Genomic DNA, 247,837 nt, shown 5'->3' with positions numbered 1-247,837 from the left:
AATCCGTTCGCGGCAAAAATAGTAATTAACGTTTACTTTATTTCATAAAAACGTGACCTATTTTCTGATTTGGCACCTTTAGTGAAAGACGTAGCTCTACGTCAAAATAGTCTTCAGAAACTTTATCTCATTTGGAAACTTGACATCTCGAGTGGTTCGGTATCCCTGTTGCTCGGACTTGGTCGAAGAGTAAGAGTGAGAAGCCAGTTGTCATATCTTGTCTTAGGAAAATGTTTACTTTATCCAACTCTGCTCTAGTTTGTTGATGTCTTCCGAAAAGTAGAATTTGTTTAAGTCCGCCATTGATATTCCGTCAAACCGTCATTGATATTCCGGAATCCGATTGGTTTGAAACTCGATCGAATTTCACGATTCGATCGAAATCGACTTTTGTGTTCTTAAATCCGTTCGACTCAAATTCAATTGTTCAAGGCAAATGGGGCAACCTTGCCTTGTCGCAAAATGAACTTCACAATAATTAATCAGTATTCGTTGAGGAATTCACTCTCTATCTAGATTGGCCGACCTGAAAACAAATTTCAATTGTTGAAAATTGAATTATCACTCGATGTCTCGATGTCGTAGTCTTCTAGATATTTGCGATCGAAATGATATTCAGGGTATCGATTATGAATTTAGGGAGATTCAAAACCTGGATTTTACAGACTTCACTGTAAACGAAAACAAGGATGGGTCTGTTTTTTGGGGAAAAATTTTAAAACCGAAAAGGCATGACAATAATTTTCCTTTTCCCAAATTGAGAAAAAAATTCACAACAATTCTAATTCTGCAGCATTCCTCAGTAACCGTTGAACAGGTGTTTTAAACTAAAGAAGTATAAAAAGAACAAAAACTACGCGAGGAGTTCTAGCTTCCAAAAATTCTGTAGACATGCATAAAGAAAAGTAAGGGTTAGTTAAAAATTAGAATTACACAAAATGTAAAACAAAAGTATAATATTAAAATGTATGCTCACAAACAGGAAAAAAATGCTACTTACTGACACGATCACTGTGTATCGTAATTTTTATTGCTAATACAAACAAGGCAAATTGATTTTTTCCAACTCTTTCTAGTTTTTTTTTCGAATTTTCCAGCTATTGTTATTAATAGCACAGCAGTCTGATGTTTCTAGCAGAGTAAAGCAGTTTCAAGCAGAGTCTGTACGGCTGAAGAGAGACCAAACCGGCCCTGAATCCATCTCCATCGCTGATGATTGTTGCGTGGACATAGTTATTCTATAATAACACTATAATGCTCAATCGAGGGTCCTGAGTTCTGAACTCACGATCGGTTGCATAGTAAGTGAACGCGCAACCAATGTGACAATAAAATGGCAATGGCCCAAAACTATCATTATGATTGAATATGAATAATATTGATTTGTTGATATTTTGAATATAAAATAATAACTGTAATGTTTTTCCAACATTGCAGAGCTGGTTTTTGTAATTCAAACATTCGCAATTGGTGGACAAGACCCGAATCAGGACGATAAAGGGTGTGTCACATCAAATTGCATCACGGAAATAACGCTGTAGAAATTCGCCCAGTCCGATCCTTTTGAAAATTTTAGACAGTAAAATAAAAACTATTAAACAACTTTTGGCATTTTCTTTTTATTCATACTTCGAGCCCAAGCCCGTATGCTCGCACCTTCCTCTTTACTGTAGGCACTCCTTAAGGTAAACCTGCCCGTTTACCGTGCCGGTCATCACGAAGGGGGCGCTCCGCTTTCCGCAAGAGCAGATCGCTTGCCACACCATGTACTTTTTGGCAAACTTGGATAGTTTCTGCTTGCGAATCTCCTCCGGAACGCTGAATTTGTCCTCTGCGGAGAAGAACAACAGGCCCGGCAGCTGACAAAAGTCCGCTTTGACGTAGGTTTCGTCGTTCATTACCAGGCAATGCGGCTTCGTCAGCATTTCGGTGTACAGCTTCCGGGCTCGCGTCTTCCCCACCATGTTTTGCCTTTCGTCGCGGTTAGGAGCCTTCTGAACCTTGTATGTACGCAGGCCCTACCGCTGCTTGGTCCGCTGGACGAATGAACTTGACAAATTCAGCTTATTGGCGACATCCCGGACCGAACTTCTCGGATCACGTCTAAACTGCTCAACTACGCGCTTGTGATCTTTTTCACTGACGGAGCATCCATTTTTGCCGTTCTTCACCTTCCGGTCGATGGTTAGGTTCTCGAAGTATAGTTTTAGTACTCTGCTGATCGTGGATTGGACGATTCCCAGCATCTTACCGATGTCCCGATGTGACAACTCTGGATTCTCGAAATGAGTGCACAGGATTAATTCACGACGCTCTTTTTCGTTCGACGACATTTTTCCAAATTTACGAAAAATTGACAGTGAAGCATGGCCAACGTGATCTATACACTCTTATCTGATTATAAGCGAAAGCTGAAGATATAATTCCTAAAAATTATATTTCTACAGCGTTTTTTCCGTGATGCAATTTGATGTGACACACCCTTTAGTCACATCAAATAAGGCCAATGATCTTTGTTTTAGGTAATAGATGTTTTCAACGATATTGTTTTGAAGACATAATTTGAACGAAAGAATATTTCAGTTTCAAATAAGGAAATAATTAATCTATCATTGCAAAGCTTTTAGATTAATAATTTTTAAATTATTCTCTAGTTCTTTTTCCATAATTTTGGTATCCGTCTAAAGAAAATCTGAATCATTTTCTGCATTTGGCAAATTCCTTGAAACTCATCAGGTGTTTCATATGAAAATTATGCTTCTGACCGACGCTACTAACAAGTTTCTGTTTAAATAATTATATCAAACCTCATGTCCCGTATATCAAATTACACGAGAATGGGAAGGATAAGAGGATTAAACTTCAGAATCCCATATGGGAGTAGCTTAGATTATACTGATCATGAGATAGATAAATTCGGGTTTATACTGAGATATGGAAGATATTATTATTCATCAAAGTTGTAGAAACGGTTCTTAAAAAATGATTTTAACGTTGACCTATACTAAGTACTTCTCACTATTCAATCGAATAAGACAGAGCTGAGTACAAGAATATGCGAGATATCGATTATTAAGCTCATGATAGTCATGCTTTATCTCTAGAGTAATTTATAAAAAGAGGAAATAACATAACATTCCCATATGTTCAACAACTACATTATTCAAGAGCAACCAAGTATTCCTCCTCATCTTTGAACCAGCGTTTGATTCAGAAAACTAACGCACCAAGCAAATGATTCATGGAATGAGTCCGAATAGTTGGCATTGAAATACCGAATCATTGAGGTATAATCGCAAACTTTTCATTCTAAAACATACGTTCAATTAAATGGAATATAAACGGGAATGAACTCTTTCACTTCATGGAGTTTATTTTTACACGCAACTGTCCGTGACAATGATGATAGACACAAAAAGATTGAGTGAAGTGTAAGTGACGTGAAAGCGTTCGTGACAGTGATGTTCGTGATCAGGCCCGTAGTCACATATCATAAAACATCAGAAAACAAACATATTTTACTTATATTTCCTTATTTGGTAACTATCACTCCTAGTGATCAACGGTTTTTTAACGAAATGCTCAACGTCTGTCCTTAGGAACCGACACTAGGCTCAAAGTGTTAAAAGAGTTTCAAAACATTGTCATGGGATTCAAAAATCACGAAAAGATTTGCTGGAGGAAATACGTAGCTACTGGGTCAATCGGAAAATAAAGAAGCTCGTAGAGGCTTCTAGAATAGTTATACAGGTCGGACTCGATTATCCGGAGACTCGATTATCCGAAGACTCGATTACCCGGGATTCGATTATCCGGAATTTTAGACTCGATTATCCGGAGTATTTTATTTTTGATTTTCGGAAATTTTGAATAATTTGTATAATAATTCTATATTGAATAGCTAATATGGGTATCAAAAGAAAGGGCTTGACTAATAGAATGCAGTCATTTATGAATAATGCAAATCAAAGATGGCGGCCACTACAAAATGGCGGATTACCTATTTTCTCAGAACCCCATCAATATGGGTATCAAATGAAAAGGCTTGACTAGTAGAACACAGTTATTTATGAAAATTGCCCAAAAATGTATCAAAAGAAAGTTCTCGACTAGTAGAACATGGCAGATAATGAAATATCCAATTTCAAGATGGCCGCAGTCCCCAACCAACTAATTACTTTTTGAATGGTTTCATTCAGTTTGACCTGTTTCTATGTATGTTTGAATGTTTGTTGGGTTGTCCCACATTAATAGAAAATTGACCCCGTTCCTGTTGAATGATTGATCTCTAATTTGGAACATACATTTAATTCTACTGTCATTATAAAACTGCGTATTCCATGATCTTGAAAAATTCAATTTGGCCGCCGCAAAAAATGGCTGAATGGTTTGATTTGGAGAATACACTACACTATGCACAACACAAATTCGAAAAGGTCACCGCCACAAAATGGGCGACTATGTATTTTTTGCAATCCCCTCAATATTGGTATCAAATGAAATGATTTGACTAATAGAATACAGTACAGGTCGGACTCGATTATATACAGACTCGATTATGTGTGATTCGATTATATACAATTTTGGACTCTATTCCCTGCGTCTATTCCCTAACTGGACACGACGGTTCGAAACAGTCGCATTTGAAACGGTCGTAAAAATTGTCGCGTTTGCCGTTGACAGCTAAACATGTCAAAAGTGACAAATCCAATTATTGTCATTGCTAATTATTCGTATTTCGCCAGTATTTTCGATTAATAGTAGTATGGAAAATTCAATTATTACAAACGTTCTGCATCGTCGGGCTAACATCAACACAAAATATCATTGTTTGTATGGCTACTACTTCTTAGGATTATCACGATCACAGTTAAGTACAATCTACAAGAAGTCCAAATCAACCATCAGTTCCTGGATTGTGGAATATGAACGAGAAGGAATAATAACTCGTAGCAAACGTCAGAATACTTTTAGAAAGATTGATGTAGACAAACGAACTTGGTTGATAAACCTGTACCAGAATAATCCTATCTTATATCTCGACGAAGCTCGCCAACAGTTCATCATGCACTTTGGAGTCTCAATCAGCGCATAGTCAATTTGTAAAATATTACACGCATATGGAATGACTTGGAAAGTCTTGGAGAGGAGAGCTATCCAGATACGTCAAGTAGATATCGAAAGATATGTTAATGATTTGAGCTGTTTTCAATGGGATCTTCACCAACTCTTGTTTCTTGACGAAGTTGCCTTTGCAAATACAGAGATCATGCGCAACCGAGGATACGAAATTATAGGACAGAAGTTAATGTTTAGAGGAGAGTTTTGCAGGAAACCACGAATTTCGTGTCTCTGCTTTTTAGGGCAAGCTGGCATAGTAGAATTTCTCACTTGAGCTTTAAGTTCGTGTATGAACGTGCATGAACATCCGAAACATTAATAACGAGAGAGTCAATCCGTTCACACAATATATATCAATAGATGACGAAATACTCTCGTTAATATTATAAGCCACTTGCAGACCATGACGTGTGGCTTGTAGTTGGTTTCCTTCCGAGAGTGGCACAGCTCGAAACAGCTCGAAACATATTCATCCGGTGGAGCTTCCGTCATTAACTTTGATCGCACATCTCCCGGTTGTGCAAGGATGTAATTTGTCCACTTTTCCCACGAAGCATGTAGCGCAGTGTAGTGCGAGTGCATTGCTCTCAACTGTTCAATGCAATCGAAAATTTCCTGAATGGCTGGCTCTCCTGTTTTGTCTTTTTGTTTGAAGTGCAGTAATTTCTTGTTCACCATTTGCCATAATGTATGTGATGTAATCGCAACGGAATGTTTAAATATGTGGACTTCAACTTGACTTCCACGCCATTTCGACAACAACTTTGTGTTCATACTCAAATCATGAAATGTGTATAGCTTTTTTGTCTTCCCGTGTTTTAGAAGAATGTATTTCTCAGTATCTGTCACATCCGGAGTCTTTTTCGGCCTCAACATGTTCAACAACGACTTCGCGAGAAACAAAATCCTTGCATATTTCCCAAATACACCGGCGTAATTCGGACAGTGTACGTCCATAAACATCTCTTTTGTATATCGGATCCGTCAAATGTTGTGTTCGAAGCAAACGAATGTAAAATATTCCAACAAAATGAAATCGATACTTTCTGTATTCCGTTGCTGATAGATTAATAGTGAAGTGTCTTCGTGAACCCATTTCTCTGGATCCTTCATTTGCAGCTGCATCTTCCATTGAATCCTGAAAAAAAAGATAGGGTCTTGGTATCACTGGCTTACTTAGAGTTACAGTTGGATAGCAATGATATGTAATATGTTCTTACTATTTCGGAAGATTGCTCGTTTTTCTCAGTATTTTCATAGCCGTCACTATTATGTACTGACTCCAGGAGCTCCAAATCACAGAATTCAACGTCCTCACCAGGAAACTCGTTTGAAGCGTCATCTATCTTCTGTAAAGTTAACAAAAAATTTTCATACAAAAAAAAAAATTCAGCTAAATTATTGTAATTATACCGTAAAATTCAATTTCAAACCTGTTTTACTGTAAACTATTTCACCAGTTCAATTCATCCGGGGTTTGTTTTGATTTGTGTTTTGACATTAGAAAGAAAGTTGAAGGGGTGATCAGCGAGGTTTTTCCTTGAATTGAATCACCCATCTTAAAAAGCGACGATTCAAATAGGAAGCTGAAATGACCTCAGAATCCAACATTCAAGTAAAATTCACAATATTCAGTTTGGAAAAAAATATTTTTTTTATATTCCAAATATGGCTTATTTCATGAACAAATGTAACCTTTCAACGTTAAGGTGAAGTTTACGTGTTTATTACTTGTACAGTGGGGTATAAATCGTGATTTTTGAAGATTTTGCTACAATTTTCACCAGGAATTGTTTATACCAATATTGCAGCCAAATTAAGAAAGATAGAAGTTGTGCGTCAAAGAACAAATTGTGGAGCGGTTAAAAAACTTCATTCCAATTGATAGAAACAATCTAGTTTAATATAAATTTTGTCAATCTTAAGCGAAGTTTGAAAAAAAAAGACGGGTGGGTAATGTCGGGGACATAACCGGAGTGACGTAGGACTATACAAAGGGGACAGCTTTCATTCAGGAGTTGAACTGAGACGAACTCTACGAACTGTCGAGAAATAAACGAGCTATAAGTGTTCTGAAAAACCAACAGTAAATACAGGGACGGATGACCTTCGGATTAAAGTCCTTTCAAATAAGAACAGATCAGCAGGAAATACATAGCTCATCATGTTGCTCCTTAGTTATGTTTCTATACAATGCAGATGTAACGTCAGTCAATTTTCAACATCAGTTATCAACTAAAGAAAGCAGTTCTTGCTACCGAGAAAATTCGTTAATGCCATCCTGCATACAATGTGTTGTAATTTGAAGCCACTTTCAATTCGGGAACCATGCATAGGTTTGTGAAAACTGAATGATCAATTTAAAAAACCCCAACCACCAATAAGTTCAAGAACAAGCATAAACAAAAAAAAACAGTTTATATTATATGTCATATTATGTCACTTTAGAATGCATTGGTATTGTGAAAAACTTTTAATAACTCTTCTTTGAATGGTTTAATGGCCCTGAAAAGCGCCGTGTTTTACGGTGGCTAGTTTTGCCACCAAATCAGTCTGTATAAACAAACTTTTTCTTTCTTCTGCCTGCTGCCGTTTTGCGATTGCGTTTGCCACTCGCTGAAACTAGTTAATTCCACCGAACCAAATGGGCTCTGTTCTGCAGGCGGGTTTTCTTATTGTCGTGAGCAGCTTTGCAAGCCAATTCGAGCACTCCGGCGGCCAAAATTCTATAACCGCTATTAGGTATACTGATGCTCCGGCACCAATCCATTGATGCGAAGCGATGTTAAAAGATGCCGTACAACCACACTGGTTTACGGTTTGAAAGAAAATGAGATATTTTTTTGGGATCCGCGCGTTTTATACACTAGCGGTACACACTCACAGGATAGAGACAAATCGGCAGACTCAGCCAAAGGGGCGAGTCCAACGAGACGAACGAATGAGCGTTAAAAGGCAGCGATGGCAAAAAAATACATTCATTACGATTTGTTCGCTCGTTGGATTCACATGCAGGCTAAAAAGGGTCCTTTTCAGGATCACAAAATTATCTTCAATATAAAGAGTTTATTGTTTTGTTATCACTCGATATCCCCATCTTGTTCGGCTAAACCTTTCTGTTTAGCGATTGCGTTTGCCACTCGCCACAGCTTTCACAGTTGGAAAATTTCTTCCCATCCAGCTTGTGACATATTGTACAGTAAATTATATTCAATGGCACGTCGCATTACCACTACTCAGTGTCGGATTGGAGGTAATCTTAATCTGTAATTGAACATTTGCGATGACAGTGGAACAGTGTCGACTTTCAATGTGGGGTCATAATTTGGACCCCGAACTCTATGTTTACAAAAATGTCCAACTAAATATGTCGCACCTGTAGGTCCGTCCAATTAGCTAAATGTCGAGATAAGTGTATATTACTGTACTTTCAATCTAGAAGCAGTTTAAGAATTGGTGAAAATCAACAAGCTCAGAACAACTGCCAAATTCACATACTCATCATATCCTGGCAAACAAATTATGAAAAAATCAATTTGTGTTTTATTATTATTTTGGATATTGTTTTAGAAAACATTGAACTGTATTTCCTAAACTCTTTTTGGAAGGTTTAATGGCCCTGAAAAGCGCCTTGTTTTATGGAATGGTTCCAAATTAGAAAACTTAGTACTCGTGGCTTTGAAAAAAAACCATTTCGAACGCCCTCGATGCCGCCTTGTTCTGGATTTGCCACCAAAGCAGTTTGTATAAAGAACAAACTTTTTTCTTCTGCTACCTGATGCCGTTTTGCGATTGCGTTTGCCACTCGCCACTCGCTGCAACTGCCTGTTGTCTTGATGTCCACCGAACCGAATGTGTTCTGTTCCGAATACGGGTTTTCTTATCGTCGCGAGCAGCTTTGCCAGCTAACTCGATCACTTCGGCGGCCGAAACTATATAACGCCGGCTAGGTGGACTGGTGCACTGGTACTAACACGCTCGGCCTAGCTACCCTTGCGGGGAACTCCAGATCAACACGGTTCGAGCGGGATTTTGCCTTTCCCTTCACTTTTCCTCCTTTACCATGTCCAGACATGGCTGCTTGGGTTGGTTTGTTGATGTGTTGTGATGCGAACCGATGTGGTGTACGGTTTGAATGAGAATGATCGTTACGGCAGCGTAGCGAGGAATTTTTAAGCTGAATGGCTGGCTCGAGAATTACGCATGTGTGAGACTGCGACCAATGTTTCATTCATTTTTTTCTTTTTCCTTTCCAATCGTGCTTCATTCTATTTCGCTGCTGCTCTGGTTGCCCGTTTTGGTCGGTACGATTTGAGGAGCACAAAATGGACCAATCAAAAATGGGCACATAGTGCATTTTGACAATGCTTGATATTTCACAATTATTCAATTATTTATCTTAAGAAAAATGAAATGTTATTCGTTATGATAGATGCGTAGATATATTTCCTATCAATTGATGCAAAAACCTTTGCGATCTATTGAGAAATGCTCGAGTTATAAGCGTTCCAAATCTTGCATTTTTTCCTACTTGTTCAGTGCCTAGATTTCCATTTCACCCCCTATATCTTCCGGTTAGACGTAGTCCTACGTCAAAACACATGATATGCAGAAGTATATGTAGGATGAGTGACTTTCGTATATTTTCATGTGTATTTTATTCGTAGACAAAACATTTCTACGAATAAGATTTTGACATCCATATTATTGATTTTTGGGTCCATCTATTATACAAAAATCAATATATGTGGCTGAAAACATGGTTATCTTTTTCAAACGCCATCTGTTAGGACCGGCGTCATTATTGTGTGCAAATGGATGTTATGTCAGAACGGTTTTTTCAATAATTCTCGTTCGTTTTGTAATTGTAATTGAGTTTAATAATTAAATTTTCGAACATATCCAAAATCAACATGCAAGAAATATTCTAACGTAATCCATCGTCATATGCGGTCGTATCACTGTTACACTCGTTCCTGATCTTTTTACTATTATTTTAGACGGAAAACCATGATTTTATAAAAGAATGTCAAAATTGCATGGATCAGTTTTTTACCAGCAAATAATAAGAACAATCATGGGGGAAACTATAGAAAAAATGCTTCTGTTTTCAACAAAAAGCGACATAGAAAATCAATACTTTGATTCATCAACATCAACGTAATCATACGCAGTGATTCAAAACAGATAATTATCCTGGAAAAATATAACCCCCGATGATTAACAACGCAACGACGAATCCGACGCAGGTGAGGCTCGCTCGTAGTCAAAAGTAGGTCGTCTGCCGTACACAACCATGACTAAGCTCACGTCTAATCAATTTCCCCAACCACCCTGAGTGAACCTATTTCCGACGTGTTTTTCCTGCGAACATCCAGCGGGGATTACAGCTCCTTTCATTCATACCTGTCTCGTGAAATCCTTTGGTTCATCGCGGCCATCGTCACGCAATCCTCCCATTATGTTCATTGCTGTCAATCATCCACTGCCGTTCCGTTGCCCGAGTGCATTGGTGTGTGTGTGTGTGTGTTTGTCGATGTGTTTTCCCCCGGTTCATTCGCTCACGCACGGAGCGTTCATTCGATAAGAAGCACGTGTGAACAGGGCGAGCTGTGCCTTTGCGCGCGTGTTTGTGTGCTAGCTCATTTTGATTACGGAAAAGGGCGATCGCTTGGACCCCAAAGCATGCGCGATCGTTGTGTTTGTGTGCACTCCGGGCGACTGATCGTCGTTTGCTCCGCAGACAGAGTGCTGGAGTAGTTGATCGCTACGATTGATGCGACTTGTTCAGCAGTACTTCACTGCCCGTCCGGCGAATTGCGCGTGTGCTTTGTGTTGTTTTGTTGCGAGTGCTTCGCGGTCCGTTAGGATTTTACGTGCTCCGGTCGCCGGTTTTTTAGATTCCGTGGATGGATTTTAGCGACAGCGTGCGTGCTGTTTTGTCATTTTCCAGAGGATTGTTGGGTTTGTTTTTGTTTTGTGCCGTCGCCGCCGCCGAGGGAGAAGCCGCAGAGTCGCGCTTGCGCCGTGCCGCTCGGTTGTTATTGAATGTTCCTTGGTGTCCTTTTGTTATTCCATCAGAAAGTGATGGTTGCAACGAGTGTCGTTTATTCGTAATTAAGAGAGTGAAAATTATTTTTTGTGAGGTGCAGTGTGTCGGGATCAAGCTGGTGCGGTGAAAAATTCCTCAATTGTTCGAAAGTGCGCCAAAATAGTGTACCGGTTTTCGCCACCGTCAATCACGTTGCTGTCAAATTCGAATTCTCGAAAGAGGTGTAAACAAAAGCGACGAGCGGATGATTCATCTCTGGATTTTGCGCAAGGATGTTCGCCGGAGTTTGTGAATGAAAGTGAGTCTGCGGGACTGGTGCTTCCGATTGACGCCAGAATTCTGCCCATTCACACCCCTTCGTTTCCCCATTATCGACAGCGAAAGGGTGTTTTTATGCTGCCATTACTTTCCACCGTCGAGTCGCCCTTGGGAAGACGACTCGGGGCAAGGCGCCAGCCGTTGTAAAGTCAGCTCGAATGCAGAGTGTCACACCTGACGTGTGGAGCCGAAGCAAGAAATCATATGGTAACAAAAATAATAACGGTTGCCATTGAGTGTGCTTTTGTGTATGTGTGTTTGAATACGTCTCCAGAAAAAAAGTGTTGACCGTGTCTCGGAACGAAGAGATTCGCAATTAATTAAAGGTGCTGCCGCTCATTGGCCACGGAATACCTGCGTTGGGTGTAAAAGTTGGCTGAAAAAAAAAGGATTAAAAAATCGTTTGATTACGTGGTGCGAAGGAAGAGAGGTAACAACATCGTAAGAGCTGGTCCGAGTGGAGAGGTGGCGAGCAAGTGATACACAAAAAGTTCCAGTGGTGATATAAGAAAGTAGGAATCTGTGATGGTCGGTAAAAGGGGGCGAGAAATGTGTGCTATTCGATGGAGCATCGGTTCGGTCGCACTGATCCTGGTGTTCTGCAGCTGGATTGTTGTCAACGGGAATCCAGCCGTGCCTTCTCGGTCTGCTGCCAATCTTCCGAATTTGTGGGACTTTGACGATAATGTGGTGAGTACCGGGACCTTATTTGAAAGACGCGGATTACTTATCTCTCGGAGAATGCATGCAAATTATTATAATAGTAATTATAGAATAAATTACAGTTTGTAAGAAACAATTGAAAATTGTTCAGAATACGTTTCTAAGAAAAATAAACACTATCGATTGAGCAACATACAGTGTCGGATAAAACATTAAGGTCACTGCTCTGGGAAAAAGAGAAAGTGAAAAAATAATCCAATCCAGAGCTTCAATCCATTTATAATAATTTATTTGAATTGTTAGAAGAAATTTATAACATCTGTAGTTAAAACAATAATCATTCATTAAAAGTGCGTTTTGATCATACTTAACAAAAAAAAATGACGCGACAAAAATTACGACCGGTTTTAAAGTTCATAGTAAAAATAAAATACAAGAAAATTCATTCCCTGAAAAACTTCTGTGGTTAGTCCTTGATCGTGTAACCTTTGTTACGCATCAATTCACGCACCCGCTTCGGCATGGATTCCACGAGCTTCTGGCACGTGGTGACCGGGAAGGCGCACAGCTTGAATCCTACTCCACAGTTGCTGCTTATTCTTCGACTTCTCCGTGTACACCGACCTTTTCACGATCTCCCATAGGTTCTCTATAGAGTTCAGATCCGGTAACTGCGCTGGCCACTCCATGACGTCGACTCTGTTATCCTGAAACCACGTTTTGACTGCCATTCCTTCTCGGTGTGTGACAGCATAACATCCCTTAGGATTTGGGCGTAGAGGTACTGAATCATCATCTTATCCAGTACAGTATAGGGGGTTTATCCCATACCAGGTGAAGCATCCCCACACCATAATATTCTCCTTCTTCTGTGGGAGCCTCAAACCATTAGTTTGACCTATTGTAGCGCACTCCAGTTTGCTATGTATGCAGTGTCAGTTCGTTCCATCACTCAGGGAATAAGTGATAGTCGCACCAGGACTTTGAATATCTCCCCACGAAGGTATGACTTCCTTTATGAAGTTCCTTACCTTTTTTGGTTCAGCAGACCAAATCTCGTTAGGCATAAGAACGCCCTTTTACAAGAATCCGCAGTCTTCGCTGAATTAGTGTACTGCATTGACACAGTAAACGTTCCGAAGTTTCAACTTCGAAATAGCAGAAACGACAGTTATCATCTGTCTGTTTTCCGACAGTTTTGCTGGGACAGTGTCTGGTTAAAGGACCGGTTAATGTACTCAAATCTGCCTTATTCAAGCTGAGTAGGCTGCCTGTTGTGCTCCCTTGGCCGAGTGGTTAGCGTCATAACTAACATGCCGGGTGTTCGGGTTCGATTCCCGTTCTGGTCGGGGGAATTTTTCGCCAAAGAAATTTCCTCCGACTTGCACTGTGATCACGCGTATTCTAGAGCTTGCCACTCAGAATGCATTCAAGGCGTGTTATTTGGCATAGAAATCTCAACTAAGTACTAATAAAAATGACGCAAGTAATACTACGTTGAGACGGCGAAGTTCCTCTAGGAACGTTAGTGCCATTGAAGAAGAAGAAGAAGGCTGCCTGTTATTCTGTTACAAGGTGTAATTAATAATTTGGATTGTCTTGGTGTTGATAGAGTCCTCCAGTTGGCTTCAATCATCGATATTTCCCAGGTTTTGAGCTCTGATTTCATGCATGATGTAGATAATCCACAAATTGGCTCAGGCCCAACGAATTTAGTTGAAGATAATCTTTCCGAGAGATCGGCTTTTTCATTACCTCTTCTACCGCAGTGACCAGGCACCTAGTATAGATTCACTTCGTTCGTAGCAGCTAGTTGTTTTAAGGATAGAATACATTCCCAAACTAGCTTTGACTGACATGTGTATGCTTTTACCGCACTAAAAGCTGCTTGGCTATCTGAGAAGGTACAGATATTGACATTCCTGTATTTTCTAGGTAAACAATTGTTTTTGTACATGTTAGAATAGCTTATATTTCTGCTTAAAAACTGTACAAATATAATCACTTTGAAGGGAACACTTAAGGTAGTCTTTATTGAAATCCAGTCTTCATTCATGCTTACTATAGTGTTCAGTTGAAAATCTTTCAGGGTTTGTAAATGCCCTGTGAGATCTCCTTCTAGATGATATTTCATACGTTTCAGCCTAAGAGCACCTTTTTCCGTTTCAAGTTGCACATATTGGTGCAAGGGTAGACGGCAGTGTTGCCACACGTACAGATTTATCTGGAAAGGTACAAATTTTTTTGTTATTTTTGGTACAGGTTCTGTACTGTACAGAGTACAGATTTTCGTCAAAAAGTACAGATTGGTACAGATTTTTTTGATTTTGGTATGATTTTTTACACGTGTGATCTACATTCGAACAAAGCAACATTAAGGTACATGACGACTTTTACACCGCAGTATAGCTTGGAGCTTGGAGAAAAATCAGTTCGTTTTTTTATGTTTGTTAAACTGATTTCAATGTTGAGAAAAAATAAATAAATTATCTCTTAGATAACTAGTCTTGCTCAAACCTCTGTAGGGAAAGGAGGCGGGACCATCATCATCATCAGCGATTTTTTTAAAGTTTTAAGTAATTATACGAGGGTCGTTCAAAAAGAAGTTTCAGTGCCTTAGAAATCACGGAAAAACAAAATCAGGACCAAAAACAAGGTGACTTTTTTTAATCTACGTTTTATTTTATATTTTTCTACATAATCGCCGTAACGTTCGAGGCATTTTTCATAGCGTGGCACGAGTTTTTCTATTCCGAGCGCGAAGTGCGTAGCGTCCAACTTTTTGAAGTACGATGTAACTGCGTCACGAATTTCTTTAGTATTATCGAATCGTTGACCGCCGAACGCCTGTTTCATCACCGTACTATTGTGAAGTTTTGTACCGATTAAGAACCGCGACTAAGAACTCCACGATAATGCGCGGCCCCATTATGCTCGCGTAACACAAGAGCAATTGAAAAAATTCAAATGGACTGTTCGAGCATCCTCATTACTCCCCGGACCTAGCCTCTAGCGACTATCACTTATTCCCGGTGATGAAACAGGCGTTCGGCGGTCAACGCTTCGATAATACTAAAGAAACTCGTGACGCAGTTACATCGTACTTCAAAAAGTTGGACGCTACGCACTTCGCGCTCGTAATACGCAAAAAACTAAGTATAAGCATTATGAAACTTACGAAGGACTTACAAATGTAAATATAGTATTTGTAGTAAATATATTAGTATTTTTTCATGCTAAATTTCTACAACGTATATTTCCGATGGTACAGATTTTTGGACGAAAAAGTACAGATGAGAAAGATTTTTAACCCCTCTGGTAGAGATTAAAATGTGACAACACTGGTGGAAGGTATTGAAGAGTATCTAGGGCTTTGGAGGGAGCGCTGGACATTGCTTCAGTTATTGATAAACGTGCCAGATGTTGCAGTTTAAGAAGCTTTTTTCTGAGCTGATATTTGTGTAGTTAGAGGCCACCACACTAGCGAAACATATGATAGTCTGGGTCTCTCAATTCCCAAGTAAATTCATTGGATGATTTTCGGTTTTAGTCTCCCTTTTTTCCTGAAAATACTACTACAAGTCCAGAGCGCAGTATGGGCTTTAGATATTGCATACTCCAGTTGGTTGTTCCAATTTAGCTTTCGATTAATGATGACATTGTAACACTAAAAACCGATGTTTCATGTAGGAGAAATGAACAGTGTTGATAAAAAGAACCAGTGTTTCGATAATTTAGCTATAAATAAATTGATACTTCTTCACTATCCTATTCTTAGAACATTTGAAGCTGTTTGAGATACCCCGTATGCATGAAACTGTCAAATGTAAAAAATAATAAATAGAACAGAAATTTCTCTCACGGTAGCCATTTTGATGTAATTTTGTGCGCATCGTATTTAAGGAATTTCCCGTGAAATTAAAATTATTCGACCTGATAATTTCGGCAAATCATCAGTTTGGACAACTGTTTACATATTCAATTTGTTACTTTGTTTTTTGGGGCAAAACGAGTCACCACTGGATAAAGACTAACAATGTCATGTTTTCCAAAGCTGATCTACCTCATCAAATGTTGCTTTTCAAGGGGTTCCTTTTGTGGTTCTGATCCTGAAAAAATATGCCACCTCGACCAAAACCAAACCTCAAAATGTGAAGCGTTATGTGTTTCTTAGTACTTTTTCGCACGTATGAGTAAATTCTAATTCTGTACCTACTATTTCAATAATGATTAAAACAAATTTAGTTAAGGTACAACTATCCCATTTAGCATCATATGTGTAATTGTCTATTTTACCCCCACCATGTGATCATTTTAACCGCACAATAAAAAAAAGCTCGATTTTACGTCTTATTTTCATTTGATGAAAAATGTACTATTTTTATTTTTTATAATAAAAACCGTTTGATATCTTGAACAATAGTTAGTTAAGCTAACTATTCTTCGAACTTCGAACGAATTCTTCGAAGAACGGAAATTGTAGCAGTATGTGGACGCAGTAAATGGGCATTTTAATTTCATTTTAACCGCTTTTCCCCTATACCTTTTCCTACCACAGCGTGTCAAATGCCCCTTTATGGATAGTTAATGAACAATGTCTCGATTTATATAGTTTTGTTGAGAAAAGTGGCATACCATATTTCCACTGAACATTTCGACATTAATACAAAAGCAAAATAATAGAATTACAATTTTGACACGCAAAATAGCACTGTAGCTTGAAATGGTTACTGTTAGCTCGTTTGGATAGTCAGCAATAAACTTAATTCTAACCATTCACTATTTATTCACAAATAGAACAAAATATATAAAGCAATAGCAAAAATGTGTAATGCAATGGTTTTGTATCACAACCACACATACACATTTTTCTGATATCATATTAATGTTTGCACTGATCAAATGACCCGTTGCGATAGTTAGGGTTGATGCGTGCTTATTTCCAAAATACCTCTTATTTTCCTCTCTCATATTGCTCTTATGTTGCTATGGAATATACTACCTTGATCAAAAAGTTCTCGCAATCACCATCGTTTGGCGCTCTCAGTCACTCGTTTTTATTTTTATTTTAATTTTTTTTGTAGGTTGGCACATGTGTCACTGACATTCTATAAAATTTGTAGTGTGATAGTTTTACATTTCTGAAAGTTACACTGTATTGAGTACATCTACTATTGAGCGTGCCTCGATTTTGTACAATTTGAACATTTGGCTAAAAACGAAACGAAAACCATTCAGCAACTACCAAATTTGCCTGATTTGGCTCCCTTCGACTTTTTCCTATTCGAACGATTCAAGAAACCACGTTTCAGCACCCGAGATGAGATAACGGAAAAATCGAAAATTGCGCTGAAATTCCGGGAACTTTTTGATCAAGGTGGTATATTATACACAAACTTGCCTCTCGATTGAGTGAATGCTGTACCAGTATGAGTAGTTCACACATTTTATGAATCTTTTAAGCTCATTTAATGTAATGTTTGAGGATGTCAAACAATGTGCTAAATATTTATTTTGGGTGTACTTATGCATCGGTCTGTTATAATATTTATATACCCATGCGGATCGAATGCAGTGTTCGTTCTACGACAATGAGAGAGGAAAAAGTTAATAATGAATAAATCCCAGAGATGTTTGAATCGATCGATAAAAATATATTTCTACTTATTACAAATACGAAAATGTATACATTCTTTGAAATTATCTGTTGAGCAACTGAAAAATGTCGAGCATTAAATGAAAATTTCGAACTTTCAATGGTCGGTTGGCACAAGTAATCTGTGCTCTTGATCACAGTTATACTGAGAAAAAACAAGAAATGTAGCAATAATTATGCAACATGTCACGTTGCATCGAACGGAGACATAAATTGCGTGATAAATTGCGCGCTCAGACTGATCACTAGCCGGATGACTATCTGGTTGTATCGAGTCTTCTGCTGTATTTGTTTGATGCGTAGAAAGATTTCCCATCAATTGATGTAAACATCTTCGCGATCTATTAGGAAATGCTCGAGTTATAAGCGAATTTTTTCATTTTCGCCACATGTTCGGACCCCCTAAATCTCCCGGATGGACGTAGTCTCACGTCAAAATGGCATTATAAGAAACTAAGGGTTGTTATGTTCTGTTAATTAAGTAAAGAAAGTGTGATAAAACCGGAGACGGCTGGTTCCCACCCGTCTTCATCGACTATTATTTCAGTTGAACCAAGGAAGTGTGGTGTACTTGATTTAATGTGACCATGGGTGGGATGAGTGTTTTCCATGCTATATATTAGCTTTGATGAACCTGATGTTAATGTAGAAATCTATTTTCTACTTTTACCAACTAGATTGCGGCGGCTGTTTCCGAGAATTCCGAAATGACCACGAACCCAAATAGTAGGGCGACGTTTCGGTGATGATGATGATTTTGTCTTGACTTGAAGTGACCTTAAACTTTTGCGCCTAGCCTATAGCCTTGAGAAAGACCAATCTAGAAAATTAAATCTCAATCGGTCTTGAGAAAGGCCATTTACAGGTCCCAGCTAAGAAAAGAGAAAGAGAAAGAGAAAGAGAAAGAGAAGAGAAAGAGAAAGAGAAAGAGAAAGAGAAAGAGAAAGAGAAAGAGAAAGAGAAAGAGAAAGAGAAAGAGAAAGAGAAAGAGAAAGAGAAAGAGAAAGAGAAAGAGAGAGAAGAGAAAGAGAAAGAGAAAGAGAAAGAGAAAGAGAGAAGAGAAAGAGAAAGAGAAAGAGAAAGAGAAAGAGAAAGAGAAAGAGAAAGAGAAAGAGAAAGAGAAAGAGAAAGAGAAAGAGAAAGAGAAAGAGAAAGAGAAAGAGAAGAGAAAGAGAAAGAGAAAGAGAGAGAAAGAGAGAAAGAGAAAGAGAAAGATTGTGTGTCAAAAAGTCAATTTTCAACCAAAAAAATTTTTTTCGAGTTAACAGTAAATCTCGACCTTTCATGCAATTCATGCAAAGATATTTGGCGTCAAAACAATTTTTGGGAAGACACCGATTTCCTTGGGTGATTTTTCGATTTTCTGAAAACTTCAATATTGACATCTACGACAATAGTAAATGATTTCCTAATGATCTAATATTTTGCATAGGATGGTGTATAGAATAATATTTTGCATAGGATGGTGCATAGACTAATATTTTGCATAGGGAAGTTCCGTATGAAAAATTGATATGATGATTTTCATTGCCACTCTAAACCATACGTTTTGTATCGTATTGCGAAAAAACGATGTCCCATAGTGTCGATATATAACAAAAACATTTTCGAGATGACAGTAGATCTCGACGTTTCATGCAATTTGAAGACATTTGGCATCAACAATTTTTTTTCGAAAACCCCGAGCTTGAGCGTGAGCTTGGGTAAACTGTACAATTCGTAGTTGCTCTGCGTGATTGACGATCCAAACCAAATTGCACAAAGAACACACAGAACGACGCTTGGGACTAGCAAATCATTCTCGTTGTGTAATTTTCGGTGATTCGAGCTTTAAATGGTCAATAACGACGCCGGCTACGTCCTTACAATCACCAGAGAAAGGGAAGGAATGTTAGTATGATATGCGCCGCCCGAAGGCCAGAAGGGCCGCCTCTATAGCGTGGTTCCCTAGCGTTTATCATGGAAGGGATAGTTGTTAGTGGGGAGGATTAAGAATCAGGATTCACTGCGGTAAGTGATGTGATTATGTTAACACGGACCCTGACACCGGTGATTATTAATATTAGGTTACCTAAAAAGGTTATCAAAAGAATTTCTCTTTAATGGCTCGAATCGACGATATATTATGAGATCGTTCGCGCCTAGTGCTCTATTGTAATCCCTGAAGATTCTGAATGAGCTACCTGAGAAGGTAACCGAAGGAACTCCTCTACAATGACTCGAGTAGCGTATCGACGACTTATTATTTGGTTTTCGCGCATAGTACTCTCTTATATTCTGAAATTGCTGAACCGCAGATTATTATTAAGCTACCTTAGAGGGTAACCGAAAAAACTTCTCTACAATGGATCAAATCGACGATATATTCTATGACTTTTCACGCCAAGTACTCTATTTTATACTAGTACTATATCAGAGATTTAGAGCGCGACGCTGGAGGGTTATTAACACGTTGAGCTCCGAATTTCTTGCTTTCTTGCTATACTTTCCGTTCAGTCCGCATCAAGCGCATTTACACAGTATCAGTTTCGGTCCCCGCTTTCAAAAGATATTCATTGTACATCGTGGAAAAAGTCACAAATTCGATAAGAAGGTAATCACTTGTCGTAAAACATCCGAAGACAAACATTGTCGCAGTGATCAACGTTTTTTCGATGAAAAGCTCAACGTCAATCCCTAGGGACCGACACGGGACTCAACGTGTTAATGAGCTACCTAAGATCACTTTTTGAAGCATAGAAGTACATATTCTTATCAATATAAATACAAACTACAGACAAACATAGTACATTATCTAACAAAGCGCTTAAAACCATTCAAATACAATAGAAAAACTGAATCTAAAATCTGATTTCCATGAGCCTTCGGAAGGAATAAACAAATTTATCACACTTATTCTAAAAAATACAACAGATAATTGAAACAAAGGTAGACCACTATCAACACTAGTTACAGAAAGTATATAAAAATAAACCGGTGATAAATTTGACAATTCTTATCAGAAACAACAATCTACAATGAATCACGACTCTTACTTATATTTAGATAGATTCATATACCTAACTTTAGATAGATTCATATATATAACTACGTTAAAATACTTCATTACATTGAAATTTAATATCTACCATTCAGTTCCAAATTTTTAGATCTAAAACATGCATTTGGAAACTGGAAATTTGGAACTGTATTTGTATTCCAAACTAATAAAAATATTTTTGTTTCGAAACCCCCGAGTTCCCTTGGGTGATTTTTCGGTTTTCAAAAAACTCAAACTTTGACGGCTATGCGACACTAGTAAGTGAAGTCCGATTGAGCTGATATTTTGCACAGGGTTGTTTTTCATGGGAATCAACATTTTTAATCAAGTCCCGTTTGAAAAATCGAAGTTAACTTTTTTCCCATACATTCATTGGCACTGTCATGCACATCTAGCGAGTTTAAATTTGTGTACAGTTTGTCAACAGTTTGTCGACGACGCAATTTGCGTTGGCAGGAAATTTTGTCGCGCCGTAGGAAGCGAAGGAGTGGAGTGCTCCAAGCAGGAGGCATCGGTGGATTCCTTCGTGGAGTAATTGTTACGCGTGTTCGAGTATTTTGGTTATTGTTTAAGGTATATTTGAAGATGTATTTTCCATTTTTTGAGTGCACGAATAATGATTATTACGATGTTAACATGTGGATGCGTAGATGCTGTCTGAAAATCGGTATCTTGCTGGTGATATCCGGTTCTGAAGCAACGGGATGTTGCAGGACGAGTTCCACTGAATATTTTGAAACTTTAGGACAATACCTACAGCGTTACATAGGAGTTTTTGAAAATTCGAAAAAATGTCAAAATTGCGGCCGTTTTTGTTAAAAATGAGTTATTTTTCATGAAAAATCGCTGTTTACAAAATCGAAAAAACGATATCAAAAACAGCTAAAAAAGTCTTTAGATAATTCATTTTTATATGCTGAAAAAAAAATCAGTAAAATCGGTCGGGTAGCTCCTTAGATATCGATACCACCATGCCAGTGAAAAAACATGGTTTCGATAAAAACGCGTTGATATTTCGTACATCAATACTACCAACCTTGAGGTGACCCCATAGTTTTTGCTGTAACTTTACAACGAAATGAATTATCGAATTTTTTTTCAACACAACGTTTCCGAGGGCATTAGCGACCCGAGTCCCTCTTTAAATTATAAGCCTCATAAAACTACAGCTTCAATGCGTGACAAAACGCGAATCCCGACGACCTCAAGTTGGTACTTAACACAGGTCAACTAGGGTTCACGTTAATTGCAGCTATCAATAAGCCTTAACAAGACCGCGTTAATTACATATCTGCCTTAATGTAACTAATTGTTATGCCGAATGTATAATAGCTGTAGATAATATCCTTCCGAGATGAAAACGAGACGTGTGAAAGTCGTATGAGAAATAATAACTATTGAACACAGGGTACAAACAGGTACCTGCTAGGGGATCGCCATAACCGTGATCGAGGCGAGAAAAGTGGGTACAGAGGAAGTCGTAGATTTTGAGGTCTAATTGAGTTGTAAGGTAGTCACGCGAACCATACAATCATTAACGCCGTCTTGGAAGCGTGTTGTTCTCATGACAATAATTATTGAGAGACTTTGTGGCGCATATGTGTGTTCACATGGGATTTCGATTTTCGTCAATAAGACATAAAAAGCTTGTAAATTATGCGCGCTTGGCGCAAGAACAATAATTATTCTTCCATGTTCTAACATATTCGCGCATATATCAATTCATTGATTAGCATGACTAGTTAAATCAAAATCGCAAAATCCATGCAATAATATATTGAAAGATTACTGAAAGAAAGTGATAGCGAGTACGTAAATTCAAAAATCAAATCCACTCGAGTCCATTACACGCATCTTTTGGAAGCGTTTCATTTCGCGTTTCTTTTGATTCGGAGCTTATGAAGACGAAGGCATTGCCGAACGCTTCTCTATGCCGCCAACCCTTCAAACTTCTCTGGTAACTCGTCATGAAATATAAAAAAGCGAAGGTTTGCAATCAGATTTTCGAAAAAATGCAATGGAAATGGAACATAGATAAAAATGGACAAATTTCGCTCGCGTTGTTAAGTTTGACATTTTATTTTTTTCCTCATAAATTGTTGTTGTTCGAGGCTGAATGTCTTAATAAGTTTCCGTATAGAGCAATTCCACACCAAATCAGCCAAGAAACAGCGAATTTTGTAGCAATACCGATTGGTCCGTGATTTCAGAAGTTCCCAGTAAGAAACACGATGGAGAAAACTCCACATGGTCATCTTGGAAGTTCGGAAGTGGAAAGAATCCTAATGATTTTTGTTGATTTCACGAGTTTCTTGTTTATGAAACATACCCGTGGTTCTCAGTCTTACTTTTTTTTATATCTGTATTATAGTGACATTCAACTCATTTGGCTGGTTCGTCACATTTTCTTCCATTTTTGGATAAATGTCGGGAGTGAGAATTGAACTCGTGAACTTTAGCGTGAGAGGCATGGATGTTACCACTACGCCAGATCGCCTCCTCTCAGTCTTACTGAAACTGTTTGTTGTGTCATTCCCAATGATTCTTCAAGCTCCTATTGCATTTAATTGTGTTCCCTTTTAAATTCCTTTTTTAAATTCAGTTATTTTAATGATTTTTAGCTGTCTAGATCATTTCAAATACGGAGATTTTGACCCTGGTATAATACTGAAAAACTAACATTTTGGATTTTCAACGACGTGATTTTTGCGTCCTAACATCATTCCGTGTTGACTCACCATTCTTTCGCCTGGGAGTTTGAAGAGCATGTCATACTTAAAAACCAGTGTCTCATCCCCAGTATCACTGCATTTGATGGATGTTGGATCATGTTCGGCCATGAAAATTAAGTGGTCATCGCGGTTCTACTATTACGACTACGTCTTTCATCCCGCACTGGTGTGTAATTTCGAGGTGCGAGGTTTTGCGTTTTAATAACTCTGAAAGAAGTGGTATGATAATCACTTCATTCCAAAGATAAAATGTATATTATAACTATTATTGTTACTTATTGATCTCAAAATATTTTTCAATAGCTCAGAGACTGCTTCGAACTAATATTATTGACTGCGGTTGAGGCATGATGTACGTTGGCCAACCTCTCTCAGTTTTTCCTTCGCTATGGCCTGGTCATGGAAAATTTTTTCGCTTGCGAATGCACCCGAGCGAAAGAATATGATTTCGCATACATTTGAACAGATCACAAAGCGATTCCATAATACAGACTACAGAGGCGAATGCCAAATTAGGCAAAATCTCTATGAAAATAAAAAATACAGACTACGAATCGAAGCAACCTGACGAAATCAAAATCACGCATGAGTATATATTTTGTTACTCTTTTGAACGAACGTTTGTCGCCTCAGAATGCTGAAGAAATCAGAACCATTCACTCCTGCCGATTAGGGATGATACTATTGCGAAAACAACAATAGCTAATCAACGTGTTTTCCCATTCTGTCCAAGGAAAAGAAAAAAATCTTTCATCCATTGATTGAGAATTGATTTAGATGCTACTTCAAGTAAATGATTATTAAGCCAACGATAGTCTTACGTTAACCATACGGTGATATCACAGATATAACCCACCTCTTGTTTAATATTCGTAAAATACTCATCACCAACCTTGTTACAAAACCTCGAAACCCCAAATCATTACTTATGTCTTGGACGTATCCGTAACCATCTGAGTAATTCTGTTCTGTAGAATTAGTTACTTGGATACATTCATACTGTTGTACAAAAGCATGCACATGATCTGAAAATATGCAAAAATTTAAACTATATTTTTCACCACACGGGAGAGGATTAAGAAACGTGAGATCCAGCTTCATTGAATTCAAAGAAATTTAAAACTTTCTTTGTGAGCAATTCCACGTCAAACTACGGATCGGTCAGTTGGAGTGAATCCGATCTGGATAAGGTTTGCACTAGAATTGGGTGATTTTTAGAAAAATGTCAATCTCGACGAGTCGATTTTCTAAACGGCGCACAGTGCGGCGTCCCATAGACAAAAGTCAAACAATTCACTTTTATATTCACCCAAACTAAGTAGGCGGCGTGCTCTATACAAGTTTCAGGCATGCTGAAACGATTTCAGTAGCCTTGTTAGCCCACCCAATTTGTCAGAACAAGCATGTGCAGTCAAGAAGTTTCTTCTAAGCACGTGGCAAATTAATTTTCAGTGATTCATCACAGTTTTACATTGAGTTTTCGTTTACGTTCGATATCTTTTGAAGTGAAACCCCAAATGGCGACGGTAGCAACACGTAAGTATAATCCGTTTCCTTAACTATTATTGGGACATGCCGCAATCACTGTGAAAAAACGCTTCTTTGTTAAGGTAGTTTTGTTCCTTAAGAAAAAAGGATACTAAAATTTGAAATCCTTCAGCAAAAAAAGTTCCGTGGAGTTCCGCTCAAAAACACCCCTCAAGTTTTCAGTCATTATACCCTTGATATTCTGCAAGTGATTCTTGTTGCTCAAGTCTGATCTTCTGACCACAGTTTACGTTTTTTAGATGATATTTCTACAATCAAGAATAAGCAAATTTTCGATCTTCCAGTTGAAACCTCCCAAAGAAAAGATAGTTTGTATACTTTTTATTGAGTTTTTATGATACGGATGATTCCTCTAAAGAATTTAAAGAAGAGCTTTTGAAATTTTGCAAAGTTTATTGCTACAAAATTGACCAGAGATGGTCGAAATGGCGTTTAAGATACTTTTGCGATTATGTACAAAACGTTAGTCTTTTATGCAAACAAAATCGTATGAAGCATTAATCTTTTATGCAAAGAGTAAGAATATATAAATCAAACATTGCCCTAGAGTAAAATGTATTTAATTGTTAAAAATGAAGCATTAGCAACTTAGACGAAAAAATGTATAAAAAAATGAAAAATCACCACGGTGGCGTTTAGGTCAGGTGTCGTCGGATATAAAAGATTGTGTGTTACTATATATCTTTTATATAAACAGGAGAAGCATTCCAGAGAACAATTTAATTTTATGTCACTATTAATATACTATACACAATTAATTTGGCGCTTAAGACACTTTTGCGATTACGTATAATACATAAGTCTTTAATGCAAATAGTAGATTTCATCATAACTAACATTATACCTATCCGAAAAAATGACTATAAGGGTTGTTTTGTTTTTGTCCCGCATCCCCATATATTCAACGCACTGTGCGGCGTAGGGATCGATTCACTCATTAAATCGGTACCAGAGAATCGAATTTAAAAAAACGAATGCAATTTTTCCTGTTTATTTGTTCACTCTATAACAGTATATAAACATTTTACATTTCTTTTCTACCATCGAAGACATTTCCGTCTTGTTCCGTCATGGAATCATTTAATCAAATAAATTAATTTAAAATTATTATTAGAAATTCAACAACTAATATTCGTCCAGAATATTGGCAATAATCCCATAAATTAAACCGTGCCATACGTATGGCATTTTGTCAAAATCTTGATACTAGTCCCAGTTCTAGAAAAGAACATTTCGGCTGGACCCTATGTCACCATCCGATTTCGTCTCAATTTTTACTGTTAGCTTAGAGAATGTGATGATGTAAATATAACTTGTGATCACTTGTTTTGTAATGACCAAACTCACAAATCTGCATCTCCTAAATTTACAACCACTAATTTAACAATCTCGAAAAGGTTCCAATGTTTATAAAATGTTTCGTTCAGCAGTATATACGTCCGTATATACTGCTGAACACCACAATACACCCTCAACTATTTTGCTTTTGGTTTCAGTAAGCTTCTAAACAGTCCACATTTGGCGATTTGATTTCCATTTATAGACGCAGGGCATTCCTTACGTATAGATTAAACAGACATTTCACAGTTTATCTCACTCCCACTGGAAACTGTCCGTTTTACCCCACCAGTGCAATTATTTCAATAATAAAATTTTTCCACTCAAAAATGAATTAACTTTTCCGTACATACCTAATATCGAAATATATACCATCAGCGAATTAAATTTTGATATTAAACCACTCAAAATGCATAATATCGAAGCAGCTAAAATTATATTCACACGCGGAATCATTCATGATTTTCGGTTTTTGTTTCCCTTTTCCACTTTTGAGCAGTACTCATTGCCATAGAATGGCTTAAATATTATAGAATAACATGTAGAAGGTATTCTCATTCACAGAAGTTGGAAATTCAATATGTAACTATACAAATCAACCACCTGCCCGTCACTAGATCATCCTCATAGTGATAACTTGTTTGTATGCATTAGCAATGCCGATATCAGACTTACAAGCATAACAGAACTATATTCTGTGCAATTCCAAATGAAAACGTCCTAAAAATGCAGATTTTCGAAACATAAATTTTTGATTCGATTCAATGTTTGTATTCCGTATGGGTTGGAGGAAATATGAGTTTTCCGCAGCAACTGGGAATTTTTCGACTCAAGTTTAACTTTTGAAAAGGGCGTATCGATTTTAGTAAGAGAAATCTTTGTTAATTTATATCTCAAAAACTATGAGTCGTACCGAAATAGGGTCTTAGAAAGAGTTATATAGAATCGATGTTTAAATGTGAAAAAATATACACTGGGAAAATATTAGTACTCTGCTTTAATTTGTAATATCTAAAATATGTATTTTTAAATAAATTTTAACTATATTCATAGAAAATAGAAGTCATGTGGAAAACATAAAAAAATAAGTCCAAGATGGTAAAACTATTTTTGACGAACTTTGTGGAACATCGTTTTTTTATGTATTTTCGAAACTTCGAATTTTTGTATGTTAACAATCATAATCAACATAGTGTTTTTTTTAGTTATTTAAAATTTAGTGTGAATTTTCATTTTTTTTAGTGTATATTCTTCGCATGCCCTTTTTAAATTCCTACAATTCGATCTATATATCCAAAGATTACCGAGCTTAAAGTTGTTCAATAAAGCCCATGCTGAAAGGATTGAAGGATTGTGTTCGAGAAGACATGCGTAGTTCATGTAGGATCACGTCACGATTTATTAGAAAAATCATAATTTTCTCCATTGTGATAGATTGTTAGGAAGTGTCTAATTCGATTGGTATAAGAATCAGCACTAATTGTTCAGAAATATATTCAGGGATTAACGAAAAAGTTGGACGTTTTTCATAAGGTAAACAAATGAAACACAAATTTCTGCATTTCTGTAATTAATTTCTGCATTTCTGCAATAAATCAAGCAAATGAAACCAAATTAGGCATATGGAGGTTTTGGGGTACAATAAATGTTTCTATGGTGGTTAGACACTCCACTCCCCTCTCTAAGGGGAGCTGCAATACAAATGAAACATCAATTTGTACATCACAAGAGAATTAATCAAGCAAACGGAACCAAATTTGACATGTGGAGGTTTTAGGGTGCAATAAATGTTTCTACGGTGGTTAGATACTCCCCTCCCCCCTAAGAGAGGTGGGCTGCCATACAAATGAAACAAAAATTTTTGCATTACTCGAGAATTACCTTTGGGCATAATCAAGCAAATGAAACCAAATTAGGAATGTGAAGATTTTAGGGGCACGAAACGTTTCTATGGTGAATGAACACTCCTCCCCCCTCGCTAAGGGTACAAGTGGGAAGGGGTCTGTCTTTATTCTATCATATTTTCTGTATCAAACATTTATTCCATGTATCGGAGAAACATGTTATTTGCAAGTGGTTGAAAAATCTTGAACGAGAATTGTGTCTCAAAATAATCCGATATCATAATGAGGTAAATTCAACGGGGTCGATTAGAAGATCAATCATTGAACAGTTCTGCGATTGGACTTATGAACTTGCGCTTAGTAAGAAAACTTGAATGTTTGAAGGTATTGGTAACAAAACACAAATTTTGGGCGGGAATAAGTTTGCCGCTAGTGTTTTATAAATCGGTGTATACTCCAGCCGTAACAAATACGAAATATAACTAACCAATTTCTCGAGAGTGGTAGAATTTTAATTGTACAGACTGAAGTTTGTAGCAGTCATTAGATTCTCATCAATGCCTATGTATTAATATTGGAAATGAAGCAAACGTTTCAGGAAACTCATAATGTATACTTAATTACGGCTGAAGCAACAATTGAACACGAATCAGTATTGAAGAGACTTAAACGGCACTCCAAACACCTCCCACGGTAATTCCAATCACGATCAGACTTAGTCTAATATCGAGAAGGCGTTTGGAAGCATAAATCATGCGCAATAGGCTTGAAGTACCATTATGGGAATAATAAAAACTAAAACTCCGGACGGCGCCATCGCGCATCGTGTCTCCCGATTGCAATTTTTCCATCGGATTATGAAAATCAAGCACTGTGTGTTCGGACTATAAATTAGTGTCGTTATCGCACGTTTGCTGTGGGTCAAGTGGTTGAGTTATGATTTTGTTGTTATAGTTGCATGTAAACACTGTTAGAAAACTCATATGCACGTTTGCTGGTTGGTGGAAATGCTAAGAATCTCGTGTAGTGTTGAATGATCTTCACAAAGCATCGGGAATTCTCTCCCCCAAAACAATCCATTAATTCTGTCCATGTCAAATCTAGTCTCTCTTGTTGATGCTTCGAATCCATTGCTACGCCCGTTAAATCACGTCTGTGGCGATTTACCACAGACAAATTAGCACTTTTCAACAATCCTCGGGTTATGGCTGGGGCGGGGAATGCTGGATGGAAGACTACACATCGCCGCTAATTGTAACCTTTTTGCTCCGGCGTCAATCGGAATGGCCATCAGCAGCGGCGCGCGAATGTGCTCCAATCGATTCCACCGCATCCCATGAGTCATATGAGAATTTCGCCCAACATATGATTCGTGTCTTTGGAGATTTTCTTCCGTTGGTGTGTAGATATACAACACAATCGCCCAACATGATCCAAAAGCGAATGGTTTCGTCTCCCTCGTTCTGCTCGTCGTCGGAGAAGATGCAGTTGGTTTGGACCATATGCGGTGCGTTCATAATTTCGAATGGCTATAAATAATCGCAGCGCAGGCTGATGATCTTTGCAGTCTGCGTCTGTGTCCGATGGAGGAGAACCGTGGAGTCAGCCGTTGTCGCTGTTGTTGCAATATACATATATGTGAGAAGTCGTTCGTCGGCGGCTCTTCAACAGTAGCAATTCGAAGCGCGAGTGCGACAGCGGCTGCGGCGCGGGGCGGGAAGGAAAAGGTCAATTCTAATTGAACCGTAGAATCATACACACACTGTTCATATTTGTTTTCTCGGGGCTCGCTACAAAAAAGCCGGAAAGAGAGGGCAGAAGCACAAGCTGTCATATCAACTGCCTGTTGTTTTTGCTACCATTCTCGCTTCCACTAATGTATATTTTTATTTAAATCAAACGAGCACTTTTTAAGGTCTCAATTCATTCATAACGAAATGAGCGAACATACACAAACACACCGGAAATGCTTCCCCCCCGATTTCGCTTGGGGCAAAAATTGGGGCTTGGCGTTCTCGGTTTCTGTTTTGTTTGTGTTCTTCTTTTTGTTTTCTGCTGTGATGCGTTTTGCTAATGATCCAACGCATCAGTGTCTGCTTCTGTTTTCCAAATGAGTCATTGATAATATTTGTGGGATTTTGTTTCGCTTTCGGGGCAATGTTTGGGAGGACGAGATAAATAGCAGACGCTCGGAAAATAAACCTTGGCCTTATGTGAATTGGGCGTTTGTTTGTCGAATGAGAAAGAGAAAGAGGTGAGCGAACTGGGGGATGTTTCAATGCATCTTCATTTGGGGAAGAATAAATCTGGTATTCTATGGTTGTGATTTTTCTCATTGACAGCTGCAGCTCCGTGCACACAGGAAGTTAGAAGATTTTTAAAAAGTCATTTGAATTCTACACTGTTCCAATGAACCGACATGCATTCAAATCTCATTTTAAAGTTCATTAAACAACAATTTCACGAAAAAATAACTGCCTAAAAATTGCTCCTATTTTGTTCAAACTTTACATATCTTTGACGTAGGACACGTATTTCAGGAAGGGTGCCAAATCAGAAAACAGATCACATTTTTATGATATGAAGTTGCGTCAATAACTATTTTCACTACGAACGACTTATGATGATTTGCATACCAACCAAAACGGAAATTCCCAAAGATTTACATATGATATGTCCTACATTACAATTCCTCAATCCCTGAATGTTTAAAATTAAGGTTTTTGTGATGTTTTCTTGCTCAGATAAACCGATGAGTTTTTCATCTTTCTTCTGTTCAATGCGGATATGGGAATTAGCGGCAGTTGATGATTACACGACGATTGTAAGGGAAACTTCGATACTACGTATATTTTCATTTAAATATTGTATCATTGTTCGGGCGCAGGCGCGACCCGTCAAATTATTTGCACAATTATCACTCGCTGGAAAACTTAAACTCTTCAAGGGTAGTTCTTAAATGAACTGCTCGTGATAATTGTGACTCAAGAATTTAACGTTATTAGGACGAACGAATGGTGTCTCGATTAACAATAAAGGTATTTTATTTTTTGGACTGGAATTTACACCACTGCGTTCGCACGGATAGCTGCACCGTCGGAGAGATGCAACTGTACCTCTTTTGCTGTTCTCCTTCTGCTGCTGCTGTTGCTGCTGCTGCTGCTGTGGTTATTATTGCTGCTGCTTACTGCTCGGTGGTCGACGTCAAACTGCACTCTGCACGATGATTTCGGAATATTGCTTGGTGGTGGAATGAAAACTGAACGTGGAGCGCATCGTGCTCGCCACTTTTATAGCGGATTGCATTGTTGCGCATATTCGGTGGGCGTGGTTTAGGTTGCTGAATATTTGTTCGGCACTCGGAGCGTCGGGCGCGAACATTCTCCCCCGGTTGGAAATTATTTTTCAATTTGCAAATATGGTTGTTGATTTTCTTTGTCTTCAATTGGTAAAGGTGCAAACTTGCTGGTCGTCAGGAAGGTTCCTTGAAGTTGTCATCGGTCACTCAAAATCGTTGTAGGATAGCCGCCGGTCCAGAAGTCCAAGTGTATCGTCGTGAAGTTGTTCTTGCTGCAGAATTCTGAAGTTCTGTGTTGAAAGTCGGATTACACGAACGATGAATTGGTTTCAAAACTGTATGATGTGGATGTTTTCTGGACGGATATTCTTCTTCGTTGATTTCTCGACAATGATTCAAATTTTTGTATTTATCGATGACTGGTTTGTATGGCGTTTTTGGATTTTCCCCTTTCGGCTGTCGTTTTTCCGAGAACAGGAAACGTTTCGGAGCAAGTGCGCTGGAGTTTCTCATCTGAGTTTCATCACGTTGATAAATTTGATGAAAATGGTTTCGAATTTTTCTACCTTCTAATAACACAGGCTCGGTAATATTCACTGCAACATTAGCACATACTGGATTCGGCAAATCTTCGATATTTTTGTACGATCCAGCAATGACCCATCCAAATTTGGTCTCGTGTAGTGTAGGCAAGTTATCTGCTAACTGCAGTTGAGCTCTTTGAAGGATTTGGAAAAATAATTCTACCCCGATAATCATATCTACCTCATGCGGACGGTGGAATTCTGGATCAGCTAGTACAATTCCGGACGGGATATTCCAAGGTTCTACGTTCACTCTGGTGATGGGAATTATGCCAGTGATCTTCTCCGTTATTAAGCAATTAATATCGGCTGTAAAATTGCTGCATCTGGATTTGATGTGTACGCCAACTTGATGACGAACATTTGACCTTGATCCTCCTATTCCGATTACTGGTACATTTGCAGGGTGTCTTTGTAAACCTAGTTTCTTAACCATCGATTCTGTCAAAAAGTTCACTTGGGAACCTGAATCGAGTAATGCACGAACCTGATACGTTTGACCATTTCTACCCGTTACGTTCACCATGGCTGTCATTAGGAACACTTGGTTACTTGTCTGCTGGATTGCACTAGAGCATACGGATCGTTCCATAGCGATTGGGTTATAATTAACGTCACTTGGTTCCTTCCTGGATTGGCTTGGATTTTCTTCGATCTGAGTTTGTTGCACATGGAGCAATGTGTGGTGACGTCTTGCACAGATTCCACATGTTTTGGACGATTGACACGACGATACACGATGTCCCTTACGTAGGCAATTAAAGCACAAGTTGGCTTCCCTCACCTTGAATTGTCGCTGTTCTATGCTCAAACTAAGGAACGATGGACACTTGTAGTTTTGATGTTCTTCAATACAAATTTCACATAATACATTTGAGGTTGTTGCAGCATGTGATTGGATGATTGGGTGCCTTCATTGAAAATTGCAGTTTATTATTGAATTGATTGACTCGTGTTGGATTTGCTGACTCACATCTTTCTAGGACTTGACAATGATCTTTCAGGTATGTGAGTGTTTCTTCCAGACTGGGTAACTCTCCATGCTTTAATGTTTCTCATAATGTTTACGTGTTTCAGTATCGAGACATTTAGTCAATAAATAGTTTATAATAAGGCTGGAGGTTGCGTCTATGGGTTGATTCATAAATTTCAATCCCTCCACGTGTCGTGCACAGGTTTCTAATAAATTTCTCAATTCCTTATAGCCTTCTCTTGACATCACCTTCATAGATAATAATCCATTGATGTGAGTGTCGATGATGACTCTGGGATTCTCAAAACGCTCTACCAGAAGCGACCAGGCTTGTTCATAATTATTGTCGTTTATCATTTTCGCACTTACTATGCCTGCTGCTTCATTCACTAAGGCGTTGTTTAAGTAATGCAGCTTTGTCGCGTCGGAATCTCCACATCTCCCAATGATATCCGTGAAGAGCGCCTTAAACTTGGGCCATCCTTCGTAACTTCCATCAAAAGTCGGTATCGGCGCCTTCAAAGGTTTTTGTTGCACAATGATTTGGGGCATTGCCTGGTTCACACCGGCAACCGCCATTTGGGTTGGAGTGGTTTGAGCTTGGAAAAATTCCATCAATTCGTTGATTTTTACGATAGCATCTGTATGAATAAAATCGAATTCATCGAGCTGCTGGTCTTCTTCTTCTATTTTCCCAAAGGCGATTTGCGAGATAATCTCATTGTGTTTGCACACAAATTCCGAATAGTGCAACTCCAACTTTTTTGAATATGCCTTTATTTGAGCCACGTTAATACGAGATGGATTTGTTAATGATTCGTCGAGCAGCTTCACGATGGCGGTAACGCGCATCTTTATTTGTCCGCGCTGATAAACGAGTTGTTTAATTTGCTCCATGGCTTCACTTCTTGTCATTACTTTTGATTTCGGGGAATGTTCAATTGGCATCACACACGCGAACAAACTTAATCGGTGAAACGTGCACTGTACTGCTACGAAAACTAAACCGGCGGCGACGACTGACGAATCACGGTTAGATTACCACACGCGGATCGATACGAAGTCAATAAAACACGCACTGGCATATACAGCCACGAACAACTGAACGGCGACCGCGACTGAATTTATCGTTAGTTAAATTCAAAACACTCAGATTCATAAAATGGAAAACACTTTTGTCACGTATAGATTACCCTTGTGATTTCCAATTATTTCTTTTCCACTCTACTCGCAAAATTAAAATCTCCTTGGGCGTTGGTCTGCGTCTCGTGGATAGCTGTACTCGCTGGTAATTTCGATGCTTGCTGGATTTTTATTCGCTGGTAAATAATTTCGAAGCTCACTGGTTGGCTGGACTGTTCCTCACAGGATGGAATCCGGTTCGAAGGACCATGTTCGGGCGCAGGCGCGACCCGTCAAATTATTTGCACAATTATCACTCGCTGGAAAACTTAAACTCTTCAAGGGTAGTTCTTAAATGAACTGCTCGTGATAATTGTGACTCAAGAATTTAACGTTATTAGGACGAACGAATGGTGTCTCGATTAACAATAAAGGTATTTTATTTTTTGGACTGGAATTTACACCACTGCGTTCGCACGGATAGCTGCACCGTCGGAGAGATGCAACTGTACCTCTTTTGCTGTTCTCCTTCTGCTGCTGCTGTTGCTGCTGCTGCTGCTGTGGTTATTATTGCTGCTGCTTACTGCTCGGTGGTCGACGTCAAACTGCACTCTGCACGATGATTTCGGAATATTGCTTGGTGGTGGAATGAAAACTGAACGTGGAGCGCATCGTGCTCGCCACTTTTATAGCGGATTGCATTGTTGCGCATATTCGGTGGGCGTGGTTTAGGTTGCTGAATATTTGTTCGGCACTCGGAGCGTCGGGCGCGAACAATCATAATTGTACGTTGTAACGAATTGTACGTTATACCGAAGCATAATAAAAAAAAACTCAGGAACATAGTTTAAATTACATTCCTCCATTGGTTGCTGTTTGGGTGATGTAATTAAATAATGGTGAAAAAGTTCAACTAGAAGATGAAGCCAATCTTTCTCGTGATGTTTCCTTCATACTGTTGATTAAAGCTTCATTCATTTAGAATCCGGAATCATAAAACCAGATGTATGTCGGAAATGGTTGAAAGTAGAGATGAAACGGATATCCGGTCTATTCGGCCAGTATTCGCTATCCGGCCAGATACCGGATATAAGAAATATATGAATAGTTGCTCATTAGATAAATTAGATAAATCATATTTTTCCAAGTTTAGATCAATATTAATATATGACATCAATCCATTAACACTATTATTTTTATTATGGATTTTTTAACTGGCCGTTAATGCTTTGCTTCGTACACCAGGCCGGCTTCAGAGAACAATCTTTCTTTGTGAACACTTTGTGAATTTTGCCAATCGGGGTACTGCTTAGAGTTTAATTACTACCGAACGTAAGCAACGTGATTGTTTCGTGAATGAGTTTCGTTTCTTTCGCTTCGTTTAATTTGATTTGTGTGGAAGTAAGTGTACCCTTCCTCAGATTATCATCTCTCAAGACAGTTCCCAGTTTTTCAATTTAAAATGACAATAATTGATTGTTGTTCTTAGCTTACTTAAATTTGTAGTAGGGTATGGCGGGGCTAGTTGGTCATTTTTGAATAAATTTGGTTATAACTTTGTAGTACGAAGTTTTGCGTTAGAATGTTATGTACCACAATGAAGCTCACCTTTTACCCTTTCAATGAAAAATAACCAGAGAATCAATTATTTGACATTTTTCTTTTAATTAACGTCTTTATATTTCAGAATAAATTGACCAACTAACCCCACACGGGGTAAATTGGTCAATAATAGGCATGTTATTTTTAAGCAAATAATAAGCGTTTTCTCATTAGAAGTTTCCTTCATTATAAATTGATTAATTAAATCAAATCAAAAAACAGTTGACTGATATCATGTAGCATGTAAAAAAACAAATTAATGAAAATTTCAAATTATTATCGTTGAAAATTAGTCAGACAATCTTTTCTAGCGATTTCGCCTCTCTTCCACTTTGTGGCGAACCAGAGATGCCAGGTTCGGAGACATGTCATCATTTTGAAGACATTTGATTTTGTGAAGGCATTTAGAAGACATTATGAAATATGTGAAGACAAGTTCAGTATGATAGCGTGCGTGGATTTTTGAAATTTGAAATTCTAACTATTGGCCGAAAATATCGCCAAAAAAGTAGAACGATGAAGACAAACAATGAACAAAAGAAGTTCATTTGCGCTCGAAAATTGTGATTGAGACATTGAATTTCTATTATTTTGGCCCTACTATACAGTAGATTATCCTAGATCTTTCAAACGACTACACCCAGGTTTTTTTCTTACGCGGGGGATACGTACCTCGTAAAAAAAACCGCGTAAAAAAAACCGCGTTAATTGGAAAATCCGCGTAAAAAAAACCGCGGTTACATATCTTTTCTACAATCAGTTTCATGGATATGGTTTGAGCTACAACCAAAATTTCTAAGCTGAAAAAAACAAATAGAGTTATCACAGTTCCGTTTTTGTGCGAAGATCCTTCCTCCGACATTACGGTGAAGACATTTTCTCGTATCATGTCATGTACCATGTACCATATAGAAACCGCCTCCAGGTATGCTACATTACTCAATGCATTATTGTGAGTTCTGATATTCAATGGTAGCGTTTATTATATTTAATGAAAATTTTACAGCAAAAAATATAAATATGACAATTATATTGCAAGTGGTTTGTGTGGTGGTTGTCTCGTTTCAAATACACTGGGTTTAGCAGTAAAACATATGCTTTCTATATTTGTTTACAGATTGCGTAATGAAACACGGCATACCTGAAACTTTTATACGCGTTGCTCTCAAACGAGCAATTTGTGTGACCAACTAGCCCCTCTATATATGAAAAAGAATATTCATGAAAATTCAATAAAAATAATTCAAAAAGCGATTTCCATTAACACAAGTTAATACGTAAATAAACCTTTGTTTTACGTTTGAGCCTATTTTTTTCATGGTTATCAACCAGTTTTAGAACATATTTTATAATGCGCAAACCGTGAATGATTTTTGGCAAAATCGGAACCATGTCCGTATTTTTTAAGTATTTTTTAATAAAAAGTTTTTCCAATTTGCTTATTTTTTTGTATCAGCAATTCGCTATTTTTCATCCAAAAACCGCTAATTTTTTTGACGCTCAGATTCCAAAATATCGTCACTGACCAACTTACCCCTATGAACAACTAGCCCCGCCCTACCCTACTTACTTTAACTCGATTAGTATGAAAATTACTATAATATATCCACGAAAATTTCATCATTGTAGTAGAAAATCCTTGACAGAAAAAAATGTGTTCAATATTCCTTGCAGAACACTTGATACTCTATTAAGTAATGTTCATTCTATACGGAGAATTTTATAATAGTTAATTATTTGTATGTAAAGATGTGTTTATTTCTCCCTAAAATGTAATCTTTTACTAGTTTCATGCAAACATACAGTTCCTCCCAGTTTCGTCTTCGCAAATAAAGAGCCGAACATCCGGCTATCCGGCCTCGAAGCTTGCCGAATATCCGGTATCCGGTACCCGGCCAAACTACTATCCGTTTCACCACTAGTTGAAAGAACAAAAACTGTTTCATATCAAAATATAGATAATTCATTATTCTTTCAAAATAAAAAAACATTGTATAAACTACTCTTTTACAGTTTTGATGAATTTTCGTACTTTTCTCTGGACACCCTCCATCAAAATTTAGACTCTCCGCTCGTTAACCTCAGCGACCATTCTAATCCACGATCTGTTCATGTCTGCAGTATCCCGAGTTGGCACCAATTCCGCAATGCCACTTCAAAATTGCTCAAGGTTTTTCGATTGGGCGGAATTGGAGGCAATTGGGAGGATTGAGGTCTTTTTCAATGTGTAATGCAAAAATGCAAATTTCATATGGAAGTCCTGGTTATGGGCTATGGTTTCCGACATGAGGTTATAATTAGCTTATTCAGAACGCACAATACACAAGAAGATTGCTTTTATGCGGTTTCCAATGCTCTAATTAGAATCCGGGAATCTTTACCCTGACCACCAACTGAATTTTCTTGAACCTGTGAGATTGACACGAAACTCTCAGTACCTATTCCGAACATATTTTTTACACATTGAATATAATATAAATATAAATATAAATGGATCGTTTGTTTGAGAAACCCCATGAATCCGTTTGACACACAACTAAAAACTCAAAATTTTGACCTGGTCCTCTTGTTTGTTGGTATCAGGTTCGTTAATTACAGCCAAAACCACTTATGTGAAATCACTTTTTCATCAATATAAAAGTTTAAGCTTAAAATATAACGCTTTAAAGTTGGTGGACTTAAGGAGTTTCTCAAACAAACGGGAAATCAGTGGTGTATTTGGAGGTTTTGAGGTGATTCAATTCAATTTTATGTATAAGTACATAATGTTCATATTGAGTAATAATGGGGCTGTATATAAGTTATGCTCTGCATTGAAGGAGGGAGGAGGTTGGATAAGTATTATTTATTTTACTCTTAATGCATAAGGAATACAAAAATACGTTGTGGAGGAAGAAAGAGGATCTGTTGGCGTTACGTATGTGATTCTTTTCCACCGCCATGTCCTTGAAGTTTTTCTAGTGAGGAAACTGGTTGAACTGAGAAAACTGCTGCTATACAGATGAAACAAAAATTTCGGCATAACTCGAGAACTAATCAATAAAACGGAACCAAATTTGGTATGTGGATGTTTTAGGGGGCGTGAAACGTTTCTATGGTAGTTCGAGACTCTCTAAGGGGTATAGCAGTCACAAATGAAACACGAATTCGGCCATTTCATGTCAAACCGATATAGTGGATCTCAGATTTTCGTCAAAAGTGGTAATATTGTCCTTTATCGCAAAGCATTAGACCCGTATTTTTCTTTTTTTTTTTGTTACGGTGACCATTTCCATTTTAGGGTCCAAACAATCAACTTTTCCCTCTTTTTCGTAAAATTACTTTTTTAAAAAATTCATAACTTTTGAACCACTGAACCGATTGCCATTACTTAAAAAAGAAAAAAACACATTTCTGATTTTGAGATATTGTATGTAGAAAATCCTCAGCTTTCTAGAAAAAATATAGCGCCCTAGGTCCTGGAAACCACAAAAAAACAAATACAATCAATAATAACGGAAACAAAGTTTAAATTTTCTGCCACTCAAGTTTTTTTTATAAATAGACGAAGTGATTGGCTTTAATTTGATACATCGATCATTAGAATCGGACCAGTAGCTAAAAAGTTAAGAGTTTTTGGAAAAAGTCATTTTAGGAAAACAGGGAAAAAAATTGATTTTTCGGATCACCCTAAAACGGAATTGGTCGTCCTAAAGAAAAAAAATGCGGGTTTGCAACAAAAAACAAATCTACCACTTGTCTGAAAATCTGAAAACCATCATATCGGTTTGGCATGGACTGGCTGTATAAATAAAAGTGGATCGCCAAATGCGTTGGTGAGCGCAAAACTCGAGAAAGAAATCGTCCGATTTGAGCTGTTTTTATTTTATTATAATTTTATATCAAACATGTAACTCATGAAACGGAGAAACTCATTTTTTGCAAGTGATTGAAGAATCTTGAACGAGAATTGTGAATATTATACGAGAATATTATAATGGAGAGTTTCGATAGAAGTACTGGGAAACTTACAGTAAATGGAAAATGGATTTTTAGACTCGATTATCCGGAGTATTTTATTTTTGATTTTTCTTATTTTTAGATCGGAAATTTTGAATAATTTTTATAATCATTCCACATTGAATAATCAATATGGGCTTGAATAACTTGACTAGTAGAACACAGTTATATATGAAAAATGCAAATCCAAGATGGCGGCCACTACAAATTGGCGAATTACATATTTTCTCAGAACCCCATTGATATGGGTATCAAATGAAAGTGCTTGACTGGTAGAACACAGTAGATCATGAAAAATCCAAATCCAAGAAGACCGCAGTTCCCAAATAAACAATTACTTTTTAATGGTTTCATTCAGCTTGCCCTGTTTGTATGTATGTTTGAGTGTTTGTAGGGTTGTCCCACATTAATTGAAATTTGACCCCGTTCTTCATCACTGATTGATCTGAAATTGGAACATACCTAATAGAATACAATACATCATGAAAATATTCCGAAGAAAGTAAGGTAAGAAATAAAAATTTAAAAAAATTAAATTTTTTTGAATGGTTTTAATTTAGAGAAGTTTACTAATGATACAGAGAATTTAGTAAAAGCTAGAAAATAAAATAGGTAAAATAATTTTTGAAGTTAAACGGTTTAATGGTTTAACGGTTTAATAAAAACAATTAGACAAGTAGGAGTTAATAGTTATCAAATCCGTTCCTTGATTAATCTAGGGCAATGATGAGACTAAAATAAAATCGTGGGGTATATTATGAAACAACTCACTGTGGATATTGGAAATTCAACGTATATTTCTTACCTAATTTTCTTCGGAATATTTTCATGATGTACTGTATTCTATTAGTCGAATCATTTCATTTTATATCGAAATTGTAGGAATTGCAAAAAAATACATAGCCGACCATTTAGTGGCGGTGATCTTTTTGAATTTATGTTGTTTATTATGTTTCGTGTTCTCCAAGTCAAGTTATTCAGTCATTTTTAGCGACGGCCAAATTGAATTTTTGAAGATCATGGAATACGCAGTTTTATAATGACAGTAGAATTAAAGGTGTCTCCCAAATTTCAGATCAATCAGTCAATAGGAACGGGGTAAATTCTCTATTAATGTGGGACAACCCTACAAACATTCAAACATACTTACAAACTGGTCAAGTTGAATGAAACCATTTGAAATGTAATTAGTTATTTGGGGACTGCGGTCATCTTGGATTTGGATTTGTCATCTGCTATGTTCTACTAGACGAGATCTTTCATTTGATACCCACATTGAAGCGGTCCTGAGAAAATATGTAATCCGGCATCTTGTAGCCATCTTTGATTTGCATTTTCTATAAATAATTGTGTTCTACTGGTCAAGCCCTTTCATTCGATATTCATATTGATGGGATTTTGAGGAAATATGTACATAATCGCCAGTTTGTAGCGGCCGCCATCTTGGATTTTCAAGATCATGAAATACGCATAATTTCGCGTTTTAGTGATGCCAATTGGCAGTCCAGATCATGCGATTTGAACCCGCTAGACTTTTTTTTATGGGGTTATGCGAAAGACCGTGTCTATGCCAACTCTCCGCAAACTCTTGAACATTTGAAAGACAACATTCGTGAAGTTATGACCGAGATACCGCTCCATATGTGCCGAAAAGTCATCGAAAATTACCTGTTCTGGATCAAGGTGTGCGAGGAAGTCCTAGGTGGACATTTGAATGATGTTGTATTTCACACATAATGGCATAAACCAAACTTTAATTTGAAATAACAGTTTCATCGATATCCGAATTCTAAGTGTGTTTTATTTCAATTTACTTTCGGAATTTAAAGTTGGAAAACGCTGTATAATTATATTACGTTTACTGGTTTGGCGACTGTTTTCTTTCAAAAGTGATTTGAGACGTTCTTCATCGAATTCAGAAAAAGAAAGTCGCCATTTTTTAACTTTGCTGTAGACCTTCTCCATACACGTCGCAAATGTCCAGGCTGCTTCGGCAGCTTTTTTACCTCGATGAAAAGCAATGAAGAACAGAGAGAAGCCTCATGGGTATTCCATTCCAATGCATCGAAACTAAAAAAATATGGGTAACTCAAAAATACAATTAACATAGTTTTGAAGAGCAGAAAGAGTTCATTCGAATGAATACTTACTTTTTACCAAACAGCAAACAAATCATTGTAAATTGAAAGACATATAAAAACGCTATGAACTTATTCCCCAACCCAAAAGTTGTCATGCCTCCCAATAGGCATCTAAATCTGATCTTAAAGAAGCCAATGGTTTTTTCGATGATCTATCAGCCTATAGTGGGATATGTGTTGTATTAACTTTCTCTAGATTTCTTTTCTGGTGCACGACAAGCACAAAAAAGTTAGGGTTTTAACGGAAAACCTGCGAATCTAAATATATTTAAATTCATATCTGTCCTATTTGAATTTTCAAATACTACCGCGCTTATACGCCTTATGTAGGAATCGGGACTAGAGCGCTGGGAACTAATATCTACAAATTGTATGCGTTGATTATTGTTACACATCTACAATGGGAAGAACAAGTAGAGAACATGATGAATGTAAAAAGTATAAATTAAAAAATAAAAAGTAAGTTGTACATTTTGTTGTGGTTTACGTAGATTTTAGATTAAATTGAATTAAGTTGTCGAATTCCAGTAGCAGATTTATGTGGTAGCCCTAAGGAAATAACTTCCGACTCAGATTCAGATTATTGATTTTAGACACGAAATTCTAGAACTTAGATTTAAAAATTCGGTTTCGAATTCCATTTTTAGATGCAAAATCCATTTCATAATTCAGATTTGGGATTCAAATCCTGATTTGATTTTTGATTCTTCACTTCATGCTCTAGGTATGGATTCCTCGCTCAGTTTCTTCACTCCAGCTTTTGTTTATGATATCAATTTAAGATTTAAGATACAAGGTTCAGAACTCATGTACAGATTGTGATCTCTGATTGAGGCACCCGATTTTGGAATTTGCTTTCAGATTTTAGATTCCACGGATTTATTTTCGAATTTTAGGTCGTGAATTCAAGTTTTAAAATAGAAATTCTTGTTCATATCTTCTGATTGGTTTCAAATTCTGTTTCTAAATTTCTTCCCAACACTTCTAACATTTCTTCTAGCACTTTAGAAAATATTGGTTTAGTGATAATTATATGAAATTTTTTCCACATCTGAGCTGGAAAATTCTCCGGAAAACATAAAGAGTAGATAACCCGCTTCCACTTGGTGTCGGGATCTCTTGTACCATTCGGCCAAGAATATAACTGGGGACTGCTTCGCAGAAAATATGAGTTTTTTTTTGTTTAGATTTAGCAGCCATCTGACAGTTACGATGAGATTCAAAGTGGATGTTAGACAATTCGAAACCCACTGATCACAGAGAGGAAAATATAATGGACATGAAAATATCGTTACAATCAATCGTGCTTTCGGAGATTAGTTTGAAATTTCAAAAAGAGGCATAACTCAATTTTGGTATTGTTAGATTTTTGCTTAGCATGGAGTGATTAGCTTTGGTGGTTATCGAAAAAAAAAATTAAATTTCCTCTGTGAGATTTGGCTTCAACGAATATGTAATTGCTGTAACAAAATCGTATTCTCAGGCCGATGATAATTCAATTCTCGTTCAGTATTACTAGGAGATAGATTCCAAATATCGCCGGGTGTGCGAATAACTATTCCGTAACATACAAAAAAACCATTGAAGAACAGAAATACTTACGTAGTGTCAACACCCATTTCGTTTCGTCCCATCTTTGCGACCACTATAACTCCAAACGAAGCGCAATAATCACCCATTAGCAGTTTGCCACAACCACACCCATCGTGTGCAAATGTTTAGTCAACCCTAAAAAAACCGCAACACACAATAATTCCGCCAGTCTCGTGCCGACTCCCGACGCTTCGTCGGAGTCCCACCCGTTCGAGGCACGGAATCCTTTCCTGTCAACTGAGGAATTAATTATGCATGCTTGTTTTCTTTTTATTACATCGATGTTTGGCTCCAATCGATGGTGGCGGCGGGAGGGCGGCTCATGGAAGCATATGGAAGCGAGCGAGCGTTGTGTTGGAATTCATGGGGTTTCCAGTTCCACAGGAAGGATTCGACCTCGTTTGAATGTATAATCAGTATTATTTCCTGAAGGCACTGTACTACACTTTCGATTTCTGGCCGTCTGCTCGATGGCGGTTCGACGGTGGTTTTTAATTAACTCGCTGCAAATAAGAACCAATATATTCCGGCAGTCGACAGGAAGCGGAGCGACAGATTTATACCATTTAATCTCACATGAAGTTTCCTCTTTTTTTCCGCTACCCCTGTGAGATAGTTCTGAATTGATGAGGTTGTCGTTGTCTTTCTGCAGGTTGTTGACACAACACGTTCAATCTTTACTTTCTCCCGAGAATCCCATCTTTGCTAGACTCGATTGACAGGTCGTAAAACATGCATGCTTCCATGACTGCTGCTTTCCTCGAATAGATCGACATAATTACGAATACAAAACACGCATATTTCACCGCTCAGTGGAACAGAGAAAACGAATAATGTCACTCAGCCGTTTGTTCTGTTGATTACAATGTGAGGATATGAACGTTCAATTTTCCGCCATAAAACACATAAAAATGTGATGATCTAAGAGAGGGGTGTCGTTAAACAGCGAGCGAGCCCTCTGGGCAAAAGCATATTTCGGACGCGGGACTTCCCAAAGTCGTGAAACTTTTACAATCATTTGGAGGTTTGGTTGGTGTCCCAAATGTGGGCGTTTTTGTGTGTGTGTGTGTGTGTATGTTTCCGTATCTATCGCGAAAATAAAGAAGTCTACAAGCAGTCACCCACATCACATTCCCGTGGCCCCGGTACTTCCTGTGTCACCAACAGGCACCAGCAGCCGCTAGCTACCCTGAAGAGTCTGGCTTTTGTTTCCTTTTGACGTAGGACTACGTCTTTCATTTCTATACCGGGGTGTAAAATCAAAGTTTCGAAAACGAAAGCGTTACGCCGGAGACCGAGATTTTGAGCGTTAATAGCTCCTAAACAACTGAACGAAATGGTATGATAAACACTTCATTCGAAGGATAAAATGTCTACGCGTTATATACTTGTTACTTTTTGATCCAAAAACTTGTTTCAATAGTCTTAAAATTGCTTTCAAAACAGGCTATTGAAATCACCAATCGGTATATAAGCGAGCGGCGCTCGGAAATCCACTCAGTTCTAATTGAACAGCGATTGGAGCATGTTGTCGCTGTTGCGGTGAAGCTCTTTATTTATCATGAAAGCGCGGATGAACGGTGTCACCAAGAGCCTGTTTGTGCACCCTATGCCAGAAGGGAATCTATCAGGAGGAGAGTGATGCCACAAACGGTTCCCTGGGAAGACATCGCTACACACACATACACGCGCGGCTATTAACAGGTGGTTATCGAGTTGGCATTAACCACTGGTGGGCTTCCAGTATCGAGGAAAATGTGGAAATATCTAATCGTTACTGAGAATAATCTGCCAGTTCCTCTGGGAATTTTCCAAATATATTCATGTGAAAGAGTTTAATTGAATGTTTTCTATCCATGTTACACTGTGACCAAATATGTTTCAATCAAGTGCTATTAACAGGTGGTTATCGAGTTGGCATTAACCACTGGTGGGCTTCCAGTATCGAGGAAAATGTGGAAATATCTAATCGTTACTGAAAATAATCTGCCAGTTCCTTTGGGAATTTTCAAAATATATTCATGTGAAAGAGTTTAATTGAATGTTTTCTATCCATGTAACACTGTGACCAAATATGTTTCAATCAAGTGCTATTAACAGGTGGTTATCGAGTTGGCATTAACCACTGGTGGGCTTCCAGTATCGAGGAAAATGTGGAAATATCTAATCGTTACTGAAAATAATCTGCCAGTTCCTTTGGGAATTTTCAAAATATATTCATGTTAAAGAGTTTATTTGAATGTTTTCTTTCCATGTAACACTGTGATCAAATACATTTGGGTTTGTGATTTGTCAATCAAGTACAGTTAGCATGTTAGCTTCTGAAGATTATTCTTCAGAACAAGGTTTTTCGTATCCTATATTGGATGCATAAAACCTTGTGCCTCCAACGTAACGCTCTCGTTTTCGAAGTCTCCCAAATATTCATTCATTCATTCATTCAGAATGGATTTAGATTCAACTTCACATAATGATCTCTAAATCAACGATAGTCCTGCGTCACCCTTGCGATTATACCATAGATATAACCCACTTCCTGTTTTTTAACGAGCCGCCACCGCCGTTGCCTTTCCGCGCCTCTCCACGTCGTTGCAGCATGGTACATATAGTGGTTCTGAAGTAGTCAGGGCTGGGCGCCCTCTGAAGTGGAAAGCAATATTATGTTTCAGCTGCCATGTGTTGTGTGTGCGTCCTCCCCCGCGTCCTTTCTTGTGCCTTTCCACCCTTTCCGCCCTACCTACCTGATGATGGTTTCATTAATTGATGTGAACTTGAGAAGCGCCTGACAATGAAAAAGCGATTATCTGCGCGGTTTTTATGAGTGTTGGCTTCGGTGGCGAACGAGAGTGATTACGACGCGATGGTTCGGAGGCACTATGGATATTTAAAATTTATGGTAATCACTTCATTGTAGCTGGTTCGGCCGGACTTTCGATTAATAATTTAGATGTGAGTGAAGGGAATTAGCCCACCACCCATATGATGTGCGTTTTTGTGTGCATCGAAGGAAAACAGGACTTGAGGCGCCACTAGGTGATCGCTGCGTGGGTTGGAAAGGGGACTTTCAGTGTCATTTTGTTATCAAATTTTATCTGTAGATTATCAGAACTGGAGTCATAACCGAACTATTTATCCGAGTATGTCAAATTGATGCATATTATTTAAACTCATTTTAAAATCAGAAATCATCTTCTGATTTTATCAGTTTTAAGATTTATGTCTGGGCGTTCAGATTTGATTTGTCTTTTTAGTTCGATTTTCTGTAGGGTTATCAGCCCTTTTTCTTTGGCTATCAGCAAATTATAAAAAAAAACATGTTTAGGTTTAAAAACAAACATTTCCGAAGATGCAAAAAGATACATTTTACGCTATTCATACTGCTATTTTGTATATAATTATTTTGAATAAGTGTTTTTTGATACATTTTAGTGAAAATAACGATAAAAACAATTGGGAGGCTCAAGATTGATGTGATACAGATATTTCCAAGCACTGAAAGGGGTTCACTACAAAAAAATACAATATACAGTGCTAACGTTAATGGCTTTGAACTGCAATATAAAAAAGCAGGAAAAAACAAGCGCGGGACAGAAAAATCTGCATATGTAGAATGGTGGTCGGTAAATTGAAATAATTATATATTTACACTAACCGACCCGGCAAACTTCGTCCCGCTCAAAATGGATATTTTGTTTTCATACCTCCAAACATTTACGTTTTCTTACTTACGATCATGGATCCAACTGTTCATTGATTGATTTTTTAACTGACCCTTTACAATTTCCTTTTAATTTTAATTTCTTAGTGCAGTAGAATCCGTCTATTCTGTTTCCGCTTATTATGACGTCTTTGTCAATTCCCTTCGATGTCATTATAAATGGATTCCACTGTACTTCTAGCAAAACTTGCCATTATAACATCAAATTAATTGTAAATGTAATAAAATAGTAATGTACTTGTAGAACATATGGTTATTTAATTCTCCGATTTTTTTCATTTTCCTTCAGAGTTTTCCGAAACTTTTCAATTGTCATGTTTGATTGGAATATGGTAGGTTGAAATACAGTGTCCGACAAAACATTAAGACCATTACTCAAGCAAAAAAAGACAAAACTTTGAGAAAAAATAATCCAATCCAGTGCTTCAATCAATCAATAAAAAATTATTTGCATTGTTCGTAGAAATTTATAACAATTGGAGTTAAAACAAATTGTTTGAAGATATTCATCGACAAACCTTAATAAGATGGACTTTCAGTATTTTTTCCATATTTTTGTCTCAAAGATATTGAGAATCGCGTGAAAAAAACGAGAAGGTGCATTTTTCACCATAGATCCTATGGTGTACCATATAAGGACTCAAATATTAGGCTGTCAAAAAAGTCCTTGTATTCATTGTATCGAGTCATACTATAGTTTGTTGGAAAGGTATTTTTGCGCGCTATAATATAGTCCTTGAAAGTGTTTTGTTTGGTTAAGTCGTTCGTGAGTTATAGTGTCGCAAATATGGAGCAAAATAAAGAGAAAATCCGACACATTTTACAGTACTACTATGACAAAGGCAAAAATGCATCTCAAGCTGCCAATTAAATATGTGCAGTTTATGGACCCGATACAGTTTCCAACCACCGCACAACGATGGTTTCAACGTTTTCGTTCTGGTGTAGAGGTCGTCGAAGATGCGCCACGCTCCGGAAGGCCTGTCGTCGAAAATTGCGACAAAATCGCTGAATTAGCCGAGAAAGACCGGCATAGTAGCAGGCGTAGCATCGGCAAAGAGCTAGGGATAAGTCATTAAACCGTTATTAACCATTTGAAGAAGCTTGAATGCACAAAGAAGCTCGATATATGGGTGCCACACACGTTGATGCAAAAAACATCTTTGAACGTATCGACGCATGTGAATCGCTGCTGAATCGCAACAAAATCGACCCGTTTCTGAAGCGGATGGTGACTGGCGATGCAAAGTGGGTCACTTACGACAACGTGAAGCGCAAACGGTCGTGGTCGAAGCCCGCTGAAGCGGCTCAGACGGTGGCCAAGCCCTCATTAACGGCCAGGAAGGTTCTGCTGTGTGTTTGGTGGGATTGTCAAGGAATAATCTATTATGAGCTGCTTCCCTATGGCCAAACGCTCAATTCGGACCTGTACTGCCAACAACTGGACCGCTTGAAGGTAGCACTGATGAAGAAGAGGCCATCTTTGATAAGCAGAGGCCGCATTGTCTTCCATCAGGACAACGCCAGGCCACACACTTCTTTGGTGACGCGCCAGAAGCTCCGGGAGCTCGGATGGGAGGATCTTTTGCATCCGCCGTATAGTCCAGACCTTGCACCAAGTGACTACCACCTGTTTTTGTCCATGGCGAACGAGCTAGGTAGTCAGAACTAATTTTATGAACAAATGAAAATTCAAAAAAAATACCGCAGGACTTTTTTGACAGCCAAATATATAGTACTAATGCCAAAATGTTTTATTTAGTACCCTATACAATATTTTCCATACAGCTGGTGATTTGGTTAGGGGCACTTTTTACACCCTTACTCAGACAGACCTTTTGGAAATATATAAAAAAAAAATAAATATATAATATATAAAAAAATATTTTTTGGTACCGCACACCACTGAAAAAAATCTGAAAAAATCGCACATATGTTGTAGGAACACATTTAAATGTGAATTAGAGTAGTACTGAATCTCTAAATCTAAAAAAAAATTGTTCAAAATTTCAATATTTTTTTGGTACTTCAATTTTTGAAAAAAAAATTTGATAATTTTATTTGATACACCGTAGTAGATACACATTCAGTATTTTTTCAAATTTTTATCTCGAAGCTTTTGAGGATGGCGTGAAATAAACGAAAAAGTACGTTTTCCACTATAGATCCTATGTTAAACCACATAGGGGTTCAAATAAACCGCCAACATTTTTTATTTAATACCCTATACAATATTTGCCATACAGCTGGTGATTTGCTTTGCTTTTACTCCCTTATCCGGCCAGGCCCTTTGTTTCATAGAAAAATGTTTGGTGCCGAAATGTGTTCCCTAACAAAGACATTAAAACTAAATCATTATCAAAAAGTTAAACGATGTAATTCTTCAAATATATCCAAAATCAACAGATAGCCTACCGGAATCCTACGTCAACTATGCGGTCGTGTCTCGGACACAAACCTCCTGTGACATTTTTTCCGAAAAAATGTCTTTTTTCAAAGATTCAAATACCAAAAAAAATCAATAATAAATTAATTTAGCTAGCATTTTTTATTATACCCACAAAAAATACGAATTTGTTTTCGTGATCATTGATTGTGTTTGTTTTTTTTATTGTTTACATGGCTAAAAACGCTAAAAACAAAATTTTTGTTCACTTTGTACAAAATATTGCACGCTATTTTATATGTGTGAGTAATTTTCGTGTACGATACAAAAAATCTATCTCATCTGTAGTATATGTATATGTAATATGTCACGTTGCTCGCAACCAGGGCTGCCAACTATAATTTTCAAAAATCAGGAAGAATTAAAATAAAAATCAGGAAGAAAGCAGGATAGCTCATATTCGGTTTTCCGGAGAGCTCATGTCCATTTTTGGGAAAACGAAAGCATCATTTCTAAGGCAGACTTGCTCAATTTTATTCTACACTGGCTGACGCGGAAAACTTCGTTCCGCGCAAAATGTTTTTTTACTATCAATACCTTCAAACATTCACGTTCTTTTGCTAAGCTAACGTTCATGGGTCTATAAGCAGATCTGTTCATTGATTGATTTTTTAATTGATCCTTTACAATTTCCTTTTACTATAAATTTCCTAGTTCTTCTACCAAAACTCGTCATTGTAATATCAAATTATTTCATTTGTAATTCATTTGTATGACAATCCCTCCCCCCAACTTGAGAGAGGATTTTGATAATGATTTGGTGGCCCGAAAAGGGCCGTTTTGTTTGTTTTTTTTGGGTATTGTTTGTTAACTCCACCAGTGTTTACCGAGTGATGATGACAGAAGGATGGTCTACAGTCGTTGGATGGTGTGTATCAGATAAAAGATACCGAAGTGGAACGAGATATGATGAAAACCGCCCTCTGTGATCCTAGGCGAGATGGTTCCTGTGTTATGTATGGATGAAATAAAAAAAACTCACCAATGTAATATAAGATAATTACCAATACTGAACACAATTATCAATTTTTCTCATCAGTAAAAATATGTTACATTAATACTGCTTCCAACTGCAACCAACAACTTAACAACTGCTTCCATATACAATCTTATACTTACACTTGTGTTAAATTTTTTACAATACACGATGGATCATTGATATGAAATTTCACGAAGCAACCAACGTTCAAGTTCCAAATTAAAATTTTATATGCTAGAATTTATCGTATCACTCGCCTTACCTGTAACATAAAAATGCCCCCGACTTGCATATATTTGCAATGCCGATTTTCCCCAGGCAGCTTTGTATTGATGTCTCTGTTAGGGACCCGCCGCAAGTATTATCAACTTCGACCAATCAGAAGTGGGTATTTCCGTTAGGATAGGGATTGAGATTTTTCAATTGTTCGATAGTTAGTTTCATGACAAATATTATTTTCATGACATGACTGAGCAATGAGCGTTTGAAATTGGACAATTTTCACGGTGTGCTTGATTTTCGATTTTCAATTTGTACCACAATATGTTCCCGAAAGACGTAATCCTACGCAAAAAAAGTATTAATTTTTTTCTCAGTGTATATTTTTTCACATTTTAACATCAGTACTCTAAGACACTATTTCGGTACGACTCATAGTTTTAGAGATATAAATTATCAAAGATTTTCTTACTAAAATCGATACGCCCTTTTCAAAAGTTACACTTGAGTCAGAAAAAATCCCAATTGCTGTGGAAAACTCATATTTCCTCCAACCCAAACGGAATAGAAAACTTTCATTCGAATCAAAAATACATGTTTTTTAAAACTGCATTTCATTTGGATGTCATTTGGAATTGCTAATTTGCGGATAAGTTTCAATTTTAGAAATAAAAAATCATCACTGATGGTGAGACCTGAATGATACAAACGAATGTCACATCTACGGAAGCTACCAGTGAATATAGCGTGTGTATATCATTTTTATCATTAATTTTATACAAAAATACGCCCTTTATATCGTTACGATGAATCGAAACTTGTTTGACACAAACGGCTATCATTCGAATGCCAACAAATAATGTTGTGAAGCAAGTAACAAATGACTCTTAACTCTTAACAGCAAGACACTATATTAAACTTATACTTTACTCAACAATTTATCAGTTCATACTGTTTATAAACGAATTTTAATGTCTTGTGACGAATTGTTCATGAATCAAAACGGTGCTTCTATGAATAATAATTAATGGTACTCAGTATAAACAAAAGTTGTTACCGATGCTTGAGGAAAGGCTCAATGAAAAATTCCATGCATTGCGGCAATGTGTAGATGTGAAGAGCATTGTTCGGTATGTTCAAACAGAACGATCAAATACCAAATACCAAACTAATTATTTTTGTGATATATGCGAAATTCATAGAACAGAGCTTGCAGAGATGCAGAGCTGCATTTTAGGAACTTTTTAGAAAGATATCACACGAAGAACACACATATTCTTTATATGAAAGTAACACATTGAAACACATGTTTAGTAAATACTTATCGGAAGTTTACAAAAACATGATTCATTTTCATCTTTCATAATCTCACAAGTTATGAATATACTGCATTTTCAAGTAAACATTATTACGACCTGTACGATACCCATGTTCAAATTTAATACGACCCCAAAGGGTTAAAGAACTCTGTTATAGACCAGGTACTAAACAAATAGTCAATGTATAATTGAAGTTTGCGTTTAAGGCTTTTTTCATTTTTATTTCAGTTGAACAGTTGGATTCGGTATATCCCTGTTTTTTTTTATCTTCGCTTATTTTTCGTCGGCCTATTTCCGCCACTTTAGTGCCAATCACCGACATCAGGGAGGCGACTCCACCTGTTCCTACCTATCAGACTCAACAACTCATGAGCCGGGCCAACTTCTTTTACTTCCGCTCCGAAGGAAGACGTAACCAGAGATTTTTCGCCTCAGAAAATCCCAACGACGCCAGCTGGGATTGAACCCAGGCCGATCGGATTGTGAGGCTGTTACGCTAACCATACAACCACTGGCGCCGTCGGTATATCCCTGTTAGCGTAACAATGACGTCGCAATCAATCCGATCTGAACATAAAGATAATTAATGGAACGAAGACGAAAGAAGCGCCAGTATAACTACGTAAAAACTATTTTTATGAATAATGGAAGCCGCATTTTCAGTGATGGTAGAGAGAATGCAAACTATATGAACACGGGTGGACGTTTTTTCTTCGATCGGACAGTTCGTTCGGAAATATGAACACGTGAAGTGCGAGACGACCGGTAAAAGCATACGAATCGATTAATTTATTGAACTCGCAGCGATGAGTCCTCGCATCCTACTTCAATGAGAAAGAAAAATGTCTGCGGAGGTAGGGGAATAATTTATTTTATAGTGGGCAGAAGTTGTTCGCCATGCTAGGGGAGGACTTTTACTCCGCAATTATAACACATTCGATTGTCAGTGGTATGATGTATGGTTCTGGTACCTTCTCAGCGCCATCGAATAATATCGGATTATTCGATAGACGTGAAGAGCAAGTTGGGGAATATCGTCAGCATAAAACGAAGGTTCCCGAGTTAATTGGATGGCACTTTTTGTGGTTCGTCGATCCTAGTTGGAAACTACAAAAATCACTCACAGCACTAATTTCTGTATGCTAATTTCCACTCTCATCACCGCAAACAGATTGCCAACGGGTAACAAACAATATTAAAATGTGACCAAAGCAACTCCATCAAAGTCCATTAAGATTCATAAGCAAACAGATCTGCTGCGAAGGATAAACAATTAAGTCGGGGAATTATGTTTACCACGGTACGTCCCAATGCGACCAGGGAACCGAGGAATGTCCTCCCTCCCACAGGAGCGACTCAAACCAAAAGTCCCGGACCAGGCACGAATCAGCTTAAATTAATAAGAATAAACTGATAGCCAACAACAATAATAACAATTAAAAGTAAGCTCTCGAGTGGCTGAGCTCCAGCTTTGGGGCACTGATGTGGGAGAGATAGAGAGAGATCCGTTGCACTTCGCCGAAGCAATACGGCAAAAACGGAAGATTCGTTTTGCATACAAAGAGTGCGATTTTTATTGCCTCCTAAGAGACCAATTCCAAGTTCGCAATGGACTCTCCCAGTTCGTCGGGAAACCGGCAGAACATGATCCCATGAATTGCTGATGCTATTTGGACAATGTTGTGCCGCTCACTCGCTCCAGTGCATAAACGCCTTGACATCCTCGTCCCTCGTTTCCTCAGAAGCGCCAGCTGCCTCCCCAACCGTCAGAGGAGTTTTGGGCGCTACTTCCAGTGGATGGAACGCAGTGGAGCAGAAAAATTAATTAAAACTGAACTAGAATAATTAAAAGTCTCTAGTCGTCGCCTTTGAGTGGCAGTGTTGTCGGATATTAAACTTTTATAGATCGCGTGTGCGTGTTTGCTATAACTGCATTCACATGACTCAAAACATATAAACACTTCACGTCCTTCATCTTTCGATGACAAATAAGTTTTATTGGAAGTACGATCGTTATTGTTCATAGAAATTTGATTCGGAAGTTGAGGAAAAAATATTCATTTTTTCTTCTGTTTCCCCAAGCTGGTTACGAATTGTTATGAAAATGATTCAATGTGATAGATATTATAAATTAATAAGAAATCGAATGAATCAACTCAACAGGAATGAGACAAAATAAGTAAGCACGAGACGAACGAACAAAGCACGGGAAAAAATGATTGAATCGCAGTAAAAATAGAATATTCTGATCTGCAAAAAATATAAGTTTTTAAAAATGTAAATCATGAGCAATATTAAAAGTGTTTGCAACCATAACGGAACACATTTTTTGAAGATCTCAAGTAGTGTATTGAAGGGGTTATTCTAGTCTAGAGTTTTGAAAAAAAAACATTTTTTTCTTTATGTTTCTGAAGTTCAGACATTTAAGAATATACCCTAGGAAGGATTCTTCGAAAATCCCATTAGTTATAGCCATTTTATGATGCGGCACTAACCTATTGAGTTGCCCGAAAAGCCGATTTGCCAATTTTTTTCAATACAACTAAAATACTTTTTTCTACATTAAATGAACGCATAAAGATGTGTCTAGATGTAGTGGACAAAAATATCGAAAAGAAATAAAAAATCGATTTCCTTCTGTTTTTTTTTTCAAAGATTTTGTAGAGTTACACAATTTTTTGTCAACTAATTCAATAGCAAATCCAATTAACTACGATCTTCCGAAACAACAACCTGTATTTGTGCTTCAACTTTTAGTTTTATTGCATTTTTTGGACGTTCTTCAAGAGGATATACACTTATCGTATCATCGAATATAATCGCTCATGAATTTGAAGTGTTACTATGCCTTTCTAAAGTATGAGTAGGAATACCATCATGGTGCGCGAAGAAATTTGGAGTTGGATAACTTCTAGAAAATCGGCGTATGATCAAGTTAGGTTGGTTATATATTTCAATGAAGAGTTTTCACATAGTCAGACATTCTGTCGCATTACCCATTCTCCTTGGACCATGTAAAAGTGATAATTATTATAATTTGATTTAATTCTTTGAAAATTTCATGGAAAATGCATCCGGCAAGAATTTTTTTTTTTTATCCAAAATATATATTTTATTAAGGCTCATATGGCGTCAGCCTAACGGGGCCGGGAGTTCAATATTTTGACAATGTTTGCTTACAACTATGTTAGTAATATGTAACCGATTACTCGCGGTTGGCTCGAGGTTAGTATCACAAGTGTCCTCATAATTGGTATGTCGCAGTCTTCGATGCTCTGCACGTGTGCCCGACACGGGATACTTCCTATTGGGATGCAGCTGACCATTAATCAGCAACGCCCCCCTAGTCTGTACCCCATATCTAGCGTGGTGCGTCTTTCTCGACTCGAGGAATCCAGGATAGAATGGTCACTAGCCGGCGCAATCATCAGCTCGTGTAGAGTTGTCATGAGCGGTACAACCTTTGGCTCTTGTTGAATGATCAGTGGACTGTACAACCTTCGGCCCGTGCATCTGTAAAGAGTGTGTGTATGTATTGCCGCGACTAAGTAAAAGTTTATCGATCGGATAGGAGGGATATGAAACGGGGACACAACGAAGGAAACATCATTAAACGTTGACATCGGCGTTTCTGAGGAACAGGTATAGATGAAGCAGAAGATCAGGATCACGGCTACCTAAGATATCCCGGACGGGGATATCCGATTGTCTGCCTTGTGTTCTCAGTGCTCTAGAGAGCTGAGAGCGAGCAGCATGGAACCGGATACACGACCAGACAACATGCTCGATGTCGTGGTAGCCATCGCCACAATCACAAAGATTGTTTGTTGCGAGCCCAATGCGATAGAGATGCGCGTTTAGGTTGTAGTGATTGGACATAAGCCGAGATATCACGCGAATCCCTTGAACCATGCACTCGTCGAGACCTTAGGGATAATCGTGTGTAACCAACGACCGAACTCATCACCACTCCACATGCGTTGCCAACTTACGAGCGTATACTGACGAGGAATGTGGAAAAATTCATTATAAGCAATTTGCCTTTCAAAAAGTGTGCCTTCTAAAGCGCCCACCTTAGCTAGCGAGTCCGCTTTCTCATTCCCGGAATCGAGCAATGAGAGGGAACCCATGCTAAGGTAATCTTGAATAATTTTTCGACCAAAACACTCAATAGTTGTCTTATTCTTGTTAGGAAATAAGATGAGCGTTTATCAACTTTCATTGAGCGGATTGCCTCTATTGAGCTGAGACTGTCTGAAAAAATAAAATAGTGGTCGATGGGCAATGTTTCAATGATCCCTAATGCGTAATATATCGCACCCAGTTCAGCGACATACACGGAACAAGGATCTTTGAGTTTGAAAGAGGCACTGGAATTTTCATTGAAGATGCCGAAGCCAGTGGACCCGTTTATGAATGAACCGTCAGTAAAGAACATTTTATCAGATCTAACTTTCCCATATTCTGCCGAAAATATCGGCGGAATAGAATCGGAGCGTAGGTGATCTGGGATTCCATGGATTTTTTGTCGCATGGACAGATCAAAAATGACAGAGCAATTGCAGAAGTATGGGAAGCAAACTTGGTTGGAGATGCCTGGTGAAGGGTGCACGTCGTGGGTAAGGTACTCATGGTATAAAGACATAAAACTTGACTGAGGAGTCAGTTGGAGTAGATTTTCGAAGTTATCAATCACCAATGGATTCATGATCTTGCAACGGATGAGAAATCTGTAGGATAATTCTGTGAACCGAAGAGTAAGCGGGGGTACTCCTGCCAAAACTTCGAGACTCTTCGTATGTGTCGAATGCAAACACCCCATGGCTATACGCAAGCAACGATATTGTATTCTCTCCAGCTTGAGAATATGAATCCTGGCAGCTGATCGGAAGCAAAAACTGCCATATTCTAACACTGATAATATCGTTGTTTTGTATAACTGAATGAGGTCTCCTGGATGGGCACCCCACCATGTTCCGGTAATTGTTAGGAGAAAATTGATTCTTTGCTGGCATTTCTGTTTCAAATACGCAATGTGTCTTCCCCAGGTACACTTAGAATCAAAATATACACCCAGGTATTTGAAAAACATAGAGTGTTGGATCGTTTTGCCGGATAGGTGAAGCTGGAATTAGGCGGGTTCGTGCTTCCTAGAAAAAACGACCATTTCAGTTTTCTCCGTAGAGAATTCGATACCCAGCTTGAGGGCCCACGTGAACAGATTGTTCAGGGTATCTTGCAACGACTTTTGCAGAACGACGGGATTAGTACCCGTGATGGAAATAACTCCATCGTCTGCAAGTTGTCTCAGCGTGCATTGTCTAACTAGAAATCATCTATATCATTGACGTAAAAACTGTACAAGAGGGGGCTTAGGCAGGAGCCTTGTGGTAGGCCCATAAAACTGTATCGAGAAGATTTAGAGCTGCCATGAGAGAAAATCATGTGTTTTTCTGACAGTAAATTGTACAGGAAATTGTTAAGAATTGGTGAAAGTCCACGATTATGATGCTTCTCTGAGAGAATTTCCATGGAAACTGAATCAAATGCCCCTTTGATATCGAGAAAAACGGAAGCCATTTGTTCTTTGCGAGCAAATGCGATTTGGATTTCAGAAGATAGCGAGACAATCATTTGTCCCTTTACCTCGGCGGAAGCCAAACTGCGTATTTGACAACAAATTGTTCGTTTCGACCCACTTGTCCAAACGAAGTAGAATCATTTTCTCTAACAATTTACGAATACAGGATAACATTGCAATCGGCCTATACGAGTTGTGATTGCAAGCCGGCTTGTTGGGTTTCCGTATGGCTATCACTCTTACTTGTCTCCAGTCATGCGGGACAATATTCAGCTCCAGAAAATTGTTGAACAAGTTCAGCAAACGCTGTTTTGCCAAGTCGGGAAGATTCTTCAACAAGTTGAATTTAATCTTGTCCGACCCCGGAGCTGAATTGTTACATGAGAGAAGGGCAATTGAGAATTCCACCATCGAAAAATTCTCATAATCGCTTTGAAGTGGAATGTCGCGTACGACGTTTTGTGCAGGAACGGTGTCGGGGCAAACCTTCCTTGCAAAGTTAAAAATCCAACGATCAGTATAATTCCTCACTTTCGTTTGTATGTTTCCAGCCACGCATTCTCCTAGCCGTATTCCAAAGAGTGCTCATAGCGGTCTCCCTTGACAAACCATTGACGAACTTCCGCCAATATCCACGCTTTTTTGCTTTAATCAAACCTTTTAGTTTGGCTTCTAGAGGTACTTTAGAAACCATTCCACTAATCCAGTTTTCCTGAATTTTTTGAAAGCGGATGATTTTTCAAGGTAGACCTTTGAACATTCCTTGTCCCACCAAAGTGATGGAGGACGACGTCGGAAAGTGGTAGCCGGTACACGTTTCTTTTGAGCTTGAAGTGCGCTTTCGTAAATCAAACTCGATATAAAGTTATACTCTTCGAGTGGAGGAAGTTCATGGATTGAAACAATTGCTTCAGATATTATTTCCGCAAATGTTCTCCAGTCAATATTCTTCGTGAGGTCATACGAAATATTGACTGACTCACGAGAGCTTGATTCATTAGCGATCGATAAAATTATTGGTAGGTGATCACTACCGTGGGGATCTTGGATTACCTTCCACATGCAATCCAGGGATAACGAAGAAGAGCATAGGGATATGTCTAGCATGCTTGCCCGTGCAGGAGGGTTGGCTATTCTGGTTGCTTCCCCAGTATTCAAAACTGTCAATTTGAAGTTGTCGCACAGATCATAAATCAAAGTGACACGGTTGTCATCGTAGAGTGATCCCCATGCTGTTCCATGGGATTTAAAATCACCTAAGATTACCCGCGGCTCCGGTATTGCCTCGATAGTATCAAAGAACTGATGGCGGCCTACCGTAGTTCTGGGAGGGATATATATCGAAGCAATGCAGAGGTCTTTGCCATTGATTTGTGTCTGGCAAGCAACAACTTCAATGCCTGTCATCGGTGGGAGAGTGACTCTATAGAAGGAGTGACATTTTTTTAATCCCCAATAGTACGCCACCAAACGAGTCATTTCGATCGAGGCGAATAATGTTGAAATCGTGGAAATTCAGCTCATCGGCTGAAGAGAGCCATGTTTCACAGAGAGAAAATACATCACAGTTAGAGCTGTGAACTAAAAATTGAAACTGATCTAGTTTAGGAATGATGCTTCTGCAATTCCACTGTATTACAGTGGTCAAATCCTTGACCTCTTGCACTGAATCAGGCATCGAGGGAAATGAACGCTGCCAAAAAACGACATTTTTCCTTCAAAAATGTTCTCACAATCGGAAGCAAACATAATACTATGCTTTTAAGAGGGTCGTTTATATTTAAAGCATTTAAAATGTTGTCCACAAAGTCAGAAAGCGCAAGCAAGCCAGGCTGTTGCCTCGACCGCGAAAAAGAAGCAGACGTGTTGGGTGTTGCTCCGGGAAGTGCTGAGGACCCCTGGTGCGTAGAAGAACCGCTTAAACCAGGAGGTACTTGCTTCCATTGGTCCAATTGGACAACGAGGCAAGCATTGGTCCAACTTTTTTTTACATCTAGACCTTTATATCTTGTTGAAAATGGAAATTTTCATCACGCTAACAAGCACTCATAAATGCTAAAGGAAATTTCAATATACAATTAAATTCATTGAGGTTATTAATTTACATGCATTGTTCTTTTGTCTAGAAAGCGACACGCTTGTCAAAGTCCTACCTCAAGTTTCCGTCCTTGCTTCTAGGAATAGATCCTATTGTTTTTATATTGTGCGATCGATCATTTATCTCGGATTTGTGCATTGTTTCCGGGTTAAAAGTGAAGTCAAAGTGCAGAGAGTTCTAACTCGGATGTGAACAAGGTATTTTCCAGACTATTTTCGTCGGTTCGAAACTAGAAGTAAAAATATGTTTAAAAAAAGAAATTTCATAAAGAGTTAATTGTTCGAGTCAACTAATTCTATTTCCGACTAGGACACTTCACGCACAAATCACATTATCATTTGAAAAATTCGATAAAATGAAAATAAAATAATATATTCAAATTAACAGCCTTTGCTGTAGTCCTACGTTTCTTCGGTTATGTCCCCGACATTACACAACCGTCTTATTTTCTGTTATTTAAAACTAAACAGCTATTAAATCTACTATATACAGCCAAACTAGCGTTATCAGAAAGCGTTTCATTTTCGGCAGAAACCATGCGATTTCGTGTCTTGAAGCGTCAAATAAGCAAATAAAATCATCTGTCCCCCACCGCTATAAAATGCTTGTATGTATGGAAGTAGACACTTCTTTCTTTTTTTCTTTTTTCATCTTTTTTGGGATTGTACTCAAAAAAAAAGTCCAAACGACGTCAACGGGGATCGAACCAAGACCGGCTGGAATGCAAGGCTGTTTTACACGACCACACTATCCACACAGCTAATGATGCTGTTGCGTAAATGCGTGAAAATATTACACCTCATTACAAAATGAAGTTGGAAACTGTTTTCTAAGAGTAAAAAGGAGATCATAAAGGAGATCTATATCCATCTCGATCTGGACGGTGTACATTAGGGTGCCAATGAATTTATGGGAAAAAATCGACCCTACAATTTCAAAAAGTTACCTTATACAAAATGGTCACCATCTCGAAAAAGCACCCTATGGCGAATTTCAGCTCAGTCGGACTTAAGGGAGAGTGGCGCAAAGCGGTCAAAGTTTGTGTTTTTTGAAAATCGAAAAATCACCCAAAGGGGGGGAGGGGTGCTAAAGGAAATCGGGGTTTTCGAAAAAAAAAATTGATGTCTTGAAATTGCGTGAAACGTCGAGATTTAGTGTCATCTCGAATTTTTTTTTTGTCAAAAATCGGTGTTCTGGGAGTTTTTGTTCGGAGTAGGGGAGAGGGAGGCAAGTTGGCGACGTTAAGCTTTGGCGAGCCCTGGATCTTGGAATTATTTTTTTTAAATGATGATGCTGATTCATTTGGCCTGAAGTGTTTTCTATCATGTTATCTATTGGATGGGCAAAAAAACTAAAAAAACTTGTCCACCCAAAAGCTTTGCGCAAAAAGCGTCGAATTCGCCATTTTGCCTCCACGTGGAGGCTAGATGGCGAATGCCTGGTGGCAAGTTGGAAAATATGGTTTGGTCACCTAAAAATTAACAAAACGTAATAACAACAATTTATTTATCCTTGGTTGGAACAGTGGAAATGCCATTTTCATCAACACTGTAAATGTCACACACAGGAAAACGATACTGAGCTCGTATATCTCCCAAAGTTCGAAAAAATAAGTCACAATTTTCTTTATCGAGCCGCTGAGGTATTTTCTGGCTTTCTCAAAGATAGCTTAGGAGCCTTCATGAACATTTCAACCCATGTCCGTCCAGCGCATGTTCCTTTGAAAGGGTGCTCTATGCCATTTTTAACCGCAAACGAATAGGCAATTCTTCGAAGCTGGACCTGAATGTGGCTTTCAAGCGGCCTTTATTGGATGACGTATCGTGAAATTGATACAGATTTAATATTTCTTGCATAAAGAACAAGGAAACGCAAATACTGAATTGAAAATCTAACCTCCATGTCTGGATATTTTCGTCGATAGCGTCTGAAAGTTGGTTCTGGCACACCGAACTGTTCTGAAGCACCCAGAACAGACAAACCTTCTTCTATAGCTTTTATAACATTCTCCAAATTGGTGTCCGACCAATATTGGTCTCTTTTTCGCTTACAACCATCTGCAATAAAAAAACCAAAAATTAACATAATGTTGCAGTTCGCCAAGTTGCCCCCAAGCGACTTTTTCAATAGAAAAAATTTAGCTGAAAAAAATCATAATTGAAACTCGCCGGAAACGAACAGATTATGTACAATAGAGTACCTTTATCATGCATGAAATTATTTTGAAATTTTAACTTTTCTCTTAAAATGGATAAGGAAATTTGAACAAAAAAATAACAAAATCACGATTTTTCTCATTTTTATTTTTCACTTTTTTTGTGATAACGTTTTCGGCAGAGTTACCGAGTACAAAGTTTTTCCTTATTATGATGCATCTTCAGTGAAAAGTAGGTGGCGCTACCTTCATTACAACGGGTCAAATTACCGATTCGTCATCTTGCCTCTCTCTCCCCTACGCGGAGAAACATGTTATTTGCAAGTAGCTAAAAAATCTTGAACGAGGATTGTGTCTGAAGATAATCTGATATTATAATGATGAGTTTTGGTAGAAGTACTAGGATTTTTTGAGTAAAACGTAAATTCTACGGGGTCGATTAGAAGATCAATCAATGAACAGTTCAGCGATTGCACTCATGAACTTGCGCTTAGTAAGAAAACGTGAATGTTTGAAGGTATTGATAACAAAAAACAAATTTTGAGCGGGACGAAGTTTGCCGGGTCAGCTAGTATATTATACAAATGCTTACCAACCTTTGAGAGTCATGACATTTTCTGTTATTTTTAGGCTCATTTAACACGTTAAATTCCACATCAGTCACCGGTAACTGACACCGAGTTCTCGCTTAAGCTGCTTCAGTCACCTGTGACTTACAGCATAAAATATGATAACAAAGGTAACTAATATAAGCATATAAGCTCATAAGCATTCCCTTTCGAACAAAAATACTTTCCACTAATACAAGGACCGATAGCCCTAATACGTTTAAAATTTCCATAGAGTCGCTACAAAACCGTGGCACACAACGTGTTAATGTAATAAATCGGGATGACAAAACATGAGCTAAAAATCAATTTTGGGTGTAGAAGATCGATCTTTTCCATTCCGATTTCCGATTTTTTGGATCAATCTATTGTACTCGAGAAAATCGAGATTTTTTTTTTCTTTCAATCATTTCGATCTTATAAAAACTTTTTATAGATTAATTTCTCAGTATACAGGCAAACCTTTTTTTGTGCGGGGGATAAGGGACCGCATAAAAAAAATTGTGCAAAACTTCACCAGTAGCTTCAAAAAACCGTGTTCGGTATACATTTAAAAAAACTTTTTTTGTGCGGTAGGTAGCAACCGCATAAAACAAGTTTTCCCCAAGAAGTAACAAATCCACGCCGTTCACCGTTCAATTCCCTTTTGTTTCCCTGCTTTGCGATGGGACAGCTTACCTTTTCGTTTACGCGTGGCTGTTTTGTGCTTTTAGTTGCATGCCGAGACGTGATGCAGTTAGATATCATGTCATGCAAAAACTTAGACAAACTTAGATCATTTGATGGGAGGAGGGGAATGATTTCAGAAGCGGATGATTGAGACGCAAATATGCTTTTTTCGCACTGAAATGCATATAGAACATCGAAAAAACTAAATGGACGATAAATTCGTCAAATATGCTTCTTTTCATATACCGCACAAGAAAAATCGAACAAAAAAACCGCACAAGAACAGGAAACCCCACAAAAAAAATCGCACAAAAAAAGGTTTTACTGTACATCAATTTTCTATCCCACCGAAGGTCACGCAACTATTTTGTTTAAACATAATATCAACAATTGCAGAAGAAGCGATTCATTCTTCTGCAATTTACTTCTGTACAAATGCTGACAGAGACAGTACTAGCGGTAGCTACCGAGGGGATGTACTGTAACCTGTTTGGAAAATCGATTCGACAAGATCGATCTTTTTATGAAGATCGCCCAATACTAATCGCCTCCACATCTATCCATAGTTTTTAGCAAATTTATCAGCGAAAACGAACCTAAACTAGCCTAGGTTGCCTTATATAAATTTTGACCGAGTAACTGTCCAATACCATATGAAACCGGGAATTTTGAAATGAAACAAAATAGAGTTAAACTTCAGGCGAAAAAAAACACACATTTTTAGTATATATACATTCATTTTGATAATATAATTCAATGATTTGTTAGCGATGTTCGTTTAGCAGTCTTTCCATAGTGAAAAGGCAATGAAAAACTTCACCACTTTAATTTCGACGCGTCTTAACTTCAATTTAATAATCACTCGTTATTTGTCAGAAACAATGTGTTAAGAAACAACAACTAAGATCACCCGTTATAATAAATATCAACACGTTCGTCGCCGCAAGCGGCCTTTCTGAGTTCCTTGCAGACAACTTGGGCAACTTGCGGATAAATTATTTAATGAAGATCAAACTTAGTTTTTAGACAACTTTTACATGATCTAGCAATATTTCATTTAATTTGAAGATGAATTGACTACAATAACACATGTCAAGGTCATATTATATGGGTTTCGCAGAAAGCTGCAGTACAAACTATCCGCACTATAAATTAGTATAGTATAGTACAAACATTATAATGATATGGTTATAATTTTATTGTTTTTCTACATATCCTATAGTTACACTTAGGTGCCTATTCTATCAAATTCCTTTTCAAAATCCTGTTCAATTTTAACGAGGAAAGTGTGTCACCCACGACGAAAGTGTTAAGGAAATTATATCTGTTCAATAGTTACCTTATATGTAACTTGTGTGAAAAAAAACAAACATTTTGAATGAAAATGACGTTCAATGCTTTCGAATATGACATCAAAAAGTTTTTCAATCATTTAATTCCTGAGTTCTTGGGGTTTTTAAACGGTTTTATTTAGCTTGCTCTGTAATCTGTTTGTATGTTTGTATGTTTGTATGTTTGTATGTTTGTATGTTTGTATGTTTGTATGTTTGTATGTTTGTATGTTTGTATGTTTGTATGTTTGTATGTTTGTATGTTTGTATGTTTGTATGTTTGTATGTTTGTATGTTTGTATGTTTGTATGTTTGTATGTTTGTATGTTTGTATGTTTGTATGTTTGTATGTTTGTATGTTTGTATGTTTGTATGTTTGTATGTTTGTATGTTTGTATGTTTGTATGTTTGTATGGTTGTATGTTTGTATGTTTGTATGTTTGTATGTTTGTATGTTTGTATGTTTGTATGTTTGTATGTTTGTATGTTTGTATGTTTGTATGTTTGTATGTTTGTATGTTTGTATGTTTGTATGTTTGTATGTTTGTATGTTTGTATGTTTGTATGTTTGTATGTTTGTATGTTTGTATGTTTGTATGTTTGTATGTTTGTATGTTTTTTTTTTTTTTTTTTTTTTTTTGGCAGACTTATCTCACTTCTTAACTAGGTGAACCTAGCCAGAATTTTCACCTGCCCCCGGGCTTCTGAATGCCAAAGGGGGACTAGGCTCTGCGGAATGCACGTATCTGCATGCTCGTGCTGTTTCAGTCCTGACCGAGAAATTGTCGGACAATCGCGCAGGTGCTAAGGATGACCGACTTTTGGATTCCGGCCAATTCCTTCTCCATGTTCAACACCTTTAGCGCTTCCAGAAGTGTCTTCGGGATAATTCCAGTTCCAGAGAGAGCGACTGGAACAATTCTTGGGACCTCCCTTAGCCCCCACAGTTCCTTGAGCTCCACCATCCCTGCGAAAAGTGCTAGTAGAGCCCACATTAACTAGTCTTATATTCAGCTTTGACAGTCCTTCGAGCAGACTAAACCCCCTCGCATTGGTAAATCTGCTCCCCCACTCTACTGCCCAGGCGTTGAAGTCCCCGCCGATGACTATGGGATGCCGTCCGATGAGCTCTTCCGTTATATTGTGGAGCATCTGGTCGAACTGCTCAATCGTCCATCTCGGGGGTGCATAGCAGCTGCATACAAAGATGTCGTTAATTTTGACAATCACGAACCCTTCATATTCACTGGATACAACTTCCTGGAAGGGGTATTTTCCCAACGTCGTAATTGCGGCTATTTTAGCTTTATCGGTTACCCAATTTCCGTTGTCTGGGGGTACCTGATACGGCTCTGCTATGATCGCCACATCGCATTTGATTTCATATGCGGCTTGCCATAGCAATTGTTGTGCCGTGTCGCAGTGGTTGAGATTTATTTGTGTTACCTCCATTTACTTGTTGCTGCCAGCGCTCTTTTAAAGAATGGGCATCTCGAGCCTCCGGTGACGTGATCGTTATCTACCTCCGTCGTACAGAGCATGCATCTTGGAGGCTTAGTACACATTTTCGCTAAGTGCCCCTTATTACCGCATCTTAAGCAAGAGTCCGATCTATCAGGTCCATTGCAGTTTCTAGATTGGTGGCCAAAGTCCATGCATTTAAAGCATCTCATCATTTGCTGAATAGCCCTTAGAGGGCACACCGTCCATCCAACTTTTAGTTTGCCAACTTAGTCCATCCAACTTAGTCAGTTTTCTTGCTGCGATTCTTGGCAGTTTTATCACTGCTGTTTGTGTACCTCCAATTGCTTTCCTCAGTCGAATTGTTAAGGAGACATCGCTAAGTTCGAACTGTTCGTTCAGGGCTTCTCTCAGCTCGTCGTCTGTTGTGATCTCATCCAGATTTCTACATTCGATCGCTATCTCTTGGGAAAGAGCCCTAACTTTCGCCGTTTCTCCCAGAGATTTTTCGACTAGCTCTCTATATGTCGAACTTTTAATCGTTGGGTTCTTCTTCAATTCAAACAACATTTCTCCATTCTGTGTTCGTCTTATCCTGGCCACGTTTTCCCCAAGATTCTGTAAGGACGGATCTTCTTTCACCTTCCGCAGGATCTCGGCATAGGTCGCAATCCCCGCTGCGCTCACAATAAGAGCTTCTGGTTTCTGCCTCTCCATCTTAGGCTTAGTTTTTCCTTTCTTTTTGTTTTCTTTTTTCTTCCTTTCGACTGTATGCCACCCGTTCGGATCTTCATTGTTTTGCTTATTTTCACCCCTAGCACCTTCACTGCCATCTTTGTGTTTTTTCGTCTCCTTCTTTTCTTCTGGAGTTTGTCTTCTCCTCTTTGCGGTTAGTGGGGTAGAGTCTACCGTCGGTGTCAAGATCACTTCCTTTGCCTTACTCTGCACAGCTTCTTTCAGAGCATTCTCCGCTTTTTCTGCTCTCGCCCGCCAGGTCTGCTGTTCACGTTCAGCTATCGCAAGCGCGGATCTTATTTTTACGGTAAGAGTTCTTATCACCGCATGAACATTACTACGAGGTTTGATGTATTCGTAGAGTTCTTCACTTGCCTTCATGGCTTCGCTCAGCTTAGTTCTCACATGCAGGCTTGGCTGCTCGTCCGCGGTTTTGCTGTTGTTGGATTTTGGTACCTGATATTGGTTCAAAATCGGTGATCTCATCACCTGTCCCCTTCTTGCGAAGATGTTTACGTCTTCTTGTTCGCTCTCGATTTCGATTGTATTTTGTGTGTACTCCATATGTAAGTGGGTCCCACCTTCAGGCCGCTATCTCCACTCGGAATGTGCAGTCGCTTAAGTGATCCCATGGTTGTCTATGCAAGCAGGGAGGCCATGCAAAGGGTTGGCACGATCCTTCATGGGGTACCGTGCTCAGAGCCGGATCAGCGCAAGACAGGAATGCAACATCTGAGCCCACACGATCAACGAGTTTTGAACGTACCTGAAGGCCTGCCAGGTTTTTAACGGGACGGAGGCAGTCACGCCATTAACCCGCTAGCCGTTTCAAGAAGGTGTCACCCTGCTCTACTAAAGTAACGGAATAGCGCGGCTGTCAGCCCTATAGCGTCTCTTCCAAATCATTCCAAATCAGTCATGCGTCGTTATTACCAGTATGCCGTAATTAGAATCTCACTGGCGTCGATCCTAATATGCCCGTTGGCATTCCATCCTTCACTGTGTGTCGCGGTATTTCCCCCGCGCTAGCTCCCTAGGGCTTTACCGCGCCCTTACTCGCGTTGTCACCCGATTAGTCGCCTCTTACGACAGGGACAGGGACCAAAAACCCGGAACGCTATTCTAGGCCGGCAGCTCCACGGCATATGTTTGTATGTTTGTATGTTTGTATGTTTGTATGTTTGTATGTTTGTATGTTTGTATGTTTGTATGTTTGTATGTTTGTATGTTTGTATGTTTGTATGTTTGTATGTTTGTATGTTTGTATGTTTGTATGTTTGTATGTTTGTATGTTTGTATGTTTGTATGTTTGTATGTTTGTATGTTTGTATGTTTGTATGTTTGTATGTTTGTATGTTTGTATGTTTGTATGTTTGTATGTTTGTATGTTTGTATGTTTGTATGTTTGTATGTTTGTATGTTTGTATGTTTGTATGTTTGTCTGTAGCGCTGACAACATTTTGACGCTGACATTGAAATTTGACCCCCTTTCTGTTGACCGATTGATCTGAACTTTAGAACACACCTTTATCTCTGTAGTCATTATAAAACTGTGTATTTCATGATCTTGAATATCTAAAATGGCGGCCGCTACTAAATGGCGGATCACAAATTTTCTCAAAACCTCATCGATATGGGTTTTCCAAAACCCCATCAATATGGGTATCAAACGAAAGGGCTTGACCAGTAGAATACAGTTTTTAATGAAAAATTCAAACCCAAAATGGCCGCTACCACAGGAAAGCGTCATATATATATTTTTTTCAAAACTCCATCAATATGGGTATCAAATGAAAGGGCTTGACTAGTAGAATACGGTTATTTATGAAAAATACAAATCCAAGATGGCTGCCACTACCAAATGGCGAACCACATATTATGTCAAAACCCCGTTAATATGGGTATCAAATGAAAGGACTCCACTAGTAGAACACAGTTATTTATGAAAAATACAAACCCAAGATGGCTGCCACTACAAAATGGCGGAATGTATGTTTTCTCAAAATTGCATTAATATGGGAATCAAATGAAAGGGCTTGACTAGTAGAATACGGTTATTTATGAAAAATGTAAATCCAAGATGGCTGCCTCTACAAAATGGCGGACTTCATATTTTCTCAAAACACGATTAATATGGGTATCAAATGAAAGGGCTTGAATGGAAGGTCACAGCAGATCATGCAAAAACCAAATCCAAGATGGCCGCAATCACAAAATAGCAAATTACTTTATTAAATGGTTTAATTTAGCTTGAACTGTTTATATGCATGTTTGTATGTCTGTAGGGTTGTCCCATATTAATAGAAATTTGACCAATAGGAACTGACCGAATTTATAAAATTCCTTTATCTCTGCTGTCATTTTAACACTGCTTATCATGAAAAATCCATATCATCTCAAAAAAAGGTTGATTGAGATATGTGTATCAAACGAACGAACTTGACTTGGAGAACACATTATGTATTTTCTGCAATCCACTCAATATCGGGGCACGTTGGATTTCCATTATCCACAATTTGCGACTTCATGATATTTCCCACGATTTTATTTTAGTCTTATCAATGCCCTAGACTAATGAAGGAGAGGTGTGATAACTGCTAACTGCTACTTGTCTAATTATTCTCTAGCTTTAAGTACAATATTATGTTTAATCACAATTAAACCGTTTAACTTAAAAAGTTTTTTTTAACTTATTTTTTTTCATACATTGCTGAATAGCATCGAACGCATATTAGGCGGTTGAAAACCATTCGTAAAAGTAAGTGAGTCGGAAGTGTCTTAAATTAAATCTATCGAAAATATAGCGAATCTTGCAACCCGTCTATCTCGTGTCAGCTGACCGCCAATTCCAAGGCATCTACTTCAAGCTATGGGAACCGACCCAGGATCATCGCAACCCATGCAGCACACTCCGAAACACCCTCTTCGGGTCTTCGAAGGGCGATAAGAATCACGAGAGAAATACATAAGTTAGGAATTGAAACAAATAAACTGCCGCGCGGCGGAGCTGTTGAGAAATGAAAAATAAGTCCAACCAGCTTAATACTCATAATAATAATTTGAATAAATATGCAATAGACTCCGCACCCACTTCCCTACCGCCGTTGAGGCCCCCCCGGGGGGAATTCCGTCCGATTACTATTTTGCGAGCAATGCGTCACAACACAACGGTTCGGTTGGGTGGGAAGTGCGGAGTCGGCACAAAATTGGGATTCATAGAGCGCAGTCATGCACTTCTTCGCTTGGCTTTGGGTAGGAACTTCCGTTGCTCGGGAGTTTTCGCGCGCACGGGCCGCTGGAAAGTTCATCGGTGGTGCACATTTGCATGTGATTTGCATGCAGCGGCGGCGAACAGTTTTTCGAAATGTCTTCCCCCTCTCTCCCGCGGGCGCGCTTGCTTCGTAATCTTAGGTACCCAAGAACTAAAACTCAATGGACAGCTCAAACGGACTTGGATCGCTGCTGGTGTGGCGCCAATGGCAGCATTCATCGGCACATGCGGCGATAATTAAAGGATGTCGCGGAGTCGACAACGTCGTATTGCTACGCGACACTGGCAGCAGTGGATGGGGGGTTATTGGATCCATTTTATTGTTCCGAATTTCTTAGAAACTTGACGTCGCGTCGCGACGATTAGGAATGTGAACGATGTTTCTCGTTCAGGTTAATATAATGTAAACATGCGATTTAGATAACCACAAAAAAACGAATTGTAGCGATCCTGCCAGGAGTCGAACCTGGAATCTTCTGATCCGTAGTCAGACGCGTTATCCATTGCGCCACAGGACCAATGTTGAGAAGATGTCATTCATCAACCGCCACGTCATCTAAATTTCATCGTGAGGCGCTGCCGAGTTTTGTTTCACCGGACAGTCAAAACCGAAACTGCTCGCGAGAAACGACGCACAGAGATTAGAGCCATGATAAATGTTAGTAGTCGGAGCGAGAAGTTGAAAATCAAGATCAACACATAAAAACGTGTAAACATACGCTACTAGGTTTCTAATCCGTGATCGTGAAGACGCTGCAGTTGTGCAGCATACGGAATGAGAGAGATTCTGTGTGAGCGAACGAGGCCAATGGACCCTCGAAACATGACGAGCTGCCTGCGAATTATTACTATCGTTTTGACTATAACCGGTCTTCATCTGTGTTATGTCTTGTTTTTTTTCGCTGTTTTTTGGAGAGCTAATGAGACATTTATTGATGTCGAATGGGAATTTCAATTTGTTGTGTATGTCCAAGCTCTAAGCCAAACACAGCGCACTGTGTACGAAGTGTAGAACCTTCCAAAGACCAGTTGTTTGCACGGTAATGAACACACCCGGAGTTATTACACAGCTCGCGGCTTGCTCAGTAGTAGCATTCCTACATTTGTTGTTTATTTTCCACTTTCGGTTTCGTCGTAAATCCGTCGGCTCTTTCGTGGGTTGGTTTGTGTCTCCCCATCTGCTGTTCCCGTTCAGCTTCCCCAAACAGTTTAAGTTCAATCAAATATTGCGCAAGGTTAAAAATAGAATTCTGGACCGGCTTGGAGTAGAATCGTGCCTGGCAAAGTGTTTTCCATGTTTGAGCGAGTCCAGCTTCCGCATGTTTGTGTGTGCTAATACTGTTTGTCTCAGGTAATGACCGCTGAAGCTAAGCCGGTTTCGCGTCGTGTTAGCAGTCAAAACTAAATCTGTGATGACTGCGCTGTTTACCGCTGTCGTGTCAAAGTGAATATGCGAATTCGGCTTGTGTTTTGTCGGTTCATGTGGAATTTTACACATCCGAGAAGGCAGGTCATCGGTCTTTCCCCTGGACGCGCACACGATGATGATGTGTCATTTCTGCTTTTCTACGATTCTCGGAAGCAAGTTGATTCAATTAGTTGTGGTAATTGGATAATTTTAATCGATCTTGTCATTGTTAATCATTGTTCCTCAGAATTTATATCGCTCTTATGCGCAACACAAGAAATCGCTTTGATCGTGTGCTTTGTTAATGTTGCCGTACAAAGGTTCGTGTTCACAAACGTCTCATTATTTAAACTAATGATGATGGTGGTTCGATGTCAATTGATACACGGAAGAGTTTATAGTCGCTTACTTCGCCAATTAACAGTTTTCCGTTCAGCACGTAATGGCAGATCGAGAGAATATTAGGCTGTCAAAAAAGTCCTGCGGTATTTTTTTTGAATTTTCATTTGTTCATAAAATTAGTTACAATCATCTGTTTTAAGTCAAATATGCGCCGTTTTGTTCGATGACTTGTTCCCAACGAGATGCCAACTTCATAATACTCCTGTTATAGAAGCTCGCTTCCTTATTGGCAAAAAACTCGGATAGCAAATTTTCACAGGCCTCTTTTGTGGATAACTTCTGACTACCTAGCTCGTTCGCCATGGACAAAAACAGGTGGTAGTCACTTGGTGGAAGGTCCGGACTATACGGTGGATGCAAAAGAACCTCCCATCCGAGCTCCCGGAGCTTCTGGCGCGTCACCAAAGAAGTGTGTGGCCTGGCGTTGTCCTGATGGAAGACAATGCGGCCTCTGTTTATCAAAGATGACCTCTTCTTCATGAGTGCTACCTTCAAGCGGTCCAGTTGTTGGCAGTACAGGTCCTAATTGAGCGTTTGGCCATAGGGAAGCAGCTCATAATAGATTATTCCTTGACAATCCCACCAAACACACAGCAGATCCTTCATGGCCGTTAATGAGGGCTTGGCGATAGTTTGGGCCGGCTCACCGCGCTTCGAACACGACCGTTTGCGCTTCACGTTGTCGTAAGTGACCCACTTTTCATCGCCAGTCACCATCCGCTTCAGAAACGGGTCGATTTTGTTGCGATTCAGCAGCGATTCACATGCGTCGATACGGTCAAAGATGTTTTTTGCGTCAACGTGTGTGGCACCCATACAACGAGCTTCTTTGTGAATCCAAGCTTCTTCAAATGGTTAATAACGGTTTGATGACTTATACCCAGCTCTTGGCCGATGCTACGGCTGCTACTATGCCGGTCTTTCTCGGCTAATTCAGCGATTTTGTCGCAATTTTTGACGACAGGCCTTCCGGAGCGTGGCGCATCTTCGACGACCTCTACACCAGAACGAAAACGTTGAAACCATCGTTGTGCGGTGGAAATGGAAACTGTATCGGGTCCATAAACTGCACACATTTTATTGGCATCTTGAGATGCATTTTTGCCTTTGTCATAGTAGTATTGTAAAATATGTCGGATTTTCTCTTTATTTTGCTCCATATTTGCGACACTATAACTCACGAACTTCTTCTTCTTTGTTTTTAAGAGGCTTTAAACTTTGCAGTTCATTCGCCTCTAAACACTCACGAACGACTTAACCAAACAAAACACTGTCAAGGACTATATTATAGCGCGTAAAAATACCTTTCCAACAAGCTATAGTATGACTCGATACAATGAATACAACTAGAACTACGCGCTTACAACGACACCTCGCGGAAATACCGCAGGACTTTTTTGACAGCCTAATATCTAGCCAGAAATTTGAGCTTCAGCTTGGATAGGCTGTATACTCCGTAGCTGTGCTCCGTGGTTGGCCTGAATCTGCAAAATTATACAAAGAACACACTGATTTTTGTTATCAAAAATTTACTTTCTTGAACTTTTCGTTTTTCTTCTAAGGCAGAACATATGGTATGTAGAGTAGCGCGGGGCAAAAGTGCGCATTGGCCGTTTTGAAGCAAACGAGCATAACAATTCGACAACAGTGTATTCGTTTGATACATTATTACACCAGCAGCTCACACATATAAACAAGATACATTTCATGAAAGTGGCATAAAGTTATAAGGTAAAAGGAGTTTTGCGATGTTTTGATCTATCTTTTTCAGTTATGGAGATGACGATTTACTTATCTGAAATAACTGGAAAGTTCGAAACTACACTGTCAAGGAAACCTTCATTCTATAGTAGATGATAGTGCGTATTCGTTTTTGTGAAAAAGTTCAAAAATTGTATGTGGGGCAAAGGTGCGCAGTGGCTGTGGGGTAAAAGTTCGCATCAGAGTTTCGCTCTGAAAAAAATTAATTAAATGTTTTCAACCAAATTTTTAACGGGACCCTCAATAAGAAAACTGATTTGAAGAAATGCACTCCATAAATGCTCAAATGGCCCGACAGAGGCTTCGGGGGGAGTCTCGAAGCGTCGGATTGTGGCAGACCTCGGTATTTCTGAATCAGCTCTGAGAAAGAGGCTCATATCAGAAAGTGATTTATGATTTGAGTCTTCTTTTATTGACATTTCTACTTCTGCTGGGATGTGTCAGCGAGCACCTAGGGCGGTGCAGGTTAGTATTTACGAATGAGCAATCTGAGGCTCTGGCGGACCACTGGACAAAGAATTCTATGGTATGACTCCCAAAGATTTACGGCGTCTGGCGTTTGATTTTGCGGAACCAGCACGAATTCAACCAAGTTGCAAAACTGGCAGGAAGAGATTGGGATTCTAGCTCCATGATGAACCATCGTCTGTCTCTTCGAACCCCACAACAGCATAACGAAACAACAGCGCTTCAAGGCAAAGCGTCGGAATCCTCAGAACCGAAATCCAAGATGAGGAATGAAAATAAACAATTGCTTAAAAATAATTCAAAATGAATTTCAAATGAAAAATGTTTTTATTTTCACCATGCATTCAATTCAACAACGGTTATGTTTCGTTTATGTTTATGTTTTCACAATGAACTTCAAATAAATATTGTTTGTTTTAACAATGAGTTTCAAATAAATCAAGTGAATGTAACTATGCATTTATAAACTTGATCTATATAAATAAAAATGATTTGGTGTACGTTCCTCACCATTTTAAGGGGGTAGTACACCATAGAAACTTGAAAAATAAAAAAAAAATCTGGCCTAAAATGTTCTCTGGGATGTCTACTTTACTGTAGTTTTTGTCCCAGGTTTGTCCGATGTTCCGTTCCCAAGTTACAAGCCAATTAGTGGACTCAAGCTTTGCGTAAGGAGCGCGAATCCAAAATTTAAAACGCGTTTTTCTCGAAACTATGTTTTGCAAACTGGTGGGAGTTCTACCTCCGGAAAGGTCCATCCGATTTTGATGAAACAGGTTTCCTCAGATTCTCCACTAAATTTCCTGTCATTGCACAATGGTTCAGGAGATGCATTTAAGTGGAAATTAGCATTCAGAGCTCGACAGTTATTCTCTAGACAAAAACTGTCTGAGACAAAGTTGTTACATATGATAGAGCGCACATTTTTATGTTATCAAGAATAGGGTGACCAACATTGTCGATGAAATAAGAAATCTAACTTTCTTATCTTTATATATAGAGGTAAATATAGTTCGGCAATGTTGTAGTCCCAGTTATTTAAGACATCTTTGTAGAACAAAGTTTTTTTCTATCTCTTGAAATAACCGATATAGCGCCTTTTTTCTAAGTGACGTTAGGGTCACCACGAAAAAAAACTGTTGTTTTCTCTAACTTTTATATTTCAAATTCTACATACAAACTGTCTTCGGAAGACTTTTAGAGCTTACTAATACAAACATTTTGCGATGCAGAACTTGTCAATATTTCAACTTCACTCAAAGTTATTGATATTTCTTCCCAAAAAACACGCTCTTTTCATTTGTTTGTCATTCTTTCTGGGGCAAACATAAAAAATGTTTGTTGACCGAATTTGAAAGAAAAAAAATCATTCTATATAATACGTGATTTTCAAAACTATGTTATTTTTTGTGTTTGAGTAAACTGAAATTGAAATCATGAGTTTTTGGGTAGAAAAACACCTTTAAGATTGAGTAGGTTTAAGATATCGGCAAGTTCTGCATCGCAAAATGTTGGTATTGATAAGCTCTGGAAGTCGTACGAAGACAGTTTTGATGTAGAATTTTCGAAAATAGGGTGACCAAAATTACCCATGAAATAAAAAAATCTAACTTTCCTATCTTTACTATCTATCTTTAGATAGAGATACACATGGTTCGACAATGTTGTAGTCCTAGTTGTTTTGAACAACTTTGTAGAACAAAGTTTTTTTTTATATAATCGATTTAGCGCTTTTTTCTAAGTTGCATTAGGATGACCATGAAAAAACGGGTTTTTTTCGTACGACTTTTAGAGCTTATCAATTCCAACATTTTGCGATGCAGAACTTGTCAATATCTCAGTCCTACTTTATGTTACTGATGTTTTTTACCCAAAAACTCATGATTTCAATTTTAATTTATTGAAACACAAAAAATAACATAGTGTTTAAATCACATATCATGTAGAGTGAAATACACTGGAGCGTGTTTTTTTGGGAAGAAATAGTAATAACTTTGAGTGAAGTTGAGATATTGACAAGTTCTTCCGAATACAGTTTGTATGTAGAATTTGAAATATAAAAGTTAGAGCAAAACAACAGTTTTTTTTCATGGTGACCCTAACGTAACTTAGAAAATAGGCGCTATATCGATTATTTCAAGAGATAGAAACAAAACTGTGTTCTACGAAGATGTCTCAAATAACTGGGACTACAACATTGCCGAACTATATTTACCTCTATCTATAAAGATAAGAAAGTTAGATTTTTTATTTCATCGACAATTTTGGTCACCCTATTTTTGGTAACATAAAAATGTGCGCTCTATCATATGTAATAACTTTGTCGAAGACAGTTTTTGTCTAGAGAATAACTGTCGAGCTCTAAATGCTAATTTCCACTTAAATGCATCTCCTGAACCATTGTGTAATGGTTGAGATGATGATTTTTCAATTTGTTTTATTCTTTTTTAGACGTATTTTACATAAAATCATACTCTTTGGAATCAATGTTCAATATTGAGGAATAGGTCTGCTCGTTGCGGGCCCAAATGATTCGATCTGTTCGATTAGCAGCTCTTCTCAAGTTAGGTAAAGGTTCGAACTCTCGAAAAAGAGCTAGTGTTGATACAAATTTCGACAATTTCAAGACGAAAATTTAGTGTTAATTTATGTTATCACATGCATGGGTATGATGGGATTCAAGTAGCTAAAGAACACAGGGTGGTTATTGAAATATTCGTTTCAAAATTTTGGACATATTAGTTATCGTTGAAAATTCTTGGTTCGCTAAATTATCCAACGTTCGCAAGTTTCATGTGTCACCAATTTTGTTCAATTTATCGCATAGAGAAAAAGTAATAAGAAATCGGAGAAAAATCCACAATATTTTGACCGACTCTTCGTGGAAATGCTCTTTCTTAGATATCCATGGCATAGAAGAACGATGTGTTACTCTCCTGTCAATTTCAGTCATCTCTATCTATCGTGTTGCAACATCTTTATTTCAGCTCATTTTCGTTTGGACATCGAAATGAGTCAAATTTGCCACAATGCAAATCCGGCAGCAATGAACGCGAGGCGTCGTTCGACGCTCGGACAGCGAATTAGCATTGTGTCTAATTAAGACACGAAATGAACTTGAGAATGCAGTGATGCAGCGAAAGCAAAACAAAACACACCAACCAACCATCAACCAGACCGTGGCCAGATGTGGCCGCGCCGCGCTTAGCATATGATTCGTTTTTGATCCCCCGCCACGACTCGCGCGGATGAATTCACACAAAACAGATGAGTATGGGTATCCATGGGTTGAATGTTCTACCCGAGCCTAGATTATCATTTCACGCCAATGGACAACGTGATCATATGGACAACAGACACAGATGAGTAAAAAATGTTCGTATCAGGCGGGATTGCACGCATCGAATTTCGATACGTGTGCACAAGGGCGCCTCTGTGAGCGACTTTCACTTCCGATGTGTTGCAATTAGGTCACTGTGGCGCTAACCTCACTTCCGTGAGGACACGTACTCATCGATGGGAAGCACGAAGGCAATGTCGTAAATAAAATACCGCGAGAAAAAATAGAGTATTACTAAGCCCTCCATGAATGCTGTCAGCTTGTCGGAAAGTCGAGGTTGGCGAGAGGTAAATTACGATGTAAAAACAGAAAAATTCAAATTGTTGAATCTTTTTTCGGCACTCAGTTCAGCTCTCTGAGCCGAATCGAATAGGGTGTTCACTGTACCGAAAATATATCGGCCGGTTCCGAACGCTGTCCCGACCAGCATTAATCCTCTCAGCCGGTAATGCACCCTTCCCATTCAACAAAATAAAACACGTTCTCAAACGCGTGGCACGCAAAAATGCGTTCCGAGCCGGCACTGCCTCGAACTGTGCCTTCCCGAAATCTGGAGGAGGGAGATAATGCATAGACGGTAATCCAGCTATGTATGAATGTATTTATAGTCCCAGAAGTCAGCATCACCGGGTGAGTGATTGTGAGTGAGTCAATGGGTAACAGTGAACTGCACGAAAAGTGCACATCCCGGAATGATTGGATCATCTGCCGTAGATGATGATGATGGTCTTGTCTGAAAATAGACAAGCCATTGCACTGTTCCTTTGGTTTGGACTGGGTTGGGTGGTGATTTATTGAGTGCGTGTTTTCCAGGAAGAAAGCAGCGAAGATATTATCCGGCGAGTAATGTGTGGAGTGTGATATGAGAGCAGTCCCAGTAGCTTATAATTGAAGAGCCAGAGATCAGTGAGATTTGCTATGAAATGATGTGGGAAATGTTGTCTTGCATTGAACCGATTCGAAACAGAACATGTTTATGTTACCAATCTACCCCAGCTGTTGTAAGATGTTTGAAAACAATCTTTCAGCTTGCGGTGATCAACTTATCAAAGAAGTAAATTATTTATGGGAAAATGGAATGAGAAGGAACAATGAATTGCCTTGGTGAAATAACGGTAAAAAACGGCATCGATCCTGCCAGGAGTCGAACCTGGAATCTTCTGATCCGTAGTCAGACGCGTTATCCATTGCGCCACAGGACCGTGTTCATCAGAACGATTTTAAATTATGAGATATAAAAATTGAAAATTGAAAATCGAAAAACCCAAAAATACTAAAAAATAAACAAAAATTTAATAAAAATCGAATATTATACTAAATCGGTGAATAAAAACCATGGAAGATTCAATCGAGATTGAAAAATTGAAAAATTTAAAAATTTAAAAATTTAAAAATTTAAAAATTTAAAAAATTTAAATATTTAAAAATTATAAATTATGATTTATAAATTTGAGAAATTGAAAGATCGAAAAAAAGAAAAACCTTGAATTCGATAAATAAAGAAATACATAAATTGAAAAATTGGAAGATTGAAGCATCGAATAAAAAATTGAAAGTTCGAAAATCCGAAAAATTTTAAAAATCTAAATATTGAAAAATTAGAAATTGAAAAAAAATAAATGATCGAAAAATTTGAAAATTCAAAAAAAAAATTATTTCGAGAAATGCCTACATCAGTAACCTATGAAGGAATCGCTAAATTGGAAAATAGTATCGAAAAACAAAAAAATCTATAAATCAAAAAATAAATAAATCGAAAATTGAAGCATCGCCAGGTACTGATCCTGTCTGGGCCGTAGTCAGATGCGTTATTCAATGCGCCACAGAACGATTTTAAATTATAAAATGGTGAAAATTGAAAATTGACATTGAATCGAAAAATCAAAAAAAAATCGAGAGATCAAGAAATCAAAAAAATCTAAAAATTATAAAAAATTGAGATCGAAAAATTGAAATATAAAATAATTTCCAAATAAAGATAAAAAAATTAAGGAATAAATTGAAAAAAAGAAAATATTGAAAAATTGAAAAATCTAAAGATAAAAAAAAATTAAAAATAAAAGAAATGGAAAATCAAAAAATCAGATAATCGAAAAATTTTAAAATTGAAATATAAAAAAATACAAATAGATTTCGAGAAATGCCTACATCGAAACCTATGAAATGAACAGACCGAAAAACACGAAAAATTTAAGAATCGAAAAGAATTGTAAGTTCAAAAAACGAAAAACTAAAAAATCTGAATATAAAATTAGGAATTCAAGAATCGAAAAATTATAAGTTGAAAAATTTAAAATCTAAAAACTGAAAAATAATAAAACCTAAAAACCTTAAAACTAACAATAAAAAAAATTAAAAATAAGAAACTAATATAGTTAAAAAATTAAAATATTAAAACATTAAGAGATAAATTGAAAAAAAATAATAGAAATTAAAAAATTGAATAACCGACAAATCGAAAGATAAAAAAATAGGAAAAATTGAAAATCGTTAAATCAAATAATCGAAAAATCAAAAAATTAGAAAATTATTGAAAAAAATCAAATATTAAAAAAAATTGAAAACCGAGAAATCGAAAAATCTAAAAACTGAAAAATCGTTAAGTGAGAAAATTCAAAAATATATGATAGATAAAGAAAATCGATATCTAGAAATCAAAAAATCGGAAAACTTCTAAAAATCGGAAAGTTTCTGGAGTCGAAAAAAAGTTTCTGGAGTTGAAACATCATCGAAAAGTGAGAACAAATTAAGACCAAAAAATCATTAAATTGGAAAATCAAAACATAAAAATAAATAAAAAAATCGAAAATTTAATACACAACAAAAATTAAAAAACCGAAGAATCAAATAATCCAAAAATCTAATACAGGGCAGACTCTATTATATACAGTATCCAATTTCTTTTCACTGTATATAATCGAGTCAAAAAAAATTCTGTTAATTGTTTTTTATATATAATTTTTTTCGTTTTTTGAATATTAAAGAAAATTTTAATTTTTGATTCACCTCTTAAAGTAATAAAATACCTTTCTTACATAAAAAATCCGAATTCTTCCAGAAGGTGATAGAAGATCATATTTGATGAAAAAATACAACAATGACAGGGTTTGGAATTTTTTTTTCTGTTTCGGGCTCTGTTTGCCTCAAACTGGCTTTAATTCAAAAGTTACGCTACCTAGAACAATTTTGTGGCTTCTATTTGAAGTATGAGAAAATTGTGAAACCTCCAAATTAGTGATCTTAAGTAACATTTTTGAAAAAATTAATAATTAGTGTTATTCTTAATTTCATCCAAAAAGTGCCTAATAAACCTGAAAATGACAACCAAATTAAAGCTCTCTAATCGATCTACAATTTGTTCTTTGACACCCATCGCCCATCTTTTTTAACTCAGCTGCAATATCATTTTAAACAATTCCTCAACATTCTTTGACTAGAAACTATACTCACAATAGCCGATCAACTTTCATTTTAACGTTGACATATTTCATTTTGGCTTGAAATTAGTCATATTTGAAACATAACGAATTTTTTTAACTGTGTATAATCGAGTCTAAAATTGTATATAATCGAATCATATAAAAATTTATTTTATTTATTTATTTTATTTATTTATTATACTCTTGCAGCGTAAGACAATTATCTTGTAATGCTACACAGTTCTTCTCTTTTTTTATGGAATACAGTGAAATCTTATTCTACATTACACAAGTAAAAAAACCTACGTAATCAACTAATAATATAATTTGCATTGCTTCTTAAACATACCCAGTGTGTTGATATTTTTCAGTGAATTTGGCAGAGAATTCCAATAAACTACACCCCTTACAAAATATGATTTGGCATATTGTGCAGTGTGATGTGAAGGTATAATTTGTATAATATTGTTTCGCTCTGATGCTTCTAAATGGTTTTAATTTTCCAACTAAATATTTTGGGCATTTCTTAGATATCAAGTTGTACATAATTATGTTAGAACGGTACTTAAAAAACTTGTAAAAAGAACATCCAAGCAACGAACTTTGGTGACGAGTAACGTGGTCGTATCGATTGAGACAACAAAACGCACACATGCATTCAAAGCAACTCTTAATTTTTCTTGAGTTCTCACTGATGTGTTAAAGAAGAGAGTGTCACATGAGATGAGATATGGTAATAGGAAACATTTGAAAAGTTAAATTGAAAATCAAAATTTCAAAAAATTGTAAAATCTGAAAATCAAAAACAACAAAATCGGGAATTGAAAAAAACATTAAACATTAAAAAGTGAAAAATCGAAAAAATTAAAGATCGAACAATCGAGAAATCAACGAAATTGAAAAACTGATAAGTCAAAAAATTAAAAAATCGAAAAACCGTTTATCAAAAAACCAATAAAACAAAAAATCAGAACATCTCAAAATTGAAAAATCCGAAAATAAAAAAATTTAATAACAAAGAAAGCGAAAATCGAATATCAAAAATTGAATATTGTAATCGAAATACAGTGAACAGAAAATAAAAAAAAATGAGAAAATTTTCGAAATGACAAATAGTTAAGTAACTCTCCTGCCAGCAGTCGAACCTGAAATCTTCTGAAACGTAGTCAGACGCGTTATCCATTGCGCCACAGGACCCAGACGATCTGCATTTATAGTCAAGGGTGTAGACTTTGCTTTGCTTCCTTGTTCTTAAGAGGCTTTAAACTTTTCAGTTTATTCGCCTCTAATAGGGTGTAAACGATTTTTTTGCAGCTTGCTTGTATCGTCAGTGACGATTCGTCACGCTACTTGATTTTGTAGTCCGTGTTAAGGAATACCCTTGCGGTATGTACGAATGTGTGGGATATTAGAAACTTTCATTGAGGCGCTGTTATATCAAACTAGCTATTGAAAAACTCATGATTTTCCATATCTATGTTCATATTTCTATATATTCAAATCGATTGGTGCAAGAATCTCGTAAATCTCTAAAGAGATTATTGAGCAAAAAGCGCTCATAATTTAACGTTTTTCATTATGCAACCCACATTTAGTTTTTCAATTTATACAATTATAATTATGGTTCTTCAACAAAACTGATCCTTGCTATCTTTACAGCGCAATATTGATACGACATGAAAAGGATTGGACTTCGATGAATGTATTTTAAAATAATTAACATAAAAAAACAGATGCATCGGCCGGGAATCGAACCCGGGCCGCCCGCGTGGCAGGCGAGCATTCTACCACTGAACCACCGATGCGCTCCTGAAAAGTTATTGATGAATATGCAAAAGTTATATTGATCTTCCTGGCTTGGCCACCGTTTGCATCGGCTTATCACATTCTGACCGTCGTCTACGTTTAAAGTTGTCTCAAGTGACCCACTTTCCATTACAATTTACCGGTCATGATTCGCTTAATGAATTTCATGGTTTTAGAAGTTATGAAAGTGTCGCTTTTCGTTCCACAGCTATAGATTGTTCGTAATTTATTGTTTTCTGAAAATTCTGTTATTTTAATCTATTCTTATTATTTAGAAAAACTGTGAATGTTTTTATGGACATTTAATGACAGTTAACTCATTTGTTCGTACAAACGTGGAACAATGTTTTGTGTGCTAAAGACTTACACTAACACATTAATTAGCATGTTTATTACTCATCAAGTAATTATTTACAAACAAAAGCAAGCGGAAAACAAGGACTGCTCAAAGAAGTGATGAGAAGCGAATATTTATGTCAGACTACCCAGTGTCAGACCGGGAGCTACCATGGTGTCTCTCCCCGGGTCCCCGGCAAGCGGGAAATATGATATTGAAAACACAAGGTCAGTGCTATAATTTGCCTCATGACTCTGAATCTACCTACCCGTGGTCAGATGAAGGGCTGATCGTGAACGAGGTGATGTCCCTCAGGGGAGGAGAGCACATTATTTTGTTCGCTACTACATGATTAACAAAGACAATTGCAACGCGCATTGTGTCGTTGAACAACGCGAGCGTACCTTTGCCGATTGAGAAATTGCTTTGTCATGGTCAGCATCCAATGGACCCCTACTCTCGACGGGAGTGCTTTACAATTGCTAACTTGGACACAGAACAAACCGCTGATGATAGATCATCATCTTCACTCATCGCTTCCAAACGTTGGAAGGATTGGTAATTTCATGGATGTTCGCCGCGGATTGGCGTGGTGTGGAAAGATTCAATGCTCTTGCCAATTTTGGAATGCCGATGACGATGATGCGCCTTCTCGGAATTCCGTTTACTTTTCCGCGACCAATCCGGTCAGTTAAATTCCCGCTTCGTACATTGCGGTTAAATGACTAATAGTAGCGGACTGTTCAATGGAATGTTGTTAGTTGGCCACATATAATCAGACGACTGTCAAATTTGGATTTGTTTTCCTGCTTTTCTGCAACGTGTTAATGTGCTGTTATCCAACCGTTGAAGTTGACGCGGCGGAACGCTTTGTTCTTTTGGGTTGGAAACAAATGGTTACATTTGAGATTTGTGCGATGCCCGGAGCCGGTATGTTCGAATTTCGCTTAATCTGCACGCTAATGGTGCTCAGGTGTTCACACCTTTCGTTGGCTGTCGGGCGGGCGTGTTTATGCTACCGTAACTGTCGCCGGTTTTGGTTGGGTTTGATGTAGACTGGAACAGTTGGCAATTCATGCAAAAAACAATATTTTTCATAATCGCAGAGAGACATCCATAAACAACAAAACAAAATTCAAGTTTTTAGAAGCTACTTTCAAATTGCGTTGATCGACATATGTTGCGAAATAAGGCTAGCATTGTCACACCATTTCATGAATCTATCTGTATGATAACTAAAGATAAAGATATTCATCCTCAACGAAATGATTGATGGAAACTGGTTCTTAGGCATAACAGTTGCACGTAGCATGAAGATGGGTAATTATGGTGTTTTATATCACTCTCCCAGCTCTAGTGACCAACGTCTCGTTGAAAAGTTAGAAAACTGGCTCGGAATGTTCATTGCTTCTAGTAAACTAAATATACTGACTGGTGACTTTAATATCAATTGGTGTGATAACCATAATTCGAATCATTTGAAGCGTTTAGCTGAATTTTTCAATTTAAAACAAACTGTGAATGAGTTTACGCGTTTTTCCCAGCACAGTAAAACTTTAATTGATCATGTGTATTCCAATTTTGATAGTGTTTGTTCATTAACAGATACTGATTTAAAAATAACCGAACATGAGACCATAGTTATTAACGTTTTGGATAGTTTCATTAACAACGAAGATTATGTGAAATTGAAGTGCTGGGGAAAATATTCGAAACAGGCTATTTCGAACCTTGTGGAGAGAAGCCTGGATTTTCCATTCGAGGTTGGTAACTTAGATGAATCTACAGCTGTTCTAACTAACGTCCTGAAAACGTGTACAAATCAGCTAGTTGATTAAAAGTTGGTGTCTATGAAAAACTCGAACAGCTGGTACAATTTGGATCTTTTACGTCTTAAACGTAAGAGGGACAGATGGTACAAAAAGTTTTGTAGAACGAATAGGGATATTCATTGGAACAGGTACACGATAGCGCGGAATAAATATTCACAATCAAGAAAAAAAAACTCGTTGTGAATATTTTCAGAGGAAAATTGATCAGCTTCAAAACAACGGCAAAAAGTTATGGAAAATTTTAAAATCTTTATTGAAGCCAAGTAATTGCAAACCGCGGTCCATAACCTTCAATGGAACATTAGAACAATCCGAGCCAGTAATAGCATCTAAGTTTAACGATTATTTTGTCGATAGTGTTTCATTGATCAATCAATCTATTGAATTGGTCGATGAACCCGATGAAATAAAACAGCCGGTTAATAGTAATTGTAGATTTGAAGATTTCCACCCAATTACATTAGGTCAGTTGAAAACTATTTGCTTTTCATTAGAAAAAACGGCTGGAGTAGACAATGTTAATGCTAGAGTTGTTCAAGACTGCTTTTATATCATTTCTCACATCATGCTGGACCTTATAAATACATCATTGCAAACTTGGCATGTGCCTCTTTAGAATCTTTAGTTGTTCCGATCCAAAAGGTTGCTGGAACGATTAAACCCGAGGAGTTTCGTCCCATCAACAGGTTGCATACCTTAAAGAAAATATTGGAACTTGTTGTTAAAGGCCAACTGTTGGAATATTTAGATTGTAACTCTTTGCTAATACCAGAACAATCGGGATATCGGGAAGGTCCCTAGTTGTTGAACACGATTAAGCGCTTCGGAAATACGAGTACTGCATATAAATGTTTTGAAAGCTTGAATTTGTATGACAGAACTCAACGGACTGCTTTTAGCGATTTCATTTCCAGTCCTGTAGAGAATAATTTTGGAATACCTCAGGGTAGTGTTAGGGCCTCTTTTATTTATTATGTATATCAATAACATGCGGAGAGTCTTACAATTTTGCGATATTAATCTTTTCGCAGATGACACTGTGTTATTCATTGCAGCTAAAAATGTATATCAGGGCGATTTACACTTGAATGACGATTTGCGTTTTCTAAGTAGATCGTTGAAGTATAAGCAATTGAAATTGAACATAAGTAAAACAAAATACATGATAATCTCGCGAAATCGAATAAATGAGAACCTCTCTATTGTTATTGATTACGAAGCCATTGACCGCGTTTGGGAGATTAAATATCTTGGCGTGATTATTGATGACAGAATGAAGTTCAACACTCACATTGACAATGTCATCAAGAAAATTTCCAAGAAGTATGGAATCTTATGCCGATTGAAAAACGATTTAACTATTTGCAGCAAAATACAGCTATACAAATCAATCATCTCTAGTCATTTGGACTTTTTTTTCTTCAATTCTATTTCTAGCCAATGGAACACAAATATCGAAATTACAGCGTTTGCAGAATAAAATAATGCGATTAATACTAAAATGTAATAGGTTCACTTCCTCATCTTTGATGCTGGACGCTTTGCAATGGTTATCCGTGAAGCAAAGAATTGTTTATTTAACTATGGTGTTCATTTTTAAAGTAATTAACGGTTTGCTACCTCGATATTTGTGTGATCGAGTTGAAAGAGGAAGTGACTTTCATAGTTATAACACTAGAAACGCGAATGAATTAAGAACACTCCGTTTCTTGACATGTGCTTCACAAAATTCGTTGTATTTCAAAGGAATAAATGTTTACAACTCGATGCCAAGGCATATTAAACGTGTAACAACATTAGCAGAGTTTAATAGAAAGAAAAGAAAAGAAAAGAAAGCTGTGTTTTCATAATAGCTGAATGATTTTTTTTACTGTATGACGAAAATTTCAACTGACGAAGTTTTATACAAACGGATAATTTATGTAAAAATTTTATGCAGTCTTTTTTTTTTTTTTTTTCATAGAATATTGTATCTGACGAAGTTTCTATTGAACGGATTATAATGTGTAGACGATTTAATTTTTTTACATTTTTTTTCTCTATTTTGTATTAATCTCTATTATGTCTTTCATGATCTTTCATCACGTTTATTTTGACGATTACTTTATTTTGCTTATCTTCCGTGGAATTTGATAGCAGGGTCATCGCGAATAATGCAACAAAAGACTTAAATGTGGTACAGACACGAAGAGGGATGTTTCAACATTGAAAGTATTTGGCAAGATAACGTGGAAGCCATGACCGAAACAAAACAGGCCCCGACCTATAGAATAACTCAATAATAAAAATATAATAAATAATAAATCATATGTTTATGTAATACTTAAAACGTAATGTAATTTCATTTAACGAACGATTTTGCATGATCACCATCGTCTTATAAATGATTTAACCGAACTGATACAGAAGCTCGATGTCATTCTAATTATCAAATGAATCACATGCAAATCTAGATCGTTATTGCATCAGTTCTAACGTTCTACAGTTAATTATCCAACAAATAACCTTGTCCCAATAACGAGACTGATTGGAAATCATGTAACCAATCGATATGTAAAAACTACGCCAACACCGCATTATACATGTGTAAATCATTGGCCAAGACGTTCTCGGCCTTTACGCAACTCGGACCACGCTTCGCTGCGACTCATCGGAATAATTTGTAATCCAAACAATTACCATGAAGTGATGTCTCGTGAAGCGATTATCTCCTCGTGGAAGATAGGGTCAGGGAGGAAACTGTGTATGTCGCTTATCTTTTAAAGCTTCTTGCCTTCGACGATTCCATTGATCACACATAGAATGATTGATGACAGCTCAACACACACACACACATACACTTCGAACGCCCATCAATTCATCAAAGATTACCATAGCTCTCAGTACCCGTTCGCTAGCAATGGAAACTTGTCCATCCATATCGGACAAAACATGCTGGAAAACTATCAGCCGGATGAACTCTGCGATTGCACTGAGAACAACCGCTCGCTAGAATCTTCTTAGCGACTGAGAAACGCTGACAGCGGATGGCGAACATCATGGGGTGGTCCCATAAATTATCGACAACTGTCAAAACATTGTTGAGATGGGAATTTCTGAGGAGCAGCGAACGAAAAGGCAGACACACATGCACATGCACCCCGAAAGATAAAATGCGAGAACGGAATGAACGGAAAGATGCATCGCGATAAGTTGTCAGTGGCGATTATGGTGATGACGATGACGCGCTGCCTCCAAGCGAAATGTTCAACAATGAAACCCACTTAATATTTCATTCTCTAATCTCTGCTTATGCTTCATAATCTGCATTTATAAATTATGCGTTTGAATGTGACTTGTGACTAGTTTTATTCATGTGCTTGTTCGCTTCGTTTTTTTTCTCTCCATTTCATGGAGGAGCGAGAAACTTGCGCTATGAATGACAATAGCGCGGAGATGTCAACGAGATACATATTTGTCAGCAATTAGAATAAAGTTAAATGACTTTCTTTTGGGAACCCGACAGAATTCCGAAGTTACATTCCTTAAATTTTGAAGTATTCAAGAGCGTAGGGTAAATACTGACTCCCAACTTATTCGTATTTGTCGGTTGTCATTTGATAACCCTTTGTTTAACCCTCTTCAGAATTTGATTTCCGCTGCACACTTGGGCCAAACTCTTCGCGCGGATAAATTTACGATTTCCAAACTCAACTATAACGGCAAAATGTGACTCATTTAATGGGGCAAACGGGGTTCGAAATTTGACACTCGGCTGCCAGAAGCATCCGTTCGGATAATTCCGTTTTAAAAAGGGTTCGCCGACTTTTACCGCTTCAGCCAGTCAGTAGTAATTTTAAGGTTTGTTTGTTTGTTTGTTGGGCGACAATTGTTTCGGGGCGTATAATATCGTCTAATCATATCCCATAAAACTGGTTTAATGCGCCGTAAATCACAGAGCAGGACGGCGCGCAAAATAGCACCATAAGTCACCGACAAGAGTCGCCCCCAAAAGTTCACACAAACACACACACACAGCACGTGAAGATGATTGTGCTCTTCTGAATTAAATTACCTTTCCTCGGTGTCGCGTATGCGCTTCTTCCCTTCCACTCCGCAGAATACATTCCTCAAGTGGGCAACGCCGGTACTCGTAGCTCGTAGTTTCCAAATTTCTCGAAAGAAGCACGCGTGAATCCATCTTGCTGTGTATGTTTACCTGCTGCAGCTCTTCTCGTTGCCGTTAGAGTCAATGGATGCTGGGGCACTTTGGGCTTCCATTACATACTGACTTGTTGCGTTTATCCGGGTCGTGCCGTCTCGTTTGGTTACAGAATAAGAGACCTCTTGCGAGGAAAAGATTGTTGTTAGCGTAGTTTTTCATAGTGCTGCATCCTTGAGGAAACGGTTGACAGTCACAATATGATGCTCGTTTTCGGGGCTGCAAGGGTGTTAAGAAGAAATACGGAGAAGGAACATAAATAACTGCACAATAGACCTGCAGTGGTGCTGCAGGTCTTACCTGTTGGGTTCTTTTATTTGTATTCCTTGCGGTTTCAGTAACAATGTGAGAAGAATGGAAAGGACATTATTTATCTGGCTGATGATCTAGGATGCGATATGTGGAAATGAGTCGTTGGTATAAGCTTTTGGTTATCTTCTTGGAATGATATTATTGAGTTTTTGTCCTTTCAATTTAGACGCTTTGTTATGAGAAATAATTTATTGACTTATATTTGTTACTGTACTGTTCGTTGGACAATTACGACCTGTTTTCTGATTGAAGTGTACTATCAATTTCTTGCAGGATGGTGTTTCTTTTCAATCACTTTTTCTCGGAGGTGAGATGACGAATCTTTCTTCTAAATCATTCAGACTTCTTCATTTTTGAGAAATCGAAGTGCTACCCCTAGTAGTGTGAAGCAAGCGGCTCATATTTAATTTAAAAATATCTTCTTCCCTATCTGGTTCTGGTATCTGGTTTATAGGTTCGTTCAAAAAAAAAGTTTCAGTGCCTCAGAAATCGCGCAAACATAAAGTTAGGACAAAAAACAAGGTGATTTTCGTAATTTACGTTTTATTTTCTATTTTTCTACATAATCGCCTTAACGTTCGAGGCATTTTTCATAGCGTGGCACGAGTTTTTCTATTCCGAGCGCGAAGTGCGTAGCGTCCAACTTTTTGAAGTACAATGTAACTGCGTCACGAATTTCTTCAATGTTATCGAATCGTTGACCACCGAACGCCTGTTTCATCACCGGGAATAAGTGGTAGTTGCTAGGGGCGAGGTCTGGGGAGTAAGGAGGTTGCTCGAATGCAGTCCCTTTGAATTTTTTCAATTGCTCTTGATTTACGCGAGCAGAATGAGGTCGCGCATTATCGTGGATGAGGAACACTCCTTTCGTCAATAAACCTGGCCTTTTGTTCTTAATCGCGGTTCTTAATCGGTCCAAAACATCACAATAGTACGGCGATGAAACAGGCGTTCGGCGCATCGCGCTCAGAATAGGAAAACTCGTGCAACGCTATGAAACGCTTCGAACGTTATGGTGATTATGTAGAAAAATAGATAATACATAATTTTCGTAGATTACGAAAATTACCTTGTTTTTGTCCTAGCTTTATTTTTGCGCAATTTCTGAGGCACTGAAACTTATTTTTTGAACGACCCTCGTATGTAAAAAATTCTCAAGAATCGTTTGAAGAAAAAATATTAAAAAATTTAAGCGCCCTTGGTCCCGAGACCATGTAAACTATAAAAAAACAAATACAATCAATAATAACAAAAAATAAATACTAGTTTTTTGAAAGTTCAGTATTTTTTTCAAAAACACCAGATAATTGGCTTTAACTTGATATTTAGATCATCTTAATCGGTCCAGTAGTTCAAAAGTTATGATTTTTTTTTAAAGTTATTCTTGGAAAAATTGTAAAAAAATGATTTTCCGAATGGTCACCCTAACGCAAAAAAAAATACTGGTCTAATATTTTGCAATAAGAAACATAAACACCACTTTTCACGAAATTCAGAGAATCATTATGAGTCTCTCCTGACATGGTGTACTTAACGCTAACCTCATGATTACTGGAGCCACCACTTCATCCACTTTCGAAAAAAATGTGAGCGTTCTTTATTACTGGCAATTAGGTTCCTAATGGATTCTTGTATTCTGAATGTAATGCAACTACCTGCGGTTTTTAATTAGTTTTTGCTTTAGATTCCATGTTCAATTATACTACTCGAATGAGCTCTGGGTCACACGTTCAAAGAAACACGATGAACATTCAATGCTGTATGGATATTCTTACAGGAATTATCGAAAATTCAGTTGAATACTGGTTTCGATGTATTTTATCATAGTGTTTATAAATTGTAGCACTGTAATATCTCAGTTCATAATTATGAAAACAAAATCATTTTTTTTTGCAAGTGTAATATTTTTTCAAAGAATTTTTTTTGACTCATTGGATTCAATTTGATATGACCGATCATCTGAATCGGTCCAGTAGTTCGAAAGTTATGAATTTTTGAAGGTTTTTTCGGAAAAAGGGAAAAAATATTTTTCGGACCACCCTAAAATGAAAACGGGTACATTAATGAAAAAAATAAAAAATGGTCTTATATTTTGCGATAAGGAACAAAACTTCCACTTTTCTGAGGAAAAATTTGAGAACCACTATATCGGTTTGGCATGGAATGATCCTCTGAAAGGATGGAATACTCGAAAGTGCAACCATCTAGATAAGATGATGTCATGCTAATCGTCAGCGTACATCAGCAAACACGATATCAGCCGTGAGCAAAGATCTAAATATCGTCGGTCCCAAACGCTACCTTGGCTACTTTGGGGGAGATGATAGGGTCGAAAGTATTGTTTTCATTATAGAAGTAATAAGAAAAAGATGTTTTTTATTAAATACAGATTTCAATACTTATAGACTTTTTAGACTTAAGTTTATCTTTATACAGTTATAAGCTAATAAAACTTAAGTTTAAATTGTAATAATAATAATCGGCTTCTCATCATTTGGCCAAGTCATAATAGATATACGAAAAATTAACAATACAAAAAAGGATCTCTGTAAGAAATACAAATTCTATAATTTATGAATGATACAAAAAAAAAACAAAGGAACATATTTCGAAGATCTGATGATTTAGTTTAGTGATAATTCACGGCGAATGTGATAACAAATGATCAAGCAACATATCAAGCATTGGCTTTAAAAAATCGAAGATTGTTCCTAATTATTTCATTCTCTGTTTGTCATGGATTGAAGGAAAAAGTTTGCCGTAATCGTTTACCCCAGATGGGACTCGAACCCACAATCCCCGGCTTAGGAGGCCGGTGCCTTCTCCATTAGGCCACTGGGGCTGTGTTGGTGATGTGTATATCAACAGTTTCGGATTTGGGACATGCGGTTGACGCACGATTGAAATTTTCTACATTTTCAATGTGTTACTGTAAAAGTGTCATAAAACGTTTGATCGGGAAATATTTAATATTTTTGTGTTTATATTTAGTTTGTTTTCGAATAATATTCATACTTTTGGCTCATTAGACGAAAGAGAGTGGCTTCAAAGCTCTATTCTTACTCTTTACGACTGATCCCTTAGTCTACGATTCAATCCCCAAAAGAGCGTATCAAATGCAAACGCTTCGATCGGTCACGCATCGAGTGTCTTACGCTGCTGGGCACCTTAGTGACCTATGATATGCAAGTGAACCACGAGTGAGAATAGATGTTGTAAGTGAAAGGGTTAATAAGATTTAGCATCTATTCATATTATGGCAATGGCATGTGTGGAAATAAATAATAAATTGTATAATATCAGAATCAACCATCGACCGAAGTTGTATCACATTGTTGATGGTATTTTTCGACTTCAACAGTTTTAATTATTTTTTTTCTATTTCTTGTCTTCTTTTTCAGGTATGTCCTCCTTCCCATATGACACCCCAATGACACGAATGCTCAAGACGGTAATGTAGTACTAACTCCTCCATTTGATATATTGTATTAAATAGTATGAAGGGACACGTAAATATCTACGATATCAGGTATCACTTAAATTCACTCACCTACACTTCCAGATCAATGCGGTACGTGTCGTGCTTAAGAAAAATAATAAGAGTAACGCCCAACATCAAATTTTCGCCTCGTTAGACCCTGATCCAACGGAATAAATCATAAAGCACAGAACAAAATGAATGGAAGCAGCAACATATGTTCTTTACGTCGAGATAAGCAACAAAAAGGAACAAAAAGAAGAGTGGAAATAATTCTGTTCGATTTTTTCTCTTTACAACAGGATGTTATGTTTTTTTTCAATACTCATAATTACAGTAGTAATTAAAAAATTCCGAACAGTTTCTTTTGGTCTGTCAAGTAAAGTTATAGTATTTTTATTGAGTTAATTGTTGGTAAATGAGTTTTCCAAATTTGGAGGCTCAGACATTTTCAGACTGCGGTGTAGTTCTCATCCAAATCAAGCTACAATTTGCAACGATTCAAGCGCGTGGAACGAACATATATTTACTTCAACATCCTCCGTCGGCTTGGCCGGAACAAAGTTGCATTGTCTATGTATATGAATGCAATCAGATGCATGCACAACAAATTGTTGGTCCGCAAGCTGCGAATATAAAAGAAGAGAAATAAAACACCCTCAGTGCGCTGTCAACAACAAACAGCAGCATACAATTTGATGAGTAGGATTATTGTATGATGGCTTTGCTAGCTGATATGCTATGTGTAGGACGTTTCGGGAGTCTCATCATTAGACGATTTAGAATTCGTTGTTTTAGCTGCTGAAGCTCCTTGTAGATATATTAGGCTGTCAAAAAAGTCCTGCGGTATTTCCGCGAGGTGTCGTTGTAAGCGCGTAGTTCTAGTTGTATTCATTGTATCGAGTCATACTATAGCTTGTTGGAAAGGTATTTTTGCGCGCTATAATATAGTACTTGACAGTGCTTTGTTTGGTTAAGTCGTTCGTGAGTTATAGTGTCGCAAATATGGAGCAAAATAAAGAGAAAATCCGACATATTTTACAGTACTACTATGACAAAGGCAAAAATGCATCTCAAGCTGCCAATAGAATTTGTGCAGTTTATGGACCCGATACAGTTTCCATTTCCACCGCACAACGATGGTTTCAACGTTTTCGTTCTGGTGTAGAGGTCGTCGAAGATGCGCCACGCTCCGGAAGGCCTGTCGTCGAAAATTGCGACAAAATCACTGAATTAGCCGAGAAAGACCGGCATAGTAGCAGCCGTAGCATCGGCCAAGAGCTGGGTATAAGTCATCAAACCGTTATTAACCATTTGAAGAAGCTTGGATGCACAAAGAAGCTCGATGTATGGGTGCCACACACGTTGACGCAAAAAAAAACATCTTTGACCGTATCGACGCATGTGAATCGCTGCTGAATCGCAACAAAATCGACCCGTTTCTGAAGCGGATGGTGACTGGCGATGAAAAGTGGGTCACTTACGACAACGTGAAGCGCAAACGGTCGTGGTCGAAGCCCGCTGAAGCGGCTCAGACGTTGGCCAAGCCCTCATTAACGGCCATGAAGGTTCTGCTGTGTGTTTGGTGGGATTGTCAAGGAATAATCTATTATGAGCTGCTTCCCTATGGCCAAACGCTCAATTCGGACCTGTACTGCCAACAACTGGACCGCTTGAAGGTAGCACTCACGAAGAAGAGGTCATCTTTGATAAACAGAGGCCGCATTGTCTTCCATCAGGACAACGCCAGGCCACACTCTTCTTTGGTGACGCGCCAGAAGTTCCGGGAGCTCGGATGGGAGGTTCTTTTGCATCCGCCGTATAGTCCGGACCTTGCACCAAGTGACTACCACCTGTTTTTGTCCATGGCGAACGAGCTAGGTAATCAGAAGTTAGCCACAAAAGAGGCCTGTGAAAATTGGCTATCCGAGCTTTTTGCCAATAAGGCAAAAAGCTCGGGGTATTATGAAGTTGGCATCTCGTTGGGAACAAGTCATAGAACAAAACGGCGCATATTTGACTTAAAACAGATGATTGTAACTAATTTTATGAACAAATGAAAATTCAAAAAAAATACCGCAGGACTTTTTTGACAACCTAATATATCAATTTACATCATGTTATGGCGTTTGGGTTTCAGTTGTGTACAAAAGGTTTTTTCAGGTCCAGGTAAAAAATCTCTTCCAGAGCGACCGTGACAGGACTCGAACCTGCAATCTTCGGATCCGAAGTCCGACGCCTTCTCCATTAGGCCACACGGCCGGTGATGATTCCCGCAATTGTGTGGCATTGAATCATCTGGAAACATGTCGGAATTATGATCAATTCTGGAAATCCATTTTTTTCTTGCAATACTTATTATTAAATGAAAAAATAGTACAGAAAACATTTGTTAAATCGATGCAGACAAATTGATTTTTTTTTCGTCAATAAAGGGTGTGTCACATCAAATTGCATCACGGAAAAAACGCTGTAGAAATTTAATTTTGACGTAGGACTACGTCTTTCATTTCTATACCGGGGTGTAAAAGCAAAGTTTCGAAACCGAAAGCGTTATGCCGGAGACCGATATTTTGAGCGTTAATAGCTCCTAAACAACTGAACGAAATGGTATGATAAACACTTCATTCGAAAGATAAAATGTCTACGCGTTATATACTTGTTACTTTTTGATCCAAAAACTTGTTTCAATAGCCTTAAAATTGTTCTCAAAACAGGCTATTAAAATCACCAATCGGTATATAAGCGAGCGCCGCTCGGAAATCCACTCAGTTCTAATTGAACAGCGATTGGAGCATGTTGTCGCTGTTGTGGTGAAGCTTTTCGTGTTTATCATGAAAGCGCGGATGAACGGTGTCACCAAGAGCCTGTTTGTGCACCTTAGGCCAGAAGGGAATCCATCAGGAGGAGAGTGATGCCACAAACGGTTCCCCGGGAAGACATCGCTACACACACACATACACGCGCGGAATTCTTTCTGTTTGGATGCCATTCAGCATCGAGAAAGTTCCGGAAAGATCTAATCATTTCTGGAATATAATCTGCCAGTTCATCTGGGAATTTAAAAAATAATTCATGTGAAAGAGTTTATTTTAATGTTTTCTAACCAAATAACACAGCGACCAAATACATTTGATTTTGTAATTTTTCAACCAAGTGTAATTAGCAGGAAAGCTTCTGAAAATTATTCTTCCCCATCAGTAGGATATTTCCGTATCCAATATTGTATGCGCACGCAATCGATTATTGCTCAGTCGCTGAAAGTTTCGAGCTCAGAGAGTTTATTCCCCTGTAGTTTGCCTTCCAAATTGCCATCGTAAACCACACCTTCTGTCGATTCAATCACACACAAAAAACATACTTAAACGATATTCTGGTGGTGAGACGCATTCATTTTTCGTGAGGACATCGACAAGACAACATCGTTGCCTAACGTGCTGGAGGAGGTGGACGGCTAAGGATCGACACATACACGCGCAGAACTCTTTCCGTTAGGATGCCATTCAGCATCGAGAAAGTTCCGGAAAGATCTAATCATTTCTGGAAAATAATCTGCCAGTTCCTCTGGGAATTTGAAAATACATTCATGTGAAAGAGTTTATTTTAATGTTTTCTAACCATGTAACACTGTGACCAAATATTTTTCAATCAAGTGCTATTAACAGGTGGTTATCGAGTTAGTATTAACTACTGGTGGGCATCCAGTATCTAGGAAAATGTGGAAATATCTAATCGTTGCTGGAAAATAATCTGCCAGTTCCCCTTGGAATTGAAAATTACATTCAAGCGAAAGAGTTTATTTTAATGTTTTCTATCCATAAAATATCCATATAATACCTTTGGTTTTGTGATTTGTCAATCAAGTGCAGTTAGCAGGAAAGCTTTTGAAGACTATTCTTCAGAACAAGGTTTTTCGTACCCTATATTGGATGCATAAAACCTTGTGCCTCCAACGTAACGCTCTCGTTTTCGAAGTCCCCCAAATATTCATTTATTCATTCATTCAGAATGGATTTAGATTCAACTTCAAACAAATGATCTCTAAATCAACTATAGTCCTACGTCACCCTTGCGGTTATACCAAAGATATAACCCACTTCCTGTTTTTAGGAATTATATCTTCAGCTTTCGCTTATAATCAGATAAGAGTGTATAGATCACGTTGGCCATGCTTCACTGTCAATTTTTCGTAAATTTGGAAAAATGTCGTCGAACGAAAAAGAGCGTCGTGAATTAATCCTGTGCACTCATTTCGAGAATCCGGAGTCGTCACATCGGGACATCGGTAAGATGCTGGGAATCGTCCGATCCACGGTCAGCAGAGTACTAAAACGATACTTGGAGAACCTAACCATCGACCGGAAGGTGAAGAACGGCAAAAATGGATGCTCCGTCAGTGAAAAAGATCACAAGCGCGTAGTTAAGCAGTTTAGACGTGATCCGAGAAGTTCGGCCTGGGATATCGCCAATAAGCTGAATTTGTCAAGTTCATTCGTCCAGCGGACCAAGCAGCGGGAGGGCCTGCGTACATACAAGGTTCAGAACGCTCCTAATCGCGACGAAAGGCAAAACATGGTGAGGAAGACGCGAGCCCGGAAGCTGTACACCGAAATGCTGACGAAGCCGCATTGCCTGGTAATGGACGACGAAACCTACGTCAAAGCGGACTTTCGTCAGCTGCCGGGCCTGTTGTTCTTCTCCGCAGAGGACAAATTCAGCGTTCCGGAGGAGATTCGTAAGCAGATACTATCCAAGTTTGCCAAAAAGTACATGGTGTGGCAAGCGATCTGCTCTTGCGGAAAGCGGAGCGCCCCCTTCGTGATGACCGGCACGGTAAACGGGCAGGTTTACCTTAAGGAGTGCCTACAGAAGCGCTTACTACCACTATTGAAGCAGCACGAGGGCCCGAACATCTTCCGGCCGGATCTCGCTTCGTGCCACTATTCAAAGGACGTGTTGGAGTGGTACGAAGCCAACGGGGTCACCTTCGTGCCAAAGGAAATGAACCCGCCCAACGCGCCGGAGCTCCGCCTAATAGAGAAATATTGGGCGATTATGAAGCAGGCCCTCCGAAAGAACCCAAAAGTTGTCAAATCGGAGGCGGACTTCAAGAGAAAATGGATTTCTGTTAAAAAAAAAACTACAACCTGACGTTGTACAGAACCTTATGGACGGGGTAAAGGGGAAGGTGCGGGCATACGGGCTTGGGCTCGAAGTATGAATAAAAAGAAAATGCCAAAAGTTGTTTAATAGTTTTTATTTTACTGTCTAAACTATTCAAAAGGATCGGTCTACTGGGCGAATTTCTACAGCGTTTTTTCCGTGATGCAATTTGATGTGACACACCCTTTAGAACAAATTATTCTTGAACAGAATTCATTGAAGTTTTCAAAACTGTCTTTTGATTTGCGATGCGATAATTATGAATTGAACAAACAACACTCAATGAACAAAATGATAAATTTTCCTTTCAAACAACAATTTCTACCTACAGAAACCTACTGAAACGTTATAGGAATCAAATTATTTTGTCCTAGTTGGCGAAAATTGTGCTAATTCACAACATTTTGAAAAAAAACAGAAAGAAATCGATTTTTTATTTCTCCCCGATATTTTTTTTCCACTACATTTCTATTTATAGAAAATTTTTTATTTCTTTGTAAAGAAAAAAAATGGCACCCAATAGAATTGCCTGTGAGGGCTAGTAATTTTAATGATGAAATTCGAAAATTCATTAGAATTCAATTCATAGAATGAAGGCTATTAATTTTTAATGATGAAATTCTAAAATTCAGAAATAAGGAACAATAAATAAGGTGGTGTTCAAAAAAAATTGTTCCATGACGCACACGATTCCAGCCCTTCTGGTTCTGTTTTGAAACAAAAAAAAAATCGAATAGATTCTGAATTAGTAAAGATGCCGCTATCGCATGAACCTTGGGCAAGTCAAAAACATGGTTTTTGAAAAAAAATGTCCCCGTTCGAAGAGAGGAATGCTGTTTTAAGCGCGTTTTTTTAAGTTTGGTAATTTTAAAAATAATGAAGTTAAAAAACTATAACTTTTTGTTTTTAGTTCATGTCATAGAGAGATGCATACAGATTGTATTCATATAAATTCGACATAAATCGGTCCAGTCAAACTTGAGATATTGTGTACGCCAGTGGGAAAAAAATAGTTTCTATAAAAACGCTTTCGAAGTTAATTGTTATGGCCGTTGTAGATTAGATACCGCGTAACTAAAATGGCTATAACTCGGTAAATAACGGGATTTCCGAAAAGTTCTTTCTAGGGTATATTCTTGAATGCCTAAACTCCAGAAATGTAAAGAAAAAAAATGCTTTTTTTCAAATTTCTAGATTAGAATACTGCCTTAAGGCAAAGTTCTGTTTGCCTACAGAAGAGGAACTATTCAATGCAAAAAAACTGTAAATTTGATAATATCCTATTCCCAGCAAAATTTGTAAAGATGTAATGATTTGTAATGAAATATATAATTAAATATTTTTAAATTGTAGATATTTTATACTAAAAATTAACCTTCTGATGTAGTTACTTGCTGCAACATTTGCAGCCAGTACTTACAATATTGACAATCAAAAACGAAAGGGCCATGTAGATATCTCTGCAGTAAAAGATCTCACATAAGAGTTCTATGAATCAATTGAAGGTTGAATGATTAAGCTAATTAGATTTCTCTTCGGTTTGGTTACAACAATGTTGAACAGAAGCTTTAAAAATTCTAAAATTGTGGATTTGAAATAATGTATATTTCACCTCCAGGTGTTCATTTATAACGAAGTTACAGTCTATCAAAAATAACTAAAAAAATAAAAGTCGAAGTTGTACGTTGCCCCCTCTATTTTATTTGGTTGAATGTACATTGCAGTCGTGGCCGAGTGGTTAAGGCGTCTGACTCGAAATCAGATTCCCTCTGGGAGCGTAGGTTCGAATCCTACCGGCTGCGAGACTTTTTAAATTGCTGTGAACAGGGCCCGAAATCTTCGAGGACGAAAAATGAAAATCAACTCTCCTCTCAGCAGCTTCGCTTCGACTGGGATAGCTTCGGCATTGGCCGTCAACATAATTTGAATTGACTAAAAATGAATTGACGAGCGTTGAGAGTGAGGATGACTGATGAAACTATTCTGGTGGTCAATGATTATTCTAATTCACGTGACTAATTAATACAAATCTGCCTCTCCATTCAACCTGACTTCAATCCACACAACTACTCCCCCTGACTGATCTGCCTCTCCATTCAACCTGACTCCAATCCACACAACTACTCCCCCTGACTTGAATCTCGTTACCCGCGTACACAATCTTATTTTTACGTCCATAACTTGATTCCCGATGCAAAAAAGTATTTACTACTGATTTACTTTCGCGTGTGAGTGAAAGCTCTGCAGTGAGAGAATTGTTCAATGGTTTGTTCAAAAAAATATTTATCATAATAGGTGCGTAGAAATATTACCAATCGGTTGATGCAAACATCTCTGCGATCTGTCAAAATATGTACCACGCGTAGGGTAACACGGGGTAATTTGGACATACGGGGTGATTTGGACCACCCCATTATCTCAAAAAGTACGGCTCAACATGGATTTTTTATAATGTCATCTTCTTTTATTGATGAACCGTATGTAACTAACGTAAAAAAACTTTGGTAAAATTCGACAGGTGGAAGGAAATGGTAGCATGAACACATCTAGCAATTTGGTTGTCAAAAAATGTGAATTTTCCGATCGTGGTTTTAAGGTTTTTCCCGCTGATTAAACAAACTTTTCGTGTATTGCACAGTAAAGTTCTGTTCGCCTACAGAAGAGGAACAATTTGATGCAGCGAAACTGTAAGTTTGATATCAATAAATGAAATTAATTGCATTTTTATTTTTGCATGTTGTGTGGGGTGACATGGACACGTTTTTGTGGGGTGAATTGGTCCTACAGATTTGAGGTTTTTCGTTGGTTTAATTGATTCCAGATGCCGTTGAATTACAAAAAGAGGATGGGCAGACAACGTTGGAAGAAGGAAGAGCTTCAAAGAGCAACACAGGCCATCAAGAACAGATTTTCTTTGACCAAGCATTGAAAGTGTTCGAAAATGCTCGAACAACAGTGAAAAAATCCATGCAGAATTCGAGATGGTCTCAATCCAATTCTTCTGCTCTGGAATCTGGCTTAGATACCTGGTATCGATCCCAGAACACTGTTACTGGTTGTAACATTATTCCAAAATACTTTACATAAACATAAGTATGTTTTTTTCGATGAAACACACACTGGACCAAATCACCCCGCATCAAATTTTAATGTCCAAAAATCATCTCTTTTATTTTATGATATATTTGGTAGTTTAAGGCTTCATATAATGAATAAACATTATTGATTGAGAGAAAACAAGTGTAGCTTAGTATACAATGGGACATTTTTTAATTAGACCGTATTGGTTTGGAAATATTAGGCGATTTGCTCAGGTGATCCAAATTCCTTTTCCCCTAAATGAAAAAAACGATATGTCCCATTGTACAGCAGGAAAACAAAAGGAGATCGAACGATGATCAAATTCAGAATCATCAGAGTTTTAATAATTTTCTTGGGGGAACTTTTTTGTAGGTGGTCACTATCCACCGCTTAAAAAAGTTTTTTTAAAATAATTTTATAAACTACTGGGGACGTTTTGTAAGATTTTTCATGCGATGTTTTTGTGCTATCCTTATCTCCCCCGTACAAACACAGTTGTACCTGTAGTTATTTTTCCAGTAACGAACAAATGATTTCTATTTCATATTGATATACCTACAAAAGGAAAGACTCGCAGCCGGTAGGATTCGAACCTACGCTCCCAGAGGGAATCTGATTTCGAGTCAGACGCCTTAACCACTCGGCCACGACTGCACGTTGAATCTGATTACAAGTAAGATAAAACAATCGACAAAAAATCCAGTACGAACAGCTTCAAAAACAATTGACGAATTTCATGCCATCTCGACTGTCAATGACCATAATCGTCTCAGATTGCAGTGAAACGTTGGGGGTGTAAAGACATTAGTCATTCAAGCAACTTTGCATGTTGAAAGGGTCAAAGTTTTTTTTCTTCAGTTTTTACAAAAATTTAAAAAAAATAAAAGACAAACTAAATTTTGGTCAAAGAGTGAAATATAGCAAAAAAATTAACAAAAGTTTAGAATTAGTTTTATTTGTTTTCAAAGAAAACATTAAATAGTTGTAATTAGAAAATTATTATAATATACACGGGTAATTATTATAATAGGTAGGTGCCAATCTTCGATGTATGGATGACTTGTTGATTATTATATAGATCATTCATATTTTTTTGAAATTGAAAATTAAATTTTAGAAAAAAAAAATAATTTAATTTTTTTAAATATTTGTGTCCAGTGTAATTTTTTCTCTTCCATATTTTTCAATGAAAATTTGAACAACTTCTTACATTTCCTTCATTGACCAAAATTTCCTGTGTCTTATAGGTTTTGAGTATTTTTTTTTAATTTAAGAAAACAAAAATTATTTTTCTTTTTTTCAAAAAGTAGGGGTAGTGGGGGCAAACTGCTCACCTGCTTGTTTGGTAGTATAACTATTGACTATAGATGCCGTATTGATAGTCACCTTATGTTTGAAGAATTCAATGACTTTCGAGTCACCCTGTACTTCAGTAGAGCTGTCGCATGTCAAAATATAAATAAAAACAGAGATTGCTCTCTCGATAGCCATTAGGCCGTAGTTCTGTGCGCATGGTATCTAAGGAATTTCTCGTGAAATTTAGTTAGTTCAATCTGATGTATTGGACAAATCATCAATTTAGACGACTGTTCACATATTCTAGGAGAGGTGAACAAATATTTTGTTTAATCTCAGCGATTAATTAGCATATTTAGAAATTACTTTGATGTTTGGGAGCAAAGTAGTCATAGGTGAATAACGACTTACAATGTTCTGTTCACTAATGCTGATATACCGCATCACATTCTGCCCTTGAAAAGGATCCTTCTGTGGCTTGGACCCTGGATAAATATGCCACTCCAACTAAACCAAGCCTCATTATGCGGAACTTTATGTGTTTCTTACTACGTTTTTGTATGCATGAGAAAATTTGAATTGGTACTCTAGGTGAATAGGCCAAGCTTATTTCATACATGTACCTACTATATCAAATATAATTTGAACAAATTTGGACGAAAAAAAACCCATGAATCTATCCCATTTAGCTTGATATGTAAGAGTGACCACTTTGCCCCCACTAGGTGACACCTTTACCTCCAAGCAAAAAAAAAGTTCGTTTTTTCACCGTTTCTTCTGATGATGAAAAGTGTACTATTTTGAATTTTTATAGTAAAAGCCGTTTGCTACCTTGAACAACAATGAGTTGAACTATAATATTCTTCGAGAAATGGGGATTGAAGCGGTATGTGGACGCTGGAAATGGGTATATTCCTTAGGGTGACCACTATGCCCCCATTTCCCTTACTCTAATTTTTATTAGGTTTTCAAGTATGCAAATTTGCTTACACCCACAACAACGTTACTGCAATCTGAGATGGTGCTACCAACTCCTAAGACGAGCTGGCATGAAAATTGTTTATTATTTCGATAACCTTTATGAAGATGACAACGAAATAAACTGTTATGGAGAAAAGACACCAAATTGTTATTGAATTTTTACGAGAATTATTTTGTTATCCGGAATAATCTTCATAAATTGATTTGTTCATTTAACGAGGTTTTTTTTCGTATGTCGTTGAATGCGATGTTACTGAGAATATCGTTCGTCGTTGGTTGAAATTATTTATGAAATGCAAAAATTTTCCATCTATATATATATATATATATATATATATATATATATATATATATATATATATATATATATATATATATATATATAAATGGATTTCTGTCTGTCTGTCTGATTCTTATGGATTCGGAAACTACTGAACCGATCAACATGAAAATTGGTATGTAGGGGTTTTTGGGGCCGGGGAAGGTTTTCGTGATATTTTGAGACCCCTCCCCCCTCTCTAAGGGGGGGCTGCCATACAAATTAAACAAAAATTCCTATATTACTCGGGAATTAATCAAGCAAATGAAACAATGATTCTATGGTGGTTAGACTCTCCACCCCCTCTTTAAGGGGGCTGCCATACAAATGAAATACTAACTTCTGCATTACTCGAGAGTTCTCCAAGCAAATGAAACCAATTAATCAAGTAAATGAAACCAAATTAGGCATATGGATGTTTTAGGGTACAATAAATGTTTCTATGGTGGTTAGACTCTCCACACCCCTCTCTAAGGGGGGGCTGCCATACAAATGAAGCTCATGTTTCTGCATTACTCGAGAATTAATCAAGCAAATGGAACCAAATTTTGCATGTGGAGGTTTTAGGGTGCAATAAATGATTCTATGGTGGTTAGATACTCCTCCCCCTCTCTTAGGTGAGGCTGCCATAGAAATTAAACACAAATTTCTGCATAACTCGAGAATTTATCAAGCAAATAAAACACAAATTTAGCATGTGGAGATTTTAGAGTGCAATAAATGTTTTTACGGTGGTAAGACACTCCACCCCCTCTCTAAAGGGGAGCTGCCATACAAATGAATAACAAATTTCTGCATGATTCGAAAACTAATCAAGCAAATGGAGACAAATTTGTCATGTGGAGGTTTTAGGGTGCAATAAATGTTTCTATAATGGTATGACACTTTTTCTGGAATGGTCCCATAAAGGGTCCCATAAAAATATTACACATATTTCAACCGAAAATATTCCAACCAAACATGACAATTGCAAATTTTCGGAAAACTCTGAAGAAAAAAGGGAAAATTCGGAAAATTAAATTATACCATATGGTCTACAATTATATAGTGACAAGGGCTGTTAGTCCATTTGATGTTTGCGATAGCGAAATTGATCTTTGTTCGAAACTGGAAATGGATTTTAATGTGATGAAACGCACTCCTATATCTTCTTCTATCTAAACCAAAAAAAAAAAGGATCGTCGGATGTGTTGATAAGAGCAGAACTCAAGGAAGGAATTTAACGATTTAGGGCTGTCTTTATTCTATCATATTTTCTGTATGAAGCATTTATTCCATGTAACGGAGAAACATGTTATTTGTAAATGGTTGAGAAATCTTGAACGAGAATTGTGCCTGAAAATAATCTGATATTATAATGATGAGTTTTATTAGAAATACTAGGAATTTTATAGTAAAAGGTAAATTCAACGGGGTCGATTAGAAGATCAATCAATGCACAGTTCTGCGATTGGACCCATGAACTTGCTCATAGTAAGAAAACGTGGATGTTTGAAGGTATTCATAACAAAACACAAATTTTGGTTTGCCGGGTCAGCTAGTTTTGTATATAAATTTAGTTGAGAAAATCCAGATCAGACAAAACAATGATCATCAATAATATACATTCAGTTAAAGCGAATCAGACTTTGAACGCAATTATCCAATTACTCCAATTATTGAATTGTTCCAACTGTTGAAAACTGGAAGCATCTACATTTTCTTATATTAGGTGAGGGAAAAAGTAATCCATTATTTTTAGCTGAAATTCAAAACTATTTTTAATATTCGTTGGATTATTCGATTTGGGTCAAATATACACCGTTTTGTTGGAAAATTTGTTGCCATTCCGAAGGTAGCTTGCTAATGTCTCTATCATAGAGGTATTGGTCCTAATTAGCGAAAAACCATAGCAATGGATTTTTACTTCTCTTGCTCCCCATTTCTTATCACTCTGTAAATCGTCCAATGCAAGAAAAAGGTGATAATCGTTTAGTGCCAGATCCGAACTATATGGTGGATGCCATAAAACATCCCAATCAAGCTCTCGGGATTGTGTGGCCTTGCGTTGTCCTGATGGAACGCCTCTTCTGTTGGCGTTTCAATCGCTAGCTTCAAACGGTCCATTTGTTGACAGTAGAGATCATAATTTTTGTATTGTAATTTTAAAAAAATTGAAAAAATTATTTTTTTTTTTTTAAATAAATTAAATTGCACTTATTTTACTGTTGCAGTATTGGCACCATGAACATCAATCACAATTTCAGCGGCCTAGCTTGGCTAAAATGTTCCGAATTTTCTTTTTGTTGACCTCCATTGCTAACATCCTGTAACTCATAACCAAATTGTTATTGAATTTTTACAAGAATCTTGTAAAAATGTTGCCACATTAAAATCTGTACCAGAGGGGTAAAAAAATCTTACTCATCTGTACTTTTTTTCCAAAAATCTGTGTCGTCGAAAATATTCGTTGTAGAGAAAAAAACAATTTATTAGCATTAAAAAAACACTCATTTATTTACTACAAATAGTACATTTACTTTTGCAAGTCATTCGTGTGTTTGATGGTGCTTATACATAGTTTTTTTTTAATCTAGATTGCATACCATCATTTTCTGAAATTGTCGAGCTGCCACCACGATGTTTGACCAAATCCTTTGATTCCAATATAGCGTTCATCGTATCGTTGCTGAGCCGATTTCAAAGCTTATTTTTGTTCTGATCATATTCAGAAAAAAAACGCTCGACAGTTGCCTAGTAGTGAGGCATAGTAAGAACGTTACAAACAAGGCATCGTAGCGTCGAAAAGGCGAGCGAATTCTTTTTTAGCATCCGATTCTTATCAAACAACCCTGCACATGCTCGTTTTCTGAAATTGTGATTTCCTTACGAAGTAATTTCATCTTTAAACTACAGAATGAATTCTTCACATCTTGTACATTCCCATTGTAGAATCCTTGAAACGCTTCTATACAACGTTAATGCTAGTCAAATTGGAAAAGTTTCTGGGATTTTATATTGCCGTAGAGTTGAACGTCGGATAATCAAGATCGAATCTTTTTTTCATTTGTTTGACCAGCTCCACGAAAAAAACTGCGACAAATATCCTTTGAAAAGATCTGCCTTCATATTTAATAGCATTGGACATTGAAACAACGTAAGATTACTCGCAGATATAAGTGAGAATGATCAAATAAAAATATTTCAGCTCTTCATGTAGCATCGTGAATTCAGGATTTTCAGCCTGGAACAAACGATTCAAGCCAAACATACGTCGCACCGTCCGAAGCGAATCCTTTCAAACGATCCTTGTAAGGAATTTCGTCCTTATGAAACTGATCAATCTTTGCATTGTAAATACTTTTATGATCAGCAGCACCAAGTGATACCGCGGCGTAAAAGTCGTCATGTACCTCAACGCAACGTTTGTTCAAATGTAAGAAATTTCACAAATGGAAAAAAATCTGTACCAATCTGTACTTTTTGACGAAAATCTGTATCTGTACCAAAAATAACGTAAAAATCTGTACCATTCCAGATAAATAACACTGAATCATAACTCACAACTGAATGGAACAAACAAAAAGCAACAAAAGTTTTTTTAGTGTGAAATGTCACCTTTACAACAAGTCTAAACTTGAAATTGTATGATCGGTATTACGCGAGATATTGATCACTGAAGCCAGCCAACGAGAAAATAATGGATAACTATATACATTTGTTTTTGCTACATACAAATCGGGCGTTTATATCGTGATACAGATGCCGTACTCATTCGGATGCGAGTATAATAGAGTTAAAATTTGCTATTTTCATTCTTTTAAGGAACTTCGTAGCCGGAGGGTTACGCGCCCGCTTCGAACGTTCGTGGTTTCAGTCCCAGGGACCCTCCTTCGATAGATCTTCTGATTGGCTTTTTCAAGACTAGAAACCAATGAGCTTTGAAGTTTCGTTATAAACAGAATCTATTAATTATTCTTATTCTAGTCTCGCTGCAGCCAGCGAGTATGCAGTCAACATCCTTGAAACTAAGAATTATTTTTTAACGATGATGAAAGTGATTTATTTGTTTATTTGTTCTGAACGTTCCGAACATTCCGGACGATCCAAAAATAGTTATCAATGTTAGTTGATATTACGAAGGAAATTTGTTCGGCGGTTATTTTAAATGTTATCGAGCAAAAGTGTGAATGAAAAATTTGTGATATGATGTTTCTGTGACAAGAAAACAATTTTTGTGTGGAATAATTCACATTTCTCGTAATATTTGTAGGTTTAATTTTCAAATCAAAAACAAACGTCCTTATGAACTCCATCTATATATATAAAAATGGAGTGATGTCTGTCTGTCTGTCTGATTCTTATAGACTCGGAAACTACTGAACCGATCGACATGAAAATTGGTATGTAGGGGTTTTTGGGGCCGGGGAAGTTTTTCGTGATATTTTGACAGTCCTTCCCCCACTCAAAGGGGGGGGGCTGCCATACAAATGAAACAAAAATTTCTGTATTACTCGAGAATTAATCAAGCAAATGAAACCAAATTTGGCATGTGGAGGTTTTAGGATGCAATACATGTTTCTATGGTGATAAGATACTCCTTCCCCCTCTCTTAGAGGGGGCTGCCATACAAATGAAACACAATTTTTTGCATTACTCGGAAATTAATCAATCAAACGAAACCAAAGTTGGCATGTGAAAGTTTTAGGGTGCAATAAATGTTTCTATGATGGTTAGACAGTCCTTCCCCCACTCAAAGGGGGGGCTGCCATACAAATGAAACACAAATTTCTGCATTACTCGAGAATTAATCAAGCAAATGAAACCAAATTTGGCATGTGGAGGTTTTAGGATGCAATAAATGTTTCCATGGTGTTAAGATACTCCTTCCCCCTCTCTTAGAGGGGGCTGCCGTACAAATGAAACACAAATTTTTGCATTACCCGAGAATTAATCAAGGAAATTAAACCAAATTAGGCATATGGAAACTTTAGGGTGCAATGAATGTTTCTATGGTGGTTAGATACCCCTCCCCCCTCTCTTAGGGGTGGCTGCCATACAAATAAAACACAAATTTCTGCATTACTCGAGAATTAATCAAGTAAATGGGCGGGACGAAGTTTGCCGGGTTAGCTAGTTTATTAATAAAAACTACCACCTTTGGATTTCTACTTATTCCGGAAAATGTAATCAGATTCTATGGGAGATCGATTCTGTTCTTACGTAAGCATACAAAATTGGGCTCAGGAATGGATTGCGGTTAACCAAGAAATTCTTGAAATGGATGAACGATGGTTGTAGTGTCAGATGAAGCAGACATCAGATAAATATTTTCGTTCCATGAATAAGTGAGTTTGTTTTAGTTCCATATACTCAATATAACACGAATGAAACATGCATCACATTCTATAATGGTTGTTTCCACAACTGAGACTAGCTTCAAGCGAAAAAAATTAGAACTGCCAAAAAATTTCAGTCAAGAAATGAATATTTGATTTGAATTAAATTATAGCTGAAGCTATTCAGCGATATTAGGTTGATGTGAATGAAAAAACGCTTCTGTACGCACTTTGAATAATGGCGAAACATTCAAGCGACCATACTCAGTCATGTATCAAATATATAGAATTTTAGTGGCATTAATTAACGGAACACTTGTTCGAGTTCCGCCCCGTCAGCACAAACACCTAATTAATATCGCAAAATCGAATTTGCTTTCCTGCTACCCATGTCGGGCCAATTAAATTACCATCGGTAGCAGCATAAGACCTTTCCGGCGCCACAAACCATTCGGTACTCAAAAACTGCACATGACTGTGACGCCTGTTGTCCCAATTGCCGGGGGTCCGTGGCAAGGAGGTGTCACTTTCCAGATTCACCTATAGAACTCGCCACCACCATCAACATCACCACGGATGGAGCCAGAGCACAGTGAAATGAGCCATGGAGTGAGACACCCGATTCAATAACTCCAATTGATCAATTTCCTGTTTTTGATTACTGTTATAACATATTAATAAAAATAATAATAATTCTGTGGCCGGACTGAATGAGCTGCGTTGCCCGGTACCAGAGGACGTCATCGAGTTCCTGGAAAAGAGGGGAGAGATAGTGTTAGTAAACGAGCGCGCACTTATGTCTTATCGCGTTTTTGTTTATTGAGAAAGGCTCTCCAATCAATACCACGGATCATGGCCACTGGCCACCTTTCGGTGTGTGGTCCGCGGCAAGGCAACGAACGGCGGTGACATAATCGGGGCAATGTTCGTCCTCCTGTGAGCTGATAAGTTTGGGAGGAAGGAAGCGGTGAAAAATATTGCATTTTTAATAATCAATCAAATGTTTGTCGTTTCAATATCGACTCATCATTCAATTATGGCACGTGAAATGAAACAGAATAGCAGGGGTGCAATCAGGGTTATAATTTCGATGTGGAATTAGATGGAAAATCACCATTCATGAGAATAAAACTATAAATTCAAACATAAAAATATGGTTGACAAATTGATTCCCCAAAAACTTGGGAAAAGTCAATATAGTTCAACTCTGCGACCCCCACAAACCCAACAACATCAATTCGGAACCGCAGTTTGGCAGCACGAGTGGTGGATCCAATTGATGCGTTTCCTTCCTGTTGCGCCTCCACACCCGTGTAGCACTTCACCGCTAGCCAATTCCGGCGCCAACAAACGCACATCATCCCATCCTCCTCTCTTGGTACCCTTGATTCCCCGCCAAAAGTACCAGTTCGGGTAGTGAGTTTTGATTAATCATTCATTCAAAACTCGTTGCGTCCGTTGCAAATCATAAAAACCGATGTCCTCTCCAGGCCAGGAAGATCCAATATTACGTAGGTCTATCGGACACCCACACAGTTCGTGTGTGTGAAATCAGCGAACAACAACTGACATCAACAGTCAACCGAATAGGTGGAGTGTGGAAAAAAGTGTAAGCGGATAAAGCCGAAGGGTTCATATGACGAACACGGAGCAACACAAAAAAACAAAAGTTTTATGACACAAATAAATACGAAGCTGAAAAATAATATTGGATGATGAATTATTCGTGCAAATATTTGTTTCCATATTCTTTTTTATCAGTGACTACTATGGATTGGGGCAAGGCTTTCGAACTTGGCGGCCCGTAAGCTGCGACAATACCAGATTGACCCATTTCTTGCTAGTGGTTGCGAATTGGAGAGCATATGTTCTCTCCTTGCTAATTCATAGGTAGACTAATTCGTATTTAATAACTATACGACAGTAATACGACAGTGGAAATACACTTCACAAATTATATAATTTAGGTTGTCGGTACGGTCGAAAACAAAATTAAAATATTAGGTTTGGGAAAAAGTAATCCATTATATTTGCTCGAAATTCAAACATTTTTTTAATATGCTTAGGTTTGTCTCATGAGCGATGCTACGACTACTAACATGCCGGTCGACTTCTTTCTGTGATTTTATCGACATTTCCGATGCCGGGCCTGCCTGTGCGAGGTACTTCTTTAACCTCAAAAATTACTGAACGGAATCGACGAAATCTAAATTGCAAGTGATTAGCTATTACAGTATCGACGTCATAAACGCCATTTACAATATCAGCGCCCTGCCTTGCATTTTCACATTCATTAAAGATGTTAAATTTGCCGAATTTCCTCTTTGTTGACTTCCATTGATAACACCCTGTAACTCACAACTGAATGGAACAAATAAAAACCGCAAAAGATTTTTGTAGTGTGAAATGTCATCTTTACAACGAGCATAAATTTGAAATGGTTTGATCGATACTATACGAGATATCGAACACTACAGTCATCTACCGAGAAAATAATGATTTTTTTACCAACCTAATATTTTTGTTGTTTCTTTAAATCTGTGCGAGCTTTCCAGAGAGAGTACTCAATATTTATATTCAGCCATTCCATGCCAAACCGATGTAGTGGTTCTCAGATTTTCATCAAAAATGGTAATTTTGTTCTTTATCGCAATACATTAGACCCGTATTTATTTATTTTTTTTATAAGGACCCCATTTCCATTTTAGGGTGGTCCGAAAAATCAATCTTTCTCATTTTTTCCCAAAAATGACTTTTAAAATTTCATAACCTTTGAACCACTGGTTTAGATAATCGACATATCAAATAGGTGACTCATCCATCAGTGGTTTTTAGAAACTGCAAAGCAATGAGAACACTTCAAGAATTTGACCGCTTTCATAGATGTTCCTCAATGATCCTGTAGAACTTACCAAACCGATTAAAATTTGTCAACAGATCCCAATCCTTTATCTTGGAATGGTTGATGTATGGAGAACCATTTTACTTTGTTTTAGCTTAACAGATATGACAATAAAAGCGCTAAAATTGAATAAAACACATAAAGGGCCTGGCCGGGTAAGGAAGTAAAAAGTGCCCCCAAACCGAATCACTAGCTGTATGGCAAATATTGTATAGGATATTAAATAAGAAATTTTGGCTGTTTTTTTGAACTCCTATGTGACTTAACATAGGATCTATAGTGAAAAACGTACTTTTTCGTTTATTTCACGCCATCCTCAACGCCATCACGCCATCCTTTCATCCTCAGCTTCGAGATAAAAATTAAAGAAAAAAATACGAATGTGCATCTAACTAAGGTGTATCAAGAAAAATTATTTTAAAAAACTTCATCAAAAATTGTAGTACTAAAAAAATTTTTAAATTTTGATTTTTTTTGGATTTAGAGATTCAGTACTACTCTAATTCATATTTTAATGTGTTCCTACGGCTTTTCCAGATATATGTGATTTTTTTCATATTTTTTCCAGTGTTGCGCGGTACAAATTTTTTTTTGCATAATTCCAAAGGGCCTGGCTGGGTACGGGCGTAAAAAGTGCCCCCAAACCAAATTACCCGCTGTATGGAAAATATTGGATAGGGTACTAAATATGAAATTTTGACAGTAGTAACATATATTTGAGTTTTTATCTGGTACAACATAGGATCTATGATGAAAAAAGGACATTTCGTTTTTTTTCACGCTATTCTCAATAGCTTTGAGACAAAAATATGAAAAAAATAGTGAAAGTACATCTTGCTTAGGTGTATCGATCAATATCTTGAAACAATTTTTTCATCAGAAAATCAAATGCTAAAAAAAATTTAAGTTAATTTTTATTTTATGTTTAAATAAAATTTGTTTTCTTTTGATTTTGAGATTCAGTACTACTCTAGTTTGTATTTAAATTTCTTGCTAGGCAATTTTGGAGTGTTTTTCGCGGTACAAAAATAAATATATATACAACAAAACTATTTTTTTTACCGCGCAACACTTTTTTTAGTACTCCAATTTTTGATAAAATTTTTTTTTTTGATAATTTTTCTTGATACACCTTAGTGAGATGCACATTCAGTATTTTTTTCAAATTTTTATCTCGAAGCTTTTGAGGCGTGAAAGAACCGAAAAAGTACGTTTTTCACTATTGATCCTATGTTAAGCCACATAGGGGTTCAAAAAACCGCCAAAATTTCTTATTTAATATGCTATATAATATTTGCCATACAGCTAGTGATTTGGTTTGGGGCACTTTTTACTCCCTTACCCGGCCAGGCCTTTTCAGACAAATGTGATGCAAAATAGCTGCAGTACCGTTTTTTCAACCCTTTTTGATTGTCCCTTTTCAACGTCTTCTTTACAACGTCTATCTATGGCTTTTCATGGACTTCGGCACAAATTTGGATGTCCTTAAATTTGAACCCTCTTCACCCTAATGAAAAGCGATACATCATTTTGAGTTTTTGAAAAATCTGATTCGATTTCTTTATCTATGACTACATAAATCATAATTCTAGGGTTTGAGGACCTAATCCTAATCTGACTCCATTCATCTAAAGTTGTAGTCGTACCTTTCTCATATCTCGATCTAAAGTTTGAGCTGTAGGTCATCCAGAGATCGTACGAGATCGCACGAGAGTTGGGATATGGTTCTGGTTATAAAGTAGTCACTTCCCCCGGATACCTGAGGCGGAACATATCCAGTTTACGTCATTGATTTCATATAGGCTTGAATAAATCACGAATAGGCTATTTTTTGAAAAATCATGAAGATTGATACTCCAAATGACGGGTTGTGTGTTGTTTTAGGTTCTGGAGTATATGGCCTCTAAACTTGTTCCCGTCAAATGAAACTTGTAGCCTTTAATTCGGTTCAGCCTTTTACGAGAAAACTGAGCCGCAACATTGTAGACAACCAAGAAAAAAAGTTCTATTTCATGGTAATTTTTTTGAAAAATTGATTTTTCTCGTTTGTTTAAATAGTGATTGTAACTATCTGATTACTATTTCAACTTGTAAAGAATCAGCTGAGTATGGATTAACCCTTCGCGGTAGTTTATCTGCTCTCGATTTCCCATAGGTTCTCTATAGGGTTCAGATCCGGTGACTGCGGAGGCCACTCCATGACGACGACTTTGTTATCATGGAACCACTTTTTTACGGTCCTGGCGTTCTGCTTCGGATCGTTATCTTACATGGACTGTCATTTCAGGGGCATCTCCCGGCGTATGGCAGCATAACATTCCTTAGGATTTGGGCGTAGAGGTACTGATTCATGATCTTATTATCTCGGTGCAGAGGGTCAACTCCGTACTAGAAGAAGCACCCCCTGTGGCTTATAAGCGCATACTATTGGACGATGGACAGTTTTTTTTCTGTCCGAGCCGATGAGATTTACCTTCGTATCATCTGACCAGAGTATATTTTGCCACTGCTTTTCCTTCTCCAGACCGATCCAATCGAAGTGGCCTTTCGCGAACTTCAGCCGCGTCTTCAGATGCTTCGGCGTCAGCACCTTCCGGGAGCTTTTACCGCCTAGCCCCTTCAACACCAGCCACCGCTGAACTGTCCGGGAACTCACGGACAAGTTCACTTCGTCCCGGATCTTTTTCGAGGCCTTGAAAGAAATTTTTCTTTGAGACTCGCTCCATGACAGAGTCATCCTTCGCGGTCGTTTTCCTTGAGCGTCCAGTCGTTTCGGATTTGTTTGCGGTCGTGAAGTGCATTGAACACGACGGTTTTGGATCGTCTCAAGTACTCTGCGATTTCGCGTTGGCTGCCTTGGATATTTTGCGGAGGATCATCCGCTGTGTTTCGTGGAATTATGTACCCATTTTTCGTTGACTACAACTACAATTCGAGAATTGAAGCCTTACATACTTCTTGTTTACATGATTAATACTAACCATGATCGGAAAAAAAATCCGTCGAAACAACACTCGAAACATCCGAAACGAGAAACTGAAGAACTGAAGAAGAGGTTCCAAAAACTGGTTGTTTATTCCGATCATATTGACATACTGAAATAAATAAGATGCCTATCTAATCGGTCAATTGATTACCTTTTCTTCGCTTTTGTTCCTTTAATTTACAAGGTCGCAGACCCGCCAAAGTCAAATATTACCATCAAAGCATACGTGTTTTGAAATTCTCCCCTACTCTAGCAAACAATTGATAATAAATCCTCGAACGCTATTTATAGCCTCGGTTTTCTAATGACCTAATCGAGTCCACTCGTTTTCGATCTGTCAATCTTCATCATCGTTTGTGTTTTCGGTGGGTGCATTACCGAGCAACGATGACGGCGTATACATTTTTGTTCATCAATGGGACAGGCGAGATTGAAGAACAATTGCATCGTCCCCTCCTAAATTGGGTAGCATGAAAAAATCACTGCCAGATAATTGTTGGTATTAATAATTCATTTTTTACGGTCCGTTGATGATAACTCGGGTAGAGCAGTTCAATTGAATGGAATTGATATGGTCTCGGGTCTGATGTTTTTATCTTGCAATGACCACTTTCAGCTGATCATTCAGACTTGGGGAACGACGGTTCGATCTCAAGCTTTTCATGTTGGATCAGCACAATGGTCTTGTGTGGAGGTTCGAGACTTCGTTTCCCCGATGACCATAACAGAAAAAAACTGCAATTGATTCGTCACATCTGAGCATTCCTCGTTCGAAAGAGTTGTTCGGAATCTCAACATTGCAGACATTCACGCTCTGGTCCATCTTGTACCGGCAGACTCCGCGAAATCGATTGGAACTGTCGGCATTACGGATCCGCACACTTTTTACCAAAATCGAAATTGAATGCTAATGGAAGTGTTTCCCAATGGTTCTCAAAGAGGGGGAGGAGAAGAAAGGCTGGCAGCGCATCGCGGCTGTGGTTCCACATATTGTCCCCCCCACACACACAAACACACTGGCGGAAGCAATTAGCAGTTTTGTGCAACGCGAACCTGATCCGGTTCATTCTCATTAGTTTTATTAATTAGTTTATGTAACTGCATATTGAAATGCGGCGGTGGAACATGTTACTTCCTGGCCGCGTGGCCGCGTGTATTGTTCGGACTACAACAGCCAAGGGACGATTACATTTGCGATCGGCTAATTGCGAGCTGGGATTAGGAATAATTTGAAATTAGCCGGAGCCAACTGTGCGAGACGTGTGGTAGAGCTAGTGGATGGATGCTCTAAAAGTCAGCTAATATGGGCACAGCAGGGGCTGCGTAAACTCAGATCTCTACGAAACATTGAAATGAACCACTTTTCATTCGGAATTTTAAACCATCTTCATTTAGAAACTTCACCAATGTCTAACAAATAATACTTACGTTTTACAAGTTTTACAAGTCCAAGTTTAACATGGCGCTACCGGCCGTTAAATTTTAGTAAATCGTCAGCAGTCTTCCGTGTTTCACATTAAACACTGGGTACGAGACGAACAATGTTCTCCCTACACCCAAAGTTAATTTTTAGCACATGTTTTGGCATCCCGATTATCTAATAAATCGCTGAGCTGAAAAATAACAGAAAATGTTCTACTCCCCAATACATGTATATCATCTGTATAATATGTATGCTAGAGCCAATATGAGATATATTATCGCTCATATTCTTCTTTATTCTCTTAGAAAACACTTTCCAACTTCATTTTATGATCAGGTGTAATATTATCACGCTTCTATATAACAGCACTGGCAGTTATATGGATAGCGTGGTCGTGTGAAATAGCTTTGCATTACAGTCGGCCTTGGTTCGATCCTCATTGATATCGTATGATTTTTATTTGGCACAATCCCAAATGTAATGAGAAAAGAAAACAGAAAGAGATGTCTGCTCGCATACATATTGGGTTGTGGAAAAAGAAATGTCGTATATTGTCAATATATGGCAACATTTAAGCATATCATATGTTGTACTTATCGCATCGGGTCATACTATACGGCTATTTAAAGACGACAATCTGTGCTACAAGTGTCGTTTTGACAGTGTTGTGATTGTCCTTTTCAGTCTCAAGTTATAGCGCGTCGAAGATGGAGTTCACCAAGCAAGAAATTCGCTATATTTTACGTTTTTACTACCTGCGAGGTAAAACTGCAACGAAGGTAACCGAAAAAAATTGTGTAGTTTATGGACCCGATACTGTAACGATTCGCACAGCACAGCGTTGGTTTGATCGATTTCATTCTGGTGTAGTGGCTGTCGAAGATACACCCCGTAATGGTAGGCCAACCGTCGTGGACACCGATAAAATCGTTGAAATCATCCAAGTAGACCGGCATGTGAGCACTCGCTCGATTGGCCAGGAACTGGGTATAGATCATAAAACCATTTGGAACCATTTGCAGAGGATTGGATTCAAAAAAAAAAAGCTGGATGCCACACGAGTTGACGCAGAAAAAATCTTTTAGATCGAAACTTGCACTGCTGAAATGGAACGAACTCGACCCATTTATGAAGAAGATGGTGACTAGTGATGAAAAGTGGATCACGTACGACAACCTAAAGCGAAAAAAGTCGTGGTCGAAGCGCGGTGAGCCGGCCCAAACCATCGTCAAGCTCGGATTGACGGCCAGGAAGGTTTTAGTGTGTGTTTGGTGGTATTGGAAGGGAATCATCCATTAAGAGCTGCTCAACTATGGCCAAACCCTCAACTCGGTTCTCTACTGTGAGCAGCTTGACCGTTTGAAGCAGGCGATTGACCAGAAGCGGCCAGAAATGATCAATAGGAATGGTGTTGTTTTCCACAACACCAGGACAACGCTCGGCCTCACACATCTTTGATGACCCGCCAGAAGCTACGGAAGCTCGGATGGGATGTCCTATTGCACCCACCGTATAGTCCGGACCTGGTTCCAAGTGATTATCATCTTTTCCGGTCCATGCAAAACGCTATTGTTGATACTATAAGTTGGCCTCAAAAGAGGCTTGCGAAAACTGGCCGTCTGATTTTTTTGCAAATAAGGAGAGGGGGTTTTATAATGAAGTTGCCTTCTAAATGGCAACAAGTTTGCTAACAAAACGGCGCATATTTGACTTAAATTGGATAATTTTAATTAAGTGAAATAAAGCGTCAAATTTCGATCAGAAATGCGACATTTCTTTTTCCCCAACCCTATACAAACCATTTTTAAGCTTTTAAAACAGCTCATTATTCGCGCAATTGACCCTCCAGCACACGAAATGGCATCATTTCTGCCAAAGATGAAATGTTTTCAGCCAACGCTGGTTTTGGTGTGCTCTCGCAGTTTTATGTTTCGTACCCGTTGTTTGCAAATGTGACATGTTTGTTTCACATGATGTTTAGTTTCTCTCGCATTTTCATCCCAAGCATTAGCAGAGTGTAGAGTAAAAGAAGCGAACTGGACACCACACCACCACCACTCAACACACGGTGTGTTGGTGTGTTGTTATGAAAAGGGAAGGGGAGCATTTATCATGACAATGGATGCTTCATCTAAAATTTTGGGCAAATCAAATACACTTCTTCATCTGTTCTGAATAAAATAAGCGTTAATTGATATCAGTGTTCTTCACAATTAATATTATTATTTAGTCCACGCATCAATTTATAAATTGAATTTAAGTAACATCGGTCATTATCAGCTTTTTGAACAAGTACTAAAATTGAATAGAGCGTGGCAGAGATGTTCAGTAACCCACATCAAAATACCAAGAATAGGTGTGAACTTTCCTGAAACTGCATCTAAAAGTTATTTTTGGGTATTTATTTATCTGATCAGTATTTGTATGCCGTCGCCCCGCTGTGCACTCGATTCCCCAGACTTCAATTGGCAACATGCACAGAGAAAAAAAAATCATAGAAAGCTTCTTTCTGTTCAGAGAATGTTTTCTTTCCACGGTAAATAGCTATGGATTATTTAATCAGACTTGCAAAATGTGTATGAATTCATAGCCTAGTTCATGTAATTTTTGCAATACGAACTAAATTTCTAGTTAGTTTCTGTGAAAAAATACTCTAAAATGAAATGTTTTAGGAGGAATTATTGTTTCCAGTGCATGAAAAGAAACGAAACGAAAGCAATGAATACTGCGACATAGGGTGGTATGTTTGTACATGATGTTCTTGAATTATAAACATCGTGTTTGTTTACACATGTTTATGTTTATGTATCATTGTTCGTGTTTGGGATAGACATTCAACACTAGCGAAAATCATGTTCGTGTTCAAACAAAAACATGAAATTTTCACATCGCGTGGACATGTGTAAGTTTTTTTCAGAAGAATGATCGTTAGTATTCCAATAAAAATATTAAATTCAGTTTTTGAGTAACAGCAATTCCAAATGAAATCGACAAATGACAAACATGAGTATTTTTAATTCGAATGAAAGTGTGTATACCGTTTGGGTTAGAGGAAATATGAGTTTTCCACAGCAATTGGGATTTTTTTGTCTCAAGCGTAACTTTTGAAAAGGGCGTATCGATTTGAGTAAGAGAAATCTTTGACAATTTATATCTCAAAAAATATGAGTCGTACCGAAACAGTGTGTTAGATAGAGTTATAGATTATTGTTGGCTTAATTTGAAAATAATATACACTGAGAAAAAAATTAGTACTCTTTTTTTATTTACAAAATAAAATTTTTATTTGAGATATCAAAAAATATGTATTTTTTAAGATTTTTTTTCAACTTTTTCATATAAAATAGAAGTCATGCAGAAAATTTAAAAAATGGGCCCAAGATGGTGAAACTATTTTTGACGAAATTTGTGGAACATCAAATTTTTAGGAATTTTCGAAACTTCGAATTTTTATTTTCGAAACTTCGAATTTTTAGGTTATTATCAATCTCCTTCTAAATGCAACCATTCTCGAGATATTTGAAAAAATATTTATAATTTATAATCTTTTTTATAGTAAATAATCTCTTTTAATATGTCGTGTTCATGAAATTTTATGAATTTTCTTATAATTTCCAACAATTTTTTTGATTGATTGAAGTTTGTATTGAGATAAAAATGGTTTTTTAGTTTCGCTACGTTTTGTATTAACCCACATGTCTTCGAATGTTTCGTAACGTAACTCCTAAACATATGTGTTTACCATAACGATGTATTTGGAAAAGTTGTTGGAAATTATAAGTGAATTCATAAAATATCATGAACATGATGGTATAACACGACAAACATATTTAAAGGGCCTATTTACTATTAAAAAGACAATAAATTACAAATATTTTTTTAAATATCTCGAGAATGGCTACATTTAGAAGGAGATTGATAATAACCGTTTTTGTTTCAAATCACACCAGGATTCATAATTTGTGGCTAAAAATGATTGCTAACAAATTCGAAGTTTCGAAAATTCCTAAAAATTCGATGTTCCACAAATTTCGTCAAAAATAATTTTACCATCTTGGGCCCATTTTTAAAATTTTCTATTTTATATGAAAAAATTGAAAAAAATATTAAAAAATACATATTTTTTGATATCGCAAATTAAAATTTTATTTTGTAAATAAAAAAAAGAGTACTAATTTTTCTTCTCAGTGGATATTTTTTTCAAATTAAAAATGGCTGCTAACATACAAAAACTCGAAGTTTCGAAAATTCCTAAAAATTTGATGTTCCACAAAGTTCATCAAAAATTGTTTTACCATCTTGGGCCCATTTTTTGAATTTTCTACATGACTTCTATTTTGTATGAAAAAATTTAAAAAATAATTAAAAAATATGTATTTTGGGTATTGCAAATTGCATTTTTATTTTGTAAATAAAAAAAGAGTACTATTTTTTTCATATTCAACCATCAATACTCTATAACTCTTTCTAAGACACTATTTCGGTACGACTCATAGTTTTTGAGATATAAATTATCAAAGATTTCTCCTACTAAAATCGATACGCCCTTTTCAAAAGTTACGCTTGAGTCAAAAAATTCCCAATTGCTGTGGAAAACTCATATTTCCTCCAACCTAAGAGAAATACACACCGTCATTGGAATCAAAAATACAAGTTTTTAAAATCTGCATTTTTAGAACGATTTCATTTGGAATTGCTGGTAAGTAAAAACGGTCAATGATATGTCCATATAAAAATACAGCCATTCCATGCCAAACCGATATAGTGGTTCTCAGATTTTCGTCAGAAGTGGTAATTTTGTTCTTTATCGGAAAATACTAGACCCGCATTATTTTTTATTTTTTTATTTGACTGGTCCGAAAAATCAATTTTTTCCGCTTTTTCCCAAAAATGATTTTTTTCAAAAATTCATAAATTTTGAACCACTAACCGATTTAGATGATCGACGTATCAAATTGAAGCCAATGAGCTAGCCTTTTATTAAAACATATTGAGCTTGCGAAAAATGGATTTGATTTTTGTATCATTGCACAATGGTCCAGGAGATATATTTAAGTGGCAATTAGCATTTCGGAATACGTTCAAGGCGTGTTATTTGACTTAAGAAATCTCAATTTAGTATTAACAAATGACGCTAGTTAGTGAATACGTTGAGACGGCAAAAGTTCCACAGGAAACGTTAACGCCATTCAAGAAGAAGTCTTCGTTCAATATTCCAATGTGACTAGACTAGAACTATGCGACTAGAATTCAAACTTAACGCAAGTGTGATAGTTTTTCAAAGATGATTAGTTTATTGGCTTCAATTTAATATGTCAATCATCTAAATCGGTTGATTCGTTCAAATCTCATGATTTTTTTAAAATTTGAAAATTTGGATGAAAGGTGGATAATGGTTTTCCGGACCACCTTTGAACTTCGAAAAATCATATCTCAAAATAAAAAATTGCATCTCTGATATCGAGATATGTTATGTGAAAAATCCACAGCTTTCAAGAAAAAATATAGAAAAATATGGCGCCTACCAGTCCAAACGACAAAAAACGACTACAATCAATAATTAAATTAAAAATTAAACCTATTGTCTTTGCAGGTTCAATATTTTTTTATGAAAGTCTAGTTTATTGGCTTCAATTTGAATGTAGTTTATCTAAATCGTTTCAGTGGTTCAAAAGTTATGAATTTATGAAAAAAGTCGGTTTTGGAAAAAAAGAGGAAAAAATTATTTTTCAGACCACCCTAAAATCGAAATGGTTACCCTAACGTAAAAAATACGGGTCTAGTATTTTTCGATAAGGAACAAAACTACCAATTTTGACGAAAATCGAAGAATCACTATACAGGGAAACTTCGATATAACGTACCCTCGTTATAACGTACATTTTACCTCGATATAACGTACACATTTCCAAAGTGTGAAGGAAATTTTGAATCAAGCTTTAATCAACAGTACGAAGGGAAACATCATGAGAAAGGCTGGCTTCGTCTTGTGATTGAAGTTATTCATTAACTTTACTAAAACAGCAACACAATAATGTATTATAGACTAAGTTTGTGAGTACTTTATTATGCTTCGATATAACGTACAATTCGATACAACGCACAATTTTGAAAGTGAAATGTACGTTATATCGAAGTTTACCTGTATCGATTTGGCATGGAATTGCTCTATATAATTATTTTTCCTTAATTCTACGGTTAGTGCTGATAAAAATGAATTGTATGTATTCAAATAGTGGTTTTTATAAAGAACACTCATACAGTGCGAATGTGTGACCTTAAAACCAGATGAATATTCCTTTTCATAGAGGAAAAGAATCATACGATTTTTTACAAATCACTGACAGTCAAAATCATCTTGCGAATATCTACTATCAGGTATTGACTAATTCTCATCTAGTCGAAGTGTTTTCTTCCTCTTATTGACGGATTAATGAATTCCAACATCAAGCCCGCCTTCGAAAAATCTCATCCAACCCAACCCCAAATCCAACCTAACAATGTTCATTAAATGCCCCGCCAAGATATCTCCCTTATCAGTAACGATTGACTTAATGTTTAATTTAAATTCATTTATCGTTTCATTATCGGCCAACTTCAAGAATGAACCCAAAAAACTGTTTCTCGCTGTCAAACCCATTCCGAGGGCCACCAGCAGCCGTCTCTTCGCCACCAAGCCGCGAATCATAATGCTTTCCTTTTATCCGGTTGCTTACTTACCTACTTCTGAGTGAGCGACTCGAAGCGCGCGGCGTCAGAAAATCATAAATCTAAGCTAATTCTTGCTCGTTTCAAATCGTAAATCTTTGAATGGAAAAGGGCGCGCGGCAAAAAGCGCAAAGCGTTTTTCTCACTTGTTCAATTGCCCGTTTTCGTTCGCCTTTCCTCCTCGTTCACCCTTTTTTCTTGGATGGAAATCTACTCTCCAACTCCGTGGAATGGAACCAATTCTGACGGAACCGAACACAAAGGTCATCACTGTTCTGTCACCGAATGGTCGCAATGACAAATTCACCCACTCACCCGCGCTCGCTCTGGCAGCTAAGGATGTGTTGATGGGATAAATCGAAATCATTGAACTTTTCTCGACGGGAAGCCGGGGAAGAACAAAAAAACTCATTAAAATCTGATGTAACTGTTTTATTCATAATCCCGAAAGGGGTGTCAAAGATAGAATTAGATTCGTTTGAGTCCGCCGAGAGTATTATGATGATGATGTTGACTGACGATGATGGCCGGATTGCGTTTCACTCGGTTGCGCGATATGCAAGCTTGAATACTAAATGAACCGATCGACGACAGATGAGAGCGCACGGACCGAACGTTACGTTGTTTGTAACATGTAAATCAGGGCGACTCTGATTATCATCATGCGGGTTGCTTTCGGAGCGTTAGCCTAGGTGGTGGTAATGGAGTGACAGATGCTTTCGGAACTTGTTACGGGAAAGGTGGAACGTGTACAATGACCTTAGCGTGTGTTTTTCACACGTGTCGTTATCGTTCGAGGTGTGATTGGTCGTTTAGTCCAGGTATTATAAAGTAGTATAAAAAATCATTTGAGCTAGTACCGAAATGTAATGTTATTATTGAGCAATTCCAAATAAAATCGACAAATGATAAAACGTGTATTTTTGATTCGAATGAAGGTTTGTATTCCGTTTGGGTTGGAGGAAATATGAGTTTTCCACAGCAATTGGGAATTTTTTGACTCAAGTGCAACTTTTGAATAGGGCGTATCGATTATGGTAAGAGAAATTTTTGATAATAATATCTAAAATATGTATTTTTATTTTCATATAAAACAGAAGTCATATAGAAAATTCGAAAAATGAGTCCAAGATGGTGAAACTATTTTTGACAAAATTTGTAGAACATCAAATTTTTATGAATTTTCGAAACTTAGAATTTTTGTATGTTAACAATCAATTTTAACCACAAATTATGAATTCTGGTGTGATTTAAAACAAAAAAGCTCATTATCGATCTCTTTCTAAATACAGTCATTCCCGAGATATTTAGAGAAATATTTACAATTTATTGTCTTTTTATGTTAGACTAGCTGACCCGGCAAACTTCGTCTCGCCCAAAATTTATTTTTCGTTGTTACATCCACGTTTTCTTATTAAGCGCACGTTAATGGGTTCAATCGCAAAAATATTCATTGATTGATCCTTCAATCTACCCTTTAAAATTACCTTTGACTATAAAATTCTTAGTATTTCTACCAAAACTCGTCATTATAAAATCAAATTATTCTCAGACACAATTCTCGTTCAAGATTTTTCAACCACTTGCAAATAACATGTTTCTCCGTTACATGGAATAAATGTTTGATACAGAAAATATGATAGAATAAAGACAGCCCTAAATCGGAAAATTCCTTTCTAGAGTTTTACTCTTATCAACACATTCGGCGATCCATTTTAATTTATATATATAGATGAAAGACGATATAGGAGTGTGTATCACATCAAAGAAGATCAATTTCGTTAGCGCAAACATCAAATGGACTAATAACGCTTGTCAATATGTAATTGTAGCACATATGCGAATTGAATTTTTCGAACTTTTCCATTTTTTCAGAGTTTTCCGAAAATTTTCAATTGTCATGTTTGGTTGAAATATGTGTATTATTTTTATGGGACCTCCTCTACATTCCAGAGGAAGGAGGGGTGTCATACCATCATAGAAACATTTATCGTACCCAAAAACCTTCACATCCCAAATTTGGCTCAATTTGCTTGATTAATTTCCGAGTAATGCAGAAATTTGTGTTTCATTTGTATGGTAACCCCCTCTTAGAGAGGGGGGGAGGAGTGTCTAACTGCTATAGAAACATTTATTGCACATTAAAACCTTCACATGTCAACTTTGGTTTCGTTTGCTTGACAAATTTCCGAGTAATGCAGAAATTTGTGTTTCATTTGTATGGCAGCCCCCCCTTAGAGAGAGGGGAAGAGTGTCTAACTACTATAGAAACATTTATTGCCCCCTAAAACCTCCACATGCCAAATCTGGTTTCGTTTGTTTGATTAATTCCCGAGTAATGCAGAAAATGGTTTTTCATTTGTATCGCAGCCCCCCCTTAGAGAGAGTCGTACTATGTTCTTATCTCTATACACAGCCATTCCATGACAAAACGATTTAGTGGTTCTCAAATTTTCGTGAAAAGTGGTAGATTCGTTCTTTATCACTAAATATTAGACCCGTAACTTCCCAACCAACCCCCCTCCCCCCTCTTTAGAGAGGGAAAAGGAGTGTCATATCACCATAAAAACATTCATTGCTCCCTAAAACCTCCATATGCCAAATTTGGTTCCATTTGCTTGATTAGTTCTCGAGTTATGCAGAAATTTGTGATTAATATGTATGGCAGTCTCCCCTTAGAGAGGGGTGTGGAGAGTATAACCATCATAGAAACATTTATTGCATCCTAAAACCTCAATATATCTAATTTGGTTCCATTTGCTTGATAAATTCTCGAGTAATGCAGAAATGTGTGTTTTATTTGTATAGCAGCCCTCCTTAGAGAGGGGGTGGAGAGTCTAACCACCATAGAATTATTGATGATGATGGTCCCGCCTCCTTCCCCTACAGAGGTTTGAGCAAGACGAGTCATCTAAAAGATATTATTTTGTTTTCTCAGCATTGAAATCAGCTTAGCAAAAAAAAACGAATTGATTTTATTTACAGATATAAGTTCAAAAAACTGCAATGTCAAAAGACAAGCCAATACTCACTCTTGTCCGCTACAGAGCCGATGTGGTCCCGACAAGGCCCTTGCAGCCAAATGGTCCACCAAGGCACAAGTCCAACCGCCAGCCTTGTTTTGGATGCACCCTAAAACCTCCACATGCCAAATTTCGTTTCATTTGCTTGATTAATTCCCGAGTAAAATATGAATTTGTGTTTCATTTGTATGGCACCCGTGGCTGAGTGGTTAGCGTCTGACATTATCATGCGGGATGTTCGAGTTCTTTTCCCGTTCTGGCCGGGGGATTTTTCGTCAAAGTAATTTCCTTCGACTTGCACTGTGATCACGCGTATTCTAGAGCCTTGCCCCTCGGAATACATTCAAGGCGTGTTATTTGGCTTAAGAAATCTCAACTATGTATTAATAAATGACGCTAGTTAGTAAATACGTTGAAACGGCAATAGTTTCGAAGGGAACGTTAACGCCATTCAATAATAATAATAATTGTATGGCAGCCCCCCCTTAGAGGGGGGGAGGGGTCTCAAACTATCACGAAACCTTCCCCGACACCAAAAACCCTGTTGATCGGTTCAGTAGTTTCCGATTCTATAAGAATCAGACAGACAGACAGACAGACAGACAGAAATCCATTTTTATATATATAGATAGATATACAGAGGTACCTAACACCTGACTTCAGGTACAATCTAGGCATAACGTAAGCAAGGTAATTATTTTTTACCCATAACGTCCGGTTGAATCAACGAGGTGTATTTGTGTTGTTGGGATTTCAAGTGTCTTTGAAAACTGTTTCTTGTATTGATTGTGCAACACGAATAATATGTTAAAACTTTGTATTAAGATCAAGCAAACCATTTGTCATGACAATTGTCATGCGAAAATGCGAAAACAGAATAGAAACTGAGAGAGGTTGGCGTCGACATCAGGCGTCATACCGTATGTTTGTTGGGGTAAGACCATCACCCTTTGAGTGGAGTTAGCCCGGCATGATTTTCAGTTAGTTGAAGGTTATTAGGACATATTTTTCATCTAATTCAGATGGCTCGCAGCTTCCAAGGAAATCAAATTGTGAGAGTGTGTCCCAGGAGAACCTCACCCTTGCAAAAGAGGCTATCGTTGGTGGAGTTTGTGTCAAACGTGCTTACAAGACCTTAGGAATCCAGAATACATTACAGGATCACGTTTTGTGAAGGGTGGAAAGCTCGAAACTAGTAATTGAACTGTGATGTGGTTTGAGGTACCGCAGATTTGCCTAATATCAAATTCCTTTCTTTTCCGTATTCCATGTTCACCGGAGCTTGTTCCGACCATATCTTCGGGATCAGCTGAGCGATTCGAACCATATTCGGTAGCGTCATCTAGAATTACAATACAGCCTATTTGGCGGTTACCACATTCAAACTGTTTCAGCTGGTGTTAAGGATATTTATTGAGCTTTGAAAATTGACTATTACTTGCAAAATTGCTGTTTAAAAGCACTGATATTTTTATATCTCATGGAAAATAATCTAGACAATGATTCTGTGAGGGAAACATAACAATAGGTACCCTCGGATCTCAAAAAAAACCTTCCCTTATGGGGCCGGGCATACCCCCAGTTCCCCTACTAGCGAAGAACAAGTTAAAATAAAACTACTGTAACCAGCTGTTGATAACTCTCCTTACCAGCAATTGGTCGAATCCATTTGCAATTTTTATTGCCGAAATCGAACGCAAAAATGTGCACACCTCGTCTGATCTCGATAGGAGCAATTCTATTACCTGACAGCAAATTTCCACTTAAACTTGCTGAGCTAAATTGTCCTAATCGCGCAATCTGGTCGTGTGTGTATTCTAAGCTGGTGCAATAAATTTACGATTAGCGAATTGGTTTGCTTTTGTGTTTGCTGCAATGCAAGTGCATCACCGTGCCGCAAGGACGAGGAAGTGCAGCGCCGGCAGCAGCACTCCATTTCTCGCTCCAGTTCGGTTCGCTTGTGGCGTTTGGTTTTTTTTCTCGCAACCGATAAGAATTCCAACGGTCCGCGCGTTACATCGAGCGTTCGTCCTTCGGTTTCCATCAGCGCGTTATGTTATGACGGGCAGTGGTTCTTAATCCGACACTTTTATCTCACTTTGTGAAATTGCCATGTAACTTGACTTGATTGAGTTTCGTACTTTTCAGCACAGAGCTTCTTGTCCGCATGTGTCTGCAATCGGTGTATAATTTATAATGCATGTCGAATCGTTATCAACGTGCAAGGGTTGTCAATTTAAATCTCACATTTACTTAGTTCGATTGATACAAAAATTATACCACCATTTGAAATACTCTGTCGCAATGCTACTGGAACTTTGCGACAGAGTCCAGTAATTTGGCGCTGGTCTAATCTATGCAAATCTTACTTTGACACAACCATTTGGATGTTGCGGTAGGTCAGAGTGCTGTTTGCAACGGCAGCTTACAGCTTGCCAAGCTGCCGCGTCGCGACTTGAGATTGGATCCCGCGGCCAACGGCGCAGATTCATTCGTCGAAAACGCGCGCATCTTCTAACATACTAGGCTGTCGGATCAAGTATTTTAAGATCGAAATATACTACCAGCTTATGCGCTTATTCTTATCTGAAGCGCGCGAAACATAACAAACGGTAAAATCTCGGGTGCTAAATATAAAACCAAACCAACACTAAGTGTGATAATTTGGTTGCTGGTTCTGTTTTGCTCTACGGATGCGCTAACAGATGTGCGATGATTATCAGCTGGCGAACTGATGTAAAGGGAAACTTCTATATAACGTACATTTCACTTCCAAAATTAAACGATGTATCGGATTGTACGTTATATCGAAGCATAAAAAAGAGTTCAAAAACATTGCTCAGATATCTTTATTTTGCTTGAGTATGGTTAGTAAATAATGGTGATAAAATGCAAAATTTCTTCATACTGTTGATTGAAGGTAAATAGATGAATAACTGAAAATTAAATTTAAAAAAAAACACATTGAAACCAAAATCAATTGCTTTTTCCAATTCCAAAAAAAAGTAACAAATTTTTCTTTGAAAAGTTTTGACTTCAAGCAAACCAATTTATAGAAATGATAAATGGCAACATAACCTTCCCTGATGATGTTATCAAACCATTTCTCGGGTTTTTCTAAATGCAATGTTATTCAGGTTGATCTTTCGCAAAGCGTACTGCTTTAGAGACCAACTTTCTTTTCATCGTCTTTAGCCACAACATTTTCATTTAGATTTTCATCTTCCGGACCAACTGATGCCGAGATTCGAAGGATTTCCTCATCATCTTGTTTCAAGTGCGAGACTGAATATCAGCAGATGGGTTGAGCACTTTCTTACAATTTCTTTGTCTTAAACTCAGCGCCTTTTTCATCATTTATATCCAGTTGGTTAACTTCATTCGCAATACTTAAACCTATAAATATGGCTCCATCACTCGTTCGTAGTTTCTCTGCACTGTAAAGTTCCTAGAGTTTATCAAGAACAAAAACGGCTTTCAGGATAGCTCAATCAGGCTTCAAAAAATGTATCACCCGAGAGACAAGATGCTTTGTCAGATCGTTAAGTTTATTGAAAATCCGATGATTGTTGAACTTTCTAATTACAGTCATACTTCGATATATGGCAACCTCGATATAACGTAACTTCTACCTTGATATAACGTAACTTTTTAAGGTGGCTTAGAACTAAAAATAAACAATACAGAAATAGTTTTTGGAGTATATCTTATTTCGAATAAATGTTTCTAGTAAGTTTTCAAACATATAAGTACCGTAAAATGGTGTAGTATTGATCTTTTCCTCAATGTTTTGTGAATATATTATATCTAAATCCAAGAATATTATGTTTCATATTTTCAAAACAAGTACTGCTCTAGTTGAAACGGATAAAAATAAAACTCACATTTTTTTAAACATTTAAACTTATTGAAATAAATGTTTCACGCCTAGTTTTCATTTTGAATCTCTATCTGGATAACGGAATCATTCAATAAAGTTGAATTAATTTAGTTCTGGAAACTTCCGACGCATATCGATACAGGAATGAATTTGTACTCAACACGTTGAGCCCCGCGTAGGAAAGCGCTGACTGAATGGGACTGACAGTTACGAACTAAGAAAATAAAAATATTTACGGTTTGTTTTCAGATGTTTTACAAAATGGGGCGGCTTTCCAGTCGAATTTCTGACTATTTTCTAAACATACAATAAGTATATATGGAGGCTGGAACCGACTCTGATATAGCGCAAACGCTTTTCATGCGGGCTGAATAGGGCTCAACGTGTTAACATACATTTCACAAACGTAAACAATGACGCCGATTGCTACATTTAGCTGATAGAAACATTCCAGGAAATATGTTTACCGATTTCGTGTTACTTTTACCTGAATTTATTTCTTTATTTTTTAATCAATTGGGTTGGATTCTTCAATTGGGAATTGTTTCCACACGCAATGTACGATTTGTTTTGTATTACATTTCACGACAATTTCTCTTATGAAATACGCATGTCTTCAACTTGATATTTTTGGGCGGCCTTTCCACTTGCTATCACTATGGCATTTTTTCAATTTTTAGCATAACTTTGGACATGTTTCAAGAACAAAATTCAGTGCAATTTCCATTCGGAGATAAAGTAAGCCAAACATAGAAACTATAAAATATTGAATTGAATTGAGTTATTCTGATCTTCTTCTATGTAATTGAATTCTTGTCAGAAAAAAACCCTGCTGAAGATTCCCTACAGAAACTTGATACTATATTAAAGGATATCCATTCGAAACGGAAAATTTATTCATTTTTACATAATTTTTATGTAAAAATGTGTTCATTTCTTCTAAAATGTTATTCTTTATTTGCTTCATGCACACATGCTGTGTAATACAAATTCGCAAATAAAAAAGACGAATATTTGGAATATCTGAAAGCCGAATATCCGGCTATCTGGTCTTGAAGCTTGCCGGATATCCGGTATCCGGTATAGTTTGGATTTTTGTCTCTCGATTAAATGCTGCTACTATTTCGTAAGTGCTCGATTTTTGAACTGTGAATATTAGGAGCATTCGAATGTTAACGGTTTTTTTTTTTAAATAAAAAAAAACTGTATAAAACCCGTCTACTTATATTTTATTCGAAACATCCATAATTTGCATTGGTTTTATAAATAAATAAGATGTCGATTTCCAGTGAATCACACAATCCACAAACCAAATCGTCAGCAAATTGCACTCAAGTAGAAATTCTGAACATTCGGATATGATTCAGCGCTCATGACATGGGCAGGCCAATTACATCCAAATATCACCGCCGACTGGCAACGTCATCTATCATTGATGACAATTAAAACTCAGCATGGCGTTTCTAATAGGTTTTATTAGATATCATCAACCTCTTCCCGCTGCGTGAGACCGCGTGTGTTTGTGTGCCCCAGAATTTGTTTGCCGCGTTCAAGTCGTGAGCAACCAACCAACGCGACGTGCCGCGCATTGCAACGACTGTGAGAATTACAGCAGCGTCATCATTCCTTCGCACAACTTCACTCCAGCTTCCGGATTCGAAAACATTTTCACGGAAAGCAATCCCAGCCAAGTCATCCCCCGGCCCCCTAAAACCGACAGAACTTTAATGAACAATGGTCGAAGCGAAGAGTGGCTGTATAGCTTCGACCGGAGAATCCAACCCAATGGTGCGTAGTGCCGCGTCGTCCGGATGCAAAACAAAATGCAAATCAGGTTCGTCATGATTCACGGGCAACTACACACTCGTGTGACTCGAGACCGCACAGTGTCATCGCGCCAGGACCCGGACGTGTATTTCCGGATAGTTGGTTGACTCGCTGAAGTGCGATGGGAAGGTTTCCTGCGCTTATTCGATTGAGCAGGACCACTAACGTCAAACTTTTCTCATTTGTGCGTGATCTTTTGTTAGCTGGTTCCGAGGCTGGAGAGAGGGGGTATCTTGAATGGTACCAGCAAATGGGAAGAAACAAGTCATCCGACGGAATCTTATTAATACAAATTACGAATGAATACATTGTTTCGTCGGGGTGCAATTGTTGATCCGGGGGCTGATTCTCTAGTTTTCTAGTTTTAGTTCTAGGAAGAGTGTATGGCATCTGGAACGTTTCGAAGTAAATTGATGCTTTTCTTTCCACGAACGAGGAAACGCACGGTGCTTCAAGCAGCAGCGTGGAACAAAACCCCACCAATGCTGCTCCCCAAGTACCGCTTCAAAAAAACTGATAGAATTATCATTACAGCGGCTTCATATTGCCCACCCATCGGCGGGTAGCTTTTCCCACACCAACATCAACGGTGAATCAGCCAGCGAGGGAAACACCATTCGCCACTTCTACGTCGTTATCAGCGCTGCAGAGCAGCAGAACGCCTTTGAGCAAGCTAGCTCACATCGAGTCAGAATGGCCGAGCGGTCTAAGGCGCCAGATTTAAGCTCTGGTTCCCGTAAGGGAGCGTGGGTTCGAACCCCACTTCTGACACATTCTGATATTTTTTGTCATTGACTGTGTTTCGTTACTTTGCAATGACAAGCGGAAAAATTGTTCATTCAGTAGTAGATCTTTTGTTCGTTATGATAAATAAGCACTGATAAAAAGTGTTGGATTGAAATGAAAATCAATTATGCTAGTTCACTCTTCATGTGCGCGTTTGTAACAATTTTATGAATCACAAGTTGAATAAAGACATAGAAAGCTATTATTACAACAAAAGTGCATAGCATGATATTTTTTACATGGCAATACTCGAATACCATGTAAAAATTATCATGTTAGAAAAAAAAAATCCTATTTCCTATTTCCTATTTCCTATTTCCTATTTCCTATTTCCTATTTCCTATTTCCTATTTCCTATTTCCTATTTCCTATTTCCTATTTCCTATTTCCTATTTCCTATTTCCTATTTCCTATTTCCTATTTCCCATTTCCTATTTCCTATTTCCTATTTCCTATTTCCCATTTCCTATTTCCTATTTCTTATTTCCTATTTCCTATTTCCTATTTCCTATTTCCTATTTCCTATTTCCTATTTCCTATTTCCTATTTCCTATTTCCTATTTCCTATTTCCTATTTCCTATTTCCTATTTCCTATTTCCTATTTCCTATTTCCTATTTCCTATTTCCTATTTCCTATTTCCTATTTCCTATTTCCTATTTCCTATTTCCTATTTCCTATTTCCTATTTCCTATTTCCTATTTCCTATTTCCTATTTCCTATTTCCTATTTCCTATTTCCTATTTCCTATTTCCTATTTCCTATTTCCTATTTCCTATTTCCTATTTCCTATTTCCTATTTCCTATTTCCTATTTTCTATTTCCTATTTCCTATTTCCTATTTCCTATTTCCTATTTCCAAATATGGATTCAAATATGACAATCTGCTATATCTTCGCTTGAAAAAATGGTCGGATGCGAATGAGGACTACAATAGCACGAACACGCTTAGTGTTAAATCTGTGAATTCACGAAACATGAAGGGTCGATCGAAACGCCATTATACTAAACGTTTTGATATTGTAATCGAATTTCGCAAAGCAACCGTGTACGCTCGCATGTGCACTGCATTTCGACCGAGGGATTCACGGACGTCTTATCTGCACTGCAGGATTCGCAATGATAGTGAAAAAACTACAAGTGAGTTATATCTGTTATATAATAGGTGGACCTAGGATTACCGTTACCTCAATCCAAACTTTTCCTCCACCTGCCTTCACAAAGACACATCCAAACGATGTCCAAACGAAAATCCGTTGTATGGATGTCCGAGCAGGCACCGGCTTATATACAGATTTTTATGATTTCAATAGCCGGTTTCAAAAGCAATTTTTAAGCTTGTTTTAATAGTTTAGTTTTCAATAGTGTTCGAATCAATAACTAATAAGCACATAACTCTTAGTCATTTTATCTGTTGAATAAAATGATTACAATACCACTTATTTTAGCTGGTATAGAATTGCTAATGCTCAAAGGAGGAATCGATTTCTCCTCGAAAATATCCAGCCTATATAATCTTCATATAACTCTCATATAACTCTTGAACTTTTTGTCTTTCGAATGAAGTGATCATCATTCCACTCCGTTCAGCCGGCGAAGAGCCATCAACGTTGAAAAGCCTGCACTCCAAGCGTCACGCTCTCGTTTTCGAAACTCTGAATATACACCGCGGTACAGAAATGAAAGACGCAGTCCTACGTCAAAACAACAACAACACTTGAAACCGATTCGATATTGTTCGCTCCCGAAAATATTGTACCTACCTACATCGTCGCTGTAGTTTAGGTAATTGCAGGCCAAGTTGTCAAACTATCTCTCAGAATAAACATGTACTGCGCGCTGTCTAGAGTAACACCAAAGCACTGAAATCGCATAAAGCGTCTTTGATACCAATTGCGAGAGCACAATTCATCGAAGCTTACTTGTTTCAGGCTGGGTGAGTAGCAGTTGGATAGACCAAAACATGGGATTCAGCGCAGCAGAAAATCAACTATATTTCTCTGCAATGTTCCGTATTGGTATTTCTATAGAGTGAAAATGTACTGAAAAAAACAAGAAGAGCACAGATTGATAATGCCAATCGACCTATTAGAATGCGGGATTTTCGTTTAGATAATGCTTGACATTTTTCAATCGTTCGATAGTTTCAAAAATTGTATAATTTTCTCAATTGTAAAGGGTTGTTGGAGAGTTCCTTAATTGAAAGAGACAAAAATCTCGTGAATCCTACATGAAATGACTGTGCAATGGGAAATGCACAAAATTGGACAATTTTCGCGATGCGGAAAATTTTTCGTTTTCCAATTTGTGTCCCCAATATATTTCTGAAGGACGTAATCCTACGTCAAAAGTCGTCAATAAGCCGGAAAACATTCCTAAACTCTCACAATTTCTCAATCGACAAAAAATCAACTATCAGATATAACACAAAATATTGGCTAGAATGCATCTAAAAATTGAAACCACAGAGCACAACAATACTATTTGGGTACTCTTTGCGCTGGGTATTTCCGAGGAGGAATCGATTCCCCCTTTGAGCGTCAATAATTATTTTCCGGCTAAACGAAGTGGTATGATAATCAGTTTATTCGAAAGATGAAATCTCGCGTAACTTTTGAAAAGGTCCAATGTAACATTTTCGCCAACTCGAGAAAAACGTAGTTGAAGACCCGAGCATTATTTCGCGAATTGTCTTAAAAGCTATCAATCTTTATCACTGTTTTCGCCACTAGCTGTCAAGAATAACTTCGTAAAACCAATCGTAACTATTGTTCCGTGATTTGAGATTAAGGTTGAAGCCTCGGAGCGAAAAATGTTACATTGGACGTTTTGACTGCCCGCGTTTGCACATTGGACATATTACGTTGCACTATAAAAATTTGAAACTAACTAATAAACAACAATCCAAATATCAGCATTTCGTTCTAAAGACTGATTATTATTGTTATCACTCGTTGAATTGCACTGAAATCGATAACAACACCTGTAAGAAACAAATTCCAAAACGACCGAAGTACGACTGCGAGTTGTATTGACTGCTTTGTTACTTCGGACGTTTCGGCCGTCGGAGGAAAGTGGCGTCCGAAGTAACAGCCGGTGCTTAAAATTGGAATCTGTACATTGGATATTTTTTGTATCGGCGACAAAAAGATGAAGAAGATAGATACGTGAACGATTGTTTTTGTAATACATTCAATGATTGAAAACTAATAGCGTGCATCCATTAACTCGATTTGTTTACATTTGTTACATAGGACCTTTTCAAAAGTTACGCGAGAAATGTCTAAGATTTATATGCTTGTTACTTATTTATTGCTAAGTCAACGTTAGTCCTACGTTTCTACGATTCTACATAAATTCGATCTGGCGACCAGATATACCTCGCACGACCAAACAACGTGCTCGATGTCGTGATAACATTGGCCACAAACGCAGAGATTGCTGCTGGCAAGATTGAAACGGAAGAGTAGTGCATCTAATGAACAGTGGTTGGACATGAGTAGGGAGAAGGTGCGAATAAAGTCCCGACTCAATTCCAAACTTTTGAACCACGGTTTGAGGGTAACCTTAGGGAAACAATTGATGTTTTCATTTGAATAATTTCGAACACTCAAGTCCCCACAGAAATTATTTTTCTGTACGTAATCTATATTCGTGGTATATAATTCCTGTTAAATCAAATTATCAAATTTACTAAAAAATGACTTTCCTGTTTTTCAACTTCCATAAAAAAATTGCTAAACAAATGACTTTCAAGTCTTCCAACTTTCCTAATGGTTTTCATAACTTTTTTGGCATATAAACCTGACACAGACCAAGACGCATCAATCCTGATACTGACTGTTGAAATCCGTTGCTCCGTTCTTAAGTTAAATCGTGAGGAACGAACACCAAATCATTTTTTTTATATAGACTAGCTGACCCGGCAAACGTTATTCTGCCATTTAAATCATTTCTAGAGAAAAATTTGGGTGTTAAATAAAACATAACTAATGTATTTTAAGAAAGGATATTGATGAAAATCTTTTTTGTTTTAAATCACATTAGAATTCATAATTTGTGGATAAAAATGATTGTTAACATACAAAAATTCGAAGTTTCGAAAATTCATAAAAACTCGATGTTCCACAAAGTTTGACAAAAATAGTTTTACCATCTTGTACAATTTTTTTAAATTTTATACATGACTTCTATTTTATATAAAATAAATTAAAAACAATAAAAAAATACATATATAAATTTCAAAAACAAATTGAGGAGCTCACGGCAAAATGGAGTCAACAGCATTTTTTAATATTTCTCTCAAATCGCGGGTTCTTACAGCTACGTGAGTAAAAAACGACCCGGAACGAATGGCGTAGAGAAAAATCAGTTTGGAGCACTCCTAGCGGAGCTACGAGGTACTTTGCAGTTGCCTCCTTCATCTTTTCGGTGCAAAAAGGAGACGGTTTTTTTGCGATTTACTCGAAGTTTCAAAAAATGCAGCTGACTCCATTTTGCCTCGAGTCCCTCAATTGAAAAAGACGATGAATTAGAAATGTTTTTTTCAAATATCTCGAGAATGGCTGCATTTAAACTAATCGGTGGCTTATGGATATTTTTGACGTGGGACTACGTCTAACCGAAGTATATGGGGGTAAAATGAAAACCTAAACACAGAACATGCAGGAAAAAATGAAAGATTCCGTATGCTTATAACTCGAACATTTCTTACTGTATCGGAAAGATGTTTGCATCAATTGATAGGGAATATTTCTACGCTTCTATCGCAATTAATAAAATCTTATTTTTCATTAGATAAACAAATGAAAAACTGTAAAATGTTAAGCGTAGTCTAAACGCCATAACTGCCTCGTTTTGATTGGCCCGATTTACGGTTTCCCTAACACAGCCATCAAAACCAAGCAGCCTTGGATAAATCGGCATTGCAAATACATGAAAGTCGGGGGTATTTTTGTGTAAATGCAAACTGCGAGTACTTTTGTACTCGCTTGCCTTTGTGCAAACTAGAATATGTTTCCTTAACACGGTCTCCTAAACTTAGGGACCTGGGAAAATCGTACAGACATTAGAGGCGAATAAACTTTCAGGTTCAAATTCTCTATTGTATAAAAAGTAGAAGTTGAAGATGTTGATTCATGCAAACCGAAGGTACTTCTGCACCCGTATGTTTTTTGCACTCCGAAAAGTGTTTTCCTAACACGGATTACAAGAACGGGTACGGACATAACGCTTTGGCTCGGTTGTTCAAGATTGCATTAAAGGATATGCCTTCATATCTTCTGCTCACTGAAATGATTGCTAAGCTTAGGTAGTCCCACGTCAACCTCGCGGTTATATTATAGATATAACCCACCCATTTTATTTACAGTTACAGTTTCGGCGATATTTTTATACAAGGGTTGAACATTACGAAAAGAAAACAAGTCGCAGGAAGTTCCTAGTATTTTTTTTAATATTATTTTTTTTAATGCCGCGAGTACAGGAGGGTGTTACCGTTTAAGAATTAAGTAGTATTAAGAAAATAAATAAATTAGTTTATACAAATAAATAACTATATGTAGGTTTAAATTAGAATGTGAAATATTAGAATTACTCTAGAATATAAGTTAGCTATAATCACACGCACATACATATACACACCAAATACACAAACCTGGAGTTGAGTGATATACCATAAAACCACAATAGCTGAAATACATATGTATAAGTTTCGAGAAGTGCTCCCGTGGCCGAGTGGTTAGCGTCAAAACCTAACATGCCGGGGGTTCGGGTTCGATTCCCGTTCTGGTCGGGGAAATTTTTCTTCAAAGAAATTTCCTCTGACTTGCACTGTGGTCACGCGTATTCTAGAGCTTGCCACTCAGAATACATTCAAGGCGTGTTATTTGGCATAGAAATCTCAACTAAGTACTAATGAAAATGACGCAAGTAATACTACGTTGAGACGGCGGAGTTCCTCTAGGAACGTTAGTGCCATATAAGAAGAAGAAGAAGAAGTTTCGAGAAGGGACATACGACATAAAATCTTGGGGAAAAGGAAAACACTACTGGGTCTATAATAAAAGCTCTTTATCCAAGGCGCAATGGTCATAGAGAATGTCCAAACTTTTCTAATTCAAATTAAATTGAAAGCACTTGAAAACTGCAGTTCATACAGAGCGGACCGAAAATTTAGGTAAAGGGGATTATATATTAGAAGAATTAGACCTAGTGGTAAATAGTGCTTTCCTACCCCAAACAGAACCCAATAATATCGGGAGCAATTCAAATAGATTGGCAACAATTGGTGTCATCACTAATCCAGCGGTCAACGAGAGACTTGAAGTTGAGTCGCCAACTCGTTGGAAACTCTACGCGCAACACAGCTTTGGTACCCAGCTTGCGACGACGGTCGCCAACACCGTCACAAGTGTCCTTCGCTCGGCTCTTGCCGACCGGCCTCGACACACTTCACACGAACACTGTAAGTTAATAAAAATTGAAGAAAAGGAAGGTCTTGTGTGTATTCAATTGCGAACTGATTCCTTGATTTGTGCACGGATGTGTAATACGCCGACCTTGAGCTTCGTGTTTCAAGCTCGAGTTAGCCAGCGAAAAGAGGTCTTGAGAGCCCACCCTCAATGGTCTCCGCGGATTAGACCAGGGATCGAGGGTATTTGAAATTAGCCCTTCTGGCTGATCTATTGAGTGAGAGGTAACAAGGGTTAACGAAAGCCTTAGTCCTACGTCAAAAATTCGTTCGGAATGTGATGCAATCTCATCCCTTACACATCTTTTTCATCTATTGATTTAGTCTAGAACAGGAGTTTTCAAATGGTGCTCCGCGGGAAATTTGTGCTCCGCGAAGTTATAGCAAATGCTCCCGCCTGAAAACTCACCTTGAAAAAAAAACAATTCTTTAATTTCATTTCACTGGGCATATAGAGATTTCTCTTGTTTACTACGGGTTAGATGTCGTGTATCTGCGACTCGAAACCGAAATAAAGTTGTTCACAGTTGGGTAATGTCAATGCAAATAAGATTTGTTTTATTGATTAAAATATGCAGGTGCTCCGTCAAATTATTTTGAGCTTGAGCTTGAGCTTGAGCTTGAGCTTGGGTAGACTGTACAATTCGTAGTTGCTCTCCGTGATTGACATGAACCAACCAAATTGCACAAAGAACACACAGAATGACGCTTGGGACTAGCAAATCGTTCTCGTTGTGTAATTTTCGGCGATTCGAGCTTTAAATGATCATTAACGACGCCGGCCACGTCCTTACAGTCACCAGGGGAAGGGAAGGAATGTTAGTATGATATTCGCCGCCCGAAGGCCAGAAGAGTCGCCTCTAAAGCGTGGTTCCCTAGCGTTTATCATGGAAGGGATAGTTGTTAGTGGGAATGGTTAAGAAAAATCAGGATTCACTGAGGTAAGTGATGTGATTAAGTAAACGCGAATTATCGACCATTCGAAAAAAAAATCTGAAAATCTTGTATGTCTCGAAACGCGGCAGAGAAAATAAATATTTGACTAGCTATATATTGTATTTTTCATCCCGCGAACTCGAATCGCGATGGAGGAGAGTTTACTGTGGAAAACCTGAGAAGGAAACCGCTATAACTCCTCTAAACCTTATCAAACTGGCGATATATTCTCTTATTCATAGCGTAGTGTGTATTTAACCTCTGTTGTGGTGACTGAGAGTTATTCTAGGGAAACCTGAGAAGGTAACCGATAGAACTCTTCTAAACCTCTTCTAAACCAAACGTCGATAAAGTCCGTTAATATTCGTGTATTTTGTATGAAAATTCAATTCTGCCGATTGAGAGTTACTTTTGGGTAACCTGAGAAGGTAACCGACAAATTTCCTCCACACCTAATCAAACTGACGATATATTCAATATTCAACGCGCGTGTTTATTTAAGCTCAATTGCGAAGACTAAGAGTTATTTTAAGGAAACCTGAGAAGGTAACCGATTGAACTCTTCTAAACCAATCCGATCGTCGATAAACTCCGTTAATAATCGAGTATTCTGCATGGAAATCCAAACCAGGCGACTAAGAGTTATTTTTGGGAAACCCGAGAAGGTAACCGATATAACTCATATAAACCTTATCAATCCAACGATTCAACCTCAATCGTGGCAACAGAGAGTTATTTTTGAGAAACCTGAGAAGGTAAACGAGAAAATTTCTCCCAAACCTAATCAATTATATATTATATTCTATATTCTTCTATATATTATATTCCATATTCTTCTATATATTATGTACTATATTCTTCTATACATTATGTTCTATATTCTGTTATATATAAATTCTTTTATTCAACGCGCGTAGTGTTTATTTAAGCTGAATTGTGAAGACTGAGAGTTATTTTGGGAAACCTGAGAAGGTAACCGATACAAATTCCTTTGAACCTTATCAATCCAGCGATATATTATCTTTTTCAACCGTAATCGTGGCAACAGATAGCTATTTTTGGGAAACCTCAGAAGGTAGCCCAGAGAACTCCTCTGAAATTGAAGGGACCGCAACGCAAAGGCACAACGGCGTACAAATAAATATAAATGTTACAAAACCAAAGAAAAACATAAGTATTACATACATATTTATGTGAAGCCAAACTATAAATTGCCATAACTACAGACGAACAGTATCTACAATAACATGTCATAATTACTCGAATCCTTTTCAATTCAAATTAGTGTAACAATTTATTCTGAATCTGAACATATACCTCCGATTTCCACATATATTACAGATTAAAACAGACAAACACAGAACATTACCAAAACACACACACACACAATTCAATAAACATCAATGTTGTGGAAAGAAAAACCGATTCAAGGAAAAATAATATAACTCACATAACATTGCAGTTTAAATGTTGACGAGAAAAGTGTGAGTCTCTGGCAACCCAGATGCTATATATGTTACAAATAAAGGCAAACATTATACGCATACAAAAACACTCCTGCAGCCGGAGCTGTGACGTTCCAGTAGTGGTGATAGCATCACTGCGCCTTTCCAGCTCTGCTCGCTGGTATCCCTTTCCTGCTCACCCTGCTGCTGCTCTTCTCCAATGTAGTGCAGCGTTTCACCCACACACACATACTAGTCGTTAATTTAAAACACGAACGAATAACTAAGCGTCAAATTATTTTGCTATAAAAAGTGCTCTGCCATAAAAAAAATCTGAAAACCCCTGGTCTAGAAAATGTCGTCAAATTCGGAGAGGCAGACGATTTTTAGATTTGGACGGGAACCGGAAGTGTTCATCGAACTAATTTATGAGTGCGTTCTCGATAAGACTGTCCATAATCGAAATTCATTCGAGAGCTTGCATTTCCGGTAACATTCCCATTTGCATCGAAAATTTCTGATTCCCCAAACAAAAGCCACCCAATGAGCGCTAAAAAGGACACTGTTGACAATAAAAGCTCATGGTGTTACCGAACAGCGGTACTTTTTCTTTGGCTCACTCGCGCAGAAGTCCCTCCGAATGGCAATAAACCGTGCAGCAGAGTGGCCAAATGGGCGAATAAAAACCAACTGAAATTCGATGAAGGAAAGTGGCAGAGCAGTTCAATTGCTCTCAATTGAACTTCGGAAGAAGGGGAGGTACCCAATAGATAGAGATGGCGCCGCTGTTAAACAAAAGTAGCGGATGGAGAATAAGTCCTTCCTCACTGTTGCTGCTGCTGCTCATCTCAGCAGTGTCAACTCCGGGCGATGAAAATGCAATCTTCTTATCGCTCTCGGTGCGGAGAATGTTTTCTTATGCAATTTCGCCTCCCCTCAAACGATGGTATGAAGGATGGAAAGGGATTCCAAATCCAGACCACTGGTTCTTTTTGTAATGTTACACTCACAAAATAATCTTGTCTTACACAGAAAGCGAACGAAAAGTATCAAATGAATGGGTAGAACTGCAGATTGCCATCAGCTTCATTGCAATCCCTGTGAACACGAAGCGATCATTGGCTATATGTTCTTATTCCAACCATACGGAAAAAAGGGTAGAAATAATATGAAATGGCAGTGTCTCAACCACCTACTGCAAGCTCTGGTTTGTTTGAGTTAGTTGCATCAAGGAAGAAATACGGATCACGCCGCTTACAAATCGCAACCAAATCTGACGATGGCAAGACTCACAAGTTCTGAGGTTATTTTCAGTCGTTGGGTTGTCTGCATTCAGTGGTGTAAACTCAATCGATGAATTGAAAATTTTAAGAAAACGAGTTCCTCTGGAACTAAACCAAATCCATGGGAGACACCGACACCGTACTTCTGGATCGGATCTTCCTCGCTTACAAAGTATCAAACAATTCCCATTGGCTCCAACTGTCGGACCATTTCTTCTGGAATCGCTGCAACTTTTGATTCGGTTCGCAAAAATCAACCACCTTTTTCTTAACATCGCCCAATGACTGGAAGGGAAGTGTGTTACAGAAAAAAGGACCCATTTCTGTACCATGGCAGAGAGGAAAATTCCGCTGCACTTTTGTTGGATCTATCGAACCACTAAAGTTTTATGCTCCACCAAATCCCTTACCAAGCACTGGCGCAAACTTACGAAGTATGAAAAGCAAAAAAAAGGAAGAAAAGTGTTCCGTTGTTTCTTTGTGATGTGCTGCCATTCAGCGGGAAAAGATGAAACCCTTCTCAGCTGGTCGTGTAAAGGTTTGTTATTCTAATAGTTAACCTATCCACATGCGTTCCTTCCGCCAGTTTTCTCCCCCAGCCTACAAACGATTCATATTTGTGTGTGTGTGTGTGTGGATTGACGATTGAAGAAGCGGAATTTATATGCTCCATATAGCATAGCAAAGGCGATTTGAGGCAAGCGACAGGAAAGGGTTCTTTGGATTTCAATCAGCCCGTGAAAGGAGCAACAGAAGAACAAAAAAGCGAGACATAAAAAACAATGGCTTTCTACCGCATCCTTGCATCGCCTCCCCGTTTGTTCCCTCCACCATTTGATGAAGCTTGTATTTCTTGTTTGTATAACAATAATAATCGTAATGGAATAAATGCAGCTTCTCTAGTGGCACTTTCACTCGTTTGTTTATTGGAGAAACAGTGGTTTTCCGAGCGCACCCCCACTTTGGTTTGGTTTACTTTGGCACAGCGGAAAACCACGGTTATTGCGGAGATAACTTCATCCGCTTAATAACTGTCATATTTGGTTAATTGCTTTAATGAGAATTTGAAAGTTCTTCCATTGTTTGTTATATTTAGTGAAAGGGGAACCAACAAGGACATTATTGCAATGATTTAAGTCCATTTTGTATCACCAACATAATATTCGATGTTATGAAATGACTCAGTGTCAGATAAAAGTGCGTCATATTTTTTGTTCGGTATTTCTAGTATTAAGTAATAGTAACATTTAATGACGGGATTCTTTATCCTCATTGAGTTTCCTTATTCAAGGTTTTTTATACCGAACATGTAATGAACATTCATATAAATTTATCAAAATTATGTTTATAAAATTATAAATTATTAATCTGTTTACCAAGGTAAAATAATTCAGGTTTCAGGATCATTCATATTTTGGCGCCATAAAACGAAAGAAAGAGCACCTAAATGTACGAGCCATTTTTAAAATGTTTAAATCATTTTTTCCCTGTTTTCAAAAATTACTTTCTTCAAAAAATCATTACTTTTGAATTACTGGACCGATTCAGATGATCGACATATTAAAAGCAAATTATCTAGATTATTACATATCTTACATTGTATTTATTTTGTACAGTTGCCCTATTTTAATATGCTTTCAGTCTTCGTTTGATATTCCTATGCAACTAAACTACCCCGCGTCTACATTGATTTATAGCGACTGTAACACGGTTACGAGGGTGGCAATGGATGTATGGAAAAAAATTTCATCATCGACTTTCAAAAACTGACCATGTAAAATTCGATTATTGGTCCAAAAAATGACCTGTGCTAAGTTTCAGTTCAATCGAACATAATTTAGGGATGCATCAAAGCGCTCAAAGTTTTCATTTTTTGATCCTCGAAAATCTTCCAAGGAAGGATTGAAGAAAATTTGGAAAATCGGAAAAAAAAATCCGATGCCAAACGATTTAAAAATACAAAAAAAAAATCGTGATCTTGTGTCATCTCGAATAAAAATTTTTGGAAATTTTTGACCTTCTGGGACTAAGATGAAGGTATGGAAAAAAAATTATCGAATTTAAAGAACCGACTAAGTGTATTTTGTTTATTGGCCCAAAAAAATTACCTGTGCAAAGTTTCAGCTCAATCGGACATGATTTAGGGGTCATGACCATTTTGGTGCCACCCTAATGGTTACATTATCAATACTCAATATAATTTCTAATCCTCGACTATCATGTTATATGTAGAGACTTGAATCAGCTTCGAAGACTGCTTTTGTATCTCATAAATTAGTTAGAATGAATTTAGGTAATAAATCATTCCCGAACTATAAGAACCTCCATTCATATCCATATCCATTTTTTTAGATTCAATATTTTGATAAGGCTATCTTATGGTTTCCAAGTTTGCTCATGGTAGGTTTTCGTTTGTTACGATAATATCATATAATTAAAAAAAAATTTACGCCCTCTATCTCTAAACCATGTAAACTATAAAAAAACAAATACAATTTCGAAAACAATTTTTTTTTGTAATGTAAATTTAAAAATAATATTGAAAATAATTGTATTTTTTCAAGACAATCTAATTGACTTTGATTTTATATATCGATCATCTGAATCGACCTAATAGTTTAAAGGTTATGAACTTTTGAGAAAAGCCAAAAAAATTATAAGACCTACAAATTTTTGGTTAAAGAATGAAATATATGAAATAATTTATGTTTTCATTAAAAAAATATTAAACAATTTAACACGTTGAGCCCCGACCAAAATAGGGGACCGACAGGGAGCTTTTCGTCTGGCCCACGTCGGTCCCAACGAATCGATAGTGAACTTTTCGAAATATCTATTTGTAGCTTGGTTGTTGTCTTTTCCAATGCCGACACTTTTCGAACGAAAATTCTACTGTCGGTCCGATGAGATTGGCACATAAAAGACGTAAATTTCAGGATCAGTCTCTAGGGACCGATGCGGGGCTTAACGTGTTAAAGAGAATTCATAGAAAAAATAATATTTCGAAAATTAAAATTATTTTTTTTTCAAAAATATGTTCTTTTTTAATTCTGAAAAAATATGTAAGAATTGCCCATACAATTATTAACAAGTCATCCATACATCGGAAGGAGCGCACTGCTACGGGGAAAAAGCCTTCATAACAACAGCTTTTTCATGTTTTCTTTGAAAAATTACTTTTCAAAACGTAACATTTTAGTGTCTAGATTATCTCGATTGACATATTCTGCAAAAATTGTTTCATTTAGACGAATTTCATGCTAACTCGACTGTAACGTCTCAGATTGTAGTGTAACATTGTGGCTGTAAGCAATTGGTCATTTAAGCAACTTTGCATACTAGAAATATTCAAAAAGAACTAGACTGCTTTTAGGAAAGGGCCAAATGTTTTTCTTTATCTTTATATATAAAAGAAGGTTTTTCCCACGTACGTGTGAAATATCATCACAGGAGAATGGCTGATCAGATCAGCACGGTCTATATATTTTTTGAGTTTGTCTTCACCCAAATTAGAATATTTACAAAATTTCTGTCAGAGGATGAAATGTAGGAAATTGTTTGAATAAAGCAATATAAAAAAATTCCAATGAAAATACACTGAAAAAAAAATTATTTTAAAAATTGAAATTGGGGGGCTTAGAATGAAAGGGGTGTAAGTGATTTGATCGATTTCTCTACATCGACTCTCTCTCTTTGGCAATACTTCGCTGCAAACTCATTCCCAGCTGTATTTGACAATGTGGAAGATAGGTCATAACCTCATATATCGGATTCTATAGCAAACTCAAATTGGAACGTTTTTGCAGTTAAGTTATTAACTAAAGAAAAAGTTGATGAAGAGAAATCGATCAAATCGTTTACACCCCTTGCATGCTAAGCCCCTCAATTTATATTTCTCGAAAAAGTTTTTTTTTAATTCACAAAGAGAAATGTGAATAGCCCATACAATTTCCAACAGATCATCCATACATCGGAAGACGTGCACTTCCACAGGGAAAAAGTTTTTCCATCAACAACTTTTTCATGTTTTTTTTTGAAAACATTACTACTAATCCTAATGTTGTTAACAATCATGGTTGCGATATAGCGTATTCGACAAAGTTTTAGATCCTATTTTAAATTCGAACTTTTGTCGAAGACATCAACTTTCTATCTTTTCTAGTTTCTGGAATACATGGCATTTTTGTATGGAGATTCCTGAAAAAGGGAAGTTTTACTCGTAACATTTCTGTGTGTAAATTCTAGCGTTCGACATGTTCTTCATATGTTTCTAAATAGAAGCAAGTTGGCAGAATATGTAAATCGCGATAATTTATACATAAAAATGTTACGAGGTAAACATTAATTGTAATTTAAAAAAAAACATGAGAAACATGCTAATGTGAAAAACTCTTTCCCTGTAGAAATGCCCATCTTGTATGGGTGACTTGTTGGAAATTGTAAGGGCTATTTATATTAATTTTTTGATAATTTTTAGAACATGTTCTTAAGAAAAATTGATTTCAAAATGTTTCAAAAAATTGTTTAATACTATTTTTGATGAAAACTAAAATGATTCCCTACATTTCCAACATTTTGTAGGTTCTATAGTTCTTAAGTAATTTTTTTTTGAGTTTTTTCCAATTTTTTTTTGAAAAATCCTAACCCAAAAACAAAATTTTGGTTAGAGAACGAAATATGGAAAATACTTAAGTTTGCATTCAATATAACACATAAATTTTTAAAACAAAATTTCTTTGAAAAAAAATTAAAAATTAAAATTTATTTTTCCTGAATTTTTTTTTATTCTAAAAAAAATGTGAATAGCCCTTACAATTCCCAACAAGTCACCCATACATCGGAGGATGGGCACTTATACAGGGAAAGAGTATTTCCAACAACATCTTTTTAATGCTTTCTTTGCAAAATTACTGTTAATGATTAACTTGTAACATTTTTATGTAATTTACATGTTCTGCAAACATTTTTTTACTTAGAAACATGTCAAGAACATGTCAAACGCGAGAATTTCCACACAAAAAAATTATGACTAGAACATAATTTTTTCAGGAATCTCCATATAAAAATGCCATGTACAGCGCGGACTCCATTATATAAAGTCTAGAATTTCTTTTCTCTGTATATAATCGAATCCTGTATATAATCGAGTCAACAAACAATTTTTTCAATTCGTTTTCCGCTATTTGAATATAAAAGAAGAATTTAATTTTTTATTTATCTCCTTAAAGTCAGAAAACACTTAATCTCTAAGGTGGTGATATACGACCATATTTGATGAAAAAATCCTTCTACGCATATGTTCGCAATTTCAACAATAACATAGCTATAGAACTTTTTTTGTTTGTTTCGGACTCTGTTGCCTCGAACTGGCTCTACAATGTAAAAAACTGGCTATGTAAAAAAAAATTCTGTACAAAATCAGCTTCAAGAAAAAATATGTCGATCATCTAAATCAGTGGTTCAGTGGTTCAAATGTCATGAATTTTGAAAAAAGTCATTTTTGGGAAAAAGTGGAAAAAAAATGATTTTGCGGACCACCCTAAAATGGAAATGGGCACCCTAACACAAAAATAAAAAAAGACGTGTCTCATGTTTTGCGATAAAGAACAAAATTACCACTTTTGACGAAAATCTGAGCACCACTAAATTGTTTTAAAATTAAAAACAAGTACGTTTTTGAGAAAAATGAATTTCAATTTTTGAAATATTTTTTTTTTCAGTGTAATTAATTTTTTTTTTAATGAAAATTCAAACTTTAAATTTTTCCAGAATCGCAAAAGTATTATCTATTACATTGCCTAAGACACCATTTCGATCAAATAACCCGCTTTGGCGTTGCAGTTTATTTCCTGAAATGATACCATTTTTGCATTATCCCATTTCAAAAATTAGTGGTGATCATATTTAAAAACAACTAATACCGAAAAATGACATCGTACCTAGTGTCGAACAAGATGGCAAAGTTTCAGCTGAATCAAAAATATGAAATTAAACTGATTTTGTGTTGATTGGTGGAATGCCTCCTTTGCGGAAACAATCGATGGTGGGAAACGCGACCATTCTTTTGAATATTTTGAACATTCTACGAGGTTTCAGAGGTCATATTCATCACTTTTTGACCTCTTTCTCTCTGCTTCCTATTATTCTACTTCTGGTCGATTTAAATGATTACCATCGCATATCATTAGCTCTACACTTGATTAGGCAAACAACCCAAGAAAACGTCCAATATTTTTTTTCGGTCTCTGGTCTTCACAACCACACCAAGCGAAAACTGCTGAAATGGCCATTCATTTTTATTGCTTCCAATTTTATTGCACTCATCGTCGCCCCGAGTTAGCGAAAGTATCCAGCTAACCAAATTTACTGAAAGACGAATAAAACCGTTCGCTCGTTCGTTTGGGTGTGCTCGAAGAAAATTTCCAGACAACACCTCCCACCACCACCACCCCACACACATCCTTTCCGAGCGGTGGGACGGGGGACGAAATACAACAATATAATAAAATCGTTTGGTTGGCTTGTTTTGTAACAAGATCTCCAATGTGATTATAGCTGTCACTTAAGCTCACTGTTCTCGGTCCCTCGGCGCTCCCAACCAAGGTTTCGTCGCTTTGGAGCACGAGGCGTGAAAGGGAGGGGGGGTGTGCGAGTAGGAGAAATTGAAGGAGGGGGGGGGATGTAATAAAAATAAATATACACACTCCGATCGGTGTTACTTCGGAAGCTCCAATTGCAATGTAATCGCTCCTCTGCATATATCGAGATTTGTTTTGCCATGAATGTCACTCGATTACATTGATGCTTCCCTAGACGGAAGATAAACTTATTCCGATTGCAACTGCCATCGGATCTCGGTAAATGCGCGAATGGAGAGTTGATTGTAAATCAAGTCGTAATTGATTTAATAATAATTGATCATAAAGAAGCTGATATATTGGAGTTGAGCGATTTTCCCAGCTCACCAGCCGAACAAAGGGACACTAAGCCAAAACAAAAAACAAACAGGGTGAGTGTTTTGGTGCGTCTTCCGAATCACTTCTTTATTTTATTTGCCGCCGGTGGCTCATAATAAAAGCTCCACTCATTCCCGAAAGTAATAAAAGAACGCTTTGCTCTCAATCGCCATTCGATTCCACCACCCTTTGCAAAACGGGAACTTTCGATCGCAAGAAAACTACTGCGGGAGGAAAATGGTCGTGTTTTCTTTCCCGCGCTTTCCTGTCGCACTTTTGGCCCCGCGGCACAAAGGCAAATAAATATTTATCGTATACATGGGGCGCAAAGTTTTTCCTCTCGCCACCATAAATAAACAAAATGGGATATCGGGACCCGAACCGGGTCAATAACACGGGGCGAGTGGTAACATCGAGTGCGGTATTTTTGCCCTTCTACTGGAGTGTGTTTGAACCTGTAGTAGTTTTGTTGATTTTTTCTTCATTCTTCGCTCAAATTGATGATCGTGTATCCGGTCCCTGTAAGTTTTGTCCTCTTATCTCTCGGGAGTGTTGTCTTCAAAACGCCTCGGTACTTCAAAAGTGTCACGAGATCGAATCGAGTGATGTATTTTTGGGGAAGGTTGGTCACTAGATGGTACTTACTAAGGACCTCATTGTTTTTTTTTTTTTAAGAAAATGAGAACAATATGGGATACACATTTAACGTAAAACATTGTGCCGGGTTGTATCTGTGACATGAAGGTCAGATGTAGTCACGTCACAAAACACTCACTGGTCACTGGCAACAAGCAACAAGTCAAATACAAAATAATCTCCAACTTATGATTGTTGTAGAAAAATTTCTCAATTTTAGTCTAACATTATTTACTTTTTGGAAATCGTGCGCCTTAGACATGAGTACGTGAAAAAAACATATTTATAGTAAGCCAAACGTTGTCACGTCACGCTGGAATAGGTCATGAGCAGGAAAAAACGTATGGGAAGGAAAGACGGAGTGCTTATAAGTTTAAACAATGTAAACTATTGACAGACCAGGGGATTGTAATGTGAAGCGTATCAAATAAATCTTAGAGAACTCCCGATCCAATTGGTGTCCAAATCATCAAAATCTTTTCGCAGCAAAACTAGTTATTAACGATAATATGAGGAGCATTTAGAAACAACTGTCAGTGTTTTTTTTTATGAGACAACACTGATTACGGTTGAAATGATCCCGGAAGCATGTAGAGCGTGGTTTTTTGTTTCCAGAACAACTGTCAGTATTGTCCCTACACTCGTTTATGGCGGATGAGTATATGTGTTTTGAAATCGTGTTGGTTTTCGTCTCCAATAACGCGACGCTCATACCACTCGAATTGTAACCGAATACCTGGAGAAAAACGACATTCAAGTTATGCCATATTATCCTTACTTCCCAGATTTGGCTCCCTGTGATTTTTCGTTGTTTCCTTACCTGAAAAAACACCTTAGAGGCCGTCGATTCACCAAGAATATATCAGTAAAAGCATCGGAGGCGATTTTCAAGAAGCTCGGAGAAAACTTCTTTCATCAGACCTTCCAAAAGTGGCAAACTCGCTGGGAGTCGTGTATTGTGGTGTACTTTGAAAGTCTGTAATTGATTTTTTTTTAATAAATGCATTTTTCGATTTTTGGCGATTTTACTGACAGTTGATTCTGCATCATGTTCTCTAATTTGGCCCTCTTACTGAAAGACGTTGTCATATGTCGAAACAATTGTAAAAACTTTCTAACTGTTTATTTTGAATAACGTAGAACTACGTTTAACAGGAATGTACGATATCTCGAAATTGAACATTTGACGAAAAATTGTGAGATTTCGAACGCTCATAGCTCGATTATTTCTTGTTAGACCGCAGAGATGTTTGCATCAATCGATTGGAAGTATTTCTACACATACAAAAAAAATGTTTTTTACACAAACTGTTGTAAACTCTTCTAACGTAACTGCCAAAAATAAATACCTAAGATAGCGGTGATGCATAAACACTTCTAGAATGCCACTAACGTTCCCAGTGGAACTTTTGCCTCCTCAACAGAGATATTACTTGCTCAGTTGAGACTGAGTGGCAAGCTCTAGAATACGCGCGAGCACAGTGCAAGTCGGAAGAAATTTCATTGGCGAAAAATCTTCCGGCAAAAACGGGAAGCTGTAGAAAACCAACAATGGATTTCCTTGGAGCAAGTATGGACGGCAATCAAACTTGGCGACCGTATTTTATATCTATGTGCGTTGTACATTCCTCCTGACCGAATACGAGAACGCGAACTTTTTGAGATGCACTCCCAGTCGGTCTTCTCTGTTCTGGAAGTCGCTAAAGCAACCGATGAAGTTATTGTGATGGACGACTTTGATCTTCCTGGGATCTTGTGGAAGAAATCTCACGACGCATTCCTTTATCCGGATTTGGGTCACTCGGTTATCCACCCCAACGCTTCTTTTCTGTTGGACCACTACAGCTTAGCCACTCTCTCGCAAATCAACCACGTTTCCAACCAGAATGATCGTAGTCTGGATCTCTGCTTCGTGAGTGCGCAGGATACAGCCCCAATCCTATGCGAGGCTCCTGCTCCTCTTGTGAAACTAACCCCTTATCATCCACCTCTGATGGTCACCGTTGGCACAAAGCTGTTAGAGAATTTCGATATTTCAGCCGCAGCCGTTTTCAACGACTTCCGCAATGCCGACCATCATGGTATCACCCAGATGCTATCTAGCTTCAATTGCAGCGACATATTAGACACCGATAACGTCGAGTCCGCTGCTCTAACACTTTCCAACGTTCTCACATATATTATCGATATATATGTGCCTAAGAAGAAGTGCCACCATGCATCCCGTAAACCATGGCAAACCGGTGTACTGCGAAGACTAAAATCCATAAAGAAGGCCGCATTGAGAAAGTTCACTAGACATCGCATACAAACACTCCAAAGTCACTATGCGTGAATCAACCAGGAATATAAACGTATTGCAAAGCAATCTTTCAAGCATTACCAGCGTGGAATACAAAGAAAACTCAAATCGCGTCCTAAACAGTTTTGGAATTTTGTGAACGAGCAGCGCCATGAAGCTGGTCTGCTATCGTCTATGACGTTCAACGGAAGCGAACATCTACCCAGCAGGATATCTGCAACCTATTTTCAGAAAAATTCGCCAGTGTTTTCACCGATGAACAATTGAGCGAAGACCATATCGGGCATGCCGCTGGTTGCATACCTCTTTCTAACCAAACCCTGAGTAGAGTTGATATCAATATGGAGATGATTTCTAGGTCATTCTCAAAGCTCAAAACGTCTTTTAATCCGGGATCGGACGGAATCCCATCAGCTTTTCTCAAAACACACATGCATGACTTGTTGATTCCGCTGCTCCACATATTCTAACTTTCCGTGGCCACTGGTGTTTTTCCGACCTGTTGGAAGCTATCGCATATGTTCCCAGTCCATAAAAAAGGAAATAGACGAGATGTTAATAATTATCGCGGCATCACTTCGCTTTGTGCCTTGGCAAAACTGTTTGAGCTTGTTATTATGGAACCGCTAGATGCTCTCAGCAAGTCGTACATTAGTACTGATCAACATGGATTCACGACAGGTCGTTCTACTACCACAAATTTGCTGTGCCTAACTTCTTATATTACCGACAATATATCAAAGCATGCTCAAACGGACGCCATCTATACTGATTTGACAGCAGCCTTCGACAAATTGAACCACCATATAGCTATCGCGAAACTGGACAGACTCGGGATCAACGGCAACCTTCTGCAATGGTTCCAATCATACCTCACTGGCCGTCGACTAGCCGTCGTTATTGGTGATTGCCAATCTTCAACGTTCGACCTCGAGCTCTCTGAAATAATTCGATGTTACGATTGCCTGTACTACGCACGAATTATAGCATGTTCGGTGGATTCAGTGGTTTGCAACGACTCTTTAACAGAGTAGCCAGGCTGTTCGACTTTAATATATCCCGAATGCTTCTTCGTCGAAGATTCAGTTCTGTTTTTAATGATGAAATTGCCATATGATAATTGGTTTATGTTATGACTATGTGACGACTTTTATGTAATACAATATTCGTATTTAGAAGTAAGCTACATCATTAGGGCCTTAAAGCCCGTTGATGAATTAACAAATAAATAAATGAATTAGGTACCGTATCACTAAAATGGCTATAACTCAATAAATAATGGGATTGAAAAATCCTTTCTGGGGTTTATAAAAAAAGACAAAAAGGGTATATAAGAAAAAGACATCTAGACAAAATAACACATGAGGAAGTCGATTTTTAGTTGTAAAAAAAATCCGATGTAGGGCTTCACATGTTTTTTTACCTTTTGTTTTTTAAATGAAAACTCAGACATCACTCGTCGCTCATGGGACATTTTTCTTGTAGTAGTTTCCATTATTGAGTTATATCGATCTATATGATTGTGTCACATTTACCCGAAACCCACTCACCTGAAAGACAGTTACCCAAATTTCACTCACCAGAATGTAACAAATACCCGAATGCGATCAATTACCCGAATGTAACAGTTACCCGAATGTAACATCTACCCGAATGCAACACTTACCCTAAATATTTATTTTTATTCTTCATTTTTGAGACTTTAAGCCTCCTGGGCTGGTTCGTCTCAGATATAGAAGGATATATTCGAAAAATACGTAAATTTTATTATTAGTAAGTATTTGTACATTTATTTTTGATCGGTGTTATATAAATATCATATTTGTCTCGTGCGTTCATTTCCATTCAAAAAGTATTTTCCGTTTTTCAGAAATAGCGGCGTTGAATAAAAATCCATTTCAAAATAATGAAAAGTGAAAGAATGCAGTTTTATAACGTACTAGCTGACCCGGCCAGCTTCGTCCCGCCCAAAATTTGTGTTTTGTTATCAATACCTTCAAACATCCACGTTTTCTTACTATGAGCAAGTTCATAGGTCCAATCGCAGAACTGTTCATTGATTGATCTTCGAATCAACCCCGTTGAATTTACCTTTTGCTTTAAAGTTCCTAGTACTTCTAACAAAACTCATCATTATAATATCAGATTATTTTCAGACACAATTCTCGTTGAAGATTTTTCAACCACTTGCAAATAACATGTTTCTCCGTTACATGGAATAAATGTTTTATACAGAAAATATGATAGAATAAAGACATCCCTAAATCGTTAAATTCATTCCTCGAGTTCTGCTCTCATCAACACATCCGGCGATCCTTTTTTTTGGTATAGATAGAAGAAGATATAGGAGTGCGTTTCATCACATTAAAATCCATTTCCAGTTTCGAACTAAGCTCAATTTCGCTAGCGCAAACATCAAATGGACTAACAGCACTTGTCACTGTGTAATGGTAAAATATGGGAATTTTATTTTCCGAATTTTCCCTTTTTTCATCAGAGTTTTCCAAAAATTTTCAATTATCATGTTTGGTTGGAATATATTTGGTTGAAATATGTGTAATATTTTTATGGGACCCCCTCTCCATTCCATTCCAGGGTGTCATAAAATTATAGAAACATTTCTCATACCCAAAAACCCTCACATTCCAAATTGTGCTTGATTAGTTCTCGAGTTATGCAGAAGTTTGTGTTTCGTTTGTATGGCAGCCCCCCTTAGAGAGGGGGAGAAGTGTATTCACCATAGAAACATTTCGTGCTCCGTAAAACCCTCACATGCCAAATTTGGCTCCATTTGCTTGATTAGTTTTCGAGTTATGCAGAAATTCGTGCTTCATTTGTATGACAGCCCACCCCTAGAGAGCGGGAGTAGTGTCTAACCATTATAGAAACATTTATTGCACCCTAAAACCTCAATATGGCTAATTTGGTTTCATTTGCTTGAATAATTCTCGAGTAATGCAGAAATTTTTGTTTCGTTGGAGCAATGGAGATGGAGAGGGGGGTGGAGAATCAAACTACCATAGAATCATTTATTACACCCTAAAATCTCCATATGCCCATATTGGTTTCATTTGCTTGATTATTTCCCGAGTACTGTAGAAATATTTGTTTAATTTGTATGGCAGCCCCCCAGACCCCCCCCCCTTAGAGAGTGGGGAGGGGTCTCTAATTACCACGAAAACCTTCCCCGGCCCGAAAAACCCCTACATACCAATTTTCATGTCGATCGGTTCAGTGGTTTCCGAGTCCATAAGAATCACACAGACAGACGGACAGAAAACCATTTATATATATATATATATATATATATATATATATATATATATATATATATATATATATATATATATATATATATATATATATATATATATATATATATATATATATATATATATATATATATATATATATATACCTGTCAAAAAAGTCCTGCGGTATTTCCGCGAGGTGTCGTTGTAAGCGCGTAGTTCTAGTTGTATTCATTGTATCGAGTCATACTATAGCTTGTTGGAAAGGTATTTATAGTCGCTATAATATAGTCCTTGACAGTGTTTTGTTTGGTTAAGTCGTTCGTGAGTTATAGTGTCGCAAATATGGAGCAAAATAAAGAGAAAATCCGACATATTTTACAGTACTACTATGACAAAGGCAAAAATGCATCTCAAGCTGCCAATTAAATTTGTGCAGTTTATGGACCCGATACAGTTTCCATTTCCACCGCACAACGATGGTTTCAACGTTTTCGTTCTGGTGTAGAGGTCGTCGAAGATACGCCACGCTCCGGAAGGCCTGTCGTCGAAAATTGCGACAAAATCGCTGAATTAGCCGAGAAAGACCGGCATAGTAGCAGCCGTAGCATCGGCCAAGAGCTGGGGATAAGTCATCAAACCGTTATTAACCATTTGAAGTAGCTTGGATTCACAAAGAAGCTCGATGTATGGGTGCCACACACGTTGACACAAAAAAAAACATCTTTGACCGTATCGACGCATGTGAATCGCTGCTGAATCGCAACAAAATCGACCCGTTTCTGAAGCGGATGGTGACTGGCGATGAAAAGTGGGTCACTTACGACAACGTGAAGCGCAAACGGTCGTGGTCGAAGCCCGCTGAAGCGGCTCAGACGGTGGCCAAGCCCTCATTAACTCATTAACTATTATGAGCTGCTTCCCTATACGCTCAATTCGGACCTGTACTGCCAACAACTGGATCGCTTGAAGGTAGCACTCATGAAGAAGAGGCCATCTTTGATAAACAGAGGCCGCATTGTCTTCCATCAGGACAACGCCAGGCCACACACTTCTTTGGTGACGCGCCAGAAGCTCCGGGAGCTCGGATGGGAGGTTCTTTTGCATCCGCCGTATAGTCCGGACCTTGCACCAAGTGACTACCACCTGTTTTTGTCCATGGCGAACGAGCTAAGTAGTCAGAAGTTAGCCACAAAAGAGGCCTGTGAAAATTGGCTATCCGAGTTTTCTGCCAATAAGGAAGCGAGCTTCTATAACAGGAGTATTATGAAGTTGACATCTCGTTGGGAACAAGTCATCGAACAAAACGGCGCAAATTTGACTTAAAAAAGATGATTGTAACTAATTTTATGAACAAATGAAAATTCAAAAAAAAATACCGCAGGACTTTTTTGACAGCCTAATATATAGATTATGAAGTTTATCCATTCTTATGGATGACGCAGTCCGTTTACTTCAAAGAAAGCTGACAATTTTGATACATACGTATCATGGCACTGAAGTGCAATTTTGATTATGAATTTAGTTTTTCGCAATAAAAATTATTCTGAGACCACTGTAATGGGGGTGAGGTCCCCACTTAACAAAGATAAGGAACCGAGGTGGCGCAATCCGAGTCAGCCACCGACCCGCCGTCGTAAGTAGCGGCCTCTAGTAAGCATACCGGTGTTGCACTTATTGCCCGGTTAGTTTGAAACATACGAGATGATCATCTAGTTGGGTCCGACCGAGCGTTAGCAAGCACACGAAATAAACTCATACATGAAACATGTTGAATTTGAGTATAATTGAAATACCTCCGAAAATAATATCTTATTTCGAAGAAAGTGTTAGTATTTCCAGAAGGATAGAAAATATATTTTGTTAGCATTTTCTGAATGAGAGTTATTCAATCGTTCCCACCCGAACCATACTGACAGTGACAGCTCTTTAGCTCCAACTTGAATCATATAATAATCTGCCAACTGTTATCATCACTATGATTGACTATAAGTAGACATTTATCGAGCACGTCCTCATTTCCCGGAAGTCTCCACATCCATCCATAACCAACGGAACCCTTCAGTGGAGAGCTTTGGTAGATCCTTCCGTCTAACGTTCCGACGTATAATTTTCCAAAAACAAAACACTTATTCACAGGGCTGACGATGACAGATCAAAGTGTACCTTTCATTTACTATTGGGACATATTATTCGAGATATAGTCCTCCGATTCGGCTCGAGTGGAACTATCCAATCGGCCCGTTCAAGTGGAAGTCCAGTTGGTGTTGGGACTATTATACGGTCCCACATATAGTTATGTATATTTTCACGGCCGCACACGCCACACTTGTGGACTACATTGTGCTGGAAGCGATGAATAATCACTTGTTGTGTTCGGCGGGATCCCTGAAATAGGCAGGTGCAGAGCACTTCGCGCGTTAGGGCCTGTTATTGTGTTTTATTTGTGTTTGTTCCTTTTATTTTATTTTCTGCTGTTTTGATTTATTTCAGTGCGCACTATTAACGCTGAGAAGAAAGGTTTCCGCGAGAAAACGGCACTGCAGACAAAAAAAAAAACTCCAGCGAATCATCATTCCCGTTCGACGGGGAGTCACGTATTGTTTATTTCTGGCTTCCACGAGGCTACGCTTGGCGCGGACGGCACGTAGAGATGCGACGTCCCGCGGATGCACTTCCTGTCACCAATCCGCAAATGCAACTGCGTGCGTATGGACGACATTCAGGGAGGAAAAAGACGACTGTTTCGATATTAATACCCGTACGCGCAAACTGCCAATTGTAGGACCATGGTCAAGTTCTACGTGAAATCGAATCCGCGCTGGGTTGCATCGTAATGGTGATGATCCGAACGAGGTTGGAAGATATTTGTGTCACACAATGGTTGATTTTTCACGCGCTTTAAAAATATATAACATACAAATCAAAGAGTGGACAAAAATGATCGATTCTTGACTATCCAAAAACTATCAAATAATTAATTCCACCAGAATTTCCTAAAAATCTTCACGTTTTACGCAGAAGGATATAGGTTCTACGAGTGGGAACATTACTCAGACTACAAAGAATGTTTTTGAATTTATTTTAGAAAAATCTTCAATTGGAAAATGTGGAGCTTTAAAAAATACTGTGTCTACAAAACTAATAAATCCCGTTCCATGAAGTGGTACGCCACCAGACCAAAAAATTTCAAAAAATTGTTTCGGGGAAAACACATAACAAGCGTATAACAATAATACTACAGTTTTAGCATGTACATTGTTTTGGAAACATCATTATCCGGAAAACTCGTGTGATTTGATGTAAAGCCTATTCAAAAATCGCAAAAGAATCTAAATTGTTCTGATTCCCTCATTCATTCTATGACTGAAATTTTTTCTCGGAATATCTAAACATTTCCTTTAAATTAAATGTTGCAACGAAAAGTAATAGCGAGTAATAACAAGGTCGAATCTAATGTCAGGTTATGTCCAAAGAACTTCCTCAATTACTTTAAATCTAAGATTGGAAGCTGACTGATTCTCCATCGCGAGTGCATCTCGATGAAAATGTAGGGAATTCATCTAACGAAATTAGCAATCTAATGTATCAGCACGGAACATTATTTATACGAGGTCATTTTAAAAATAATCACGACTTATGGATTTCGGCGGGTTACGTATATTCGATTTTCGATTTTTTGTCAAAATATACAGCAACTCTACTGCTAATTGCAGATTCAAAGCCCTTTCAATGCAGTTGTGCAATCAGCATGTTGGTTACTGACAAGAAGTAGAAGAGCAATCTACTATTGGTTTTCTTATTATGCTAATGTTAACTGTTTACCTGGGTGGTATCTTAAATTGTACTTTGGTATCTGGATTTGATAATTTGGTTTGGACCCTGAAATGTGGAACTACTACAAGTCTCTATATAAACTCTGAGTTTTGTTCCATATCCGAGGTTAGAAGATGAGCATTATGTAGTGAGCACTTTTATTATTAGAAGTTGGAATCAGGGATCTGATAAGGGAGATTCGAATATTGATATGAAAACATATCGCAAAATTTTGCATATATTTGAAGTCTTGTATTGTGAATCTATGAAAAATGTTCTGAATGCGGATCTGAGAACTGAGGTTTAGTTATTAAATTTAAATATGCAATTTGTTCGTGACAACGCGTTTTTGTTTTTTATAGTTAAAGATAGAGGGCGCTCTATTGTTTTATATTTGATTTCTATCGTTTTTAAGTTATGAGGCTAGACAGTTCGAATCTAAAATCTGATTATTGAAACCTAAGATCTCGATTTGTATTTGACCTGAATCCGGAACACTGAGTTCTGGAATCCGCATACGCAGATACTACACATGGTATTCTGCATGATAATCTGAATTTGCATGTGGAATTTTAAGTTTGAATCTGGTGTCTATGAGTTGTATCTGAAGCTCGATATCTCAAGTTAAGGCTCTTCAATTTCAAATTCGCTGCTGAAAACTATGAAAGTTGTCTTGGCACTTGACTTTTAAAACCATTCATACACCAAACTAACCCTCAATACACTATGATCAGAAAGTACCGGGAATTTTTGAATAAAATAAAATAGAATTTGATTTCAGACAAATTGATTTAATCTCCTTCAAAATATGATCCATCTGAAGCAACACACCTGTGCCAACACATGACCCAGTCTTCCATGCATCCCTGGTAAGCCGACGAAGGGATGGCCTTTAGCTCCCTCGTCGCATTCTCTTTGACATTTTCGGTGCGATGGCGAGTTATCATCATGCAAAATTCAAGAATAGTCGGCCCATATTTCCGGCCGTTTGCGACAGACAGGCAGACATTAATGATCGGTTGGCACTAAAACCTGACAGATGTGCGTCTTAAGGTCGTACAGACATAAGGAAAAAAACCGGCTCCCTTATGCACGGTACGTTTGAATAACAAATTCCCGGTACTTTCTGATCATTGTGTACATGTAGCTTCAGTGTCGGCAGCAATTTTTGATGCAATAATATACTTTTTGCTCTTCATCCGACCCGACTTCCTAAAAAATGCTATCCTTTCTTACCTCGAGTAAACCGAAGGTCCGAAGTCTGTCTTCTATGCCAAAGATGCACTACGCTCTGGTCGGTGAGCTGTCGAAAATGTCGATAAAACAATGCAAATCATCGATTAGGGTACTTTTTTAATTGCCCAAAATCAAAACATTACACAAGAAGCTGTGAGCGATTCTGTAACCAAGGTGTTAATCGACGGAAGATCATCAAGGCTGAATCCAATTGTCGGAGTATCGTTGGATGTTTTGCGATGTGAAAGCCAATAATATTCTTTTTCCAATTGATTTGTTTCTATTTTATAAGATCTGAAACCGAAATCTGGGACTGTAATATAAAATCTGCTGCTCGCAAACGGTGATGCGATCAAAATTTGATCAAACAATAATTCGTGTAAATTGAAAATATAGTTTTTATTCTTTTCTCACTATTCTCAATAGTTGGGAAACGAATACATCGAAAAAATACTCAAAGTACATCTAACGACGACATATCGTCAAATAAAATTATCATCGTAAGTTCACTTATTTATTTATTTTTATTCGATGCTGGATAATTCTACAAATAGATCAGATGTTGATATGTTTAGTCTTATTAATTCAAATTCACGCGAACACAATAAAATCACCGATTCATAAGAATAAAAAAAGGAAACGGTGAAAACTAGGAATAAATAGTACGTTCAATCCTGCGTACAGACACATTTCAAAACAGTACTGTGTCTCAAAACTTAATTTAAAAATTCTTTTTTTTCTAAACTAAATTCTAAACTTCGCAAAAAAGGACATATCAGAAAAACGAAATGTACACAATTATTTTGTGTACATTTAGTTTTTCTTTTTTTATCGAAAACAAAATATAAAATTTAAGTACATTTTGGTATTTCCAAATTTTGGATTTTTTTTATTTTTAGATTTATTAAAACAAATAATGTTTTAATAAATCTAAAAATAAAAAAAATCCAAAATTTGGAAATACCAAAATGTACTGTATTTTTTTTTCGATAAATTATTTTTGTGATTTATCGTGGAAATCCATAGTAGATGCACTTTGAGTATTTTCTCAAATTTTCATTCCCAACTCTATTGAGAACAGAAAGTTTGCTTACCAAATTGAAACTATATATTAGAGTGCCAATGGGAAATGTATGTATGGGAAAAAACTCGAATTTTCAAAACGAACTTGATTAAAAAGTAGAAGGGTCTGAGCCTGAGGGCACGGACGGAAGTTTGATGTAGGACTATGATTGTTCAGAACAGTTGTTTTAATGTTTTAATGTAATTCTTTTCATTGATCAGAAATCTGTTAGTTTAACTCTTTTGAAACTTCAAATAGTAGCCCTGGAAAGGGCCGTTTGTTAAATGTACTCATAACCGTCAAACAGTTTGTAACGAACAAAAAAAAGAAAATCAGGTTCTGGTAGGAACTGTCTAACTAAATATGATTAATGAATATCAGTTTGACACATAACAAGGTGGAATGGTGGATGGAGAATGTAAGGATCGGTAAACAAAAAAAAATATATCGTCATTGATTACATTGAATATGGAGTTTATGGGGAAGAAACAAAAAACAAGATGAAAATACTTACGATTTCGTGATATTTTGAGGCAAAATACACATGAAATCATGAAGTTGCTTTGTTTTAATCGGTGATATTGTTATTTCTTTCTATTGTGTTATTCTTATTATTGACAGAAGCTTTTTCGGTGAAACAATATTCGTTTGCAGACTATCACAATCAAATCGTATTGGTTCTACTGCTCAAACTATCATAGAAGGAAATCAGTCATTGAGAATTAAGAATATGAGTCATGAAGATTATTAATATTGTATATCTATTTATTTTTTTATGTATTTATTTGTTAATTCATCAACGGGCTTTAAGGCCCTAATGATGTAGCTTACTTCTAAATACGAATATTGCATTACATAAAAGTCGTCACAAAGTCATAACATAAACCAATTATCACATGGCAATTTCATCATTAAAAAAAGAACTGAATCTTCGACGAAGAAGCATTCGGGATATATTAAAGTCGAACAGCCTGGCTACTCTGTTAAAGAGTCGATGCAAACCACTAAATCCACCGAACATGCTGTAATTCGTGCGTAGTACAGGCAGTCGTAACATCGAATTATTTCGGAGAGCTCGAGGTCGAACGTTGATATTGATTTTTTCCAAGAGAACGGGACAGTCTATGCGTCCTTGCAAAGCATCAGCGATCAGCAAAGCTCTTGCTGTGTCTCTACGAACCGACAAAGATTCCAAGTTGATCAGCTGACAACGACTCTTGTAGCTCGGTAATCGGAAGGGGTCTGTCCATGGCAATCTACGAAGTGCATATCGCACGAACCGTCTTTAAACTGATTCCACTCTTTCGACACCATTGTTGTAATGAGGAGTCCAAACTGCTGAACCATACTCTAAAATGGAACGAGTTAGAGAGCAGTAGAGGGCTTTAAGGCAATAGATGTCCGTGAAGTTTTGTGATGCGATGTAATGCCGATCTCAATTCCTAACATTATAATCGCTGCCATCCTCCTAGTCTTGCTATCATTGCTTGCTTGCTGTACAATTGCCCTTGTTTTCGCAGCCCGGAAGACACTGGCTTAAGATGTTCGTCATCCCGTCATATATGTATGGGTGACACTTTCCTCGTTGCTTTGATGAAATCTTGCATGACATTTGATTGATGCATGAAATCTTGCATCTTATTACTTCAACATTCGAAAAAGGTTTTGCTAATTTGTTTGATAGATCGAGTTATTACACACAATTTTGTGTTGCAAAATTGTGTGCAATTTGCAACATTCATGGGAACTAAGTTGAAAGAAAGAATGTATAATACATGATTTACCTTCGTATCCGCTCGCAAAACATACCCCTTTTGTTTGTTAAATTGCTCACTTGTTTTATTATTTCCACTGTTGACGTCTCAGACGAAAAAAATGCTGAATAAATTTGCCGTCCAATGGTATATATTTTAACATATATCATCAGAACGGTTCTGCGTAATATGCATTTGAAAACTCTTAATAAACATTACATTTTTCGTAGAGTAGTCCTACGTCAAAATGTTGATTCCCACGAAAAAATCAGCTAAAAAAATTTTGAAAATTTTGAAACGCCGAGATCTACAGTCATCTCGAAAAAAAAAATTGTCAAAAATCGACGCTCTGGGACTTTGTGGTTTTTTTCAGAATACGAGGCAAAACGTATGGCTTAGGTATCAATGAAAATCGTCGTATCGATTTTTCATACGGGACTCCCTGCGAAATGTTGATTTGCACGATAAAATATTTGCTCATTCGGACGTTATTTACTATTGTCGCAGATGTCAAAATTTAAGTTTTCTGAAAGGAAATCAGAGTTTTAAAAAAAATTTATACATTTAGCATCAAAGGAAATCGGGGTTTTCAAAAAAAAATTGATGCCAAATGTCTTACAATCGCACGAAACGTCGAGATTTACTGTTATCTCGAAAGAAAAAAAATCGTCAAAAATCGACTCTTCAGACAAAAAACTACCAAGCGCCAGAAAGTCAATTCTTGATAACAAAAATTTTCGAGATAACAGTAAACCTCGACGTTTTATGCAATTCTAAGACATTTGACATCGAAAAATTTGTTTTGAAAACCCCGATTTCTTTTACTAGTCCCCTGGTGATTTTTCGATTTTCAGAAAACATAAATTCTGACATCTGCGACAATAGTAAATGAAGTCCGATTGAGCTGATATTTTGCATAGGGTTGTTTTTCGTGGAAATCAACATTTTTAATCAAGTTTGCTTTGAAAATTAGAGATGGCCATTCTCATTGGCACTCTACTATATATATTACCTTCGAAACGTAGTACAAGCATTTTTCGAGTTGTGTTTGTAGTTGGACATGTACCTAGTGCGCAAAAGTGAGCACTTATTGAATTGAACTTCTGAGATAACTTGTAACGAAAATAAATGTTTTATCATTTCCAGCGGGAAAAGCATCATTACTAGAGTGTGATAACGGACCATCCACATACCACGTGGAAATTTTCGGGAGAGAGGAGACTGACAATATAATATATCTGAAAATGTCCAACATTTGAAACAGAATTCTATTTATCAACAAGTCAAGTTTATAAAATTAAAAATCAAGTTTGAAGAAAAATATTTATTTGAAGTTTACATTGTGAAAACATAAACATAAACGAAATATAACCGTTATTGAATTGAAAATAAAACAAACTTTTTTCGTTTGAAATTCATTTTGAATTATTTTTAAGCAATGTTTTTTCTCATCTTGGATTTCGATTCTGGGGATTCCGATGCTTTGCCTTGGAGCGCTGTTGTGGAGTTCGAAGAGACGGACGATGTTTCGTCATGATGCTAGAAGCCCAATCCCTTCCTGCCAGTTTTACAACTTGGTTGAATTCGTGCTGAAAGTTGTTGGCTTCGGTAAAATCAAATGCCGGGTGCCGTAAATCTTCTAGAGTCATACCATAGAAAGCTTTGTCCAGCGCTCTGCACTGGTTCGCCAGATCCTCAGATTGCTCACTAGTAAATACTGGTCTGAACCGCCCTAGACGTTCGTTGGCACATCCCATAAGTAGAAATGTTAATAAAAAAAAGATTCAAATCATAAATCACTTACTAATATGAGCCTGATTCCGAAATATACAGGACTGCCGCAGTCCGACGCTTCTAAACTCCCTCCCGAAGCCTCTGTCGGGCCATTTCGGGCATTCCTGGATTGCATTTTTTCAAATTAGTTTTCTTCTTGTGGGTCCCGTTAAAAATTTGGTCGTTTTTTGAGAGCAAAACGACGGTGCGAACTTTTGCCCCACATCCACTGCGCACTTTTGTCCTACAAGCAATTTTTCAACTATTCTAATTTAAAAAAGCCCATGAATTTTTTACAAAAACGAATGCGCTCTATTATCTACTATAAATAAAGGTTTCCTTGACAATGTAGTCTCTAAGTTTCCAGTTACTTTAGGTAACTAAATCGTCATCCCCAAAATTTAAAAAAATCTATATATATATATATATATATATATATATATATATATATATATATATATATATATATATATATATATATATATATATATAAATGGAATGTTGTCTGTCCATCTTTCTGTCATTATTTCATGAAAATTGGTATGGAGGGGTTTTTGGGGTCGGGGAAGGTTCTTATGATAGTGCGAGACTCCTCCCTCTCTCTAAGGGGGCTCTGCCATACAAATGAAACACAAACTTCTGCATAACTCGAAAACCAATCGAGCAAAACAAGCCAAATTTGGCATTTGAAGGTTTTAGGGTTAAAAAAACATATTTCAATCAAACATATTCCAACCAAACATGACAATTGAAAATTTTCGGAAAACTCTGAAGAAAATGGGAAAAATTGCGAAAATTCAATTCCCATATGTTCTTCAACTTCATAATGACAAGGGTCACTAACGTCTATTTGATGTTTGCGCTAACGAAATTGATCTTTGTTCGAAAGTGGAAATTGATTTAAATGTGATAAAACTCCTATAGCTTCTTCTATCTGTACCAATAAAAATGAATCGCCGAATGTATTGCTCTTATCACCTCGAGAAAGGAATTGTCCGATTTAGGGTTGTCTTCATTCTATCATATTTTCTGTATCAAACATGTATTGCATGTAACGGAGAAACATGTTATTTTCAAGTGGTTGACATATCTTGAACGAGAATTGTGTCTGAAAATAATCCCCTAATAATAATAGTATAAAAACGAGTTTTGGTAGAAGTACTAGGAATTTTATAGTAAAAGGTAATTTTAAAGGGTAGATTAGAAGATCAATCAATGAACAGTTCTGCGATTGGACCCATGAACGTGCGCTTAGTAAGAAAACGTGAATGTTTGAAGGTATTGATAACGAAAAATAAATTTTGGGCGGGACGAAGTTTGCCGGGTCAGCTAGTAATATAATAAAAATAATAATAAAAATAATAATTAATAGATCAAAATAACGCAAGACTCTTCTTACCTCATAACTTTTTGTCACTTTCATGGAATGTATCATGTTTATATGTGTGAGCAGCTGGTGTAATAATGCGTCAAACGAATAAACTATTGCCGAATTTTCATGCTCGTTTGTTACAAAAAGGCCAATGCGCACTTTTGCCCTGCACTACTCTACAGGGATTCAGAAAAATTACCTAATTTTGATAATGTTATGATAATATGATAATGTTTGGGGCACTTTCAACGAATACATGAATACAATACAATTATTGAATTCAGGAATGTAAAAAAAAATTATAAAATAAAAAAGTAGAAATTTAAGTTCTGCAAATTTTCCTAAAAAAATTACGAATATAAAAAAAAAACACTTACGAATATATTTAAATATAAATTAAACCAGTCCTGGGTCTCATAATTAAAAAAAAAGGTGTAGAAACACATTTAAATACGAATGAAAGCAGTACTGAATCTCGAAATCCTCTAAAAAAATATTTCAATATATCAAGAATTTTTTTAGTACTTAAATTTTTGATGAAATTTTTTTTATAATATTTTTCGATACGTCATAGTAAGTTTTTTTTTTTAATTTTTTATCTCGAAGCTATTGAGAATGGCGTGTAAAACATTAAAATGTGCGTTTTTCTCCATAGAACCTATGGTGATCCACATAGGGGTTCAAAAAAATTGCATTTCTTTAACATTTCTCATTTGGTGCCCTATAAAATATTTCCCAAAGAACTGATGAATTGTTTTGAGGGTACTTTTTACTACCTTACCCAGCCAGGCCCTTTCATAAAAATGTCGCTTCCCAAACCATAGGTGCAGAAAGCCTGCCAAACCAGATATTTTTCTGCTTTGACAGTTTCACATGCTTGAAAATATGTGTCACTTTTCGTTGTTGTCTTTTGTTTAACTTCTGTCTCACCGTAGATTTCATCTGATTAGTTTTATTACATTGCACAATGGTCCAGGAGATGTAATTAAGTGGAAACTAGCATATAGAGCTCGACAGTTATTCTCTAGACAAAAACTGTCTTCGACAAAGTTGTTACATACGATAGAGCGCTCATTTTTATGTTATTAAAAATAGGGTGACCAAAATTGTAGATCAAATAAAAAATCTAACTTTCTTATCTTTATAGATAGAGGTAAACATAGTTCGACAATGTTGTAGTCCTAGGTATTTGAGACATCTTTGTAGAACAAAGTTTTTTTCTATCTCTTGAAATAACCGATATGCGCCTTTTTTCTATGTTACGTTAGGGTCACCATGAAAAAACTGTTTTTTTGCTCTAACTTTTATATTCAAATTTCTACATACAAACTGTCTTCGAAAGACTTTTAGAGCTTAATAATACAAATATTTGCGATGCAGTACTTGACAATATCTCAACTTTACTCAAAGTTATTGATATTTCTTCCGAAAAAATACGCTCTCTTCAATTGTTTGTCATTCTTTCTAGGGCAAACATAAACAAAGTTTATTGACGGCATTTGAAAGAGCACATTTCACTCTACATGATGTGTGGTTTTCAACACTATGTTATTATTTGTGTTTGAGTAAATTAAAATTGAAATCATGAGTTTTTGGATAAAAAACATCAATAACATTAAGAAAGATTAAGATATTGACAAATTCTGCATTGCAAAATGTTGGAATTGATAAGCTCTAAAAGTCGTACGAAGATAGTTTTGATGTAGAATTTGAAATATAAAAGATAAAACAAAAAACCCGTTTTTTCATGGTCACCCTAATGTAACTTAGAAAAAAAAAACGCGCTAAATAGATTATATTAAAAGATAGAAAAAAGCTTTGTTCTACAAAGTTGTTTAAAATGATTGGAGCTACAACATTGTTCAACTATGTTTATCTCTATCTATAAAGATAAGAAAGTTAGATTTTTTATTTCATCGCCAATTTTGGTCACCCTATTTTTGATAACATAAAAATGAGCGCTCTATCATATGTAATAACTTTGTCGAAGACAGTTTTTGTCTAGAGAATAACTGTCGAGCTCTAAATGCTAATTTCCACTTAAATACATCTCCTGGACCATTGTGCATTGGTAACCGCTGATTTGGACACTTTCTACGATTTCTCCGACTCGTCTTGCGAGAAGTTTGAATTTTCGTAATGCGAGAGAAAAAATTTCATGCGTTGCATCTCCTTCTTGGAAGTTTTGATAACTGAATAACCTGGAATTTTGACACTAGATCTATAAACAAAGAAATACAAATCATTTGAAATATGAAATTCGAAATCTGAAGACATAATTTATGAGCAAACGTCTAAGACCAGGATCTGGAATACGAATCTGGAACCAAAATAGAAAAAAAAAGGATTTAGTATCTGATATCCTAATTTATTCAGGAAAACCAAACACAGTGTCTGATGTTTAGAATTATGAATTCAGCGAGTGACGCGAGATAGCAAAGTTTCTCGCTGTATTATGCTGCCCATGATTGCATTGGAGACGTAATCGACAACACCATTAGTGTAGGGAAAACGCATTTTTGTTGTTTTTTGGCCTACAAGCATAATCAAGGAAATTTTCAATGAAATGTTCTGTCCAGTTGAAGGATATTATCGGCAAAAAAGAGGGCCTAGGTGATTTTGCGGATTACAACATATTTTTCTCCATCTGGAAAACGTTTGCGTCTATTTATGCGGACAATCAACCGTTTCAATGAACATATGTCCGCATAGCTAGACGTAATCACCAGGTTGCTCTGTCTGTAGAGTTAGTATTTAGAATTCCGATAATAATCAAAACGTCTTCGTCGGTAGTTTCAGTCGTTATCGGATAAAATCAAAATGGTTTGGAAGAAATTTAGTGAAATGTCTGGAAAAGGTGCTCTTGATTTGTTGCGAGTCTATGATAGTACTTTTTTCCTGAAGAATACTCTGGGATATGATAAGAACAGCAGGTTCGTGTTTTTTCAATTAACTGAACTTGTAAAGGCAATCTGCAATGTTGGTAACTTTAGCAACATGATTTACCGATATCACGATCAATCGCACGAAGAGGGTGGAGTGACTTACATCAACGGTATGAGTAAATGCTGAGTATGTGGAATAATTCGATGTCGAATCCGAGGAGTTATAATACTAAGAACCAATATTATTTTAATTTTACTACTGATCTGATTGTTTCATTATCTACTTGAAGATTCAAATGCAGAAATTTAGGTAATTATAACATTAAAAAACACAATTGCTTCTCTTTGTTCATCGTGTACAGAAAATAGTAATTATATGAGCAGCGTTTCAATGGTTTCTTATATTCATCTATTAGGAAACACTAAGTTATAAGACACTATCGTGACAGACATCTTTGGACTCTACAAAGAATGTGATTCAAATGTAGATTTAGCTTATAGCACATATTACTGACAATTGTTGATTTTCAAACGATGTATGAAAGCTGTATGAAACAACGTCTGTTATGCGGACAAACAGTGGTTTTTCGGAAAGGTTTTTTTCAAAATTGTTCAAATGTTTTCGAACAAAAAATGTTTGTTTGCATGTTGAGCAAACGTATTACATTGTGTAGAATGCGAAACAGCGAAAAAGTCGATTTTGTTCATTTTGTCGTTTACGTCTCCTATAGAAACATAGGCAGTATGGAAGGCATCTTACTTTCAGCACCTATTTTATACTCGAGTCGTGAATGTAAGAGGACGCGACTTCAGATCTCTCCTAGTGACAAACTATAGTCACGTCACGTTTCCGGAATAAAGAGGATTTTTTTGGAGCTCGGAATCACGAGCTTAATATTAAGAATATCAGACTCAAATCCGGATTCTGAATATAGTATTCTGATCTTGGATCAAAACAATACATCTGTGATGTAGAGTCTGGTTTTGGAAAATGTACTTTGAGCTCTACTAAAAGAACTCAACATATTGCTTCTTTTTTCTTCTGTGCTAGACTCATCATACACTCCCACGTCGTCGATCTAACGATCTAACGATCTAACGTTGACAAATGGCCAACGATGCGTTGCAAACCCACCGAAAGATGCATCCGCAATAGCAGCATCGGCAATACTCACGCTAGCTTTCACCCTTGAGTGACGCTGCAAATCCTGTGAACAACAGAATCCCCATTCACGGCCTGTTGCCTGTTGATTGCAAAACAAAATCAAGAAGCGGCGACGGAAAGGAAATGTTTTTCCCTTTTCATTTGCTGCTTCCTTTTCTAATTTGCCCGCACCAAACTACTTAGCTCGAGACCCCGCCCAGCTCGGGTCGGAACTTTTCACCGGTCCGACAATTCGATTAGGTGTGGCTGCTGAATTGTTGGGGGCAGGCAAACAGAACTGATTATTTGCAGACATTTGGGGCACTATGAAAACTTTGCAAACAGCGTTCCAATTATATCGAACGATGGGAGTTGTTTTCTTCGCGCCTCAATTATCCGCCTCGAGTCACAGTGTTCGCCGATGAAAAAGTTATGTCCTGAGGCTGAGCCACTGAAGAAGGTGGTAACTTCCGGGAAAATCGCGAAGCGAAGAAACCGTGGCATGCCACCACAAAGAAGAACCGACAAGGATTCAACTGGTGGAGCAAACGCGTACATTTATGGGGTGCTTTCGTTTCTTTCCCTGCAAGAATATGGCACTTCGCATAAACTGCCATCGACCACCCCAAGTTGGACGCGTGGGAGACATAATTCAATTGGAATAAATTGATTTTTATTAACCTACAGTAGGAGAGAAAACGGAACACAAGCAGTAGATTGGAAAATCTAGAATATAGTCGAGTACAAACGTGGGAATGGGAGAAAAAGGCTCCCAAAACAATGAAAAATGTTTCCTGTTTTGTTGAATCTCTTCATCACAACGGTCATTCCACACCCTCGCGGCTAAATAAATTGCAATATTATCCTCACAACTGACTTTAATCCTACCCTATTGCTGTCAACCCTTTCCGAGCGCGCGACATCGACTGCGAATATTGAGTTTTATTCAATAAAGAATCTTAATTTATTACGTCTGTCCAATTACTAAGCGCAGTTTAGACGGTTGAGGAAGTTAGCGAGTGACCGTGGGAAGAGGGACGCAGAGGAAAACAACAGCAGTCGGGGACGAGTCATGCCCAGGCGACGCATTATCTCTCTCCGCTACAAAAAAAGGGTTTCCTACCGATTTCTAATGAGTCAGCGATTTCTATCCGCCGGTTAGTAAATCATTTTTATTGAGTCCCATTAGATAAATCTTGTTACCACTGACAACGGGTTCGAGTTCGTTGTTTGGAAGGATGCGCTTATCGTCGCTCTAATGTTTGAATAAATCAAATCTCGTCGATTTTTGAGAAGAAAGTGTATTATCTCGAAGGAAAATGAACATAATTCCGTTCGGCAGTAATTTGTTTACAGCGGTACGGACTCTGTCGACAACGCGGTCGGTAAGTTTTTAAAGCGATTCTCGCCATTCTGCATCACAGAGTCAGGATGGCCGAGCGGTCTAAGGCGCCAGATTTAAGCTCTGGTTCCCGTAAGGGAGCGTGGGTTCGAACCCCACTTCTGACACATCCTCTTTTTTGTTCTAGCTGCCGATCTGTTACTTAATATGTAGAGTGAGAAAAGTGACAAAATGTTGGAAGCTTCGCGTGTGCGTGTAATTTAATTCATTCAATATGGCAAACAAAGTAACTTTCTTGAAGATTTTACTGTCCACACAATCAAACAAATATTGTTAGGCCTGTTTTATTCTCATAGAATATGAAAACAGTCAAATCCAAACCACATAATAATTGTACAAATTTATGCTGATGGTCGGCGCTTGACCCATATTGTAGTAACAACGGCCGTTTAGAAAATTAACTCGTGCCATGGTACCATTGACGCTAGGAGACGGAAAAACAAAAATGAATACATTGCGAGCCACACATAGGGTTGAAATATTTCGTAGTTGCAGCTTTTTGCTGTTGCCGTAAAACGTCTATACAATTTCTTTATCAAGTGTTTAGTATTTTAGTAATAATCATTTCGCACTGTGAAGAATGTAGGATGGCTCGTAGTCAAATAAAACAAAATGTTCTCAACAACAAAACGGTATTGAAATGACTTATTATTTCAAATTACTGTTTGATTTCCCATGCCTTTGAATACTTACAAACTGCTTTACCGACACATTCATTCAAGAAGTGATTCATTCGCAAAACACGGAAGAGTTGCCAGATGTGAAAACATGTTGATATACATTTTCCTGCGCAATGGTGAAACATTTGAAGAAATGCCGAGCTTTAGTTTCAAGCATTTATAATCTTTTTGAAACTATTATGTCATTGATAACACATTGGATAAAATATGGTTCCGTCATCCGTCAAATTGGTCACCGGGGTGAAATTGATCAAACGTGCTACTGGAAAGAAACTTTAGTTTTTGGAGGGGTTATGTAAATCAATACGAAACTTTTTCGTATGACATGTTCAATAATCATCCGAAGGTCCTTTTCGTTAATAGTTCCCAACAAATCGGTTATTAAATTGCATAAAAATTAATATTTTTCTAAATAGCATTTACGTTTCCATTTTGACATATTTTCAACACATTTAAACGATATTGATAGGCGCTAAACATATTAATTCACACAAAGCCTATACTTTACGAGTTTTAACAGTAATCAAATAGTTGCAATTACTATTATAACAAGTAAGAAAAATGAATTTTACAAAAAAAAAACACCACAAAAGAAAACATGTTTTTATTAACACTTTGCGGACCACTCACGAGATTTCTCATTTTTCGCGTCCCATCCGTTGCGGACCGCTCTCAAGAATTCTCGTTTTCGCGTTCCTTCTTTACGGACTTGTGTGAAATTAGCGGATAAAAGTTTTTGTTGCGTGCAAGTTTCAACGTCTTGCTGGATTTAATGAATAATGATTTTTTTCAATTGAAATAAATTGATTGTCTATCAAGTAACAACCTTTAAAATCATGCTCATTAGATAGAGAATCATTCATCTTTCCACATACTTCATTTTTTTCTTGATCGTGACAGAGAAAAGTTATAGACTGAAACGTGAGCATGGGTCAATATAGGAAAATCTACAGAATTTTGAAAATCAAAAGAAGTTTTTCGAATAGAGTTATCGAAGTTATTTTACCTATCTTCCAGACACACTTTTATCAATCGAAAAAGGGTATGAGAAAAGTTATAAACCAAGTTGTATGAAAGAAATTAATTATGCTAAAGAAAATTGAAAAAAGTTATTTGAAAGGACCCAAAACGCATTCTCGAGATAGTACTTATTCGATATAGAATATTTTTATCTATCTTTAGTAAAATTTACATTGGTCGGAAAAGGGTCTAAGAGAAGTTAAAGCCCAAAACCTACACAAATTGTATGGGAGAAATCAATTAATTTAAAGAAAATTGAAAAAAAAATATTTGAAAGGACCCATAACACATTTTGAGATAATACTTATTGGATAGAGAATACTTTTATCCATCTTCAGCCAAATTTTCGTTGGCCGGAAAAGAGTGTGAGGAAAAATATGGGCCAAAATGTATACAAGTTGTAGGAGGGGAATTAATAAATTTATTGAAAATGGAAATAGAACTTTTTCACACTCGAAAAAAAAAATGAAGGAACAGAGTGCGAAGTCGACATTTTTAGGCGATTTTTAAAATGCTTTTAAATCGTGAAATATCAACGCATGAAGATGGGATATAAATCTCATTGAAGCCTAACTTACATGGATTAACACAGAATATTTCACAGAGAAATTTGTATTTCGATGTATGTGTAGATGTGGTGGATAAAAATATCGGGAGGAAATGAGAAATCGATTTCATTCTGTTTTTTTTTTTTCAAAGATAGTAAATCCAATTAACGTTATCAACTATCTTTCATTCGATTTCTATAACGTTTTTTGGACCATTCATTACTGAGATATTATTGTATGAACGAAAAAATTTCGAATTCGTATTTTATAATAAATAGTTCAATAAATAATCATCGAAAAACAGTTTTGAAAACTCTAATAAATTCTATAGACCAGTATTTTTTTACGCAGGGGATAGAATTTTGTTATAATTTGTCGCGGTACTTTGCACTATAAGTTGTAGATGTACTTTGAGTATTTTCTTAAATTTTCATTTCCAAGCTTATTTAGAATGGGAAAAAAGAATAACTCGTTTTTCACTATAGATTAAATTTTTTAGGAATTTATTTTTTGATTATATTTCACGATATATCAGAGTAAGATGCACTTTCAGTATTTTTTTTATTGTTTTTATCTCAAAGCTATTGAGAATGGCGTGCTAAAAATTGAAAAGTGCGTTTTTCATCATAGATCCTATGGATAGGGATTCGAAAAAAAGTCAAAATTTCTATACAATAGAAATTTTTACTTCCTTTTTACTTTTTACTTCCTTACCCAGCCAGACCCCTTCCCCCATACAACTCGTGAACGTTTTGGCCAATAACTTTTCTCGTACTCTTTCGAATCAATGGAAATTTGGCTAAAAATAAATAAAAATATTTTTTATCGAATGAGTACTATCTCGAAAATTTGATATTTCAATAACTTATTTCAATTTTCTTTAAATTAATTTATTTCACTCATACAAGTTGTACAGGTTTTGGCCTATAACTTTTCTCAGACCCTTTTACGATTGATCAAATTGTGGCTGGAAGATAGGTGAAACATTTCTCTTTCGAATAGCTTCGATAACTCTATTCGAAAAACTTTTCTTGATTTTCAAAATTCTGTATATTTTCCTATGTTGGCCCATGCTCACGTTTCAGTCTATAACTTTTCTCTGTCATGATCAAGAAAAAAATGAATTATGTGGAAGGATGAGTGATTCAATTCTCTATCTAATGAGCATGATTTTGAAGGTTGTTACTTGATAAACAATCAATTTATTTCAACTGAAATAATTCATTATTCATTAAACCCAGCAAGACGTTGAACAGAAACTTGCACGCAACAAAAACTTTTATCCGCTGAACTTTCATTCATTAACTTCACACATAGAGGCGAATGAACTCCAAAGTTTAAAGCCTCTTAAAAACTTGCAAGCAAAGAAAGCAACTTCACACAAGTCAAAACGTGCGGTCCCAGGCGTATGTCTTACATATTTCTTCCCGGTCCTTAAAGTGATAACCAGACAATCTAAATTTCACTCGAGGTAATTCTGCATCTAAAGACCCACTATTCGAACAGAAACATTATATTAATAAACTTCAGAAGTAACCATACTGTTTGTTTACTTTGCCATTGTGCGTTCGGAAAATCTTTGAGTGTTTTTTAAATTAAGATAAAAAGTTTTATTTTCGTTATAAATTACTCAAATTCACCAAAAGTGTTTGGATGCAAGAACTGATCTTAACTAGTCATCCGAAATAGTGTCAGCAGGCCAACCCAAGCCTACATGACCTCATTGGTGTCACCTGGATGTGTTCCGTATCAGGTTTCCGAGGGGAGTTACCTTCAAACCCATCATGCGACATATCGAACTTCATGATTTGTCAAAACGACAACGATGACCATTTCAAGGGTTTTCGACCACATTAGGATAATCTGGATGGTCTCCGAATGACCTACAAATCAAACTTTAGATCGAGTTATGGTCGGTGTTAAGTCAGACCGGACCATGTGACATTTTCATGATTTCGAGAAAAACGAGCTTGAAGTTTGGTGCTATAAGAGGTTTCCATTGAGCATTCGAAACCATTTCGATAGGTTATTCCTTCTGTACGCGTGATTTTCCAATTTTGATCAGTGTGTATGTAGCTTATGAAATACTTGACCTAATGCTATCAATAACTCGAAATTTTAAATTTTGCGACATGGTCCGCTCTAACTTAACACCGACCATATGAGAAAAGCACGACTACACCTCTAAGTGGGTTAAATAAAAATTTTGTCTCTTCAAACCCTTAAATTACCATTTAAATACCTGTAGGCAAAGAAATCCGTTAGTTTCTATACATTTTTGTACGTATTGCACTAGAAAATCATGAAAAGATAGATTGAACTTAAACCCAAAACTTTGAATGTTTTGAATTTTTCAAGCTATAGCTTACGGAAATTTTTTAACAAAAATTTTCATAACCCTTTGTGACCTTAGCACTAGTACTGATTTTAATAATATTATTATATTAGAAATTTCGGAAATATTTACGTTTTCCTGAAAATCGTGATCAATTTGCCCCCAATTTACGGTACTGAATTTTATATAGTCATTATTTTATTTATTCATATATTTTTATTTATTTATTTATTTATTTTTGAATTTATTAATTTATCTTGAAACATGTGTTATTATTATACTGACATAGAAATAAAGAACGAATCATTCGGTTGAAACTAAATCATGTTGAGGAAAAATAAATCTACTATTGTTCCGGTATATGACTGCAATGATTGATATTTCTTAAAGTGGTTTTCTGTTTGTTCCATTCAGTTGTGAGTTTCAGAGTGTTAGAAATGGAAGTCAACAAAGATTTCTGTTTCAGATTTACTCACAACGTGTCGAATATTGTCTCATATAAATTCAAACTTTGATTATTTTCCAAAAAATATTCAGATTTTATTGGTTATTGTTTTGAATGAATGGAGATATTATGTTCATCATTTGCACCAGATGCTTCGGAATAACACCGCCTTCAACTTTTATGACCAGCTTCAAACGTTTTTCAAACTCGTCGGAGGGGGCACGCAAGACTTTCATCGGGTTTTCGTCCCGAATTCGAAGGATTACTACCTTGGAATGGGTCATAGAAGATACCTCATTTATCTTCGACAGCTTGTATAACCATATAAAATAATCCAATGGGTTTAGATCTGATGAACTGGAAAGCCACTCATATTTGGCCAAAAAATCCGTTGAATTTCCCCGACACCAGTTCTGAACTAGATTCGGAGTATAAGATGGCGCTCCATCCTGCTGAAACACCTAATTATCTTTCCTGTACAATCATTTCATTCTCGGATTTACGACATTCTTATTTACATGTGTCAGTTTCTATCACTATCTGTGATATTCCTCGAACTATAGGAAAATTGTGGCGTTTTGAAAATTGTGAAACTACAATATAGATACCATTCCTTTTCTTCTACATGAAATCGGGGTTTAAAAAAAATAATGTCTTCAAATTGCATGAAACGTTGAGATTTACTGTCATCTCGAAATTTTTTGTTGGTCTAAAATTAGCTCTCTGCGATTTCGTATGGGTTAGGGTACTCAGCAAAAATGTCGATTCGATTTTACATGCCAGACTTCCAGCGAAATGTTGATTTGCACGATAAAATTTGCATAGGGAAATTTTCAGCTCAATCGGACTTCATTTACTAGTGCCGCAGACGTCAAAATTTGAGTTTCTTAAAACCGAAATATCACCCAAGGCGGAGTACATGAAACCGAAGAAAACAGTTGATGCCCAATGTCTTAAAAATACATGTAACGTCGAGATTTGATGTTATCTCGATTTACTGTTAATGTCGAGATTTACTTTTTGCCCCCTGGTGGTTTTTTTTTATCTGAAAAGCCGATTTTTGACAAGCAATTCTTTTTAGATTACAAAAATTATTTTTAATTTAGATTGAAAATTCGAGATGATCACTTGCATTGTCACTCCAATGACCATATATTGGACACGGTGTAAGTAAGGCTGGATTCAAAAAGAAGCTCACAAAGATAAAACCCCGTGGTCCGAATTTTCATTTGCGAATTACTAAATTTACTAAATTACTAAAATGTTACTAAATCGCTACGTATTCGACCTATTCCTGAAGGAGACAAAGAGTGGTTATGAAAAGTGCTCACATATAACAACAAGTTAAAACAGTCGTGATCAGCAAACGGTTAGTAAGTGCATAAAAAATATGGAAAGGTTTTTCGATGTGTTTGGAGAAATTGGAAGGGAACCATCGCCCAAATAAAAGAGCTCACCGATAGTGGCTCGCCAGAAAAATTCCTCTCAACAGAGGCCTGTGAATCTACTGTCGCACCTTTTTGTTAATAGGAGCGGAGGGGTTTTCAAGAGGTGAGGGTTGACCGTTCGTACTAAACAGGCGTACGTGTTGCTTTCTTTTTGGGTATTCGTATTTTCCATACTTCAAGTAGTAAAAGCGTATCAGTTCATGAAAAATGATCAGTGTTGTGTACTGTGAAACATAGATCGCAGCCGCAGGAAAATAACAAATTGAGGTGTAAATAAAATACATACAGTGATGGTTAAATCTGTTCGTTGTTCTTCTTCACATGTGTTGCTTTAATTTTCATTTTGCTGGAAATGCTTAGGTGCGCAAACTCTCGTCGGTTAAGTGCAACACTCTGATAGATTGTCAGGAGCATAATCAGAGTCGTGTGCAATTTGCGTAGTGTTTCATCACCATTCCAGCGTAATAAGGAGACTCAACGTTGTGTTCGGAACCATTCGTTTCGTTTATGTGTTTCGGTTGTGCATTTGTACAATATGTGGTGCGGTCCTATGTGCAAATGTTGGTTTTCATAGCGAAGTAATTGGGTAATTCAAAATTACACGAACGTAAGAATTTATTATCCTAAAAGCATTGCATCGTGTAAAACATCGCTGATGATAATATATTCGCTTTTTTAAGGTATTGACGATAGGTTAATAGTTCAATCCACGACGGTGAGCTACTACATCGTTGATTGATAAAATGAATTGTATATGTTATCTTCCTAGCTAGTCGCAGCGTTTTGGGATATATGAGAGATTAAAAGAAATATTCGTGCTATAAATCACAAATTCTATCCACCGCACTATTTCGTACTCTATTACTACCGTCCTACACATAGTTGTCCCATGTTACTTTTTGACGATTTTCACTTTTCTTCATAAAACGTTGTTTAGGATTATGCATCTACGGAAAAACACAAAAAACATATAGTTTGTTCCCAGCTTTTAAAAAAACAACATCAAGCTCAATTAACCCATGTTGATATTCTATTCACAACTGCCCCACCATGTATTTTTGTAGATCAATATCGAATAAATCGGTTCAAGTATTACATGTCACACTTTCAGCAGAGCTAACACACTCATTTCTGGTTTGGAAGAACGAACTAATTCTCAAACAAATGAGAAAAAGTTTACCAGAACACGTGTACACCTTGTTAGCAAATGCCTAATAACAATGAGATTTATATTCTGCGAAGATGTTGCAGATCACTCATTTCTTCATAAAACGATGCATAATCTTTCAAAAAAAAAAAAACAATTTTTGTATATCATAAAACAACATCAAGTTCAATAGTCCCATGTTGATATTTTAGGCATAACAGTCCCACTGTTATGCCTAAAATATCAACCAAAAGATTAAATTAGGGTTTATTAGGGGGGATTAGGGTTTGGTCAATACACCTGCTGAATGTAGTTTGCCACAAAAAAAAACGAAATTAACTTCATCAAAATCCTGAGCAACCAACGGCAACCAACCGAGACACATGGGAGCAGAGGAACAACTGAAGTGATCATTTGTTGTAGCGAAGCCTCGAATGCGTGACTGAAGGAGCACAGATCCCCTATTAAATATTGAACAATTATGCTTTCTGCCCGAACATCATGGAATTTCCTGGTACTGGTACTTCAGAGACTCCGTTCATGACAGATTATTATATCCTAACTGTGTATCCATCAGTATGTTTAGGACGCAGATAAGTTATCTTTATTGGTTTCACAGAATGAGAGTCAAATCGCTCATATATTATTTCTTTATTCAGCCTGTCTATTATTAACCAGACGATTTCCAAAAACGACAAAGTTATTTATTTATTGTGATTCGACGGTCACACAATGTTAAGTAAATCTGTTTTGCAACGCTCGTATTTCGCAATACAATATTTATGAAGATAAAACTTTTAGATGAATAAATCATATTTATTACAACCAAGAATTTATTCCAATTTCCCCTCGCTCGAAGTTTCAAAATAAACAAGTACCATATCCAAAATCTTTGAAAATATAGTTTCAACGTTTCGATTGCGTTCTGTCGCTTGCATAAAATTCGTTATTGTGAATCGCTGAGAACTCTTCATAAATCACGTTCAACTCACGTTCAACGATGGTTGCTCTTTTGTTCAGAATAAACTGTCATTATTGCGACAAACAGTATTACAGGACAGACGTATTCCTTTGCTCAATATTTAAAATGTTGAAAGTGTTCAATTTTTATAAAAATATTAACTTTCAGGGAATATTGAATAGCACATAAATCCAATTAAAACATAATTATTGAGCATTTGTTTTATTCACCTTTTGTACTGTGTATCAAAGTCAGAATATGAAATAGTGAGGAATAATTTATTTTACAAGCAATATTTATAAATAAAAAATGAAGATAATGAATTATATGAATTATTTAATGTTTCGACTTATAGTACGTTCAAGACTGTCATTACTTGGGACACCATTTCGATTCTTCAACTCTTATAGGCAGATTTTTACTAGGAAAAGAAACTCGGTTCCAGCCTAGATAAGGTCTCGTTCCTGCAACCGATTGAAGGGAGCGAGATTGTTGAAAAAAGAGCATATTCACATTGTATTGTATTAACAATTTTTGCTTTGCAGAAAGTACCAAACGATTCAACGTTAAATCGCACTATTTTTCAGGATGCACTGTACGAATTTTAAAATTGAATATTTATAAAAATAATTGTATAAAATACAAGGTATTTATTGATTTTGAGTATCCAAGTAATTTGAAACACCCGATGTTTTCTGAGTGAAGTATTTTAGAAATTATCGATTACACGATTAGACGAATATATTAAGACAAATAATCGCATCGAATATCAGAAAGCAAAACAAATATTCGACTTGTTGATGAACAATTAATTTCAAGAACCGGACATCGCTAGTTCCATCCAATTTCCATCGCTCGTAATATGTTATTTTTAACCGAGCACATTGGCGATAAGCTACGAATACTCACTCAGGGTTCATTCTCTCTCTATCTTTGATATATTTCAAATGTTCCATTCATCCAATCTCTGAAGTTCAATTTACGTTTCGTATAGTAGTTTCGCTCACATAGCGTGGAATATGTTCAGTCCAAGAATCATGCCTCAGCATCGGGTCCTGTGGCGCAATGGATAACGCGTCTGACTACGGATCAGAAGATTCCAGGTTCGACTCCTGGCAGGATCGCTCCTAATACTTTTTTTGCTTTTGCGTAGATTTTTTTTCTTTCATGAATTAGCTGACCACCGTCGTTTGTGTCGACAAACAATCAGAATTTATCGCTACCCAAACAAAAAGAGAGGTGGAATGATGAAGCGAAAAACTTTTTCATCATTCGGTTACAGTGATTTGGTATTAATCATTGGTCGAAATAAAGTTCGTACTGCGGGCAAGCAATGAAGATAAATGCATTATTAATGGTTACGACGTTTACATGTGACGATGGCCCGCCAATAAAAGAAAACACGAAAATAAACGAAGCACAATCATTTCGAGGATTTATCTATTTTGAATACCGTTCGCAAATCTGGTCCCCGCTTAGATGTGATTCGAAATGCACATTGGTGTGCTGTCAATGGACACCCATTTTACGAGTTCTTTGCTTGGTGCGGTCAATTCAGAATATATTGTGTGTTAGTTTTATGCATTTTTCATGCTCGGAATGCTAAATCTGGATCTTTGGTTCTATTTACTCCGGACAGGATTGAACGATTCGGATGTAAACGCGGGAGGACGGGGTTCGTAAAATAGCATTGTTCTTCGAATCGTCATGTCATGCATATGTGTTTTAATGTTTGGTGTGATCGTTATCTAAGTGCGTTCTCTTCTTTTTCGTCCATTTCAGCAAAACTATTTAATGGAGTTTGGTTATCTGCCGAAATCTAATATCGAGACGGGCAATCTGCGAACGATGGACCAGCTGAAGGAGGCCGTGCGGTTGCTACAGGTAGGTCGTTTATTGGATGTCACTGATCATTAACATAAGGTGGCAACTACCCAAAATTACAATTTTTATTACGATACCACCAATTTTAATTGCAATTGAATTTTTATTAAGGTAAAGCGCGGACTCGATTATATACAATTTCTAATTTCTTTTGATTGTATATAATCGAGTCGAACAATTTTTTTTATTTGTTGTTTTTTTGCGTGTATTTTTCGTTTTTTGAATATAAAAGAGGAATTTGATTTTTGATTCATCCCCTTAAAGTCTGAGAACACCTTTCTCACGTGAAAAAAATAAATTTATCCACATTCTCTCAGGAGGTGATAGATGATCATATTTTATGAAAAAAAACCTTCTGCGCATATGTTTGAATTTCAACAATGATATAGTTATAGAACTTTTTTTTTTCGGACTCTGTTGCATCAAACTGGCTCTACATTACAGAGTGAGCAAGAGAAGACGATTTTGTTGCTTTCATTTGAAAGATGAAATACATTTGTACATCTGGAACATCTAAATTAGTGGATTTTAATAACATTTTGGAAGTGAAAAACTTATAAGTTAATATTTTTTTTTATCCTAAAAAATTCTATTAAACTAGATTGTTTCTATCAATTAAATTGAATATTTCTAACCGCTCTACAATTTGTTCTTTGACACCCAACTTCTATCTTTCTTAATTTGGCTGCAATATCGATATAAACAATTCCTGGTGAAAATTCAAGCAAAATCTTCAAAAATCACGATTTTTACCCCACTATACATGTAATAGTCACTACACCTAAACGTTGGAAGGTTCTTCTTGAAATAAGTCATATTTGACACATAAAAAAATATTTTTTTTCAAACTGATGAATATAATCGAGTCCAAAATTGTATATAATCGAGTCCGATCTGTATATCTAAAATCATTTGGCTTATTTTTGAAAAAAAGATAATTATATTTTACTCGTAACATTTTTGTGTGTAAGTTTTCGCGTTTGACATGTTTCTAAATAATAAAAAAGGTTGCGGAACATGTCAATCGCGATAATTTACACATAAAAATGTTACGAGTTAAACAATAATAGTAATTTTTCAAAGAAAACATGAATAAGTTGTTGCTTTGGAAAACTCTTGTTGCAGTGCCCTTCTTCCAATGTATTAATAACTTGTTGGTACAGTGGAACCCCGATTACCCCACTGGTGAACATGACCTTGCAGATGGATAGTTTAATGTTTTCTGTATTGATGAAACATAGTTTTCACGCTGAAATATCTTTATTCTGTGTTTACACCTCATTTTTAGTAGTATATCGCGTTATCCGCGATTTTCGTTATTCGCGGTGACCTAGTCAGACTATTCCGCGGTTATTGGGGTTCTACTGTAATTGTATGAGCTACTCATGTATATTTTAATCAGAGTTAAAAAAATATTTTGGGAAAATGGATTTTGATTTAAATTTTTTTTAAATGATTTTTTCCTTAATTTGTTCGATATTTTTTCATGAAAACATAAATAATTTCCTACTTTCCATTCTTAACCAGCATTTTGTAGTTTTTATAATCAAGTAAACCTCAACTCAAAAATTATAAGACTTAAAATTTTTTTTTTCTCTAAATTTCTACGAAAATATTTATATTTATTATTCCTAAATTGGCGAAGTGAAACGCTAAAATAAAGCCATTTTATACGTCGTATGTGTTAGGGAAAACCCGATCGCTTTCGTTACGCTCTCAATCGTCGCCCGTTCGGATAGGTGTTATGCTGTTCTCTTTCCGACTCATGTATTTAGCTTACCTTCATCTGACGGAGATTTGCCAACGTATAAGAGTTCGTTGTGAATGTATCACACCACATGAATGGACGTAGCTGATCAGTGATTTTTGACGTGGGACTACGGCTAACCGGAGTATATGGGGGTGAAATGAAAATCTAAACACACAACACGTAGGAAAAAAAGGAAAGATTCCGAATGCTTATAACTCGAACATTTCTTAATAGATCGGTAAGATATTTGCATCAATTGATAGGAAATATTTCTACGCGTTACGCGTTTTACGTTATTTTTCATGAGATAAACAATCGAATAATTGTAAAACGTCAAGCGTTGTCTAAACGCCCTTATTGCCAACTTTTGATTGGCCCGTTTTGCGGTTTCCCCAACACAGACATCAAAATCACTACCTGTGGGAATCCGCTTTGCAGATATACATGTGAGTAGGGTTTTTTTTGTTACCACCGAGCTGTGTTTCCCTAACACGGACTTCAAAATCAATGTGTCTAGGGGAAACGGCTTTGCAAATAAATGCAAGAAGAGGGTATCTTTGTTCGCACCAAAATGTGTTTCTCTAACACGAACTTCAAAATTAATGAGCCTGGGGGAATCCGCTTTGCCAAAACATGAAAGTCGGAGGTATTTTTGTTCCCACCGAAATGTATTTCAATATAACAAGCGTATAACTTATAACACATTAAAATAAACTGACCAGCCGTCGCGTTACGCGGGGCAGTCCCTCATTTCAACAAAATGTCCCGCGTAAGATTACGTCCCGCAATTAGCAAAAGAAACGAAAATGTCCCGACAATGTCAATATATATATATGTTGATTTTATTAAATGCATTAATCCCAAAAAAAAACTCTTATTTGGCAGACTGTTCAAGAGAGCTTCCAATGCATCCAAAGATTAATACGTTGAGCTGGTTTCATTGCACCGAAAGGTGGATTTTTTGTTTAGAGAGTGTCAAATGGAAACGACAGCAACAAAATTAGAAAATGATTTTTGTAAAAGTCCCCTATTGATCCGCAGGGAACAACGTGAGTCAGACGAAAAGTTCATTTTTGGTCCCCTAGCTCGGTCAGGACCTAACGTGTTAAATAAGAACTAGTGTATACGGGACAGAAAGAGGCAGGGTTGTTTGATGGAGCATCGTAAATGAAGCGCTTGGCGGCCTTACGGAAGTTGGCAGGAACCTCAACCATGGCCGACCATGGCCGTTGGCGTGTTCTTTTACCTTTTCGTGGTTTGGTGGTCGGCTGTTTCTCCATTTTGGCCATTCGCTCAAATGTTTTCTATCGGTCGCAGCTGAGGGATGTTGAGAAGGTTGGCGGTCTTCGCGACAATGTTTATCTCTAGCCGATCCATCCTCCAGTGATCTTTTGGCATAATGGGCAGACCCCAGGTTCGGTATGAAGACCACATCACCTTCGCAACTTCCGGTAAGCACTTTGTGCTGTATATCACCCAGTTCACCATATGACTCGAAAGAAGAGCGGTTTGGACACTCCCTTCTCGTTTGTCAGAGAATGATCTTCTTCGAGAACTTGATGTGGGTGATATATTCGTCGCCATCGCCTGGGGAACGTAAAGTATCCGGTCCCCTACCATTCGTTGAATTCAAGCATCAAGTACGTCTTGTATTTTATTATAAGTACGAAAAGAATTTTTTCAACAGTGAAAAAGAAGTTTTTCACTTCTTTCACCGGAAAGAAGTTCTTCACCAGTTCCTTAAGCTACTTCTTCCGGGTGATTGCCTGCTGCGCGTCTCGTCTGACGCTTTCGCATAAATATATCCATTTTGGCCAGATTCTCCTTCACCATTTGGCCGGTTGCTTCGATCTCCCGGCTTAAGGAGCGGCAGGGAGAGGATGTTGTATTTACCAGATTGGCTATATCTGGCGGACACAAAGTGCCTCAGGATGTCCAACTCCTTCGCTGTGAGGTGGAGCTGGCAGTATGAAAAAAATCATCAAATTGCTTGACAGTGCTGCTGCTGCTGCTGCTGCGAATCAACAACCTTGAATATTTTTTGTTGTAGGCTTAATATACCCCAGGTTCAATTGCAAGGACACATTTTGAGAGATTCACGAATAAACGAAACTCTCTAAACTATGGTTTATTTTCACATAACGTATATACATAACGTTTTGGTTTTTTGTGTCCCGCGTTAGACCTATGACCATCTGGTCACTTTACATTAGAATGTAATATTAAGAGTTAAGTTAGGTTATTTATCAACCTATGAAATTTCCAACAGGAATCCAGAAAGCCCAGTTCCAACAGGAATCATCAAATGGCAGCTCTCCTGGAGAGTAGAGAGATAAAAAGTGAAAAGGGAAGTTTGTATTCATTGAGGGTGAATGTGATAGCTGCTGACTCAGGTATAAAGGAAACAACGTAAAATTTGTGATATAGGTGTGCATCGATTTCTAAAATTCAAAATTTTCAAATTCATGAATTCTTAAATACCAAAATTTTCCAAAATTTTAAATTCTGAAATTCTAAAACTAAAACAACGTCCTAAGCGGTCGTATCTTGGATACAATCCCCTACAAATTTTTGACATATTCGTTAAGTTGCTTTCCAACTTAGGTTGCCCCTAGTGTGTAGATGGCCCAAAAACGACATATAATCATTTGCACTCTTCCCTTTTTTCGCCTGCTTTACCATGGCTCGGATGGTTGTGTTAATTTCAATGCCGGATGCACTTCAAGTGAAATATTCGTTAGCGTTCACAGCACGAGAGGAAACATAAAACATAAGACGAGCAGAATAAGCGACTTTTGTTGTTTCGGGCACGGAAAGAGTTGCCCGTTATTGACAGCTCACAACACAAGCTAACAGAACAAATGTATGAGGAAATGGGAATGCTTCCAATTTTCATCAATTTGAACCATATATATTATATATACCATGGGATTGTAATGTATAGCATATCAAACAAATCTTCCGATTCGATTGTTATGCAAATTGCCAAAATCCTTTAGCAGCAAAAATAGTTATTACCGTTAGTTTTATTTCATAAAAACGTGACCTGTTGTCTGATGTGGCACCCTTAATGTAAGACGTAGTCCTAAGTAAAAAAACATGAAAAAGCCAATTTTTAAAACAGTGTATTTTTTAAAAGTATTTTTCGTATTTTTGAACGCGAATTTAAATAATTTCTTACATTTGCTTTTTTGACCAACATTTTGTAGGTTTTATAGTTGTCGAGTCATAATTAAAAAAAAGAAGAAAAACCTTGGTCTTTTAAAAAAATTGGCCAAAGGATTACACCCACAGAGTTTCACTGCATTCTGAGATGGTGCTGCCAATGCATAGCGGTATGAGTTCGTCAATTAGAAAAAAAAAGTTAATTTTAGAACTATTCCATAAAAACTAACATGTTCTCTGATAGGGCACCATTAGAGATAGAGGTAATCAAAAAGAAATAAATTTATATAAATTTTCACCAAAAAAATCTGATCCGATGTCAGCAGTTGCGGTAAACGAAGCAAGGTTTTTGTCGCTTATGGAAATCTTAAAATTAATCATCGAAAGTGTCTCGAAAAGCTACTTGTTTTATAGAGCAGCATGGAAGTTCTAGAGTTTCTCGGCCTGATTTGGCATCGTACCGCCATACTAGAACGGTACTGAACAAATAACACTAATTATGTACTCGATGACTGCAACTGTCCAGAGCTTCGATTGTATGGTCCAGAATTAAGTAAAAATGGAAAAAATATGATTGTCTATTTTTTCTTGTATGTTGTACTAATTTCGTGGATGATTTTTACTTTTCAGCATGGATGCTCAGAGTCATGTTGCGATGTCCAGGTAGAAGTCATATATTGGTTATTGAAGATTTCTTTCTCATGCTTAATATAATGATGATGGTCCCACCTCTTTCCCTTGCAAAGGTTTGAGCGGAACGAGTTATCTTATTGATAATAATTATATAACGGTATTTACATTTTTTTCATCAACTAACCAGTAGGCAAGCTAGATTGAAAAGAAAACGGACTGGTTATCTCGCAGGCATAGATTACTAGTCGAAAGAACAATTTAAGACATTATATGAACGTATTTATTCCATGGCATGTCGAGGGAATTTCCAACCCGGGAAGACCCTAGACCGATCGGGAATTGAACCCAATACCTATGTCAGTATTAGCCAAGAATTTACAAGGGAATTCCCGCTTTATTAGATCCCCGGCCACGATGCGATCGTTTCCGAGTTCAAGCAGCTGAGCAAACCCAATCCTAACTCTAGCCGATACTTCAGGCCCATTACTTATCTCAAGGCATGTCAAGAAAATTTCCAACCCGAAAAAATCCTTGACCGATCAGGAATTAAACCCAATACCTATGTCAGCATTAGCATTGAATTTACAAAGGAATTCCCGCTTCACTAGATACCCGACAACATTCTGCAAATGTGATCGAGACCAGACAGTTGAGCAAACCTAAGCCTCATTCCAACCAATACTTCAGGCCCTACATTCAACCTGGAGTATAAACGTATCGACCAGAATCTACAATGAGATCTGCCACAACACAGAAAAATCTCGATATAATTATCTGTCAAGAAGATGAATTTATGAGTATTCCGGTTGAGCTATCCCTAGCTTCCCTCTGGTTTTCACATTATACCCCTTGGAATGCTTCAATTTTTCCGCGAAAAACTGCTTTTGCTTATGTTCGATCTAAAGTATTTTTATGTCTGTCAACGCGCGCGGGCTCAAACTATTGCAGACTTCACAACTATTTTATTTTTTAAATTTATTTTAAAACTAAAAATTAAATACAAACAAAATCAATCAATACCATCATCATCAAAGTCTTGAAATAAAACAAAATAAAATTTAAAGAAAAATACACAAACAAAAATACACAAACACAGAGTACAATATTTTAAAATATGAAATCATGATGATGGTACCCTTACAAAAGCTTGAGCTAAACGAGTTCTCGTGTTAATAATTATTATGAAGACATTTATGAAAAAACAGACTGTTTATGTCACAGGCATAGATTCCCATTCGAAAGAGCAACTTATATCATCATCTGGACCTATTTATTCCATGGCATGTCGAGAGAATTTCCAACCCGGGAAGACCCTAGACCGATCGGGAATTGAACCATTCTGAATGATGAGATATAATTGTTTTTTCTTTGGTCTAAGATATATCATACACCCAATCTGTACACGGCTGATCACTTTAGAGTTTGGAGCCACCAGCTACGTATACTATTTCTTATACTAGTTATACGTATTATGTTTATTTCCGTTGATTTAAAAAAGGACTGTTGCATGATGCCATTCCTATATTCAAATATATATTTTTTAGAACATTAATTTCAAAATAATCTTTTTCTTCCAGTCCTTCGCCAATCTGGAACCGACGGGCGAAATAAACCGGGACACGTTGGAGTTGATGCGGAAGCCCCGTTGCGGGGCCCCGGATCTTCCCAACTCTCCGGATTTCCTCCCATCCAACAGTTTGAGTCCGCTACAGTTTCGCCATCGGAGGAGCCGGCGCTTCGTGATCCAGGGCCAGAAGTGGGAGCATCCCATCGTAACTTGGAGGTAAGTGGTGCTATCTGATGGATGCCCTCCGCCATCGACAGGCTCTGTGATTCAGCACGACAATCACCATTCAGCCGTGGGAAATGGTTCTTTGTTCCCATCCCGGGGCGGCTGCATTTCAGTTATAATTGCGATATTCAATTTATTATCTAATTTAATTAAAAAGCAATAAACAATCAATTACTCGCTCGATGCACAGTTTTCTGCTTCGGTGACGATTTCGACGCCGACGAGTGAAACTGTCGTCGATGCGATTGACAAATTTTCCGTATAAGACGGGACGACACTCGTCGCAAAATAATCTTAATTATTGAGGAAAATCAACTTACAACTGTAATTAGAACAAACTCCCATCTGATATGTCTGTCGCTGCATTCGCTTCTCTGCGGCTGCCGCTCACAGTGGAATAATTCATTACACTCTCCGGTTTCTATTTCGCGCCGGACGTATCTCAATTTTCCTTAAAAGCATCCTGAAAATGTAATAAAGCTACAATTAAGTTCGAATTCCCGTCGCTTTCTCACCCTAGGATGCTCTGACACCCCTCCCCTCCCCCTGCCTGGCACCCTCTCCCGGGGGTTAACGAAACCATTCCTTGTGTTTCTTCACGTCCGTTCCGATAATGAAGAACCACTTACCAGGCCCGATAATAGATTTCCTCTTGTACTAACCTATTTTTCGCCTCCGCCGCTAAATGCCACCCAAAAAAAAAGAAGACGAAGCCACCGGAGATTGTATCAAATTTTCCCACAGCAGAAGAAAGCGAAAATGATGGCAAAAGGGGGAGGGAGCGAAAAATCCATCGAAGGACATTCCGTCTCATCGCTGCTGCAGAGGCCCCAACAAACTAAAAGCAGCACTTCATCAATTAAGATAGAATAACATCGCTTTCGCTTATTGTGTCTTCGAGCCTTACATGTCTTGTGTTTCTAACGCCCTCTCCACCTAACGATTCACAGTGTGCATCTTCTTGGTGGGGGGAATGTGAGCCGGTTTTTGTTTTCACGGGGCCAGGGCAAAAGGCAATTAGTAAAAGTGCCTCGGAAATCGACTACCACTGGCTGTGGGGAAGAGTGTGTGAAAAAGGAAGGTCGTTACCCAAATTTTATCCGGATTTGAATGATTGAATTTACTCACCCAAACGTAAACTTTCTGTTCAATTTGAAGCAACTCATTCGGAACATGCTGTCCGAACATGTGTGTCCTCGACGAGGGGTGGGAGGTATTGCGTCAGGAAAACTTCTCTCAGACTTAGACGGCCCGGTCGAACTGGAAAACCACTTGTTGGATTGTTTTGTTTTCCTTGGAAGAACAAAATAGAGCGCACTAGACTGAGTTTATTGGAATGCGTCGGGTCCTGCGGGGGCGACAGCAATTCCGACTTACCTCACGTTTTGTGGTCACGTTGCGTGTATGTAACTGTCAGTTAAAAGTTTTCTTCCGCTTATGATTGAGTAGTCCTGACAGCAGCAAGAGGGTGAATTATCGTTTGTTTCATATGGATTCTGCAGCTACTTCTGGTGCTTCTGTGTGTTTGCTGTGGAGTAAAACCAGACCAAGATGTAGCCCCTATTCTCTGCATCTAAATTTTGCCATTCAGTGATGAAAATTTTCTAAGGAAACAAAGAGTGTACTTTAATGTATCTGTAACGGCGACAATTCCTATTCCGACAACACCGCAGACTTTCTATCAATCAACAGAACCTTTCTCCATGAGACCTTCTGAAGGCGAAAGGAAAAATACACTTCAAAAGGAAAATGTTGAAAATAGGTTAAATTTATAGTTAACGAAAAAAGTTTTGAAACGTTTTCGCGAACGGAGAACTGTTGCTAGAATGAATCGATGTACGCATGGCTGTGAACCCTACGACTGGCTGCTGCGTTTTAAGGTATTGAGAACGACCTGGGTAACCCCAGAGCTCCTGGATATTGATATTGATAAAAAAAAACAACTCAAACAAGAGTATCGTTTGGAGAGTTCGCCTCCGAGGATACTATGTCAGGTTATGCCGTGTCATCTGGCAGCCTAGCCAGACGCTGAAATAGACCGCGGAATCCAACCAAATGCCTGCCTGGTTCTTGATATGCCTCACGTCCCACTTCTGTAAAACAACACAAATTTAGCTTTGAATTGAAGATTCTGATTTCAGTGCGGTGATTGATCTGGTTTGATCTCCATGTATTCCAAGTAGGAATAGGTCCCGTCATGCTATCCGGTGCTACTTGGCTACCAACATATTTGAAAGATTCAACCCTATCCATCATCAATCATATGTTAACGTATAGAGCTTTTGTTTTGTAATCCATCTAGGGTAAGCGACCCAATTATGGAGGAGATATGTCACCAATTTGCAGAAATTTTCGAATAAATACTCTATTTTAGTTAAAAAGTAAATTTTTTCTAGCAGCTTGAACTATGTTTTTGAAGATTCTCAATGATATTTCGATGATTAATTGACTAAATTGTATAAAAACATGTTTGAAAATGTCACTTCCATGTACCCATTTTAGTAATAGTGTTCCTGGAGTTTCGTAATAAGTGTACCTATTATGGTAATAGTCGGTGTCACATGGAAAACGTATTAATAGTGTAGCACGGTACTGATTTCGACATATGGAAGCCCCTCGTTTCTTAAATTTGAAGTCAGATCCCACACAATCTCGTATGTGTGGATCTGAGTTCCTCTCTTCTGGATTTGTTTGGATGAATGGCAGAGCGAGAGCCTCTCCGCTTTGAATATTTGAGCGACTAGCCATAATGGGTGCTGAATGGGATCCGGCGGCTGAGTTTAGCGAAGACACTCACTGACCAATACGTATTTAGAAGACTCATGCTTTCCTTTTTTTGTTAACACACTTTCCCCCAAAAAAAGCAGAGTCTTTCGGCGGGTTTCTTGTTCTTGAAACTCCAAACCCGGCGAACTCGATTTGGACTGTATTCGGGAGCGTAAAAACCGCGAATGTGGGAAAAACGAGACGGGTACAACCACAAAGAACTTCGGTTAAGACTGTGGAATTATTAACATCGTTAATAATTACGTAGTTCCGGTTCTAAAGAATGCCGGGCTGATCTGAGGATCAAATCAGATACTCGCCCATTTCAACTTTGGCCGTGGACGAGGCGAAAGCGGTGTAGTTTGTGTCTAAATCGCGAGTTTGAAACCGGAAGGTATTGTTGGTGCTAGGTGCACGTTAGTTAGTGTGTTAAGAGTTTTTTTTCCTATTTGTAGAGTGAATTAGGTTATTCAAATAATTGTAACAAGAAATACCCTCCAGTGCATCCGTCAAACGATAAATAGGTAAGCTCTATATTCAAATGTGGCACGTGGCGTGTGTAAACTAAATGTGGCTTTTGTGTGGAATTTTTCTGTTGTGTAAAATAGGAGGAAGAGCCGTTTTCGACACCACGTCCATCGTTGGAATCCAGCCCCGAACGCTATTGAAGGTGGCCGCGCATCCCATTCGTAAGCGCTACAACACTCGCGGAAAAGGAAAACCAGCCGCGGCTCGAATACCAGAGTTCATCGGCGGATTCATCGCCCACGTCTCCCATGCACGCAAGAGCCGCCGGCTATTCACGTAATGCCTAGGTTGTGAGTACTCTTTTCGTTTCTTTCTAACACATGCGCATGTAGAGAAATAAATTTGAAAAGCCACACACGTATTAACAAAGCCACAATGCCACACACAAAATAGAGCATGCTAAAAATAGAGCAATAACCGACGACGATAGAATATCGTCGGTAAAGGAGGGCATGAACGCAGATGAAATGATAGGTTAATTAGAAAAGCAACAGATTAGAAATCCCATGGGTAGAGGTTCAAAACCAACATATATATGTGATTTATTAAAAAATATATAATTGCTGTTGAATTGATGTTTGAATGTTTATAATGATGGTTGTTATGTTTGATATGATTATTGAGTTCTATGTGTAGAGAGTTAAAAAAACGAATGAATAAATGTTGTTGAGAAAGTTATAGAGGTCTAGAAAAAGAACTCGGACGCATCTTTACTGGCTGGCGTGTAGCCGAAACACCGACAAATCGAAACTTTTTCAGGAAATAGGTCTTGAGTCCAGGGTTGGGGCTCCTTTTCTGTTGCAGCAATATTCCAACCCCCGCTTCACGTTCTCTGAAGCTAGTTTCAAGGTGGGTGGGATTAACGATATTTGAAATTGGTCCTATGATGAGATTCTCGGCCTAAGCGGTGTTCTCGGAACCAGCCGTGGTTCTCAGTTTTGGGGTTGTACCACGGACCGCGGACCAACGGTGTCGCGGGTCCTTCAGAGAGCGCAGAAGAGTCGCGGAAATAACCGGGTTTGTGAGAAAAAGGACAAACCCGCCCTCAGTGGGTGTCTCATTGCCGGGCAAGGATAAAACACGGCGGTCGGTCTCCCTCGCGGGAGTGGCGCTTAAGCCGACCGCTTATCTGCGCAAAATCCCCGGTCGCGACGAACTCGCGCGCTTCCCCGGCGTCGCGGGTTACAGTAGGATTCAAATAATACTTCGATAATAGTTTGATTTAACTATGACTCTAAATATTATTCCTAGTATACTATATTATGTCTACATTCGACAAAAATTATGGGGACGGAGCGCGAAGTCGCAGTTTTTAAGTGATTCTAGAAACGCTGTAACTTCGTGAAAAACCAGCGCATGAAGATGGGATATACATCATTATAAAACTTCATTTGAAGTTTCAAGTTTTGAAGTGTGATATTTGAATGCTTTTATTTTTTTTTGTGTGTAGGTGTAGTGAATAACAATACTGGAAAGAAAAAAAAAACCATTTTTTTCTGTTTTTTGAAAATTTTGTAGATTAATTATATTAACCAAGTCAATAGAAAATCCAATTAACCTTATCCATCAGCATTCATTTGATTCCAAAAACTTTCCTGTAGGTTATTTTACTACAGGAAAATGTTTTTATAGAATGAAAAATTTTCCCCTTTTCTATAAATACTTTTTCAATAATACGATTATTCCCAAATCAGAAGGCAGTTTTGAAAATTCAATAAATTTTGTACAAGGCTAATTATTTATTATTCATTATTCGGCAATTTTTGCCTAATTTTTGCTTTGATCGATTCTCTTAATTGACTTTCTTTTACGATAACCATGGCTTTCCAGACAGATTTTGTGCCACATAATTCCAATATGCAAAGAACATCAACCAATTATTTGTATTCACAATTAGAAAAAAAAACTACGATCTTCCGGGATGATAATCTGAGAGAGGGTATACTTAACTAACTACAAATCAAAAAATAATTAACAAGCATTACAAGTTCCGGTTATGATTTATCTTCTGTTAATGAGAAATTATTGTTTCATTTTTTCTAATATCAGGTATCCGGGCGGATACCAAATATTGACCGGATAGGCAGGATACCGAATATCAGTCTCATCTCTAGATTAGAATTTTGTTATGTGCTTCCCGGTTGTAAAATAACTGCCGGCTTCTCATTGCTAGGTCTCTCTGCTAGCTGACAAGAGAATCACAAAGGCGTGAGGGTTGTTATGAAGTTTTCGCTTCTCTTCAGTAACTGAACAAAGGCTATTAATCCATTCATCTAAGATATAGTTTTCAACAGAATGGATCAAACAAATATGCTTCGATCGGACACGCATAGTGCTATTTCACAAAACTACTGAGGTTTAGAGGCGAATGAACTTCAAAGTTTAAAGCATCTTAAAAACAAAGAAAGAAAGAAAGATTGAGCGTTCAAAAATGCCCTATGATATGCAATTGCACAGCGTGAAAATGTGAGGTACAACCATAATAGCATAACAACCATAACATAACAACGTTAAGGTGAAGGTGGAAGCTAGCCATTGTAGTAGTATAGGTAAACCCACGTGTAAAAATGGGGTAATAGTGTTTGTGAGAGAAGAGCAAAGCACACGTAAATAGATCAATCCACTTATCAGACTGTGTGGCGCATCATTGACACGAGTCTTGAATACATTTGATGAAAAAATAACAATTCAATACTAAAGTAGAATGTATGAACGATATGTTCCGATGAACAATTGCAAACATAAATATATATAGAAGGTGCATTTGCATATGAAGTAAAATTCTGATTATACGGGAGCGTAACATGAGCAAATTTATAACACATACGAATTGGGGCTCTTTTGGAGAGCCATGACCCCTCTCTTCGTTGGCCGTGGCATTTTGATTGAATGTAATACTTTTCCGTTTACTGCTTTTGAAAGCATAGGCAGCCGTGGCAGTGTTCCGAGCTCTGCAATACACTTTTCTTACCCAATGTTAAAGTTTCTAAAACTTACATTATGGACCCATTAAACGTAAAAAAAAAATTGTATTGATATCAACACAATTTTATTCTATTGATTTTCATGACATGAAACGCTATGACTCAGAAATTACATTTTATTGAGTGGTTTCTATAGCAGTTTCGCTGATGTTGTCTGGCATCAGTGTCGAAAAAATAACGATGCTTTCACCAACACAAACAAAACCATTGCCGAAGATTGAAAGATGAAAATTTAACTTTCAGAACACTTGCTCGAGTATTCCGACGTTTTTCACTATACAGTGCGACAGCAGATGAAAATTTAATATCTCGTGAGTAATCGATTAGAGTTTGGTTGATATTATTTGATAGGAAGTGTGCGAAAATGATCATTTTCTTCACAAAATTATTGATTTTCTGGCGAGGGGTGAGGGAGGGAGATGAAAGAAATGAGCGCCATTGTGGCAGCCATTTGTGGCTAGCTTCCACCTTCAACTTAAACCATAATAGGAACATATAGCAGTGATTTCCTACAACCATAATAGGAACATGCATCTCGATATTACGATATTGCGATTATTGGCATGTAGATGTGAAATTGTACCAATTGTGATAACACAAAAATAAATGTTTATTTCGATAAAATCGTATAAATTGGCCGAATCACAACATCAAGAAGGTTGTGTTTGCATGAAAACAGCCACTTCACAGCATAAAAATCTCATTATTTTGATCGCATATTCCTTAGCAAAATACTAAGAGGCAAGCATCAATGGGACACACTATTTCCAAACTAAATTTTTCAACGAAAGAACAATGTTTCGCATGGAATCAAGTACCAGAATCAACAAAGAAGAGATTTCTGGTGTTTAAAAATTGTATTAGAGCCTTTAAAAATAAGATATGCTTTCTAAACTAACAAAAAACTCACTCGTATCACTCGTATCATAATTGGTACTATTTCGATGATAGGTACTTCTACCCTATCAGTTACCCACCTTGACAGGAAGCCAAATTTTCGCAGGTTCTAGGTCGATCGCGCTCATACCTGCCGCGATCCGGATTTAATCAGACAAGACTTCATTGTGCGAAATTCGTGATGATACGGGGTCAACTATTGACCCATTTCATGAGGTTATGCTCCAAAGATTCAAATCTCAAATCTAGTTTTAGGAGAAAATTGAAAACGTTCTTTGAATAAGCACCAGTAATATCATAAATTGTTTGAAATTAATTTGATTTTTATGCACCCAGCTTTGAAAGGGGCGGGTTTAAAAAACTTCATAATTATATTGAAAATATTTTAGGTTTTCACCATTTTTATGTTTCTTGTGATATCTCTGCTAGTGCAGAGCCAAACTATATATTGTCTATATACTGTCGAATATATACCTATATACCTATATATCTATATACCGTCGAATGGATAATTGTTATTCGTTTGAAGAGCTGTGGGTAGACCTAGGTTTTATTTTGTAATTTATGAGAAACAAGCATTCGAGAAAATGTATTTTGATTTTGGTTTCACGTCATTCAAAAGGGAGCATTTTTTCAGTTTATCAGATGAACCTAAGTTCAAACATTTTTATACTCGGTTTCCTCTTAGCAAACAGCGAGGGTCAACAACCCACAAAACTTAGATAAGATCGGTCCACAAATAGAGGAGTACCAACTGGCTCAAGAAATTGTTGTCACATCACGAAAAGTATACGATCCATTCCAGCGTGACGTGACAACATTTTGACTCACTATAAACACTATTATTACGTTTTCATGTATAAATCACGATGTTAAAGTAAAATTTTAAAAAATCCTACAAGAATCATTAGTTGGAGAATATTTTCTAGCTAGATTGGCTTGTAGTCAGTCAAATAGTTTTGTGACGTGACAACACCTTTTTTAGCTGTTTCGGACTGTTGAACATTAACGATTAATTTAATTAATTTCAGTTCCATTTCATAACATACAAATGAACTTCCTTCTATGTTTTGTCAACGAAAGATGAACATAGATTCCAGAATATAGAATATAATCTTGTTTCGACTTCCGGTTTGCTGATAATAGTATTGAAAGACAAAAAAATATGGAAAACACATACTACATAAGTATTGGGTACAGGCAGGGTTGCCACCTATTGTTTTAAACAAATCAGGAAGAATGAAAATAAAAAATCAGGAGAAATCAGGATAATTAATATTGGGTTGCCCGGAAAGTTTGTGCTGATTATTGGGAAAACAAGAGCCACATTTTGTTTTTGTTTTCCATTCTATATGCACAGTTTCATACCACAATCATTCACGCATTTTTCGTCGAAAACTGTTCAATGTTTTTTTTATGCTGTCCCTAGAGTCGATGTTTTTTTTCCCCTTGAGAGATCTTTGTAGGGACCCGACCTGTGATAATCTGAAGGTTCAATATTCGGTTCGGTTTAGCTGATGGTATGGACCTATGGTTCTTTAATCATATATACTTATTGTAATCTTTACGGGCAAGCTGTCATCCTTGAAGTAAGAAGTGAGAGAAAAAAAAATCTCGCAACACTATCCTAAATATCATTCATGCAATTCTCGTTGACGGAATTGAGCTTCGTGTTCTGTCATTATGAAACGGAAATCATAAATGAAATGAATTCTACTTTTCCGTATTGATTATGCATTCTTCGTAATAGGAAATCGGTTCTTAGAAAATTGTGAAAAATGTTGAACAAAAAACTGTATCTGGTAAAGATTGTTTATTATAATGACAAGCTTTTGTGGTAATATCAAGACATGTATAGACAAATGGTAAAGTAAGAGTCAGGACAACATTCAAAAACCATCAAATAATTTCGTTATATTAACGAGTAATGTAAGTTATTATGATAGTTCTCATTTCCAACCAGGAAAATTTTAGCAGGGTTCCCACTGTATTTATTACGATTAATTTTTATTCCAATGAGGTGAAAAGCACAAAAAATTAGGAAAAATCAGGATCATTTCAGTAAAATCGGAATAAATCGAGTGTTCGTCAGGATATCAGGAAAGTGTGCCAAAAAGTCTGGGAAATCCTGAAAAATCTGGAAGGTTGGCATCTCTGTGTACAGGTGTCTTACCAGCGGAAGTCGAATATCGTAGTCTGATGCCATTTTGGAATCGAGGATGGTACTTCCAGTTAGCTAAAAACGGATCTAAAAGACCGTGTGAGCAAGAACTTCCATCTTAGACCGACGCGTGTGAAGTTAGACAAAGAAAGTGCACATACAAATGCACAGGCGAACGTCAACGGTCAACAGTCAGTCAACGTCAACGTGAACGACATCTTCAACACGCGAACATAAACGACCTTACCCAGGTACGCGCACATGCACACACAGATGCATACATGGAGTTAAACAAAAGTTTCTGATAAAATGCGTTTCCTCGGTAGTGAGGCTTGTGCGAGTCATTGATGGTAAGCGCTTGAGTGAACATGTTAAATAATCCCGATGTAAAAACTGGTGGTCGTTTTAGGACCACTTTCTCGGAGGTCGGTGCAGGACCACTAAATTACTTTTTCAAATAACGACATGCAGTGTACAACAAATAACAGGTAGATTCAATAAATATTGTTTTTTATGAACATACCATAAGCAATTTAAAATGCCTTGTTTTGTAATTTTTCGCAATCTAAAAGAACATTAAACTAACAGGTCATACATGTCAAAAAATATTCCTTCTCTGTTTTTGAAACAACGAAAACGCAAAATGGTGCTTAAACGCAGGATTGAAGAGAGCCGGAAAAGGTCACCATATTAACAAATTGTCAGCGTTATGACACCTTTCATTTGACACTAACGCAAATTCGGTAGGAAGCACCATTCCTGAGATACAAAGGAGGTTCAGAACCACCGGTCTAGTTAGAACCACCTTCCCCTATAAGGAAAGAGGAAAGTGAGAAATATTCAGAGTAATAAAAATATAAAAAATAGTTATATGTGGATGTTACAATACAGTGAAATTCTTATTCAATACAACATATTGATTGTATGACGTGACAACGCTTTGTGGAGACTATTTTTTCGCACACAGCGTATTGTCACGTCACACAATGAATGCCAATTTTTGTAAAGTTCTTGCGAATTTTTTTTTAAATTTAATACACAGGAATCAACGTTCATCTTTTGTTGACAAATCAAAGAACAAAGATTATTTGTATGTTTTGAAACGGAACTGAAAATGCGACATTAATGTTCAAAAGTCGGAAACCGCAAAAAGACAGGTTGTCACGTCACAAAAGTATCGGGCTGGGCTGTCACGTCCCAAAAGCACAAAAGTATTGAAAACGAGGAAAAAACCTGTTTTTGTGAGTCAAAACGTTGTCACGTCACGCTGGAATGGGTCCTTTGTATCTGCAACTCTCGTGCGCCTCCGGGCGCCCCGGGGTTTACCGTGGCTTAGACTGTTGAAACTTTTCACATAATAAAGGAACTCTGCAATTCTTTAATTTACTTAGCGATGATGCGCAGCGTAGCAATACGGTCACTATAGCTTCTACCAGCTGAAAATTCTACCTGCTATCCTCGAAATGTTACATCGGAATTAACCTTGATCAGACTTAGGATTACCTTGCACAGTAGTGCAGGATCGGCTTCGAGAATCTCAGCTAAAATGCAATCAACTCCGGAACTTTGTTGTTACTCTTTATGGACGGAATTTTTCATGTTAGTGGTTCTTGTCCGCTCCATCGTGCCTTTCCGCTTTTTCATTACCTTCCGAGTTTCAGATTAATTATCTCCTCGGGGTCGTGGAACCCCCGGTATATTATTGGTGGTCGTGTTGACAGTGTTCTTGATGGTGGTCCACTAGTGTTTGACAGTGTTATGCATCTGCAAGTTTGATCCCGATTTTTTCAACAATACTTTAAACAGCATGATCGTTCATTCGGTATATGTTGAATTGCCGTTTTACCACGGTTGCCTTGTGGTCTATAGGCTTCCACTTCCGCATGTTTAAACGCTGTCCAAGACCAAATTCACAGTGACATGTAACGCTATCCCCATGCATGCCAGAATATAAAAGGACCTGATCTGATGCGCTATGATCAAAACATTCTAATTTTTATTTATTTTTGCTTTTGGTTTCCGTAATAAATAGAATTTCGGAGTCAGTGCGTTATTAAAACAAAGACCTCGATCTTCCATGAAGATGAACGGAGGAGCGAATAATCTGATGTAGTTATAGTTCATTGATGTGGACGGCTACTCACTGAACCGTTCATCAACGAAAATAAATATACTCATCTTGAAGACAAGACATGATTCTTGTAGCAAGAGATGTTGTGTTGTGTTTTTTCAATGAAAATAATATATACAAAAATTAGATGCATCGGCCGGGAATCGAACCCGGGCCGCCCGCGTGGCAGGCGAGCATTCTACCACTGAACCACCGATGCGATGTGGATAAATCTTCCTTTTGACGTAGGACAGCGTATTTCATTGTACTTTCATATACTGGACTAAATTTGATGTTTCAAAAAGGTGAACGTTGCATTTGATCTATAAATATAGGCACCTGCTTGAAATTCAACCCTTTGCGGTCGAAATTAATTTCACTTGAAAGAGACCCTCTCATCTTTCCACGCTAATAATATTTTGTTTATACCGAGTACCATTACATATTATTCATAGAAACTCCGTGTACATTCGTGAAAAAGTTCACTAGACATAAAAAATCGTTGATACAAAAATGTAAACTATTGCATCGTTGAATAAAGTATTTGAGATGATTCCTTGCTGTGGTGGCTGCAAACGACCGCAAAGTGTTAATCTAAGACATTATTAGTCAACGGATGATGCATGATACATAGTACTCTTGTATCCGCATGCATTTTTAAGGTTGGCATGTCTTTCTCTACACGGACTCTGAAGCCGTAGAGCAGAATGTTTCGTTTGAAGCATAAATTTTACGTTTTCTGAGACATTTTGAAATATTTCAGATTCAATGAACCAATCCGTGTAGTTTTTTTGGACGAATAATCAACGCTGAAAAGTTTGTCATCTGAGAAATGGATTATCGTTTGCTTCTTATTCAGCAAGGATAATAATCTCGCCGATCCAGTCATTATCAACTACTTCACCCGTTGCTCGATCAAATGTCACTTTACTCTACATGAAGGATGCATGCGAAAATCCGAAAATCCGCATGTATGTGGCAGAAATATCGGTGAATTTAGTCTTTTTTCTGATTTATACCGGAGATTGCAAAATAATCGATTTGAGCAATCTATTCATATTTCGTGTAGGTGTACACATCTACTTCCGGATTTCCGGGGCCCAATACCACACTGTAAAGATCCTTCAACATGAAAAATAGCAGCCAAATGACATCATACAACCTCAAAAAAAAATTCTTGTGTTTTATGGGCAAACAGCAAACTGGAGATCATTTGTGTATCGTATAATTTCGCAATGTTACAATTAAATCCTGATAATTTTTTTTTTAAATAACAGTAAATCTCGACGTTTAATGCAATTTCAAAATATTTGGCATCAATTTTTTTTAAACCTCGATTTCATTTCATGTATTCGTGTGATTTACAAAAAAAAACAATTTTTTACAATTGGTCGGGATTCTGCCAAAACGAACCAAGCGCCATTTTTTTCAACATTAAGTTACTTACACCACTGGATGCAGAAAATAATAATCTATCAACTGTGAAATGACCATGTCATTCGGACAATTAACAACAGTTCCAAAACTAAATTTCTAGGTAGCAGACTGTAAAAAAACGAAATTGCATTCAACCAAAGCGAACCATGAACCCACACTATGGCATCGGACAATAGTGATCGTTTTCTCCAAGAAGGCAGATCCGAATCTTTGAAAGATTTTCTGTTTCGGACAGCTCCTGGAATCAGATGTCGTCGGGACCTGGTAAGTAAGACAGCCAAAGGGCTGCTATGAAGTGTAAAAGCATGTTAAGAGGCTGATCTGCCTTTTTCAAAATTGCGTTCAATCTTGGAATGCGAGGGAATGGCTAATCGATGGTAAACATGTTATGGAAAATTTCGATCTGCCTACCACGAAAATTACCAATATGGTAATTTTCTGAAATCATCAATCCAGACAGCGAACAGTGAGGACAGTGTGACTGCCAATTGGAGGGTCGTTTGGGAAAACGTATCATACAATTTTCTATCCACTCAGGACCGTTCAGAAGTGTTTGAATTTGTGAATGATCTAATTCCAAATCGCAGAAAATCACAAGCGACCAACATCAAGAACTCGAACCTCTGACAGCTGTGATAAATGTGGTTTAATTGATTCTAGTTATCACCGATTGAAAAAGTGTCCACAAGCCAAAGAAATATGGAAATGGTGCAACCATGTTATACAATCGTGGTTAGGATTAATTTTTTCAAGATCTTGAAGATGTTCTACAGTTCCAAATAAACGAAAAAATAAGAAACATTAAGCGGTATTGTGGCTGACAATAAGAGCAATTGTTTTCAATTTAAGGGTAACAGAACCATCGATGTTTGTTTTTAAAAGGGAATTACGGGAATTGAGATGGAATAATAGAAACATTTTGAAAAATAACTTCGGGATGAAAAATAGACAAGTAAAGCAGAAAAGAGCTAATGTAGGTTAAGATAGATTAAGTTAGGTAAAGCTAGGTTAAGATTGTCTTTGCAATATATTAGTGTGCAAGGGTGTTTGTGTGTAAATGAATGTATGAGGGGTGTGTGAAAAATAAGTTTGAATGTGAACTAACCCCGAGAAAGCCGCGGATAAACGGTTTCCCTTTAAATTGTAAGAATTAAGTTTGATGGAAAATGGTAAATGTTATTGTGATAACGGATACATTGTATATTCGAAACGGTAATTTGAAATAAAGAAAACTTTTTGAAAAAAAAACCACAACGAACCAAGTGTAATGCATTCTTAAATCAATTTATTTCATTTGTGAGGATATCATTTTGTCAAAAACAGCAAAAGTGATCCAATATATATATATCATTAAAGAAATTAGTCTTGAGTCGTTACAAAATACTGAAGTGTTGTGTAATGATTATGTTAATAGTTAGCATGACCTTGGTTCGCAATGGCTGCAAAGAAAACGAAGTTTTGCGTGTATAGCAGCAACGAAATTTGTTTTTTTTTCATTTTCATAAAGGTTCTGAATCAGAAATTGACGAAAATGTGTACTTACAGCATGAAACAGAGTATTTTGTTTGACATCCTGTTTGTAACACCTAAGCGATAAAAGGATAGATTTGATCAGACACAGTCAATTAGTGGGAGCCCAAACTTCAAATTGAAATATCTCAAAATAATGTTTTATGCGCTTGGTTCTTTTTGGAAAACCCCGACCAATTGCGACACTAGTAAATAAAATCCGATTAAGCTGATATTTTGCACAAGGAAGTTTTTCGTGGTGGTCCTTCGAACCGGATCAAATGTTGGCGACCTAGCCAACTCTTATAGGGAGCGCCTTGACCTTTGCAGCAAAGGCCGGCACTGTATTCGTTGTTGTAGTAGCAAACCTGCCACTGAGAGGGGCCGGAACTGGACACGTCGCCACCACGGGATGTAGTAGCCAACCTGGCACTTGGAGGGCTGGAACTGGAGACATCGCCACCACGGGATGTAGTAGCTAACCTGGCACTGGCACTGGGAGGGCTGGAACTGGAGACGTCGCCACCACGGGATGTAGTAGCAAACCTGGCACTGGGAGGGCCGGAACTGGACACGTCGCCACCACGGATGTAGTAGCTAACCTGACACTGGCACTGGGAGGGCTGGAACTGGACTCGTCGTCACCACGGGATGGAGTAGTTAAACTGGCACTGGGAAGGCCAAATTTGTACTCGTTCTGGAACTGAGAACTAAATTTGCACTGGAAAACTGGAACTGGTATTCTTCTATTCACCTTTCACTTGGAAGGTTTGATCACTAATAATCCAAATCCTAGATTGGTTTCATTTTATGGGAGGGCTGGAACTGGACACGTCGCTCTGTAGGATATGATTGCTTATCTTGGAAAATCGCAGTGCTTCGAGTGATTCGGAAAATTCTAAACCATCTCCATACGTTTTGAAAGCCACGGGAAAGATCCAGAAGATCGGAAATTGTGTTCTAAATGAGTTGAACAAAACACAACAGGAAAATCGAAAAAAACACTGATGAAATGCTGCCTGCTATGTACAAGAGGAAGTCGTTTTCCCATCAGATTTGGACTGACGACAAAAAGTGATTTTATTTCGAGAATCCTAGACGTCAAAGACCTTGGGTGAATTCAGGAACACCCTCAACATCGGTTGCACGGCTAAATCGCTATGGTCGGATAACAATGTTCCGTCTTCGCTGGGATCAGAAAGGTTTGAGCTACTATGAGCTAATCGAAAAACTATGAGCTAAACGAAAAACCATCTGGGTACCAGAAAAAGGCAAAACAAAGTAATTTAGTCGCATGGAAATGCTCCGTCATATACAAAACCGGCAATAAAACGATTGAGTTATCGGTTGGAAAGGTATTTCACAACTTTATTTTTTCTTAAAAAATAGTTACAGGAGGACTCCTTTCGAGACACCTATATATTCTTTATATTCTGGGATCGTTTAGTAAATGCTTAAAGACAGCAATACGTACGCATTACGAAAAAATTTTTCTTTTGATTTGAGAACAACAATTTAAGATAAGATATACACATTATCGATCAACCGAAGCGACAAAGCCTCTTTGTTTGAGACTGCACGTTGTGCACGTTGCAATATTTTCCTTATTCTGCACTACTCGTTGTGTAGAGTAGCACTGAGATACTGAAACCGCGGAAAACGATTTTTACACCTGCCGCACAATTAATTACCGCTATGTGACTTGCTCCTAGGTCTAGTTAAAACGTGAGATAAGGCGCAGCAGAAAAAATCTGTCTCATGCTTGTACATCTGTTATTATGGCGGGTTTACATTAGGGAGATCTGTAGCTATAGATGAATTTATTCACGTGAAAATAGATGTAAACGGGTGAGAATAAATATGATACACTTATTCGAGGTATATATAATCTGAATAAATTCAGCATATGTAAACGCTTGTGAATTTCTCACTGGTGAGAAATCACTAAAGTTGAATGCAGTTCTACTTCAGGTGAATAAATTCACCGAAAATGTGGATATATTCATTATAGAAGTTCACGCTAGTGTAAACGGTTGATGCGATTTCTATGAATCTCATCATATTTCTTCACATGAATGTATCACTAGTCTAAATCCACCCCTTAAAAAGGGTTGAAAATCAAGTTTCTGAGCTAAATTCCCACTAAACTGCAAAATATACTCGAAGATGCATCGGCCGGGAATCGAACCCGGGCCGCCCGCGTGGCAGGCGAACATTCTACCACTGAACCACCGATGCGCTGTTGCAAATTCGCCGATGTAAAACATCCGGACTGTAATGTTGTTCTGATCTCAACGTAAATAACATACGTAAATAAACTACGTTTACCATTTATACTAGCGAACCAGTCTCTGTATCATTCTATTGAAAAATACCTTTTAATTTATTTTTTTTACCGTATTTAGCAATCAGTAATTCCGCGCTTTGTGGTTCTCAGGAGTTCCGAAGGGCCACTTATAATGAATTGCAGACAAAGAGGCTCGACTACTTCTTAAATTCGATTCTATTTCCATGGGATATCCGCTTCTGCGTTCGTGAATATTATATAATAGATTATGAGGCTTTGATTTTTTTTTGTATACATAATGTCCACAATATGTTTCAATGGCACATATTGATGAAAAATTGCCCACTGGCTGGGCCAATGTTTTCTCATGGATATATATTAACCGAATAACTGAACTCAATGTGATGAATAATGAACGTTGATGTTGACGGTTATAAGTCGTCGAGCAAACATTAAATATTTAAGTGTTTTTCCGTACCATGCGGTCGGTCTATCGTTAGCTAAACGATTCATACAACCTTCCCTACTGAAATATATTTGCATATGGAATTCATTTTGATATCATTTAATTATTATTCGAGAGATTAATCACTCATCCAACTCGCCTCTCAATAGGTTCATTGTTTCTTGTGTTATGTTGAAAGTAGCCTCATCTTGTCGGCCTGATCAAATGTTAGCATTTAGGGTGAAAAATTGCTTAACACTTTCGTCGCCCAGAGCGATTCGGTCGAGTTTTTTGCGGGGCCCAAATTCAACTGTCGGTGCGCTAGAGAAATAAGAGGGCAACGATAATAATGAATTCGGGTTCGATTCAGGACTACTTTTCTGTTGAATTCGAATGAAATGAACCGACTGCTGATTAGAAAACATACAAAAATAAATTTTCAGCCAATTGTATAGTGTTACCAATGCTAATAAAAAATGAAATTCAACCGAACGTACTTGCTCTATATACTATATTCGATGACGATGAATAACTACAATTTTATTGGAGAATATGGAACGTTTGACGAATTTTATGCCATATTGTCTTAGGAGTTGGCAGCACCATCTCAGATAGTAGTGAAACGTTTGTGGGTGTAAAGACAGGGATCATTTAAGCAACTTTGCATACTTGAAATATTCGAAAAAAAATCAGACTACTTTTTGGAAAAAGCCAATTTCTTTTTCTTATTTTTTTACAAAGTTATAACATAAAAACTATGATACCTACAAAATTCTTGTGAAAGGAAGAAATGTAGGAAATTGTTTGAATTTTCACATAAAAATACCAAAATTTGACATAAATTTTGCTGAAAAAAAAAATTATTTTAAAAATTAAAATTCATTTTTCTCAAAAACGTATTACGTAAACGTAAACGTATATATATGAATAGCACTTACAATTTCCAACAAATCGTCCATACATCGGAAGATGGGCACTTTTACTGGGAAATTTTTTTCTAACAACAACTTTTTCATGTTTTATTTGAAAAGAATACAACTAATCCTAATTTTGTTTAAAGTCAAGATAGCGATATAGTGTATTCGACAAAGTTTTAGATCCTATTAAAATATGAACTTTTGTCGAAGACATCAACTTTCTATCTTTTATAGCTTATCGAATATAAGTCATTTTTGTATGAAGACTCCTGAAAAAAAAATGTTTTGCTCGTAACATTTTTTGTGTGTAAATTCTCACGTTTGACATGTTTCTAAATAGTGAAAAGTTAGCAGAGCATGTAGTATGTGATGATTTATACATAAAAATGTAGCGAATTGAACATTAATGGCATTTTTTCAAAGAAAAACATGAAAAAGTTATTGTTCGAAAAACTTTTTCTATGTAAATGTGCCCATCTTCCGAAGTATGGAAAACTTGTTGGAAATTTTAAAGGCTAGCTAAAAATAGGTATATTTTTTTCAGAATTTTAAAAACATTTTTTCGAGTAAAACGAATTTTAATTTTCAAAATATTTTTTTTTTTCAAATAATTGTTTGCATTTTTTAAAAGAAAAACATGGAAAAGTTGTTGTTCGAAAATCTTTTGCCCATCTTCCGATGTATGGGTGACTTGTTGGAAATTCTAAGGTCTATTCATATATATTTTTTTCAGAATTTTAAAAACACATGTTTTGGAGAAAAATGATTACAATTTTCAAAATATTTTTTTTCCAATGAAATTTTTTCCAAAAAAATCTTTGATAATTTTTAATGAAAACCTAAATAATTTCCTACATTTCACTCTTTGTCTAAAATTTTGTAGGTCTGATAGATTTTTTTGTAAGTTTTTTTTAATTTTAATTTAAAGTTTTTCCATTTATCCAATACTATAAGATCTACAAAAAGTTGATCAGAGAATAATATGTAGGAAATTATTTAGGTTTTCATTGAAAATTTTCAAAGAATTTTTTTGAAAAAAATTTCATTGGAAAAAAAATATTTTGAAAATTGTAATCATTTTTCTCGAAAACATGTGTTTTTAAAATTCTGAAAAAAATATATATGAATAGACCTTAGAATTTCCAACAAGTCACCCATACATCGGAAGATGGGCAAAAGTTTTTTGAACAACAACTTTTCCATGTTTTTCTTTTAAAAAATGCTATTAATGTTCAATTCGTTACATTTTTATGTATAAATTATCGCATTTTACATGCTCTGCTAACTTTCCTCTATTTAGAAACATGTCAAGAACATGTCAAACGTGAGAATTTACACACAAAAATGTTGCGAACAAAAAAATATTTTTTTTTTTTTTGAATATAAATGACTTATATTCCAAAAATTATAAAAGATAGAAAGTTTATGTCTTCGACAAAAGTTCATATTTTAATAGGATCTAAAACTTTGTCGAATACACTATATCGCTTTCTTGACTTCAAACAAAATTAGGATTAGTTGTATTTTTTTCAAAGAAAACATGAAAAAGTTGTTGTAAGAAAAACTTTTTTCCTTTAAAAGTGCCCATCCTGGACGACTTGTTGGAAATTATAAGGGCTATTCATATATATCTTTTTGGTAATTTAAAAAAAATACATTTTTGAGAATTTTAATTTTTAAAATAACTTTTTTTCAGCGAAATTTGTTTTTGTATTTTTGTAAATTTAAACAATTTCCTACATTTCATCCTTTGACAAGAATGATGTAGGTATCATAGTTTTTATGTTATAACTTTTTGTAAAAAATTAAGAAAAAAAATTTGGCTTTTTCCAAAAAATAGTCTGATTCTTTTTCCAATATTTCAAGTATGCAACGTTGCTTAAATGACCCCTGTCTTTACACTCACAACGTTTCACTACTATCTGAGATGGTGCTGCCAACGGCCAGTCGAGTTGGCATGAAATTCGTCTTTTGTTCAATCGATTGAGAAGATTCTATCATAAGTTTAATTTTTTAGAATGATTCTCTAACAGTACATTTAAAGTGTAACGGTTTATTGATTCCAATGACTTTGTCAAACATCATGTTTTAATCGGACATCTGGTTTTAAGTTAAAATTTTTGAAAGAAAGATCATGATTTTATTTAGGCCATTTTAAAAAATCAGTCGTAATTTTAATTGGTCATATAATAATGAAAATTGTAATTTTAGGTAGTTTCCATCCTATGTACCAAGTTTCAAAAAAATTGTAGAGGGTCTGGTCAGCAGCCGACTGATTTGGGGCGGAATCGCTCTATACGGAAGTCGTATAAATAAAAGTAATTAGCCATTTTGACCTTGAATTTTTCATGATCTAAAGCAGGGGTTCTCAAACTCTTTTGTGCAAGAGACCCCTTTTCCAGAATTAAATCATACCTCAGACCCCCATTTCTTTGAGAATCGTATCTTTAGTTTTTTTTCTTACTGAATAATTATCATTTTGGAAACATTGCAGTTGGTTAAATGAATAAACTTGACATTATTTCTTCACGGAGGCGATCTGGCGTAGTGGTACGCACCTTTCACGAGTTCAATTCACACACCCGACATTCTTAAAAAAAATGGAAACAATTTTAAAAACTAGCCGAAAGTGTTGAAAGTCACTATAATACAGAAAAAAATATCTCCTCATCATATTCAACAAAATATATAAATATAAAATTTAGTAAATATCATGTGCAATATATAGTTATTAACACAAATTACTCACAAACTATAAAAACATTCAAATCGCAAACCAATCTATCCACAACCACCAAAATATCAAAATATGGTTCAATATTGGTTAGTTAAAGCCTTAAATTTCCGCGTTCGTTGATTTTCAAATGGTTCCTTCGGTTTCGCGTTGTTTGTAACCATAATGATGCCTTTTTCGACAAAGTATGATGATGGAAAAACGAGAAGATGTTTTTCAGCAATGTCTCACATCGCAGGATACTGTTTTTCAATGTTTCGTTATATCTAGAACATGTGACAACCTTGGTTATACTGCTGCCTCTTCTGTGTTGATGATAATCAACTTTTCTGGCATTATCACATTGGCTCATTCCATGGAAGTGATATAGTTCTGATTTATAATCCATTGAGGAATTTGAAAATTTTGAAGATCTAAAAACATTTTAGTAAAATCCTTGTGTAATGCATCCAAGTGAGTGAAATATGATACTATAAAATGGTCTTGAAGCTTTTGTGATAATTTTGACAAATGCGAAAACTGTGAATATTCTCTTCTGCTTAAATTTTGTTTTGAATGTTTTGTCAGAAGGGCCGAAATTATTGACATTGTTTCAATCCAGTTAAAATCGTCACCCTGTAGCTGAAACACAAATTAAAAAAAGATGAAAATCTTGCTATGAAAGAGACTCTTGGTGGTCAGCGAACTGCAGCGTGTAGAAGTAACCGAGTAAAGATTTTGTCGTTTTTCTCATATAGATGAGCAAATAATCGTATGTTCAGAGGATTGTGTTTAATCCAATGTTGAATTATTCAATCATGAACAGAAAGGAGTTTAAATTCATACAGCTCCCTAAACAAAGGACAATAAATCGCTATACCCAATTACTCAAGAACCTCAATCTGTAGCACAAAAAAGGCCATAAATCATACGCACAAATAGCCAGGAGAATATCGAATAGCCGCATTTGAATATCCTTAGATTGCCTTTTTGCCAGTATTCAATAGTGCGTAGAAATTCCCATTGTCCACATCAATAAGAGCTTGCATTCTATTATATTTTAGGCCTGTTCTACCGAGAGCCACTGGTCAATAAGTATCACTGTAAAGCACTGTAAAGAACACTTGAGATAAATCTGTCGAACCAAACGCATCTCTCGTATTTTATCTCGCAAAGATCTAATCCTTTTGTCGCGCATTTAAACCGTTTATCGCCGAACAGTGTCGATATTACTTTCACTTGTCGTGTCGGAACAGATTGCTTCGAAGGTTTTTGATAGCACTCATAACTAGTGTTGTCACACATACAGATTTATCTGGAAAGGTACAGATTTTTTGGTTGTTTTTGGTACAGATTCTGTACGGTGCAGATTACAGAATTTTGTCGAAAAGTACAGATTGTACAGATTTTTCCGCGTGTGAAATTTCTCTCGTTTTTCGGTCAGTATTATTACTTGAAGCCTCCTGAGAATAAATTTCATTACTGGGAAATAAATTCATATTAATACGTAAGTATTTGTAGTAAGTAAATGTAGACATAAAGTTAGTAAGTAAATATAATATTTTGTAGTAAATAAATGAGTATTTGAGTATATGAGTAATGGATCATAAAAAGGTTTTCTTCTAATCATCTGATGATGTTTATACATGGTTTTGTTGAACTTTGCTTTCAAATTTTTCGTCAATTTCATCCTTGAAGCTCCTCCCTGAGCTGATACATAGTTTTTCGCTTTCAAAATAGAGTCAACCGATTTCCGGACTTTGTTTTGGTGGCATTGTAAAGTTAAAATATTCGCTCAACATACGCTGCTGAATGTTATCAAAAAGGGTCTTACAAACGACCTTAGCAATTGATAAAAAAAAACTCATCTCGCCTTTTGACATCCAGCAGCTGGGACCAAGTTATATCTGAGTCACTCAATTTTTGCCCCATAAAATTCGTTTTGAGTAGCTTTAATTCGTTATTCAAGCCTTGTCTATTACCTGCATCACCGAAATGAGGAAATTGGCGTATCAAATCATTAAGGTTTGGTAGCTTGACGAAAATTTGAGGGTTTATTAAGGCCGCAGTTAATCGGATCGTTGAAATCAAATCGCTTTCAAATCTGTTTCACGAGTTCAGTATAGAAATCACAACAAATCGCCTTGAAGATCAGCTTCCTAGCTGCATCCAATATTTTTTCAGCTTCTTCTTCTCGATACCAACGTAAACATTCTCAGGCTTTTTCAGGATGTTTTCAAAATCCTTCACATCAAGGTCAGCATCAGCGAGTCGTTGCACGTAGCTCTCAAAACATAAGTTACCCAACATGACCAATGATAACATACTTGTCTCATTATAAAGTTCGCAAAATTGAGAACTTTCTGATTGAAAAGATTGACTTTATTGATGAGCGGTAGAACGAAGTTTAGCAACAGCATAATCGGTTTAGCCGTAAAACCGTTTAAAAGTATAGTATAAAAACTATATTTTTATGTTTTTAATTTTTCGATTATTCTACATATCCCATATTTACATTTAAGTTTCTATTCTATCAAATTCCGTTTGAAAATCCTATTCAAATTCAACGAGGAAAGTGTCACCCAGATCTGGGTGACGGGGCGATCATAGTGTTAATCATAAACTGGTTCCATTGATAATATCGTGGCGGTTATCTTTATAATTGAGAAAAAAGAGAAACCAGTGAATCCACCTGCCAAAATCAAAATTCTAAATTCGCACAGAACAGTGCATTTTTCTCGATGCTCCAGCAGTTCTGGTTTTAACTATAACATCAAATGCAAAAATTATGTTTGTTGAAGCATCCATTCAACTCGAAGTGAGCTTCATCGTTGGACACAATTTTAGGCGAATCTTGATCTAAACTCCGCTGCATCAGTTGTCGGGAGAGCAAATTTCCTAATAAAGTGAATATGTGTTTGCAAGTGACTTACTAACAAAAGTACAGAGTCACCACCAACTAGCTTTGAGTTTGGAAAAATGAATTGTTTATGCAACTGGTTCTGTGTGGGCTCGATTATTTGCTCGAGTGGGAGGATAAAATCTCTTGAAATGATCCGAACCCACAAACGGCGACTGAGAAACTTCCTTTCCGATCAGGTGCTTTGCTGCATAAATAGAATGTTGGTCGGGTGGGAAGACGAGTAATCGAATGCTGATTATGACATTGCGAAGCGGAGACTTTCAATTGGAATAAATGTCACGGAAAGTACCCTTCTGTCTCATCTTGTCAAATAATGAATACGCTGGTCGTGGTTGGAAGACCGAATGAATCGTATCGAATAAACGAGCGGCTCGTTGAAAATATGTGTTACTGACAGGTCTCCATCCTTCCGGCCGCCTCCTCCATACACACCATTGAATATCGATAAATACTTCCATGGATTAAATGCACTGGAATCCGATATATATATATGATTATAGGAAGAGAATTTATTATTTTCCAGGAAACGAATAAACTGGAACTCGATTCGTTTTTATTACCCCTTTTGGGCAAATAAGATTTCCTTTCGGTGCGATAACGGCCATCCGATGGTTGGATTGATTTCCTCGAAAGCGGCGCTTCTATTTTCTCACGAAAGCTTTTAAACTTTTAACGCACTCCCACCAAACGCCAATCCTTTTAATTCCCTGTCACTCGTGCGACCATCATCATTTCCGAGCAGCGTCGTCGCGAAAGTGCTTTCAAGAGGAGACTGCCAGCTACCAGGACAGGAGAAACAATAGCGAAAGAATTCACGTGTCCCCGTATGGTTCCACTCTAAAATGGGATATCCGTTTCCGTTTCATGTGCTCTCTCTGTCTCGATTGACTTGACCACCTAGTCACGGAGTCCATCCATCTCCCCATCAGTCTGTGTTCCATCCATCGAGAACATCATGTTTTTCCGCTGCACTTCTTTTTGCTTCCTGAACCTGTTGTGTTTGTGTCTATTTCTTTATTTTTTATATTAATCTAGCAAACGTGATGCCATTACTCGGTTGGTCTCATTTTCCGTTCCATTATCGTCATCATCGGCATCGTGTCCTGTCGTGTCAGATTGAAACACAGCAAGATGTCCTACCTCATGGGTTCACTCCATGTTCCTGTCCCTCTTCCCCAGGACAGGATCGGTACATATTGTATCGGCCGACGAAATCACCATTAGTCATCGTGAGCTTTTATCGAAGGTTCTCCCCGGATCTGTTTTGTGTCGCAACGATGTGTTATCCGGTTTTGTCAAATTATGAGATCGGGGCACTGAATGAAGCGGTCGGATTGAGAGCTTCTGCTGTTATTGTTATGATTTCCTGTGGAGTGCTTTCGTGATGTGTCCTATTACTGGCGCTGGAAAAGTCTGCGATACAGTGATGCCCCTGAATCCGGACGCTTTTAAATCCGGACACTTTTTCATTACATTCAATTTAATGCCTAAACCATGACATTTTTTGCATGTTGAATTAATGTGACTGATAGTTACTATTGTGTTAATTTAGTTTAGTGTCAAACATAGTAACTAGCTGTTAACAAAAAATGTAAAAAAACTAAAATCAATGTGAATTTCACAAACCAATGTCCGGAATAAAAAGCACATTCAGAAAATGCTTTTGAATCCGGACGGTCAAAAGTTGACGATTAAATTTCTCATTGAAGGAGTTGCATAAGGGTATGTCAGATGCCTTAGTATGGAGTATGGAGTGTGGAGCAAAGATATTCGACCGGGAAACCGCAAAACTCTTCGGTATATAGCACGGGGTCGATTATATGACCCGTTTGTATGTCATTTGTAACTTTGTCTGTAGCGCTGTCCCACATTAATAGATATTTAACCCCCTTCCTGTTGACCGATTGATCTGAAATTTGGAATACATCTTTATCTCTGCAGTCATTATAAAAGTACGTATTTCATTATCTTGAAAATCCAAAATGGCGGCCTCTACAAAATGGCGGATTTCATATTTTCTCTAAACCCCATCAATATGGGTATCAAACGAAAGGGCTAGTAGAACACAGTTATTTATGAAAAATTCAAATCCAAAATGGCCGCCAGCACAAAATGGCGCCATATATATTTTTTTCCAAACCTTGTCAATATGGGTATCAAATGAAAGGGATTGATTAGTAGAATACAATTATTGATGAAAATGTAAATCCAAGATGGTGGCCGCTACAAAATGGTGGATTACCTATTTTCTCAAAACCCCATCAATATGAGTATCAATTGTAAGGGCTTGGCTAGTAGAATACAATAATTGATGAAAAATGTAAATCCAAGATGGCGGCCGCTACAAAATGGTGGATAATATATTTTCTCAGAACCCCGTCAATATGGGTATCAAACGAAAGAGATTGACTAGTAGAACACAGTTGTTCATGAAAAATGCAAATCCAAAATGGCCGCTACCACAAAATGTTTTGGAAAATTTTTATTTTCAAAACTCCATCAATATGTGTATGAAATGAAGGGATTGACTATTTGAACACAAATTCAAAATGAGTCACGTCAGATTTCCATTTTCTACAGTTAGATGTTTCATTACATGTCCCTCGATTTTATTTAAGTCTCTTCAATGCCCTAGATTAATGAAAAAAGGGGTGTGGTAACCACTAACTGCTACTTGCCTTATTTTTTCTAGCTTTTAGTACATCATCTGTATCATTATTATGTTTAATCACAATGAAACCGTTGAACTTAAAATTTTTTTTTACTTACTTGTTTTTTTAGTACTTAGTACATTATCTGTTACATTAGTATATTTCTCTACAGTAAATCCGTTCAACAATTTCTTAAAAATTTTGGAGTCGATCTCTTTCGTTTGATACCCATATTGATGGGGTTTTGAGAAAATATGTAATCCGCCATTTTGTAGTGGGCGCCATATTGGATTTATATTTTTCTTCAATAACTGTATTCCACTAGTCAAGCCCTTTCATTTGATACCCATTTTGTTTTTTTTATCCCATTTATTTATTTATTAGGCTCGTTAGCATTTTAGCTGTAACAGAGCCGGGTTTAAACGTGTACTTGTACATATATTTATGTTTCTATAAATTGTAAATTACACAGTAGTTAAGCACCATTTAGGAGTTAAGTTTTCTGTTCCATTACATTATGGTAAATTTCACAGTAGTAGCCATTTAGGCGTAAGGGTATTCTTTCTGTTCTTCCATTGTTCAGCAGACCGGACAGCGGAGACAGTTGATATTGATCATTGTTGGGTTATTTATAGAACAGCAGCCCGATGTTTCTTGCAGAGCAGAGCAGTTGTATGGATGAGTCGATCTTATTTCGACCGTGGATCGATCTCCATCGCTGATGATTGTTGCGTGGACGTAGTTATTCTGTAACAACACAAAGATGGTCAATTGAGTGCCCTGAGTTTGAACTCACGATCGATCGCTTGGTAAGCGAACGCGTAACCAAGTGGCTACGAAGACCCCCATTTAATACCCATATTGATGGAGTTTTGAAAAAAAATATGACGCCATCTTGTAGTGGCGGCCATTTTGGATTTCTATTTTTCATGAATAACTGTCTACTAGTCAATCTTTTTCATTTGATATCCATATTGATGCGGTTTAGAGAAAATATGTAATCCACCATTTTGTAGCAGCTGCCATCTTGTATTAACATTTTCCATCAATAACTATGTTCTACTAGCCAAGCCCTTTCGTTTGATATCCACATTGATGGGGTTTGAGAGAATATGTAATCCACTATCTTGTAGCGGCCGCCATTTTGTATTTACAATTTCCACCAATAACTGTGTTCTACTAGTCAAGCCCTTTCGTTTGATACCCATATTGATAGGGTTCTGAGCGAATATGTAATCCGCCATTTTGTAGCGGCCGCCATCTTGGATTTACATTTTTCATCAATAATTGTATTCTACTTATCAATCCCTTTCATTTGATACCCATATTGATAGGATTTTGAAAAAATGTATATATGGTGCCATCTTGTAAAAATACAATAAATAAATGAATTAATAAAAAAAATGTACCAAACGTGTTTCCATTTAGTCCCGCTACTTATGACGCACCCGTTAATAAGTTCTACAAGAATTAATAAATAATTTTTCTCAAAGAATTGCAAAGAAAACAAGTGTCCGGATTTAAAAGCAAAAGTGTCCGGATTTAAAATCACGACACGATGAAAGAAATTTCAAATTTTGAACAAATATAACATGATCTTGTGGAATTCTGTGATTCATAACACAGATGAAGGCCTTCTAATTCTAAAGGAACGCTAATTTTTCATGCTGTGATATGTCAATATTTTTTAGAAGTTGGAGTTATAGTCGTAAGCGCTTAAGCGTCCGGATTTCGAAGCATTACTATACACTTCGAGTCAGTTCAACGGACTACAATTATCCAGCGCGCACGCATTTCTCCGCTTCAATTCCCCAGAAAATGTGAAAATCCAAACTAAATGACCCGTCAACGGGGAAATGCACGCCTTTTTCGTCGTTGGCGGCGAAAGTCCATTAGGACGAGAGTTGGAAGTGGGAGTGGCAGCGAGCGAAAAAAATTATTTGCAAAACGATATTTTCATGCAAATTCGAAGTACTTATTACGAGCTTGGATTATATCCGACGTCTCGTTGCCCGTCGTCGAATTTGTTGTACCGACCGATCCCGGTACACGAAATAACAACACTGTTCATTTCTTTCGCACTCTCTTCTGACGATATGCTGACGAGTCAAGGATCCCAAGTTGGTATCCCCATTGCCATCCCGTCGCCGCCTTGCTTTGTTGACGATAATGATAATGATGATGAACATATTTGAACTTTTTTTTTCATTATTTCACTCGACAGCTACAATTTTTATCCAACAATTGTATCCATAAAGACACAGCGTTGATGGAAACCGGTAATGATAATATTTTAATACGATTGTCCTTTCATTTTGATCAACTGGCTGCGTTTCAGATCTGGAATTAAGGGTGCTAACGGGAAATGGAATTTATTCGTTTGTCAATCAATTGCTCAGATAACCCATTAAGTTCTTGTATTTCTGATCATGTGAGAAATGTATAGAAGTAATTTTAACTTTTAATCGAATTTCTGGTGACTTTAATATGAATTATGCTCTCTAATTGACAATTATACACCGTATAGTTTATATTCTCATACGAATTCTAAATTTAAAATTAAATTTAAAACGCCTCAGTAATCCACATTTCATATGTAATTCTATTAATTGGACCATTCCATGCCAAACCGATATAGTGGATCTTGAATTCTCGAGTAAATTGGTAGTTTTGTTCCTTATCGCAAAATACCAGACCCGTATGTTCATTTTTTTAATTATGGTTCCCATTTTGGAGTGATTCAAAAAAAAATATTTCCCATATTTTCCAAAAATGACTTTTTTCAAAAATGTTTGAAGTGCTGGACTGATTCAGATGTTCGTAATATCATATTAAAGCCAATTAGAAAGTCTTCTTTGAAAAAATATTACACTTCCAAAACAATAGATTTTGTTTTCGTAATTATTTATTGTATTGGTCTTTTAAAGTTTACATGGCTCAGCGATAGATGGCGTTGTATTCTTTTATATTTTTTCTTGAAAGCTCAGGCCTTTTTACATAACATATCCAAAAAATCCAAGATGTGCCTTTTTTGTGTTATGATTTATGATTTTTAAAGTTGACATGTTTTCAGTCTTCGTTTAATATTACAACACGTCTACGCGTTTGTCGCAATCGATTGGAGCAAAAATCTAATGAATCCAACACGGAATGACAATTTTCGTGACGCGGACGGCTTTTAGTTTTTCAATTTGACTCCCATGTATCCAATATGTTCCCGAAAGACGTAATCCTACATCGAAAACTAGAATTTTGAAAAGCTTCGCTTAAAAGTAGGCATTTGAGTTGCAGCTCAGTATTTTTCTCAGAATGTTCGTCTCATTCTAATAACTTTTATTTACTGGTAAGATATCGAGAAGTGGTACAAAGGCTCGGAACTAAAGGGTGTGTCACATCAAATTGCATCACGGAAAAAACGCTGTAGAAATTTAATTTTTAGGAATTATATCTTCAGCTTTCGCTTATAATCAGATAAGGGTGTATAGATCACGTTGGCTATGCTTCACTGTCAATTTTTCGTAAATTTGGAAAAATGTCGTCGAACGAAAAAGAGCGTCGTGAATTAATCCTGCGCACTCATTTCGAGAATCCGGAGTTGACACATCGGGACATCGGTAAGATGCTGGGAATCGTCCAATCCACGGTCAGCAGAGTACTAAAACGATACTTCGAGAACCTAACCATCGACCGGAAGGTGAAGAACGGCAAAAATGGATGCTCCGTCAGTGAAAAAGATCACAAGCGCGTAGTTAAGCAGTTTAGACGTGATCCGAGAAGTTCGGTCCGGGATGTCGCCAATAAGCTGAATTTATCAAGTTCATTTGTCCAGCGGACCAAGCAGCGGGAGGGCCTGCGTACATACAAGGTTCAGAAGGCTCCTAACCGCGACGAAAGGCAAAACATGGTGGGGAAGACGCGAGCCCGGAAGCTGTACACCGAAATTCTGACGAAGCCGCATTGCCTGGGAATGGACGACGAAACCTACGTCAAAGCGGACTTTCGTCAGCTGCCGGGCCTGTTGTTCTTCTCCGCAGAGGACAAATTCAGCGTTCCGGAGGAGATTCGCAAGCAGAAACTATCCAAGTTTGCCAAAAAGTACATGGTGTGGCAAGCGATCTGCTCTTGCGGAAAGCGGAGCGCCCCCTTCGTGATGACCGGCACGGTAAACGGGCAGGTTTACCTTAAGGAGTGCCTACAGAAGCGCTTACTACCACTATTGAAGCAGCACGAGGGCCCGACCATCTTCTGGCCGGATCTCGCTTGGTGCCATTATTCAAAGGACGTGTTGGAGTGGTACGAAGCCAACGGGGTCATCTTCGTGCCAAAGGAAATGAACCCGCCCAACGCGCCGGAGCTTCGCCCACTAGAGAAATATTGGGCGATTATGAAGTAGGCCCTCCGGAAGAACCCAAAAGTTGTCAAATCGGAGGCGGACTTCAAGAGAAAATGGATTTCTGTTCAAAAAAAATTACAACCTGACGTTGTACAGAACCTTATGGACGGGGTAAAGAGGAAGGTGCGAGCATACGGGCTTGGGCTCGAAGTATGAATAAAAAGGAAATGCCAAAAGTTGTTTAATAGTTTTTATTTTACTGTCTAAAATTTTCAAAAGGATCGATCTACTGGGCGAATTTCTACAGCGTTTTTTCCGTGATGCAATTTGATGTGACACACCCTTTATATTCCTATTCTTTCGTAAATCCGACGAAATCGGCGAAAAGTCAGTTTTTCAGAATATCCTAACTCATAAAGGTGCACCCAAAGAGATAAATAAAAAAAATATGAGCGCATATCTTCTCGATAGGGAATAAATATACATGGTTTAAGAGAAAACGGCACTGTTTTGGCTCAGTATATTTTTCGAAGACTAATAACTGTTTAAACATTGACAATATTTTTTAAGCCTCATCTTATTTTATCCCTTGTTGTACGTAAATGTTCAAGTTTTGACAGAGTAAATATTCAATGCAGAAAAACATACGTATCGCGAATTCGTGGCGGTACCCTTTTCCACAGTAGTCTGCACTTTTCTTTAATTTGAATATCCGAGAGTATTTACATTTTCATCGTTTCCAAAAACTAGATTTAACAGCGAGAACTTTGAGAGTTTTTTTAAATCGTTACATAAATTTAAATGAGCCAAATTGCATTGTTACTAGTATACATAAACATTTTTCCTTAAGAATTACATCGTTATACTCTTTGATAATGATTTGGTAGCCTTGAAAAGGGCGGTTTTGTTTGGTTGTTGGATATTGTTTGTTCACTCCACCAGTGTTTACCGAGTGATGATGACAGAAAGATGGTAAACAGTCGTTGGATGGTCCGTATCAGATAAAAGATTCCGAAGTGGAACGAGATATGATGAAAACCGCCCTCTGTGATCCTAGACGAGATGCCTACTGTGTTATGTATGGATGAAGTAAAGAAAAAAAACTCACCAATGTAATATAAGATACCAATAACGAACACAATTATCATTTTTTCTCATGAGTAAAAACATGTTACTTTAATATAGAGAAAACATATTCGAAATGGAAAAGGTAATTTTCTTTTATATGTTTTACTTTTGACGTAGGACTACGTCTAACCGGAAGATATAGGGGGTGAAATGGAAATCTAGGCACTGAACAAGTAGGAAAAAATGCAAGATTTGGAACGCTTATAACTCGAGCATTTCTCAATAGATCGCAAAGGTTTTTGCATCAATTGATAGGAAATATATCTACGCATCTATCATAACGAATAACATTTCATTTTTCTTGAGATAAATAATTGAATAATTGTGAAATATCAAGCATTGTCAAAATGCACTATGTGCCCATTTTTGATTGGTCCATTTTGTGCTCCTCAAATCGTACCGACCAAAACGGGCAACCAGAGCCGCAGCGAAATAGAATGAAGCACGATTGGAAAGGAAAAAGAAAAAAATGAACGAAACATTGGTCGCAGTCTCACACATGCGTAATTCTCGAGCCAGCCAGTCAGCTTAAAAATCCCCGCTCCGCTGCCGTAACGATCATTCTCATTCAAACCGTACACCACATCGGTTCGCATCACAACACATCAACAAACTAACCCAAGCAGCCATGTCTGGACATGGTAAAGGAGGAAAAGTGAAGGGAAAGGCAAAATCCCGCTCGAACCGTGTTGATCTGGAGTTCCCCGCAAGGGTAGCTAGGCCGAGCGCGTTAGTACCAGTGCACCAGTCCACCTAGCCGGCGTTATATAGTTTCGGGCGCCGAAGTGATCGAGTTAGCTGGCAAAGCTGCTCGCGACGATAAGAAAACCCACATTCGGAACAGAACACATTCGGTTCGGTAGACATCAAGACAACAGGCAGTTGCAGCGAGTGGCGAGTGGCAAACGTAATCGCAAAACGGCATCAGGTAGCAGAAGAAAAAAGTTTGTTCTTTATACAAACTGCTCTGGTGGCAAATCCAGAACAAGGCGGCATCGAGGGCGTTCGAAATGGTTTTTTTTTCAAAACCACGAGTACTAAGTTTTCTAAATTGGAACCATTCCATAAAACAAGGCGCTTTTCAGGGCCATTAAACCTTCCAAAAAATAGTTTAGGAAATACATTTCAATGCTTTCTAAAACATTATCCAAAATAATAATAAAACACAAATTGATTTTTTCATAATTTGTTTGCCAGGTTATGATGAGTATGTGAATTTGGCAGTTGTTCTGAGCTTATTGATAGTTGGGAACTTTCCAGATTATTCAATTTTCACCAATTCTTAAATTGTTTCCAGATTGAAAGTACAGTAATTTACAATTAGTTCGACATTTAGCTAATTGGACGGACATGTAATGCGATTTATTTAGTTGGACATTTTTGTAAACATAGAGATCCAAATTATGACCCCACATTGAAAGTCGACACTGTACCACTGTCATCGCAAATGTTCAATTACAGGTTAAAATCGCCTCCAATGCGACACTGAGTGGTGCTTCGGCACGTCGCATTGAATGTAATTTACTGTACAACATGTCATAAAGCTGGATGGGAAGAAATTTTCCAACTGTGAAAGCTGTGGCGAGTGGCAAATGCAATCACAAAAGGTTTAGCCGAACAAGATGGGGATATCGAGTGATAACAAAACAATAAACTCTTTAGATTGAAGATAATTTTGTGATCCTGAAAAGGACCCTTTTTAGCCTGCATGTGAATCCAACGAGCGAACAAATCGTAATGAATGTATTTTCCTTCTTCTTCTTTGTTTTTAAGAGGCTTTAAACTTTGCAGTTCATTCGCCTCTAAATGTATTTTTTTGCCATCGCTCCCTTTTAACGCTCATTCGTTCGTCTCGTTGGACTCGCCCCTCTGGCTGAGTCTGCCGATTTGTCTCTATCCGCTAGAGTATAAAACACGCGGTCCCAAAAAAAAATATCTTATTTTCTTTCAAACCGTAAACCCGTGTGGTTGTACGGCATCGGCATCGTGGACGTAACAAAGGAGGACAAGTTAAGGGAAAGGCAAAGTCTCACTCGAACCGTGCAAGTCTCCAGTTCCCTGTTGGTCGCATTCACTGATTGCTCCGCAAGGGTAACTAGGCCGAACGGATTGGTCCCGGAGCACCAGTATACCTAACAGCGATTATAGAGCTTCGGCCGTCGGAGTGCTCGAGTTGGCTTGCAAAGCTGCTCACGACAATCAGAAAACCCGCATCAAGAACAGAGCAGCTTCGGTTCGGCGCTTATCAAGGCAACAATTCGTTTCAGTGAGTAGCAAAGTGTTTCTCCGGCACGTCGCATTAAATGTAATTTACTGAACAATATGTCACAAGGTGGATGGGAAGAAATTTTCCAACTGTGAAGCTGTGGCGAGTGGCAAACGCAATAGCTAAACAGGAAGGTTTAACCGAACAAGATGGGAATATCGAGTGATAACAAAAACACAACACCAAAGGTTCTTTTCAGAACCATCAACATATTCATAAAGAGTAAACAGTAAACTAATCCATTTTTCAGGTAGATAGGTAGGTATTCACGTAGGAGAAGAAAATAAAACAATATATTTAAAATATATATTTAACAAAAGCTGTCCCCTTTGTATAGTCCTACGTCACTCCGGTTATGTCCCCGACATTACCCACCCGTCTTTTTTTGAGTGTTTATTCAACCCAATGCGCATTTTAATTGGACTAACAATAACTAATACTATATGTAGAGCATATGGGAAATCACTTTTTCTAATATTTCTTTACTTTTCCAATTTTTCTCGCCGTATAAACTTTTCTTGGGTGAAAATGAACACAACAAAACAGACAACGTAAACCAAACGACCCGTTTTCGAGCGGGAACACACCTTGGTTTTCATTTATAAAAATTGAAAAAAATCGTTTCATATATCAAGTAGTCTTTAACACAACTGCTACCATATACAATTTTTAATTACACTAGTGCTAAATTTTGCACAATACACGATCGGTCATGAAATGAAATTTGACGAAGCAACCAACATTAAAGTTCCAAACATAAATTTTATTTGCTAGTATTAATCGTAAAACTCACCTTACTTGCAATATAGAAATGGCTCCGACTTGCATATATTTGCAATGCCGATTTCTCCCAGGTAGCTTGGTTTTGATGTCTCGGTTAGGGAACACATTTCGGTAGAAACAAAAGCTCCCCCTACTTTCATGTATTTGCAATACCGATTTTCCCCAGGCAGGTTGGTTTTGATGCCTCTGTTAGGGAACCGCCGCATGTGTCGTCAATTTCGACCAATCATAAGTGGTTATTTCCGTTAGGATAGGGGTTGAGATTTTTCAATTGTTCGATAGTTAGTTTCATGGCATATTTTATTTTCTTCAATATGTAAAATTGTTATAGAGTGCCGAAATCGATTGACGCAAAAATTTCATCAATCCATCATGACTGAGCAATAAGCGTTTAAAATTGGACAATTTTCACGATGTGTTCGTTTTTAGATTTTCAATTTGTACCCCAATATGTTCCCGAAAGACGTAATCCTACGTCAAAATTCATGCGATAGAAAAATACCTAGAGGTCACAAACAAGTTAATAAAGCTAGATCAACCCCCCCGTTAAATTCAATCATCGAAATATTTTCCGTAGAGTTATGACCAATTTGAACATTTCTAAAATTATAACTGTCGCGATATATTTGTATATCCTCTTTATATCGTAAGTTTAACTGGTGTTTTTTTTTTAAACACGGAACACGTCTAAAGTCGATTTCCGATTTCCGTTTCTTTATTGTTCATTTTCATTTAGCCAGGTATCGAAATCATGCGGTATCAATATGATGCGTTTCAGTATCTCACTATCTCACTATACTTGCCGAATTGTGCCGCGCAAAGGATTCGTCTGCTCTAAATGAAGTCAATACTCTATAAAACAGGGGTGACTTTTGGGCATTACGGGCGACTTATTGTTCATATGTTAGGCTGCGGTCTACCAAAGCTGACTGTATCAAAAACTCATTAGAAAATGACTAGACAATAAAACAAAGTATAAACCCTTCTGTATTCGCGCGCAAAATTATAACTCGTATACTCGTGCACTGTGTCACATACTGTGCGTGTCTCTGTGGTTTTGCTATTGTGTATTTTTAGGCGTTATCTGTACCTGTTTGAAGCAAAAAAATTTTAATGGGTTGTATCTAGGACACGACCGCAGTTTTCGACGTAGAACTACGGAATTATTTTATTCAATCCACTTGTTTATCACTTCGGATAGAATGCATCGAAATTTTTGTAATATCTTTTTAGCTATTTAATTTTTCATTACTTCAGTAGACTCGAAAGAGTCGAGTAGAGTCGAAAGCTGTCAGCACTTCTTGTTTATTTGGTTCAACTCGCATTAGACTTTCACCTTCCCACTCAGCTTTAGATCACAAACTATGAACCCTTTTGTTCCTATATTCCGCTTGAGATGTGATCGAACTCCATAACAAAGTAAGGTTACCCTGCTGGAATTTGAAAGCATACTTTCATGAAATATACGTTTATCTAAATAAATGCACTGTAAAGGGTGTGTCACATCAAATTGCATCACGGAAAAAACGCTGTAGAAATTCGCCCAGTAGACCGATTGTTTTGAAAATTTTAGAAAGTAAAATAAAAACTATTAAACAACTTTTGGCATTTCCTTTTTATTCATACTTCGAGCCCAAGCCCGTATGCTCGCACCTTCCTCTTTACCCCGTCCATAAGGTTCTGTACAACGTCAGGTTGTAGTTTTTTTTGAACAGAAATCCATTTTCTCTTGAAGTCCGCCTCCGATTTGACAACTTTTGGGTTCTTCCGGAGCGCCTACTTCATAATCGCCCAATATTTCTCTATTGGGCGAAGCTCCGGCGCGTTGGGCGGGTTCATTTCCTTTGGCACGAAGGTGACCCCGTTGGCTTCGTACCACTCCAACACGTCCTTTGAATAGTGGCACGAAGCGAGATCCGGCGAGAAGATGGTCGGGCCCTCGTGCTGCTTCAATAGTGGTAGTAAGCGCTTCTGTAGGCACTCCTTAAGGTAAACCTGCCCGTTTACCGTGCCGGTCATCACGAAGGGGGCGCTCCGCTTTCCTCAAGAGTAGATCGCTTGCCACACCATGTACTTTTTGGCAAACTTGGATAGCTTCTGCTTGCGAATTACCTCCGGAACGCTGAATTTGTCCTCTGCGGAGAAGAACAACAGGCCCGGCAGCTGACGAAAGTCCGCGTTGACGTAGGTTTCGTCGTCCATTACCAGGCAATGCGGCTTCGTCAGCATTTCGGTGTACAGCTTCCGGGCTCGCGTCTTCCCCACCATGTTTTGCCTTTCGTCGCGGTTAGGAGCCTTTTGAACCTTGTATGTACGCAGACCCTCCCGCTGCTTGGTCCGCTGGACAAATGAACTTGATAAATTCAGCTTATTGGCGACATCCCGGACCGAACTTCTCGGATCACGTGTAAACTGCTTAACTACGCGCTTGTGATCTTTTTCACTGACGGAGCATCCATTTTTACCGTTCTTCACCTTCCGGTCGATGGTTAGGTTCTCGAAGTATCGTTTTAGTACTCTGCTGACCGTGGATTGGACGATTCCCAGCATCTTACCGATGTCCCGATGTGACAACTCCGGATTCTCGAAATGAGTGCACAGGATTAATTCACGACGCTCTTTTTCGTTCGACGACATTTTTCCAAATTTACGAAAAATTGACAGTGAAGCATAGCCAACGTGATCTATACACTCTTATCTGATTATAAGCGATAGCTGAAGATATAATTCCTAAAAATTAAATTTCTACAGCGTTTTTTCCGTGATGCAATATGATGTGACACACCCTTTATATCTATATTCCAAAATTCTGGATACTCTTCCATATCCGCACTGCTAAAAAAAATTCTCGTATGCTTCTCTTCTTTGTCGTAGCACACCTCAATACAGAGGGCTTCCTCTCCTTGTATCGAGGGTATGTGTGTGTGAAATAAACATTAGGCATGAATGATACCCGCTCGTTGTGTTATGCTAGCTCACTCGCATCTGTGTTTTCATTCTATTCTATTTTTGGTTTCCGCCTCTAGCCCTGAGAAGGGCCCTTGTGGAAACAAACTCTATTCCATACTCTTCCTTCACCCGACAAGAAAAAATCCTCTCCCGCTCGACGCTCTACGGCAACCATGTTGCTTCGATGACCACCAAACGAGAAGTGGTGTGAATTCAAATCGCGGATGTTGAAACGAATGTATCAGTTGCTTGTTATTGACAGCTCTGTTCGGGAATGCACACAAATCGGCAGAACAAATGTATGGTAAAATTAGAGTGCTTCCAGTTTTCATTAATTTAAACTGTTTAGGCATTAGTGGATTGTACTTTATAGTATACTAGCTGACCCAGCCAACTTCGTCCCGCCCAAAATTTGTTTTTTGTTATCAATACCTTCAAACATTTACGTTTTCATACTATGAGCAGGTTCATGGGTCCAATTGCAGAACTGTTCATTGATTGATCTTCTAATCGACCCCGTTGAATTTAGCTTTTACTATAAAATTTCTAGTTTTTCTAACAAAACTCATCATTATAATATCAGATTATTTTCAGACACAATTCTCGTTCAAGATTTTTCAACCACTTGCAAATAACATGTTTCCCCGTTACATGGAATAAATGGTTTATACAGAAAATATGATAGAATAAAGACAGCCCTAAATCGAACAATTCCTTCCTCGAGTTCTACTCTTATCAACAAATTCGGCGATAGTTTTTCGTTGGTTTAGATAGAAGAAGATATAGGAGTGCGTTTCATCACAATGAAATCCATCTCCAGTTTCGAACAAAGATCAATTTCGCTAACGCAAACATCAAATGGACTAACAGCACTCATCACAATGTAATTGTAGAACATATGGGAATTTAATTTTCCGAATTTTCCCTTTTTCCTTCAGAGTTTTGCGAAAATTTTCAATTGCCATTTTTGGTTGAAATATGTGTAATATTTTTATGGGACCCCCACGCCATTCCAGTGTAGGGAGGGCTGTCGTAACACCATAGAAGCATTTCTCATACCCAAAAACCCTCACATCCCAAATTGCGCTTGATTATTTCTCGAGTTATGCAAAAGTTTGTGTTTGTGTGTCCCCTGCAATTGTGTTTCATTTGTGTTGCAGCCACACCGACCCCCCCCCTCCCTTTGAGAGGGGAGTGGAGTGTTTAACCACCATAGAAACATTTATTGAACCCTAAAACCAATATATGTCTAATTTGGTTCCACTTACTTGATTAAGTCTCGAGTTATGCAAAAATTTGTGTTTCATTTCTATTTCGAATTTAAGCTTCGATAATGAGATAGAATCAAAAATTGATTTATAAATTAATATAATGCAAATAAACATCAATCTATAAATTAAAATGAAAGGCCAAATGTGTTGGTAAGCGCAAAACCCGAGGAAGGAATGGTTCAATTTCAGTTATCTATATTTCGTTGTATTCGTCTCTTCCCGTAGATCAATATAGCGGAGAGAAAAATCGAAAAATTCGGTAAATTGAATTCCCATATGTTATACAATTAACTAAGCGTTGTTAGTCCATTTGATGTTGGCGCTAACGAAATTGTTTTTTGTTCGAAAGATGAAAAGGATTTTCAGACTGAATAACGCATTGCTATATCTTCTATCTATATAAACAAAAATGGAAGGCCAAATGTGTTGGTGTGCCCTAAACCCGAGGAAGGAATGGTCCGATTTGAGCTGTCTTTATTCTGTAATATTCTCTGTATCAAATAGGTATTTCATGCAACGGAGAAACATGTTATTTCCAAATGCTTGAAGAATCTTGAGCGAGAATTGTGTCTGAAAATAATTTTATATTATAAGGACGAATTTTTGTAGAAGTACTAGACAATTTATAGTAAAAGGAAATTGTAAAGGGTCAAAGGGTAATCAATCAATGAAGAGTTCAGTGATTGGACTCACTAACGTTCGCTTAGTACGAAAACGTGGATGTTTGAAAGTATTCAAATCAAAAAACCTATTTTGGGCGGGACGAAGTTCGTCGGGTCAGCTAGTAGTAGATAAAATATGAAGAAAACAGAGTAAAATAGAGTAAAATGCGCTGTAAAAATTGGTATGAAAAGTGATGTTCCCGAGAGACATTTTTGAATAATTCAATGAATAAAAGTGACATATTTTTTCTTTGTAACCTCTGTACATCGCAATAGTGTAATTTAATACTAGTAGTGTCTTCAGCAAAGTTATGTATTTTCATATTATCTAAAATCTTGTGGAACATATTGAGTTGATATAATGTAATTTAGGTATAACTTAAGTTAAAAACCCAGTTTTGAGATAGTCTCCCCAGAAAAACAGTTATATCTCTGAAGAACTGATAGATAGATATTATGTATCTTCAGCAAAGTTTCATGACATTTATAGCTCAACAATGTTGCTGAAGAAATAACTCAACTATTTCGTAAGTATAAGAAGTTAGTTTTTATAATTTTTACTGTAATTTAGTAAGAGTTTAAATGAAACCGTCAAATTATCCGAATCGACATTCTATACAACTTTTCTGAAGACACCCAACCTAAAATGTAAGGTATGACGAGAAAAAAATTTTGACCGTCTTATTTCAGAACGGCCCCACTGTGCGGCGTGGGCACAACGTGTGAACCTATAAAATTACAAAATTTCAACTTCTATAAAAATATTAAAAATAAAATTGATGTCCTATACTGGAATAAGAACATTTTGAACACTGACATTCGATTAAGTCAATACAGTCATTTTAAAAATGGATAGAATAATTCCTTGAAACGCATAGACACGGCTACATATTGTCCAACCAGCGCTAAAATGGCATGTTTAACACGTTGAGTTCCAAATGTCAATGTCAGTCCCGGCTTTTGAAGATATTTACTGTACAAAAAAAAAATAGTCAGAAATTAGACTAGACATTTACAACACATTTTGTAAAATTTTGTAACACATCCGAAAACAAAACCATTTTTTTTATTCTCTTACCTTGTAACTCTGTCAGTCCCAGTGATCGACACTACTAACAAAAAGCTCAATGTCGGTTTCTAGGATCCTGCGTGGGCCTCAACATGATAAACAAACATTTTTTTTTTGACCAGGCTTGAATGAATTCTGAGAGGGTGCTGCCAACCTCAGAGACGAATCAGCTTGAAATCCCTTCATAGGGGTCGAGTTTGACATCATTTTTTTTTTGTTACAAGCAGCTCATCGAGTTGAATAGGGAGATTATTAGACAAACCGTGCCTTTTATTATCGATAAGCTATTACTACTGACAGTTTGATGATGTCATACCAATATCATCCCGTGGATAAAAAAGGATCCTCCACCGGGTTCCACTCACTTGCGAATCCCTTCGCCTTATTTATTGGATTGAGGCCGCCATCGTCGGGCTCACAAAAAAAACTACGATGTCTCATAAAACACCATAATTTATCGCCACTCATTTTTATGGCGACCTTCGGCGCATTTACCCCGGCCTCGGAATCGCGCACTTGACTTCGGACAGATATTTACGCGTGGTAATTTGATACTCCCATCCGACCCCGTTAGGTTGAGTATTTTTCCGTTCGCTTCCGTTCCGAATATTCGCTAATATTTTTAACGCATTTAGATTACGACTCAACTCATTACAATTTACATCGTCGTCGTTGCCCCGAAATGTTCGCTAAACCGTCAACAACACGCGATGATGGCGGGAAAATCGTTCACTCGAGAAAAGAAGGTGGCAAAATGGGGCTAAGCTTCCGCCTTCGCGAGACGATCTTCCTTCCTCGATGGGATAAATCGTAAACTATGGTGATGACAAAAAAAAGTGTGGGAATGTAGAGAATTTCGTTAATTCGGTCCCGCTCGAGAGTACTGAAGGAATTGAAAAATGCGACATATTTTTGATTTTACTGTGTGACATTTAATTACTCGAGTCGTCGCTGGGAAACATGCGCCTGAATGGTGGCTGTGTTGATTGCGAGTGTGTAGTTTCCCGGGAAGCCTACATCCGGGCGATTATGGACCACTTCCTGCTGACTGCAAAGCTCTATCGAAGCTTCTTCGCTTCGTTACAGAGGGGCTTCTTCGTAACATATTCCTCCGATGAAGTTATTTTTAGCTATGCCTTTATCTACTGAACGACATCCGATACTTGGCACAAATTCGTTCGATTCCATTTTCCTGCTACTGACTTGCTATTTTCTGCACGGATTCAATTATTTTAAAACCAAACCTGCACACAGCACTACCCGTCACGTTCTGTACACTCCATTTGACGTCATGGTTTCGACTTTTCTACCCCTTTTCCTCCCACAAAATGCATTTTTATCTCGCTGATAGCTCGTCGGTACGTCCTCTCCTACGGTTCATTTCGTCACACGACAAGACGAAATGCCACCCAAAGACAACCCATCAACTGCAGGCAGCGTTTCTATGCACCGCCACCACTACCGCACTCCAATCCTCTCCGAAATAACCGCATGCAATGGTTTCGAACTTTTGTCTCAGGTATTTTTTTTTGCCGAAGTTCTGTGTTGTTGCCGTCCCCAGAAAAGTGCCGAAACAAACTCTCGCATTTCTGAAGTCTCGAGAGTTTTTCTCGATGCACGGAACAACCAACTAACAAAAATACATGCATCGCTGCAAACATACACATACACACATACACGTTGAGATGCACACAAGAATACCTTTCTATTCAATTTTGTTGCGGCATGGCAATAAGAAAATGGCTAAATTTCTGTGACATTTCACCTTTCTCCTTGTGGCAGCAAGAGTTCAGTTTTTTGTTGTTTCGTGGATTAGGTGGAAAGGGTGTAAAAGGGCTGAAGCGTTTGACGCTGCTCTTATGTCAAGTCGAGTTGTTCATAAGCATTCATCTAATCCAAGGATCTCAAACTTTTTCGGGCAAGAGACCCCTTTATAGCCAAATAAAAAAAATATCTTGATCTTCTTCATCCAAAACACTTACCAATTCATAAACTTTTGCGGTTAGTTAAGTGAGTAAACGTGACATATTTTTCTCATCAATAAATAGATATTAAATTAAATAAATATCAAGCGTAATCAATCATTATTAAAACAAATTACACCAATAATACTTTTTACTATAATTTTAGTCATTCTTATAACAACATAACTTGATACTGTTCACGCAACATAACTTGTACAGTATCTTGAAAGTTTCAAATAAGTACTTATGTTAACCCATTTTGTGCATAGCGTTCGAAAAATCGAACAGCAACTTTGGTAATTTTTCCTGTCTTTGGAACGCAACAAAATGGTAATGTGTGTGCACTAAAAGATAGCTGAATAATAACCTCCCAACCCTCAATGCCATTGCACTATGGTCCAAGAAGTGCATTTAAGTGGAAATTAGCATCTAGAGCTCGACAGTTATTCTCTAGACAAAACCTGTCCTAGACAAAGTTGTTACATATGGCAAAGCGCTCATTTTGATGTTGTCAAAAATAGGGTTACCAAAATTGTCGATGATATAAAAAATCTAACTTTCCTATCTTTATAGATAGAGGTAAACATAGTTTGACAATGTTGTTGTCCCAGTTATTTGAGACATCTTTGTAGAACAATTTTTTTTCCTATCTCTTCGAATAACCGATATAGCGGCTTTTTTCTAAGTTACGTTAGGGTCACCATGAACAAACTGTTTTTTGCTCTAACTTTTGTATTTCAAATTTTACATGCAAACTGTCGTCGGAAGACTTTTAGAACTTACTAATACAAACATTTTGCGATGCAGAACTTATCAATATTTCATCTTCAATTGTTTGTAATTCCTTCTGGGGCAAACATAAACAAAGTTTATTGACGGCATTTGAGGTTATAGTGGTTCTCAGTTTTCCATGAAAAGTGGTAGTTCTGTTCAAAAAAACTCAAACTTTGACTGCTTTGCGCCACTTTCCCTTAAATCAGATTGAGCTGATATTTTGCATAGGGTGTTTTTTCGAGGTGGTGAACATTTTACCTTTTTAAAATTTTAAGATTGATTTTTTCCCATGCACCCTACTGTACAGTAAAACCTGTTAACCTGTGAAATCTGCGACTTTATTTGTAACCCATTTGGGGTGGTTTCAACCAAGCTGGACCATGTTGTAGTGTGTATCTCGTTCTACGCAGAGGATACTGCTCTTTAAGCACCACTCATACTGCTTGTAAGATGCATCTACTATTCGTCCGATTACTCCTCATAAGTTCTTGAGAGGTTTTTGATATGGTAAACAAGCTGACCAGTCCATAATCTGAAGCCCCTATTTATTAAATCATGCCATGACCTTCCGGATTTTATGAATTGATGCCACATTGATCAATTATCACATTGTTTTTGATGCAAAAACAGCAGTAAATGATCGTTCTCTAATGTAGCTACGAATGGCGCATAACTCCATATTGAAGACTTTGATTCTATATAATTCGGTGAAGCAAAAATATAAACAGATAAAAAATGTTCCGAATTTGCTTTATCCTTCACCTCATCGTCACTTTATAGTTATTCCTTGCAGTAAACAGCTCAGGTCTTTTTAGTCTCCACGCAGCAAAAAATGGAAATTTGTTTTTTTTAATTCGAAACATACAATGCAGTTTAGTATATTTCAATATTTTTCATGAATAGTTCACTTACAGGTACAAGTGACACGAAAGTAATAAATTTTCAAGAAATTACACATTTGGCAAATAGGTAGATTTTTCAGATTTCCTTTATTCAGGAAGGGGCATCCTACGGGCTTTTATTTCCAGGCCAAATAAGCCGACCGCTGGCTCGACCCACTCCGATTTTTTTTTTTGAAACTTGATTCATATGATGGAAACTATCTAAAATCCCAATTCTCATTATTATTATTTATGACTAATTAAAATTACACCAGATTTTTCTAAATGGTGTATTTAAAATTATTGATCTTTCTTTCAGGAAATCTTGACTTAAAATTCAGATGTCTAATTAAAATATGAACCATTCAAGAAAAATGACATTTTCAATGCACTATGAAAAGATCTTACACAAACATTGAATTTAATATTAAAAACTTTCATTGGGTTGCCCGAAAGTAATTTTTTCATTACAAATAAAGTACAACTGTTTTTGTACATAGAATGAATGCATAAAGATGGAAGAAATAAGAGAAGGAGAAGAAACAAACAATCGACTTATTCCTGTTCTTTAAAAAATTTTGTGGACTAACACTATTTTTTGCCAACTAATTCAATAGCAAATCCAATTCGCATTATCTAACAGAGATATTTTTGTTTGAATGAAAAAAAAATTCTTTACGTCTTTGATGATTAATCGTTCAATGAGCATGATCGCATCGCAAAACGAAAGGCAGGTTTTTGGTACTTTTTCGAAATACACCCAAACTAGCGTTGGCTGAAAACATTTCATCTTTGGCAGAAATAATGCCATTTCGTGTGCTGGAGGGTCAAATGCGCAAATAATGAGCTGTTTTAAGGTGAAGGTGAAAGGAAGCCATTGTAGTAGTATAGGTAAAACCACGTGTAAAAATGGGGTAATAGTGTTTGTGAGAGACGAGCAAAGCACACGTAAATAGATCAATTCACTTATCAGACTGTGTAGCGTTTCATTGACACGAGTCTTTGAATACATTTGAAAAAATTACAATTCAATACTAAAGTAAAATGTGTGAACGATATGTTCCGATGAACAATTGCAAATATAAATATATATAGAAGGCGCATTTGCATATGAAGTAAAATTCAGGTTATACGCGAGCAAATTTATAGCACATGCGAATTGGGGCTCTTTTGGTATTAACAAGCTCTTCCGTATAGTAACTCGATGTTGAAAATTCCTTAATATTATCCTTCGTTGATCGTATTGTTTTCACATATTCACGTTGGAGAGCCTTAAGCCTTCTCTTCGTTGGCCAAGGCATTTTGATTGAATGTAATATAATAATAATTTTCCGTTTACAACAAAACCCTTGCCGAAAATTGAAAAATGAAAATTTAACTTTCAGAGCGCTAGCTCGCGTTTTTCGACATTTATCACTATACAGCAGATGAAAATTTAATATCTTGTGAGTAATCGATCAGAGTTTGGTTGATATTGTTAAATGGGAAGTTAGCGATAACGATCATTTTCTTCGCACTGTTTCGCAAAATTATTGATTTCCGGGCGAGGGGTGAGGGAGGGAGATGAGAGAAATGAGCGCCATTCTGGCAGCCATTTGTGGCTAGCTTCCACCTTCACCTTAAAAGCTTAAAAATGGATTGTATGTATGCGAGCAGACATCTCTTCCTGTTTTCTCTTCTCATTTCATTTGGGATTGTGCCAAAAACAAAAAAGTCCGTACGACGTCAATGGGGATCGAACCAAGTCCGGCTGGAATGCAAAGCTGTTTCACACGACCACGCTATCCATATAGTTGTCAGTGCTATTATATAGGAGCGTGATAATATTACACCTCATCATAAAATGAAGTTGGAAAGTGTTTTCTAAGAGGATAAAGAAGAACATGAACGAGAATATATTTTTCTCTGTCTGGACCGTGTATTTGGCAAACTATACGAAAAGCTTCCATATGCTAAGTGATAGCATGTGTCTCCTGTTTCGCTCGCTCATATTGGCCCTAGCATATATTTTATACAAATGATATACAGGTATTGGGGAGTAGAACATTTTCTGTTATTTTTCAGCTCATTTAATGTAATAAATCGGGATGCCATAATATATAGCCATTCCATGTCAAACCGATATAGTTTTTCTCAGATTTTCGTGAAAAGTGGTAGTTTTGTTCTTCATCGCAAAACATTAGACATCATTAGGGTGATCATTTCCATTTTAGGGTTGCCTAACAAATCAAATTTTCCCCATTTTTTCCAAAAAATATTTTTTTTTAAATTCATAACTTTTGAATTACTGTACCGATTCGGATGATCGACATATCAAATTGCCAATTAGCCAATCTCTTTTCGAAAAATATTATGCTTGCAGAAATTTGGGATTTTGGTCTTGTAATTATTGATTGTAATTTTTTTATTGTTTACATTGTCTCGGGACCAAGGGCGCTATATTTTTTTATATTTTTGCTTGAAAGCTAAGCTAAGCTTTTTTAGATAACATATCCAAAATTCAGAGATGCGTTATTTTGTGTTATTAAGTTATGATTTTTCAAAATTAACCCATGGCTTCGAGAAATATTTTTTTCCTATTTTTCCAAAGATGACTTTTTCTTAAATTCATAACTTTCAAATTACCGAGCCGATTCGGATGGTCGATATACAAATTTGAAGCCACATGAAATACCCATTATGCATACAAATTGGATTCTAGTCGCATAGATGATGTCCAGCCGCTTAGGACTATTGAACGAAAACTGAAAACATGTTAACTTTGTGAAATCACTCGAAAACGAAAAAAAAACACCTCTCTGATGTTCGGATATATTATGTGAAAAACCTCAGCTTTCAAGAAAAAATATAAAAAAATTGGTGACCTTAGTTTCTAAACCATGTAAGCTATGAAAAATAATTACAATCAATAATTACGAAAACAAAATCTGTTTTTTTTTCAAGCGTAATTTTTAAACAAAACTGGGTCATTGGCTTTATTTTGATACATCGATCATCTAAATCGATCCAGTTGTTCAAAAGTTATGAATTATTGAAAAAGGTCATTTTTGGAAAAAAAAATGGAAAAGTTGATTTTTCGGTTCACCATCGAATGGAAATGGCCACCCTGATGAAAAAATAAAAAAATACGAGTCTCATATTTTACGATGAGGAATAACACTACAAATTTTCATGAAAATATGACAATCACTAAATCGGTTTGGCATGGAATTCAATTTTGCGCTTGACCCATTCTCACCCCCACTCAGTGTAAATAAGAGATTGTTTCGAAAATATTGAAATTCAAATGGAAAAAAACTTTTGATGCTCAAAATCAGTAAAGACTCATCTGGCAAGACTTTGAAGAATAATTCTATCCAATATTTACAATTATAGTAGTTCTGTATAATGCTGGGCATCAGATTTTTTCTGAGGTGTGTTTTTTGATGACTATGTATATATTAAACTTTGATGAATTATTAAATAATAACTATTTGTACTACAGTTAAGTATTATGCATCGGAAGTTGTGGAAGTATGTCTCCTATTAAACGGCTCACAGTTTTCAAAAATATTCGCATTATTTTTTCAAGATATTACTAATAGTAACTTTCTCCATTTTTGACCCAACCTCACCCCAATAGCTCATTTTCACCCCCATCGACGGCAAATGTTTTTTTTCGCCAAAGTAACCTTGGAGTTTACAAAACTGTCTTTTGATTTGCGGTGCGATTATTATTGATTGAAGTATTCATCATCAAATACGAAGTGGAAATTTCTCATTCAAACAAAACTATTTCAGCATTGAAGGGTCCTACAGGGATATTATAGGAATCAAATGAAAGCTGGTTGATATTGTAAATTATATTAGTCATCAACTTAGTTGGCCAAAAATTGCGTTACTCCACAAAATCTATGAAATAACAGAAAGAAATCGATTTTTTCCTGATATTTTTGTTCATGTCTTACAAAGACAAAAATTTGTTCGTAAAATATTCCAACATTTGAATGTTCAAGCTATAAAATTATGTGCATCCCATCTTCATGCGTTGATTTTCCAAAAAAGTATTTCAAAAATCACCTCAAAATTTGAACTTCAAATTCGGTTCCTCTAATTTATTTGTTGCGTGTATAAAGTGATGCTTCTGAATCCGGACGCTTTTTAAACCGGACACTTTTTCATTACATTCAATATCATGCCTAAACCATGACATTTTTTGCATGTTGAATCAATGTGACTGATAGTTACTATTGTATCTATTTAGTTTAGTGTCAAACATAGTACCTAGCTGTTAACAAAAAAATGTAAAAAATCAAAAATCAATGTGAATTTCACAAACCCATGTCCGGAATAAAAAGCACATTCAGAAAATGCTTTTAATCATTCAGAAAATGCTTTTTTTGTCCGTCCGTACAAAAGTTGACGATTAAATTTCTCATTGAAGGAGCTGCATAAGGGTATATTAGAAGACTTAGTATGGAGTATGGAGTGTGGAGCAAAGATTTTCGACCCAGAAAACCGCAAAACCCGTTTGTATGTACGTGAATAAATTTGTAACTTTGTCTGTAGAGCTGACCCACATTAATAGAAATTTAACCCCCTTCCTGTTGACGGATTGATCTGAATTTTGGAACACACCTTTATCTCTGCAGTCACTATAAAACTGCGTATTTCATTATCTTGAAAATCCAAAATGACGGCCGCTATAAAATGGCGGATTTTATATTTTCTCTAAACCCCAACATTATGGGTATCAAACGAAAGGGCTTGACTAGTAGAAAACAGTTATTTATGAAAAATTCAAATCCAAAATGGCCGCCAGCACAAAATGGCGCCATATACATTTTTTTCCAAACCTTATCAATATGGGTAGCAAATGAAAGGAATTGATTAGTAGAATACAATTATTGATGAAAAATGTAAATCCAAGATGACGGCCGCTACAAAATGGTGGAATACTAATCAAGCCCTTTCATTTGATACCCATATTGATGGAGTTCTGAGGGAAAATGTAATCCGCCATTTTGTAGCGGCCGCCATCTTGGATTTACATGTTTCATCAATAATTGTATTCTACTAATCAAGCCCTTTCATTTGATACGCATATTGATAGGATTTTGAAAATATTCATATATGGCGCAATCTTGTAGTGGTCATTTTGTAAAAATACAATAAATAATTGAATTGATAAAAAAAATTGTACCAAACGTGTTTCCATTTAGTCCCGTTACTTATGACGCACCCGTTAATAAGTTCTACAAGAATTAATAAATGATTTCTCTCAAAGAATTGCAAAGAAAACATTTGTCCGGATTTAAAAGCAAAAGTGTCCGGATTTCAAAGCATGATTGAAGAGTGTCAAATTTTGAACAAATAAAACATGATTTTGTCAAATTCTGTAATTCATAACATAGAAGCATAGAAGGCCTTCTAATTGTATAGGAACGCAAATTTTTCATGCTATGATATGTCATTATTTTTTAGTAGTTGAAGTTATATTCGTAAGCGCTTAAGCGTCCGGATTTCGAAGCATTACTATATAATGCAAAAAGTATTAAAATAACATCAAGCAATAATTTTCATTCAAATTTTAATAATTTGATTCTGCCTCTGGATCTGCTGTTTCCTTCGACGTTGCGATGAAGGACGTCATGTGGAGCGAAAATTGTTGAAGAAACTGGAGCCAATCCGACATTGGATCTTGTTTCTTTTAGAATCTATACTTGGATTTACTTACCAATTTTAAGATTACAAACAACTTTACGGTTTCAAAGGCTAATTCACTATCGGACCGGACCGTTGTTGTCACAAGCGAATGGAGAACGCAAATTTCTTAAAATTTATATCATTGGTAAGTTAAAAACCGAAATAGATCAGTATTGTGCAATTATTTTTTTTTCTCGTTTCTTTTCGGTATATGACTACCAACAGGTATTTGAGCTAATGAAAACGTGCTCAAAACGATGTTTAAAACAATAACTGTCATACCTACTAACGACGTTCATGAATCCCCTCAGTGCAACCCTGCTATCGTTGGGTGGAGGAAACTGTTGCGCTGAACTTGTCTCCGAAATTATGACGTTGAGTGTGACCACAAAACATGTGACAATTTTTACAGTTTTCTTCCACACTTGTGCTGCTGTTCTCACCTTACGGCGAAGCAATACCCTTTCTTTGCTACACTAAAAGCAGTAAAAACGAGAGTACGTGAGACTGATGAGCGAATGATATCCCGGGCTATTTGTTCTGTGCCCCGAATTTTCATCCCCCAACCCAGTCCGTCATTCCTAGGTTCCGGAAAACCCAGCATACATGACACAATGCTTATGTCAAAATAGTGATCCCCTCATTTCAGGAGCAGGAGAATAGTTGTGTCGGCTTCTAGTGGAGGGATGAGATTTGCTCCTCAAGTGGGTGTCAAGTGAAAATTCGTGTCTCGTGGAGCAAGATTTTCCTGCTCTCTAAGCTCCGGATCCCACAAGTCAGAAACGGTTTTGTTGTTCTGGTAAAATTTTAATAATTTAAGACCACTTTGCGAAAGGAAACACATCGGAAGATAAGTTGCCCTGGTGAAGAGCATCCGATCGATTTTTTGTACATTTGGGCTCTAAATTTTGGAGCTTTTTGTAGTGATGAATGGATATAATGCCAACGAGAATCGTTTATGATTTTCCAGGATTGAAGCGGGAATAAATTTATTGCTCTAGCACACATTCATTCATTACAAACGATCACATCATTTTCAGCGCTGGACATATTTCAACCGAAAAAGTGTACCTTCATAGTCATACATCTTAATAATAGCAAAGATCCGAGGTTTAGATGCGGACGGAGAATTTATTCGATATCTACAAAACCCATGTTCAACACATTTCTCATCCTTCCGCTTAAGCTCATTGTGTCGGAATTGAACTCGAAAAGCGTCCCGTCACCTCAGACCGTGTCGAAGAAAAGGGGCCGATGGACTTTCCCGCTGTGAAATCCATTCCAGCTTCATTCCCACCCTCACACTCAATCCGGAACACACAAAAAAAGAAAGACCCCGACGGGATACAGGGCGCGTGCCCCTGCTTCAAACACTTTACCGCTCCCGCCCTGCGGCCACATATGAACGCCGCTCATCTAGGCCATCTAACCCTTGTCAACCGTAAATGCTTTCCCCGAAACGGAACTGCCGCCACTCGTTGTGAGCATTGTCCTCAAAAATGTGGTGTCGGGGCTTAAAGTGGAGCTATCTTCTATTTCTAGGAAGTATACTGCCGGCTTTCCGGACAGAGCCGCCCCCGGCAGTGCAAAGTGTTGAAATTTATAGCACAAGTTTTGGCGTTTGATTGGAAGAGTTATTGTGTGGGTAGGTGAGAAACGGTTCCTCTGGTGACCGGCCGACCGACCGACCGAGATTTGAACGGCTTCATCAACGGTGTGTGGCGTGAGGAAATCAAATTAAATGTCGACCTGCTGCTCAAAAAGCGGGGCAATGGGTAATCGCTCGGGGATTACCGGCTGTCAATGCGCGGCAATTTATTGCTTATTTTAACGAACAAAATCGCTGACAGAGAGAGAGGGTGTTATCCGCGGGATTGGATTTCGTTGAGTGATGTTTAATATCTTGGCAAAATTGCAAAGCATATACTTGTAAGCAATGGGTAGGGGAAGACGGGGTGAGACTTAATTTAGTCTTCGTTTCGGCTTTGTATGATCCAGTTTTTATGTCAACACATTTAGGAGTTCTTCTGCAAAAACTTTATTTTGCGATCCCTAATACCAGATCTGTAAATGCAAGAAAAATTTTCGTGGCTCAAATTTTTTTAAACATGAAGTAAACAGTTAAATAATTTTTGTGCGAAGAAGAATAGGAGTACCGGTAAGTTTCTTTGTTTTTTTCTCAAAAATAATACTTTATTCTGCAAAAAATGCTTACAAATTTAATATTCAAAGTATTGCCCACCGCTAGTCACAACTTTTTCCCATCTTTCTGGAATCAATCGGAAATAATCAGCTGGTTTGTCGGCTAACCACGAATCGATCCAATTTTTGACTTCATCAAAATTGGAGAAGTGCTGGTCAACCAGGCACTAAAAATGTCGATCTAAAAAGGTAGTAATCGGACGAAGCAATGTATGGAGAATACGGCGGGTGGAATAAGACCACCCATTACAGCGTTTCCAAGCATGTTTTGACCGGTTTCGCGACATGCATTGTTGTGCTGGAAACTTAACTTTATCGTTTCTTTGCTCGTATTGTGGCCGTTTTTCCTCAGTGCACAGTGCACAGTCCACTTCTGAGATCATTTCTCTCCTTCTATCAAATGCTCTAAGTTTTTCTAAGTTGTGCATGACATGATTTCTAACAGCAACACGTTTCGACATGCAACTAAAAGCACAACACAGCCACGCGCAACCAAAAAGGCAAACTGCCTCATCGCAAAGCAGGAAAACAAAAGGAAATTGAACGGTGAACGGCGTGGATTTAAGTTATTTTCTTGGGGGAAACTTTTTTTATGTGGTTCCTATCTACCGCACAAAAAAAAGTTTTTTTCAAAATTTGTACCGAACACGATTTTGTAAAGCTACTGGTGAAGTTTTGCACGATTTTTTGTTATGTGATTTGTTTTGTAGGGTCCCTACCCCTCGCACAAAAAAGGTTTTGCCTGTACACCACACCCAGATGGTCCCACCAAATAGACAGCATAACCTTTTGGCCGTGAATATTCTGCGCGGGGTTGATGCATGACCGGGGTATCCATACGTTGCCCGACGTTTAGGATTTTCGTAACTTTTCATCGCCAGTAACGATTCGATGCAAAAAACTCTTTCTTTTATGCCGTTGGAGCAGTTGTTCGCATGAGAAGAAACGGCTTACGACGTCTCGTGGCTTCAATTCATGCGGTACCCAATGTCCTATATTTCGGATCATTCCCATTGCTTTTAAACGATCGGATATAGTTTGCTGAGCTACTCCAAGTGTATCTGAAGGTTCTTGTTGCGTTTGTGACGGATCCTGATCGAGTAAAGCCTCCAATTCTTCATTATCAAACTTTTTTGGCGGTCCGGAACGTTCTTCGTCTTACCACGTCTGACACGTTCGCTCAGTTGGAGCATGGTCAGCATAAACTTCCACTAAAATGCAATGACTTTCTGCAGCTTGTTTCTTCATTTTGAACTAATGAAGTAACACTCCCCGCAAAAACACTCTCGTTGGTACGAAATTCGACATATTCGAAGTGGCAAAAAACTATGTTGTTTACGCTTCAACTTTTTGACATATACTGAAAAAGACGCGCAATGACAGTAGTTTTCCAACAAATGTCTGGAAATTTGCTTCACTGGAATAATAATCAAGTTACACCATCTGTTGTAAAACCGAAGAAACTTACCGGTACAACTAATAGTTTTTTTTACTAAAGAAAAAATTTTCATTCAATAGTTGAAAAATTTAAAACTGCCTTCGGGCCTAGTAAACTGATAGAGAATAATTTGGAAATGGATTATCAGGCGAAATAACACGCTCCTACATCTTATATCTATTCTATATAAATAAAAATGGAAGGCCAAATGTGTTGCTAAGCACAAAACCCGAGAAAGGAATGGTCCGATTTCTGGCTGGCTGTCTGGCTGGTGAATGGCTGTCTTTATTTTGTTGTTTTCGTCTCCTCCCGTAGATAAATGTTATGGTAGGAAAAAAATTAGAAATTTCGTAAAACCTCGAGCCTGAACTTGGGTAGACTGTACATTCCGTAGTCGCCCTTCGTGATTGACCTGAAACAGCAAAATTGGACAAAGAACACACACATTATAAGATCGATTTATAAATATTGAAAAGAAAAGTAAACATTTCTGAATAATTTGGTTTATCTATCAGGCTGGTACACAGTGACGATGCAGCTAATCCTGGTGATAATACCACTGCAATAATACAATATTGCAATTTCTGGCAGCCATTGGATATTTTTCTTTGGTCACTTTGGTGTAATTTTCAAATTGTTTTTCCGATAAACTGAACACTTTTATAAGCGTATTTAAAAATGCAGAAAAATAAACCGAGCGCAAACGCGCACGTCTGTCTTCCATCGCTGCTCAACCCGAACTCTCTCCAGTTTTGAAATTTTGGAAAAGCTTTGAGAGAAAGTTCGAAAAAAAAATTCCCATATGTTCCACGATGACATTGTTGTTAGCCCAATTGGATTTTGATATGAATGAAAATTTACTTTTCTGTATCAAACATGTATTCCATGTAACGGAGAAACATGTTATTTGCAAGTGAATCAAGAATCTTGAGACAAAATTATGTCTGAAAATATATTTATATTATAGTGTTGGGTTTTGGTTATGGGAAAGTAATAAAAAATTTAAAGTAAATGGATTTTGTAAAGATCAGTCAATGGAGAGTTCTGCGATTGAACCCATGAACGTTCACTTGGTAAACAAACGTGAATGTTCGAAAGAATTCATATAAAAAAAAAAGTTGGGGCGTGACGAAGTTCGTCGGATCAGCTAGTATAACGATTTTATCGTTATTGCGATATATGTTATACTATATATCATTAGACAATCATTCTTCGGCATAAGCTTCGAGTAACCGGTCATGTGCTGTGAGCGTCTCCGTTAAAGCATTGTTTTCGGTTACCGTTGGCTGTTATTTTTTTTTATCGCCCGGGTGTGCTTTTTTCGCGCGTTTCGAACTGTTCGAGATATCGTAAAACGCAGTGTGAACTCGGAATTAGTGAGAAAAGCAGAATCATCAAAGCCTGGCAAGGCCAGCCGGCTTTCAGTTTTCGCCGATTTGTCGCCATCGCAATCGAAGTCGGACATCGGTGCTCAGTTGCACGCACACAATACCAGCTCGATTCGCTGCTCACTTACAGCAGTGTGAAGGAGAGCATCACTTCTTAGTGATGTGTGATAGTGCCGAGCGCTCAAGCGCTCCGATTGAGAAGCAAGCAGCGGTTGCCAGTTCATCAGCACTGGGGTGCATTGTGGTGAATAGAAATAAATAAGATATAAGATTTATTTTTTTTATTTAATTTTTTTATTTTTTAATTATTATTATTATTAAAACAAAATATTAGATTATAAGTACCAATTACAGAATGTCAGAAGGAGGGGGAGGATCTCCAGATATGGAGATCTCTGATGATGACTCCCCTCTGGTTGAAAAAACTAATAAAGGAACAGCGAAGACACTTAAACGCGTTCCTACATCAGAGGATGTTTCGTCCGGGGACGAGTCTGCTAACTCTAGCAAGCCCCCCTCTAAAAAACCTGCAAATATCTCCTCTCCAACCCCCCTCGCTCCTACCCCAGCTCAGATTTCGCCTCCCCATCCTGTTGTCCCCGATCCCCTTCAATCCTCGTCATCTCCTTCGCCTCCTGTTGTCTTCTCTCCACGTGTCAAGGTCTATCCTGAAGATGCACCTGGAACTGGTCCGTGGGTTGTTTTCTTCAGACCTAAGCCAAACGGAAAAGCACTTAATGTTATTCAGATCATGAAAGATCTGGCAAGATACTCCTCCGTGACAGAAATTACGAAGGTTAGACCGACCAAACTGCGTGTTGTCGTGGCTGATCGGAAAGACGCAAACGGTATTGTCGTCGACCAGAGGTTTACCCTGGAATATCGTGTCTACGTGCCTTCCCATGACGTAGAAATCTCGGGGGTGATAACCGAAACGGGTCTGACGTGCAAATAAATTATGGAAGGAGATGGCAGATTTAAAAAGCTGCCTTTGATTAAGGTTAAAATCTTAGAATGCCGACAACTCGGCAAAGTCTCCCAGGAAGGGAAAGAATCGAAATTTACGCCTTCCGACTCGTTTAGAGTCACTTTTGCTGGCTCCACCCTCCCTGACTACGTTATGGTGGACAAATTGAGGCTACCGCTGCGACTCTTCGTGCCAAAGCCCATGACTTGCCTGAAATGCAAGTCAGTTGGTCACACAGCAGCTTACTGCGCCAACAAGGAGCGCTGTGCCACTTGCGGAGAGCAACATGTGGACAAATCCTGCAGTGCGATTGAGCAAAAGTGTCCATATTGCGGAGGAACTCCGCACGTGCTCTCGGCTTGTGAAACTTACAAGAGTCGCTGGGAGAAGCAGAAGCGCTCTTTAAAGGAACGCTCGAAGCGCACTTTTGCGGAAATTTTGAAGGGCGCTTCTCCATTGGCCCAACAGCAACAACCTTTAACCGGAAACAATGTCTTCGCTTCGCTGCCAGTTGACGAAATGGAAGCGGATACAGCTAACGAGGGCACACCGTACATCTTCCAAGGGAATCCCCGGCGCAAAAATGTGACCACTCCCAAAGTTCAAGGACAAGCCCCTCCGGTTATACCCTCTGTTAGCATGCCTAAAAAATCGAGTGCAGCGGACAAGCAAAATCAGGTTCCTCCTGGCTTCCGTGGGAATAATTCACCTTCGAACGACCCAGCACTCGAAGGGACATCAAAAACCCCAACTGTCCCTATTTTACCGTCAAGTTCAATTTCCCAATCGGGATTTATAAAGTTGACTGACCTTGTGGCTCAAATCTTCACATGCTTTAATGTTTCCGACTCCATCAGAACCATTGTCATATCAATGCTTCCAGTATTAAAGACAATTTTGCAACAATTGATGCAAACATGGCCCCTCCTTGCAATGATTATCTCTCTTGATGTCTAATTCAAATAGAGAGGTCGGAGATATCACTGTTTTACAGTGGAATTGTCGTAGTCTTATCCCTAAATTGGATACATTCAAATTTTTAATTCATAAGTTCAATTGTGATGTTTTTGCTCTGTCCGAAACTTGGCTTTCTTCGCGAGATGATCTCTCTTTCCACGATTTTAATATTATACGCTTGGACCGTGATGACAGATACGGAGGGGTGCTATTGGGGATCAATAAGTGCCACTCATTTTTTCGAATTGACCTTCCACCTATTTAAGGGATCGAAGCTGTTGCTTGTCATGCAAACATCAGAGGCAAAGACCTCTGTATTGTCAGCTTGTATTGGCCTCCGAGAGCTGCGGTTAGCCGCAAACAACTTGTTGACATGTGCTCACTCCTTCCTGAGCCACGATTGATCTTGGGAGACTTCAACTCTCACGGAACTGCCTGGGGGGAACAGTACGACGACAATCGTTCACTGTTGATATATGATCTTTGTAACAGCTTCAATATGACACTTTTGAACACTGGGGAAACAACACGTGTACCTAAACCTCCTGCTAACCCAAGTGCTCGCTTTGCTCGAATTCACTATCGTTA

The 247,837-nt window shown here is 37.3% G+C and overlaps 1 protein-coding gene and 12 non-coding genes across 13 annotated transcripts; 5 read left to right on the top strand and 8 right to left on the bottom strand.

Moving 5' to 3' along the window:
• Positions 1–10,900: 10,900 nt before the first annotated feature.
• Positions 10,901–190,199, top strand: LOC129771833 (matrix metalloproteinase-2-like). The gene is made up of 3 exons (XM_055775908.1): positions 10,901–12,181; positions 182,763–182,864; positions 189,990–190,199. Exons 1-3 carry the CDS (start codon positions 12,017–12,019, stop codon positions 190,197–190,199), a joined length of 477 nt encoding a protein of 158 aa, XP_055631883.1. The 5' UTR covers positions 10,901–12,016.
• Positions 70,660–70,732, bottom strand: Trnar-acg (transfer RNA arginine (anticodon ACG)). Its single transcript has one exon. It is a non-coding gene; the product is annotated as a tRNA-Arg (tRNA).
• Positions 78,723–78,795, bottom strand: Trnar-acg (transfer RNA arginine (anticodon ACG)). Its single transcript has one exon. It is a non-coding gene; the product is annotated as a tRNA-Arg (tRNA).
• On the bottom strand, positions 82,747–82,817 carry Trnag-gcc (transfer RNA glycine (anticodon GCC)). Its single transcript has one exon. It is a non-coding gene; the product is annotated as a tRNA-Gly (tRNA).
• Positions 92,270–92,342, bottom strand: Trnar-ccu (transfer RNA arginine (anticodon CCU)). Its single transcript has one exon. It is a non-coding gene; the product is annotated as a tRNA-Arg (tRNA).
• On the bottom strand, positions 95,168–95,240 carry Trnar-ucg (transfer RNA arginine (anticodon UCG)). Its single transcript has one exon. It is a non-coding gene; the product is annotated as a tRNA-Arg (tRNA).
• Positions 99,862–99,943, top strand: Trnas-cga (transfer RNA serine (anticodon CGA)). The gene has a single exon. It is a non-coding gene; the product is annotated as a tRNA-Ser (tRNA).
• On the bottom strand, positions 101,795–101,876 carry Trnas-cga (transfer RNA serine (anticodon CGA)). The gene has a single exon. It is a non-coding gene; the product is annotated as a tRNA-Ser (tRNA).
• Trnal-uaa (transfer RNA leucine (anticodon UAA)) lies at positions 132,573–132,656 on the top strand. The gene has a single exon. It is a non-coding gene; the product is annotated as a tRNA-Leu (tRNA).
• Positions 172,420–172,503, top strand: Trnal-uaa (transfer RNA leucine (anticodon UAA)). The gene has a single exon. It is a non-coding gene; the product is annotated as a tRNA-Leu (tRNA).
• Positions 182,032–182,104, top strand: Trnar-acg (transfer RNA arginine (anticodon ACG)). Its single transcript has one exon. It is a non-coding gene; the product is annotated as a tRNA-Arg (tRNA).
• An 11,600-nt stretch (positions 190,200–201,799) lies between the features above and the next one.
• Positions 201,800–201,870, bottom strand: Trnag-gcc (transfer RNA glycine (anticodon GCC)). The gene has a single exon. It is a non-coding gene; the product is annotated as a tRNA-Gly (tRNA).
• Positions 201,871–206,763: 4,893 nt separating this feature from the next.
• On the bottom strand, positions 206,764–206,834 carry Trnag-gcc (transfer RNA glycine (anticodon GCC)). Its single transcript has one exon. It is a non-coding gene; the product is annotated as a tRNA-Gly (tRNA).
• Between the last annotated feature and the right edge of the window lie 41,003 nt (positions 206,835–247,837).

The sequence above is a fragment of the Toxorhynchites rutilus genome, chromosome 2, assembly GCF_029784135.1.
Source record: "Toxorhynchites rutilus septentrionalis strain SRP chromosome 2, ASM2978413v1, whole genome shotgun sequence".
Classification (NCBI taxonomy): domain Eukaryota; kingdom Metazoa; phylum Arthropoda; class Insecta; order Diptera; family Culicidae; genus Toxorhynchites; species Toxorhynchites rutilus.
This window is presented reverse-complemented; position numbering and strand designations above follow the sequence as displayed.

Bases quoted from the DNA above. Each gene is read 5' to 3' on its own strand.
- LOC129771833 (XM_055775908.1), top strand. From the start codon at position 12,017: ATGGTCGGTAAAAGGGGGCGAGAAATGTGTGCTATTCGATGGAGCATC. The intron at 12,182-182,762 runs GTGAGTACCGGG...CGTCCATTTCAG, and splicing joins GGGACTTTGACGATAATGTG to CAAAACTATTTAATGGAGTT. The intron at 182,865-189,989 runs GTAGGTCGTTTA...TTTTTCTTCCAG, and splicing joins AGGCCGTGCGGTTGCTACAG to TCCTTCGCCAATCTGGAACC.